This window comes from Pavona decussata, unplaced genomic scaffold (genome assembly GCF_977016875.1).
Source record: "Pavona decussata unplaced genomic scaffold, jaPavDecu1.1 SCAFFOLD_94, whole genome shotgun sequence".
NCBI lineage: Eukaryota > Metazoa > Cnidaria > Anthozoa > Scleractinia > Agariciidae > Pavona > Pavona decussata.
In genome coordinates this window covers 210,691-477,357 of record NW_028145511.1, presented here as the reverse complement: position 1 = coordinate 477,357, position 266,667 = coordinate 210,691, and the positions used below count along the sequence as shown (strand labels likewise).

Here is a 266,667-nt window from a genome sequence, read left to right as displayed (position 1 = left end):
GGGATTCCACCGGCAAACTCCACAAGTTGGAGGCATAGCCCTGCAAAGCACTAATTGCAGACACGCCAGATAGAATAAGAATGGAAATTTGATAGCCAAAATTGTAGACTGAAACAAACTTTATTAGATTTTAAAGCAAGTCTGTTATTTGTACAAACAGTGTTTTATAAACGACTTTACATGTACAATAGCTAGAGCACTGTTAAAACTTTTAATATTTTTTTTTTTACACACACTATTTAATCTTAAGCCTAAACAGTTTTTACTAGATGTATTACTTAATCACAGCACATTTTAACAAAAGTTAATTAAGCAGACTTTTACAATACAGAATGAAACAATACTCAATATATACTGAATATACTGCTGAAATACAGAATGGGAATACAAAATGTCTCAAAAGCAGTTGCATAAATGAAACCTATGGTCACAGTTTAGATTCATAGGATTCATTTTGTCCACTACCAAATAAATTTCACTTAAAATATTGCTTCTACTGAAATCTACAATCAATATATGAAAAAAGAAATAATAATAAAAAAGTGAAATCAACAAATAATTATTATTATGGTAAACAATTTTTGTAAAAATGAATTAGCTGGATAACTAAGATCTTCAGAAGGTAATATATTTAAATGCCTAATACATAGTCACAGGATTATGAACTTTTGTGTTAAAAAAAAAAACACGCAAATGACCTTCAATCACGTGTTTTATGTGTACGTTGATGGGAACATTGGGTATTTATGGAAAAAAATTAAAAAAGCCCACATACATGGACTGGTCCACCAGCTTGATTGTCACCACTGATAATCTTGTACCCAGATCTCCCACGGTCACTGCAAAATCGTGTGAGATTTGGGTATAGGATTAGACCACTGATCACCTTAATTATTATACCCTAAACACACACCCCACCTAGCTTTCAAAGACTCCCATTTATTCATATATGGACCCTATCCAGTTTGAAGGACACCTCACTTGCCTTGTAAGACCCTTGGCCTCTTGTATACCACCCAAACCAGCTTGTATGTAAGACCCTTGATCTCTTGATTACCCAGCTCCCAACCAGCTTGCTTTCAAATTTCAAATCTTTATTTGTAATGATCCTTTTATGTTACTCACTCTTTTTGTTTTTCAGCCCCTTGGGAAGGTTTGTGTTGCAAACCGAAATATTGGACTAATTTGTTGTAATTGTATCCCACCTAGCTTGTAACACTCTTCGTTCCTTGTAAAGCTACCCCAGCCAACTTGTTGGACCCCATATTAAATATCAAGAGCCTTGACATATAATTCACCTAAACATCCCCCATGACATCTTTAATATCCACCCAGCCAGCTCTTCCCAGAGATCTTTGATAGCCACACAATCCACCCACGTTTTCCCAGAGAACTTTGACACCAACCAAACCCAGCTTTGATACCCATGACACCCAGCTTTTCCCAGCAATCTTTGATATTCACCCTTGCCAGCTTTTTCCAGAGATTTTTGATACCCACCCCACCCAGCTTTTCCCAGACGTCTTTCAGTTTTTATATGTTGTATATCAGTTACAGCCTGTAAATTAATCTTGCACATATAGGTGAAACACCCACCTTTTCTAAGCGATCTTTTACTCACCCCAGCCAGCTTTTCAAGGACATCTTTGCTACCGACCCCACCCCACCCAGCTTTTCCTCTGTATACATACTAGCTAGTCTAGGAGGGGTCTAGTTAAGTCGGAGGATGGAGGACGGAGGCGCTGTCTCCTTTCTTTAAGTTGGGCGAGAGAAGGCTGAAAGCCTCTGTTTTGCCTGGCCGTCTGACCTTGACCAGCAGTTGTCTGGTCTGTTCCATAATTTCTGGTCTGGCTTGGAGGATGGAGGCCCTGCCGCCTTTCATTACGTTCAGTGGGAGAAGGTTGAAAGCCTCTGTTCTGCATGGCCATCTGACCTTGACCCGCAGTTGTCTGGTCTGTTCCATAAGTTCTGGTCTGGTTTGGAGGATGGAGGCGCCGTCTCCTTTCTTTAAGTTGGGCGAGAGAAGGCTGAAAGCCTCTGTTTTGCATGGCCGTCTGACCTTGACCCGCAGTTGTCTGGTCTGTTCCATAATTTCTGGTCTGGTTTGGAGGATGGAGGCGCTGTCTCCTTTCTTTAAGTTGGGCGAGAGAAGACTGAAAGCCTCTGTTTTGCATGGCCGTCTGACCTTGACCCGCTGTTGTCTGGTCTGTTCCATCATTTCTGGTCTGGTTTGGAGGATGGAGGCCCTGTCTCCTTTCATTACGTTCAGTGGGAGAAGGCTGAAAGCCTCTGTTTTGCCTGGCTGTCTGACCTTGACCTGCAGTTGTCTGGTCTGTTCCATAATTTCTGGTCTGGTTTGGAGGATGGAGGCCCTGCCGCCTTTCATTACGTTCAGTGAGAGAAGGTTGAAAGCCTCTGTTTGGCATGGCCATCTGACCTTGATCCGCAGTTGTCTGGTCTGTTCCATCATTTCTGGTCTGGTTTGGAGGATGGAGGCCCTGTCTCCTTTCATTACGTTCCGTGGGAGAAGGCTGAAAGCCTCTGTTTTGCCTGGCTGTCTGACCTTGACCTGCAGTTGTGTGGTCTGTTCCATAATTTCTGGTCTGGTTTGGAGGATGGAGGCCCTGCCGCCTTTCATTACGTTCAGTGAGAGAAGGTTGAAAGCCTCTGTTTGGCATGGCCATCTGACCTTGATCCGCAGTTGTCTGGTCTGTTCCATCATTTCTGGTCTGGTTTGGAGGATGGAGGCCCTGTCCCCTTTCATTACGTTCAGTGGGAGAAGGCTGAGAGCCTCTGTTTTGCCTGGCCGTCTGACCCTGATCCACAGTGTTTTGGTCTGTTCCGTCATTGCTGGTCTGGTTTGCATCATTATTTTCAGGTTCAGTTACAGTAGGAGGATCATAGCTGATATACATCACCAAATGCGCCCCCATTAACAGAGCAACTGAAGATAGGATATGCCACAAGTCATGGAAGTCGAAAAATCCAAAAACGTCTACACATTCATGGTTGAGGTCACGAGACCTCTCTGGGGTACTTGCCTTATCTGTTGATGGCTTATCTATGAAAAAGACTATAGCAGTAGCCATAATGGTTACGAAAGCTGTGATGTAAACCACCTGCCAGAAGAAACGGCAATCACACTTGCAGTCTTTACAGAGCTTAATCACTTTTTCAAATGCCCTCCAAGCAATGACAAATCCACTCTCTCCAATACAGATGTACAGAAACGCCGTAGGGAAATCACCTTCTACCCCGTACCACGGTCAAAGGACAATTGGTAGAATCAAAGCAAGGACAAACCAAACAAATTTCCATGACCACTTTTTGGGATAAAACCTGTATATAGCCCATATGGCAATCAGAATGGACCAAACACCCAATGATATGAAAAAAATTATCATTACTGGCAATGTGAGCCCTACATCTGAATGGTAAAGAGATCCAAAATAGTTAAAAATGTAAAGTGGAACTATAAAACCAAGAAAGAAATTTGCAGCTCCAACGTGACCTTTCCCTTCTCCCTCTTGGGAGCATTCTTCTAATTCAATACCGTTATATTGTAAAACGACAATCAATCCTGCAATTAGAAACATAAATGCAGTGTCGAATTGAAAAGTCATCTTACTTGGGCAAAGATGGTAAAGTGTGGAAAACAAACCCTCAAAAAGCAGTGCCCAGGCAAAAGCATATCCAATGGAAAAAGAAAATTTCCTCTTGTATCCTTCAGCACGGATTAGATCTTTGTCTTCCGGTTTCATTTCTCTTCGCATGGGAACAGTCATGGCAGTAAGATGCGGAGAAATGTTGGGGCATATTAATACATGCCAAGGTAGCTCTTCACTGTTATTAGCAGTAGCACTGCCATTAGACGTAGCTTCCACTGAAGAGGAATCTGGAGGGGGAGGGTTAGCCTGTGACGTAGCTTGCGCTGAAGAGGAATCTGGAGGGGGAGGGTTAGCCTGTGACGTAGCTTGCACTGAAGAGGAATCTGGAGGAGGAGGAGGGTTAGCCATTGACGAAGCTTGCACCGAAGAGGAATTTGGAGGGGGAGGGTTAGCCTGTGATGTAGCTTGCACTGTTACTGTTAATGCATGCAATAGTAGCCTCTCACTGTCTTTTGGCGGGGGGGGGAGAGCTCCCTTCTCTCTCTGCGCTTACGCCCTGTGCTTCAACTTCACGCTGATCTTCTTTAAGATTTCTCGAACTCGCTTCTCCTTTGCCGCCTGTCACGCTACTAGTGTTGCCATTCTCAGCATCATGATAACTATCATCCTCAGAGTCGCTAGCGTTGGTGTTGTCGTTTGTATTACTATTACCATTACCAACGTCGTCTGGAGGGGGAGAGTTAGCCTGTGACGTAACTTCCACTGAAGAGGTATCTGGATGGGGAAGGTTAGCCTGTGACGTAGCTTGCACCGAAGAGGAATGTGGAGGGGGAGGGCTCCCCTTGCTCTCCGCATTCCTTTTGTGCTCAGCAATGACAAGTTTATCTTCCTTAAGATTTCTCGAACTCGCTTCTCCTTTGCCGCCTGTCACGCTACTAGTATTGCCATTCTCAGCATCATTGTAGGCATACCTAGCGTTTACGCCAGCGTTGGTGTTGTAGTTTGCATTATCATGACCATTACCAACGGCCTCAACTAGTTTTTTACATCGAGCAAATAACTCTGCCTCCATCCACAAAACGGAGAAACTTAAGATGACGGCATGCACCACGTAAACTACGTTACTTATCATTAGGTTAAATGGAAGATCATGGCATGCAACCCTATAACAAAAGTCGTTGTAATAGCAGTGGTCCCTGTCACCCTCGTGGATCATTAAATACCAATCTGCAACGACAAACTGAAACGCCCCCACCAACAGTACGCAACCAACAATAGCTGTGATGTAAGAGAAAGTTTTAGGCCCTCTTCCAAACCAGTTTTTACAGATGATCTCTTGAATGGATTTCAATACGTCGTCCCTACTTACGTGAACAGCATTACACACGTGTGGTTTTTTGAAGCAACATAACGCAAAGCAAGTTGCCCCAATGCCCACAAGGATGCCTACTACTAATATGTAAAATAATAAAGGATTTGCATACGAGTAATCAAATGATCTTGTTAAGGTAAGCGTTACAGCCTTTTTTGCATCAGTTTTAGTTTCACCTGTAGCGTTCTTCAGTGCAATTCCAACGAACCAGCTTGATAAGGAATCTGTCAGGGGAGGCTCTGAGACTTTGGATAACGTGATCCGTCCCTTCTTTGCAAAGGAAAGACGAATCGACTCACCCTTGTAATCTACAAGTCGTATGTTTTCCTCAGTGACGTCCTTGCAGTTCTTGGACACTTTCAGATAAGCTGGCACATCCGAATCAGAGGTAACCGTCACATCGAGCTGTTTCTTTGAGATGTCTTCGGATGGGATGAACTGGAAGACTCTAACACGATGCCACTGATCAAGGTCAACTGTTTCGGGTTCATTAAGCTTCACATCCTGTTGTTGTGTCATTCTTACTGTAAAAGTGAGACCAGGAGTTCCTGAGAAACTGAGGTGCTTTTCTTCTTCATCCGCTGAATATGACGGGCAAAAAGGCATGCTGCTCCATTCCTGAACATCTGCAGATTTTGAAAATCCAAGGTGACCCAAAAAGGACTCGTCTCTTCCGTATACTGAAAGATGCAGGGACCCTGTTATAGGCAGGAAAAATATAAAAGTCTCATTCGGTCATAAGTTTACCAAGCGATATAATGTACAGTGTATGATAAGCTACCGAAGACTCTTGGATTCTTTTTCTTTGGGAGCATTCGCGAGCATGCAAGCACTACGGGTTTCTTTTTTCGAGCACGAGCATACACTGAGGTCATGCATACCGTGCAGTATTAGAATTCTGACAATTCAGTATCAATGCGTTCAAACGTCACCGCCACTAGTTTGAGCGCATTTAACTCATTTAAGTCTTTTCAACGGCATTATTTTACATCCCTTTGCTATCGTTAATTTCTGCTGCTTTTAGGAACAGAGTCTAATTGGTGGACAAATTTCCTCCGTCCGGCTCTTAGTTAAATTACGTGAGTTTATGCCAATCGGCTGAATCGGCTCAGTTCCGGGAACTGGGATTTGAGTTTGTTTCAAAGATTTCTTCGAAATCAATTATCAATGTTGCAACTTTAAAAATGCGATTATTTACAGATATAAATTTCCTGTTACGCACTTTTAATTCTCAGAGGCATTTTCTTAGTGGCTGCGAAGCCTTCTGTCGTCAACCGCCAGTGTTTGGCCCGTTTCAGCAACGATTGCGGAAACGCGTATTGAACCATGCTTTCGACACCAGTGACTTGTCTTGCAACCGGCTGCAACAAAAACCTAGCTAACTCCGAGAAAGAAATGACGGCAAAGGGTAGGACTCGCTTAATGACACTGTATAATGACAAATTGAAACATAAAAATTTTTCAAGGTCTGTTCTTTACATATACATGCCGATTTCTGAACACAAACACACACATTTTCCTTAATCGTGCTTTATCTTAATTTCCCTTTCACTTACATCTGCAGTGAAGGCCTAGGCCAAAACCTCAACAAATTATACTTGAAGCCATCAGACACTGAACGGCCGCCCCGGGACTGCCGCGCATGATAAACAATTTCAGTTGCGCAATATTCCACATTCAAGAACTAAATTCTTATGGATTAGAATCTTATCTTAGAGTCTGTCAGCATAACTGAGCAGTCACAGACAAGTGAAAAAACCGGTCCAAGAGGCCCCCACAAGCAAAGCCGGTCGCTGAAACAAGTTCTGCAGTTCCCGGTTTTACCTTTAGCCGTGATGTTGCTGCTAGACGATCGATTAACTCTTCGACCAACTGCAAACAGTAGCAGTGACGTCTACTGAGAAACAGAGGCTCCTTCTCACCATGCATGCCTCAATTCTTTAAAGGATCTTATGCATATTTCAGGGTCACACAGCCCTTCATTTGGGTGGATATCTGTTCAGACGGATATAAATCGCCTCAGAAATTCGGATTTAGCTGTGAAAAGAGTCGAAAGTTCTCTTCGGCAAAATGCCAACTCAAAATCTTTCAACCACTGGAAACTGATTCATTTTGTTTTCCGAGGGGTAAATATGTTTGTCAAAGTTATGTAGTTGCAACTGCAGCTTAATTATAGCTTCTGTTTCAACTTATGCCTTGAAAGATAAATGACCTATAGCTAGTTACCGCCAGTCTACCTTTCATAGTGAAAGCCGTCAAGTAGTACTTTCCCGTAACTTACTATTTGGTTAACCACCTTTTTCAAAACGAGACTTGTTCAGTGTCACTCTTGCGCTCTTTTGAGAGTAAATTGGGTTGCTGAACGATTAAAAATTGTATTGGTTCTTTGCGAAAAGCTTCGCTGCTCACCTTTCTTCGATTCTTTGTTTCTTTTTTTCGATTCTTTGTATCGATCCTAGAAGCCCGCACAACCAAAGACCGGTAGCTGACACAGGTTCTGCAGTAATGTTCCGTTTTACCTTTTAAAGTTTAGCCGTGATGTTGTTGCTAGACGATAGATTAAACTCTTCGAACAACTGCAAACCGTAGCAGTGTAGGCTACTGAGAAACAGAGGTTTCTTTCTCACCATGCATGCCTCAATGGCTTAAAAGGATCGTATGAATATTTTAATTCAGGGTCACGCAACGCTTTATTTGGGTGGATATCTGTCGAGAGGCCTATAAATCGCCTCAGAAATACGGAGTTAGTTGTAAAAAGAATTGAATGGTCTTTCAACCACTGGTAAACTGATTCCTTTTGTTTTCCGACAGGCAAAAATGTTTCTCAAGGTTATGTAGGTGCAACAGAGCTTATTCAAGGCTTCTGTTTCAACTTATGCTGTAGGATAAATGACCTGGTTACCGCTAGTCTACCATTCATAGTGAAAGCCGTCAAATAGTCCTTTTTACCCGAAGTGCTATTTGTTTAACCACTTTTCTCCCAACGAGACTTTGCCCAGTGTCAATCTTGCGCTCTTTGGAGAGTACATCGGGTTGCCAAACGATTAATAATTGTAATGGTTCTTTGCGAATAGCTACTCTGCTCACCTTTCTTGGATTCTTTGTTTCTTTTTGCTCTCAAATACGAAACACTGTTTAAGTTATCCGTCGTTACAACGCAAGAATGGTTGTTGCCGCCCCTCGAAGAAGGAAGCTGTCCGGTAATTGTAATCATCCTTGCAGACGTTTTGTTGTTATCTTGCGATGTTTTCACTTCCCCAAAGGTGCAGTTGGCGAACAATTTTGCTTCAGCCACAGAGGGCCATCTTGAGCAAAATAGAACACTGCAAAGAAAGGTAGAGAGAAACAAAAACATGCTGAAAACAAGCTGGAGTACTCCGACACGCTCCTTCGTTGACAACAACGCTGCAATGTTCAAGTACGCAAGACTTCCCTTTTTTCTAAGAAAACGGTTTGACACTAAGGGGTCATTGTTTGCTTTACCTTCACTCTTAAACAATGGGGTCAGACAGCTTGCCCTCCTAAGTCGTCGATCCTCAAATGGCCTCATAAAGGCCCTCGGGCCCGTTTCTCGAAAGTCCCGGTAACTTACCGGGCCGATAATTGTCTTTGGTGATAAACGTTTCTTAACAGAAGTCAATATTTGTTAGCTTTGAATCGGCTAAATTTTAAAATCTTACAATTATATGAAAACGTTGGCCAAGTACCATATCTCTAAGGGCTCGGTAAGTTACAGGGACTTTCGAGAAACGGGCTCCTGGAGCCGGTGTATGTTAGACCAAACGTGAGAACGAGGTCAGAATACGCACCAGTTTCCCTACCTTCTCAGTCTTTGGAAGACAACAAACATCCGGGGTAGGAGATTACAGTTTCCCAGCCGATTGAGTCCATAACTGTATGTAGTATAGCTCTATAATGCACTACGGTCAACTTACTTTATTGCGGACACCCTCGGGACCGCTAGTTAGTGTCCTTTATAGCGAGAGTCCGTAATAGTGGGAATATATATCAGTCAAACGTCTGTACTCTATTTTTGCCGGGGAATTAGCTGCTGCTGTCCGTAATAGTGAGGTGTCCGCAAGGCGAGAGTTGACTCTACTTGGATAAATTTAAGAACTGGCTTAAAGGGGGAGAAGCTCCCTCTTGGAGTTAATTAAAAGTATTTAGTTATATCTACTGGTATTTGGTGTTCTTTTTTGTTGGGGGTGGGGGGGGGAGGGGGGGAAGGTGGGGAGAAGCTAGTGACAATTTATTCGACTGATACTTATGTTGCTGACTCAATATAATTTCCTTAACCTGCAGGCTTAATGATGCTTTCGTGTTATATTCCCTAATAATGATGTTGCTCGTATATCCCACAGGAGTGGTTGATTTAAACCAAGCAAAAGGGAAATATACTAGATCACAGATTATTAATCACTATCACTTGCCAAATAAAATGTATGCATGCCACTCAAAGCCAGAAGGTTTTGAGTGTTAACAATGAATGTAAAAGCAACTCAGAAATGGCCTATTAGCAAGGGCTGTTGGAATCCAAAACAAATTGGGAATAGCCACACTTTTTTTCTGAGATAATTGTGCTTCAATTTCGAGAGAAAATGCCATACATTGTCCTATATTTTAAAGCCTTCTAGAAAAATGTGTGGCTACCCCCAGTTTTCTTTGGGATTCCAACAGCAAACTCCACAAGTAGGACTCCAGATGGAATTAGAATGGAAATTTGATAGCCACAACCTTGTAAAATAAAACAAACTTTATTAGATTTTAAAGCAAGTCTGTTATTTGTACAAACAGGACTTTATAAACGACTTTACATGTACAATAGCTAGAGCACTGTTAAAACTTTTTATCATTTTTTTTGTGTAACATGCATTATTTGATCTTAAGCCTAAACAGTTTTTACTAGATGTATTACTTATTAACAATCACAGCACATGTTTACAAAAGTTAATTAAGCAGACTATTTCAATACAGAATTAAACAATACTCAATATATACTGAATATACTACTGAAATTTGTAACATGCACTATTTAATCTTAAGCCTAAACAGTTTTTACTAGATGTATTACTTAATCGCAGCACATGATTACAAAAGTTAATTAAGCAGACTGTTACAATACAGAATGAAACAATACTCAATATATACTGAATATACTGCTGAAATAAAGAATGGGAATACAAAATGTCTCAATAACAGTCGCATAAATGAAACCTATGGTCACAGTTTAGATTCATAGGATTCATTTTGTCCACTACCAAACAAATTTTGCTTAAAATATTACTTCTAATAAAACCTACAATCAATATATATTTAGAAAAATATAATAAAAAATTTAAATCAACAAATAATAATTATGATATACAATTTTTGTCAAAATGAATTATGTGGATATCTAAGATTCTCCAAAGGTAATATATTTAAATGCCTTAATACATAGTCCCAAGATTATGAACTTTTGTGTTAAAAAAAAAAAAAACACGCAAATGACCTTCCGGATCATGTTTTTTATGTGTATGTTGATGGGAACATCAGTTGTTTATGGACTACTCTCCTGATCTCCTCTACTGACCCAAACAACCCAATGTGTTTGACCCTGGATCTACTGAATACCCTGTTGTGTTCCCACTGACAGTAAACCTGCCCCCTTCAAAAGCTCTATTTTTACTGGACCCCAGAAAAACCTGCAGCTGAACTGAGTTTAGGGTTTGGAGCATTTTTCTGTTCGTTACTTTGTCCTCTCAACCAACCATCATATAAGACAAAGCTTTCCCCGCCCCCCACCCCAACTGAACCTCGTATTTTAGACCCTTGATATATAATTCACCTAAACATCACCCATGGCATCTTTGATACCCACCCAGCTTTCCCTAGAGATCTTTGTTATCCACCCCAGCCATCTCTTTCCAGAGATCTTTGATACCCACACCAATCCAACCAGCTTTTCCCAGACAACTTTGACACCAACCAAACCCAGCTTTCATACCCATGACACCCAGCTTTTCCCAGCAATCTTTAATATTCGCCCTTCCCATCTTTTTCCAGAGATCTTTAATACCCAGCCCAACCCATCCAGCTTTTCCCAGAGATTTTTGAAACCCATCCCACCTAGTCTTTTAGTTTTTATAGTTTTATGGTTGCGGAGAAAGATGTATGTTGTATGTCAGTTATAGCGTGTAAATCAATCATCAAGATATAGGTGAAAATCCACCTTTTCCTCAAGCAGCTTTTCAAAGACATCTTTGCTACCCACCCAGCTTTTCGAGATCTTTCATACCCACCCCAATCAGCTTTTCCTTTGTAGCCATCCTCACTAGATTCGGAGGGGTTTAGTTAGGATGGAGGATGGAGGCTCTGTCTCCTTTCATTAAGTTCGGTGAGAGAATCCTGACTGAAGCTTCTGTTTTCCCTGGCCGTCTGACCCTGATCGGCAGTTGTCTTGACTGTTCCATAATTTCTGGTCTGGTTTGCATTACTTCCCGGTTTAGTTTTGGTAGGAGGGTCATAGCTGATATACATCACCAAATGCGCTCCCATAAGTAAAGCAAATGAAGACAGGATATGCCACAAGTCATGGTAGTCGAAAATCCCGACTACACATTCATGGTTGAGGTCACGAGACCTCTCTGGAGTACTTGCCTTATCTGTTGATGGCATACCGATGAAAAGGCCTAAAGCAGTAAACATAACGACTGAGAAAACTAGGATATAAAGTACCTGCCCGATGAAAAGCCAATCGCCCGTGAACAGGCAACAAAAGAGCTTTTTCACTGTATTCTTAAGAACCTTGCAGAAGGAGCCGCAATTACGCTGGCAGCCATCACGGAGATTTTTCGTTTTCTTAATTGCCCTCCAAACAATGACACATCCACTCTCTGAAATGCAAATGAGCAGAAACGCCAGCGGGAAATTGCCAGTTGTACCGAGCCACGATAACAGGACAATTGGTAGGATTAAAGCAACGACAAACAAACCAAATTTGCATTTGTCCTCTGAACTGCAATTTGGAAACAACCTGTATGCAGCCCACACGGCAATCAGGATGGACCATACAAGCAATGATATGGAAAAAGATATCAATGAGATCCCTACCTCTGAATGATAAAGAGATCCAAAATAGTTAAAAATGTAAAGTGGAACAATAAAACCGAGAAAGAAATTTGCAGCTCCAACATGACCTTTGGCCTCTCCCTCTGGGGAGCATTCTTCTAATTCAATACCGTTATGTTGTAAAACGACAATCAATCCTGCAATTAGAAACATAAATGCAGTGTCAAATTGAAAAGTCATCTTACTTGGACAAAGATGGTAAAGTGTGGAAAACAAACCCTCAAAAAGCAATGCCCAGGCAAAAGCATATCCAATGGAAAAAGAAAATTTCCTCTTGTATCCTTCAGCACGGCATCGAGCTGTGTCGACCGGTTTCATTTTTCTTCGCATGGGAACAGTCATGGTGGTAAGATGCGGAGAAATGTTGGGGCATATTAATACATGCCAAGGTAGTCTTTCACTGTTATTGGCAGTAGCACTGCCATTAGACGTAGCTTGCACTGAAGAGGAACCTGGAGGGGGAGGGTTAGCCTGTGACGTAACTTGCACTGAAGAGGAACCTGGAGGGGGAGGGTTAGCCTGTGACGTAGCTTGCACTGAAGAGGAACCTGGAGGGGGAAGGTTAGCCTGTGACGTAACTTGCACTGTTACTGTTAATGCATGCAAAGATAGGCTGCCACTGTCTTTAGGCGGAGGGGGAGAGCTCCCTTCTCTTACCGCGCTTACGCCCTGTGCTTCAACTTCACGCTGATCTTCCTTAAGATTTCTCGAACTCGCTTCTCCTTTGGCGCCTGTCACGCTACTAGTATTGCCATTCTCAGCATCATGAAAAATCTCATCCCCAGAGTCTGCGCTAGCGTTAGCTAGTTCTTTACATCGAGCAAATAACTCTGCCTCCATCCACAAAACGGACAAAGTTAAGATAAAGGCATGCACGATGTAAACTACGTTACTTATCATTAAGTTTAATGGAAGATCATGGCATCCAACCCTATAACAAAAGTCGTTGTAATAGCAGTGGTCCCTGTCACCCTCGTCAATCATTAAATACCAATCTGCAACAACAAACTGAAACGCCCCCACCAACAGTACGCAACCAACAATAGCTGTGATATAAGAGAACGTTTTAGGCCCTCCTCCAAACCAGTATTTACAGATGATCTCTTGAATGGAGTTGAATACGTCCTTACTGTCTACATCAATAGCATTAAGGGGTAACATTCGTTGCCCTCTCTTATCCATACACGATGGGAATTGTTTTGGAGACACGTGTGGTTTTTTGAAGCAACATAACGCACAGCAAGTTACCCCAATACCCAAAACGAAGCCTATTACTAAAATAAGAATTAATAAAGGAGATGCATACGAGTAATCAAATGATCTTGTTAAAGTAAGCGTTACAGCCTTTTTTGCATCAGTTTTAGTTTCACCTGTAGCGTTCTTCAGTGCAATTCCAATGAACCAGCTGGATAAGGAATCTGTCAGGGGAGGCTCTGAGACTTTGGACAAGGTGATCCGTCCCTTCTTTGCAAAGGAAAGACGAATCGACTCACCCTTGTAATCAACAAGTCGTATGTTTTCCTCAGTGACATCCTTGCAGTTCTTGGACACTTTCAGATAAGCTGGCACATCCGAATCAGAGGTAACCGTCACATCGAGCTGTTTCTTTGAGATATCCTCGGATGGGATGAACTGGAAGACTCTAACACGATGCCACTGATCAAGGTCAACTGTTTCGGGTTCATTAAGCTTCACATCCTGTTGTTGTGTCATTCTTACTGTAAAAGTGAGACCAGGAGTTCCTGAGAAACTGAGGTGCTTTTCTTCTTCATCCGCTGAATATGACGGGCAAAAAGGCATGCTGCTCCATTCCTGAACATCTGCAGATTTTGAAAATCCAAGATGACCCAAAAAGGACTCGTCTCTTCCGTATACTGAAAGATGCAGGGACCCTGTCATAGGCAGGACAAATATGAAAGTTCCATTAGGTCATAAGTTTATCAAGTGATATAATGTTATAATGTACAGTGTATGATAAACTACCGAAGACTCTTGGATTCTTTTTCTTTGGGAGCATTCGCGAGCACGCGAGCACTGCGGGTTTCTTTTTTCGAGCACGAGCACTGAGGGCTCATGCATACCGTGCAGTATTAGAATTCTGACAATTCAGTATCAATGCCTTCAATCACCGCCGCTAGTTTGAGCGCATTTTCAACGGCATTATTTTACATCCCTTTGCTATCGCTAATTTCTGCTGCGTTTAGGAACAGAGTCTAATTGGTGGACAAATTTCCTCCGTCCGGCTCTTAGTTAAATTACGTGAGTTTATGCCAATCGGCTGAATCGGCTCAGTTCCGGGAACTGGGATTTGAGTTTGTTTCAAAGATTTCTTCGAAATCAATTATCAATGTTGCAATTTTAAAAATGCGATGAAGTACAGATATAAATGAGGTACAGATATAAATTTCCTGTGAACTGGGATTTGAGTTTGTTTCAAAGATTTCTTCGAAATCAATTATCAATGTTGCAACTTTAAAAATGCGATGAAGTACAGATATAAATGAGGTACAGATATAAATTTCCTGTGAACTGGGATTTGAGTTTGTTTCAAAGATTTCTTCGAAATCAATTATCAATGTTGCAACTTTAAAAATGCGATGAAGTACAGATATAAATTTCCTGTTACACACTTTTAATTCTCAGAGGCATTTTCTTAGTGGCTGCGAAGCCCTCTGTCGTCAACCGCCAGTGATTGGCCCGTTTCAGCAACGATTGCGGCAACGCGTACTGAACCACGTTTTCGACACCAGCGACTTGTCTTGCAACCGGCTGCAACAAAAACCTACCGTAAGCTAACTCCGAGAAAGAAATGACGGCAAAGGGTAGGACTCGCCTTATGACACTGTAATGACAGAAATTGAAACATAAACATTTTTCAAGCTCTCTTCTTTACATATACAGGCCGATTTCTGAACACAAACACACACATTTTTCCTTGCTAAAGTTTTAATCGTACTTTTCCTTAGTTTCCCTTTCACTTGCATCTGCAGTGAACGCCTAGTCCAAAACCTCAACAAATTATAATTGAAGCCATCAGACACTGAACTGCCGCCCCGGGACTGCCGCGCATGGAAAACAATTTCAGTTGCGCTATATTCCACATTCAAGCACTAATTATAAATTCTTATGGATAAGAATCTTATCTTAGAGTCTGTCAACATAACTGAGCAGTCACAGACGAGTGAAAAAACCGATCCGAGATGCCTGCACAACCAAAGCCGGTCGCTGAAACAAGTTTTGCAGTTCCCGGTTATACCTTTAGCCGTGATGTTGCTGCTAGACGATCGATTAACTCTTCGAACAACTGCAAACAGTAGCAGTGAAGTCTACTGAGAAACAGAGGCTCCTTCTCACCATGCATGCCTTAATTCTTGAAAGGATCTTATGCATATTTCAGGGTCACGCAACCCTTCATTTGGGTGGATATCAGTTCAGACGGATATAAATCGCCTCAGAAATTCGGATTTAGCTGTGAAAAGAATCGAAACTTCTCTTCGGCAAAATGTCAGCTCAAAATCTTTCATCCACTAGCTAGAAACTGATTCCTTTTGTTTTCCGAGCTGTAAATATGTTTGTCAAGGTTATGTAGTTGCAACTGCAGCTTATTATTATACAGCTTCTGTTTCAACTTATCCTGTAAGATAAATGACCTACACGCTATTACCGCTAGTCTACCATTCGTAGTCGTTTTACCCGTAGTGCTATTTGTTTAACCACTTATTTCAAAATGAAAACTTTGTTCAGTGTCACTCTTGCGCTCTTTTGAGAGTAAATTGGGTTGCTGAACGATTAGTAAATGTAATGTTCTTTGCGAAAAGCTACTCTGCTCACCTTTCATTGATTCTTTGTTTCTTTTTGCTCTCAAATACGAAACACTGTTTAAGTTGTCCGTCGTTACAACGCAGGAATGGCTGCTGCCGCCCCTCGAAGAAGGAAGCTGTCCGCTTATTGTAATCATCCTTGCGGACGTTTTGTTGTCATCTTCCGATGATTTCAGTTCTCCAAAGGTGCAGTTGGCGAACAATTTTGCTTCAGCCACGGAGGGCCATTTTGAGCAAAATAAAATACTGTACAGAAAAGCTGTGAGAAACGAAAACATGCTGAAAACAAGCTGGGGTACTCCGACACGCTCCTTCGTCGACAACAACGCTGCAATGTCATGTACGCAAGACTTCCCTCTTTTCTAAGAAAATGGTCTGAAATAAGTGGTTCTTGTTTGCTTTACCTTGACTTGTAAAAAAAATCATCAATAATTCATAAACCGGACCTATCAAATGGTCGATAATTTACATCACCAGCAGTGACTTTATTTCGATAAACCTCCTCCTTATTAGTATGCGGTGTTTTATGTAATATGTCAAAAACGAGGGCGAGTGCTTTATCACGGGTTCCAAATACTGAGAAACAGATGAAAGCACGAGGCCGCAGGCCGAGTGCTTTCATCTGTTTCGAGGTATTTGGAACCCGTGATAAAGCACGAAGCCCGAGTTTTTGACATGTCTTCTCAAATGAAACAATAAGAAATTAATCTCATTAAAATGCAAATGTTTGATCTCAGATGAAAAACATGTTTCATCTCAGATGAAAACCTGGTGGTGTTTCATCTGGTGTTTCATTGGGGTATCAAGATTCATCCACCTGACCGAAATGGAGGTCATTTATTGGCTTTTGACTGCATGAATTATTAATGAGTTTGAGAACAACTGATAAAACACTCCTCATTAGTATGCGGTGTTTTTCTCGTATCCTTATTTCCAACGTTCAAAAAAGCATAATCGTTATGAATTTTATTGACACACGCTTTTCCAGGAATGTTTTTGAAGCCGTTCAAAAAACTCACAGCACGTGTTTTATTGGGTCTAAAACCACTAGGCCACGCCTCGTGGTTTTAAGCCCGATAAAACACTCCTGCTCGTTTTTTTTTTTTTTTTTTTTTTTTTAACATTACTTAAACAATGGGGTCAGACAGCTTGTCCTCCTAAGTCCTTAGGCCTATGGCAAACGTCGAGCCTTGGTCGAACTTAATTCGTCGAACCTATTAATTTTGAAATAGGCGCATGAATGGTGCGACGTTTGCCGCAATTAAGTTCGACCTTCATCCTCTCTTGGTTCGACTCCAGCGTAAGTTCGACTTGCCTAGTCGAATAATGCGACAGTGGTTCGCGCTGAACTCAATTTATAAATCATGCAAGTTACAAAATAATTGATTCAAATGTGATGCCGACTACGCAAACGTCACAAAAATACCGACTCCTCCGTCTGCCAAACGCTATTTCTCCCCCTCTCCCGGTCGAGCGGACGCTGTACAAAGACAATTTCGTGACCGGGAATCGGTTAGCTATCGAAAGTCATTGCTGACATCGCACAGCGGATGGAAATGTGTTTTTCGTGTTTCATGAACACTAAATATAAATGCTTGAGATGCGAATTGCCCATTTGCAATAAATGCTCAGAGCTGTATGTAATACAAGTCTTCTCTTTCTATTTACCACAATTAATTGCCAAAGAATGGCCCGACGAGCACTGTTTCGGCACTTCGCTAGCAAGTCCAAGCAGTAACTAGCCCGCGCATCGAGTGAATAGCAAGGAGACACGTGCTTATTCCCGTCAACTTGTGAATTAGGATCGACGCAGGTTGGACGTTTGCTGCCACGCTGGAATTAAGTCGAATCTTTGTCGAACCTATTTTTAATAAATTCCACGTGACTTAGATTCGACGTTTGCCCCATGCCTAAGTTGTCGATCCTAAAGCCCTGGAGCCCGAGTCTGGTTCGGCCGAACGTGAGAACGAGGTCAGATTACGAACAAGTTTCCCTATCTTCTCACTCTTTGGAAGACAACAAACATCCGGGGTAGGAGATTACACTCAGTTTCCCAGCCGATTGGGCCGTGAGTACGTAATATAGCTCTTGCACTAAAATGAACTACAGTCAACTCCATGCATTTAAGGCGGACACCCTCGGGACCGCGAGTTAGTGTCCTTAATAGCGAGAGTCCGTAACAGCGGGAATTTGTTTTAGTCAAACGTCTGTAATTAATTTTGGCCGGGGATTTAGCTGCTGTCCGTATTATCGGGGTGTCCGTAATAGCGAGGTGTCCGCAAGACGAGAGTTGACTGTACTTGGAAGACTCTTGGAGTCCTCTTGGAGGTCCTTCTTAGTTCTTGTCCCCAGGCCCCCTCCTGATAGCGTGTTTTTGTATTATTTTCTTTCTTTTGTTTTTCTTCTTTCCAATTATTTTTATACTCGTATTACAGTCGAACCAGGTCAAGCGTACCCCCCTAGACTCTATTAATGGATCGATTATTTGAAAATTGAACCCATTAGTCGTTTTAAAGAATGCATTCATTCATTCATTGTTAGCGCGGATCAATGTTCAAATTAAAATTCGATTCTTATCGGCTTTTAATTTGAACATTGATCCACGCTAACAGTAAAAGCACTAGCCTGTAAAATTCAAACTACAGTACATTTGAAACAGCTCGTTCGTTCAAACTGTTCCCGCATGTTGTTGACACGTTCATATATTAACGCCATTATGCAAATTTGGTCATGGCAAGAGCACAAAGTCAAGCGCTTGCTGAAATGAGTCGGGCTGAAAATTCCAATCTATCTTTCATGAATAGCATTACCCACCTTGTTGCATGAAAAGTATGGTATATATCTCATCATACTGTCCATTATACCGCGAAAAATAGCGCAACACATGTGCCGAAGGTCATTGCCATTGTCGAAGGTCAACTGAACTGAACATCTTTCACTGTGAGTTCGCATACTTTTCGCTGAATTAATTTGCATATACCTCAAAAAGAGAACTGCTTATTATGATAAAACGCTTCCAATTTTTTTTCTCATTTTCTTAACAACTAACGGAATAAACGCCAGTGTATAAACGTAAAATGTCCACTGATTTAGTGATCATTTAACTTACCCGACAGGACCCATTTTCACCGTACCTGGTTGAAAATGGCGAATTTTCTCTCTGACAGTACGCGTTGACTGCTGCAAACTACGAGAATGCTTTTTGGAAAATCCGCTTTTACACAAATCAAGAATTTTCGCTCTGAATATGTTGAAAAGGGTTTTTTTCCGGCGGGCTTCCTGGTTTTGTGGTTTCATGCATTGTTCGAATAATCCAATTAGAAATCGAATTTTGCTTTGAATACTTGAAACGACTAACGGCTTCAATTTTCAAATAATAGATTCATTAATAGAATCTAGGGGGGTACGCTTGACCTGGTTCGACTGTAATCTCTTTTGCCTGATAGCTTAAAACTCAATTTATTGTTCATGGTTTATCATTCAGTAGTGAAGATGTTAGGAAAAAGACAAATTGTAGACGATATAGTAAGGTTGATCCTTACTACAGTAAAAAAGACGGAAACAGAAAAGTTGAATAATTATATAAACTAACACTCACTGAATATATGTATAAATGATAACCTGATATTTCGGTTTGGAAAACAAACCTTCTTCCGGGAGTACAAGAATAAAATGAGTAAAGACGTTACAGGACAGCTATATACAAAAGTTTAAAATTTGAAACTCAATTCGGTTTCAAGGTCCTTCGTTTTTCAACTCGCTAAGTCGTGAAATTCAAAACAGTGAAACTATCAGTTTGTTTGGCAAAAGACTTAAAAAATTCCTCCTATCTAAGTTAAATTGACTCTTTGTTGAGCTACACACCTTTTCTTTACCTTTTCTTTTTTTTCTTCCTTTCCTTTTTTTTTTTTTTTTTTTTTTTTTTTTTTTTTCTTCTTCTTTAAAAAAAAAATTAATTGGAAATTTCAATCAGTACCCTTAACTTCTATGGTTTATCCAATAGTTCTAGGAAGCCTATAGTTAATAAGCCCCCGGCTTCTATATAGGCTTCCTAGCCTTTAACACATTTAATATTGTAAATAGTCAAGTATGAATATTGTAATAGTAAGAATATTGTGTGTCGTCTATAATGTATTTATGTTGTATTTTTTTGTTAATGGCAAATAAAATTGAATTGAATTGAAAAAAAAAAAAGCCGATTGGTCAATAGCTAGAAATGTAATGTCATTAATGCCGCTTGTCGCGGCCTCTATTTGTACCAAGCGGCTCTTGCGTGTTGACCTTGCCAATTAAGGCCCAATCCACACAAATGCGTTTTCAAAAAAAACCGTTTTCATCGCGGCGAAAACGAAGCAAAATACTTTTATCCACAGTAGCGTTTTTGTATCGTTTTCACCTGTCCACGGCATTAAAACGCCCGAAAACGATGAAGACAACCGAGACCTGGGATTGCACATGTGTTGACCATCCTCCATCTTGGATGGATGCTTCGATTTAGACTGGAACCATCTGACGACATGTGACGCTTTTTAAGTCTCCGTTTTCACCTGTCTAGTTTTACACTAGAAACGGAGCGTTGTCAAAACGATGAGTTTTCAAACGTCTCCACTTATGAAATCGTTTTCGAAAGTCTTTGTTTTCATCGGCGTTTTTGGGCGTTTTAGTGTGGATGATCATGATCCTAGGCGAAAACGTATCAAAAAGTATGCGTTTTAAACAAAAACGCATTAGTGTGGATTGGGCCAAAGTCGGCTTCACAAGCCTTTCGTACAGAACAAACGATTGGCACGTATGTTAGTTCCAAGTCTCTTGCTTGCCGCCTATAATATATTATTTCAAGTATTTAACTGATCCACGTCTGAAAAAGATTCGGCGTTTCTCAACGTCTTGTCACCTTGGTCTTGCCTAATTTAAATTTACAAAAAAACAAGAACAAAAAAAAAAAAAAAAAAAAACGACCAGTGTAGCCCGCACAGTATAGTGTCAAAACGGCTAAGGCTAAAACAACTTTTAATGAATTATATCACAATTTACGCCATGCTACTAAATTCAGTCTGTGGTTGGTTACATAGTGTATTCTTCGAAAAAAGTTTTTGTCTTTTAAAAAATATCCCCGATTTGTTACGAGACACAATTTCGAAAAAAAAAAAAAAACACCTTTAGTCAGTTGTCTCCGCTGTTGCAAAACTACGTTACCTATACTTCTAGATTTAGTTACACTTGACGGAAGTCATTTTAATTACAACACACTAAAAATATTTGTCGTCCTATTTTGACAAGATCTAAAATACAACACAAGACATCGGAACTCAAAGAAAGAAAACAAGAGAAAGAAACAAAAAAGACGAACGAATGTCAATTTTCAAATGCGCGTAATTCTCTTCCGTCTTTCGCAATGGCTTCCTTACTTGGGTTGCGAATCAGAAGTTATCTTCTCGCAGCTTACACTGTCCTAGTGAAGTGGTTTGCTGATGTGCCAAAATTATAAGAGAATTACCCTAGCTGGCATGTCAAGCATTTAAGGTTACACGACGTAAAGACGAGTTTATCACTTGAACCCTTGCCAGGCTAAAATTACAAGCCAGGTGGCCTATAAGGATCAGTCTCGATTCAGAGTTATTTTACACGGTATTTGGACATACTGATGCCTCTTGAGTGACTACAACCTCGCTGAATTGTGTGGCGTTCATCTCATGTTCCTCACCCGTTCCACCCGGGCCACTGCATGCGGGTTTCCATTGACAGCTCAACAGTCTTCTGTAAGCTTCGCGAAACTCCGCGATCCTGAAGCAATAAATCCATGGGTTCATTGAAGAATTGCTCAGAGCAAGTGTCCGTGCCCAGTCGTAGGCCACGCCATAGTTCTCCTCTGCGAACGCAGAGCGCAGGTACAAGAGAGGGAACCAACAAACGATGAAGGTAACGACGACCATTGCCATCGTAGCCGCTAAACGACGTTCAACCGCGTGGTCCGGAACTTGTTTTCTGACATTTAAAATGATTAAGGCGTAGCATAAGATGATCGTCATGTAGCATAGTCCCACGGCAATTACTGTGAAATACGATGTTCCTTTCTTGCTGACCGTGAGGCGCAAGACTCCGTAGATGACCGGCAGCGTCCACGAGATGACCAGCGCAATCTTGAAGCGCTTCTTTGTTCGGAGAGATTTCTGATGGGGCCGTACTATAACCAAGCAGCGATCGATGCTTATGAAACACAAATGCAGAACTGACGCTGAACACGAAAAGTTGGCGATCAGACGGAACGCTTGCGACACGATTTCGTTGCATTCGTCACCAATTTGAAGACCCAGGAAGATTGAGAAGAGCGGCTGACCCAGTGCTGTCACAAATAGATCGGCTACGGCCATGCTTACAAGCCAAAAGTGAGATATCGTTTGAAGGCTTACATTCCTGTAAACTGTGCAAATTACTAACAAATTGCCGATCGTGCCAATAACCGTCGACAAGATATTCAAGGCCATCATACCATATACATGTCCCATGGACAGCGAAGGGCAATGAAAGGTACTTGCTGATGTAGTGCGTGAATAGTTCATGATACAATTCAGTGTGACGGATTGCCTCTTGCGACCGAATAAACTGAAAACGCTGTCGAATGAGCCACCAATAACAAGCTAATAACCTGAACTGAATACGCTCAACCTTAGAAACAGAGCTATGTCAATAATTCCTTTTTCCCTTTTGTGAAGTTTCACGCTATACTTGACTTTAGACTTCAGCGCGGATTGACATCCTGTTAATCATTCAAATTTTCCGTTTACCTTTCGTGACGTTTGATCCTTTTCAGTTTCCATGTAGATTTAAGGTAATAAAATTAAACAGGAGGTACACTCAGTTAATGTATACAGCCCAAGAAGGACAGGCTGTGGATAACATATGTAATAAATATATGTAACAGTATGTAATAAATGCACTTTATTTTGACAGCAGTGCTGCGGCTCTCAGACCGCGAGTGAACCGTGATGAACTTTCTATCCAGCTTGACCCAACTTTTGAGGACTTCTTAATCAATATTTTAATCCCCTTTGAGCTTTGATTCATTGTGTTTTTGTTTTCTTGTTTTCCTTATTTTCCGTTAAAGCCAATATTAGTATCAGTTCGTCAATACACGGAAAAAACATTTGGATTGCCTTTCCAGGCCACACAAGCTCAAGTTTTTCGCCGTCCTTAGTTTAAAATGGTAAAATACCTGTACACTACTTTTGCGTGACAAAAACCCAACAACTATGCTATCGTCACGCAGATGTGCAATGAAACTCGATAAAATGTTTTTTGGCTAAAAATTAGGGGGATGTAAATATTTGCAGTGTATCAACTAAGGACTGTGCCTGCTAATAAAGAAGTATTTTTGTTTGGTTTATGACTATGCGGGGAAAGCAGATCTTAGCAAGGGCTATTGAGGTCCAAAAAGAAATTTGGGGGTAACCGCGCATTTTTTTTAGGATAATTAAGCAACGATTATTCTAAAAAACAGTAAAATACAAAGAAATGTATGGCGTTTTGTTCAAAATTGAAGCTTTTTTCGTCTCTGAAAAATGCACGGTTACCCCCAATTTTTACGAAACGATATTGTAGCAGGATCAAGAAGATTTGAAGGAGGTTTAAAGAAGGTTTTCGGGCAAACTAAACGCTGCCGTTAGAATTTGTCAGACTATGGGGACGCAGATGAAGTCTACTGTAAGTACGACTTCACGCAGAGATTTAATCTTTGTGGTTCCTTGAGGCCTCTGCAGGCCTCTGTAACCTCATTCAATACATGTATGTCATAGAATGAACGGCTCATTTTATTCTCACTTCTTTCTTTGCGATCTGGACAGTGTTTTTCAATATCGTAACTCGATACAAAATTACCGCATTACTCCTCATATAAGAAGATGGCGAGGATAAATTCGAATTAAATAAGTCTGTGGCATGCCGGTGCTTATGTCCCGGGGGGGGGGTACTTCTTTATAAGAGGCTAATGGGGATGTGCCGCTGGATGGGGTCGCATTTTCACGACTGGATTGACTAGAATGGGGTTGCATTTTCAGTAGAGTTACTAGAATGGGGTCGCACATTTTCGGAGTTTTGGGGTAAGAAAAAAAAAAATAAATAGAAAGTGACTGAGTTGGGATCGCGAAAATTACATTTTCCCAAAAAGTGACTAAGATGGGGTCTATAACTGGCCACAAAAAAGACTATAATGGGGCAGGGGCTCTGAGAGGCCAGCGGCACATACCCAGCAAAACTGAACCCAAGTACCCCCCCCCCTCCCCCCGGGGCTTATGTACGTACCGTCTAATGAGAGGCACCGTGCAGTTGTTGATCATGCTGATCAAAAAATATATATCACTTAATTATATAAAAGGGACGCGTTGGCAAAATATCAAGATCGTGTGACGCTTTGTTTGGCCACGTACTTTGTTTTGTAATGAATCAGCAAGATCGATTTGCGCGAATTTCGCTGCAATTGCATGGTGAAAAAAAATAGTAGCCTGAATTTCGTCAGATGCGTCCTGTGCACAAAGCTTGGAAACTAATCGCCATCCTTTAGACCGGGCCTTTAGATCTACTATATACTACCTTATTCTTCCTAATTTTCGCGAGGCTTCAATTTCGCGATTTTCGCGACTCGCGAAAATCGCGAAATTAAAGACTCGCTAAAATTAGGATACGCGAAATTTAATACACTTCTATAATTGCTTTAATCAATGATTAACTGCGTTTTTAGCTACATGGTAATTGTCATCAGTCTATTTATCTTCTACTTCAGCACTTTCTTCATTCGAATCACTCCTTTCTTCTTCTTGTGCATGTAGCTCTTTCAAAACATTTTTCGTGCAGTCATCGAACTGTGTGTCATAGGTGCTTAAAATCATATTTTTACAATTGACTTTTACAATTGACTTTTATTTTAAAGTACAAAATTGCAGCAGCATTTGATTGATTTGCAGTATTTGCTTGATTTGTCTGATTATCAACGCTATTTCTATTACGTAATTGCAAATCATGATTGTAAATCAATCGTTATTTAAGTGTTCATTCAATAAAAAACGGTTTCCTAAGTCTGTCCTTTGTCAATTTTCGCGAAATTAAATGCCCTAAATTTATAATTTTTTGCAAAATCGCGAAAATTAATGCTCGCGAAATATTCGTGTTCCAAATTCGCGAAATTAAGTGCCCGCGAAAATTAGTACAAATAAGGTAGTTGTACATTCACTTCCGGAACAAAACATTTCCAGCTAATGTTTCTATTGTTTTGCGATAAGCCGCTGGCTTTTCGAATTTGGATAATAAGTATCACTGTGTGGTAACGCGGGCACATATACAAGCATCTTGAAATGCCATCGCGGAATTATATAACGGCACTGTTTAGCGGGAATGAGAAGGAAGCGGGCCCTTCCGAAATTGTGATCGATCATGCCATTAAAGTCGCGTGGACGTTCATCAGAGGGAAAAAGGAAGATGCGCAACGCAAGAAATAAAAGGAAGCGATTCCTTAGGGCCACCAATAAAAGGGTGGCCGGACAGATGCGAAGACAACAACTGATAGACGAATTCTTCTGCTAAGGAATTGACGCGTGTTAATTATGCGAAATGGTATGCATTGAAACAAAGGAAATACAAGGGACAGAACCAAGGTAAGGCTCGCTTAGCCAAGAAGACGTAAGTTATCACAGAAGAGCATTTATCTAGACAGCCACAATTTTGAATATTCACGCTTAACAACACGACAAACATGATCTTGCTGTGTACATCGTCCGGGTTTTATTGTTCCGGGGGTAGGCCTCATAACATTCATAATGTAGGAGAGCGGCCCTCAAAATTCCACTCCTGAACTTACAATGAAATGGAACAATTCATACTCACTTTCAGAACACTTGGCACAACAAATTCACTTTGTGCTCTAAATGTCCAAATTGTAAATGTATTTTCACACCAGACAAAACCTTAATGAGGGGACTATATAGAACACTTTTATCAGCGAGGTCAGTATTTTACAAGAAAACAGTTAAAGACCCGAAACTGAATAGCTGGTGAAGTAATGAAGGAAGTGACTATGAAGCAAACTCGTAAAATAATTAAATGCAAAAAAAAATTGCTCAGCCAGTGTCGTGGTTGATATCGGCGTGCTGGTCTCGTGTAACAAAAAATAACACTAGTACAGCAACCAGGTCTTTAATTTTTTATCCATCCGAACGCCGGGTGACACACCTTATACGGTCTGATGTACATAAAAAACGCTAATACAGCAACTCAGCCTTTAATTTTTTTATCCATCAGAACGGCGGGTGACCCACCTTATACGGCCTGATGTAACATATAAAACGCTAATACAGCAACTCAGCCTTTAATTTTTTATCCATCAGTTGTTCAAAGGCCGGATAACTTTATCCAGTGGATAAGTCGCTTCCGTCAGTTTCAATCTGTGCAAAGATTTCAGTATTTCCTCTTGTACAAGCGAATATGCACACTCTAACCACAGTTAAGTTTGGGAGTGTACGAAAACCTTGGACAACGCTTTACGTGAAGTATATTTTAGACCCTGAATCATGAGGACCCGCAGGCGATTTTTTTTGGACGCCGCATGGTGCCGTAGTTACTAGGAACGCTTAGCTAAGTGGATTATCTGGATTTTTGTAGGTGCGAAATGTAATTAGTGCATTCGCTCCGTTGAGCCAATCGAATCATTAGGCGTCTGTAATCTCATTCAATATGTCATAGAATGAACGGCTCATGTTATTCTCACTTCTTTCTTTGCGATCTGGACAGTGTTTTTGAATATCGTAACTCGATACAAAATTACCGCATTAATCCTCATATAAGAAGATGGCGAGAATAAATTCGAATTAAATAAGTCTGTGGCATGCCGGTGCTTATGTACGTACCATCTAATGAGAGGTACCGTGCAATTGTTGATCATGCCGATCAAAAAATATGTATACCTTTAATTATATATTAAAGAGGGACGCGTCGGCAAAATACCAAGACCATATGACGCTTTGTTTGGCCACGTACTTTGTTTTGTAATGAATCAACAAGATCGATTTTCGCGAATTTCGCTGCAATTGCATGGTAAAAAAATATAAGCCTGAATTTCGTCAGATGTGACTCCTCTGCGTCATGTGCACAAAGCTCGGAAACTAATCGCCATCCTTTAGACCGGGCCTTTAGATCTACTAGTTGTACATTCACTTCCGGAACAAAACATTCCCAGCTAATGTTTCTATTGTTTTGCGATAAGCCGCTGTCTATTCGAATTTAGATAATAAGTATCACTGTGTGGAAACGCGGGCACATATAAAAGCATCTTGAAACGCGATCGCGGAATTATATTACGGTACTGTTTAGCGGGAACGAGAGGAAAGCGCGCCCTTCCAAAATTGTGATCGATCATGCCACGAAAGTCGCGTGGAAGTTCATTTGAGGAAAAAAAAAAGGAAGATGCGCGAAGCAAGGAACAAAAGAAAGCGATTGCTAAGGGCCGCTAATGAAAGGGAGGCCAGACAGATGCGAAGACAAAAAATGAGGGATGTATTCCTCTGCTAAGGAATTGGCGCGTGTTAATTATGCGAAATGGTAGGCATTGAAACAAAGGTAATACAAGAGAAAGAACCAAGGTAAGGCTTGCCTAGCCAAGAAGACGTAAGTTATCACAGAAGAGCATTTGTCTAGACAACCACTATTTCGAATATTCAAGCTTAACATAAACACGGCTAACATGATCTCGCATTGTACATCATCCGGATTATTGTTCCGGGGGTAGGCGTCATAACATTCATAGTGTAGGAGAGCAGCTCTCAAAATTTCACTCCTAAACTTACGATGAAATGGAACAATCCATACTCACTTTCAGAACAGGGGGCACGACAAATTCACCTTTTGGTCGAAATGTCCAAATTGTAAATCTATTTTCACACCAGACCAAAACCATTATGAGGGGACTATATAGAACACTTTTATCAGTAAGGTCAGTATTTTACAAACAAGCAATAAAAGAGCCGAAACTATACAGCTGGTGAAGTAATGAAGGAAGTGACTATGAAGCAAACTCGTAAAAATAATTAAATGAAAAAAAAATGCACAGCCAGTGTCATGGTTGATGCCGGTGTCGTGGACTCATGTAACATAAAATAAAAAAATACAGCAACTCAGCGCTTTATAATTTCTATCCATCAGAACGGCGGGTGACACACCTCATACGGTCTGAAATGACATAAAAAACGCTAACACAGCAACTCAGCCTTTAATTTTTTATCCATCAGAACGGCGGGCGGCACGCCTTATACGGTCTGATGTAATATAAAAAACGCTAATACAGCAACTCAGCCTTTAATTTTTTATCCATCAGAACGGCGGGTGGCACGCCTTATACGGTCTGATGTAATATAAAAAACGCTAATACAGCAATTCAGCCTTTAATATTTTATCCATCAGAACGGCGGGCGGCACGCCTTATACGGTCTGATGTAATATAAAAAACGCTAATACAGCAATTCAGCCTTTAATTTTTTATCCATCAGAACGGCGGGCGGCACGCCTTATACGGTCTGATGTAATATAAAAAACGCTAATACAGCAATTCAGCCTTTAATTTTTTATCCATCAGAACGGCGGGTGGCACGCCTTATACGGTCTGATGTAATATAAAAAACGCTAATACAGCAATTCAGCCTTTAATTTTTTATCCATCAGAACGGCGGGCGGCACGCCTTATACGGTCTGATGTAATATAAAAAACGCTAATACAGCAATTCAGCCTTTAATTTTTTATCCATCAGAACGGCGGGCGGCACGCCTTATACGGTCTGATGTAATATAAAAAACGCTAATACAGCAATTCAGCCTTTAATTTTTTATCCATCAGAACGGCGGGCGGCACGCCTTATACGGTCTGATGTAACATAAAAAAACAATAATGCGTTATGTTATGTTTATCCATCAGAATGGTTGGAATCTACCTTAAATTTATGATGTGACAATGCAGTAACCAGTGCAACCAGCTATCGGTCAATTTGTATCGATCAGAACGGTGAATAACCTCCCCTACATACATGCTCTAAAATAACATGAAATAAATTTTTAAGGTTGTCCCCTCCTTGTTCAGTTTGCTGTAGCATCGTTAATACGATGGAACAAGAAAGAGGTATGCATATACATGTATATTCTTTTCTTCTCACCACTCCTGTCGCGCGTGACTCGTAGTGCGCGTTCACCTCGCGTTTTACGCTCGCCCGCGAAACACACACAAAAAATAAAGCTTGTTCTGCGAGACCAGTCTGGTGTTTCTTCTCTGGAAAAGTGCGTGTGCATTTTGCTTTCGTCTAGAAGTTGACTTGTTTTTTTCCGGTACAAGTGTTTAACTCAATTTTCGGGTTCTTTTAGCCTCTTCGAAAAATCGCGAAACAATTAGTGTATCTGGTATAGGGAAAATGAGACAATTCGTCACAACAGGACCGCTCGCCAAATGCCACGGGATCTGACAGGTTTTGTCCACATAAGACTCCCTCACCCGGCTCGACTTTTTTCTTACAAACATGATAATACCTTAAAGTAAATTTAAGCCAATAGAGAGCTACCGTTTACTATGGTAGTGCCATGAATATACAAATTCTTCAAGATTCACCATAATTAATGCATTGACAATAACACTCGTGCGATCGCTTTTCTTCGGGATTTCACTCTCAAGCTTACGTTGCCTTCTTTTTATGTTTCTTCTAACCGTGTCTCAAGGTGATTTATAGCGCGCTTGACTCCGGGAAAATATTGCACTTTATTTCAGAAAAGGTATAATTAGCTCGACGATTAAATTTAGATTATATTCTTTCGGCATACATTAAAACAGATTATGACAACTTTGTGGTGTAGATCCTGGTGCGTCCTCAATAAACGTATGTTGTTAGGAATGCCCCGGGACTCGGCAAATGATCAAAAGTCCCTACCGCGGGGAGACTTGTTGCTAAGCGCTTCAAATCAGGATGCATGACCTTCGGCAAGTACTCCACGAAAATAAGTTTAAATGCAAATACCAGTTCCTCTTCTAAGCGACCGTTTCGACTCAACTAGGAAATGTGAATCGCCGATGAATCGATGACTTGGTTTAAGATTTAAAATGAAAAAAAAAAAACGACAACAATACTGAGTACTGATTGCTACATTCCTTGCAAAAAATTTCGGACGTTAATATTTCGGACGTTTTATTTCGGACACTATTTTTGTCCGAAATTAAAATCGTCCGAAATTTTTGCAAGTAATGTATGTTATAAAAGCTTTCATCCTTTAGTTCTAGTATACTATAGTTATTGTATCATGAAAGTTGTATCATGCCCGCTTTCCGCAGATGAAGTCTGTTTTAGCTGCTTTAGTTGCGATAATCGGTGATATTAAATTTCTCAGAAACTGTCAAGTGTTGAAGTGTGACTGATACATCGCACTCGTTTCTCAAAAACCGGGAGACTCGTATTGCTTATTCCATCAACACTTTCTACTGTCTTCTATTTTACCTGGCATTTAACTCGGTCATTTGAAATGACCGATATCTCTGTAACTATGGCTTGCGGGTTCTCATGGTGCCTTATCCACCGGATAAAGTTATCCGGCCTTTGAACAACTGGGGCCAGAACGGCGGGTGACACACCTCACACAGTCTGATGTAACATAAAAACGCTAATATAGCAACTCAGCCTTAAATTTTTATCCATCAGAACGGCAGGCGGCACGCCTTATACGGTATGGTGTAACATAAAAAAACGCTAACGCAGCAACTGAGCCTTTAATTTTTTTATCCATTAGAACGGCGGGCGGCCAGCCGTATACGGTCTGATGTAACATAAAAACGCTAATATAACAACTCAGCCTTAAATTTTTATCCATCCGAACGGCAGGCGGCACGCCTTATACGGTATGGTGTAACATAAAAAAAACGCTAACGGATCGGAAAAATCAAGGGCTGAATTGCTGCATCAGAACGGCGGCTGGCACACCTCACGCGGTCTGATGTAACATTAAAAAACACAAATGCGGCTACTTAATATGTTTATCCATCAGGATGGTTGGAATCTATCTTAAATGGTATGATTTGACAATGCAGTCACCAGTGTAGCCAGGCATCGGTCAATTGATATCGATCAGAATGGTGAATACCTCCCCCCCCCCCCCCCCCTTTCATACACGCTCTAAAAGAACGTGAAATAATTTATTTCCACAAGACTGAAGGTTGTTTCTCCTTGTACAGTTAACTATAGCATCGTTTATATGATGGAACAAGAGGTATGCATATACATGTAAATGTCTATTCTTTTCTTCTCACCACTCCTGTCGCGCGTGACTTGTATTGCGCGTTTATCTCGCGTTTTGCGCTCGCCCGCGAAACACACACGAAAAATAGCGCTTGTTCTGCGGGGCCAGTCTGGTGTTTCTTCTATGGAAAAGCGTGTGTGCATTTTGTTTTTAACTAAAAGTTAACTTTTTTTCCGGTGCAAATGTTGTACTCAATTCTCAGGTTCTTTTATCCTCTTCGAAAAATCGCGAAATAAGTAGTGTATCTGGTATCGCAGACTATAAGTGAAGAGAGACAACTAGTCACAACAGGACCGCTCGCCAAATGCCACGGGATCTGATAATTTTGTACACATGAGACTGCCTTACCCGGATCAACGTTTTTCTTACAAATATGATAATACTTTAAAGTAAATTTAAACCAATAGAGAGCAACTGTTTACTATGGTAGTGCCATGAATATGCATATACTTCAAGATTCACCATAATAAATTAATGCATTTGTTATTGTACTGTGTTGACAATAACACCCGTGCGATCACTTTTTTCAGGATTTCACTCGCAAGCTCACGATGTCTTTTTTCTATGTTTCTTCCAACCGTGTTTCAAGGTGATTTAATAGCGCGCTTGATTTATGCCTGCCCTCTTGAATACACTCCGGGAAAATCTTGCACTTCATTTCAGAAAACGTATCATTTGCTCGATGATTAAATTTAGATCATGTTCTTTCGGCATACATTAAAACAGATTATGACAATTTTGTGGTCTCAAAACAGAATAACCTAGGAATGCAAGTAAATTCTGCTCCACGCTACTAACAGTAGAGGACGCCTGTGTCCTGTTGTGCGCGTGATTGTGTCGTAATCGAAACCGTATATTTACACTGTCAAATTCTTCAGCCGCGGAAAAAAAATTCTTTACCACAACTCTTTTTGTGTGTACAGGAAAATTGAGATGAGTCATTTACGACTTGATGATATATATAACTCGGCCATTGAGTCCGTAAATCTCTGGTTTACTTACAGTACAAGAACATTTCTGTGACAGTTTTATGTCAGGATTAAAGATTATGACACGTCGCCTGAACGTACGTGAAGAAACCTGGGGTTTTGTCGGTAAAAAACCTTAGAAGATTACTCTAACGTTTTGTATGGGGTACTTACAGTTGGCCCTTGCTGTTTCCTGGTGAGTCGTTTTGGGAACCCAACTGTCGTTTCGTTGAAATATCTGTTCGGAAAGATATAAACCACCTCAACCTCGAGCTCGTTCCCGCCTCAGCTCAGAAATTCAATTCGGACTAAATTACGAAGAAAAACATTTCGCGATAGTTAGCGATAGGTCACCTCAAACTTTCGCAGCGTTGAAAAGCTAATTTCTTTTGTTTTCAGACACAAAACTAGAAGGGAAAATACGTTTCAAAAAGTGCGAAAAAAGTGATCTTCCATTTCCGAAAAGCCAACAACAGCTCCGGTGTATTTGGGGAATAAGATTGAGTTCCCTAAAATTTTTGGCAATTTAAATTTTTAGAAAAGATTCGAAACCGCCTTAGATTTCACAAATTTTCCTTTTAAAAGGCCATAACATTACGTGAGAATGCAGGACTGGGTCTGAACATTGCTTCGATGTGCTCGTTGGGTGTCCAAACTTAAGGGGGAAGTATCATGGGGTTTTTGACCTCTTTTGTTAAAAATGATGAAATAACACCTTTACTTTGCTACAAAATAATTCTAGAACAATGAGAGGAGAGAAATCAACTCAATTCTTGAAAGGAACACAACTCGTTCTCTGTTCTAGCGCGCTTTGGAAACAAAAAGACGAGAACTTGAAAAGCATTAGCCTAATAACATTTTTCAAGTTTCAATCCATTCCGACCTACTCTGTTCTGTCTCTGCCAGAGGCACCGGCTAATCGACAGTTTTATAGCCTGCGAGCAAGCTCTCTTGGGGATGGCCGCCCCCCACCCCCAAGAGAGCTTGCTCGCAGGCTAACAGTTTTATTGCACTGGGGTGATAATTTGTAACAAAACTATAGACAATAATTGTTTCGTTTCTGTTGTCAGACAAACATTTTTGCAATTGGGTTTTGAAATGAAATCAAATTTCCGTGATATTTCCCCTTTAAGAAAAGAGAAAACGAGAGAAGATCATGAGAGTTACTTGGGGAATGGCGATGGAGGAGGTAGCCGGGAAAGAGAACGACACCGCGCGCCGCTTGCTAATTTACATGTGTCTTCTTTATCACTAAAGGAGTCTGTGTGCAGGCTAAAAATACGCATTAACTGATCGAAGTCTAGTGAACTCAAGATAAAGAAGGTTCTGCAGTGGATTCGTGGCCAACAAGTTGTGGTTTCAAAGAACATGATTCCTTAATCCAGGTATGCGGGGAGAAAAAAGCTTAAAAGTTCGAGGGAATATGATTAAAATATACAGCAACATCTCTCAATGAAGCAGGTGCCAGGATCATGGAGGACATGTAGTATCACGTTCTATTCCGCACAAACTACACGGCGGCCCAAAAATAGCATTTTGTGGCTTTTAAAGGTGTTGACTAAAATAATTTTAAAACGGTGTTGTTTAGGAAATTGATTAATCATTATGCCGCTTAAAGTATAGCTTGGAGCCTTCGAGTCTGCCGTATGATTTTTTTGGGAGTGCAGGTAACCGTAGACTTCTTAATAACAAAAGCTCGGCTTTACTTAGTTTGAATAAATTATAAAGGAACTCTCTGGTAAGCGCCAGCTTTGTCGGATACAACAGCATTCGCGCCCTCAACTTGAAGTGATGTTGGGTTTAGCATGAAACTAACGTTTCATTCTGATGTATCTCGTACTGGAGATCAATCTGTGGCTTAACTTTACCGGAGACAATAGAAGACAGTATTGTGCGAGGGGCAAAAAGAAACGCCTATTGTTGATTATCATGGCAATCTTATCTTGCCCCTAATCCATTTAGCCGTTTGGTTAAGTTAATTTTAATTATATTGGATAAAATGGATATAAAGTTATGCTCACAGTCTAAAATCGGGAAAGATTGTATTTGAACGTTGCGACGAAGAAAATGACTCTTGGACTGCGTGAAGTGAACGAACGGTCGATGGAGAAACAGGCGCCGTAAAACACCGCCCCTTATTGCATTATGATCGATGACATCAATGACTTCTAACCTGTAAGTTTCTTGAAAATTTACTCTTTGAAGGTCCTTTTACACGTGCGATTTTCTGTGCAATTTTTAATTATCGCACTTCTTAATGCAACTTTTGTCGTGCTCAAGTTCACCGGATGAAAATCAAGAGTGTACTGCTAGTACGCTTTTTCTGGTACGATTTGGCCACGATTTGTCGCCTCGATGTCGCAGCCGGTTCGAAACTTCATGCAACTTGGCGGCGATTTGGGGAAAATTGCAGCAAAATACAGCAAATTCCGCACCCGAATCGCGCCCAAAAGCCCTGACATCGCCACGAGTTATAATTACACAGTTTGCGACTTTCATCTCAAGCTCGGGCGCGAAAAAAGTGCGACATGTAGCGATAGTACCCTTTATAAGACTTGTGTTATGCTCTGTCTTGCTTATAGTTCGAAGGTCCTTTGTTATATAAGTTATGTATGCATGTGCAGCCTCACAATTGGGTGGAACTATCTTGAAAAGGACTGAATTGTTAGAGCTCTGTTTGCGTCTAACTTAGGCCGGATCAGCTCTGCTTTACTCACTTTACTGGAACACTGATTCGTTGTTTAATGGCTCTTTAGTTGTTGTTTGAAGTTTACTTTACAGTCCAGTTCATAGAATTCTCTACTTATAACTTCTTGCGTTGCTTCTGTGTTGGTCGGAGCGTGATTGACAACTTACTGTCAAACTCTCGTCAACTTCTATTGTAGGCTAACGTAAGCATTCGCTTGATTGCTTGTTATCGGAATTTGTAATATGTTCCTTCCCTTTATTTGACAAGAGAACTGTGCTTTTCTTTTAGGATTTTCTTTATGTTCTTCAAAACGTCCAACCAAACTAAAACAACTGGAGGAATATAAAAATTACAATGAACGTTTGTATGGATAAAAATTGTACATTAACAACTGGAAGTATATGTTTTCATTAAGTTGAACTACTAGTTGCAAGCAACATCAAGTGTAGTTGTTGTAAAACAGCAACTTTTCAAGAAGAAAGTCGGTATTATTAGTCCACGTACGCCTTTTTCCACAAATTACGGAGTACGTGTTTACAAGTTCCAGTTCCTAAATTAAAAATACAACACGAGGTCATAGAACAAAAAGTATCGTACACTGACAGACACCTTCAAATGAAAAGGCTTTATGATTATTATCGCTATTATTCAAATAAGTTCAGTTAAAAAAAATTCTAACTAAAAATATCGGCTGGTATAAATTCTGTTAAAAAAATAGTGGAATTTTACCAAAAACGATAGAGAATAGCCATTTCCAAACAAATACCAGCGAAAGATTCACTTGAGGTCAAAAATAGTAAAATAAGGCATGGTTTAATGTCAACAATCCATTGTAATATTCATTGATATGTATCTGTGGAAAACCAATTTCAAGAATGTTAGACCGACGGATTAGTTTCCCGAGAAACGGTCCAAAACAGAACACCTTTCGTTCCAAATTTATACCAGGAAAATACAGTGTTTGATCAGCGCTAGATCAGTATTACACTCAAACATAAATAGAAAGGTCTGAAACCATTTTACTTTTACGTATTTTTAATCGCCATTGCATAGAATCACTATACATAAAACACTGATTGCTTCGTTACCTAACACCAACAATAAATAAACTTAAGAAAACCAAGGGCAAATAATACAAGTACCAGTGTAAGTCCTTGCATTAGATATTGCAGGCAAAGACCATTCAATGATTTATAAACAAATGCTTAAACATGATCCGGTATGAAACAGGTAACCAATGAAGATGTATTAGACAGGAGTAATATGGTCGTATTTCCTTACACCAGTGAAATAGCGAGCATGGTTATTCAAATTATTTCGTTTGTTATCTCTGATCTTGGCCTCATTGTTAAGTTGAATTTTAAAATATCGAAAAGAGCCTGTTGACAATCTCGTCCGCAGAGCCCGCGCACGTTTAGGTCAGTGGAGGCCAAACGCTACGTCTTGCTTCCTTGGTGCTGACCAAAAGGAACGCAGCCTCTGGGAACGAAAACGACGCTCGTGGCGTCAGCCGGCTTTGGCCGAGGACGGTCGGCCTCCAGCCGATCCCGAGTCCTCGCGGCGCGGCGCGAGATAAGAAACTTCTGATACCCGAGGTAGAGTAGCCAAAATATTGTAAGGTATGTTGCACCGTGTTTTCAGGTCGAAATACTCTAACGTTTTTTACGGTGCGGGAATTCGCAATATATTTTGGTCAAAAAAGAGTTGCGACAAATATTGGAGCCCCTGGGAAATTCTTCCCCGAGGCCCCGGGGGGGCCTTATACACTAATCTTTGTGAGTGAAATGTTTTATAGAACTTTATAATTTATGCTAAGCCGGACCTTCCATCTGTGAGCAAATTAACAACCACTGTATTAGCGAACTGCTATTTCTTACAAGAATTTATATTGAGAATGATGAATTATTCAGTGAGTGACACGGGCATTCTTTACTCAGAAAAAGGAAATCCGAGTGCTCCTATCAGGAGTCGAACCTAAGAACTTCCGATTACTAGTTCGGATGCTCTACCATTGAGCTACAGGAGACTCGTGGGAGCTAAGGCCATTAAACATCCTCCACGCTACTGCTAGGATTTGAATGCCAATGTGTGGCATATGCGCCATGGAATAAATGTGATGGCATCAGTTGCATTAACGAGAAACGGCGTATGACCTTTTTCGTCGATCAGAACGAATGCCAGCTAGATCTCCATATGGCATTAATCCAGGGATAAAAAAAATGGTCTTTTTAATAATCACGTGAAATATCAATTAAAAGTCTAAAAAAAGAAGACTCGGTTATTTTCTATTTATTATTTATTCAAGATGGCGGAAGAACTGGCGGGAGAGATAAACGGAGACAGAAAAGTTACACCGGATTCTCGTCCGGATGGGTTTTTCTTTTGGAGGCGATGGAGGTTATCGCCTCTTATGATATGAATTGGGCCTGATACTTCCCTACGCGTTCCTCTCCTCTCGCAGGGGAAGTAGGCGTAGCATCGGGCTGTATTGGGAGTGGTTTGCACGTACGCAAAATATAGATGGCAGACCGATCCTAAGAGCGAAAAATAAACAAAACTAAATGGCTAAAACGCGCGCCCTAAAGAAAAAGCGGAAGCGTGCAATTGTAATATTTTCAAAGTGAACTGAGAAAATTTTTTAAAATAAGTTACACTTTTAAAATTTTTACATTATTGAACGTCCTCGATAGGGATAACCTCCGACGTTTCCTTTTATGTTTTTTGTTTTTGTTTTACATAATAAAGATCTTGTTGCTGTTGCTGAGAAGAAATGAAATATATTAATACCAAATTTGCCCGGTATTTCAGTTTGCAACACATACCTTCCTCAAGGGCTGAACGGAAACTCAGTTTTTTCTCTTTATTTTTCATTCAGCCCCCGCGGAAGGTTTGTGTTGCAAACCAAAATATCGGGCAAAATTAATGTACTTCATTTCTTTTAGTCATTTTGTTTATTTTTTCGCCACCTCTACCGTCAGGATCAGTCTGTCGTCTACATCTTGCATTTGAAATCACTTACTGATCCAGGTCTTCAAGAGATCCGCCACCACTCATCGGTTTTAATTTGTCGCTGTGGTCTTGCAGACTTTAATTAATTGCATTTTGTTAAGTAGCGACTCGCTTAGCTTGCAATTGCGGAAGAGGTACCAGGAGTCTTCTTTGTCTCTAATCGTTTATTCTACAGCTCAGCGCAGCACTAACTCTCAACTAACATCTAATTTGCGAACCTCACTATATACTATAATTGTAGACATGTTTGGGTTCCCTGACCAAGGGGGCCCTAGCTTCACACTTAACTGCTTAACTTAAAGTGCGAAAACATACCTACATGCTCGACAATAACAAGTGGAGGACCATCAATGAAAACTCCATAACAAAAGAACAAAGTTAGACAATAAACCCAAACATGAATCTCAGGGCCGGTAAAATCCAAGGTCAGCTTTAATTCTCAAGCATGCCTACTTTAAAATACCACACCAAAATTCGACAAATCCTTTCAGTAGACGGCACTACTCGAAAACTTAGGAAACGCCTCTGCAGGCTAACTCAAGGTGGTAAAACTTGAATGATCTTAAACCAAGAACAAACCCTAAATGAGAAATACCTTTAAGCGTAAACCCGTAATTGAGACTACTAAAAACGTTCTTATAAAAATGATTCCTATTTTTAAAACTTCCTAACAATTTGTTGACGTCACAAGTTCCCGCCAAAACTGAGTGGGTGTAAAAGAATACGCGCTAGCCAATCACAGAAGCGTTGACACCGACCCCGTGGTTTGAGGTCACTGGGGACGTGAATAAAGTATCCCATGTATTGACATTCTCCGAAGACGATAACCTTTATCAGAATCATTGATAAAATTGAATGGATGGGTAGGGATGATTGCACTGAAACAGAGATAGGTTCCACTCAATTGAGTAAATCCTTGGTCCTCCCCAACCCCCCCCCCCCCCCCCCACCCCCACCCTTCAGTGCTACCAATAATTTTAGTGTTTTGCTTCTAAGTCCTAACTTGTGCGCTGATAAACAATGAAAAAATTTCGGCGGCCTAACCCGGAAGTCGGCAGAGAAGCACGTCCAATAAACGCACCGCTGTTATTATTGGTTGGCAGCCGTACTTTCACAAATATCATGAAAGTGCTTTTTCCGTTCCAGTGCTTGAAACGTGATTGATAGAGTTGTTGTTGTTGACATGAAATATTATTGACATAATTCTCTCTATCTCTCTCGTGTAGGTGTTGATGACGACGCGTTCAAAAATGATTTCATATTAGTTCGTTTGTGCGACAAGCTACAACAGATGTCCTCAGTAATCATGGACCTTCCTTCGAACTCCTCCACGGGGACAGCTCCAGCCACCATTCAGTGTGACAAGTTGCTGCCCATTGGACACGTCTATGGAATGATGGCGGTGAATGTTTTATCGACGGTAATCGGTACGATCGGGAATATATTGGTGATCGGTACAGTCCCCTTGAATTTTAGTCTACAAACGATTTCCAACTTTTGGCTTGTAAGCATGGCCGTAGCCGATCTATCTGTGACAGCACTGGGTCAGCCGCTCTTCTCAGTCTTTCTGGGTCTTCAAATTGGTGACGAATGCAACGAAATCGTGTCGCAAGTGTTCCGTCTGATCGCCAACATGTCGTGTTCAGCGTCCGTTCTGCATTTGTGTTTCATAAGCGTCGATCGCTGCTTGGTCATTCTACGGCCGCACGATTTCAGGACAATTCGCACAAAAAAGCGCTTCAGGATTGCGTTGGTCATCGCGTGGATGCTGCCGGTCATCTACGGCGTTCTGCGCCTCACGGTCAGCAAGAAAGGAACATCGTATTTCACAGTAATTGCCGTGGGACTTTGCTACATGACGATCATCTTATGCTATGCCTTAATCATTCTAAAAGTCAGAAAACAAGGCTCGGCGACTCTAAAACGCATTCGGCGTACTCCCTCAGGCTCTGGACGTACAAGCATGACTTCGGAACACATGGTAGAGCGTCGCGTGACAGTCACGATAGCTATTGTTGTTGTTATCTTTACCGTTTGTTGGTTCCCTCTCTTGTACCTGCGCTCTGCGTTCGCAGAGGAGAACTTTGGCGTTGCCTACAACTGGGCACGGACACTTGCTCTGAGCAATTCTTCCATGAACCCATGGATTTATTGCTTCAGGATCGCGGAGTTTCGCGAAGCTTACAGAAGACTTTTGAAGTGTCAATGGAAGCCCGCATGTGGGGACGGAAAGGGGGCCCAACGCCAGCATAACACGATTAATTCCAGCGAATTAGAAACCACTCAGCAAGTTCCCTATACCGTATGAAATGACTCGTCTAACGATGCAACCTTGAACTGCATATATTTTCATCTGACATAACTTACTAGTTCAGAAGAAGTTGTGAAAATATCATGCAATTATTTAGACTGGGTCAGAGACTCTGTGGAACAGCTTCCTATTTTAATTTTTAAATTGGAATTCTACTCAGGAATTGATTGAAATTGTTATTTTTTTTATTCAAAGCCGAAGTTGGTAGTACTGTATGGGAAACTGCTAAGTATAAAATTTTGGCTCATGAACCTAAGCATAAATTGCGAAAAGTACTAAAAAAATTGTTTCCAATCTCTATATAATATTTTGATCCATGTAAACGTTCAAGTAAACAGTTTTAGCTATACAGGATGCACCGAGAAATAACTAGAACACAGGAACTTCGTAACGTTGACATAACATGTAAAGGAAATTGTGAAAGATAATATTATCCAAGCATGACTTATTTTTCGGCCCTTGACCTCCCCCAATTTATCGCGAACAAATTAAAAGCCCCCGGTGGTTCCATGACTCAGTTTTTACACGTTTGTCATTGATTTATGTGAATCAGTTTTATTATTTTTACTGAAAACCAACCGTTGAAAGAAAAAAATTGAGCAAAACTGTATGAAAACTGACAATCCATAAAATAGCCAGCCGGGGGAATGTTTTAAGGGAGCAGGCCGGTTGGCCTGTATTGGGAATCACAGATCATTAAAAATATGGGATCCATGTTGGAAAACTAAAGTTGTTGCAAAGTGACCAACTGAGTCAACTGAGTCTCAAGTGACTGAGTCTTGCTCACGTTTCCTCAAGTTAGAAGAGTACGGTGCAAGATTAAGATAAAACTCGATCGCGTTTTTGCTCGCGCGAAACTACTTACTTTCACTAAGCAACAGAACACTGCGCGCGAACAACAAACGTAGGAGAATCATGGTCACGTGCCAGATCATTTCGGCCATTTTGCGGCCGTAAATTAAACGTGACGCTTCTCTGATCGATACAAATCTTATATGCTATCAGAGACTGTCATTAAATGCTGCTGAGTGAGTGTCCCACTTAATTACGGTGATAATATAACACTCAAAAGCATTGTACCATTTTATTTTCGAAGATACTTGAACTCGGCGTGCACGCATTACAATGTAAAAATAGGCTTAAACTCTTTTGAATTGAAGTTACCAGGCTATTTTATAGTATTGCTTAATTTTGCAAATGTTTATCCATGTTTGAAGGAGGCCCCGGGTTCAAGGCCAGCTTTGACCATATGGATTTGTTTCACGGTAGCTCCGTTTTCAAATCTAAGGCCACGCTTTGTAAAAAATAAAAAAAAAACTGGTTTGCCTCCCACCGGTTGGGATTTTTAACAAATGTTATGTTCATTTTGTATATTTATTTCACTGATTTGTAGAGTCCCTAATTAGCACAACAGTGCTAAATACTTCGACACTTAAATAAAGTCATTTATTTAAAAAAATATTTATTTTTATTTAAGGTGAACTAACATTGCGGCCTTTTTACAGATTCTTTGGTCTGCACGCAATGAGCTACAACTTCCAAAATTTTGCCAATTTCCTTCTTCTTGCTTCGCTGCGTATTGTCGCTCTCCGTACGTACATGTTTGTTGGATTTTGTGAAGTACTGGCCGGAACACAAAATGACTATTAAACCGGGCTGCATTACGGCCCGGGGGGGGGGGGGGGGTACTCCCGAAAATTTTCAATAGGGGTGTGCTGCGAAGGTTCTCAAACCTTGACCTTATTTAAGGGTAAAGGAAGGGCCGAAAAACAGATACCCTTTTTAAGGACCGAACCCGAACAATGGCACCCTATTCAAGGAACCCAAACAACGGCTAATGTGCACTGATAAACACAAATCTCTATGAAAATCGCTTTTCTAATACTTCAGCGGACACTACAGTTTTAAAAAGCCATTTCTTTTTCGTAAAACGTGGCGCTTACAAGCTTCAATTTAACTGATACAATTTAGGTACCCTATCTAAGGACAAATCCAGGAACGTGTTGCTAAATGAGAAAAAATGATACCCTATTTAAGGACTGAGAACCTCGAAAACCGTACCCTATCTCGCGGCACGTACCTATATAGCCCATATAAGGGAGAACCCTCCCCGGGCATCAAGGGGATGAAAAACAAAAATGAGTAAATTTTCAAAAACATGATATGGTGGCACCCCCGTGTGGCGTTGGTAGCATGTCCGAGACCCTTCAAAAACTTGTTATGTCGCTGAAGAAAACAAATCCTTTACCGTGAGAGAAATCCAGCTTTAATTTCTTTAGCTTCTTTTGTGTGTCATTCTTATATGACTGTTGTTGTTATAGTATTGTTTGACTTAACAATGGTTTGTTTTTGTCTTTCAATTCTTTGATGTTGTTCTTATTAGCATTTAATTGTTCTCTTTAGCATATGACAAACGAGTGCTGTGAAAACTCTTAAGAGCAATTTTTCTGTTCCTGTTATATCTGAGCTACGCTTCAAAACTGAAAAATTTTACTTTCCGAAGACTGGACGGGCACTATTTATAAACCACTGAAACATTTTACTTTCCGAAGAAGGTATACTCAGTTTATAAGTAACTGAAGGAGCAATGCAAACGCTGTAAGATAGTTAGAAATTTTCCAAAAAACCTCAGTTGGCCAATATCTTCCCGATAAGGTTCTCACGCAATCTATTTTAAAACAAATCTTAAATCTGGTCGATAAAGTATCATGCTGGTTTTTATGCCTTCGTTTGTTTTCAAATATCAGCCGAGTTTACGGAGGAAAAAACCACGAATTCATACCCTCTGGAGGCAAATTGTCTGCGTTATTCATACGCAAACAAACTAGTATTCTGTCAGTGTGCCACTTTTCAATGAAAAATGAAGTTAACCGGCTAAAATCGAGTTCATTGCAAATCATGTGACCAGATGACGGATATTGAATCGGATTTAATTAAAACTTTTATTTCATTCTTCGTAATTACACAACAATCAACAGTTAGGTCTTCAAATGAAAAATTAATATACTCGGAATATGCGGGACGCGTAAAGTCGAATTCTTTAAATTTAAAGGAATCTGAAGGTAAACTACTTATGGCAATTTATAAACTATTTTAATACTCTTTGATCTTCAGTTTTGAAAACCGAAATGGCGTGATGTTAGCACTAAAGCATATGGAGTATTCGATCACATAATTGTTTTCTTAACCTTTTAATGAACAAAATAAACTAGAAAAAACCGAAATTCTGCACTGACGCAGACAATGTCATGGATATTTCTAATTTTAAACTGACGATTTGGAGGTCACAGACGTCACACAGCAGTTAAAATATTTGTCTAGAATATTTGTCTTAGTTTTTCAACAGCATCTTCTAGCTATTCAAAAGAGAAATATTGTCGGTTCTTGAGTACGCATAATTATCTGTTCTTCACTCGATAAAGTTCTTGAGTACTGAAAGATTTTTCGCACGTTTCGTGGTTCTAGGCCCGCGGGAAAATACTGAGGCCAAATCTACTGGCTCCCACGGTTACGCTCAAAGCCCTGGGGGTAATGGTGAGTGCTTAAACACTGAACATTTGTCTAAAGTTTCAACAGCTTTGAATGAGCTTGTCAATCCAGACAAAAAATCCTTTCTCCTCTCACGCAAGAGTTCAATCACAGTGGACCTTTACACGGCATTTGGGCCTTGCTGGGTCGTTTCCAAGTCACTTGAATGCGTGGTGTTCATTTCTCGCGGTTCGCCTGCCCCACCTCTGCAGGCGGGTTTCCATTGACACCTCAATAGTCTTCTGTAAGCTTCGCGAAATTCGGCGATCCTGAAGCAATAAATCCATGGGTTCATGGAAGAATTGCTCAGAGCAAGTGTCCGCGCCCAATCGTAGGCCACGCCAAAGTTCTCCTCTGCGAACGCAGAGCGTAGGTACAAGAGAGGGAACCAGCAAACGGTGAAGATAACAACAACAATAGCTATCGTGACTGTCACGCGACGCTCTACCATGTGTTCAGAGGCAACGCTTCTTCCATTGGGACCACGAATGCGTTTCAGAGTCGCCGAGCCTTGTTTCCTGACCTTCAGGATGATTAACGTGTAGCATGAGATAATTGCAATGTAGCAGATTCCCACGGCAATTACGGTGAAATACGATGTTCCTTTCTTGCTGACCGTGAGGCGTAAAATGCCGTAGATGATTGGCAGCATCCAAGCGATGACCAACGCAATCTTGAAGCGCTTCTTTGTGCGAATTGTCCTGAAATCGTGCGGCCGTAGAATGACCAAGCAGCGATCGATGCTTATGAGACACAAATGCAGGACGGAGGCCGAACACGACATGTTGGCGATCAAACGGAACGCTTGCGAAACGATTTCGTTGCATTCGCCACCAATTTGAAGACCCAGGAAGACTGCAAAAAGTGGCTGTCCAAGGGCAGTCACAAACAAATCCGCGATGGCCATACTTACAAGCCAATAGTTGGAAATTATCTGTAGAGTAAAATTCGTGCGGACTGTTCCGATCACCAACACATTGCCGGCCGTGCCAATGACTATGGACAAAATATTCACAACCAACATTCCATACACGTGTTCCATGGGCAAGAAATGACATTCATCTTTGGTCGACAAAGTACCAATGGAGTCGCTCTTGTTGAAACCCATGATTGGGAGTTCGTTTTCGCAAAGAAGTTGCGTGAATTCTTCGTAGAAAAGCAACAACCTTAGATGTTGTATAAGCCGATGAACGTTCCACCACCAACCGCTAAATCAGACTGAGTTATGTCAATTATACGTGTGATATTTAACTGGGCAGAGCACTAATGATTTCCCTTTCGTCACATGCGGTGACGATATCCGGTTAGGCGCCCATGCAACCGAGCGGAAATGAAACGTGGAAGTTTGCGGCCGGGTAGTTTTGAAAAAAATTTCTGAGGGCATAGATCGCAGCACGAAGCGTCGTTACGAGCAGTGCTTTAGGAATACAGGTAGACATACGTGTTCTTGATTTAGGAGAACACGCCGGTTGGGGTTAATAACAATTAAAAATATATTCACTTCATTTCCGAAGGTAAACAGAGATTAGTATTTTTATGAGGTCAACTAATGAACAATTCAAAATATTGTTTCGATTCCCGACCGGTGCTAACCGCTCTCAGGAAGTGGAAAATTTTAAATTGTTCCAGGAAGTACTATTGTCATAAGGGCATCAAGAATGACTTTCTTTCCAAGACATGTTCGACCACCCGAGGAGCAAACTGTTTACTGCAGACAAATATGCATATTTCGTGAGTTTGTGGGAAATCTGCGGTGGATTTTCAATATAGGTCTTAGTAACTTGTGTTTCAGCTGACAATAACAGGCGAAATCGATTACGGTATTTTCATTATAAACTGTATATACATTAAAACGTAATCTTTACTGATTGCCATAAATTGTGACTATTCCAACGTATTAATTATGTTTTGGTTCCCAATTTGTGATTATACAAACGGCAATCACGAAAATATCGATTCCGGTTTATTGTCAGAATTCTCTTGTTCCCAAAATATAATTTGTGATGACTCATTTGTTGGTAACCTCTACACACGCCCAGTGTCCTGTAGGCGCCGTAGTTTGATAAGATTTACTGCCCACCCATTAGGTCCAGACTTAAAGGCTAGTTGAATTGGACAGTTGTTGAAATTTTGCGCGGAAGACAGGAGTCTTAAAGCGTCCACAGACTATTAGCCACTCGATAACAGTCAGGCGATCGAGCACGCTACAGTCAGCAAGAATTTCAAACCGAGTTTAGTTTACAAATTCTGGAAAATTCAAGGCAATGACTTTCTTAGCTCACTTACAGGTCAGTATCGGTTTAATCGGCAACTGCATAGCGAAAAAAAAAATCAAATGAAGAAAACAGGTGTAGGTATGCTTCATTCATTATCTTTTTATCTCGTATTTAGATCTTAAATAAGTTTCGTGGTTTCTTGCCCAGTATTAAATTTTCTATGAACGTGTGTTTATTTTAATTGTATTATGTATATCATTGAAAATGGTTCACAACAGATGGGCATTTAGGCATGATTTATTGCACGGTCGTGCAATAACTGAGTTTTTGAAAGTGGTCGAAAGTCGATACAGGTGGAATTCAAGAAGCGGAATTTCACGCCCATTGTTAGCAAAATTGCTTACCTTCTTCTTCAATTACAACACTCTTACGTATATCCCTAAGCTTTGTTCGAGATGTACTTGAATTTCTTGTTATTTGCTTCTTTTCGGCAACCCTTCCAAAAGTAATTAAAAGGGATTAATATTTCCACGAATTGGTAAGTGTTGTATCAATATTGTTTGAATATTCTTCCATTCCTAGGTCCACATTTGTTTTATTCATTGAAACTCTATAATCACTTAAAGCTGTTTGTTGGTCCTTTGCTTTCGATTTTCGTCATAGTTTGTTATTCCTGTTTCGTGATCTCGGCAAACGATATTTTAAGAGATGTATGGAGAGGCATTCGGCTTTACATTAATCTTATATTTCTAATGACAAGCTTCAGTACACATGCTCTACAAGAATAAAAAGCATCTCAAAACAACGAGGCTTTTGATATTTGCAATGGTAACAAAGAACAAGTTCAGTGCTTTCATTGCGAAAAAAATGTCACGTTGGGTCGGCTATTGCAAATTTGCGGTCGCCGCACTTGATCGTACGGTACGGAAACGCACTTGAATTGTCCTGGATCTTGTAAATTTGATCTAACAAGCCGATGGATCTTGATCCGACTTGGTCGGTTATTAAACATGCCTTTGTGATGAGTTGTAACGCACAGCTCATGAGGCTTTACTAGTGAATCGACCCACACAATGAACAACGCCCCAAAATCTTTGGCCCACCAATTCAGTGCCTTACTGTTAAAACACGACATTTATTAGTTTATTTATTCATTTTTCAAACATTGAATAGCGAACAATATAAGCACAGGAAAGGTTTTACACCGCATATTTCATTTGAATCAGGGTTACAGAGCTTTAACTGAGGATTCCTTTCCGTACAAACGACGAAATGTTAGATCAGCACACTAGGCAGCAGCATAATAAACGTAATCACTGCCCATTAAATTAGTAGCTTGCATTTTTGACGTCGTTTGATCGTGAACGGGTAACAATCAGGCTTTCGTTGATTTAATTCAGTTGACGGCTTGATTCCAGAATCATTGTAAGTATTAAAAAATCAGTGTAAGTGTTAAAAACCCGCCAACGATTTCAGTCTTCCATGACCGTGAGTCACACCACGCACTCAATTTTGGACCCATCGTCAATTTCCTTTAATGATGATAGATAATGACATGAACGCAGCCATGCTTTTTCTTCCCTATTTTCACTTTGAGCTATTTATTAGTTTAACATCGGAGTCTAATATCGTGATCATATTGAATTTCTTTAGCTTCTGTGCTATACTAAACGCAAGCATAATATCTTAGCTTTGGAGTGACTCATTATACAAATTACATGCCCGTGGACACGAATTCGGCTTACGTCTTGTCTCAAGTTTTATAAATACTAAGCTTGAATACATGTAATGAACTGTATTGCCATTTGATTTCAATTAAGATACGGCCATGATTGATTCATAATTCAAGAGCTTTAATTCCTTAATAATGAGCTTTGTTGATCCATCAGATGATAAAATGAAGACACTAATTCGCGGTCAGAACATCTTGAAAAATGAAGGCTTTTTTCTGAGATCACCTTACGTAAACCGCGACAAAATGGTTCCCCGATTCTTTATGGTTTGTTAGGTGCCACCAACTTGGCGCTTTTCCATTTCGCAAACTATTATTTTATTAAAGTATCCTTAAATCATAAGAAAATCATTTAATTATATTGAAAAGAGCTGAAAAAGGAGTAACAAAATACAACTGAGGTCAGATATTTGGAAATACCTCAACTGACAAAGACTGAGTTGTATTTCCAGATGATCTCCGAATTTCGGCAAAAAAGCTCAGGTATGGTGTTATAATACCTTCCATGCACGCATGTCCGAATGTCTCAACTCATTTAGGACGTTTCTGATAAATCAGTAGCCGGACAATCAAAATTTAAAAGTGCAGATTGATATCGACGCAGTGAGCAATCGAGTGAAGCAATACTGATGAACTAAAGATGCTTGAAATTACATCATGTCCGAAATACATGGACTCATCAAGTGCTTGAGAAATGCCAAGTTTACAATAAGAAGCTTAGTAACCTTATACAAACTGATGATCAAAGCAAATTAAACTTTCAAAGCTGTCTGCTTTTGAAAATTGTTGCCCATGTTTGGTGTCTCTCAACATTACGTCGGTGTCCTTTTCACCCAATAAATATCAATCAGCGAATGCTGAATCTCATTGTCGCAGTCAAGAGTCTCGTACTTTCAAATTGTCATCAGACGCGGTTTCCAAGAGGTCAAGAAAGCACTTCAATAATAGCATAGCAAGCATGCACTCACACAGCTCAGTCCGTGACTACTCGCATTACCAAAGTGCGTATATATTGTATGTACGTAAGTGCACTGCACGTTCATGTCTTCGATTCCCGGGGGTGGAAGGGTGTTGATTCCTGGGCATTAACTTTAAGCTGCTTCTAGAAAGAAATGATGATGAGTTTGCATTCTTGACGGTATCAAAATTATACCAAACACAATCAAGAATCAGGAAAATTGTATGATCGCTTGAAGACAGTAAAGACAATACAACGAACTCCGGCTTTGCTACCGTGATATAAAACGACCGTTTGAAAAAGTGTATGTTTTTCCTGTTTGTTTTTTTTTTCTGCCGTTTCTGTTGCCGGCTGCCTTTCGGAAGTTTTACGCGCTCGACATCATACAATATTGCGTAATATGAATAAGCAGAATAGACTAGCTTCTAGATTTCTCGTTTTTGGTAAATTTGGGAAGAATCTGCAAACTTTTCAGTACTCGCACACCGTATCCAACTCGGACATTCAAAGCTAATTTTGTATACTGGAACTTCTGAAACCTCTTATGATAGAGTTTTAGTAATCACAAGAATAGATGTTCTATTTTACCAGAACGCGGCGGCCAATCAAACGTACCCTCAGATGCAATGTTTACATACAGCTGAGCACCCCAAGCGGAATTTAAAAAAAAAAAAATGCCAACTGGAAAATCTTCCAGCCGACAAACGGCTTGAACTTCCGCCTAATATTAAAGGCAACTTCATTCTGGCTCTACACTAATTTCATAAGTTCCCCGTTCTCTTGCATGCGTGGCGTTGTTTAGTGTGCTGGTATTGCTAAATTGTGCAAACACTTTCCTGCGATAGCCGTTTATTATGCTGTACAAAGTTGTCCAGTAACTTGAAACCTTGAAAATGTCCTTTTTTCTAACGAATGACCGACCAATGGCTTACTGATACAAGGACTAAAAATTCTTGTTTTTGTTACACGAGTGTTTCGATTTGCACTTTTCCTTTTTTTTTGAGATTGGGAAATTAAATCATAATCCGGACCAAAAACCGCGTTTTTCCTTTCATTGTTTCGTCTTTCCTTTATAATAAGAATTTCCTCTCAAGGAAATCCAGGAATATATCGCAGGAAAAACTTTTCAAACTATGTACAGGGTCGATTACAGGGCAATTATGTGAGTGAAGCCTGCGGCGCAATAGTTTGAGTTAATCGCTGGAGAAAGTCACTGATTAAATCCGGAAATGTAGTATATAAATAACTCACGCAAGAAAAAGGAGTTAACCAGCCGATTTTAAAACAGTCATTATTTTGTCTTTCAATTATAATACCGTAAATTAAGCCCCGAAAGTAACGACCTTCGTTATTTTCGGGTTTAGCAGCTGCTCCTATTTCTCAGTACTTTCCGGGGTGTCGTTACTTTCGGATAACAAAAACATGTATCAGACTAGCCTGCGAACGGCTGCCGGCTCCCAAGTGGGATGCTGTATAGGTCTGTATAGGGCGGAAAGTAAAATGAACGAAGCGAGCCATGTTCGGTCATTTTCGCTCTGTATACCTCAGTTTAAAGCGCGGCCTGTACACAGGTTTGTCCCAGACATGAAAAGATTGACGGGTCCCAAAACATTGCCTAGGACATAGGTGAAAACAAGTACAAGTTTTTAAACAAAAGGAAACAAAGTATCATTATAATGGACTTTGTCCTTTGCAGTGTATAGTTTTACGGAAGCTGCGTACAGTTTTCAGTCTAAAAGCGGAGCGATCTATCTATATATAGCTACACCGTTTGCAACGTCTTACATCGTTGGTCGAGAGAACATGCAAAAGAATGAACAACAGAACAATGTTCCCAACCCTAAAAAACAATGCAGCTGCAGGTTATCGGCAGGGTCCAGAAAAAATAGAGATTTTGAAGGTGCAGGTTTACTGCCTGCTTACAGCGGGCTCTCTGATGGTGCTATGAGCTGTTGGGATCTCAATTCCTGTTGCAGTTAACCGCAATTCTTTTTTTTTTTTTTACTTCACATCATGGTAAACAAGTGCTTCGCTAAACCGCACGCGACATATCCGGTCGTTACTCCCGGAATTTGACAAGAATCGTCTAATTTTATCGCCACTTTCGAGGGTTCGTTATGTTCAGAGCTTTACGGTATAACCCAATTTAAACACAATATAATTAATATGTTGATACACAATATAATTAATATGTGTGTTGAGTTTGTTGTTGCCTCTCGTCCTTGCTTTGAGAGGTTTTTTCTCCGGGTACTTCGGTTTTCCCCTCCCTTCAAAACCCAACATTTCCAAATTCCAATTCTATCTGGAGAGTGTCTCCAATTAGTGCTCTGCGCAAAATACAGTGACAATATTGTTTATTGATTTTCTCTCAAGGCTTTATTGTATTGCGCGCCTTCTAATTTTGATTTTTCTGTCGTCGAAGGCAACAAATATTCACCAAAACCTACCCTTGATTTGTAACCAGTTGCTGCTATTGAAAAGTATATAAAATATTACCGCGTTTTAAATAATATCAATGAGGCAAGTGAAGTCGCGATTCTTTATTTTGCTCTTGTTGGTAAAACAACTGAACAATAACAAAAACAAAATGACTGTAATAGGTGACCAACTAAGAAATTGTTTCCAGTCAGGCTGAAGACGAATCGAAGAGCATGCGTTGGAACATTGAACCCAATACCAGTAGTCGGGGCACGGGGGGAGGGGGCAACTCTCCCCTCCCTATTCCCCTTCCCCCCCCCCCCCCCCGCCAAGGCCGCTTACCTAGAAAACAAAGCTTGTTAGCCCCACTAGGTAAAATTGCGCTCCACCAACCTGCTGATAACATAACAAGCACATTATCTCTTTCGTAGTGATATCAATAAAATCTTCCCCATTTCGACTATTCTACTCATGATCATTTGCCACAAAATTCTCCACAATAACGTGCGCGTCCAGTTACATTGGTTCTGAGGGTAACTTGCGGCATTGGACAATTAAGGCTTGCAACTTTCTCACTGGACCACTCTAAATACACTGGTTGCCAGCTATGTACAGAATATATTTTAAAATTTTACTTTTAACTTTTAAAGCACTAAATGGTATGGCATCAGCTTATATAAGCGATTTAATTGTGAGAAAGCACGCACGCACGCTTTTTGCTGCGCTGTAATTCAGGCACTATTCTATTTCATCCAGCAGGGAAAATGAAAAAATCCTTTGGTGACAGAGCTGCGCCTACACTGTGGAACGCGCTCCCAGCAAGCCTGCGCAATATTGATTCTATTTTAACTTTTACAGTGCGACGCGCCTTACCGTGGCCACCCAACAAACTTTTTTTTACAGGTTAGCCAATCAGGTAGCCTCCCACGCAGTCGTTTTTAGGGGACTCGTATCACCTCCTCACCACAGGTAATACGAGTGCCCTAAAAACGACTGCGTGGGAGGCTACCAATCAGGATACGCGAATTTGATTAACGGTCGTGCCTCCTTGCAAAGTCCAACAGGCAAGTGATGCAACAACGAATTATTGAAAAACATGTCGTTTTGTATTTTATGAACAACGAGCAAGATTTCCTGATTGGTTAACTTGTAAAAATGTTTGTTGCGTGGCCACGGAAAGGCGCGTCGCTCTATAAATCTTGTCTTAAATCATTTTTTTTAGTGCAGCTTTTAGCCTTTAGTGCTTAAATTACTTTTTTTATTGTTAAATTTAGTTTATGTACATATTTAATATATTCTAATATTGTAATGCGCTTTTGATCATTGTTAAAAACCACAATATAAATTAATAAATTATTATTATTAATAGTTATTAATGCTTGCAGCGTCTTACACGGTTGGTCGAGAGAACAAAGCAGCGAACAACAGAACAATGCTCCCAACCCTAAAAACCAATAGACCTCTTTCATATATGCATTTAAATTAACCTTCCTGGCCTCGCTAGCATGTGTAAAAACAAAAGTATTTTCACTCAAAAGCGAGGTCAAGAAGGCTCATTCGCATGCACATAAAAGAATACTAATTATGCCCTCCATTATGAAAGAGGTCTATACAGCTGCAGGTTATAAGGGTCCAGTGAAAATAGAGATTTTGAAAGGCGCGGGTCTACTGAAATGGCCACCTCAAGCGGACGAAAAAGGTTTCTTTTTGCCGCACAAAAAGTTCCTTTCAGCGTTTCTCCACTTTTTGTAAATTTAATGGGAGAAGTCATAAGGTCTTTAAATCCTAACAATGCTGAATTTACCCTTACGTTATATTTTCCACCTCATTTTGGCAATGTACAGGAATGTAGCGTGATTATTTTCACAACTTCCAAATGCGGAATAGACCAACTGTCACGCTATCTTAGGCGTAAATAGCGTGACAGAGGCCATTTTCAGGATAGTTGGAAATTTGGATTTATTTGTTACCTAATTTAAAACTCGACGAAGTATAAATAACCCCAGCTAAGAAAAGAAAACGAAAAAACAGGTGGATGTATTAAAATGTCACCATTATACAATGGCCTGTTCCGCAATGCGAATAAATAACGAACCGTTTCTCAAAAAACCTTTGTTTATTTGAGTATTCATTTTAACGCCTTCCTATGGCGAGGTTGATAAAATCAGAGATTTCTAACTTCTATACAAAATATAATATTCCAGAAACTCTGTATCTATTTTAGTCGAATTTCTTAATAAGAATAAACCTATACACTGAAAATCTATTCACAATAAATTTACAGTAACTTTAGTGGTGCACAAAGGGCTTCTTGCCTTAAATGATGTAATCCAAAAATTTTTCCTAATTTTGAAATTCACAATGTACTATAGCATGTATTGTAACCAACAAACATATTTTAGGCACCAATTACATGAGCTAAGGTTGGCCAGCTTTGCCAAGGTGCTTGAAACGTCTGCTAAAAAAAACTTTGTGATGGTCAAGATACTGGTATTCCTGGCAAACAGAACAACAGAGCAGAGATTATTCCATGTAAGTACTCTCAGCATTTTCTCACATTTCACTTCAGACCAATTCAATAAAATCTCTCTATATAAAGTGTACTTCCAAAACTGCTTCAACGTGCCAAAATGATGGAATCACCCAATGCATTCTCCTTGCTAGAGCTATTTTTTTTTTTTTTTTGCACAGCTTCTAATTTAGCCAGAGTTGGGCCAGCTCATGAAATTGGCTCCTTATATTGCCTTCAATGATACAGTTGCAGCCATCAATTAATTTAATTGAAATTGTAAAATTATCACAACCCACAAAATATGAGACATTTCTACTCTACTAAGTTAACCTTCTGTTTCAAGAGATGCCTGCAACTGACAGCACTACAGCTCCACCAATAGGTAACAGGAGTTTTCACCCTCAGAGTACATTTTACTAAGTCACAGTAACAATAATACTGACATTCAGCAGTTATCTGTGATCATTGGTGTATAGGCCAAAATATTAACCAAATTAAAGTTTTACTGCACCTTTCAATAACATACGGACGCTGAACTTCAACCCCAGCTAACGATTTGCATGTTTTTGTCATCAATAATAATTATGGCAATGACTGGCTGACCACAAGAATACAGAAACCAGCAAAGTGGGTCAAAACCTGCCAATCACAGCACACAAACATGACCTTTTGACCCCAATGAGCCAAACGTTTTTGTTTTCATGTAGGTCTGCTGCAGCGATTGACGGTAGTGAAAAGTGTAACGACTGGTTGAGTCTTGAACTTCAGAATCCGCATGTTATTGAAAGGTGTAGTAATGACCAGTGAACAATAGACTGGGGACCACACTGATATCTGCCCTCACCTACAGAGATAGCGCAACTTGCACCATACTACTTCTCACAATAAGTGCTCCATAATTTATAGGAAAATATACTGCTTAAAGTTAAATGGGTTAGGAAACAGCTAAAAAGTTTTATGAATTTGTGAGTGTAACATAGTACAGGTCTTAATTTCATGGTAGGGCAGGGAGCATGAAAGTATATCATTGCATAAGTATTATGCAACAGCAAAAAGTTCAGATGTGGGGATGCCATTAGGGTGGGCTGGTGACCATGCCTAAATGGTACAGAAAGAGGGATCTTCAAACCCTCCCCTCCCCCAGGATACTTCGTTACTTCAAGGAGACAAAGTGAGATCAATAACTTGAGGAACAAATTTTCCATTGCTATCTGAAGAATTCTTTTTCACTTCTTTCTTTGGAGTGTCAAACGTCAAGTCAATAACCTGATTATCTCCATTGTCGTGATTTGTATTGACTGGTGTATTGATTGCCTTCAGAGAAGTGGTTTCCTTTATTCTCCAAAATCCACGAGGACTGAATTCCACAGTCCTGACGTCCTCTGGGACGGACGCCAATATTTCCAATATGAATCCATCAACAACTAATGCTGTCAGTGGTGTCAGGCATTTGCAAATCTGCAAAAGTTAACAAAAACACAAAAACCAATTTTGCAACTGTTTAAAGGGGAATTCTCATGGGGTTTTTGACCTGTTTGGTCAAAAATGGTGAAATAAGACCTTCACATAGGTACAAAACAATTTTAGAACAACAAGAGGAAAGAGATCAACTTAATTCTTGAAAAGAACAACTTGTGATCTTTTCTAGCACATTTTGAAAACAAAAATCCAAGAACTTAAAAAAACATTTATAGCCTAACATTTTTCAAGTTTCAATCCATTCCGACCTACTCTGTCTCTAGCCAGAGGCACTAATTGACAGTTTTATTGCACTAGGGTGATAATTTATAACAAAACTAGACAATCATTATGTTTCTGTTGACAGACAAACATTTTTGGGTGTTGAAATCACATTAAAATCGCGTGATACTTCCCCTTTAAGGGTCACTGTCACAGCAATTTTTGTTTTATTGTGGTCAAAACTCCTCTAATATTTGATGAACAACCTTTTCTTTAACATAAAATTACTCTTAGAGCACCGGGAGGTAAAGGGATTTATCCGAGGAAGAACAAACTATAGTCAATTTTTTAGCTATTTGGCTCTGAAATACTCAGAAGAGCTTGAAAAAATTGGCCAATGTTTTCAAGTTGCAATCTATTTCCATCCTGATATAGCCATCCGCAGCCAAAGCTGAGAATTAATGCTAGTTTCTGTGCAATGGTAGTGTTATTGTTAACAAAGCTGGATCATAGACCTTATGCAAAAATTTCTGACGTCTTAACATTCTTTTCTTTGCATTCAAATAACCTCGTTCTTGAGTTCAAAAATCAAGAGAATATTTCACCTTGAACGAGGCTAGTGAGGCTAATTCGAATACAGACAAAAGAATATTAAAATGTCAGCCATTTTGCATAAGGTCTATTATTTTAACATTTACATCAATGTGTGACAAAACAAAATTAATAAAATCTTTTGAGTCTCATTTGAGTTGGTCAATGTGCATAGAAGTTCACACGAAAAATATGGAATGAATCAATTAACTTGGGGTGCTTAAAATTTAGCCCCAAATATTTTATTGGAAGCTCTGGAAACTTTCCATGGCGAATGGAAAGGACTTTTTTCTGTTCATTCCAAGCTTGCATTGCATAGGTAGATCAATGTGATAGCTCATTAATGGCACAAGGGAACAAGAATGTCGAGATTTTGTGCAATAATTGGAAATGGTAATTTCCTTCCAAAAAAGGGACTTGCTAACCCCGGAGGTTTATCAGTTTTATCCGTGCATCCCATTTAAATTTGAACCGACTGAACCAAAATGTTGGCTATTAATTTCTCAAACTCATTAATAATTCATCAAGAGAAAACAAAGAAAATCACTACCGTGACAGTGGTTTGGATATGTGATCCTAATTACCATAAAATTTTTCCAACTTTAGCCTTGAATTTTTCCAAGAATTATTGATCATTTGAGAAGCCATGTCAAACACTCAAAAGTGTGTTTCATCAGATATCCAAATACCTCGAAGTCGTTTAAAAAAGCTCGGCTGCGCCTCGTTTTTTCAACCTACTTCTCAGTGTTTGGATATCTGATGAAACACGTTTTCTCGTGTTTGATATTTTACGTAAAGCACCCCTGGACTACAGAAAAGTCATAAACTAACACTTACTGGGCACTTCCATTTTGAACTGGGTTTATCCCACATCAAGTTGCAAAAGGCTTCCCCATCAAAACAGTGAATATGCTGGCAGTTCTGTCCCCGCACTGGAGTCACCATTCGTGAATGAGTCAATGGGCAGAACAATGAAATGTCAATGGACTCCAGTTTAGCTTCAGAATGGGAAGCTAACCTTTGGTGCAACCATTGCTTGGTGTGGCCAGCAGGAACAAGACTTTCCTTCTTGCACTTTTCTATCACCTTGCTGAAACTAAATTGAAATAACATATGATTAAGGATGGTGCCTACTAATTAAGAAGTATTTTTGTGTGGTTTATGAGTAGGCAGGGAAAGTAGATCTTAGCAAGGGCTATTGAAACCCAAAAAGGAAATTGGGGGGTAACCATGCATTTTTCAGAGATAATGAGGCAGCAATTATTCTAAAAAACAGTGAAATACAAAGCAATGTTTGGCATTTTTTTCCAATTTGAAGCTTTATTATCTCAGAAAAATGCATGGTCATCCCAAATTTTCTTTTTGGATACCAAGAGCACTTGCTAAGTTGTGCTTTCTCTGCATAGTTTTAAAATGCACAAAAATGTCCCTGTATTAGTAGGCACCACCCATAGGAAACCCGAGTATCTCGAGATGTGCAGTAACAAAAATAGGCACTGTCCTTAAATACTCTGAGGCTACTCGTTCGAACGCCTAACCACAACTAAAAATTAACTGAGGTTTTCATCTCGCTCATTAAAAATATCTATAAAAGCTAATTTTAAGCAGCCTCAGATCTGCAAAGTTACTCTCTGGGCAGGTAGGATGGTAATCCTTACATGGGAAACAAGGGTACCCCATGGACAATATTGAAAAGAAAAGTACCTCACTTTGCAATAAAAATTGTTTTACAGAATGCAAATTTTATCACTGTACAACTTGGAATGCTGATTTTTCAAACCTCCTAGGGAAACTGAATTTGGTTTGAAAAATCACGAGTTCCAAAAATTGGGGGTAAAAATCTGACCAAAGCAAATCGGGAGTTTAAAAAAATTGAGGGTTTGAATAATTGAGATTCCGTCATATTTGCACAAAGCTGACTGCAAGCATTTTAAAGATAATAAACTATAATAACCCATGTATGATAATCAATCAATAACTTAATTAACATGTCCAGCAAATTATAGCTGACAACAAGATCCTCTCCTAGCTATCTGAGAAAAACCTAAATTATAACAATAACAGTTAACTAGAAGTTACAAATAATTCAGCTATTTTATAATGGTAATTGAACTGAGTGGAATGCAATTTGGTCTGAAATCATACGCATGATTTCAAAATCGAATGAGCGCGCAGCGCGAGTTCGATTTGAAATCACAAGCATGATTTCAAAACAAAATTACACGACACAAAGTTCAATAATTTACCACTTTATTACACCTATTTTGAAATCGCAGAGTTTTATTGTCAATATTACATTCTATTTTTGCTACTTCATTTCCATTTTGATGGGCTAAAGAAAGGATGCGATATAGATCAAAAAATGGTGCAATTTAGAAATAAATCGCACTGTTGAGAGCCAATCAGATTGCAAGGATCACCAGTGATTTCAAAATGGGTGTAATAAAGATAATAATTATGTTATAGATAAAGTTTGGAAATCAATAGGGGCATATTCCATACCCTATATCCTATACTAAACACTGTTGACAGTTCAAGTAATAGATGAAACAGATGAAAGACAAGGAAGAGTGTTTCATCAGATATCCAAACACTGACAAGTAGGTTGGTGTTTGGATATCTGATGAAACACACTTTCGAGTGTTTGATATGGCTTCTCAAATGATCAATAATTCTTGGAGAAATTCAAGGCTAAAGTTTGCAAAATTTTATGGTAATTAGGATCGCATAATTATCCAAACCACGGTCACGGCAGTGATTTTCTTTGTTTTCTGTTGATGAATTATTAATGAGTTTGAGAATATTATTTGAATGGATTTTATCTTTTTTGTCTTTAAAATAAATTAAGGGAGGTGAGGTTCCTCTAGTCTGCTTTCAGTTTACCAAATGTAGCAATGCTGTTTACCATGCTTACGTTTGCACTTATCATTAAGCTTAGTTATATTGCTTGCAATATGTCTTGTTTACAACAATGCAAGCATGATTACAAGCAAAGCAAGAAAGGAAAGGTTTCCTTTTCTTGTGTTTATTCTTAATGTGTGTGTTCTGGTTCAAGCACAGGTTTGTAGTACTTATACTTCCGTGATCGCTGTAGGTTGCTTGGCTATAAAACAAAATGGCGCCCAAAACCATGATAAAGTCGATTTACCTCGGTTTTGTCGACTTCTTTGAAGGCGACTTACGTACAGCAACTAAATTAGACTGATTAGCTCCTCGATGTTCAGAAGAGCTACTTGTGCTAGTATCACCGGTTGGCCAAAATGCAGGCTGAGTTGTTTGATCTTGCCGTAATCGGTCCAGCATTTGGCAGCAATCTTCGAAGACTTGTAACATGCCACCGATCTGTCGTTGTTCCAATAACGAACTCAAGTTAGATGCGAGCGTAACATGGTCTGTGTGAAGAGAAACCGAAGGAGCATTATCTGATCGATTGAAATATATACGCGTGGACGATCGAGGTGTTGTTTCACGGTGATATGGCCTTTGCCTGTGGTGTTCTCGGGATCTTTCTCGATGCCTTGCGCTATGTTTATGTCCGCGGTGATGATGCGAAGAAGAAGACCTATGATTTCTCCTCTCTTGGAGGTCATCTTTGTGCGACCGATCTCCCTCTTTTGGCATCTCTCAGTATTTAAACTGAAAGTTTTTGCTGATTCTAGTAATAATTCCGCGTTTTGTCAACAAAACTAAACCGAAAACTGCCTAGACTTACCACTCCCGCCTTGGACCCATGGCTTTCTTGTCTTGTCCCTAGGCCACCCTAATTTCGGCTCGGCCTTGAGTCTCGGCCAAGCTGTTGTTCGTTCCCACTCTTTCTCCATCTTCCGTCGCTTCTCCTTCCTCGTTCCTTTCATGCATTCTTCTAATTCATTCGTTTACTCGCTCGCTCGATCGTCCGTCCCTCCTGGCCTTCCTTCCTTCCATTTGTCAATATTTAGATTCCTCCCTCTGTTCCTCCCTCCCTTCCTAGCTTGCTTGCTAGATTTGCTTCCTTTTTTGACTTAGTTCAACTTGATACGGTCTTTCCTCCCGTGAGAGAATAACTTGAACCTTAACTAGCTTATCTTTTAGCCAAATATGCATTTTTACCAGGCGCTGTTGCATGTAATTTTTTCCTGTATATACTATAATCTGTTCATTGTAAATATAATTTGCATTTAGAAAATAAAGTATGTATACTTTTTTTAGCCTTTTAGTAAGTATTGCTAGAAAATAGTGCTGCAAGTATAGTAAGTATTGTTAGCAATGTATGTATTGTAATTATCGTAAGTAGTGTTAAGTATTATAAAATGTCGTTTTTCGTGTGCTATGTAAGGCGAATAAAGATTTTTCATTAAAAAAAAACTAGCTTATTAAACAGCTCTTTAAAGCAAAAATGGCTGTTCATCTTTTGCAGATGTAGAGAACCTGTATGTATTGTAATTATCGTAAGTAGTGTTAAGTATTAAAAAATGTCGTTTTTCGTGTGCTATGTAAGGCGAATAAAGATTGTTCATTAAAAAAACTAGCTTATTAAACAGCTCTTAAAAGCAAAAATGGCTGTTCATCTTTTGCAGATGTAGAGAACCTGCCTGGAAAAAGAGTGGGGGGGAGGGGGGGATATAGAATACAATATTAAGCGTGGCTCTCTTGAGTGATACACTGATTAGGGGAAATGTTTAATACACTACCAGACCCGCACGCCAGGGTCCGTTCCCTTTTTACCCCGGCAATGAAGAGGGGGAACCTATGAACAGATAGAGGAGGAATGCTTGTTTCGCAGGGTAATTATAATCATCAGATTTTTATTTTTACAATTTTTATTAGCCTTATATCGTGTTTAGGCGATGGCCCGAAGAAAACGTTTACAATTTACGCAGGAGTTTCGGGTAAATTAAAGAATCAAGGAATCCCTTGTTAGATGTAGGGCTGATTACTGTATTCACAATTTTATCTTTCGAGTTGCTATGGAAACTTAATTCCTAGCTCCCTCTGAACGAGGCTGCTGCTTGGTTTGTGAGTTTACATCAATCTCGTTTCCAGAGCCCTCGTTACCCTTGTCCAGCGGAGCGAGGACAAGGGTAACGAGGGCTCTGGAAACAAGATTGAGTTTACATCCGACGATTTGTCTGCATCTTTACATAAATTTTCCACTCATCAAAAGAAAACGCGATATAAATTAGATTGACGTTAAAACATTGTCCATTACAAAATTTAAATAATTTTCAGACATTTAATTGGCAACAGGTTAAACAAAACATCAAAATGCGTCTTTTCGTTTTTTTATTGTGACCGTCGTAAATCTTACGTTCGATAGCTGTTCTTTTTTGAATCACGCTCCCGAATGAAGCCTCCGTTGCTATCAGTAAATCGGCACAATCGTTAAAACCAGTACACCCTATTGCTGTTTCTCGAGTGCTCAAAGGACTCATTTGAGACGTCAAGATTTGTCAATAATTGCTCCTTTGCGCTAAAATTTAAGGAGATCTAAAAACACCTGCAATAGGACAGCACGGAATCATAAATAGGTCTTGCTCAAAGTTCGTGCTACAAAATAATTAACGCTTGACACAATTTGACTGAGATTCATTCCTTTAATAATGAGACCTTACTTCAAAGCGGCTAGATTCGATCTGGAAGCTGCCTTTCTTTTTCAGTTATCGCGCGAGCGAATCATGTAAACACAGATTGCTGACTGACAGGCTCGATCAACATCTTGTGCTTGTCAGTTTCCTTAGCTGTTGATGGCGGCTGAACATTGGCTAAACTCGCAAATGCAAATTATTCAATAGTTTATGGACAGACGGAAATGTTTCTCATGGAAAGTGTTTTTCAGCTGGCTTCACATTGTGTTTCCACTTTTTTAATAACCCGAGCGCCTTTATTTTCTTTTTAAAGTCTAGTCCGCGCGTCCGTCTCAAATAGATGAAACTGGCCAGGATTGCCTTAATGACAATGAACGAAAATATCTGAAAAACTGCAATTGATCCGGCCTGAAAAAAGTGAAATCTAAAACTCCAGAACACTGGGAATACATCAGATACATTAACTCTAGAAATTGCACAGAAAGTTAAGAAGGAGGAGTGGTAATGTCATTGTGTTTTCCTATCAAAAATGAAACGCTATAGTACAATAAAATTAAAGCAATTTAGAATTTTATGTGTCAAATACAGAGCATGGGCAGGATAATTTAATTCTCAGGCCTTGAAATGAGGATTTTGGCATGCTAGTTCTAATTTTTCGTGATCGCGCTAAACAAAGGCTTTGATGAATTTAATAAATACGGAGAAAACTCGGACACCTAACGAAGAAAGCACAAATTCGACAGGAAGGAAAGATATTAAAAAAGATGAATTCAAGGCGCCGGAGATCAGCTTTACTCATCTGAATATATATAACTGTTTCTTCCTAATTTTTTCGTGCCTGTCATTCTTAGAGCACGCAACCAAAGCCATTCATCACAGAAAATTTAATAAAGAAAAGATGGTACCTATAGATTTAAAAGGGTATTTTCTTCGTTCTAGTTTTCCGCGTTTTTGTTTTGAACCCTTAACCTTGAGCAAATTTCAAACTCTAAGATGTTGTCAAGCGGTTATTGTTTCGTATGTCACCGCTAATAAGTGAAACAGTACCGGACGTAGAATTTTCAACAACCAATCAAAATGCCGAAAAAGTGGCCCTTTTAACGTTAATGTTTGCGTGGAGGCTATTTGCAATGTTAAGAAAAGCAACTTCTTTGGTGAAACTGCTAACCAAATCCCACTAATACCTCAGGTTCTTTTTCCTGTGTGAATCGCTAAACTAAGGGTTCTGCTGCAGGTGCGATTGAATAAGCGGAGTCCTCTCTTCACGCGGACGGCTGCCATGTTATCGTCAATATCCATTATTGTGATATTTCTCGGCGTGCTTATCTTTGTTGTTGCGGCGCTCGTCCTCTGTTGCTTGTGCTGTCATTTACGTTCCCGACCGAAGAATCAGAACGACACAACTGTGAATTACGTGGCTCGTCCAAGAGGAAGAAGCGAGAAAGAGACTTCAGTGACAGAGCTATGAAATAATGATTTTTGGCGCCGTTCACTTTTATATAAACATTTTCTACAGTGAAACGGAGGGATTTAAGCCGTAATCTTCTCGCCTGAAATGTTCAACAGTCAACATTACCTTCATTTTCCAGTGTGGACTGAGACTTCAAGACGACAATATTAACAAAGAAACGATCATATTCCACAGCGATAGAAGGAACGAAAGAGATGGTTCTCTAAACCTTTCAATTTCGCTGCATGACGTTACCTAAAGTAATATAATCTAGATGCCTCGCCGAGAAACAGAGAAAACTGACGCAGATTTTTTTAAATTTAATTTGCTCGGAGCATTGGATCAGCATTTTGTAGATGGGCCGGGTTTCAGTGGTATTTCAGCAAAACAAATTTAACAAGGAATAATACTGACACCGAAGAGTTTGCAAAAGAATCGTATTTAGTCTTGTAATAAAGTGCGGGTCTGTTTGTTTACACAACCAAGGCCGCTCTCATCGGAAGCAAGTCCCTTGGTCTATGTGCTTTGCTTGGCGCCAACAAAACCCATCAGCTATTAGAATGTGAGAAAAAAAAACTTGATGTTGCGAAAACAAAACAAAACAATGAATTGGTTTCTTTGAGTTTTTTCAATTTCAAATGGATTTTATAATACTAAGCCCTGCCGATGACAGCCGGAACGACTTACGGAAAAATACGCAATCATTGAATTAAAATTTCTTTAGCTCAGGTTTGGAATAAGATTCAAATTGTAAAAACTCTCGACTTAATAATATTTGTGAATTTATAGCGAGTTTTCTTATAACATTTTATTAGCAAGGAATAAAAAAGAGAGATAAAATGTCATTGATTCTTCTTGATTCATATGATAAAATTTGATGGATCATTCATGACAAAAAATCCTTGATAAAAGAATACTTACACTATAGTCCAGCCTTTTCTTTCTTTCTTTTTTTTTTTTTTTTTGTTTTATTTTGTTAAACCTAAAGGTGTTTCAAACTATAGTTAACGATTCCGCATGTGCCGTCTCGACCGGGGACTTTTGACAGCTTTAGAACATTTAAAAATTTTCTAAAATTTCCGGTACCGTGAGAAAAATTGAAAACAAACAAACTGACGCAACAATAAAATATATACTCCTCGATCTAAAATTTCCGTCCGGTTCAATGAAAAAAGATTGCCAACAAACTGACACAACAGTCAAATATACACTCCTCGCTAGCATAATTAAACAGCCGACAGTATTAATCGATAATCCAGAGCGTCAACCCCTCTCGAGAGCCGATGAAGAGCATTTATAGAAGTAAAATGTTGTACTGTTCAACAGATTTTCAATTAATGCACGATCGCACTTAGGGATTTTACAAACAGAATGCAGGGCAGCTGATTGAGGATAAAAGAGCTATGCGTACTGTACCGAATAAGGCAAGATTTGATATGAATTTCCACCATTTCTGACCCCGGACTGATCATGACAGACTAAAAAGTTGGAATTACTCGGCTTGCGCAGAATTACAAAAGAACTGAAGAATCGAATGGTTATGTGTACACTTTAATTTAGAATAAATCCGCAGGCAAAAGTAGCATAATAATTAAACTGGTGTTTCTACAAGGAAATTTAATGGCTCATGTATTTTCCATTTGATACATTTGATATGAGTCGTACAGTAACAAAGCTGCGATTTCGTCAACAGTCTCACAAGTTAATCAGAACCACACTGGCCTTGAAAACATATATAGCACAGTAGAGTTCTGCTCAGTAGCCTTCATCGGAAGTGGTGCAGACCTTATGTTTCGTTAATGTTCTTAGAATCACAATATATGGCATGAAAAGCAGCACCTCAGGAGGGTACTTCTCAATAGACCTTTTCTTGGTTTTCGCCAACTTGGTTGGTGGGCAAACACCTACGCTAACTTTTCTGTACTGATATACCATGACCGACATTTTAGACGACTTTGAATCCATAAGGCCAGCAGTCTGTTAGAATTTGCAGGATTCGGTGGCAATGGATGTCTTTTGGAAAGGCAATTGTCCTAAGATTATTTTCCCTAATTATGGAGAACAGATTCACGCTATGAAAGCCGCAAACGAATTGAAACTTTATGCAAACCAGTCTAAACAAAATAGACAAATTGCCGCGGTTGTGCAATGGCCGGACACGAGAATACTTCTAACGGCTGTTTACGAAATTCGTAGCCCCCATTAAATACATGCAGTCTAATTTTCCAGATTGAACGATGTAACTGAGATACATCATGTATTTATTCCTCGCGAAGCGAGGTTAATAAAGCCGCGCGAATGCGAGCAAAAAATATATTTAACAATTAGATTATGAGCTCGAGATTTCTATTTACACGGAATGCCCGCAGGGCATGACGTGTCTAGGTTTCGGTCGGGTATCTTTTTCTTCATCGGTGTCATAAATGTGCACATTAATTTATGCATTAAACTCTGTCCTCCCCTAGTAAGGATATATTGTTCTGATTGTCTTCAACAGAAGCGGCCCAATCAAAATCTATTTTTCAGGCACATATCACGAGAGAGGGGACCCACTCATCACTTTTGTGTGACGTCAAATCATCATTTGATTTATTCATTAAAACTAGATTAAATTCTTCCCTCTCCCAGAAGGGATCTATTGTTTTGATTGTCTTGAACAAGATGCCTGCTACACTGGCATTACGCGTGATGCTGGGGCTGATTCATTTATTCCAACTGTATGCTTCACCGATTGATAAATCTATCCTTGCTAATGGAATAGTTTGAGTCACGACGATCGCGTTACGTTGTTTCCCTTGTATTACGTGACCCAGACTTTCACTGGAAATTTTTGAAATTCCATTACGGTAACATAAGCTTCTCAATGACCTCTTTTCAGTCTCGCGTCGTGGTCTAAGACTGTCAAACAAAGCACAATTCCTTCGCCAGGAACTCACCAATTTCCACCGTCTTAAATGTCGGGTGCTTCTTAGAAGTTATTCTTTCGATTCACCGCTTCAAAATGGTGAAATTTCCGTTTGAAAACGGCACACTAGAGTCCAGAACATGTTATAAACAATATGGCGCCACAATTTAATGCAATTTTAATGAAGAGATCAAATGATGCGTTGACGTCACACAGGTAAGGGTGAGTGGGTCCCCTCCCTCGCGATATAAGCGACAAAAAAGGATTTTGATTGGCCTTCTTTTGTTGAAGACAATCAGGACAATACATCCTGAGTAGGAGAGGGGATAGTTTAATGAATAAATTAATGTACACATTTGTAGCTACGAGGAAGAAAAAAAAAACGGAAAAAAAAAAAAAGAAATCGACCCGTTTTTAGACACGGTATGCCCCTTCAGGGCATCCCGCGTAACAAAAGCGGCCCAATCAAACTCCATTATCTGCGCGTATATCACGAGGGAGGGGACCCACTCATCTCTACTTGTGTGACGTCAAAGCAAATCATCATTTGGAAAAGTTGTTTTCGTTCAATGGCGGCCACATGTCTGAATTTAAGACTCCGGATCTGCCGTTTTCAGAGAGAAAACCAACCTTTTTCAAGCAGTAAATCGAAATAATAACTTCTAGGTAGTACTCGACAGTTGAGACGGCGGAAATTGGGAGAGTTCACAGCAAAGAAAATCCGCTTTAAAAAACAGATCGAAGGATTAGAGCTAGAGGAGGCCAGACCAGTTCAGCGGGGTCATGACGTTATTGCATAGTTATTTCTGGTATGATTTCTAGTAACACAACGATAAGTATCACGCAATATATCTGAATGAAACCATTCAGACAATTATTTCAATGGCCAAGGGAGGATATTTTTTAAATATCTGCGAAACATACAATGGGGAATAATTGGGGCTACATTAAGCATTCCGTGTAATGCCATTAGAGGGGCATCTTGTTAACAATTAGATTATGAGCTCGAGATTTCTATCGCCTGATAGTTGATGAGGGCGAAGCCCGAATCAACTATCACGCATAGAAATCGAGAGCGAATAATCTAATTGTTTAAGTATAAATCTACTAGTCGTTCAAAACTAAACAAGTAAATTATCTATTTCCTCATCGCAGACACTTCGAAAACGCGAAGAAGCGAGCGCCATTTTGTTGAAAATCGCTACTCACTATCTATCACAGAATAGATAGTGAGTAGCGTAGCCAATCAGAGAACGGCATTCGTGATAGAACACTAGTAGATTTATACTAATGCATGATAGCTGATGAGGGCGCAGCCCGAATCAGCTTTCACGCATAGAAGTCAAGAGCGAATAATCTAATTGTTTTAGTATAAATCTACTTGTCGTCTAAAACTAAACAAGTAAATTATCTATTTCCTCATCGCAGACACTTCGAAAACGCGACGAAGCGGCCGCCATTTGGTTGAAAACCGCTACTCACGCGGCGATCTATCACAGAATAGATAGCGAGTAGCGTAGCCAATCAGAGAACGGCATTCGTGATAGAATACTAGTAGATTTATGCTAAATATATATAGGTAAAATGAAAAATAAAGTAAAAAACAAACTATACCCACAGGTCCATGTTAGTTACCACCCTTCTTAAGTTAAAACACAGTTTGATAAGGCCAAAGATACATCCAGGGAGGACCTCCTTACACCTAAAGAACGAGAGAGAAGGGTTATTTTCCCCCTTGTGCTTAATTTTAACCTACATTTGCCCAACATTAGTAAAATCATTAAGTCTTATAGCCATTTCCTTTATGATTCACCCACTCTAGCACAGATTTTTCCTAAAGGGTCAATCATTCCATCCTATAAAAGGGCCAAAAAGGAGTTCCGTCAGGTGCCCTCATTTTCATATGGACAAACTAAAAGGGCATTTCGTTCGAAAAGCTGTATTTCCAATTTTTCCAAACAAAAGAAAAAAAGGGAAAAAAAAGGAAAAAAAAAAAGTAAGAAAATATTGCCAAGGAATATTTCCCTTCCGAGCTGGTACACAGTAACGGCGAATAATTTGACAGATTACTGACAGAGGAAATCTCCTTTGTACCTAAATTTTACAGTATGATAGCACATTACCGTCAGTGTATGAAAAAAAAAAAAAAGAAAGAGAGTCAAACAGCTACAAGAACGACGTTAGGGATACGAATCACTAAAACTGATGTCGCGTACAAAAAGTGGCGGTACAATGTCTTATTTTGCACTTTGCGTGCTGCGTGCAATAAATTGCCTAAGGCACTTTTAAGATTTCCATCAGCTGTTCAAATTCTCATTTAGACTATTTTTTAACGTCTTGTCGTACTGTAAGTGTTACCGTTTGAGTTTTAACGCTAAAGAATCTATCGGCGATAGATTCTCAAACGTTTTATTACTTTGACATGTCTAACAGATAAAGCAATTTAGTTTTTCTTCACAGATCAGCTCTTAGTTAAAAATAAATAATCAATCTGTTGAATTGTAAATATTTACAGCAAAGCACTTTATTCCTTTGATATATAAGTGTTAGCTGACGCAGTAAATAAAGCAGTTTATGCATGACAGTAGTATATGGACTAAAAGTGTTGATCGTGTAAACAACAAACAATACAACCGAAATACTGACTGCCAGCAAGGTGTCTGAACAAAGCATTTCCTTTCCGGCGCTATAAATTTCCTGTAGCCTGAGCTTAAAAACGTTCTTTCCATAAGTTACGTGGTAAATCGTTTTGTACGTGACCTGAGAGAATTGGTATACTTTATGGTAGACATAGCCTTATTAGTATATATTTGTTTTCAGTTAGTAAGTCGAATTTAATTGGCTGAGACAAATGTGTTTCTCGGAAGTCCGGATAACTTACAATGTCACCGATAAACAATTTTTTTCCACATTCGTTTTTCGATCGATTAGTGGTTTGTACTAAAAATCTGTTCAGCGTGGTTCATAAAAGTAAAAAAATATATATTTGACAATTACGACTTCCAAATAAATCAAATTGAATCTTTTATTTCTGGAACATTTTACACATGGAGTTGTAAGTTTACGGGACATTCAAGAAACGGGTTTGCTGTCACCTCTAGCATGTAAGAATTCGTGGAGCGTTACCGCACAATTTTACCCGTTTTCCCAAAGCAATGACATAGCTTTGTAGGTGAAAGCACTTTACCGTATATCGTGTGTCTGCGAATATAGTCAATAAAGCCGCCTGCGCGGCGGGAAGAAAAGACACTGGGAATTAAGGTTGCCTCGCTCCTTGTCGCTATGTGTGCTCTGTAGCGGCCAAAGCGAAACAAGCTGAGGCCGCTGTATCCGTCCGAGGTGTGCAAATGGCTATTGGCTCTACATCGAATCATTGACAGAGCAAATGGCTGATCCAGTCCCTCAGTAGCCTGCGTGGCGGCGCTAGAAAGGGGAAGAGAGGAGGGGAATCGAGCGTGCGTGCGAGGGGAAAGAAAGGTTCCCTCGCTCCCTTCGCGCGCGCGCGCGATTCCCCTTCTCTCCCACTGCAGAGAGTGCACTCGAGGTTTAACAGACGTTGGAATTTTACACTGCGTACGAGAGTATCACTGAAACGAATTCAAAATTATCTTACGTTAAGAAATAAGTCTTCACAGAAATACTGACAGCATCGATATAAACATGCTCTTATCTTTGACCATCACAGGTGTCATGCGTTGTATGAGATTTTATATTTATTTACAAATAATTAAAACTTGACTTTGTCATAATCTAAACATCTTGAAAATTAATAATGCAAACAGAAACAGTAAAATAAAAAACATCTAGTCTACATAACCCAGTACTTTCGTCTACGATACCTATTCGAAGCTAACGCTTAGCTAGCCTACAACTTATTTATCTTTATGCCTACATAAATAAGAAATCGAATCTAAATTTCTCAACACGAAATCTTAACTTTCCTTCAACAAATACTGACAAACCACGTCTATAATTATTGTTAGTACGAAAGCAACGCTTGGTATCATTCATACAAATGATGAAACTTTGAGACTCGTTAACAAAACCGAAGACAGATAAAAGTCCCCAAACTATTATCAATTATTGCCCCCTATTTACATCGATAGCATATTTTTGAATCCATTGTTAATGTTGGTGAGTATACATTTTAAAAACATTTTGCTCCAGTTGTGTTTATTCATTATTGTTGCTATTATAAGAGTCTGGTTAGACGGAGAAATTGTTTGCAATTTTTCGAACCTTAAGAAAGTTACAATAGGTGAAAGATCGCACCGTCTGATAACTTGGGCCCAGTTCCTCCGAGTGCCACCCGACCGAGTCTTCAGATTCCTCGGTCGGCAGTTGGTCACTGGGTATTTGACAACAACTATAATTTCTTTAGGTGCGAGAAATACAAATGTTTTATAAAACCTAGAAATCTGAACAATCGCAACCTTAGCTTATTCAGGCTACACCCATGAATTAGAAAGAGAAGTCCCCTTAATTTTCTAGTTCAGTAGAAAGGTTTTACCACAACATATCATTAAAATCTCGAGTGGTCGCACTGACTAGTGTTTCTCGGCTAACCCTTCGTAAGGTTCCTTTGAGCAACCCTTGGAACGAGTTGGTCGTCTTTAGCACGTAAATAAACGTAGTCCTATTCATAAATCTCCATTACAGGAGAACTAAATTTATATTTTCTCTTTAGCTATAATGTTTCTTTATCATGTGAAATTTGTATCCCAAGAACGAATAAGTGACGCTTGCAAACTCGCGTATAAATGTATTTTGTGTAGATGCTCCTATATACATATTTAACACTCGCGTTACGAAGCTTTCACGGGTGATGGTGTTCTAAGAATAGCTACTGCGTCGTCGTAGCCCGCGCGGAATCCGTTCTCCATGTCATGGAGACTAGCCTCCAGGCTGTGCGTGGTGATAGAGTGCGCGTGATGCGCCTGAACGAGGCGCTCCAACCGTGAGATGATCTCGTAGTCTGGGACCGAGAGTGTGTTGATATCGAGGCCAAGAAGGCGTGCTAACACTTGACGGAAATCCAACAGCTGAAATAAAATAAGAGATAAAAATTACTTTATATTGTGAAAACTCTGTTTTGAAAGTGGAGACAATCACTTCTGGAAGATCACTAAAACGCAAGAGTCGCAATGAACCAAGTAGATCTAGAAGCAAAGACGTCTAACTGGTAGCAAGCGCAGGAAAACAAACAACCTGAGCTGAGCGGGAAAACAAGCAACAAGAACCAAGCGTAAGAAAAACGTGTAGCCGGAGCCAAACGCGGGAAAACATACAACCTGAGCTATGCGCGGGAAAACAAACAACTAGAACCAAACGTACAAAAAACGTGCGGCCGGTGCGAAACGCGGGAAAACAAACAATTAGAACCAAGCGTAAGGAAAACGCGCGGCCGGTGCCAAACGCGGGAAAGCAAACAACTACAACCAAACGTGCGAGAAACGCGTGAAAACAAACAACTAGAACCAAGGGTAAGAAAAACGCGCGGCCGGTGCCAAACGCGGGAAAACAAACAACTTGAACAAAGCGTAAGAAAAACGCGCGGCCGGTGCGAAACGCGGGAAAATGCACAGAGTGCTTAGCACGGGCAACACACAAACTGTACTAAACACTACAAAAACGCAACGTGTGCCAACCGAATACATGCAAACGTGTACTACAGTTATCGACCGCTCTATAGAGTCTACGAACCTGCTTTTCTCGGACTCTGCTCTCCTCCAGTGCTTGTTTAGTTGTTTGTAGTTCGCTGTTAATTTGCTGTAATGTTTGAGAAGTTTTCGCTTTCTTCTCCCGAGCCTGTGTTTCTGTCATTTCAAGCTCATTCTTTAAGTCGTGCAATTCAGCGCTTGTTTTGTGTTTACTCTTGGCAAGTTTGTTGACCGCATTTTCAAGTTCTTCAATCGTCTTTCCTTGCTCAAGAGTTCTAACCTAAGAGCGAAATTAAGACAACAATCTCCGTTAAGTATACCAAAGAGAAACAAAACTCAAGGAAGTTTTCCAGGGCACCTAACGAAAATACTGATTTAAGAAAAATATCCAGTCAGAACTTGATTTGAGCATTGCTTCCAGGAAACCAGCTCAATGCAGAGAGTGAACATGAGTGAGGCTCCTGGCAGTTATCATCTGATTCTGAATGGACAATCGAAATACTATAAGAATTTTGCCCTTTGTACTGAGATAAATTGGAGCGACCTGCACCATTTGCAACGTCTTACATGGTTGGTCGAGAAAACAAAAGAACGAACAACAGAACAATGTTCCCAACCCTAAAAAACAATGCAGCTACAGTTATCAGCGTCCAGTAAGAATACAGCTCTTGAAAGGTGCAGGCCTACTGGAAAAATTCAAGCTTTCCCTCTTACAGCCACAAATTCCTTCGAATTGTGTAGTAAACAAATTTTATTTGAAACTTATCCCAAAAGTGTAGATCTTTTTCTCTATCCAAGTCGTTCAGTAAATTCCGAGGTTACAGCGACTTACTCTGAGTTCGCTTGCCTCCAGTAATTTCGCCTTCAAATTAGTAATTTGCTGTTTATAATCCAGTAGTTCCCGCTGCAGTTTATCGTTGTGTTTGACAAGTTTCTTGTATCTGAGTGAATTCTCATCTCTCTCGACTTCAACTCGTCCTTTTTCACGTAAAAGTCCTTCGAGCTCCGCCACTTTCTTTTTCAGCAGACCAAGGTGCAAGTCTTTACTCTCGATTTGCTGTTTGGACCACTTCACTCGTCTCTGAAGGTTATAAATTGTGGTTTTTCTGTCGTCTAATGCATCAGTCTGCAAGGAAGAAAAAAGGTATCAGTTAACAAGCAGTTCAATCCGCAACAGCCGAAGACAAATGACGAAAAACCTACGTAAACTGGCCATTTTATCTTGCCTGCGTGGCAGGGCGCGCGCGCGAAGCGAGAGAGCGCACCCTCGCTTCGCGCGTGTGACTATTTCCTGCCACACAGGTTAATAAAACATACAGATGGAGCTAGTTAAAGAAAACGTTGTACCTCGAGCTTCACAAGCTGCTCTCCTCTCGCCAACAAGGCGTCCCCGTTCACATCCAAACCAACATCATCGGCTATTTCATTGAGTTTCATGACACGAGCTAACTTCTCGCAGAAGATGACGAACTAAAACAAAAACAAACATACCACATTTAAGAATGAGAAACCAGGTAGTAAACTAAAAATATAGTGGAAGCTCTATCAGCGTCAACTTAAAATGCCACAAAAAGTGGAGCACTTGTTGAGAGACTCCGTGAACAAACTTGCAGTTCCATTGCCCCGCACAAACTTTTTGAACAGCCTTAGACTGCGAGCAGTTCTCGTTTGCTCAAAAATCCGCAGGAGAAAAACAAGCACGATATTTGGCGAGGGGCGAGTTGCGCACGCGAGCGGCGAAGCCGCGAGGAGAGCGAGGGCGCACGCTGCTCGTGGCTTTGCCGCTCGCGGTTCGAATTTCGTGCTTGCTCAGTTGATCGCGTTCTTCCCGCGGATTTTCGAGCAAAAAAGAGACTGCTCGCAGTGTAGAACAGCTTTAGCTCTCATCGTGCAGTTCTTTGAAACAGAAACCTTACCTTTCTCTTATCATCCTTCAGCTGGTCTCTTTCAACATCAGACGTGAGAAGTTCCCCTTCAAGGCCCGTGACACGTTCTTGGTTCTCTTTTAGATGGGTCTCTGCCTCGTTGGCTCGTTTTACCGTGGTGTGGTGAAGGTTCCTTTGACTTTCTAGCTCATCTGATAGGTTCTTCAGCTGGATCCTCAATGATTCCTCTCTCTGAGCACAGGAACAAGTAAACAAGTGAGATAGCATGTAAATAATTGCCGCATGGTCCCCCAGCAATAGAGAGAATTAGAACTACGCGTACGGCAAATGGTAGAAATGACCACGTGACCATGTTTACCCTATATTTGGCTTGCCGCTCACTGTTTTCAGCTTCTCAGTAAAATTCAGTAGTTTTGCGTCCGCATCAAAAGCCCAGATTTATTTTACACTATTCTCATCTATGTACCAATTTTTTCAAGAAAACATAAACGCGAATCTCACGTTTGTCGTCTGCCGTGTAGGGTGTACATGTATAATGTCAATTCTTTGAGCTCCTAATACGTGGTTCAATTCTACCTGTTGCCATCCCCCCCCCGGGCACACCCCCGGGCATTTGTGTACTTGACGTCCTATTCCCCACCCCCAGGCACACAGAAAGAGACAATTCCCCACCCCCGGGACTCATGACATGGACTAAAAATAAACTGCTTCGTTTTGATGATTTATTTTTTTTATTTAAACAAAACCAGGAATCTGAAAAATCCTAAACTTTTAGAACAATTAACTCCCTTCCGAAGTAAAGCGAATATTATAAAACTCGACACACACACTAATACACCAGGAGGGCGTTTCAACCAAACTGCCTCGAAAATTGAAATGTATCTGTACAAAACAACTCTTAAATTCCTAGAAACAACATGGAATAAGGTCTTTTGAATTTTCAGTGCAAATAAATTGCTTTTCTACAAGAAGATCAAAACGTTTAACTCAGTATATTTACAACATTAAAACTGCGCCTGAAACAAGCTGAAGCGGGTGAATTCCATTAAAACAAAACCATTGTTAATTTTTCTTCTGGAGGAAATCCTTTCCTCTCTTATCTTTTGAACTTAATTACTTTTTGTTTTCTTTCATCAGGTCTACGTCAGCTCTCTGACTGCAAATTTACGAAATGTAAAAAACGAAAAACGTGGCCTTTTCCGCGTGGCTCCAGTAGCCGCCATTGTATCACCCCATAAGTCCTTGCGCGAGTAGTTGTTTCGATTTGCCCCGCCCCCCTACCCCCGGGCAAGACCGCTTGAGGACATTCCCGACCCCCGGGCCAGACGGGCTGGGTTTTCCCGGGGCTGAGCCCGGGGGGGGGGGGGGGGGAATGGTAACAGGTAGAATTGAACCACGCATTATGGACATCATTCACCATACATTATAACAAGTACCAAGTACCTTTTGACTAGTTTTCCTTTTCAAGATGTTTTATAATTTTATTTTCCTCACCTTGAATAAATATTATGTTATGTTATGCTAATAATTATGATAAAAATCACCTACCGCTTTGACATCTCTGTAGTCTCTGGTGATATTCTTAACTTTGGAAATAACGGTGTCTTCCTCTGCTGCTACGGAGTCATCTAACTCTCCAATCAACTGAGCTAAGTGACGCTTGAAGTTATGTAACTGCAATGAGAGACAAAACTAATCATTCATCAACCTAAAACTTTAAAAACTCAAGCCAGATACCTTCTTAATTATTTTAATGTGAGAAACCATGACATTCACCACTACAAAACTAGAAAATTAATATTAAATGATGACCTTATTTTGGAAAAAGTTAATTTAGACTGCACCAAGCGCGCTTTTTTCTACAAAGGTGTAAACATTTTTAACAATTCTTAGAATTTATAACTGTTTGAAACTTCCTTTTAATTTTACTGGACTAGCATATTTGTGGTCTCCTTTTATTTTTTTCTTTTAACAGGACCTGCATTGAGAGCAGTTTTCTTCTTAAAACTGATGCAGCAATCATGTATAAATAAGTTTGAATTATTATTGTTATTATTTAAGCTAAAAATATTGAAATTGGATTAAAAAATTATAGAATAGGTGCATTTTTTTCAGTCAAATATCGACACAGTGAAGGCATACTTGGAAAAAGAAAATACGAGAACTTTCTCTCAAAAAGAGTCTAACCTATTACCTTATACAGTGATAGGTTTTACTTCTGTTGGGAGAACTTGGATTTTCTTTTTCTGAGTATGTTGTGTCACTGATAGAAAAAACATACATCTATTATTTATTCACTAGGCTTAAAACATAACATCACATCTCTTTCACAGGATGAAAAATGTTACACACCCTAGATTGGGCTGACTGTCCTGTGTATTCACTGGTATGAAGCGTTTGTTCCATTTCTTGAAGTCTGCAATTAACACAAAGAATGACATTCAAATAAAAGTTGTTGATTATGCCCCATATGGTGGTTCTGTGAAACAATTCTGAAGTGTGACCATTCAAATAAAAGCTACTGAGCAGTACTTTCCTCTGGTGCTGTTTATTATGCTGTACGAGGTGGTTCTAACTTTTGAGTCTGTGGATGAAATCCTAAATTGTGACCATTCAAATGAAAGCTGCTGAGCAGTACTTTCCTGTAGTGCTGTTTATTATGCTGTTCAAAGTGGTTCTAGCTTTTGAGTCTGTGGACTAAAATCCTGAAGTGTGACCATTCACATAAAAGCTAAAGAGCAGTACTTTCTTGTGGTGCTCTTAATATGCTACATACAAGGTGGCTCTAACTTTTGAGTTCATGGATGAAATTGTTAAGTTTACCATTCATAATTGAGCAGGTGCCAATAGGTGCAAGGTGTGTGTTAAGTATAAGTTGAATGAAGTAAGTGGGCCTACCTGTTCTGCTTTTCGTCAAGCTGTTTCTTTGCTGCTCCCCATGCATCTTGACTGGCAGCCAGCTGGTGTTTCAACCGATCACTTTCTATCTCCATTTCCCTTATTTTCTGTTGCAAGGCGTCTCGTTCCCGTGTCAAGCCGTTTATTGTTTCTTGGCTCTGACCAGCAGATTTCTTCTCCTGTCCAACCTCTGATACCAATCTCATAATGGTTTCCCTAATCAAAAAGGAAAAAAATTACATCTGAGTTAGCTAATTCCTATTTGAGGGAGCAGGGATAGCGCAGTGGTGAGAGCACTTGCTTCCCACCAATGTGGCCTGGGTTTGACTCCCAGTCTGATCGGCATCATATGTGGGTTGAGTTTGTTGTTGGTTCTCTTCCTTGCTCTGAGGTTTAATTTCTCCGGATACTCCACTTTGTGATTTAACTGTTTACTGAAACGATTTGTGACATCATCAATTTTTGAACAAAAACTTGGAGCAAGAGAAGATATTAAAAAAAAAAAAAAAAAGAAAATGCCACTCTCGTTCTCTTTGAAAGACCTTTCAAATAAGCATTAATTAAGTTAATTTTTACTTTATAGGCTCTTGAAACCAGTTGAGTTAATATCACACCTGCTTGCTTTAGACTCCAGATTGCTTTCATGCAAGTTGCGAGACAACGTATTTGCTTTTTCTTTTAAGCCGTTCCTTTCTCTAGCTATTTCTGCAATCTAAAATAAAATAAAATAAAAAGAAAATATTAAAATTTATCAAACACTCATGAGAGTATACTATTGTATGTTTGCAGAGAGCGCAATATGTTGTACTTCACTTGCCATCTGCATGTGCACGGATGGCTTTAATAAGCAGTTGTAGCAACATAGACAGCAAAGTTTGAAAAGGTGATCAATTTCTCTTTGTGGCAGCAAAACGTTTAATGTTGATCATTCTCAAAGTTCTTGAAGATTTTGAATCACCATTTGTAAGTTATCCCTCTTATTCTTAACTCATAAAATGTAAGGAATTAATTGACAGGAGAAACATTTATCTTATAATCATTCAGTTAATGGTAGATCCATGATTCATTAGGATGCTTCAGCTCAAAGAAAAGAAAATATGTATATGAAGATAGATATAAAATATAAAGAGCTAATTAATGTCATGTATATGGTATTGATGAAGATGCTTTTTGAAAGATGACTTATGGGAGTTGATGAAGATGTCTTAATAAATTATTATTGACTCCTCATAAGTCAGAAACTCACCCTTCCGATAAATGATTGTACAGATCCAGACACAGCTTCAGATGGATCCAACTGCAGAGCTTTGATCAGCTGGGATCTCATCTCGCCATACTGTAAAAGACAAAATAAAAAATAATATTCATGTTACTGTGCACAAAAAAAACAACAACATTATTTGCAAATGGTCGTTTCAGTAAAAGACAAGCAAGATGAAATGAGACCTTAAGTCTCAATAAACAGTCGGATTCAATTTGTGCTAAAGTTTTTAACTTATTAATTGTTTTTTGCATGCCTTTTGTTATTGTTTTCTAAAAAAAACTTTTTATCCATACTTTCTACATATTTTTACACTTTTAACATCATTGCCTCTCTCTCTTTCTACAATTTATTATATAATATTATGTTAATTTTTATTCTGAACACTGAAGTTGATAATGACTGAAGAACGATCGAAACATCATTCGGAATTTTTTTCCATTACTTTTTACCATTAGTAAACAGAAATTATAATTAAACTTTAAAACAAACATACAAATTACAGAGTGAAGTTTAATTCTGTCTAATTACCAGCATACCTTACTCTCCCACTTCGCAGCTCGACTGGCAGCTTCCTCCTCGGCAGTGATGTGATGTTTGAGAGATGATTCCACTTGTTGAAGGCGATCTTGCTGAGTTTGCATCTCCTTTCTTAACGACGAAATAGTGACATCGCTACGATTGGCAAAGTTCTCCTTTTCAACAGCTTCATCCTCGGCTTCTCGTATTCTATCGCGGAGTGACTGCACCAGGGCTGTTTGCCGCGCTGCATTTTGTTTGTTGCTTTCTATTTCACACTGCAGTTGTAATAAAAGAAATGAAACTTGATCAATATGGTAACTGGTATATTTATTTCAAATTCAACCTTAACATTAAACACTGATTTTAGTACCGGTTAAAGGTTGTATTAATTCCCATACCTACCTTAAATTCAATCATTTGCTGATCCTTTTCAGAAATTCTGTGTTGAATATCTCTTAGCTACAAAAAAAAAATATTAATACGTGTAAGTTAATAAGTAATTATCATGTTTAATTAAATTATAAAGTAAGACAGACTGCACAAAGAATTACAAAATACAATAACAAATTACTGACTCATACCTCTTGTTGTAAGCCAGAGGAAACTACCTTCTCAGCTGCAAGATCTGTTTGAGCAGTTTCTGCAGCTTGTCTGTAGTGTGATAACTGTGTAAAAAAAATGGCATTCACATTATTTTGATCCACAGTTAATACAAATGTGTTAACAAAGTTTATTCCAATTGGCTTCTGATCACAAATAAGAACCCAGGCCAGTAAATTGCCCCTTCAGATACTTTAGGCCTAAGAATTAGTTACTAATAAAGACAAGTCTAAAATATTATATTTCCAGTCAGGCTGACTTTGTGCAACTTTGTCACTCGTCCTGTGAGTCTTTTGCCCTTGGCTTGTATTAATTTTCTACACTGGTCATGGAAGTCAACTTGTGGCAAATAGTCTCAAGGCTGTATATAAAAAAAAAAACACTTAGAATGGGTGCAAGGAAATGCGTTTAAATTCTCATCCTCACTACAAAGTCTAGCACATGAATCACAATTCAACACAATGATTATAACAATTACTATTTTCATTTAATACGTAATATGTTGATTTGAAATTAATCATAACTTGCTGTGCAAGTACCATGTGCTATTCTCTAATTCTTTTACCTGTGTACTAAGGTGTTCCCTTTCTTGTTGAAGTCTTGCTATTTTATCTCTCAATAGTTGACTTTCATCTAAAGATGAACCAAGTTCCAAGGAAATGGAAGGACTGCGACAGGCAATGGCACTTGGCTCAGCCTGAGATATAAAAACATTTGACATCAACTACCATACATATTGTCAGAACTTCTGCGCAGATAAAACAGTTAAATGGTAAATGAACACAGTGGAATGTAAAACCTCAACATGCTTAGATGAAAGTTTTGATTTGGAGCAGTGCACTTTATTGTCACAGAGAGAAGTTACTCTCTGTATCTCTCAATCTTCAGCCATATATGTATATTTTAAAACAATACAGCTATTTATCCCAATTTTCCATGAGAATAGAGCCAATAAGAAAGCCAGAAACCTGTTGCATATTCTGCGGTATGCAACAGGTAGTATTCCACGAAAAAATCCTGGCGTTCCTCGCGGCCTACAATTTTTGAATAATTCTTACCTTTTGTTGAAAGGCTTTTATACATTTAATGAGCAGTACCTATTTATCTTTTTAAATTTTTTGTCAAAATTATACAGGTACTTTCAAGAAACGTTGCCAGTCTGTTGAATATTTTTTCAATGATTGTATTTGCTGTTAAAGCATTAAAGAGTAACGTTTGGTGTTAATCCAATGAGTGGCATGGGATAATTAGTTTAATGCAATTGCTTTCTCATGGTATACCGTGAATATCCCACTCGTGACTTGATTTTTCTTTGTATACAACTAAGAAAAATCAAGTCACTTGTGGGATATTCATGGTATACCACTTGAAAGCATTGCATAACTAGTATATATACACAGAGATTAACAATGGACAACCACTGTAAAATTCTGAATTTTTATTAAAAAAAAAGCCCTTGACCTACAGAAACACAAAACTGAAAATAAAATATGTAAAGTTATGGTAAAAGCATACTTGAAGTTTTAACCAAAGTAAACAAGTTCCAAAAAATTATACAAACAATATCTTCTGACATTGTTTGCAGTATTCGGTTGCTAGAGAAACTTCTCTGTTCATGGATGGTTTCAACAGTTTCAATAATTAATTAGTTAATTACAGAGGAAAGCAGTTTGTTCACAGCTGAAAGGATAAAAGTTACGGCAAACATTAGGGAGCTAATACGATAAAATGAGATCAACTGTGAAAAGAAAAAAAGCTTTTTCTGTTGACAATTCAATTAACAACATACTGAGGTTTAAAATCATTTATAAACATGAAGAACTTTCTATTATTAACTAGGTGAGTTAAACTTATGTATTAAAGTTGCTTTATAAGCTTAAACGTACAGTACATTTCAATAGTTTAGCTGTCAAAAATCTTGAAAGCATTCAGAAAAATTAAAGGTTCTTGTTTTAGCTATTCTCTTGCAAAATAGCGAGTACATTCGCAATACATCTGATATATAACGCAAATTAGCGATCGCTTTTTGCCTTATAAACCAACCGACTTTCAATCAACGTGTAGATAAAAATATTCTTATCCCTAAAAAGCAATTTATTTTCGGTGTTAATGAGCAATTTTCATTAGTTAGAACGGAAATAACAAATTCGAACCTCTAATTAATCTCAACAACGTAAACTTCCCCTAAATATATGTTTCGAATGAGTAGCTAATTAATATTTCAACCGGGTGAGTTGTATAAGAAATTTTCATAAACAATACCTTACGACTAACCTCATTTCGTCTTTGCACAGGAGAGCTTGTCCGTGAACTGTTCTGACTGCTGGATTTCCTTTGCCCAATAATCATAGGTGGCGAATTTCTGTAAAGTTGTCTTTCATTGCCATGGTCCCTCCAAAGTTCTCGAACATCAACTCCAGAATCCTCAAGATAAGTTAATTGTGAACCTGGTTTGGCTTCCACGAGTCTTTGTTTTGGAATTTTGGGGAAATGATCTGATCTATCTGAATGTAAAGATGCCATCACATTATAAGGATCGCTGAAAAACGGCTCTACACTTACGGTCCTCGTCGTCTGGGTGTCAATGAAGTTTCCAAAATGGCGGGCGCAATATTTAGCTCCGGTTGAGTTGCGTGGCAACAACGGACGCTATCTGGGACAACCTCGTTTTGAAAAGACCATTGAGTTGAGGCTGGGGGTACGCGAGGGGAGGTTTTGTCATTAGCATATCGCTTTAGGACGATCGTGCAAGCAATAGATGGCAAAAATATATATTTTAGGATGCTATATAAAAAAAAAGTTTTAGAATACAACTCTAACAAAGGAAATGATAAGTTCCTTAAAATGGAACGTTCGAAATAAAGGTTTTCATCAGTGTCATCATTTCATCATGCCTCATACTTTGATAATCTCAAATTCATAAAGCTGCAAATATCATTATAACACATTTGTTTGTTAGCATTTCAAATGGATTTTAGAAGAATGTTTTAAAAATACAAAATACTGTAACAACTTATTACTTTTGATCAGAATTGTCGGAAACTAAACTGCTGATTGGCTGACAGAAATAAATGTTTATTTCGCGTTCTCGCTTCTCATTGGTCTATTTTATCGACCACTTGAACTCGGAGGCCCGACGCGAACCTTTTTAACAACTCTGCAGCCATCTTTTCGCTTCACAAGAACGCGAAGACTTTCAAGTTACGAAGGACAGGAGTTATAACTAACGTCTTGAAGCACACCGAGACTTGGTAAGCCTTCATCATCCAAATAAGTTTAAAATCGTCTGTAAATTTAAACCCTTTGTCGTGTCATCTTTATGCAGGACGGAATGGAACATCCAACCAACGTTCCCGAACTCATGCAATTTGTGCAAACGACGCTTCAGAATATGCAAGAGAAGTTTCAAAATGTCGAAGAGACGATCGTTAAAAGGATGACCGAAACCGGCAAGAAACTCGACGAGCTAGAGAAGGGACTCACTGATTTAATGGATCATTCCGGGATGGGAGAGCCGTATGAAGAAGATTTGGAATCCGACAAAGACTTCTCGGATGCCGACAAAGGCAGATAATGACATTCAACGCTGTTAATCCGTTGCTACAGAACATTGTAATGTAAACAAAGCAAAATTTGGAACTTCGAGTAGGTAGTTTGAGAACTTTTTTCCGGATATTTATATCGTAGTTGTTTGAAGTTTATTTCTTTCACTAACGCTTCCCTTCTGTACATCTGTGCACAGCCGAAAACTTTGCAAATTGTCACGTACTGCTGCATTTTTGAACTCGCTGATTGTTTGAGTTTCGGCTCGCTAAATATTTGTTAATTCTGATCCAGTTTTTTTTACATGGTCTTTATATTTTGAGAGAAAGGAAAATTTTAATATATTGTATTCCGTTTTGACGGTTTTAATAGGGTTATAGATTTTTTTTATGCAACGTACACGTCTCCTGATTATAATAATTTTAGGGCTTGGAAAATAAAATATGTCGATATTTTTCCTTGAATGGTGATGTTGCACGAAAGTTTACATCATTTGGAATCGCTTATCAGATGCATTAACCTACTAAGGCCCCGTTTACATGGAGAAAAGTTGTCCCTGGTAGAAGGGTCACTCGCCTACCCGAGCTACCCTGGGTGAGACAACTTTTCCTACATTTCCTTACAAAACTTGGCAAACTTTTACATGTGAAACAAAAAGTTGGCTCGGCTGAAAGGGTGACCTGTCTAGCCGGGCCAACTTCTCATATAAACACTTTGGCTCGCCCAGCCGGGACAACTCCGTCTAGGTGAGACAATCTGAGCATGCGCGAGTGCTGTTGGCTCGTGCAGAGGGGTCAACTTTTTTCTCATATAAATGCTTGCTGAAGTTGACTCGGCTGGGAGGGTGACCCTCTTTTCCGGGACAACTTTTCTCCATATAAACGGGGCTTAAAGCACCTACGTCAGTTTGGGTAAAAAAAATGCTAGTACACATTGCAGGTGAGAACCATTTGCTTTAGTGATCTGTATTCTCCTCTACTTTGAGTGTGCAATGATTTTGTCATTTTGATGGTCAATTCATTTGTGTATTGCCCAGAGAGGAATTGAAAGAAGGTCAAATATCCCAGGTCTATTAAAGATTGTGCAGACTAAAGCTAATATTTCCTTCTCCAAAAATATTCATACACCCCACCCATGAAGGGATTGTTTGGTTTGGACCCCCCCCCCCCCCCCTGGATATTCAAGTTAGTTTCTCATCTCTCTCTAAAAAGGGGTTTTGATACCCTCCCAAGCCCCTCATAATTCCAATGACCTTCCATGAGAGTACTATGATGGAATTACAAAAGACTTCCTCATTTTAAGGGGCATCGCCTCCCTGATCTGATCAGGTTCACCATTTTCCTTGCCATGAATTGGAACAACTCTCAAAGAGCGCGAAGCGTGGTCCATTAAATGAGAAGCGAGCGAGCAACTTTGAGAAAGTCTAGGAAGTTTCTGTCAGGAGCCCATTGTTCCTGTTTCTATAATAAATTTACAACTTGTTTCAATGATTTTGGTCAAATCTTGAGCTGCCCATCATCAACTAAATCCTTGTCTTTTCATGGAAAAAAAGTCAACTTGGAAATGACAAAATAGTATTAGTGAACAAAAAAAAAAACTTGAGCTCTTCATTTTCTCTGACATTTTTCTCTGACATTTTTTGGTTTTGCTTTTGCCTGCCCTACTCCCCCATCCTCCCATCCCATCTCTGCTTCGGCCCGCCATAAACCCTTTTGCTTTTGCCTGCCCTACTCCCCCATCCTCCCATCCCTGCTCCTGTTGTCTTCCTTTAACAATGGCTGTGTTTATATGGTATGTTGAAAACAGATCATGTTTATCACATTTTCAAGGGGAAAAAATAGAAACCATGTACACACAAAACCTCTGCAAATAACCCTTTTTTGTGGAACAATGTAAGACATAGTCTCCCTCGCAGACGCTGTTTTGCCTTGTCACGCAATCTTTCCTCCCCAATGTCCATGTAAGACAAGACTTCATCTGATTTATTATAAGTACACATTTCCAACATACAGAAAATGAAGTGATGTTTATTATGTTATGGGAACAAAACATTTTGATGAGGGAACTGGTCATGACAAGTTTATTCAAACAGGACCCACCTTGTCTGGTGTTAAGGGGGGGGGGGGGGGGGGTATTGAAGACGCCACCTGTTTCATGAACATTTCCGACAAAATTTCATTGGCCTTACAATTTGAGTTGACACAGGAATATTCCGCTAGCAAGAGTCGGCATTGCATGATAAACAAGAAAAGCGAGGTTTGAATCTCATTGTCATATTTTACTGATGGATAGATGGGTGGCTATGCAATAAATGCCATCTTTTGAGGTTAAGGAATGGGGTGCAGGCAGAGACCACCATCTATTTTGTAGTTTGGTGGGTCCTGTTAAGTATAGTAGTTTTGACCACTTCCCTAATTCCTTAATTTTAATGTCACACTTTTACAGTCAATCTTCATGACACAAGACCAGTATCTTTGAAATTGAATGGACTTTTAAAATTTACTGTACATATCAGTGTTAAACATCGCCAGAAGGGTTTCAGAGTTCCCGTAAACAATTCCCTAGTTCATTGACAGTACAAATCAAGCTACAAATTTTTCTTTACATTACAGCATTTTGAATTTTTTGAATGTATGTCCAGTCCTTTTAATAATCTAAATAATGGGAAAAGACACTTTACATAACAAATAATTTTTTTTATACTAAGATGGTATAAATTTTTAAGAAAAAACTGAAACACTATTTTGAGGTTTCTGTTCATAGAAAAGCATTTTTGAGTTTTTGAAGTGACATCATCCTGGTGACAAATGTCCTTTAACACTTATATATATATTCCTAACTGTTAGGAAATGTATTAATATTGCCCATCTTGACCCAATAATAACCAATTATTTCATTACGATGACAATGCAAAAATACCCACTATTGTAGCATCACAATTGCAAACTTATAAATACCTGAAAGGTCTTTCCTGTGAAACTTAAGGGTTACTCATGACCAAAAGATTCTTTCAATGCTATTGCAATTTGCTTCACACAGTGCTCAAGAATGTTGGGCTCGTTGAATGCAAAACTCAATCGCAAGCAATTTTTAAACTTTCCAGGAGTAGCACAAAAGCGTGAACCATAGTTAAACTCAACCAAATATTTTTTCTTACATGTGTCAAACAATTTGTCACAATCAACTTCCGGTGGAAAGGTCACCCAAACAAAATATCCACCTTTAGGCTTCTGATATGAAAACTGACCAGGCATGTGCTTATCAAGGGCATCACATAATGCGTCACACTGGGAACGATAAACTTTCTGAGCCATCAACAAGTGCTCTTTCAATAAGCCCTCTCGTAATGCAACAGAGATAACGCATGACATGTAGTGGTTAAAACAGCCTCCACTTCGGGCATAAGCACTTGTAACCATCACCTGCCTTGCTCTTTCAGGGACTTCCATCCATCCAAGACGCAAGCCAGGCCCAAGAAGTTTGGAAAAAGACCCATTAGAGATCACGTTTCCTTTGTAATCAGCATCCAATTTGTTGTCAAATGCAAAAACCCTTTGTGGGGGTGGTGCACCATCAGTGAATGACAGCAAATTGTACACATCATCGCAAAGCGCCAGCACATTGTGTTCTCGGAGCAACTTTATCAGCTTTTTACATCTCTCTGCTGGAAGATAAGATCCAGTTGGATTGTTGAAAGTAGGAACACAATACAGCATTGCAGAGTAAGGCTTCTTATTCGTTCCTGGCTTCAGTTCACTGGAATGTTTCATCATCAGCTTTTCAAGCTCATCGACCATCATTCCATCATTATCCGATGGTACTCCGACCACCTTCATTCCAAGGTCATCTCTCAAGGCCTTGAGACCGATAAAGTATGACGGCTCCTCTACGAAAACTACATCCCCGGGTTGAAAAAGGCTGTGAGCTAAGAAATCAAGCCCTTGCGAGGCACCGGCATTTACCCACAGGTCTTCATAATTGACAGGGTCAGCATAATGCTCAGTCAGGAACTTAGCCATCTCTGTGCGGAATGCAGCTGAGCCTTGATTTGCTCCATACTGGAATGCATTTGGACAATGCTCTGATTTGTGAAGTGAAAGGGTAGCTTTCTGAACAAGCTCAGCACACTTCTGACGTAGATTAGTACTTGGGGCTCCCACACTCAAGCTATGAATTTTCTGCGGTCCATTTTCCAGATGATCAAACTGAGTTGTATAAATGTTCATTTTTCCAAATCCTGTCATCAAAAACAAATCAATAAAATAGCTATTATTATTACAAACTGGATCATTGCATAATTCAATTCCAGGGATTTAATTAAAACACTATAATTACTCTTCATTAGGTTAAAAAACTACATCATCATTAAACACAATCAGATACCGATAAAAAATAACTGGCTTAGATCAGGCCAAGGTGTATCAGCCATTTTATCAAGCCCGAGAAATAGCGACCATTAAATTGTCTTCTGGTTGTTCTTGCAAAGAAAAATCAGCAAGATCTAGCAATATTTCTTGGTTGTATTTAATAAAACAATTATTCCACTTACACTTGTTGGCTATCTACCATCTCATATCCAATGCGCTAAATTGTTTTAAATTATTTGGCACATATATGACGCTGCTAGCAATATCCTTCTTTTTCTTCTTCATTTTTTCCCTTATTTTTGTGTCTGTTACCTCCTCAGATTTCTTGGTTTTGCTCAGTACAAAACAACTTGATGGACTTGCAGTATGATGTCAAGCAGTAACGTAACAAAAAGTCAGCAAAACAAAGTCACGCCATCTTTTTGTGACTAGTCCCTAAGCATGTAGTGGTTCCTAAGACATATTTATTGCACTTAGACAACCGGATGCAACCATTATGGTATTCATTGACATCTTTGACATACCACACATGTGGAACTGACTTAAAGGGACAGTATCACGCTATTTTTAGTAACACATTGAAAATCGGAAAGACGCTATTCAGGTGATAGCAGCCAAGATATAATGGCAAAATTCCATTAAAAGGCTATCAGAATGCAAAGAAACTATCCATGGAAATTTTCGCCAGCAGATGACCAAGATAGAGAGGGGTTCAAATTTGAAAACGACGTTTTCAAATTTTGCTGTTGTAACGCACTAAAAATCGCCGGTTGTACTATATTTTAATTCAACCTTTAGTCTTATAAATTATCACTAGTCATGTTTCTTTAAATTAGCGATTGAGAAATTAAGTAACATAGTGTTCAAAGTTTAAAGTTAGTGAATTTTGGCCGAAAATCATGATATCTCCCATCAATCTCCCATGAAACTGCCCCTTTAAGCAAATAATTCTACTGAATACCTGGTAAAGCAACCCATGTCATGGCTTTTCTATCCACCATAAATGCTAAATTTTAAATAGAAAATCCCTCTGAAAATGTGTATATTGTCAATGCATGGGTACCCTGCAAGCAGTGGTTTCTCCACCGGACGCTAGGCTACAAAAGGGAGACAAAATATGTGGCGTCCAGTGGAGAAACCCCTGCTGCAGGGTAATACATGTGCAACTGAGAAAAGCAAATGATGCTACTGAATGCCAGGTAAAATAGCCCATGCATTGGAGTTCATATTCAACATACTGCCAAATTCCGAAAATAAGCCCCTTCGAAATTTACTGTTCACCCTCCACCCCCATCAATCAGGCAATTGTGGGAGGGGTACGACGGGCGCTTTCAAAACCGAAACGGAGTTCTTGTTGGTTCATGCAACAGAAACTGCAAAGGAAACTTGGGTTTGTAAAGCTCCAGTCATGTGGGCCACTTAGGTTAATAGTATAACTTTACCTTAAAGTTTATATGACATAATTTGATTTATCTTTGCTGTACGAAATCTTCATGACTGCGAGCGCGAGCTGTAGGACCTAGTTTGATCTGGTTTGCAGCAGTGCTGCTAGAGTCCGGCTTTAGTTACGCTTCAACAATAACTGACCGAGAAGCTTATATACATACTACCAGGTTTGTCGAAATACGCGCCTTGGTGATAAAGAAAAAAGCTTACCTTTTGTCCAAGGTGTCGCGGTATGTACTTTGGATCGATACTGGTGCGATCGATAGAGGCAAGTCCACGTTGGTTTTGCACAAGAGATCTGGGAACGAATAGAGTGCGCGAGCACGGAGGATGGGGGTTGGGTGGGGGTAGTGTCTCTCCATATCCACCTCGGAGATCTGGGCGAAGATTTCACGATCGATATCGGGACAAGGCAAAGAGAGTCGTGTCAATACCACTGAAACGCCCGATTCTTCAGGTACTGGGACACAAAAAGGCTGCTGATGGGGAGGCTGAATTCATGGACATCATATTTCAAATAGCATTGCATTTTTTTTATCGCTGCAAGTTTTGAAACAGGTGCAGGGTACAAAAGCCGACATGCTCTTGTGAAGACGCCGCGTGATTTATTTTCTTTCTGTACCAAAGCTACTCCTATCAGCGTCATGTGAGCCAGCATAGGGCTCTTGTCCGGACACAAAGTTTAAGTTAAACGTTTTTGAGTGTGAATTGCCTCATACTGAAAATTCTCTAATGAAATTTTCTGGATCGCTTTTAAAACATTTAATTAACTAAATTCCATCCTCAAAAGCTTGAGTCAGCAAAGTCTTCTATTTACTCGTAGAACTTCTAGACCCGACTTTACAGCAAACAAAATCTTTGCTTTTTATTCCTTCAATCCTCCAGCTCTGTTTTACAAATTTTGTTTAATGTTTGTAGCTACACGAAATAATATTTTGTAGCTGTACATAAATATATAGATTCCTCATGCGTCCGAGCTCACAAGTAAAGCATTGCGATTTTACCAACATGAAGTACTACTCACGGTAGTTCCATGGTTCCATGGTTCACGTTCGGCTAGCTAGATGAATACTGAGCAACTGATTCCATTGAATAACCCGAAAGAAAAAGAAAAGGTTACTTTAGATAGATGGTCGGCATAATTTGAAAGTTGACAATGATATCACCTACGCACCAGTTGCGGCGATACCGGGTCATCAAGGGTGGTCTGGGGACATATTCCCTTTTTTGAGATAATACCTTGTATGTATGCATGCAAACTTGCGAAATCCCGCGTAACACTTGCATTTTCGGACACCGACAACGCTATTTTACGCACTTTGACATCTGTCAGTCCATCTGACTTGTGCCATTAATTCATCTGGGTTGGTGGTCCAAATCTCCAGCTTCTTTCATATTCATTTACAATACTGATTGATTTCATAAGGGGAGCAGGCACGGCGCTGTGATGAGACTACTCGCCTCCCTGACTAATATGAAACAAAGACAGCGGGGAATATTCATACTCAAAGTGAGTCAGCCATGTGGCCATGGCTTGGGTTTGATTTAGGGCTGTCCCTAAGTTGCTCCAATTTTCTCAAAAAGTTGCTCCAATTTGCCAAAAAAGTTGCTCAAAAGTTGCTCCAAAATTCTAAAAGTTGCTCAAAAGTTGCCCCAAAATCCAAAAGTTTCTCAAAAGTTGCTTTCTATTTTTGGGTGTAAGAGATTGATTTACAACTCAAATAACGATTTAATTAATAAATTTCGCTTTACATAGATATCAATACATAATTATATTACACTGACTCATCAATATTGTAAGACTGAGTCTCTCTCAACTTCTCAAAAAGTTGCTCCAATTTGCCAAAAAAGTTGCTCAAAAGTTGCTCCAAAATTCTAAAAGTTGCTCAAAAGTTGCCCCAAAATCCAAAAGTTTCTCAAAAGTTGCTTTCTATTTTTGGGTGTAAGAGATTGATTTACAACTCAAATAACGATTTAATTAATAAATTTCGCTTTACATAGATATCAATACATAATTATATTACACTGACTCATCAATATTGTAAGACTGAGTCTCTCTCAACCGCTGACCACTTTCGTCTGCTACCACAGGCAGCCCAGGGGACCGGTATTTTCACTGTGTTTTACGCAGAAATGGCCGAATCATACATAAAAGTTTAAATTAGAACTTTAATGGGTGGTTTTTAGACAAATTTTAGTTACAAATTGCCTTAAAAGGGCGAGAAAGTTATTCAAAAAGGAAAAAAATGCTCGAAATCCGAAAAGTTGCTCGAAGGACTAAAAGTTGCTCCAAATCCGAAAAGTTGCTCAAAAGTTGCCGAGCAACTTCGGGACAGCCCTAGTTTGATTCCCGGAACCGGGGTGATATGTCAGGGTTGAGTTTGTTGTTGGTTCTCGTCCGTGATTCCCGGGACCGGGGTGATATGTCAGGGTTGAGTTTGTTGTTGGTTCTCGTCCGTGCTCCGAGATGCTTTTCCCGGTTTCTCCAGTTTTCCCCTCTCCTCAAAGTCCAACATTTCCAAATTCCAATTCTATCTGGATTACTATCAAGCACTTTGCCTATCTAATCCGCGTTTTTTTCTGTCCTGTGAGGCGGGCGGGAGAGGAAGGGGGGCGGGGAGGGGGGGGGTGGGGTTGGTGAATCCTTTGCAAGTATAATGGCTATGACAATGAGGCTTGGAGGAAGAAAGTTCGTCCAAACATGTTTCCTTTGAGGTTCACAACGGGAAGTGATGACGTCAAATGATGTGATAGTTACGTCATGGTTGGCAAATGGCGGCCATCTTGAATTTCCCCAAAACTTCAGGAAAACGTCAAAATTTAACGAGAAGTAAAGATGACCAATAAGGGAACACAAATATGAGCTAAATCCATAAAATTTACAGTAAAAATGAGTTTTCTTCAGTTTAAGAAGGGATTTTTCATTTTCTGAGAAAAAAAAAAGACCTTTCAAGAATTGGTTGCCATGGTAACAAACAAGTCAATTTATACTAACCGACCAATTTACACTACCCGCTGGAAATACTGATTTTTTTTTTCTGAGACGGAAAATACTTACCAGATCTGCTCATTTGATCTCTTAAAAAATTCCAATTAATCTTTTCGTTTTTAAAATGACTGAGGCCGTTTAGCTAGCATAATCAGATGCAGGAACGTTCTATGCTGAAAGCCGTAGAGATAATTAAGAATCAAAAGATTCTTTCAATGCTAGTCCAATTTGTTCCACACAGTGCTCAAGAATGTTGGGCTCGTTGAATGCAAAACTCAATCGCATACAACTTTTAAACTTTCCAGGAGTAGCACAAAAGAGTGAACCATAGTTAAACTCAACCAAATATTTTTTCTTACATGTGTCAAACAATTTGTCACAATCAACTTCCGGTGGAAAGGTCACCCAAACAAAATATCCACCTTTAGGCTTCTGATATGAAAACTGACCAGGCATGTGCTTATCAAGGGCATCACATAATGCGTCACACTGGGAACGATAAACTTTCTGAGCCATCAACAAGTGCTCTCTCAATAAGCCCTCTCGTAATGCAACAGAGATAACGCATGACATGTAGTGGTTAAAACAGCCTCCACTTCGGGCATAAGCACTTGTAACCATCACCTGCCTTGCTCTTTCAGGGACTTCCATCCATCCAAGACGCAAGCCAGGCCCAAGAAGTTTGGAAAAAGACCCATTAGAGATCACGTTTCCTTTGTAGTCAGCATCCAATTTGTTGTCAAATGCAAAAACCCTTTGTGGGGGTGGTGCACCATCAGTGAATGACAGCAAATTGTACACATCATCGCAAAGCGCCAGCACATTGTGTTCCCGGAGCAACTTTATCAGCTTTTTACATCTCTCTGCTGGAAGATAAGATCCAGTTGGATTGTTGAAAGTAGGAACACAATACAGCATTGCAGAGTAAGGCTTCTTATTCGTTCCTGGCTTCAGTTCACTGGAATGTTTCATCATCAGCTTTTCAAGCTCATCGACCATCATTCCATCATTATCCGATGGTACTCCGACCACCTTCATTCCAAGGTCATCTCTCAAGGCCTTGAGACCGATAAAGTATGACGGCTCCTCTACGAAAACTACATCCCCGGGTTGAAAAAGGCTGTGAGCTAAGAAATCAAGCCCTTGCGAGGCACCGGCATTTACCCACAGGTCTTCATAATTGACAGGGTCAGCATAATGCTCAGTCAGGAACTTAGCCATCTCTGTGCGGAATGCAGCTGAGCCTTGATTTGCTCCATACTGGAATGCATTTGGACAATGCTCTGATTTGTGAAGTGAAAGGGTAGCTTTCTGAACAAGCTCAGCACACTTCTGACGTAGATTAGTACTTGGGGCTCCCACACTCAAGCCATGAATTTTCTGCGGTCCATTTTCCAGATGATCAAACTGAGTTGTATAAATGTTCATTTTTCCAAATCCTGTCATCAAAAACAAATCAATAAAATAGCTATTATTATTACAAACTGGATCATTGCATAATTCAATTCCAGGGATTTAATTAAAACACTATAATTACTCTTCATTAGGTTAAAAAACTACATCATCATTAAACACAATCAGATACCGATAAAAAATAACTGGCTTAGATCAGGCCAAGGTGTATCAGCCATTTTATCAAGCCCGAGAAATAGCGACCATTAAATTGTCTTCTGGTTGTTCTTGCAAAGAAAAATCAGCAAGATCTAGCAATATTTCTTGGTTGTATTTAATAAAACAATTATTCCACTTACACTTGTTGGCTATCTACCATCTCATATCCAACGCGCTAAATTGTTTTAAATTATTTGGCACATATATGACGCTGCTAGCAATATCCTTCTTTTTCTTCTTCATTTTTTCCCTTATTTTTGTGTCTGTTACCTCCTCAGATTTCTTGGTTTCGCTCAGTACAAAACAACTTGATGGACTTGCAGTATGATGTCAAGCAGTAACGTAACAAAAAGTCAGCAAAACAAAGTCACGCCATCTTTTTGTGACTAGTCCCTAAGCATGTAGTGGTTCCTAAGACATATTTATTGCACTTAGACAACCGGATGCAACCATTATGGTATTCATTGACATCTTTGACATACCACACATGTGGAACTGACTTAAAGGGACAGTATCACGCTATTTTTAGTAACACATTGAAAATTGGAAAGACGCTATTCAGGTGATAGCAGCCAAGATATAATGGCAAAATTCCATTAAAAGGCTATCAGAATGCAAAGAAACTATCCATGGAAATTTTCGCCAGCAGATGACCAAGATAGAGAGGGGTTCAAATTTGAAAACGACGTTTTCAAATTTTGCTGTTGCAACGCACTAAAAATCGCCGGTTGTACTATATTTTAATTCAACCTTTAGTCTTATAAATTATCACTAGTCATGTTTCTTTAAATTAGCGATTGAGAAATTAAGTAACATAGTGTTCAAAGTTTAAAGTTAGTGAATTTTGGCCGAAAATCATGATATCTCCCATCGATCTCCCATGATACTGCCCCTTTAAGCAAATAATTCTACTGAATACCTGGTAAAGCAACCCATGTCATGGCTTTTCTATCCACCATAAATGCTAAATTTTAAATAGAAAATCCCTCTGAAAATGTGTATATTGTCAATGCATGGGTACCCTGCAAGCAGTGGTTTCTCCACCGGACGCTAGGCTACAAAAGGGAGACAAAATATGTGGCGTCCAGTGGAGAAACCCCTGCTGCAGGGTAATACATGTGCAACTGAGAAAAGCAAATGATGCTACTGAATGCCAGGTAAAATAGCCCATGCATTGGAGTTCATATTCAACATACTGCCAAATTCCGAAAATAAGCCCCTTCGAAATTTACTGTTCACCCTCCACCCCCATCAATCAGGCAATTGTGGGAGGGGTACGACGGGCGCTTTCAAAACCGAAACGGAGTTCTTGTTGGTTCATGCAACAGAAACTGCAAAGGAAACTTGGGTTTGTAAAGCTCCAGTCATGTGGGCCACTTAGGTTAATAGTATAACTTTACCTTAAAGTTTATATGACATAGTTTGATTTATCTTTGCTGTACGAAATCTTCATGACTGCGAGCGCGAGCTGTAGGACCTAGTTTGATCTGGTTTGCAGCAGTGCTGCTAGAGTCCGGCTTTAGTTATGCTTCAACAATAACTGACCGAGAAGCTTATATACATACTACCAGGTTTGTCGAAATACGCGCCTTGGTGATAAAGAAAAAAGCTTACCTTCTGTCCAAGGTGTCGCGGTATGTACTTTGGATCGATACTGGTGCGATCGATAGAGGCAAGTCCACGTTGGTTTTGCACAAGAGATCTGGGAACGAATAGAGTGCGCGAGCACGGAGGGTGGGGGTTGGGTGGGGGTAGTGTCTCTCCATATCCACCTCGGAGATCTGGGCGAAGATTTCACGATCGATATCGGGACAAGGCAAAGAGAGTCGTGTCAATACCACTGAAACGCCCGATTCTTTAGTTACTGGGACACAAAAAGGCTGCTGATGGGGAGGCTGAATTCATGGACATCATATTTCAAATAGCATTGCATTTTTTTTATCGCTGCAAGTTTTGAAACAGGTGCAGGGTACAAAAGCCGACATGCTCTTGTGAAGACGCCGCGTGATTTATTTTCTTTCTGTACCAAAGCTACTCCTATCAGCGTCATGTGAGCCAGCATAGGGCTCTTGTCCGGACACAAAGTTTAAGTTAAACGTTTTTGAGTGTGAATTGCCTCATACTGAAAATTCTCTAATGAAATTTTCTGGATCGCTTTTAAAACATTTAATTAACTAAATTCCATCCTCAAAAGCTTGAGTCAGCAAAGTCTTCTATTTTCTCGTAGAACTTCTAGACCCGACTTTATAGCAAACAAAATCTTTGCTTTTTATTCCTTCAATCCTCCAGCTCTTTTTTACAAATTTTGTTTAATGTTTGTAGCTACACGAAATAATATTTTGTAGCTGTACATAAATATATAGATTCCTCATGCGTCCGAGCTCACAAGTAAAGCATTGCGATTTTACCAACATGAAGTAGTTCCATGGTTCACGTTCGGCTAGCTAGATGAATACTAAACAACTGAGTCCATTGAATAACCCGAAAGAAAAACAAAAGGTTACTTTAGATAGATGGTCGGCATAATTTGAAAGTTGACAATGATATCACCTACGCACCAGTTGCGGCGATACCGGGTCATCAGGGGTGGTCTGGGGACATATTCCCTTTTTTGAGATAATACCTTGTATGTATGCATGCAAACTTGCGAAATCCCGCGTAACACTTGCATTTTCAGACACCGACAACGCTATTTTACGCACTTTGACATCTGTCAGTCCATCTGACTTGTGCCATTAATTCATCTGGGTTAGTGGCCCAAATCTCCAGCTTCTTTCATTTTCATTTACAATACTGATTGATTTCATAAGGGGAGCAGGCACGGCGCAGTGATGAGACTACTCGCCTCCCTGACTAATATGAAACAAAGGCAGCGGGGAATATTCATACTAAGTGAGTCAGCCATGTGGCCATGGCTTGGGTTTGATTCCCGGAACCGGGGTGATATGTCAGGGTTGAGTTTGTTGTTGGTTCTCGTCCGTGATTCCCGGAACCGGGGTGATATGTCAGGGTTGAGTTTGTTGTTGGTTCTCGTCCGTGATTCCCGGGACCGGGGTGATATGTCAGGGTTGAGTTTGTTGTTGGTTCTCGTCCGTGATTCCCGGAACCGGGGTGATATGTCAGGGTTGAGTTTGTTGTTGGTTCTCGTCCGTGATTCCCGGGACCGGGGTGATATGTCAGGGTTGAGTTTGTTGTTGGTTCTCGTCCGTGATTCCCGGGACCGGGGTGATATGTCAGGGTTGAGTTTGTTGTTGGTTCTCGTCCGTGATTCCCGGGACCGGGGTGATATGTCAGGGTTGAGTTTGTTGTTGGTTCTCGTCCGTGATCCGAGATGCTTTTCCCGGTTTCTCCAGTTTTCCCCTCTCCTCAAAGTCCAACATTTCCAAATTCCAATTCTATCTGGATTATTATCAAGCACTTTGCCTATGTAACCCGCGTTTTTTTTTTCTGTCTTGTGCGTTTTGAGGCGGGCGGCAGAGGAGGGGGGGGGGGGGGGGTGGGTGGGTGGGGTGAATCCTTCGCAAGTATAAAGGCTATGATAATGAGGCTTGGAGGAAGCAAGGTCGTCCAAACATGTTTCCTTTGAGGTTCACAACGGGAAGTGATGACATCAAATGATGTGATAGTTACGTCATGGCTGGCAAATGGCGGCCATCTTGGATTTGCCCAAAACTTCAGGAAAATGTCAAAATTTAATGAGAAGTAAAGATAACCAATAAGGGAACACAAATATGAGCTAAGACCATAAAATTTACAGTAAAAATGAGTTTTCTTCAGTTTAAGAAGGGATTTTTCATTTTCTGAAAAAATAGGCCTTTCAAGAATTGGTTGCCATGGTAACATACAAGTCAATTTACACTAACCGACCAATTTACACTACCCGTTGGAAATACTGATTTTTTTTTTCTGAGACGGAAAATACTAACCAGATTTTCTCATTTGATCTCAAAAAAAATTCCAATTAATCTTTTCGTTATAAAAAATGATTGAGGCCGTTTAGCTAGCATAATCGGATGCAGGAACGTTCTATGCTGAAAGCGGTAGAGATAATTAAGAATCAAAAGATTCTTTCAATGCTAGTGCAATTTGTTTCACGCAGTGCTCAAGAATGTTGGGCTCGTTGAATGCAAAACTTAATCGCATACAACTTTTAAACTTTCCAGGAGTAGCACTAAAGAGTGAACCATAGTTTAACTCAACCAAAAATTTTTTCTTGCACGTGGCAAACAATTTGTCACAATCAACTTCCGGTGGAAAGGTCACCCAAACAAAATATCCACCTTTAGGCTTCTGATATGAAAACTGACCAGGCATGTACTTATCAAGGGCTTCACATAATGCATCACACTGGGAACGATAAACCTTCCGAGCCAATAACAAGTGCTCTTTCACTAAGCCCTCTTGTAATGCAACCGAGATAACGCATGACATGTAGTGGTTAAAACAGCCTCCACTTCGGGCATAAGCACTTGTAACCATCACCTGCCTTGCTCTTTCAGGGACTTCCATCCATCCAAGACGCAAGCCAGGCCCAAGAAATTTAGAAAAGGACCCATTTGAGATCACATTTCCTTTGTAATCAGCATCCAATTTGTTGTCAAATGCAAAAACCCTTTGTGGGGGTGGTGCACCATCAGTGTATGACAGCAAATTGTACACATCATCGCAAAGCGCCAGCACATTGTGTTCTCGTAGCAATTTTATCAGCTTTTTACATCTCTCTGCTGGAAGGTAAGATCCAGTTGGATTGTTGAAAGTAGGAACACAATACAGCATTGCAGAGTAAGGCTTCTTATCCGTTGCTGGCCTCAGGTCACTGGAATGTTTCGTCATGAGCTTTTCAAGCTCGTCAACCAACATTCCATCATTATCGGTCGGTACTCCAACCAACTTCATTCCAAGGTCATCCCTCAAGGCGTTAAGACCAGTATGGTATGTGGGCTCCTCTACAAACACTACATCCCCAGGATGGAAAAGAGTGTGACCTATAAAATTAAGCCCCTGCGTGGCAGCGGCATTTACCCACAGGTCTTCATAATTGACAGTATCACCATAATGCTCAGTCAGGAACTTAGCCATCTCTGTGCGGAATGCAGCTGAGCCTTGATCTGCTCCATACTGGAATGCATTTGGACAATGCTCTGATTTGTGAAGTGAAAGGGTAGCTTTCTGAACAAGCTCAGCACACTTCTGACGTAGATTAGTACTTGGGGCTCCCACACTCAAGCTATACATTTTCTGCGGTCCATTTTCCAGAGTTGTATCATAAATGTTCATACTTCCAATGCCCCTGACATGAAAAGTAAATAAACTTGTTGATTTGTTACTTTTTATTCCAATCCTTTTTAGCTCACCAATCACAAAAGTGAGTTGTTTCCCATTGGCATTGGGTGATTGTGAAATGGGCCAAGAAAACAACAGAGAATTAGATTAACACATGTAAAGGACTCGGTTCACAGGGAAACCTTCCCTCTCTATTAAAGGGAAATTAAACATAACCTTTTTTGTGATAAGACAAAAGCAGTATTTCAATTTCAAGGTTCGTTGAAAGTTATTGGCTTCAAAACGAGTAAAACTGAATTGAACTTTGAAGCGGCGATCTTCGACAGGTCATTTTCACAGGTCACATTCCACAGGTCACAAGTGCAGATCACTGTTGGCTGGTATATACCAAGAGCCCTAGGTCTGAGTTAGCTTTTTAAGATGGAGTTTAGGGCCAGGAGACCCTGTTTAGCTTGTTTGTATACAACTATCGCAGTGACCTGTCACCTGTGAAAGAAACCTGCCGGTCGATCTTCTTCTTTTTGAAAGGTTTTCTCCAATTAATGTCGTTTCTGTCACATCACCATACACTAACTTTTACTTTCGTCGTGTAACATGTCCTGAAAATTCTACATCCGCAAAGAAATTGCGGTTTTTCCTTCTCCGGCGATCATAGGAGTCAATAATATATTCAATATACTTTCTGAAGCTGTTAATGTAATTATGAAATTTGTAACAATCCAAGCAAACAATTTCAAACATTAGCAATAAAATTACAGTCAATAAGAAAATATTTTAAATTGCCTGTCTATAATTGTCGTATGAAACAACGAGCTCTCAAACGTAAATTTTATCGAAGTTTTTTAGATGCACAAGAACTTTCTTAATTTGTACCTCAAAATTTCGCTCACACACGTATTTACGAACATGCATCATAGCCTATCATTAATATTTGAATTTACATTTTCATTAACCGCCCCAGCTAACAAAGAGAAGTTATACAGTTCGGTAGCCTTTTCGGAAGCATACCTGTGTTTCAAGGTAGAATTATTGATGCGAAACAACTTGGTAGGAAAGCTCCGTAGTGTTGCTCTATTCCAGCTTCCAAGACAACAGATCTGGGAACGAATAAGGGAGAAGGCATTCATTTGGATGGACAGAAAAGAACTTGAGCGCTCTGACGGCTCTTCTGACTAAGGTGAAGTTGATGAAGAACCGGCCAAACCTTAGAATACCTCGCCAGTTGTTTGCACTGAATAAACGAATGCTATACAGAACCGTGTTATAATTGAATTCCCCTGGGCGTGACGAGACTGGCATGGTCTATAGCTCCGCAAAAGCTTTCTCTATGCAATAATTTTAAACTCGAATTCATTTGATTGGTGGATAAATCAGGCTCGACAAAACCACGCCAAAATCCTTAAGAGTCCGCTTGTGGGTATGGGAACTGAAGGCCGTCAAATTGATCTGCTGAAACATTTGCATTTATCAACAGATTGGGTAAGGTAACAGACCACCGTAAAGAGATTCGAGCCGGCTGACGCTTTGAGCGCTCGAGGCTAACATTCATAATTGTCAAATCCTTTTGTAATAGGTCGGCAGCCCTCCTGTGTGAAATCTGTGTTCTACATTTGAAGTAAAAGTGAAAATTTTACGCGCTAAATATCTTTTTATCTGTAGTCCTGTGTAGTAATCCGAAGCCTGATCGTGTTACAAATAAGATTACTGTATTAATAAATCAACTCCTGTTATAACAGACACGCGCTCGGGACTGCGATGTGGTGTCCATAATAGCAAAAATCTGTAATAGCGAGTGCAAGAAAAAAGGTTAAAGAAATTATCAGAGTCTGGGAATTACAGACTTTTACACCACTGATGTTTGGCTATAAAAAGCATTACAGTCTATAAGTCTTAAAGTACTAAACCTGGATAGCTTGAACTAATTCAGTTAGGTGTATACGGAGGAACAAGTCTTATTGTCTGCGTAGGTGGCCAGGAGCCTGCAAGGATGTAACTGCAGGAAGGGCAGCCGGGGGGATCCATCACCACGTTGCTAGGCAGTAGGTTCCATGTCCTTATGGTTCTTGGGGAAAAAGGCGTGCCATAGGCGTTAACGTTGGACGCGGAGAGTTGATAATATTTGAGTGTCTGGTGCTACCTGGGTTGAAAAGTACAGTTGGGGGGAGGGGTGGGGGAACCGATATTAACTAAATTGATTGACAATTTAACTAACGTACAAAATTTAAATACAGTACTACCTTTCCCTATGGCACTGTATGGTTTCTGAAAATATAATAATAATAATTAATTATTTACCAATTTATATAGCGCGTATTTACATGTGCTGATCAATAGCGCTTTACAATCATATAAGAAAACGAAAATACATTACCGTGAGAATAAAATAAACTAAGTTACAAACTATAAAAATACTTCTTAAAAACATAGGTTTTAAGTCGAGATTTAAAACTATTAAGTGATGTTCCTTGACGAAGCTCCAAAGGTAGCTCATTCCAGAGTTTCGGAGCTGCTGCTGAGAATGATCTTGCTCCCAATGTTGTAAGCATCTTTCCCTTGGGATGGTCCAATAAGAGCTTACCAGTAGACCTAAGATTATATAATGAATTTGATTTTATACTAATAAGATCGCTAAGATAAGTTGGCGCTAGGCCATGAATACATTTCAAAGTCAAAAGTAAAATCTTATAGTCAATACGCAAAGAAACTGGCAGCCAGTGCAGCTCATAAAGCGCCGGTGTAAGGTGAGAAAACTTTCCAATGCCAAGAATAAGTCTTGCTGCTGCATTTTGTACACGCTGTAATTTAGCGATCTGCACATTTGGTAAGCCAAACAATAAACCATTACGATAGTCAAGACGGCTGGTTATAAAAGCATGAACTAAAGCAATTAAAGAATCTCTCGACAGGTATTTCGTAATACGTCTCAAGTTACGTAAATGATAAAATGTCGCATTACAAGCCTTGCTTATACCCATACAACCTCCACAGAAGGTCATTTGGAAATTCCTAAGTGGGGGGAGAGGGTGCTTCAAAAGCCAAAGATTTTAAAGGAAAGTAGGAAGCTAACATTAGAATTTCCAGATGGTCCAATCCAGAAAACCTTCCATTAATGTGCAGTATAGATATTTTCTGGAAAAAAAAAATAACCTGTATGCTATGCACTATCTCAGTTGCAGAGGCTCGTTCAGGAAAAAGGAGCAATAACTTGGAAATGGGAAGACAAATACAAATGGTGAAAATAAAAAGCGGTGTGGGGGACAATTGGAGGAGGATTCCCAACATTCCTCATTTTTTCACTCCTTCAGTCTCCACTGAAGTTTTCTTAGTTGTCGCTCAGGCACAAAAGAGATCTTTACAGAGGAGAGAGGATATTAGATAGATAGCTTTATTTAAAATCCCCTCGCAGCCTAAAGGCTGAATGACGTAATTATTTACAAATACTAAAAATTGAACCAAATTACAGAAATAATAGAAAAAATAGAAAAATGTAAAATGTATGTCTCATCAAAGATGCGTATATTAAGCTAAAACTAAAAACTAGAAACCACAGCCCAGATAAAGTTTAGCTAAATTTCAAGTTACATTTCCTCGACATACCAAATGTAAATGTATTCTTAGTTCTATGAGTACGAAGTCGTGGCATATTATAATAGTGCTGTTTCGTAAGGTTATAACGTGAATCATCATGCACTGAATGGTGGAAGGATTGCCCTAAGCTTGTGGCATGGTTCGTCCTGTATGGTGTTGAAAAACACCTGGCACAAAAGCTCATAATGATCTAACATAGGTCTTATGCCCAATTACTGAGGAAATTCGCGCTCCCCTGAAGTTAGTATAGTCAAGGCCCTTTTCTCGAGGCATAGCAGCTCATTCTTTTAAGTATTGTGGAAAGGCGTTGTAGGAAGCAGGGACAGCATGGCTATTACAGACCTTACACATGAAATATAAAAAAGTGGTTGATCATGTGGTGGAACCCTAGCTCTCTTCAGTTGAATTAATCCATTATATTAATTAATCCATATATATCCCTCGGGCCACCTCCAAACTCAGTATTTATTTGCTTACTTAATTTGATATAATTGTTTTTCAGTGTACGTTTTTACAGAAATACTGAATTTTTCACATCTGTAATCTGAATTTTTAAATCAATGAACTTGATTGCTGCTATACCAAATTAAACAACACAGTTTTTGTTTAACAATTTTGATAGAGATATTGATATTTTTACTTTTATTTTACCTTGTTACTATTTTTATAACCATATGCATCTATTTTAGATGTGACGGGCTATGCACTGTGCCCTACAACACTTCACAACAAATGGCATTCAAAAGTTTTAAGAGAGTTGACTGCCTTGCATGGTTGAAGCAACTGTACGCTATGTAATGACTAAGTTAAAGAGCGTTACTGGACCGATCCATATTAATTTTCTTACATTTCATTAGTTTATCTAAATTATTTCTGACTAATTTTATTTTTAAATTTTTAACTTTACAACTATCTATTTTTTTTTCTAGGTTTGTGCCTTTTATATGTTTTTGCGTCACCAATAATGAGTGCTTTGCACTAAGTGATTTGACACGGTAATAAAGTTTTACATGATATTTGGTCGGTAAAATCATTAGATATCACACCAACCGTAAAAATAAATAAAATTAGCAAATGAATAAAATACAGATATATCAATATATAAAATAATGATATAAAAGTCAAATACGAAAACTATATAAACTATATACTAATACTTAAGAAAAGCTAATAACCTATGTTTAAATATTTCCAAAGAGGTTGACGAAACAATGGCCTCTGGGAGGCAGTTCCAGTCTGCTATAGTTTTTGGGAAGAACAAAAACTTAAAAACGTCTTTATATGCATATGGCACGCAAAATTTAAATTGATGGCTTCCCTTTGTGCGACTCTCGGAGTGTTGAAGTTGACATTGTACTTTTCAAAACATAGGTCATTTAGTTTATCACAGCTACTCACACTTCCACTATCAAAATTCCTACTTGGTCAGTCTACCGTAATGAGTGAAAACAATGAAATTATCATGTCTGGAAAAAGAGATGTGTTTTTAAGTCTGAAACAGTGGGGTCAGTATGCAAGGCGAGAGTTGGCTGTACAGACCTTTGGCAATCGGCGGCCATGTTAAGTCTCAGGAGAATAAAAAGCTTTGTTTTTGAATGGCAAGCCTTGCACTGAATTGGCTTGCTGTGCAAAAACAAAGCATTTTATTCCTCTGAGACTGAACGTGGTGCCACATAACAAATATCTATTGCAATAATATTGTACCAACTCTAAATAACTAATTTATCTGTACCAAGAATTTCTTTGATTGCTAGAGCTATTTGCTTCACGCAGTGTTCAATAACAGGACTGTCATGAAATGCAAAAGTGAGTCGCATGCAATTTTTAAACTGTCCCTTAGAAGAATAACCTGAACCCTTATTGAAGTCGACATTGTACTTTTCAAAACATAGGTCATTTAGTTTATCACAGTCAATTTCAGGAGGAAGAACTACCCACACAAAAAAACCTCCCTTGGGTTTTCTGTAGGTAAAAGGGCAAGGCATGTACTTTTCCAGGGAATTACATAGAGTGTTTAGTTGGTTGCTGTAAGCCTCTTGTGCAAAGGCCAAATGCTCCTTTACGAGACCCATTTGCAAAGCCATGGCAACAATACAGGATGTGTAGTGATTGAAGGAGCCTCCACTTCTGACGTAGCCAGTTGTACTTAAAATCTTCCGCAAATGCTCAGGAATTTCCATCCAGCCAAGACGCAGGCCAGGAGCAAGGAATTTGGAAAATGAACCATTAGAGATTACATTGCCCTTGTAATCAGGATCAGTTTTTTCGTCAAATGAAAAGAGTCTTGGTGGTGCAGTAAAAGGAGGCTTGTCACCAGTGAAGGACAACAGCGTGTAAACATCATCGCAGAAAGCAAGCATGTTGTATTGGCGGAGTAGTTTAACGAGCTTCTTGCACCTTTCTGCTGGTAAAACGGAACCAGTTGGATTGTTAAATGTAGGGATGCAATAAAGCATGGCAGAGAAAGGCTTTTTCTCAGTTGGTGGTCGCATCTGATCACAATTTTGAGCCAACAGCCTCTCGAGCTCCTCCACAATTATTCCATCTTGATCTGTTGGAACACCAATCACTTTCATGCCAAAGTCGTCCCTCATGACTGTAAGGCCAATGGTGTAGGTGGGTTCCTCCACAAAAGCCAAATCACCTGGCTGAAACAGGATGCTGCCTATGCACTGAAAGCCTTGCGATGCACCAGCATTAACCCAGATATCTTCACAATCAACAGGACCAGCATACTGCTCGCTGAGAAAGTTTGCTAGCTCGCTCCTAAACTCTGATGTACCACTGTACGGTCCATACTGAAATATATTGGCGTAGTTTTCCTTTCTATGCAGTTCCTGTGTTGCCTTTTGAATGAGCTCACCACACTTACGCCGCAGGTCTGCGCTTGGACTTCCCACACGTAACGTGGAAACATGCTTGTCATGCATGGAAAGGTAGTCAAACATTGTAGTCATTTTGAAGCTTGAGGAGTGTCTGATGAAGTGAAAAAATGCAAAACAAATGTAATTGTAACAAAGTTTGACACAGTTAACCTAACCAATATCCCATCCATGCCAGAAGGCATATAAGGACATTAATTTTTTTTTAATCTTTATTAATATCAACATTCTTTGTTACTCAAAGAAAGAAGAAAAGTCAAACAAAATAATAAAAAAAAAAAAACTCCAATGGTGATAAGTCCCGCAACACCCCTTTCCTTCCAGTATATACACACAGAGGTGTATCTCTTTCAAAATTTACAGCAGGATGGAAGGGTGGGGAAGCGGGGAGGGGAGGAAAGAGTTAAGTACAATGTACGATGGAAGTGGACACACACAGGGTATTTTGTGAAAGGCTTTTCTTCAAATTTCCAGTTAGGAAAATTAAAAATTTCCATGGCCGTCTACAATTTGCACGCAAAGGGAAAAGATTCTATTCTATGTTATTGTGGGTGTCCTGACTGGACGCAACAAGATAACAAACAAAACAACAACACTTTATTAAAACCTTCAGTTACAAGCTGGTTATATACCTTCCCGCAAATAGCTGAAACTAGTCGAGGCGGGTAGGTATGTCTATACTAAACTAAATACAAATAAATTTGGTGTTTACAAATTGACTAAAATAAAAGTTAAATAAGTAGTAAACAAACAAGTGATGCAAAAAGGATTCGCTAGCTGATAGAAATTAAAGGATTGTTACAAATTTACAAGCTTTTCATTTTTTCAAGAATTGAAGAAGGTGTAAGGTAAGCATTTTCGTCTTTTAAAATGTTGATTAGTATTTCAAGTAAGGTGGCGTTTGAGTCAGGCAGGTAATACTTCATTACCGTCCATTTTCTCAATCGAAATGGGATATCTGCTTCAAGTGTATGCAACTTCAGGTCTTACTCTTCCTAGGAAATTTACGAACACTAACGGATGTCGTATATCTTTCCACAGTAGCAGTGAATCACAGCGGTAATGGCTCTAGTGATCAATACGAAAATGTTGCAAACCAAAAGTTATTTTTTTCCGTTTATCACTAGCACATCATTATATAAAAGAGATTAACAACCAGAAGACATAAGAAGAAGAAGAAGAAAAACAAGGGAAAAATAAAAGTTGGACCTTGACTCGAACTTGGCTTGTGACTCGAACTTGACTTGGGCTCGAAAACCTGAGAAAACAGATCCCTTCCCAACCCTTTCCCCCACTGCAGCTTAAAATTGATCCGGAATGAAGACAGGACAATATTACGCAAAAGAACGGACGGAATGAATGAACTGACGAACGAATAAAAGAAAGCTAAGCCTTTAGCTTCATTTGTTGGGGTCAGACAATAAATTATTGCTTAAGCTAGCAGGGATTTCAAACTACTTAATGGGGTCTGGACACTTAAAAATCTTGAGTTCTATCTTCCGAAATTTTAATTCAAACGAAAACTCCCACCATTAACTAAGGGCGCTTACCAAAAGTCCCAACTGGCCGGTCGGGCCAGTCATTTTGAAAATGAAATAGGATTCTGTTCTTTCTGAAGTTTTCGCTCAAAACCCAACACTGCTAATTGCGTAACAGTATGCATACTATGTAGAAATAAACTGATCTGGCTAGACAGTGGGGTCCTTACAAAGTGCGAGGCAGCAAGCCGTGCGAGGCATGCGAGGCAGACGTGTGAGGCACTCAGGTTAGCCTAAAAAACACTCCGGTTAGCCTAAAGAGCACTCCGGTTAGCCTAAACAGCACGCAGGTTAGCTTAAATAGCTCCCCGGTTAGCTTAACGGTTAGCAGTTTATGTTGGGGTTGTTCATGCCTCGCATGTTTTGTTCATGCCTCGCACGTCTGCCTCGCATGCCTCGCACGCCTCGCATGGTGCCTCGCACGCCTCGCTGCCTCGCATGTTGGTAAAACTCTATGATTAAAAGTGGAATTCTCTTTGCAAATGGACTGGTCTGGCCGGCCAGTTCTGACTAATGGTAAGCGCCCTGAGACAATAAGCTTAATCTTACAGGTATCCCAGGTGTAATAGGTAGTGGCACTGTACACGGAAGCTATTCGTGTTGACTTGACCTTAAACTTATTAAAGTATAAGTAAGCAGAACGGTTTGTAGATCCGCCGTGGCAAAACTATCATGCAATGGTACGATACCAACCCAACAATAAGATAATCATACTAGCAGGCTTAGATTATCAGGAAGCCTAAAAGATAGGTAAATGTCTTACCGAATAACTGCTGTAACTGTCTCTCTGAGATCGGGAGGAGCTTTATTAGCTCGCAAGGCAGCATGGGATATCATCTTGGTGCATTGTCCTCTATCCATGGTGAAAATGGCGGCCACTGGAAATGGTAATCTCGTTTCTTTGATTCGTCGCAACGCATGGAAATCACTTTGCAATCGCATTATATTAATTAATTTGTACATTTATCGCTTCGTCAAAGGTTTGGAAGAATACCATTGCAACTACTGCCAAGCGGATTGCACGTCACTTCGGGTGAAATGTGCAGAGTGCACTGATTTCGATTTGTGTCTGCAAGTAAGGGCTGCAGGCTTATTATCAATCCCTTGTCGGAGATTTTGTTTTTATCTTGATTGAATTGTTACTATTTCATCCTCCGATTTTGTTTCAGTGCTTCGCTTGTGGTGCAGAAATGGGTAAACACAAAAGAGGCCATGAATATCAGTTGATGGTAGGTCACGTGATCGTAAAATCATGTCAGTTTTCTGCCATATCCTTTTGTCTTTTCTGTTTTTTGGAATGTTTTCTTTACACTTAAAAATTATAAAGAAATGACACAATGACCAGAGATACCAACCTCTGGTGCTCAGAGATCTGGAGATTTATCGTTTGTGTCAATTTCCCGGTCATCAACCGACTTCACAGTACCCCCGAATGTCTCAAATCGACCTAACCACCCAGAAGTAATGCTCCCCCCCCCCAACCTCAAAAAAATTATCCCAGCATTTGTTGGTGTATATGAAAATCTAAACTAGTTAAACAATAGACGAGTGAGCCTTACATTATAAGCCTTGTGGTTTCCTTGTAGGCTTCCTCGCCACTTTCTTTCTTTTATGTTAACATGTATTTTTTGTTCTTTATTTTATTTTGTGGTAAATAATTAAAAAAAACTCAGAAAAAAGGCAGTGTTTCTATTGAGGGGTCAGTCTATTACTAGTAAGAGATACATGAATTGTTGGTCTGTGATAAACTTAACGGCCGTTTACAGAACAGGCAAAAAATGGTATGGACCCATTAAAAAGTAGTACAGTACCCAACATTTTTGTAAAGAAATACCTATGTTGTTTAACATGGGTATGCATCTAGACAAACTTAGGATCTTGAACTGTAGGGTGTTCTGAAGCAGATGTGTTGTTGAGGTGCTTAACTGGATGTACAGAAGTGAGGAGCTTCGGGCATAAAGGGCCGATGTTAAATTCTAAGTTGATAAATATCAAAAATACAATCAAACTGCTGTGTTAAAATGGCCATGAGTTTCTCAAATTAACTGTTTTAGTCCACATGCCAAAAATCAGAGGGAAATATCCATATTTTAGAAAATAGGAAACAAATCCAAAATTAAAAGTTTGGATATTTCCTCTACCTCCTCCCCCCTCCTCATAAAAGAAAAGAAAAAAGCACACTCACTAGATTAGTCCCATTTGTGCTATTCATGCATTTAATATCATGATGTTTTTATGAGTAGAAAGGTTATCAGAAGGAACTTCAAAATTGGGTAAATCTGTAGCCCCTCCTCTTTTTCCCGCCCGAGTAAATTTACACATGCAGTGTAAGCAGTATCAATTCAAATATGGCTGTTTATATCTTAAAAAAGGATGGTGGCACATTTCCGTTGTTTACTGAGCAGTGGTCAGCAGAGGAAGAAGTGTTGCTCTTAGATGCTATAGAGCAGCATGGTTTTGGAAACTGGTAAGTGAAAATATAATTACTGGACATAATATTTGGAAGTTTCAGTCTCTATAGCTCAGCAATGAAAAGGAAACAAAAACAGGCTTATCTCTTATGATGCCAAGCTTTGGACTGTTAATTTTATGTGGATCACACTGGAACTGAAACTAGGCAATGTTTGAGTGAGAGGGAGGCAGGAGAAAAATTTTTTTTTTGGCAAATGAACATGATTTGCAGACAAAGTAACCCTTTTCAACAGGGAAAACATACATAGATGGGAACCCAGAAGAGGGGTTGTTTCCTCAGACAAAAATCTTTGGTCCATTGTTTTATTCTCTAACGGGTTCCCCTTGCAACTATAGAACATTTTGATGTTGCTCCTCAGGAGTAATTCCCAATCGCAAGGTTGCCATGGATACCTCTCAGCCTGCCTTACCCTCTACTCTCTAGGCACCAGTTTCGATCCCAAGCTCATCTATTTGTGATGAGTTTAATGTCATTTGTGTCAACATCTTGGTGCTATGATAAACAGACGGTTTTATAGGGCTATAAGAAAGGCACTTTTCCAGACATTTGCCACTGACAATTATTTTTAATTAGTATATTCATTGGAAAATAAGTGTAACTAAAATATCCCAGAAAGAATTTATTTACTTCTTGTACTGCTCTACAATTTATTAGATACAATGTTGATTAAAGTTTTTAACTCGTGAATGCGCGTAGCGCAATGAATGAGTTATAGCGATAGCTGACTGTTGACTTGGTTGGTTGGTTGGTTGGTCGGTTTTGTCGTTAACTTTCGGGCGTGCGCAGTGAATGAGTTTTAAATTCAATTAGTGGAAAAAAACACGCGAACATTTATTGTTCACGGCGCATCAGGAAATTCTTATTCAATATGTAGAGAATAATTTGACGATCATTTAGTGCAAGAATGGAGATTTTTCGTTCAATCTGAGCAAAGTTACAAGTTTTTTCAGTTTTTCAGAAAGTCCGGGGTCGTAAACTCAATAAGTGAAAAAAAAAAAAAAAAAAACGTGAAAATTTTTTTCACGACGCGTCAGAATTCTCTCATTCATTCTGTAGAGAATAATTTGACAATCATTTTAGTGTAAGAATGGAGATTTTTCGTTGAATCTGAGCAAAGTTATAGGATTTTTTCGTTTTTTTATACAAAGTGCGGTTTCTTTTAAGAATTAAAAATAATTTAATTTAGAAATAATTTAATTAAAAATAATTTAATTTGTCAGTTTTCACGCGAAAGCAGAACGTGCCATGTCACGCATCATTGACGTCGTAAACAAAATTATGCAAATTTCTGGTGAAATGAACACTTTAAGATCTTGTCAGCTTTCATAGAGGTTTCAAAGGGAAAAAATGTTTCATTTTCGAAATTTACAACTGGTAATTTATGGGAAAGCAAAAGGACGCGGTCGATAAATAATTCTTATTTAGCAAGAGCTTGTCATAGTTCATTATTTTTACTTGAGGATTGCGTGGACTGAACTCCAAAGGAAAAATATCACGCATTTATGTCGGGCATGAAATGTAATGCGATACTTTGTTGAACAGATTTCCCTTTGTGAGATCGGCCTGCCCTATAGTAATTTTGTAATTTTAATTCCCAAAAAAACTTCACTTGCCCATCAGGCAAGTGATGGTTAGAATCCACTAGCCCGATTGCGAAATCCAGTAGCCCCGGCTAGCCGGACTACCGGGGACACGAATTTGCATGACGTAGCTGCACATGGCGTGCTTCTATGAACTTTGAATAACAAAACACGTGATTTTTTTTTATCGGCGCATCAGAATAATCGGCTTATTCAATCTGTACAGAATAATTTGACAATCATTTTTATAGTACAAGAATGGTCATTTTTCGTTACATAATCGGGCAAAGATATAATTTCTTTTAGCTTTCGAGGAAGTTTCCGTAGCCGTCTAAATTTCAATTACTATGTGTCATCTGCATTCACGAGTTGGCTCACAGGAGCCTTTGATTATTGTTCCAGGGATGACGTTGCTGACCACATTGGTACTAAAACTGGAAAAGGTTTGTAAATTTCAAAACATTGGTGGGCATTTAATGTAATTTGATATAGTTAATTATTAGAGTGCACCAGTGTTCTTTGAAGCACTGTGCTGATGGAGAACAGACTGTCTTGGTGCTCCTGCAAATTAGCTAGTAGTAGTATCTGTCTTGCCAGTGGCGTGCTAACATAATTATGCTTTTCATCATCAACAGAGACTAGTGAACATTACAGTGAAAATTATATCGCAGGAACTGTGGGTCAAGGTAAGAAAATTTTCTATCATTAACCATGTTTAATTCAGAGTGTCCTTTGTTATGTAGTTTAGATGGAAATTGATAAAATGTGAATCATCATTATACGCCATCATCACTACCACTACCATGATCACATTCAGCACACCAGAACCACCACCACTACCACCACCACCATCATCATCATCATCATCATCATCATCATCATCATCATCATCATCATCATTATTATAATCACCATTATCATAACCATCACCTCCATTGTTACCATTGTTGTCATCATCATCATCAATCATCATTATCATCATTATATTGCCTCTTTCATCATCACCATCATCGTCATCATCATCATACCTGTAATCGTCAACAATTCCTGTAATCACGTGGCTTTGATACACCTTCGATCTAAATCTACAAACCTTGTCAAGGGTGTCATTAATTAGCTATTGACAGTTTTGACCAGGCAGGTCATTTATTAAAGTGGTTATGTTTTCAAAGGAAATTTTATCATTTGTTATTGTTTATACTGGCAGGATGTATATAATATTATTTATTTAGTACTTAACAAATGTTTTCATGTGTAGTGACTGTTGAACCATTTAAGGACAAGATAGTGGATCATACGTCCGCTGATCAGGGTAAGAGACTGTAACATTGTAATAACATTCACATTAGATTATATTAGTAATGTTACAAAATCAACACAAAATTTATGTTTGAAAACTGGTTTAAATCAGAACTAATGTTTGTGTCATGTTTAGTTAATTTACAGGCCAAAGAGTCAAAAACTTTTGACCATGAGTAACATCATCCTAGGGAGAAATTCCTTTACAAGATCCTGTATTTTTTAGTAAGATCCTCTAAAATCCAACACTCAAGGTCCTAAAGGGTCTGACCCAGTATCTTAAGGACGGTGCCTACTTTTGTTACTGCGCATCCTGAGATACTTGGGTTTCCTAATAGGTGGCGCCTACTAATACAGGGATATTTTTGCATGGTTTAAAACTATGCGGAGAAAGTAGAACTTGGCAAGTGCTCTTGGTATCCAAAAAGAAAATTGGGGGTAACCTTGCATTTTTCAGAGATGCTAAAGCTTCAGTTTGGACAAAAAACACCATACATTGCATTGTATTTTACGGCTTTTTAGACATGGTTACCCCCAATTTTCTTTTTGGATTTCAATAGCCCTTGCTAAGATCTGCTTTTCCCGCATAGTCATTAACTGCGCAAAAATACTTCGGTATTAGTAGGCACCGTCCTTGAATGACAATAATCCTTTGGGAACCTATAATTTTAAGATTTAGCATGATCAAGCAAGATCCTTTTAGGAGCCCCTAAGTTGAGATACTCTTACTAGTATATACAGAAACTAGAAAAGATTCTGACCCCAGAAAGATGTACCAGTACAATGACCATCAGTGAGTTTTGAAAAAGGTGGCTAGTCCAGTGTAGTACCTGCTGGATTCAAAGAATTTTGAAAATCGCAAACCTTTAATAGTTGAACTGAGATTTAGCATGATCTTAGTATGAAAATGATCTTTAACAAAACTTTTTATGGTGTGGGTGGGTGGGAAAGAAACTAAAAGCCGATGTAAACTGTGGGTGAAAGATTAAATAGACTGAAGAAAGACCCTTGCAGCAATTTACACAAATTAAGCAGTTGTGAAAAGAAAAAGATCCTAATAGCATCTTAAAAAGAAAAATGTATTCTGTGTTGGATATTACCAAGCGGGGTTGTTCTTGCGATTTTAATGGCATATGAAATTCAAACACAGGAAGGAGTTTGGTGCTTTGTTTTGTCTCGTAGGAAACATGTGAAAATTAATGGTACATGTGTGACACTCCAGATTAGGATCAGTTTGGTTCTAGTCTGTTATATTCTGTTTTTCATTCAGAGGTGTTATCACCAACACTTTTGCACCCCCCTGAACCTGTGGAGATGAATGCTACAGAGCAGCAAGAGCTTGGATACATGCCGCTAAGAGATGATTTCGAAAAGGTGACAGCTGTCATTAACTCTAGTATAGTTGAACCTCCCATAAGCGGACAACCTTGGAACCACTGAGAAAAAGTGTCTGGTTAAGAGAGGTGTCCATTTATGGGAGGTTACAAATTAAAGTAGTTTTTGTATGTACACGTAGCTAAGAAAATGACCAAGTGTCTGCTCACAAGAAGTGTCCGCCTACAGGAAGTGTCTGTTAGCAGAGGTTCAACCGTAGTAATATGTACATTTTCCTCACTGTGCTCTATGTAATTTATTTCTTATGATCCCAGTGGGAGATTTTGTTTACAGTCAGTCTATGTCATGACCAGTTTTTCCGAGAATGACATGAACGTTCGAATTCCTTTCTATAATGTTCCGCATTTGAATGGAATCTTGAGAAATCTTTCCGAAAAAGATGCGTTAACTGAACAAAAAAAATTAAAATACTTGGGAAACGATTGTTATTTTTGAAACACTTGAATCCTGTAATGTAAAGAAAAATTCATAGCTTTATACCGTCAATAAACTAGGGTAATTTCTACTGGAACTCTGAAATCTCGCGATGCGAGGTGATGTTCAAAACTCCATTCAAATTTCAAAAATACTGGTCTCGTGTGATGTAGATTGACTGTAAATGTGAAGACATATTACCTTTGCTGATCATTTCTTGTCTTCTCATAACCTGCATGTTTGATCAAGTAGTGATTTTGTAAGGAGAAATGAGATGATGATCAGTATTGGGGAATTGAAGAGACTGCACAGGTGGCTCTGCAAGAAAGATAGCGTAGATCACCATAAACTAAAAAGTCTTCTACGCCTGCAGTCTTTAAGTAATATGTCAAACATGAGAAAGCGTGTTTTATCAGGTATCCAAACACTGAGAAGTAGGTTGAAAAAATGAGGTGCGGCCGAGTTTTTTTTAAACGACTTCGAGGTGTTTGGATATCTGATGAAACCCACTTTCGATTGTTTGATGTAGCTTCTCAAATGATCAATAATTCTTGGAGAAACTCAAGGCTAACGTTGGCAAAATTTTATGATAATTAGGAACATATCCAAACCTCGGTCACAGTAGTGATTTTCTTTGTTTTCCCTTGATGAATTATTAATGAGTTAAGTCGCTGTTTGAGAAGTCATTTTCAAACCCTGAGTAACTGGTCACCTTCACATAGTATAGTTGCCATCATAGCCGTGAGTGTCATATGGTGGTTGGTAATTTATCCCTTTGCACGTAGGTGGCCAAAGGGGCTAGCCTCTCACACAGTTGTTTAAATGGGAATCCCCTAAAAATGCCTGCATGTTAGGCTACCAAAGGGGGTGGTAAAAGTCTTATTTCTGAAAGCTATTTGTTTTTGAATATTCAGTTTTTCCCGTAGAAGTGTAAGAAAACTATCAAAGGAGAGTTTTATGTCATTTAGACAGCTGCAGTGGTTTGGTTAATGATGTCCTCTTTTTGTATTTGTGTACTAATTAATTTTTAATTATTGTTTTTTCTTTCAATAATTACTGTCTTCAGGAATATGATAATGAAGCTGAAACTCTTGTGAGTGGTTTACAGTTCAATTACGATGATGAGGATGTGGAAGTTGGTAGGTAACTTTAAACAGTAATAATTTAAAAATTAACTGTTGTATATTTTCAAATGAATACCTTATTAATCCTTAATTAACTATCATAACTCTCTTTTCTTTGCAGATTTAAAACTAGGAATTATAGACATGTATTTACGAAGACTCAAAGAAAGACAACACAGGAAAAAGTAAGCTGCATTATACATGGATTGTATTCCTAATAATATGCAACTAGCCTCCTATGCAGGCTCCTATGCGGGCTTGTCACACATTCCTCCCCCACGAGGACTGCATGACAAGCCCAAAGAGTATCTGGGTAGAAGGCTAATATGCAACCACATATAACAATCTGATACCAAATCATTTTTTAGCTTGCTTTGTGAAAGAGGGCAATTCTTACAAAGTTTTCCTGTAATTTATACAGTATGTCACTTTTAAGAAGCTGAAACTAAAACAAACAAATTATGTGAAAGTATACCACCTCTCATCATTCACGCCCTAGCAGTATGCAGGATTATAACTGATCTGTCGAAAATTAACTTATAGCAAACACTTTTTCCCTTCGTTCTTACAGTATTGCAAGACAACATGGACTTATCGCAAGTAAACACCGAATAATAGGTTAGTTTCTTTTAAAATTTACAGTGTTACAGTGTTGTGACATTTGAATTTTGTCAGATGTTTTAACAAGTGATCCTAAAACGTTGAGTTATAGATTTTTTTTTATCTTCCAGCTCTTCGTAGAAAATACAGCAAAGAAGACAGGTAAGTTTATCTTTTATGTACTCAGCAATCATTTAGACGTCTGTCCATCTGGGCTAGCCAAGTGACATTTGTTACCACAATAATCAAAGCAGAAATAGCCTTTTATGAAGTGCAAACACGCTCAACAAATGCTCACTCTTCCCGCTGAAAAACGCCCTTCAATCCAAGAACATGTGGAACCTGTTAGGCTTCCTATTAGTGATTGAAATCCTATCGCCTTGTAACGTTCTCGTTGCCGCTAGAATGGTCCTATGGTGTAAGATCATGTGGGCGATAGTTAAGTACTCACGACTGAAAAAGACTTTGCGATGACTTAGAAATATTTTGTTGTTAAGAAAGGTCTAACATGCTCACATTTGAACTTAGACTTTGATGGCAAAATTGATAAGGTTTTGCTCAAAGTCCATAGAATTTGTTTTTACTAATATTTCCAGTGCAGGGAAGTGTCATTTTCGGGAGTATCCGTTTCGTGTGCTAACTCGCCGTCCATGTTTTCCTGTTCACAGAGAATTTCGGGATGCCACAAGAGTTTTTGCAAGGTTCAAGAATCACGGTGATTGGGAGGAATTTTTGAATGACCACTTAAGTAAGTACAGTAACCTTAAGACGCGCTGGAGCACATGCCCAGGCACTGTGAAATGGGAAATATTTCTTTGAAATAGCTTTCAATTGCACCATGTTTTTAACTCCGAAATAAAAACAGCTATTGCATCAAAAAATCCTACTTCTGGAGAAATTCTTAAGCCGCCGTTACACGTTGAAACTTTTAGCTGAAACTTGTGTGCAGCGGCCCTGCGAAACAAGTTTCAGCGTGCGTTGCACCGTGTAACATGGTCGGTTTCGTGAAACTTTTTCGAACTTCCGTTGCGCCGGAGACAAGTTTCACGAAAAGTAGAACCGCTTTCTACTTCTGCAACGGCTCGCAACGGTCGCAGTGGTGAAAAAAACAAGAGTTTCACCGTGTAACACCACTTCGTGAAACTTGTTTCGCAGCGCCATTGCACACAAGTTTCAGCTAAAAGTTTCAAGGTGTAACGGCGGCTTTATAATTGACACATTCGCCCTAAATGTCCGTGAAGAACCAGACAGCGAGCAAGCGTGTTGAAACGACATCCACTGTGTTCTAAGAGAAGGATCTTGATCTAAGTGTTCACCTCAATAAAATTTTGTTTATTCACAGGAGAAAGGGAGCTTAGAACAAGAATAAAGGATTTGGTTAGATACAGAAAGAATGGCATCACAAAATTATCAGGTAATTTACAGTATTCCAGATATGAGAAAGTTGGCTTCCTGACCCGACAAAATGAATTTTGACATTTTTTATATATAACTTTTCATAACTTATTTCAGAACAAATCTAAGGAGATTTTGTCCAACCATAATAGGAAAATTTTTTTGGAACAACATTCCTCAGACCGTTAGGACAAACCTTTTAAAAGAATGTTTAGGAAAGCGCTCTATAAATTATTTCCTTGCTCAATATTGATGATACATTCCTTACTCATTATTACTGATACTTTACTCCAATAGGCCATTTCCGAGTTGCTCTGAACCTCATCATGAAAACGAGGCTAAGTGCAAAACTTTTCATATGAAAATTAGTTTTGTTTGCATATGAATGAAAACTAATTTTCATAACAAAAACCTTGCACTTAGCCTCGCTTTTACAATGAGGTTCATAGCAAGTCGGAAATGGCCTATTATTTTCGTTTCTCTTTGTTTTTTTTTCCTTTTGCTATATCTTTGTTTGCATATGAATTAATACTAATTTTCATGACAAAAACTTTGCACTTAGCCTCGCTTTTACAATGAGGTTCATAGCAACTCGGAAATGGCCTATTATTTTCGTTTCTCTTTGTTTTTGTTTTTGTGGATGTGGATATCTGATGAAACACACTTTCGAACGTTTGATATGGCTTCTCAAATGATCAATGACTCTTGGATAAATTCAAGGCTTAAGTTGGCTAAAGTTTATGGTAATTAGGAACACATATCCAAACCACGGTCACAGTAGTGATTTTCTTTGTTTTCTCTTTGAGAACGCTGAGTAATACATGGCACTAGTCTAGACCGTTCTTGTCAGTGTGATGTTTCACAACTGAGGACTGAGCAGTGAGCTTGTGCAAACTGTCAAAATCGATACAGCCAGGAGTCTAGGTGTAACAAATGCCTCAGTAATTGATCTGGTGTAATATAGATGAAATTAATTTACAAGACTTTTGAGTGAAGATAATGAATGATCGCCGTTCTCTCAGGCCAGGGTACTATTGTGTCAGCTGTCTTGCAGTGTTCCTGACAGGCCAGCTAAACCGGTTTATCTTGTTTTCAGAGTGTCACGAGTATGACGAACAGAGGTTGCGACGAGAAAGACGGAAAGAAAACAGAAGAAAAATGGTGGTAGGTTATTTTGTCATCCTTCACAAGAATCACAAATGTAAGATTTCGGGAAATGGGTTGGCTAATCATTGATTTGAACAGACCTCTGTCAACTCTGTGCATTCAACTCCCGGTATAACGATTTCATAGTAGTTTTTATCACATTTTGCGTGTCCTGTGTAGTTCACACTCTTTCAATTCACGGGAACGAGAATACCCCTAATTGTGACTATCAGTTTAAAGCCTTAATAGACCCTTCTTCAAAATGGCGGCCGAAAATTCAAATAAGTTAAAATTAAAAACGTATACCAGCACTAGAAAAAGCCCGTTTACTTAAGTAACCCTGCAAAGTTTCAGCATATCAGGTGTAATATCAGCTGAGAAAATGTAAGTTGAAAAATGAAAAATTTACAGACGTTTGTATGACTGGGGGTATGTATGACTGGGGGTATGACGTATACCCCCAGTCATACAAACGTCTGTAAATTTGTCAAATTTCATCTTGCATTTCCCAAGCTGATATAATACCTAATCGATATGCTGAAACTTTGCAAGGTTACTAAAGTAAAGGTGCTCTTTCCAGTGCTGGTATCAGTTTTTCATTCAATTCAATTTTAACTCATTCAAATCTGTTGCCGCCATTTTGGAGAAGGGTCTATTCCTACGACCAACCGCCAAAAGCCCGTAAAAGCGAGGAGCACCTGACAAAGCGTTTTACCTGTACTGCTATACGTTTTCGTCACACGAGATCTGTAGAAAGCGTTAAGCAGGCGCGAACGATAATATTGTTCTGTTGGGACCTTCTATAAGTCAGTCCTAGCGTTACCGTTCATTTCGCTACAAAGTCGTTTCGCTACACTTCAGTTCAGTCGATTCGCTTCGTTTTAAAATTGACATACTCTCTAATATTTGAACTCAAATAATTTTACTTCTCATGCAAACACTGTGAACGTAGAAACATCTGAGATAATTTTTCACCCGAACTCACTTTAAGAAGGGGAAATAATCACATTTTCATACTTAACGGTGTAGCGAAACAACCGTGTAGCGAAACGACTTTGTATCGAAACGACCGGATACCGTACTAGCGAGTGTTCGTAATTTGCGCGGTGTTTTTCTTTTTCTCTACGGAAATCTTTTGTTACTGTTGCTCAGTTCTCATTCTGAACATCATTTACAACAGTTTGTAATGTCGGAGAGAGAGGGCAAAAACGCCTCGCTTTACCTTAAGCTTAAAAGTAGGTTTTTAAAACATTTTCGGAGCGAGATGTAAATCTCATCAGTTTAACTTTAAGTGTTAATCGGCTTTCGAACAGCCGGGCCCTGTATTCCGCTTCAAATTGAAAATCGTCAGCACTAACATAGTTATGTATTTCTCCTTCCTGCAGGGCGGTACGCAACCGAGAAGAACGAATGTTTCCATGGGGAAGAAGAACGAGTGAGTAAACCGAATATTTATAGGCCAAAGCAGAAAACTGCGCAAGTGATGTTTGTCACGAAATAGCGGAGCTAAAGTCACTACTAAACGTAACGTTCGTTGATTCAACGATGTTGGAACGTTTAGACCCCGTGTTAAGGCCCGTTTAAGGACGGTGCCTACTTTTGTTGCTGCGCATACGTTCTGGGCATCTCAAGATACTCGGGTTTCCACAGGGATATTTTTGCGCGGTTTAAAACTATGCGGAGAAAGCAGAAATTAATAATTGCTTTCAGTATACAAAAAGAAAATTGGGGGTAACCATGCATTTTTCAGAGATAATAATAAACATTCAATTTGGAAAAAAATGCCATACATTGCTTTATATTTTACTGCTTTTTAGAATAATTACTGCTTTATTATCTCTAGAAAATGCGTCGCTTCCCCCAATTTTCTTTTTGGATTTTAATAGCCCTTGCTAAGATCTGCTTTTTCGGCATAGTCATTAACCGAGCAAAAGTACTTCGGTATTAGTACGCACCGTCCTTAAGGACGGTGCCTACTAATACCGAAGTATTTTTGTGCGGCTTATGACTATGCGGGAAAAACAGATCTTAGAAAGGCCTCTTGGAATCCAAAAAGAAAATTTGGGGTAACCACGCATTTTTCAGAGATAATTAAGCAATAATATCTCTAAAAAGCGCCAAAATATAAAGCAATGTATGGGATTTTTTCCTAAATTCAAGCTTAATTATCTCTGAAAAATGCATGGTTACCCCTAATTTTCTTTTGAGATACCAAAAGCATTTGCTAAGTTCTGCTTTCTCCGTATAGTTTTAAACCGCGCAAAATTATACCTGTATTAGTAGGCAGCACCCATACAATCTCGTTCCCAGAGGCTGCGTTCCTTTTGGTCAGCACCAAGGAAGCAAGACCTCTGGGCTAATCAATGTCAAAACCAGGAGGGAGTGATAAACTTAGGCCTGGGCGCCAATGCAGATATCGGCGTTGAAAAAATTCGAGGTGTCCGGCCATCGTGACGTCACATGAACGCCAGCCCGGGAATTTCAAAGAGATACATTTTTTAGGAAGCCGTTTGTTTACCTAAAGCCCAATATTTCAAGTAGTCCATAACAAAACGATGAAAGAACTTAAGCTATACTGCATGCTATTCAATGTACAGTATTCTGAATGCAATGCTGTCCAAAAATCTTGAAATTAAAGGAGAAAAATACCCAAATGCTGCGATCGATCGATCAGATGTCAACATCAAATTGTATCAGGTTGCGACCTTTCATGAAGTGTATCTCACGAACCCAAAAATGTATAGCATGGAGACAAAAACATAAGCTTTACTGGTATGACATCTTCCTAATTTCCGAAAAATTAAATCATGTAACAATTTTATAAAAATGATCAGTGGCTTTAAACACTGTTCTTTGGAGGTAAATTGCGTGACAGCCGCTAAAATTAGCGAGAAAAACATTAAACTAATGCGACAAAAAAGCTCCCGTCGTAAACCGGTTAGGACCATTAAGTCGAATACTACTGGCCTAGTTCATATCTTAAGTAGATAATTGTATGATTGTAGTTTAAACCACATAAAAATGCCAAAAAATGGTATATCAATAATCGGCGAGCAAAATGAATTGACGCGGATTTCACGCGAGCTTCTAGCTTACCTCTAAAAAAAATATATAAAGAATTAACAATTTATGGAAACTATCGACTTTACAGAAGGATTTAAAAACTATTTTTAGAATCGGAGAAGACATACAGGATCAATATTGTTGCCTGGTAAGTGATCTGACCAATTTATTTTGTAATGTTAGCTTACATATAAACAGAACTAGCCGCAGTATGTGTCCTCGGTTAAGTCAACATGGTCGTATTGAAACGCGAGTTCTGTGAAAGACCAAAAACATTTCTTTCGAAGGGCCTTTCGAACTAACATTGAGAAAGAGATGAAGTTCATATTTTCCAGGAACCGTTGGCATACGGGCACGGTTTGATAAAAATATTGCGATAAAATAGCGAGGAAAGTCCGAAATGTTTGTTTCCTCGGGCGTCCGCATAATTCATCCACATAAATCTTTTTGTAGCAGCTTACCGATCTGTTTGACTACAATAAGCTCATTGAAGACAGATAAGGATACACTAAGAAATGTTCCAGCACTGTTCTAAACGTGGATTCAAAGTTCCCCGATTCTTTCTACATGCTTTTGTCAAAAAATGCACCTCCTCATCAACACGCTATGTGCATCGTTCATAAGTGAATTAATGGTGTTCATTTGGTATTCCCCAGGCAATTCTGCAATGTTATCTTTAGTTATTTACTGAGTAGGTCTGTCTGTCAATACTAAGCATTTCAGACTGCTCTAAAAAAATAATAATAAATAAATAAAATAGAAATAAACACAGCAATGAAATCAATAGAAAGAAACATAGACTGGTCAATCAACTGAAGAGACTACCTGTGCCAAATAGTAATGATGTCAAGGCTGGTATTCTGATAAACCAATTCATCACTGGTGGTTGAAACTAAACAACCATCAGTACACTGGTTATAAAGCTCCTTACAAATCTTTACATTGTCCTTGTACCTGGCCAAGCTTTAAACACATTCAGAATTTTTACACTCTCTGTGTGAACATTGTCAATGCACTTACAAATAATTAAAATCCCAACTCGTTAACTGTAAGGAAAACAAGCACTGAGAAGGAAATGGAAAAAACTCACCAAACTAAACAAGATAAAGAAAAATCATATACTGAAAGGTCAGAAAGTGTTGTTAAGGACAGAGAAGTTCTGCAAGCAAAAGGCACTATAGGATACAGTCAAAGGTATTTTATTATTTTCATAGTTGTTTATGTTTATTATTTTAAGTGCTTTTGATATGTACTGTAACATGGAAATTTTACTGAACAGACTAACTTTTTCACAACAGATATTGAGAGGGAGGGGCCTGGGTGAACAACAACAAGTGCTATGAGTAACGAAGGAATATGGTCTTCATAACACAATATTTTAATTTTTATAAATAATATCACTCTACGATTCAGCCTCCAACATTTTACTGGAAATTGTGTTCTTGCTTGATACTAGGCCCCTTCCCTCAAAAGGGCAGGGGGAGGATCTGCTCTTGACAGGTATTAATAATGTAAAACAGACACAGTGAGCAGGCCCGTAGGAGGGGGGGGTTTGAGGGGTTCGAATAAACCCCCTTTCAAGATCAATAATGGCAGAAGAAAAACGGCTTTTAAATAAAGGTTCTGTGGTCAAAATACATCAACCAAAGAAAAAAAGAGATATAAACCCGTTCTTTAGCTTTATGTCTTATCCTCAATAAAACTAAAAATTGTCAAGAACCCTTGGAGATTAATTTTAATGACGTTTCATTTTTGCGGTAAAACCGCATCTGCCCGAAAAAGCCAGAGAAAAGCATGCTTTGCGATACATTTTGTTCTCTGAATGCGGCATTGTTCTGGAAGAAGATTCACTTCAAATTTAATAGTTCAAGCTTTGTTGAGTTTCACGCGCAATTACGTACAAGTTCGCCTGAGAACATTCACTTGTGAATGTGAACGTTCCATAAGCGCAGTGAAGAGGTTGAACAACTACATGAGGTGTACCATGGGAGAGAGTAGGCTGTCCGCCCTGGCTCCAATGTATATCAAATATAATATACCTGTCAATCTTGATGAGATAGTCAATTTGTTTGAAGGCCTACACCCGAGAATGATGCAGTTTACCAGCTTGGTGTATGACTATCAGCAGATCGAATAGCTATCAGAACTTGACAGGACGCGGAATGTACATTGAACTTTCTTATTTAAGTTGAAACAATTATGCCGTCGAAATGATGTATATAGCCTAAAAAGCTGCTTGCTGTAAAACAAAGTTGTGATTTGCCTAAAATGGGTCTCAAAATGCAGGAAATGAGGTTTCTGGGAACCTAGATTTTCAAAAATTCCCGGGGGAGCATGCCCGCGGACCCCCTAGTAAGAGCGCCTCCGGCGCTCAGCAAGATTTGGGGCTCAACGAACACCCCTATCGAAACCTTAGCTACGGCTTTTGTCCATTTTTATTTCTAGAATAACCATTAAATTATAAATATCACGACCCACACCCTCTGTCTGGCTAAATATTGCATGGCCCACTCCCTTTTTGATGTAGCTACCTTCCCCCTGCACCAGTCCTAACTTTTAAAAATGCCCAAGCAGCAAGACTTTTGTGACATTATTGATATAACATAATTTGAGCATTCCTTGTGACCATAGTTGATATACTGGATGACGATACAGAGGCTGGTAAAAAATGTGTCAAGGAGCAGTGCCTGCCAGTAGACTCTCCTCTTCTGTACACATGCCACAAAGATGATGTTAGTGCCTCAGAAATGTTTCATGTACTCCCTGTGAGTACACTAGGAGACTTGGCTATCATTGCTTTTCTCTTCACTTGAATCAATACTACTAAGAAAGAAAATAGCAACAAGATTACAACTGTATGTACTGTTGTTTTAAAAGTTACTTTTACTTGCTAGACAGTGGTTGGCAGTAAGTGTTCAGTGGTCAAGAATTTAGTTTTTACGGTGTAACTATTAATAAAACAGCTTAAATTATGTGAAGTAACTTAGGTCTGAACTCCTGGAAAATGAAAAAGTATTCTTAACTAACTCAACAGTACTACAACAAAAAAGAGCATGAACCAAAACACTGGTTACTTGAAGCGCAAAAGCGAACAATTAGAGGACACAGTTCCTTCAAAGAGATAAAAGTGTCTTCTAAGTGAGGTCTTTACTTGGGTGCGTACATGTAGAAGTGAAGGAAATCGTTTAGCACCGCACTGATTAATTCAAACTTAACTGCAAACTGACTCGACGAATTCCACTGATCATTTTAATCGTTTATTCTTCGACATTATTAACACACTGGATATTTTGCTAGAATTATAAGCTACTCTGCAGTCGAGTGTCAAGTTTACTGATATTATCTATGTCGAAAAAAAAACCAATTTCTCCGGGCGAACAAACACATCTTTCTGGCACAATTTTTCATACAGGGGGACAAGCCGAAACGCTTCGAAAAGCCTTTCCGCAGGATTCTGAAATAACAATAAATATTCACTCACCTGTCCAGCAACAGAACAAGATTTTAAGTCTCCTTAACCAAACGACAAGCCATTTTCAAGCTTATATAACCAAGAAAAATAAGCATGAAGTAGTGATACAAACAGAGACACGGCCGCCATTTTCGAAAATTCTTCGCATTTGCACGCTCGCTTTGCCATGACGTCACGATGGCCCGAGACCTCGAATCAGCCGCGCTCACGAGTTTATCACTCCTGGTCAAAACCCAGCAAATCGAAATCTGATTGGATATTACATTTTACCGGAAGCGTCTTTGAATCGGAGGTTTCAAAACAAGAAATGAAATAGACTGCCGGCCGGTCAAGGATATCGGAGCAAAAGTCGCCATAGAATCGACTGAAATGCAACTAAATTTAATACGCTTTTTTTTTTGCAGTGAGTAAACACGAAAAAGATAACAAGTCAAATCACATGACTTAACGGAAAAGGCGCGAAAACCTTTGCGATATGTTGCAGCGTTTGACAAAGCTGAATGACAGTATGACACTTGCAACGGTCGAGGTTAACGGTGGACCTGACAATTTTCGGAAAAACTTCTCTAATTATCGACTCTGAAATGTGGTTCATAGTCAATGCTGGCCGTTTAAAATCGTTCTTAACATTGTCTAAAGCGGATAAGAGTTTAACAGCCTTTCTCGCGCTGTTGAAGGAACTGAAAGAAGCAAACTTGTAATCCATTCGCGCCGCGGAGTCTGCGAGTTGATTTGACTGGAGCAGAATTTATTGAAGATTACTTTGTTGAACAGGAACAGATATTTTGTCAGCCGTCCAGCAGAAACTTAATTGAACTTGAACAAGGAAAACCAACGGCCTTTGTCACCACTGCGATTAAAGCGGAGTATTCAAGAATGCGTGGCCCAAAAAGTGGTTCAGAAAGCGGACGGACAGAAAGACAAAAATATTAACGCTTGGAATAGCGATCGTTGTCACTCTTTCCACAACAGTTCATTTGTGAGCAACAGTTCATTTGTAAGTTTGCAGCTTATAGGACTGATAAACCACATCGAGTGCAGGTAAAATATTTTTTTTCAGGGTGAGTTTCTTAAGCTTAAGCTGAATGTGTGAATTGAAAAAAAAATTGCCGATCTTTCTGATAAGCTTAGATTTTCAAGGTGCTGGTTACTTCGGTTGAACGTTTACAGAGTTAATTGTGTCTTGTTATTAAATGCACTTCTGCCATTTTATTGTATTTATTCTGGGATCGTGGTATCGTGGTATCTGATCTTGTGAAACCTATCGTTTGTAAATTTCACGACGGAAAAAATTAATCTTACGTTTGTAAACATCAGTGTTGGTATTTGTCGTCGACGACAATCAGGTTAGAAACGATATCTTGCTGAAGTTTCTTGAATGTCGTTTGAAAATCTTTACCCTGTGTTAGTTAATTAGGTTGAAGCTTATATAACCTCCGACCAGGCTCTATTTTCGTTTTGCTATTAACTTTACCGTGGTATCATGAAAAAACTTGGCTATCTCATACTGCGTAGACTGCGTATCAGTTCACCCCCATTTTAAAGTTTTAAAAACTACATTTACAGGCGAAAACAAGATTAATTTAATTCCAAATGAGTATAGTCCAATATAGCCTATATATGTGTTTTTGCCCCTGCCTATGGAAAATGTTTGGTTTTCTAAAACGACCTGAAATTGTGCAAAATGATTTTGTCGCGGTCGAGAGAGGCAAATCGCCGACAAACCCAGATTTTACGCAGCCTTTGTTTTGGTTGTTTTGTTTTCAAGGAAGTTTCACATAAATGACAATCATTGGCAAACGAGAGGGATGGAGGTTGTCACCTTTTTCACTCGTTTTCTTGGCCTCTGATGCCCTTTACCAGAGGCTGTCTTCCTCTCGGTCAGCAGTATCCCCCTTTAAACCGGAAGCAGGATCCTTGCTTCCGGTTTCTGATTAGCCCAGAGCTCGTGGACGTGTGGCCACCGCTGGCCAAAAACGTGCGCGGGCGCTGGGAACGAGATTGGCACCCATAGGAAACCCGAGTATCTCGAGATGCGCAGAACGTATGCGCAGTAACAATAGTAGGCACTGTCCTTAAACGGTTTCAACATTTGCCCAGCATTTGTTTAACACAAGTTGAACGAACGTTGGGCAAATGTTGAAAATGAAAACAGTGTTGTGTGGAGTCCGTTCTAACGGTTTTAACATCGTGCAAACAGTCGACCGAAAATTTACAAGAAATTCTTTTGCGAGGAACTGGGAATTAAGTTTAGAGCCTGGCAGTGTGCGCCTGCGCCGGTTTACGCGACAAATGTTGAACGAAGTGCTCAAGCAGCATGGACACCATCCAACATTTGCGAACGTCAATTTATGGAGACCATTTATTTGCACTGAGCTATGCCTGTAAGCAAAGACCTGTCTATAGTATACCTTAATCGACTTCTGCTAATGCTCATTTTTTAAAATCCCACTTTCACAGAACTGTTTCGGAAGACAAGGACGATAAAGGTACGGCTTGAAACTCTTTATATATCGCTGTGTTTCTAATCCGTGAAGTACATAACTTTGAGCAAGTTTTTCTATTCTTTTGCAGACTCCTTACTCTCTTCGCCGACTTTCGAAGATCAAATAAAAAATTGTGCAACTTATAAATTACTTTCACCCGTCGAAAGACAGGTTAGTTTATTCCCTATCAACTTGTTTAAAGTGAAGACGACTCGTAGAATTTTGATTTGCCAATGCTGTTTTGCCCTTCTTTGACAAAATCAAAGCCCACCTGTGAAGGGGCGGAGAAGTCTCGTGCGATTAATTGCACGTGCTGTTGTTGATGTTGATTGGCCGTGAAGATTGGAAACCCAACACAAAAACTTTCAAACATAAAACTTATCGAGTGGCTACTTTTGAAGAATCTCTTTTCACTGTTTTCACTGTGAATGAGCCCTCGTTGTTCCTAGACAAAAGCAACTGACGAAGGTAAAATCGGAATTGATTTTATTTTTCGCGAATTCTTTGTCGGCGAAGCAAGCGTATCCTTGGCTTTCCTACGCGTTAGAAGGCATATTTGGTCCGCGCGAAAGCTGGATCGAGAGAACTTCTGAAACAAAAAAACAAACCGTTTCAACGCGTAGAAAAATAAACGGACGCGTTGGTTCTTGGATTTAGCGTCACGGTCGTTTGTGGGTTGATTTTGTTGTTGGTTCTTCCCCTTGTTTCGGGAGTGGGTACTCAAGTTTTCCCCTCTCCTTAAATACCAACACATCAAAATCCCAGACGCAAGGACACACATTGATCGATGCTTCGTAAGAACATTGCATTTAAAGAATCCTAGAAGAAAATATTTGGTTTGTGATGTAATTCAACGGATCGCCGTTTTCAAGTTTTCAGTGTTGTTGAAGTTGATTTTTGTCTTCTTCAACAGCTCTGTGCGTCTATGCAAATGAAGCCTGGATTTTACCTAACGATTAAAACTATTATATTGAAGGTGAGTGAAAACAATGAAAACGCGCCGTGTTTTGTTGTGATCGAGCGAAGAATTAATACTTCTTGGGTATATGTACCATGCTCCCTGTAGAGCTTCTTATTTTCTCATAAGATCGCCAAGCGCGCAGGAGAAACTGAAAACTGCCGCGCGCGAACTGTTTGAATAATAGGGAGCTTAAGCACAGACGTTCGTGAGTCACGGACGGCAACCGGAAGTCGTATGTTTCCTTTTTTGGCGTGGTTTTGTTCCTTACCACGGTCAGGAAAAGCTCTTGTTGATGACTGTGGCTTGACGTTACAAACGCGATGGCGTGAAAACGCTCCAAAAAGGGAAAAATTCAATTTCTGGTTGCCGTCCAACTCGAACGCTCGCGTCAAAATATCCCCGTATCGGCCAAGTAATACGGGCAACATTTCCTTTCAACTTGTCGTGCAGCAATGTTGCATTGCAAATTGCGATTGTTTGCTGCTAGTATTAACATCTACGTGCACAACATATTTTCAGGTTGCAAAAGGTAGAAACAGCGTCTACTTTCTGCAACATGAAAATTTGTTGCGCGCGTAGGTGGTACGGTAATACGGGCAACAAACAATCCGAACTTGCAATGCAACATTGTTGCACGGAAAGTTGAAAGAAGATGGTTGCCCGTATTACTTGGCCTTTAGTACGCACTACCTATAGGAAACCCGACTTTCTTGGAACATTCCAAGATGCGCAGAATGTATGCGCAGTAATAAAAGGAGGCACCCTCAAAACTGAAGGACAAAAAATCTTTTGAAAGAATCTTTATGATTAGTTAGCCAGGGTTAGCTTAATCGGGCTTTGAAAAACTGCACCCAGAATGTTCCAAGTTTCTCCTTTTTTCTGCCTGTAAAACCTTTCATCGCAGAACCAAGTTACAACTTTGGCTTCCTGAGATAAAATAGGGCGTCGAGAGAAGGTCAAGGAAATACCTTCCGTGAATTACCTGTTATTTTCTTGCAGGACAATCTCCTTAGACGTCAAGGCGTGCAGGTTAAAACTCGCTATCCGCCAAATCTCGACAAGACACACAGAAAACACATCGTCAATTTTCTCAAAGAAAGCGGCTGGGTCGCTACCTCTTGACGCCGGCGTTTTCTTTGTTTGTTGTTGTTAGTTTTTTTTTTTTTTTTTTAAGATGGCGTTTAAGATAAGTTGTTAGCCTCATTCGCGGACGCTGGTTTGGCTCGTCACGCAATCTTTCCTCTCCAGATTGCGTGACGAGCCAAAAGAGCGTCTGCGAGTGAGGCTGTTTGCGTTATGTACTTAGTAGGGACCTTACGAAGACACGACGGCGACTGCAACGAGAACGTCACAAAAGAAAAGGTTTAATGAGCTAAACAATCGCTCTGCACTTGCATTAAAAAATTAGTACATATTTTTGACGTCCTCTGCAAGACAACGACGTGAAATGACCAAGTTTTCAGGAGAACGTGGGCACAAAGCCTCCCGGTGGGGAGGCGTATTCCCTCCTCCCATCAGGGTGGGAGGGTAACACGCTTCCTCTAAAAAGCGACTACGTTGGAGGTTAGTGGGCGCACGACGGTGAAATTTTCTTTCTGGAGTTGAGCGCCGTTGCTACTACATGTACTTGTGTTTTTGGATAATTCCGAGTTGAATTGGTTGGAATAATCACAAAGTAGTTCAGATAATGTGTGTAATATTGGGTCAGTCCTGTTCGAGTAGTAGTTTTAACCAATTCCCTAAGTGACGTTTAAGGTTTTCGCAGACGTTGCCGTCGTGCTTACGTAAGGTCCCAAGTATACGCATCAACGTACATAAAGAAAGGTGTAAATTCGGGTTCCAAACTCTAAACATGTACAACTATTTATTAAAAAAAAAATCCCAAACTGAAAGGTGAAAAACTTCGAGTTGATATTTTACGGTCATATTTGCTTGTAAATAATGTAAAGCGAATTAATCCATTCACGATTGACTACAAAATCGAAAATTATCTTTGTGAAGTCTTGACAGGACTTGACAAAAAGAAATACAAAATATTATAAATTGTGATTTTTTTTTAATTGTATCACGACTGAAATAAACAAATAAATAAAAATCAGCATCAGCAACGTACTTGGTTTGCTGTAAATGGTTTGAACCCAGGAGTCATGTCATAAGTACGTAAATTATGATCATCCGGGTGAGTGTAGTCCTGAGAAGGACTGTTTGAGGTGACTTCAATTCGATCAAAAGAGTCTCCTCATACTGTAAAGCGCTTTTGATCATCTCATAAAGAGTCAAAGTCACCTCAAACAGTTCTTCTCAGGACTACACTCACCCGGGTGATCATAATTTACGAACTTAGTACTTGGTTTGCATTGAACAGAGCAGTTTACATTCATCTGTCCGAAGACCAGTTTACGGAGTGAAAGACCCGATCAATTCAGTAATAATGAACCAATCAAGAACCGAAAACAAAAGCGGGAAAGTGTGTACCACGCTGCTAGTGCAAGCGGGCAATTAGCACTGGAAAACGTATCCCGGGGCTAGGCAAGCAAATCCCGATTGTTCATAGAGTTGATAACTTTATCCAGTGGACAAACTATATTAGTTGGAGTACACTTATCCGCTCTTTGAACAACTAGGGCCAGGTGGCAAGTGCCGGAAAACATGTTGCCCGTGGCCTAGGGCCTCTTCATATGAGCCCAGTCGACCGGGCTGGCTCGGTTTCCGAGGATCTCGCCTCGCCACACTTTTCTTTACAAAACGTTCGATGTGTTCATATGAGAAGGCGGGTTGGCCCAGTTACCGAGATATCGGGAACCGAGCTGGAAATTTTTCCCATGTGAACGCTCCAGCACGGATACCGGGACTGTCCGGGACGAAACATTTTCAAGTGCTCGTGGCTTGAAAGGTCGCTGACAAGTCGGAACTCGGTTCCACGGGATTAATTTTCCCATATGATCGGTAGACAAAATTCATCCTTATATGAAGAGGTCCTTAATGACCCAGGAAAACATGTCAAGTGCGAGAAGGCGGTCAGCGCGGGAAAACCATAAAACGCAGGAAACGTTTCTCAACTCGCTTTTTCAACTGCAAACAACAAATTAGTCGCAACAACAAACACATTTAGGCCGTTTGTTTTATTATTTGAGATTCAAGCAGGGAGCTTGAGGCTGTAAAGCTATTCGTTCTCGTATATCTTGGACGGTCATTGGTTTAGAAAACAGGTGAGGTTCAAGGATTCTCGGCGTGTTCAGTAACATCTGTTGTCCGTCCGCATTCCCGCAGATCTGAAACACAAAAACAAAAGCAGGGATAAAGAGCCATTTACACGACGAAAAGGTGGCGTGGTTTCAAATAGCGCTGGAACAGGTCGGTAATTCCAGTCCTTTTGTCCTAGAAAGACCCCTGTAAAAAGTAAGTTACGTTTAATCACTACCGTACGTTATCATGTTATGTGATCACAACCAATTTATAGGAGTAATTTTTTCAGTCAGTGACAGGCATAATCGGACGAAAGTGAATCCGAGTGCTCCTATCAGGAGTCGAACCTAAGACCTTCCGATTACTAGTTCGGATGCTGTCAGTACCACTGAGCTACAGGAGGCTCGTGGGAGCTAAGGCCATTAACCTAGGTTCATGGGACAAACATCCTGCATACTGCTAGGATTTCAATGTCGATGAGTGGCCTATGTGGAAGAAATGTGATGTTGTATTTTAAGCCTGGTGAATAAATGATAGATGTATTTTACCTTCATCAGTCAGTGCATCGGTCACAGACATACTCTCATATTCTTTTTCCGAGTATGCCTGTGTCACAGTTCACCAGGCTAAATCAATAACATCACATTTCAATGCGCAAACAGTTTATATCTTACCTCTTCAACTCGGAAACATAACTATTTTACTCGATAATTTCACTCACTAGCTTTGCCTATGCTGAAACTACTGAGCTGTCAGTTGACAAGCGTACCCTCTTGTTGAACTTGAGTTAACATGATATTCATACCTGCACTGCCATGAGCAGATCAAATCTGTACTGAATGCTTGAGGGGCGCGGTACACAGGTTATTTTGCCAGCTAAACAAAACTCCTCGCCTGGATCCTAAAGGAGACCAAGGACAAATGAAATATCAAATTTTTGTCAATTGGAATTGGGAAAACAAACGGTGAAAAGCTTGAGCGTTGGCGTAAGTATAGGTAATGGTATGCGTTGTATGGGTATCTAAAAATTAAAAAAAAATTATTTATTTCTTTATTTATTAAATTTGTAAATTTGTAATGGTATCTAATATTAATTAAATTTGTAAATTTGTATAGCGCATAATTCCATAACGAGATGATCAAATGCGCTTTACAGTATGAGGAGACTCTTTTGATCGAATTGGAATTTGGAAATGTTGGTTTTTAAGGAGAGGGGAAAACTGGAGTACCCGGAGAAAAAACCTCTCGGAGGAAGGACGAGAACCAACAACAAACTCAACCCACATATGACGCTGAGAGGCCGCATTGGTGGGAGGCGTGTGCTTACACCGCTGCGCCATCCCTGCTGTTCCACGATACTGACTAGTGATGGAAAAATACTGTTAAAATATATTGATGATTTCATGAATGAACTCAGTGGCGAAAGCACTCGCCTTTCACCAGTGTAACCCGTGGATTTAATTTGTTGTTAGTTCTCGTCCCTGCTCCGAGAGTTTTTCTCCGCGTTCTCCGGTTTTCCTCCCTCCACAAAAAACAACATTTCCAAATTCCAGTTCGACCCGGAAAGCGCGGACACCTTTGAAACAAGTTTCTAGAGAGCTCTTTCATGCTTCGTGAGTAAACAAATTACGTTAACGTTTTATTTTTCTTTAATAACGAGTGCTGTATGCATTAGTTTACCTGGAGTTCACCCGCTACAGCGTCTGTACCGTAAAAATGGTGATAAACCACTGCGTCGAGTAACGGTTTGATGTCATCTGGGGGCTGGAATAGAAATAAGACAATATGAGAAAAGACTGATCACTAAAGAAATTGTGATGTAGAATAAGATTGGAGTAAAATAGAATCAACCTTACCAAAACAAAATGGCGACTGGTACATTTACCCATAGGTCTTGACGTACAAAATTCCTTAAAAACGCTAATAAAACGCACAGAAAAGTTCTAAAACTTCAAACCTAGCATAACAACAGGGATGAATGTCGCAAAAAAAGGCTTTCTACAAGGCTATGTGCCTATTGGCTGTGTTAGGTTCGCAAGGCATTGTGGTAAAATGTACAGCCGCCATCTTTCAGTTTTCGTACGGCGGATTGAATAGCATAGAATAGGAGTGAAATAGAACAGGTATATAAGAAAAATGTGCAATGAAATGGAATGGAATCGACAGAATGGGATATAATGGAATTGGGATGTAATGAAATGTAATTTTAGAACAGATTAGGAGTAGAATGGAATGGAATAGAATCATAACAAAATAGAATGAATTGAATGGGATAGAACGGAAATGAATGGAATAGAAAAGAATGGAAGGCGTGCAATGGGATGGGATAAAATCGAACGTAATGGAATTCTAGATATGATGGTACGCATAGAACGAGATGTAATATGAAATAGAGTGAAATCATCTGACTTGGAATGGAATATGATGTGACAGGATGGAACGGAATTGAGTGAATTAAATAGCATACAATACAAAGCCTTACCAAAAGCTCAGTTTTCTCCTGTACCGACGCCTTCCTATAGCTATTCCTGGTTTCCATCCCCTCCTCAGTACCGCGCCTGCTCGTTGATGCTCGTCTATTTCCAGCAGACACAATGTTATCTTTACTTCCATGTTTGCTTTTTTTAATCACCAAACTGCTCCCACTACTGTCCGTGCTGTGGCCTCGTTTAATCCCCGTCATGTTTTCTTTGCTGCTGACGCCGCTACCTGCAGGAGAACGTAGGCTTGCGTCTTTCAAGATGTCTCCCTCGTTCAAAATGTCCACTTCTGGTCCTTGTTTTTCATCGTCGCTTGCCTCTTCTGTTTTTCGTTTTGTTTCGTCTTCGGTTGTCGTCTTCTTTCTACGGCAACATTTTGCGATCTTTTTGCAAAGCTTGAACAGTGGCAACACGGGAAGAATAATGAAGAAAACCAAGTTGAAGAGGAACTCCTTAGTCTTGTTCCTTGGTTTGGTAACTTCTTTCCTATCAATGAAGAGAAATTCAAAAGACAAATTTAGACCTAGCTCTCCATGATTTCGACTTTTGTTAGAGCTTGCGGGGTGTGATTACATTTGCCCGGTTGGTATCGAGATCAGCTGAGATCTTTCAAGCTATCAGCTGTCTTGAATTTTCTCCCGATGCAGCGTATTGCACTTGTGTTTCAACTGAAGGTTTGAGTGGTTCATTATCTGTGTGTAAAAGTAGGATGTCTGTCTCATCGACATCCTGTCTGTTAGATCCCTGATTACTTTATCTTCCTTGTGATTAATGCGTTTGTAACCACAACCTAGATTTGAAACGCTACAAAGCCAAAGCTATAAAAGAAATTCATTATTCCTGAAAAAATGAATTATACTTTCCTGATTAATAATGGTAATTGAAATGAGTGGAGTGCAATTTGGTCTGAAATCGTACGCGTGATTTCAAAATCGAACGAGCGCGCAGCGCGAGTTTGATTTGAAATCACAAGTATGATTTCAGACCAAAATTGCATGACATAAAGTTCAATTACCACTTTATTACACCTATTTTGAAATCACAGAGTTTTATTGTCAATATCATATTCTATTTTTGTTACTTCACTTCTATTTTGATGGGCTAAGGAAAGGATGCGATTTAGAGCAAACAATGGTGCAATTTGGGAATAAATCGCACTGTTGAGGGCCAATCAGATTGCAAGGATTACCAGTGATTTCAAAATGGGTGTAATAAAATATTAAACTTACGTGACGGGATCGATTTCCTCTCCTTGTTCGTTATACTCCACCACGACAATCTGGCCGGTGTTGTCTCTCTTCTCCTGTTTTCCCCTTTTAACCCCGCCCATTCCGAATCGTGCCACGCCAGCCCCCTTCCGTCTGAGGCCCATGAGGGCCTTGAGGGCTCCTAAGCCCGCTAGTATGCCCACAATGCTGGCGATACCGCCTGGAGTCGTGAAGAATTTGAGAATCTTGCCGATTTTCTTCACATAGTTTTTGATTTTTGTCCATATATCTACGGCACCTGTCAGGTCCAGGCCGCTGTCGGTCGGTTTTTCCTCGTCAAACTCCCTGTCGTCTCGTTCCACGCATTTAAATCCGCCTTCGTAGCACTAAAGAAGAGACACAGTTTACTGATTAAATAACAATAATGTATTTAAAAGGTTCAGTATATTGATTGTTTGCGTTACTCAAGTCAACGCCATTCTTAAAGACTTCATGGAAGGAATACGCTAGATAAGGGGTAACGCGGCCTCTTGGCAGGAGATTTGCCGTCCAATAGTTAAGGTCAATCGAAAACTGGTCCAATGAGCTGTCATCCTAATGGCACAAGGACAATTTAGGTTTCCTGTGCCGTCCTATTGATAGCCTGCGTAGCAGATTCATGAAGAATATAGCGCGCGAGAAAGAGCGGGACGCGCGAGGGAGAGAGACACGCGAGTGCTCTTTCTCGCGCTTACAATTCGTAATCCACCGTACGGAAAAAGATGGCGGCTGTTCATTTTACCACAATACCTTGCGAATCTCACACAGCCAATAGGTTCGTAGAAAGTCATTATTTTTTGACGAAATTCGTCTCTCTACAAGCTTTGTCTATGCTAGGGTTGAAGTTATTACAACCTTTCAGTATGTTTTATTATCGTTTTGGGGGTTTTTGTACGCTAAGAATTATGGGTAAATGTACCAGTCGCCATAATAATAATAATAATAATAATAATAATAATAATAATAATAATAATTTTATGAAATAAATGTGGTGGTATATTTCAAGCCTGGTGAATGAATGAGAAAGATGTATTATTCTGCAAAGTGACACAGGCATACTCGGAATAAAGAAATCCGAGTGCTCCTATCAGGAGTCGAACCTAAGACCTTCCGATTACTAGTTCGGATGCTTAACCACTGAGCTACAGGAGACTCGTGGAAGCTAAGGCCATTAAACTAGGTTCATGGGACAAACATCCTGCATACTGCTAGGATTTGAATGTTAACGTGTTAAGCAACAATCTAGCAGAGGGGATTCCCAGTGCTGATAGGGGACACCTAACTTTCTAAAATACAATCTAAAATACAAAACGAATTAATGATAACTCACTAACATACCAACTACTAAAACTCTATTCATAATTATAAAAATTCTAACATCTTGTAATTAAAACCGTAATTACGAATTGCAAACTGAGGTAGCAGCTACTACATTCATCTAAGATGTTACTTAGATCAAGACTGCGTATCCGGGTCTTAAACTGCTTAAGACTGGCAGCCGATCTCTCTTTGCTTGGTATCTTGCTCTAGAGTCTTGGATTTAGGTATCGAATTGAGTGTTTTTCGTTGCGCCATGTTTTTCGGTACGGTAGGGTTGAACGACACACAAATGTACCTGGCGTATTGACTTTTGAAATGAAGAGAGAATACCTACACTGCAGCCGCAGCCAGCAGCACACACGCACGGTGCTGTGGTAGTGAACGTGACGTTAGCGCTGTCGACCATCTTATGACGAGCATCAAACAGCCTCACTGTACATCAAACAAAAAATAGAATGCGAGGCATTTTATTAAAATCACTTTATTTAAGTGTCGCTGTATTTAGCGCAGAGCACTAAATGGGGAAACTTTTCAGATCGAATTGGAATTCAGTTAGGAGTGTTGGTTTTTGAGAATAGGGGAGAGGGGAAAACTTTAATAAGTACCCGGATAAAACCTCTCGGAGCAAGGACGAGAACCAACGACAAACTCAACCCACATATGACGCCGTTTCCAGGAGTCAAACGGGAGGCGAAGGCTCTCACCACTTCGCTAATCTTTTATGGTAAAATAAAGCTCACAGATAGTTCACTATATACTTTCTGTAGAGGATGTAAGGCATCCCTTAAAATCTATTTATGAAAACCAACATTTCTAAATTTTAATTCGATCCCGAGGGAAACAAGTTTGAAAGTTGTAACTCCAGGAGTGCGATTGTTTAATGCACCTGAACTGCTCTCGTTTTTCGCTTTGTGTGTGATACCCTCTGCTGAACAAAGTCAGTTCATTTTCACTTGTAAACAAAGGTATAAGGCCTCCAGGGTTTATACTTTACTGATTTAAAACGCGTGTAACTATTGCAACACGCTTTTCAGAATTTTAGAACGCAGAGATAAAGGAAACAGTACTAGTTGTTAGGTTATTTTTACTTGAACTTAACGGACGGCGAAGCAAATCACCAAAAGGGGGTAGACGCGCATGACCAAATGCGTGGCTTCTCGCGCGTAATCCACGCTCGTCTGTACGCTTCCCATTTCGTCGCTCGCTCCAGACTTCTCGTGGGAGATCGTACGCTTTCGTGTAAAGAAGGACCAACTGGTTACAGTACACTTACCGACACAGTAGTTTGTACCCCCTTGCAGGCCATATGCATGGATACCAAACGTGAACAAGTGAGTTTTCTGAGGATTAATAGACAAAGACTTTTCACGGAACTTTCCCACTGCGCCGGAACACTCTGATATGACAACCTGCGGAAAATAAAAAAAAGTTACTCAGCAAGTTAAAAAGCCAAATGATGAATCTGGAATCTGTGTACTGAGAGAATGAAACGTTTTGAAGCAAGCAAATTATTGAACTGTTAGAAGTGACATAAACGCAAGGAAGTACGGAATCAAAATTCCTCCGCTTCTCAGTTCTGAGATTTTTTAATTTTGTGTGAGTGGCCTTTATGCAGCAGACGGTGTTGTTTACCTGCAGGCCAAATGGGACACAGCAGCAAAATGAGTGCGCATGCCTAGACTGATTACCCGGTAAAAAATTTGTTGTCTGAGGGGCAGAATTGGGGAAAGGGTTCGTCTGCAAGGGAAAGCTGATTGTTCTTAGTGCAGGAATTGCTAGAGTGGCGGAAGTAGGATGTGGGAACCTCGTCTGCGAATTACACTGGCATTCGGTTACGAGCAAGGAACAACATCTGCTCGTGCAAGCATGCGCACTCATTTTACCGCTGTGTCGGTAGATGGGCAGATGGGACACAGCGGCAAAATGAGTGCGCATGCTCGTCACACGTGAGCAAACTTACACGGCGAAATGGCGGCATTTTTAAAATTCTCATTGTTGTTTTCGCTGCGCGGGGATAAGCCCAAATCGTAATAGATAAGGTTGCCGCCTTCAGGAAAGGTTCCTTCGGACTTCCTCCATTACATATCTTATTAAAAAAAATGTTGTTGTAACAGGTGTGAATTTAGCGATTGAAGTGGAGCATTCGTTATCGATTCTCGCTCATTCTCGTCCCCAGAGCCCCAATGTTTTTTTTTTTAAATTGTTGAACGAGTGGCTCTGGGTCCATCCAAAAATATCTTTTTTTTCATTGGCTGTCGAAAACCTGATGCGCATAAAGGTGAAAAATGCTACGCTTCTGCGCATTTGTCTTTACTTCCTAATACTGAGCAATACTGAGCAATAATAATACTGAGCAAGCGCAATGGTAATTTATCACACTGAGCGTGCGCTACCGGATGTCTTGAAATTCACGACATCCGGTAACGGCTGTTACCAAGGCCTACGATCCAACCGCTGACCAAAATATCGTAGGCTCTGGGAACGAGGATAATTCTCGCTCGAACCACAAATCTGCGGAGCATGCGCACTCATTTTGCCGCTGTGTCGGTAGATGGTACACAAGTTTGAGCATGCGTCCCACCGTCAAATGCTGTAATTGTTGAGCTATAGGGGAACTATCGCGACACGAGCTATTACGGTTGAGTGGCGGATACATTAAGGATGAACAACAGAAAACGACGTCCTCTGACTCGCTTGCCAGACGTGCATGTTAGAGAAGGATGATTGGATAAGCAATGATCAATTATGGAATTAACAGAACTATTAAACTTACGGAGAAATCCGCCGTGACGTAACCAGTGTTCTGAACAACAACATATAAGTGTCCATCTTTAGAAAGAGCTTCAAAATCCTGGGCGTAAGCTTTCAGGATCTTGCCAGAAGCCCTAAATAACAAACACGTCACGAGTTAGCGTAAATTAAAAATTTTTGAATTGATCGGCGGAATTCTAATTTGGATTGCAACACTAGAAGTGTAGATATTTTGCATAGTCTTGTCTTGGATCTGATACAAAGATACCGTAAGCAACTGACAGTTCTGGCAGATAGAGTTAGCGTGTATGAAGCTAAGGATTATGAGGGACTCAAAACTAAGGTCAAACTAACATGCAATATCCATGTATATAATTTACGAGGCAGATCTATAATGTATTTATTCCTGGCCCTCAAACTGAAACTGCAAAGTGACACTTAAGTAATCGCTTGGGTGTCACGTGGAATGATCTATACAAGATGAGGTTAAAACTAAACCATCAGTTCAGAGTTAAACGTTATTACTTGCATCAAGTTTGCATCATTTTGTGCAGAATTGTAATTAATCGAAATGAAAGGTTGTTGTGTTAATAAAGGAGATGATGATGATGATAATGATGATGATGATGATGATGATGATGATGATGATGATGATAATGATGATAATGATGATATACATTCCCCAAAAGTGATGATCCCTTTATTTTGTACCTAAATTAACTTAGATTTTAGTCATTCGTTGTATTAACCTCGAAAGTGGACCGCTTTTGTGATTCAGAGTCGAAAAAAATAATTTTGGTTGATGCGACACGAGAGCCAACCTTGTTTTTAAAGCGCGAGTGTTCCGCGCATTTTTGTTTTTAGTCCCTTTAGCTGCAAAGAGACCTCAAACACTTTGCATGGAATGGAACTGTTTAGGTGTTAACGTGAACAAATTGGTCAACAATAGGAACGCGATGTTCCTGTTGTTGTAATTAGGAACTATTTGTTCCTATTCGATGTGTTCCTTTCTACTTGATTTGTTCCCTTAAGAAGTGAAAGGGAACTCAAGTTCCGAATTAATTTCTGCGATCAGGAAATTAGGACCAAGTGTTCCTAGTTCCCTTTACTAAAAGAGAACGGGAGTTCCGATAACTTTATTTTTTGGTCCTTTTTTGCAAAAATAAGTTCCGATCTATCCTGCAAAGGAACTTATCACTCCATCATTATTCCTATTAATTGAAAGTTCCTTTCTTACTAAATAGGAACTTTTGTTCCAGATTTGAAAAGTAATTAGGTATAGCATAACTGAGGGTCAGTGAATGCACAAATTAGTTTTTATAGATAAAGTCACAGGATGAATAAGTTAGGGGAGGGGTCGGGATGATTGGTGTCGGACAATTGATGGTGCAAACGCGCAATGTATTATTAACGTGCCAACCAATTTTTTTTAAATTTATAAACAAAAATCAGGTTCAGCCTGCTTGTCTGTTTATTGGGACATGCACAAGCTTGTCGTGTGCAAGCATGAACTTGCCAGGACTTGTCCAATTGTCTCGAGTCTAACCAAAAGAACACGTTCAGGCAAATATCTTGCATAGACGATTGTGATTGGCTAGTCAAATTGATTGGTCTCGAGAGAGCAAAGCTGTATACTGAAGGTAAGCCCGTTGGAGTTTACGCGCATTTGCAGTCTTCGCTTTGACGAAAAATGAGCAAGAGCCAAGAGTTAGTCAACTGGTCAAAATTGCCAAATGCTTTGCCCAAGCCGAAGAGACTTCACTTAGAAGAAGATGAAACAGACGGCCTTTTCTACTGCCCAGTTCAAAATTGTAGTCACGATGGATTCGCAACCCAGCGAGGATGCAGAAAACATGTAAAGAAAAAGCATGCATGGTTCTATTTTTTCGATGAAAAGCCCGACACCAAAGATGCCAAGGAGATCGAGTCGACTGTCTCTGTTAAACAAGAGCCCCGTGAAAACATTTTGCGCACATCAAAAGACATTCCATCTTTTGATAATTCTAGCGTAATTGCCAAGCAACTCTACACCTGGCTAAGTGGTACTGGAGGAGGATGCAAAAGCGAGCGTCAATCCAAGCAAATAGTCAGCAGGTGTTTAAAGTTTTTGAAGTTTTGCTGCGAAGACGACGAAGAGCTCACATTTGACATAATCGACTTTGGTTTGTGCTCACCGAATCTCCTTTTCAAATTTGTTGACATGCTGCAGGACGAATGGAAGCTTGGTCACGCAGGACGACTGGGTTACATCGACGCAATTGGGGAAATGGTGGACTTCAGAAAAGTAAACGGCGCGTCGAAATCGGTGATAAGCAGTCTTTGTACCACAGAGATCTACTTGAAAAAGGTGCGTCGAACAGTTTCAAAAATGATGCGCATTCAATGGAACGGCGAACTCGACATAGACACGTTAGAGGCTAAGGGGCATTGGGCATCGTTAGAACAACTCTTGGAAGCGGTCGGGCGTTACTTGCCGCGCTACGAAAACGTGCTTAAAACGTGTAAAGAAAAACCGCGCGCGGTGTCGCCTTTGGATTTATCGTTTGCCACTAAATTTCTCGCCCTGTATTTGTTTATCAAGGTGAAAGGCTCCCGGCCAATGACCTATCAGTATTTGACTGTGGAGATGGTAAACAACGCCAAGACCAACGGTGGATATATCGACCAGAAAATGTTCAAAACCGCGGGAAAATACGGCTTCGACTCGCTGTTTCTTACGGACACGAGCATGCAAGTGCTTGAAGGTTTCATCAACCACGTTCGTCCTCTTCTAAAGCCCACATGCGATTATGTTTTTGTAACAAGAAATGGAATTTCGAAGGCAGCACAACAAACTCGGAGAATCAATGAGCAAATTGGTTTTTGACGCAACAGGCAAGTACGTTCACCCCACGCGCTATCGGCAAATAGTAGAGACCGCCAGCTCGTTAAAACTGGGCAGTTCTGCGCAAAACGCAATCTCCGAAGATCAGAAACACACTTCTGTAGTTGCTAGGGTACACTACCAAAAGCAAAGATCTCGCGACGTCGCAACGAAGGCGCACGCGTTTCTCGAGGAACTGCAAGGCGACAAGGGCACGGAACATGACAAAGATGTTCGCGCGCGTCTCTCTGACAAATCTACATCTTCGCAAGAACATGACGAAATATCAGACGGCTCTAATTCTACCGACGAAATGGAAACAGTTCAAAAAGCCCCACCCCCTGATCGCCAAGCCGACAAACCACTAGAGAAAACCTGTGAGAGTGCCGTAAAAGTTAAAGGAAAGAGCTCTTCGAGGAGAACAAGTTTACTGTTCACGGAGGAGGAGGACAAGTATCTTAAAGCCGGGATCAAAAGGTATGGTTTTGGACAATGGAAAGCTATCCTTAGAGACGTCGATTTTCATTTTCAAAAGGGAAGAACAGCCAACTCGTTGCTATGTCGAGCGACGCGGCGATTCTATAAATATTCAAAAAAGTAAATGGTCCAATCAAAGCAATTTGCTGCTTTAAATAACGAGCAACTCTAGCATTCGATCTCTTTTGCTCCTGGACGCCGACGCGCTAGCATGGACAGCCTTGTCGATAAGCACCCCGAACTAACTTTACGAGATATCAAGTTGGCAGGCGAGTTTTTGCAAGGGATGTGTGCCGCCAATTTCCCCGAAAGTACTGCTTTGTTGGCGGAAAGTCTTCTAAGGCGTCACCTGAACAGTTCCAAGGACAGGAAAAAGTCATCTCTAAGACGACTTATATTGGCGTGTCTGTTTCTTGCGATCAAATTGGAGGACAGCGACTTTGCTAGAAATGATTTGTTTATGGACATGGTATGCACGCCAGTGAAAAGGGAGGACATTATAGAAGAAGAGCTCAAGGTGCTAGAATCCGTCAATTGGAGACCCTTGTTAAATCTCGACATGATTTGACTTTGACTCTTCCGTTGTTGGCGCTTCAAACATATGACACACAAGTGAAAAAACGATAAATAGATAATTTCATTTATTGTCATTAGGAAAATTATTACGGTGTACGCTTAATTATTATCAATTACAATTTGGGAGTGACACGTCAATTGACATTATTCGGTTGCCATGGTAACAATCAACAACAGAATATTATTGTACAGAATATTTGTAATCTATTAATTGTACACACATTCGAAGTCTTGAACGCTACTTATGCCTTTAGTCAACACTTTGCTCGCCGTTTTGGAAAGGAAGAGAAATGTTGAAATTAATTTAAGGAATCGAAATAGCTTACTTTATTTCTTGTGTTTTTCTTCCTTCCTTAGCCTCGAGCTTTTAGGCACACAGTAAATATTTCCAATGCTCATTTTATTTCGCTCAAACAGCTATCATAACAGAACTGTATTTATATCCATGGTGACGGGTTAAGCCCTACTTTACACAGATGGCATATTTCATTTTATATAGTAACAAAAGGTGTCCACACACACACTTGTGATTTCCAATAATATTCTATATATTCTTGTAATGCAACGTGAACTCAATACTCTTAATGAACGTTTAATCACTAGTTACGCACTTAAATGGATTCTACTGACTAGAAAAAAAAATCTGTTATTGTTTTCTGACCCGACAGACATTTTCCACGCTTGCCAGCCCTCTGCATTCCCGGTGACTTTCTTTTCGTTGGTCGTTTGGGGCTGTTCACCGGGATTCCTCCCCATGTGCCGGGAAGGCTGTAATCTTCAATTGGTCTTACAACCCAGCTAGGAGTTGGGGGTACAAAGTCGGGGTCGAAAGGTGGGCTCCTTCTAGGTGTCGCTGCTCCGCTGGGCGAGAGAGGATTTAACTCTTCCACAGTTTCTCTGTAGTCACTGTCTTGAGTGTGGGAAGGCGCCTGCGTTATAAACATGTCCTCTTCGTCTGTCTCTTCGTCACGTCGCGGCAACGCCTCGCAGGGGTAAGGGAGTGACTGCCAGATGGTGCATATCCATTGCGTCTGCTGAGTGGACGTCCATCCCATTTCTACGCACTTGCGTCTCCGTTCCTCCAGCACAAGCTTTGCCAGACCTGGGACCTCTACTTTCTTGAAATTTAACTTAAGGGCCTCCTCGGCGACACCGATCATATATTGTAGGGCTTTTTTTACGTCTTGGTCAGTGGCAGAGTCTTCTTGCTTCTGGAGATCTATCAGCTCTTGTTCGTTCTGAAGAACCCACTCGTCTTCGTAGAATTTTCTCGCTTTTTCTTCGAGCTCTTGCATCTCTTCTTCCCGTTTCCTCAGAAAATACTCCTCACGTGTTCTCTCTATGTTAGGATGGTATGGTCCGCCGACCTTGTCTAGAAGATGGGCATCTTCCTCCCTTATCATTTCCAAACTCACCCATCGACGCCTTGTTTCCTCTAGGAATCTGCTCTCTCTATCGTGTAGATCTCTCTCTGCTTCCTCCATTACGTTTCGAACTTCCGCTCCGATAAGGGCGAGTTGTCTTTCCTTTAGGCTCTGCTTGGGCACTTTTCCTCTCTCCTTCGATATTCGTGATAGGTTTCTATCCCAGAACTCAGATGCTCGTAGTGGCACATCCTCTGCATCCGAATCTCCGTCAGATTCTTCTTCTCCTTCTCCTTCTTCTTCTTCTTGGGAGCCATCGACATTATCTTCGTTTTCCCCACTCTCGCTATCGTCAAGCAAGGCAGAGCGAATGCGCTCCTTTTCGTCCTCGTCTAGTGGTCCGTCGTGCGCTCTTGAGGTGTTAAGAGGCACTTCGTCTTCTGGAGTCACTGCTTTGGTAGAGGCCCACACGATGCAGTCCATTGCATGGCTTTTCAAGTACTCCTGGACACCAGCAGCGTTGGTCGAGTTTAACCTTCAAATTAAGTAGGGACAAAACTTTAAAAAATACCAATAAGTCTTCCGAGCCATGCATCTCCTTTCCGTTTTTGTCAACGTTCGACACCATGTGAAGGTGTTTCTTGATGGCTGTATCGAGCAATAACTAGTTTGGGACGAGACCGAGAGTGCTTTTTAAGCTTTCTTACCTTTTGAAATGAAATTTCTGCAGGCGAACCTCCATAGCATCGTTGTGGTCGGCGCCGAAGTCCATCTCAGTCTGACATGTAATGAAAATGGGACACCGTATCTCAAGGGGGACCGCAGATTTGTATTTCTTGTCGTATGCTGAAATGCCGCCTTGCGTCAGCATCTGTATGAAAAGAGAGATGCAATTATCTCAGTTAAGAAAACGATAGTTTAACAATATCGTAAATTTTTAACTTAGCGTTATAATAATATTGTAATGCGCTTTTGATTATTTTTATAGAAAAAAGCGCAATATAAATAATAAATATTATTATTAATTATTATTATTATTTACTTTCCAATCATCTGGGTCGAGCATCTTTGCATAGGCCTTGTCAAGGAATATGATCTGCGTGTCTGTGTCGATCATGCTCTTGTTGAATGCACGCTGTTTAGAAATCATCGCGATGTACCTGAAACGACACAAATAAACAAACACAAAACAAGTTTTATGAATAAATGAGCTCTTACTAGTTGCTGTATTTCATAAAAAGCTGACACTGTACATGCTACTTGCTTTTCAGTGTTGGGGTATTACCTCCTCGGAATGATTGCCGTAAGTGGAGTAAAAAGAGACGTCTTGCCACTGTTCGGCTCCCCAATAAGACAGAGGACCCTCTCTTTGTGCTGCTTTCCTCCGTGGTTTAGAAGCCGTAGGAAGTACTCGCAAAAATGCGAAATTTCTACTTCGTCGAGGCTGTTCTCGAGGATGGCCTGGAAATAGCCGGGTTCAGAATTCTTTGTGTGATCATAATCGACAAACGCCCTTGGTGTTATTTTGCCTATGCTTGGGTCTTGAATGGCGTCTTTGATAAACTTTCGATTTGGGATTGAGTAACACCAGCCGTCCCGCACTTCTACAAGGTCGTAATTTATCGTTAACTGGTCACACATCTCGCTTTCGCGGTCTCCCATGATTTGAACGAGTTGGCTGGTATGGTGTAAAACAGTCTCTCGTAGTTTGGGGTTGCGGCCAAGGATGCTCAGGAATTTCTTCACTGAGCTACAGTGCTCGTATGTGTATTTGGCCGCTGTTAGCTTTTTATACACCTCGCCGTGAAAAAGGGCGTAGCCAAGTTTTCTCATCGCCCTTTCTACGTCGTTCAGGGCGATGCCAATTGGTGAAGCAAGATCTTGACTTGGTTCTGGAGTGATTTCGGCGTTTTGAGACTCTTCTATCCCGAAGACATCGAAAACCATTCCGGCTTGGGCCAACGCCGGTATGGCCTTCTTTGTCAATATTGCCCTGAATTCCGGCGAGATCACTTGAAGGCGCTCAACGCGTTCACTGCCCGTGGGCGACCCAATAGGTTCTTCGCACAGCTGGCTTTGAAGTAGTTCTATTCCATATCGAAAGGAGGCGTCTACCTTTCTTTGTGTGAAGGAGTTGTTGTGATCTTTCACAATTTGGCATAAAGGCGAAGCACAGCTTTCCTCTTTGCCTGGAACGCACGACGGTAAAGATTTGGGGTCAGCTTCCACTCCGATTTCCAGCAAAGCCTTGTGTATGGGGACTGTAGAAACTTGCATGCCGTTCACTGATTTGAGTGCGAGCCAATAACTAATGGCGGGGTGGTAGGTTTTTTCTTCAACGGGACCTTGTTGTGAATTATTCGCTTGATCTTTTTGTCGGGGTCTCACTTCTTTCGAACCGATGGCCGAGAAAAAAAATGCCATCCCCTGTACTTTCTTCAGTGCCTGGTCACACTCGTCTCGCTTCTTTATAATTTCTTTCCAAGTCTTCTCAAGCGATTCGCGTTCTCCGGTACTGAATGAAATTTTCGTGCTGATCAAGGAGCATCCTTTCACGGTTGTCAAAATGGTACTGATTAAAGCACTTCTTATTTTCTGTGGAAATAATATATCTTGGTTAGAATTTAGCTGCAAGGGAAAAAACTAAGCTGCAAGAAGCGGCAAAGAAGTCCAACGTACCTTACTGTTGAGCTGTTTCGCAGGTCCGCTCGCCATGGCTGCTAGTGTTGAACTGATGACAGCGTCGTTTTGCAACCGATATTTATGCCCAAATACTTGGGAAATTTTTGTTTCAGCGAAGGCTTGTTGTTCCTTTAAAGTTTTTTCTCTTGGACCGAATATCTTGTACACTGACAATGCATGGTTATGTAATACATGAAAAGAGGTGTAGCATTCCTTTGACCACAAAAGGAAAACAGACTCTTTCATACTTTCAAGAAACGTGATAGTACATACCGGGTTTGCCAAAAATTGCGCTGATAGAAATCTTTTTGTTGACTTAAAGGAGAGTCAACATGGTTATGTAATACATGAAAAGATGTGCAGCATTCCTTTGACAAGAATGTGTTTGTCAAGAAGCCGAAGCCCTCGCATAGTTTTCCATAGGCATGTTGTTAATTCTACATTCAGGATTTCAAAAATAGCACTCATATGCAGAAAGGAATCTGTTAGTTGATTTCAATAGTGTCATCAACAACATGCAATAAGTGCCCTGGAGAATTGTGTAGCATTCCAATACCAAACATGATAATAAGATTAAATTGAAATGGCATACCACTGAACTGGAAGTTGTTCCCCGCTTTCCCGTCAAATCCGCCATCCCCGTCATATCCAGACACTTTTAACCACGGAGAATGGATTCCCGTGAAAAAAAAAAGCTCAGATTGAGCGGGTATACTGGGTTTACCGGGAACGACGGGGACAAACTTACAGTTACTCAGAATATAAATTCACTATTATTGATATACTTTTAATCTATTTAATATAACATATTTTATAACCGTAAGTATCTAACAGTATATTATAAATAATAATTAAATTATATTAAGATAACATGCAGTTAAACTGGAAGTTGTTCCCCGCTTTCCCGTCAAATCCGCCATCCCCGTCATGTCCAGACACTTTTAACCACGGTGAATGGATTCCCGTGAAAAGAAATGCTCAGATTGAGCGGGTATACTGGGTTTAACGGGAACAATGAGGACAAACTTACAGTTACTCAGAATATCAAGTCACTATTTTCGATATATTTTATGTAACACATTTTATAACTAGAAATTGTTCATCGCTTTTCCGTCGAGCCCGTCCTCCCAACAACATCCAAGTATTGTCAACAACGGGAATGGTAAAAAAGGCTGTACTTGCAGTAGCAATATTGGAACTGATGGTCTAAAGTGTTCCTAATGACTTAGGGGGCACGGTTGTTTTAATTAACAGGACAAGCTGTGCCAAATGACCAAAACAGGAACACAGTTCCCTTTAAGACTGTTCCTCCGGTTTAGCGCCATTGCTTAGAAATAAGACCATTGGCGAAAAACAGAGCGCTTGTTTCGAGCAACGAAATGTTCCGAGTGTCAGATAAGAGTGTAAAGAATTTACTTCAGCTGTGGTTTCGAATTCTGTCGACTTTGAAAACCGATCACAACCGTTTTAAGAAAAAGGAACAAAATTTTTGGGGAATGGTGATGATGATGATGATGATGATGATGATGATGATGATGATGATGATGAGGATGATGATGACGATGACATGACACTGACTACGACAATGAAGAATTCAGTCATTTTTCTGACCTGTTATAAATGAGAATTATATCGTCGGCGCTAATCTGCAAAGTTACCATACTCGTCATAACCTCGTCGATCTCGTAAGTCAGCATGAACTCTTTTTTATCACCTCCTCCTTTCGGGCGGCTTTTCAGGCCGATCAGTTTGCCAAACTTTTCAGGAAAATAGTACGGTGTCTGGCCCGCAGAACGACGAGTCTTAAGGAAAGAAATGAAGAAAGTTTAAGAAAATTTAAGGACGGTGCCTACCTAATGCAGAGGTATTTTTGCGCAGTTAATAACTATGAGAATGGCACCACCCATAGGAAACCCGAGTATCTCGAGATGCGCAGAACGTAGGCGCAGTAAAAAATTAGGCAGCTATAGAATGAGGAAATTTAAGGACGGTGCCTACTAATACCGAAGTATTTTTGTACGGTTTATGACTATGCGGGAAAAGCAGATCTTAGCAAGGCCTATTGGAATCCAAAACGAAAATTGGGGGTAACCACGCATTTTTCAGAGATAATTAAGCAACAATATCTCTAAAAAGCGCCAAAATATAAAGCAATGTATGGGATTTTTTCCTCAATTGAAGCTTAATTTTCTCGGAAAAATGCATGGTTACCCCCAATTTTCTTTTGAGATACAAAAGGCATTTGGTAAGTTCTGTTTTCTCCGTATAGTTTTAAACCGCGCAAAAATATTCCTGAATTAGTAGGCACCACCCATAGGAAACCTGAGTATCTCGCGATGCGCAGAACGTATGCGCAGTAACAATAGTAGGCACCGTCCTTAAGCACAGTTAATAAGGGAGATTTGAAGGACATTTTTGCAAAATAACACTTTGATCAGCTCAATTGGTAGTTTTAGCGAGCAGAAACTAAGCCACCCCCTTCTCTAAATTTAAGCTATTTTTGAGCTGTTTCTGCTTTTTTGTCAGCTATCAGGCAAGTGAAGAGTTTAATGAAAAGAGAAAAATCGAAAAGAAAACACTACCCTCATTTCGACAGATTAGAACTATCGTTGATTGCAACTCGTGGCTTTTTTGCAGATCTCATTTTTAGGAGGAAAAAAAGCTCTCACTTTATATTTGACACCAAACCAAACCACAATAGCAATTCACAGACCATAGAGCGGTTTTCAATTGAGTGGCGAAAGTAATTGGGCGTCTACTTTGGTTTTCCTTTACTCCGCTCTGTGATTGGTTGACAAAACTCGCGCCACTTTTTTCAACCAATGAGAAGCAAAACGAAACCCAATCAATCGTGCCTTGCTCGCACGCGTTTTCCCGCGCTTGGCGCCGGTTGCATGTATTTGCTTCGAGCTCTGATCGGTTTATTGTTCTCTTTGCATCTGTTGTGATTGGCCAGAGAATCTTAACGTACTTTGGTTTTGGTTTTACGGCACTCCATTAAAAACCTCTCTAAAACAGCCTTCATCATAAATAAATAATCTCCTAGAATAAAACGAAAATAATCTAAAAACTCAAAACAGTTTATTTTTGTCTTAGCCACGTAATTTCGATGTGGTTAAAGTAAATTTAAGGTTTTCCACTCCTGTCTGGTGAAACTTTTGCTAATATAGTATGTTGCTATAGCTGCATGGGAAATGTTCTAACTGATCACTAATCATAAAGGACACAAACATGACTAACCTTATCTTCATTGAAGTAATCTTTCGGCTGATTATTAAGACACCTGTATTCGGGGAGAAATTAAAACACTACCTTGTTGAACATTGTTCTGTTAGAAGGTTGGAAATGAATAAGATAATTATGTAGAATTCTGTTTTCTACTTACGCGCCCTTTTTTTGTTGGCAGCCCGCTGGTTGTTGATTCCTGAACGCTGTGTAGGTGACGCCAATCTTGTCACATTCATGAGGTCCGCTCGGTTTGTAGTTCACTTCATGTTTGTCGATTATCATATAATCCCTGGCTCCGTTCTGATGAACAAGATATAGTAAACAAGACGATAATTCATCCAAACAATCCAGTGTGGATTTGCGGCAATACTTACTATGCTACTTAAGAGCTTAAAAACCGAGTGCTTCCTAATACCGAAGTATTTTTGCGCAGTTTACGACTTTTCGGGAAAGGCAGAGTTAACAAGGGTTATTGGAATCCAAAAGAAAATAATTTAGCAATAATAATTTTAAAAAGCGCTTGAGTACAAAACAAAGTATGGTATTTTATCCCAAAATGAAGCTTAATTATCTCTGAAAAATGCGTGGTTACCCTTAGTTGAAGTATATCTTTAAATTTGTTTTATTTGCCACACCTGAGACATCATGATTACGGGAAGAAAATCAAAAAACGAAGAGAAAAAAAAAATAGTGAACGTGACGAGGAGGCCTCAGGAAGCGTGAAGTATAAAGCTTATTGTTCATTGAAGGAGACGAGAATCGCTGATAGCCTGAACTCGAAGCTGGACTCGAAGGGCTGCCAAAAGCGTTAACCGCAGTCAGACGTAACAAAATAAGATAATCTTTCTCGGAGTTTCCTATCTTAGTTTTTACTCTGAGAGCTCAAAGATAATAAGTTTTTTCTTGAGTCTGTGAGTTTACTAAATCATTTTATGATTTGCTAAAATGTATAAATGGCAGGTAGGGTGATGTTAAGTGCAACCTTACGTGCGACAATTGCCTGAGAGGGCAGGGAGGGTGATGTTACGACAACGTAGCGTAGAAACATTGCCTGAGAATAATGCTGCTTGAAGCTGAGCCCGTACGTGGCATGCTGAACAGTACCACAACGCCTCTGATATGGGGCTACTGCAGACTCGTACCCAGTCGCTATTTACGTGTTTTGTTGGGTGAGAAGATTGGACACGAGGATGGTTGAGGCGCGCGGGGTGTCATGGGAAGAGGCGAAGGAAAAATAGCGACTGGCAGATTTCGTTTGACAGATCCGTACAATCGCGCGTGAAACCGTGCAGTGCTCTTTTTCAAGGAAACGAAGTAATTTTAGACATTTCTTGTACTCAAAAACTCACTGCGGGTGCTAGTTTGATATTTAACGAGCTAAAGCGTTCGTCCGATGAGTGATTTCTTTTTTGTTGGCTTGTAATGTCGTGCTGCCGTAATGGCTTCTTCGCGGGAACATTCGCGGGAAGACGATGTGGGTGATTTGGACAGTTCTTTCAGTGAATTGTGGATCGAAGGTTAGTATCACAGTCATATTTCGTCTTCCAGCGAAGAAGCCATTACGGCAGCACGACATTACAAGCCAACAAAAAAGAAATCACTCTTCGGACGAACGCCATATTGGATCGAAATCTGCCAGTCGCTATTTTTCCTTCGCCTCTTCATAACACCCCGCGCGCCTCAATCCATCCTCGTATCCAATCTTCTCACCCCACAAAACACATAAATAACGACTGGATACGAGTCTGGGGCTACTGACTGTATTTGACTGCCTATTCACTTACTACTACTTGAGGGTGAGTCTTGGGGTCAATTTTATCAGTGATATACGGAATAAGCAGGAACTTCTCCGTCAGTGTTGGAAACTGCCTGTGAGTCTGGAACTCTCCGATGTAACTTGCAAGAAGCTATGGAATTAAACAAAGAGATTAAACTGAATAAAAACACTACGGAAGCATGCAGGATTTTACTTTCTCATCTGAAGCCATAATTAGCCGTATGTGCGATCCATTTTCTTTTCCACTGCTTGAAACGATCTAGCCTCCCGCATAGACGCCTTTTTGGCTCGTCACGCAATCTTCATCCGCAACGAGGAGGAAAAAGATTGCGTGACAATACCAAAGAGCTGCTTGGACAACAACGGAATACACAATGAAAGATGTCTGTTTATTCAAAAATCTTTAATAAGCGTTTTACATATACAGAATCATTGATTTATAGTTTCCCCTCCACTGGTTCGTCATTTACAGGTGTAATTTCAAATGCCTGGTTATCATTTGGGTTCAGAGCTTAGTGAGTGGTTTAGTGTACATTTTCATCTCGCCCTAGCTCGCCCATTTCCCTAACCCTTAAGCGATTCTTTTCCATTTCACGCGTTTTTCGGGTATTTTCGGAGAAAAAAGAGGATAAAAAATTTCTTACAAGCAACCAAAAGCCAAATTGTACCGACAACGTAATCTAACGTGACATTTTTTTTACAATGTCACTCAATCTACTCACCCTGCCGTATTTGCCTCTTCCCATCCGCACATGAGGTCCAATGACAATCTCCCCACCGGGTACCCACTTAGGTTTTGTCACATTTCCCACTCGCTCTGTGACTTGATCGTAAGTCTTCACGTGAATTCCGAACTCCATTTCCCATCTTCCCAGCTCATTGACAGTGTACCTGGTACGTTAAAATGCTGCATTTAGTCTGCGATCAAGCTTAAATTGGGTACAAAACCACCACAAGTTTTTTTCACTTATCGGCACTGAGACACACGTACCATCTCCGTGGTATGGCCAATACCGTGCGCATGCGCACAACCATATCACCCGGGCAGTGGCAGCCATGCACAGCTGTTTCGCCCTTATTGGGGCTCATCAGCATGGCATAGCCGTCGGGTCAAGAAGCGGGAGTAAACCCGCGCATCGAGACCCTTTACTGCCGAGGCGAGTGCACAGCACTCCTTTAAGCGCCAGCTCCACCGTAGGCAAGTGGTAGCTGTTGGTTGGGAACCGCAAAACAGTTCTCCCACGGCAATGCGTATGGGGATGGGATCACTTACAGACCTGTGTGCTCAAAATAAATTGTAGCGAAACAGCTGTCCATGGCTGCCACTGCCCGGGTGATATAGTTGTGCGCATGCGTACGGTATTGGCCATACCTCGGGGATGGTACGTGTGTCTCAGTGCTGATAAGTGTTGTTTACAAGTTTCTTTGACTGAGTATAGTCTATGGGAGGGTGGTACTCCCTTACTAGCTATGTAAGTAGTTGAGTGACTCTTCTTTTGTATCTAACTCTCCCAGTCGTGTCTTTCACGAGATCCTCGCGCAAGGAATGCCTCAAAAAGCGTTACGCGGGGATTGATGGGAAGGAGAAAGGGAGCCTCGCCTTCCTCCTTCCCATCACCCCTTATAGCATGTGCCTCTCATGCAAAACAAGAGAAACGACTAGGAACGAGTAAGATAGGTATAAATTTTTGAGAGGTTTCCTCTGGAAAAAGAGTATTGAATTATGAACATGTTTTCAATGTCTTGTTATATTGCCATTGTAGTTTCGGCTGAAATATGGAAATTATTTAAGAATTGGTCGGGAAAAATTATAGTAGATTTGGAAGAGGCCCATGATGATTTTGATTTGAAGTAGGATCAAGGACCGGGTGTTGGGCCACATTCTCCTCCACAGGGCTACATCCTCCGCATAGAGACTGCTGTGATATAAGGTCATGGGATTTGCTTCAAATGAGCTATTGTATAACAGTACACAAGAAACTAACATTAACACTGTTGTTTGGTTGTGCCCCCTGCATTTCATGGCCTTGACACTAGGATTGATTTTTCTTATACGCAAAATTTTTGCAGTCTATGTAGGCTCGCTCTGACTGTCAATGCACTTACCATAAGTCGTCATATTTCATACAGTGGGCGGCAGCCTGCGCCTTGGTAAACACTTTGCACGAGAGTCCCGCACGGCTGAAAGGAATTTCGTCTCCAAACGAACCCCGCCATTTGTCCTGTTCACTGCACCAGCAGCAAAATCCCTTTATTGACAATAACGAAGCAATTTCTCGTGAAAAAAGACTCCATACATAACATTCTGAACATTCGTTACTTCTTAGTTACCACGTTAAGGTTTCTTTCTTGAAGACACATGAATTCACAGTTAATTGAACGACTGTTCATGAAACCCTGGCATGAAGACAATGGTGCTGCAATAGGCCATTTTCATGATGGCGTAATTTTACTACAACTACCAGAATTCATTTCGTTTTCCTTTTCAAATGTAAATTTTGTAATCCCAGTGGACAGCAAAGAACAATAGCTCTAATTAATATTAGAAAAGAAAAACCAGAAGGATTCTGGTGGTTGTAGTAAAATGACGCCATAATGAAAATGTTTTTTTTTATGTTGGAAGGGCCGCGACCGTGCATAATCCTTTGTTTTAACGTTCACACTACAGTTGAATATATTAAAAGGAACGTTTCTATTGGTCATTTGTTCCAAACACTTTTGAAATCAATTGTGGGTTGTGCACGGTCAAGGCCAAAACCGCGAACAAAAACTGTAAAAAATAAGTTTGTCGGGCTTCATAACCATTGCCTGTTTATTAACTATGATGAATTTTGGCTTTGAAAACACCCCTTCAAACGGACAGATATTGCAAATGCTGGAAGAAAAATTGGCCCGGGGAGTCAGTTGAAGCTTTAAATGGAGGTCTATTCTTTTCCGTAATTTTCCATGATATTTTCATTTTCGGGGGTTATTTGTACACAGCACTAATATTGGGAGAGGAGTACTCAAGTTATTATCCGGCGGAATTAAAGTACTATGGCGTTTGAAATTTGGGGGAGGGGACCTCGACTATTTGGTGTTTACCTGGCTGTCCCATATTTTGTTACCCTCCGCATCTCGGTCAAACCCACACGTGGACTCCTCAGAATCCCAAATGTCGTCACAGAGATTGCGTGACCCGGTCGCGAGAGCGCCATTGTCACTTACTTTCACCTTCTCCTCTGGCTTGTTGTTAACGGTCTGAAATAAGAACAACAAAAACACATCTAGATGGTCAAACAACAACAATAACAAAAACAATAATAACAAGAAATACACCAAAATCAGGGATCTAACCAACAGCAAAAACATTCAGTGCAAATTCGACGTTTAGGGATGACACCAGAACTAGACCTAGTCTCCTTGGGTCGTCACGAAACACTCCTTTACGTGACAGCCAAAATGACTGTAAATACGTGCAGGAGACTAGCCTGGGAACACTCCACACCCAGGCACAGCTGGCTGAAAATTTCCTCTTTTGTCTACACTGGTACGGTACTTTTACGAAGAGGTAAGGGGTTGAATGCAAAACCGGTGAACGTCTAGTGCAGGGAAGCACATCTTATTTCCAGTCAGTAGAAATGCGTAAGCCGTGAACCAATGTTCCTAGGAACAAAAGCGCTTGCCCTCCCAAGCAGACTGGATTCAGTTTGCTACAATTGTGGGACAACCTGAGTACCTGACTCCGTCCATGACCCTCGACACGTCGTTCGGATTTCTTTTCCTACTGCGCCTAGTCCTGTGCATCTGCTGATTACGGTCAACTCAAAGGTGATTTTGTGGTAAAAGAAGAGCCAAGTTGAAATCCAAAAAGAAAATTGGCTGTAATCACGCATTTTTCAGGGATGATTAAGCTTCAGTTTGAAAAAAGAAAAAAAAAAGCCATACATTGTCACAATTATCGATGCTTAATCATCTCCATGCAATTTCTTTTTGGATTTCATTAGCGGCCTTGCTCGATCTTTTTTCCCGTATAGTCATAATTCATAAACTGCACAAAAATACTTCTCTTATTGATGGAAAAACACCTTCCTTAAGGACGGTGCCTACTATTGTTACTGCGCATACGTTCTGCGCATCTCAAAATACTCGGGTTTCCTATGGATGGTGCCTACTAATACAGGGAAATGTTTGCGCGGTTTAAAGCTATACGGAGAAATCAGAACTTAGCAAATGCTTTTGGTATCTCAAAAGAAAATTGGGGGTAACCATGCATTTTTCAGAGATAATTAAGCTTCAATTTAGGAAAAAATCCCATACGTTGCTTTAAATTTTGGCGCTTTTTAGAGATATTATTGCTTAATTATCTCTGGAAAATGCATGGTTACCCCCAATTTTCTTTTTGGATTCCAATAGGCCTTGTTAAGATCTGTTTTTCCCGCATAGTCATAAACCGCACAAAAATACTTCGGTATTAGTAGGCACCGTCCTTAACCACTGACCTATAGGGAGACTAGCGGCGAGCAAAGTCATTTCAGTTTATTAAATCACATGCCAGGTCAATAAATTTGGCTTATTGCATGGCCAAACTTCGTGTTTACCGTGTTTATAGTTAATTACTACTTACTCCTCTGTAGTAATAAGGATAAGTTAGGTGCACTGGCGTCTTGGCTAGAGTTATAATGAATGGATTGTACAGTCGAGCCTGTTCTCTCTCCACCTCATCGTACACTTTGCTCACGTTCGATACAGTTTTCAACATCTCTGTACCATTCTAAAACCAAAACGTTTAAAAACAGGGTTAAAAACTTCCAAATGATGGATCAAATAATTAAATCTGTGTGTATGTTTACAAAGTGCTAAGGTAAACCCATTAATTTCCCACTGAGCGTTAGCTCTAGTAAGAAAATGGTAGACCGCACGGAGCAAAGAAAAAAATCCGGCCGACCTCGGCGGGAATTGAACCCACGACCTCCGGCGGATTTGATTGTGCGTTGTTCTACCGACTTCCTCCAGTCTGGCCTTGTAGCTTAGTCGGTAGAGCATGCAACGGACGATCACTTAATCCGGAGATCGCGAGGTCGGCCAGTTTTTTTTGTCTTTGCCCCGTGCGATCTCCGCGCTAATCTCAGCTTCGATCTCTGCTATGTTGGAAAAGACGCTTGTTCACGTGACTCTCATGACAACTTGCCTTGGTCCACCGCACAAGACGTTCTGAGATCTAGCACTGTCAGAAATCGCCCGACAAGCCCCGATCTTGTCGCAGACTTGTCGGAATTCACCGCACACTAGCCGACAAGTGAAGATTTTTCGTCGGCCGACAAAAAATCGGCTAGTGTGCGGCGGGCTTAAGAACTTCCAGTTTAAAAGGGAACACTTGAATCTAGAAAAGTATCGGTCGCACAAGGTCCACCTGTTGCATTTTTGAACGTTGGGCTGCTTTAACTGACCCGTTCGCATTTTAGGTTTATCATTAATTTTGTACTATTTCCACCTTTCAAAAACATTTTAATAATATAAAAATAAACAAGAAACAAATGAGTCTTGTGAAAGAAAACCCAGTGGGTTAGAAAAAGTTCACACATCTTATGCACTAGTCAGTGGAAAGCCCCGCACCCCCATACCCGGGGAATAGCGGGGCATTAGACCAGGCGTCCCAACTAAATGAAGCAAATTCTCCGCTATGCAGGGCAATTTATGTCAAAACTTCATTTTTGTACTCCGCCCCCGGGGCAATACTTGAAAAATCCCAAATACACAACGTTGACCAAAATTAATTTATTTCAAGAATTGTGCCTCAAATTTAACTCTTACAAAAACTTTTTCAATGTCTTCATAAAATGATGAAACAATCATGGCTTCCTCTACTCGTCTTGGTAAGACATAGTTCTGTGAACTTTTCTCTGGACGTGTAAATGACTAAACTGGAACATGGTGATTCAAGCAAAGCATCAACACAAAACAAGTTAAAGATACACCCGAAATTGTAAATTTGGCAATAACTTCCTTTAAAATTGGCAAAAACCACTCCTAAAACAGTAATATCAATTAAAGGGCTTAGCTATACCCGAACACGAACTAAAGTAAATACTAGATTCTTTGACATAACAAGTCCCAACATGCATTTGTCATACAACTACATCTAGAGTAAGCCAGATGGCAGTTGAATAATCCCAAATAGTGGTAGTTTACACACTACTGTGTTTGAAAAAATGCATGATTACTTGTAGAAGTGCCCAATGTGTATATTTCAGACACATCATTTGCAATGTGTTTGAATGTCCTTTTGTATGAGAATAAATTGAACAGTTTGGAGATATCACTTTTAGGACATTTTAACTGAACTAATAAGCCAAAGTTTCATTTCATATTCTACAAATGCTTATCTGTTGCTGTCTTCACAGTCGGGCCTATTCAAAAACGAAATCCCCGCCAAAGCCCCGCTAGCCCCGCTAACGGTCCCCGGTCACTGTTATTTGTGTCTTATGTTGTCGAACACCCCGCACACTGGGGCAAAGATGACCACTAAAAACCGCTAAAATCCCCCGCTAATGCCCCGCATTCCCGGCCCCGGGTATGGGGGTGCGGGGCTTTCCACTGACTAGTGCATTATCTAGGAACTAAATGTTTTCTTATAATCTACTTGGCGACCATTACTTAATGGAAAGTAGGATTGAAATAAAACAAGTAAATAGATGAAAGTGAACAAAGAAAAAGAAAAATCAGGAGTCGAACAGATATATATAGGATCTGTTAAAGGCAGTATGTGTACAGAATACTACAGTATCGTGCGGTGCGTTTTCTTGCCGATTTGTGTTCCGTCACCTGCATTTCGAAAATCGTTGGTTTTTGTGCTCGCTTCTAAGCGGGATATACCCTTATATTTTCTTTCAACAATGGCTGGTTTCATTGTCCAAGCAGAATTACAAAACTTAGAAAAAGCTTTTTACTAGTAAAATAGCTTACAATCTTGTAGTACAAACGTTTACGAGTTTGTGAGCTAAATTTCTGTGATCTTTCGAGTACCACTAAAAACTTACAAATGCTGTAGAGAACACATTGCTTACCTGTCCACTTCGGACTGACATTGTCACAATAAGCTTCTTTTCGCATGCTTTATCGTAAACAACGCTCATCGGATCATCACCGCCGCCGGTATTTTCACAAATGGTGATGCTACTTTTAGCGATCAAATCCGCGTTTGTGGGCCTCGAAAAAGCTAAAAGCAAGAGAAATTTAAATATCTTCATCCTTCGACATCCTTCCACACAACTCTGAAGAGATTTTAGGCAACTGTTGCGGTAAACGCGATGACATTTTCATGAATTCTTTGTAGTTCGTTGATTCGCGTGAGTTTTTATTTGAAAATTGACTTTCAAATTCTGCGCCCATCATGTGTGCGCGTGCATTTGTAAAGTAGCGGCTGCCACGATTTATCGTGGGCGACACTGAAGGAGCGTAGGGCATCATTCAATTTATATGGAAATTAAATTATCTTTATGCGGGAAATCACTTTTAATGCAAGACAGTCAAAGATAGGTCCATAGGATGCAGAAGAAGAAGAAGAAGAAGAAGAAGAAGAAGAAGAAGAAGAAGAAGAAGAAGAAGAAGAAGAAGAAGAAGAAGAAGAAGAAGAAGAAGAAGAAGAAGAAGAAGAAGAAGAAGAAGAAGAAGAAGAAGAAAAAGAAGAAGAAGAAGAAGAAGAAGAAGAAGAAGAAAAAGAAGAAGAAGAAGAAGAAGAAGAAGAAGAAGAAGAAGAAGAAGAAGAAGAAGAAAAAGAAGAAGAAGAAGAAGAAGAAGAAGAAGAAGAAGAAGAAGAAGAAGAAGAAGAAGAAGAAGAAGAAGAAGAAGAAGAAGAAGAAGAAGAAGAAGAAGAAGAAGAAATATTGTCATTTGTTGCTGCTGTTGTAAACAGCAGAGTATAAAAGTGATACGATCTTGACAATGTTTAAGTCAGGACTCAAATTTCAAATGACCATTTCTTTCAGTAATCAGTTTTATTACAAATGGATCTAAGACTGATGAATTTGAGGACTTTATGCGAACGAGTTGTCATTCATTTTCTGCATGCCAGTCAAGACTTGATCTTCCCTTGTCGGACGGTGCCTCGTTATTGTAAATCCGCAGTCTTTGACGAGTCAAGCTTCCTAGTAAAACTGACCAAATTTCAGAAAACCGAAATAGTCAGCGCTTGTCAAATCAAAAATGTCATAAATACGCACCAAGGGAAATTACCTGCCACACAAACACGGAATTGATTACTGAATCTTGGAATTCGTTTTTGATTTCCGACGTCTAATGGTTTTCTTACATATACATACCGTATAATGTTGCGGAAATTAACCGATAATTATGTATTCCTACAAACACCGTAAAAAGTATTATTGATACGCGATCTTTAATGTTTTCGTAAGCGTTGAGCACGAAATGAATAATCTAGCTTACGGAGTGATGTCCAACACTGAATGGGCACGGATAAAGTATAAATACCGCAATTCGCTGCCAGTTCAATAAAATAAAATAAATTACTCATTAAACATATGCGTAAGGTTTTTTTTTTATTTCTCCCTCTGGTACTTAATTAGTGTGATATTTCATAAAACGTCTTTCGAGTGAGAGAGAACTCACAGAATCTCTGTTGCTGTCAGAAGAGGTGCGGCCACAAATTTTATTCATGCAAATAGTGAACTTTCGCTCACAAAATAAATATTTAATTTGAGGATGCATCTTGATGGATACAAAAAAATCTATATTTTTTTGGGCAGGACGGAAATCTTACTCAGAATCTCGTTGATGGAGATAATGTTACTAAACTGTTGATTACTTTAAAAGAAACATGCCCTTGCGGCCGGAGGAAACTCGAGTGATTATTGAAAAAAAATTGCAAACCAATTATTTGATAAAATAATGTTAGTTGTAAATACAAATTACGTATTACAGCCTTCAAACTTTGGCGTCTTACGTCTGTGACCGACGGAAATGAGAATCCTGATTTCCCCTTTTGCTAATTCCAATATTCCCTAGAGTTGTTCTGGTCATTCCTCAAAAAGATGCCTACATTTTTTTTCAGCGCACACAGTAGCATATAAATGTTTAAATATACATTTTAGGAGAATTTCATTTTAATGGCAAATTTTAGCTTCAAGCGGAAACGATTAGTATTTAAATTGATAAGACTTGTCAAGACGATTCAAATTTGTTGTCACGTGTTTTAGCTACTCGAATCACCTGTCCGCGCCAAAGTCATTAGGGAAAGTCTCTTGAAAACCCGGTTAATGTAGAACAGAATATTCTATTGGAAAAGTTGTTATCGATCCGAGTGAAAAGAGAGAAGCCGGATTTATCGCCTTATACGCTGGCGGGAAAGGGATTTTACACGAAACAGCTATTAGCAATTGTGTTATTTTCAAACTTCGCACTGTAAACACGTCACCGATCAAGGTGTGTTTTTCTTCGCTCTCAACGTGAAAATTTATAAAGCTTTGCGTTTTAGACGAAGAAGATTCTAGAAAGCTTAATGGTGGACCAGGATAACGGCGGAAAGACAATCCTAATTGTTGGTGTGTTCTTCGGTGTATTGGCTCTGTGCGTTGTCGCTCTCATTATATGTTGTCTTTTTTGGCGACGCCAGCTCGAGAAAGAAAGAGCGAAGGGTCACAGTAGGTTTGGGTATCACAGCGATTTGGACAGAAATGTATCAACCACTGGAGCTACGTCTCAAACAGAAATGTGAGTAGTTTCGCCTGAAGAATTGGTGAACTGATGCAGCGATCGTAAACAACTGCTGCCCTATTCAAGAACTCAAAACAATTCAAAAACGAAACGAAGACAATGCTAATAAGATCTCAAGTATCAGCTGCATTGAAAAATATTTACGTAGCGCAATAAATTTCAAAATTCGCTAGAGAACTTGAAGAAAACCTCCAGCATCAACTTCAGTCAGCGACAATAACTTTATAACGCAGGAAATCTCACCATTTGTGTAGTTTCTCGACCAATATGGCGGAAAAAGACACCCGCCGAAAGTTTAGCGTGAACAGGCTAATTCGTGAAATACAATACATTAAATAATTTGTCCACACAAATGGAGTATTTTTAAATTCCTGACATTAGCATTTTCCGCTTTGAATAATGCTGCCCACTCGTTCAGTTCACACGATAGAATTTAAATGCGGACTTACTTATCCCCTTTCTATACAGAGGGGATATTGGTATAAAGTACTTATTTCGAATCGGTATCATCTTTATTTAATTGTGTGGAAAGATCGCTTTTGTATATTACTCACGTTAAACGCTTTTGTCATTTTCAACAAATATAAAATAAACGCTTTACCATGTTTTATTTAAAAGGCTTTTAAGTCTTGAATTTCTTTGCTGTTTTCGGCCAATAGTTACTTATATCCCGCTAAGCTACCCAGCATCTCCGCACCCTGCTCCACAAATTTGTGACAAAAAATTATTTAAGCCATGAACAATTTCATATTATTCCAAATCTGTCAACTCGCTGGAAAAGAATCAACTTTAATTGACAAAAAGTGGTCTAAGTGGGATTTTGTAAGAGCGTGGTTTCCAATATTACGCCGTGTGCGGCTGCAAAATAAATGCAACTTTCAGCATTGAAGTTTCATGCTTTAGTTTGATTGTAACTCAATAGTTGAATCAAGAAATGATTTAAATTCTAAGCCAACGAAAACTAAAACTGTAATCACACGTTCATATTGAAATCACCAAGAAGCAGTCACTTTGCCTTGATAATGATGGCAGTAATTTTATAGTAGCATTTGAAGCAAGACTTAGTATATTTTCTAAAACGACAATAGTGATTTAAATAATCATGTAATGAAACAAACAACTAAATTATTTATTTTGAAAAGTAAGATAAGACAAGAGCCAAGAAGAAACGAGAAGTTCAGCACTGGGCGAGATGTCAAAAAATTTCATCCCACACAGTAAACAAAATTCCACAATTTGACGACTTTTTTCTGCTTTTTTCGACTCCGAGTTGTATTTTTCTACTTTGGTTATCAAAACAGCGAACATTTCAAATGAGTTTCATGTTTCGTGATTTTGGTACACATTCAATTTGTCATTGAAGAGGGTTATGTTTGACATAGACTTGCCACTGTCGTTTTGAGCAACACGTTAAAAGACATCCGTATTGAAAAAAAAATGTGATGGTGTGTAAATGGTAGACGTTTTTTTTTTCAGTCAGTGCAGGCATACTCGGAAAAAAAGAAAATCCGGTTTCTCCCAACAGGAGTTGAATCTATAATCCTTTCGGATGCTCTACCATGGTGTTACAAGGGACTGAACGCGCTGTAAGATTAGTTTTTCCTTTTTTTAATGAAAAACAAACGTCTTGATGTCGTTGTTTTCACCTAGTGTGTGATATTTTGCGATTTTAACTTGTATTAATCTTAATTATTTAGAAACCACAAGCGAAGTTATAGATACTTATATATATCATGTTTTGTTTTTTTCTCTTTAATTTATGTAGGATACCTGAAAATTAGCTGGCGTTTCATCACAGCCTCACTTTCCCTATAGCTTAGCGTCTAACACAACAAACATGTATCTCCTGTAATGGATTTTCTTTTTGCGAGTATGCCTGTGTTCCTGACAGAAAAGATACCTCGAAGGTCACTTTTCCATTAATGGCAGCGGGAAAAGATGGCCAAATTGCATTCAAAACGGCGACCCTAGGCGGTCAAGATGGAAATGAATACTAACTTGAAAACATCGGGTCGACGTTTTCAAGTTTGTCTCTTGTATCTTTGATAAAAATGGGAATACTTAACTTGTCTTGGCATACTCATTCTTAGAAAATTCACTTGATTTCATCTTATTGGTGCTGGTCATTTGTATATGTAATCGCACACGGTAATTTCAAGCGAATGTGCATTAAAAGGAAAGAAAATGCTTGCGTTTATGGCAATACTTTCAAGAAAATGAAGAGGATTAGCAGCGTCTCAAGCTACTATTTCTCCGAAAAAAAAGCAGACAGCCGCCGTGGAAACAATTTCCCTCTGATAATGCTGCGCAGCTGCTTACTAGTTCTTGTTTGGCTTGGAAAATGTTCAACTCCTATTGTGGCATCACGTGGCCCGTGGGGAGTAACATTACGTGACAGCACATTGCGTGACCGCTCAAATAACGGCTGCGACGGGCACTGGGAGCAAACTGGAATTAAACCTAAATACAATTCAACACAGCAAACAGCAATCGGCTGCCTATTTTAAACTGTAAAATACTTGGCTGGTTTATTTTCGGTGTAAAACTGATGTATCTCCCACATAGTGGTAGTCCATATTTATTTACTTTGCTGCATTATTTTTTCTTCTTTCTCTGAAGATTTGGCGCCGAAACTTTCACTTTTCCTGGTATGTAGCGTGCGAGGTCGTTATCCTAAGGAAAGAATATAGAAATTTAGTTTAGAGATAGCACATATCCGACTACCAAGTCCAGTTGGTACTCATATCGATCGTCCATTTCGAAAGTCGACAGGTGTTTTCGTTTGGGAAAATCCGAGTGATCCGGATTCCTTGAATCCTTTTATTTCAAAATATTTCAACAAAATGCCTCATGGACATTGTCCCACAACCGCGGGGGACGGGAGACCCTGGGAACGAGGTTGATTGCCCCCAGTGACCATAAATGTTTTATGGCGCCAAAAAGGGAGAAAAGTCGACAAGATAATTTTCACAAAATTAAACTGTTTAATTATATATATTTTGAAGTGAAACAAGCTTCGATTACGAATGTTTTGGTTACATCAGTTGAGTTGGTATGGTAATTTGAACACCATAAAGAAATTCAGCACTGGAATCTCTTTACGGTGCCAATTACTTTAGCAAGACTGTTGAAAAACTAACGTTCGTTTCTACTGCCCACCGATGCAGCACCACAATTTCTTTAAAAACTAAACCCCTTATGTAACTTCGATTACTGTCGCTAAAAGCTAAAAACAAGACGAATGTACGCCACATTGCTTTAATTTTTATCAGCCAAAATTTGAATTGTTTGCATATAAGGCATACCAAAGTGTCCACATAAAGAGGAAACAAGATTGGCTAATGCGATGGAAGCCGATAAAGAGCATGTCTGCAACATGTGCTATTCAAGGCAATATTTTTGAAAAATGCAAATTTTCAACAGCGGGTAAGCTTACCTTTAAACTTTTAATCAAGTCTTTCTCTAGTTGGGAAGCTTCTTTAGAAAACAGAAACGTATTCAACGCCGTTTTGGCCGCTGGAAAAAAAAAAGTTAAAAAAGTAAAGGAAATTCAAATTTGATAGCAATTGGGTACACCATTGTAGACGGCAAAATAAGACAAATACAGGAAGTCCGTAAAACGATAAAGCATTAAGAATTAAAAGCGTTTAAGATATTCTAAGCAAATAATCTAAAAGTGTTTATTTTTTCGAGCAAACTAAGTCTAAAGGTAAACCACTTTTCATTTCTCTCCGATTGACAGCAGATACGAATTGGACAGAGCAACAATAGGGAGCTTTTAGTAACGAACGACGGCGAAGGCAGCGAAAACGTCACTATTAAAATGAATTCGCGTTTTGTCAAACGTCGTCGCCATTATTCCAAAATGCCAAATAAAGGTTAAATTTCCTGGAATTGAATTCTTGGAGACCGCACCCAAGTTTAGAAAGAGAGAAAGAAAAATTCGTCGTCTTGTGCTTACAGTTACGTCCCCATAAAACTTCCCATCAGGAGATTTCACGCCCTAGTCGTACGGTTACAGCAAAGAAGTGTACCAAAAAGTGTAATCCCAGAAAGACTCTGTCTATCAACAGCTACAATCACTACATATACGAACGGTCCCTATCTTCGCCAGGGCACAGTCGACTTGTGATTAGATAGATGCTATATCCTAGGGCGGTGCAGTGTTCAGCGGTTGCGCATGTGACACGTCCGGGAACATTGAGTGAGCGAGCGGGGAGTGTTCGTAATGTCTTCGTGTGGAACGGTTTGAATAAAGTTCTAAGAGTGGTTTTAAGGCCTTTGTAGCGGTTACTTTACTACAGGCGACAGATCCTATCTTCCGCTATGAAATTTTTGGTAACTCTTCCATGCAAATTCAATTTTTAATTTTAATTTTTTTTTTAATAATAAAGAACAGATAAGAGATTACAATAGGATGGTGAAGCCAGAGGCTTATGTAGTACAGATAGTTAAGCGAGAAAAACAGAACGATGTTATAAGATGTGTTGCTTGCTTACAGTACCAAAGATAAATACAATGTTGTTCGTATGTATGTAATTATTACAAAAATACTACAAAACATCTGCCAGCTCAGTTAAAACACACTCAGGAACTTCATGCAATGGCTCACATAGAGCGGTTTTCAATTGAGTGTCGTAAAACCAAAACCAAAGTAATTACTCTGCCCAATAGCAACAGATGTAAACAACACAACGAGCCAATCAGAATTCGAAGCAAATCCATGTGACTGGCGCCAAGCGCGGGAAAACACGTGCGGCCAAAACACGGTTGATTTTGGTTTTGTTTCTCATTGGTTGAGAAAGTGGCGCGAGTTTTGTTAACCAATCACTGAGCGAAGTAATGCAAAACCAAAGCAAAAGCGAAATTACTTTCGACACTCAATTGAAAACCGCTCTAATAGGCTTCGTACCTTTTCCCCTCCGAGCTGTTCCTGGAGTTAGCTTTACTTTATACCTGACAAAGAAAAACCGCTATTAAGTAACAAGCCCGTTGAAGCAAACCATTCTAAACAAACCACAGTTAATAGTCATCTTACTTGTAGTTTTGAATCGAGGTGTATGGCGCACAAACCGGAACGGCAAACAACAGCAGATCGTCAGGCAGGGGGCATCCGGTTAGAGAGTCAAGGAGTGATACGGATTCCTATGAAAGAAACAAAACAAACATTGAAAATAACTCATAACATAGTTGCCGCTAGATTGACAGAGAAAATTATCAAAGTTTTGAAAGTCGAGCAGCACCATGGAAAAATGGCAGAGGTGAATCAAGGTAAAGGACAAAGAAAAGATTTTTTTCGGGGGGGGGGGGGGGGGGGATTGGGGGCTTATTTCTAGCTGAAACGTTTTCACTCCGGGTTCGTTGGCTTCCAGGTATCCACATTTTTGGATACACTAGTGAATGTAGCAGCTCAATAACTTCCCTCGGGAATCAAAGGTTAAAACCACATTACATGTAGCCTAGGGTTTGTTCACATCTCTTGATTTTCATTCATTATGAGTTGGGAGGAGAACGACTGGCGTTTATGCGCATTCAGATTTGAACGGTTTCTTTAAACGCCTGTAAATAGGCTACATTACGCGAGTCGAGGTTTAACCCAAAAGCCAAGGGGGAGGGGGGAGGACGATCTATTGATTTACCGACTTGACGTTTTAATGAACGAGAAAAACATACTTTTGGTGTGAGATCGTCTCCTTCATCGTCCGATACAACCTAAAACGGAATGAAAATAGAAAAGATTTTAAATGAAAGTTCCCGAAGTAAAAGAAAGAGTTAAAGAAAATGATGACGGACAAGATTAAATACTTACAATAGTCTTTTCTTTCTCGTGTGACAAAGAATCATCGCCTAAAAAAAAGCATGACGTATGATGTAAAAAGAAGTATTACTACCAACTCCCCACCCCCCACTCACCCCAAGAGTAGGGGGGGTGGAGGGAAGAAAAGAGGTTATATAGCAGAAGATCATGGCAGTTAGACCACTGTTAATAGTTTCCAGTTGGCAGAGCACTGCACCAGTATCGCAAAGGTCATGAGTTTGAATCCCGTTCAAGTTGGAGTATCACTACCAACTCCTTCCCCAACCTCGTTCCCAGGGTCCTCTCCTGTTCAGGAGAGGACCCTGGGAACGAAGTTGCTCCTACCGCCGCCCCCTCCCCTCCTCCCTCACCAGCGGGGGAGGGGGAGGGACAGAGGTTTTCTTGCCAGACCGCAACTTCTGGTTGGTAGGGCACTGGACCGGCATCGCAGAGGTCACGGGTTCGAATTCCGTTCCACCATACGTACACCACGAAATTTGGCTTCTAAGGAACCTAAAAGAGGAGACAGGCTGGAAGCCGAGAGTGCCCGACGCGGCAACAACGTCAACCTTACTGCCGCGCGTTCTCGATTTTAACTTACATACCTTCAGCCGTCTCATTTCCCTCAGATTCTTTCTCTTTGTTCGCCTGTTCCTCGTTGCCTGCAAAACTGTTTTTTTCGTCTGCATTGCTAGGTTCACTTGTCTTCCCAGAGTGAAGGGTTTCGTCGTTATCTTCGTTCGTTTCATTTTGAGTTAAGTTCGCTTCGTTAGCTCCGTTTTTGTTAAGTTCCTCCGTAGACTGCTCATTATTTTCCGCAGCTAAACTTTGTCTGTTTTGTTCTACAGTTAATTTATTTTGATCCGACAACGCAATTGTCTGTGGTTCTCTCTTTCCAGGTTTACCGCTGACCGGTCTGTTCGCTCCTCCTGATCCTCTGCTTGCTTTTTTCTCCTTCTTTCTTTTGTCAGCTTTGGTTTCCTTTGCTGGTCCAGCAGACTTTAAAATTATGGGAAAAAAAACGAGGACAAATAAAATTAATTCGTAAAGAGTTGCTTCTTCAGGATTAAAAATTCATGCCAAACATACAAGCTTTTGATGGAATCGGCTTTTTCAAGTGATGGAGTTTCAAACTCCATCACTTGACAAAGATGGAATCGTGATGGAATCGAAACCTTGTAATTTTAGACACTGAGAAGTGAGAAGGCAACTCTATGCGAACTGAAGAGTATGAAAGGATCATGAAACAACGTCTTTACTAAACGTATCATAGTACTGCAGCATGCAAGTCGTATATATGTTGTGGTTCCAATTTAAATTTTGCCTTCGTATTGTTCTTGGGTATGGTAACGAAGAAGGATAAAATTAAACCACAACAAATACAAACAAGTGTCAAGTAATAAGAGATTTGTTACCGCAAGTATTTCCATCTTCATCTGCCTTTCTTCTTCATCCTGCTCGCCATACTTCTCCTTAATCTTCTTGAGTTTTGCCTGACACGACAAAGAAGCACAAATAAGTTGTTTAGTCCCCTCACTTGAAATGCAGTGGTCAAGCGTGAAACTTTACTCCAAATTAACTCAATCAATCAATCAATCAATCAATCAATCAATCAATCAATCAATCAGCTTTTTTTGTTTAATGAGGGTGACACTTAACAGTCTGTTACCTGGAATTTGTAAAATGTTGGTTTTTGAGGAGAGGAGAAAACCGGAGTTCCCGGAGAAAAACCTCTCGGAGCAAGGACAAGAACCAATAACAAACTCCACCCATATATATATGACACCGGGAATCGAACCTGGGCTACAACATTGGTGGAAGAGGAAAGCTCTCACCACTGCGCCATCCCTGCTGCCCTTGAATTGTTTGTTTCATCGGTGCCAATCCAGGGTGGAGTAGTGATACCTTTAGTTGCTTCATGCTGCAGAAACTAGCATGAGAACGACGACTAACCGGCAGTCTACAACTCACGCGTGAATAAAAGCAGGACAAATGCGCGCAACTGATAGAAATAATTTGCATGCAAATGTCATCAAACAGGCAGGAGGTATCTACCTTCTTTCCTCTCTTGGGCTGTTGTTGTTGTTGTTGCTGTTGTTGTTGTTGCTGCTGCTGCTGTTGCTGCGGTTGAGCGCCTTTGTTGGATATCTGTAAACAACAACAGAGGGAAACGACTTAAATCTTTACAACTTCACATTGAATTCTTTCCAACATGGGGATTACGTGAAATTAAACAGTTAGCGCCCACAATACAAACACATGTATAATTACCTTATTTTTCTGTTCGTCAACTCGTTCTTCTTCAATTTCTTCCTCTTCGGCATCATTCTCCTGAGAGGGACCGTCTTCACTTTGCTTGGCTTTCTTTCGATTCTCTCTAAGAAGAATACAGCGACACTAGGTTGGTTTCTCCCATTACACTGCAAACAGTGCAAAACAGCCAGCGAAACAAGCGAGCGCGCGAGAAAAGTGTCTCTCGCGAGGAGACGCGACGCGCGTGGAAAAACAAAACAGTCCTTAAAACCCGGGAGGGGAGACGCACATTTTCGAACCACTTACTTAAAAAGTGGATGCAGCTGGTTGATCGTGTTTTCGTTTACGTTTGCAGTGATTGGTTAGGGTTTTCTAGTCTGGTTTTTCATTCACCACAATCAGCTGAAAATTGCTCAGTCTAGAGGCAAAAGTACCGTTTGAACCTCTTGGACATGAGAAGATGAAAGTTAAACTGGACATGAGCTTTTTTCATGCATACCTTCTCTGTTTCGCCGACAGACGCTGTTTACTCGCAGGCTAAAGGAAGAGAAAAAAATGACGTCTAAATCAGAGGATGATCCTCTAAGTGACGAAATAACAAATAAAGTGAGATTTGTGAAAGACGTTTTCTCTGTCATTTTGGATCAGGGCGATCGGTTCTTCATATTGACAAGAGGTTTCCCGCTGTTTGCATAATTACACATTCCTGTAGGAAGGTCCTACATAGTCGTTCTTCCATCCCCTTTCTGCTAATTATTTTACCGTTTCTTGTAGTCCTACATGGAAGAAAGAGCGTTCTCCACTTCTGTAGGTATTACGTGCGTATGCTGTTTTAATAACTAACTACATGCCACAACAGAGTGAGAGTGAACGAGAGTGAGTGACATATGTACACAAAAATCTAGTCCTAAACATACCATATAACGAAATAACGATCTATGCAAAACCAAGAAAGAAATCCTCATCTTTAACCGTTTATCTACGACTGTCATTTTTGACAAAAAAAATCACAAGTAATGAATTCGTTAGGGCACAGCCATACCTGTTTATTTTCATCAAATGGAGCGCTCTCGCCTTCTTCACTGTCTTGTCTGTTACTGCTTTTACTTGTACCACGCTGAAGTTGGATTCTAAAGAAAAAGAAACCTTTCAACTAAGCACTGAGCAATCAAAGTATAAAACTGAAGGGAACATGAGTAACAAATGAGGTTCGGTTTGAAAAGATGATGATGATGCTGATGATAATGGCGATGATGGTGATGATGATGATGATGATGATGATGATGATGATGATGATGATGATGATGATAACATTAACGATCACGATGATGATGATTTCGACCTTCCACGCTAAAAACCAGTTGTGATGAGGCTCAATGAAGGCGACAACAAGCAAAAAGTCGAATGTTTTGCAGACTACAAATAAGTAAACCCAGTTATGACTTACTTTCCTTCCTTTGTGAGTTGCAGATCAATACTTGTGTCCGGAAACAAACTGTCTTCTTCGTCTTCGTCTCCTTGATCTGCTGATTGTGGCACAGCAGAACTCATTTGATTTTCATTTTCATCGCTGCTGTCGTCGTCATCCTGAATGGCAAGCTCTTCCTCTACCTCTGCCTCCTGACAAAATCCGAAAAGAAATTAAGCAAAAAGGATTTGGCACATAACTCTACTTAGGTCTACAAAACTGTGATGATCACTCGTTTATCAGTTATTTCATCAGTTCAAATATATCAGTGAGTTTCATTTGTTTCACCTCCATATCTTCACCTCCACGGGTATATTACGAACTCACAATATGACCAGCTCCCAGCTGGCTTGATAGCTCAGTTGGTAGAGCAATGCACCGGCATCGCAGAGGTCATGGGTTCGAATCCCGGTCAAGCCTGAATTTTATTCACCGCAGCCTTTCTTTTCGTATCTACCTAAGTTGCATACAAAACTGTGATGGGATTTATTTATTCATTCCTTCATCTACGGTTCAGAATATATGAATTTCCTATATTTCAACACCATAGAAACAAGGAAAGCCGACTAACAAAGTATACATAATCAAAAACCCAAAATCACAAACAAACCACGTTTAACAGTATTGTATTTACAGAACAGATGGGTGATCCCTTCAGCATTTATAAACAAAATACTGTTATCAAAGGGAGCCCTGACTATAAAAGTACAATTACATGTACATAGCATTGAAGGATAAAACTCTAGAAAGTTTAAAGAAATACCAATTTACGACTATATACTAATAAAATTAAAAACTATACAATAGAAATAACTATTTGAAGAAATTGTTAGAAACGACGCTATCATTGTAATAAAATGACTTCTTAGCCGATTCAGTACTTACCGAAGGTACATGTAAAAAAATTGCTCTGTCGGGTTGTCCTTGGAACTACTTCCATTTTAGCTTTGAATAGATCACTCACAAATACGACAGTTAGACTGCTGTTTTGGTTTCTGTGGGCTCTGCGCCTTTTAAACAGCAATCAGTGACTGGTTGTAGCTATGCTGAGGAAGCTAATTATGGTAAAAACAAAACACAAACGTTTTAGAAAGCGTTGAACTCACCCCAATCAACTCAGCATCCTCCACGGTTCGCACTCGCCTCTCATTCACGTGATTCTCAATACACGTTTCATCCAGTCGAAACATAAAACCAAAGCCCATCATCAGGTAACAAGGCGGTAAAAAGTTCTTTTTGCCCCTGATCATAAAGCTCCCTGTGGTGAGGTACTCTCCCGTGGGTGCGGTTTTGGACACCTGCGAATGATGTACCCACCAAGCGGAGGTCACAATCCGTGCCTCCCAGGCAGCACTGTAGGACACTGCCATGCAACCGGCTTCATTTAGGGTCTTTGGTGGGACGGGCTGGCTGGTGGGGTTCTTTATGACGACACTGGTAGCGCCGTGCAAGTCCGCGTGCACGTACAGATCACCTAAGGGGAGAAAGCACTCAATTTGTAACAAAGTTCCGAGAGAAAAGAAAGATGATTTCCTTTGTTTTAACTTTGACTTTCCCCAGTTTTAGGGAATTGCTATTTGCTACAACCGAGGTTTCTTTTGAACTCTGGGCTTTAGAGTGAATTCCCAGCAAATTAACGAGGCTATTTGTGAGCTTTATCAGCCACTGAAAAGCTTCTTCCGCCTATTGAACTTGTTACATCTGGCGGGGCTTTGCTTTCGATATTAGCAAACGGGCGAGTTAGGGATTACTGATTCCTTGTGTTCACAACTTTACAGACCACGGCGGAAAAGGCTCACAAACATCAGAAATCTATACAAAGGCATATAGCCAATCGAAGGTGGAGAAAAAGTCACTGTATAACTCAGTCGAGAATGCCGGACTTAATGGTTCTTGAACGCAACTGGCCCAAAATAATAAGATTTGTCTTCTTTTAAGGACGGTGCCTACTAATTCCGAAGTATTTTTGCGCGGTTTATGACTATTCGGGAAAAGGAGATCTTAGAAAGGGCTATTGGAATCCAAAAAGAAAATTAGGGGTAACCACGCATTTTTCAGAGATAATTAAACATTAACATCTCTAAAAATCGCCTAAATATAAAGCAATGTATGGGATTTTTTCCTAAATTGAAGCTTAAATATCTCTGAAAAATGCATGGTTACCCCCAATTTTTTTTTGAGATACCAAAAGCATTTGGTAAGTTCTGCTTTCTCCGTATAGTTTTAAACCGCGCAAAAATATTCCTGTATTAGTAGGCACCACCCATAGGAAACCCGAGTATCTCGCGATGCGCAGAGCGTATGCGCAGTAACAATAGTAGGCGCCGTCCTTAATTGGTTCACGACGTTCCTGCAACTTTAGATGAGTTTAAACAACACGGCCCGGTTGTTCGAAAGCTGATGAACGCTAATCCACGATTAAACGTTAATCGAGGTTCTTCATCTCAATCGTTAAAAATGGTAATTTCAAGCTAAAGGTAAAGAAAATTCTAAGTCAAGAATGAGGGAGGAAAATCTTTTGGAAGAATCTTTATTGATTAGTAATTAAACTCGAGTCAAAGTTCACGTTACTCCAGGATTAGTTTAATCGGGCTTTGAACAACTGGGCCCAGGCAACCAAAAGAGCAATTTCAATTACTACTGAACGACTGTCGTAAATGTAACGCCAAACACAAGAAAGCGTAATCCGTGCTTAGCGATGAGAAATTTGTTTGTTGGTCATGCTTATGGTTTCGTTTGTCATTTGATGGGCTCAGAGAAAATCTCTTGACTAATTGGTTCGAACAATTTCTTCAAGTTTTATGAATCAGGGCCCGGTTGTTCGAAAGCCGATTATCATTAACGCTAATCCCCGATTAAAAGTTAATCGAGGTTTTCACCTCGCTCGATAAAAGTGTTTTTAAAAGCTGATAATAAGCCAAAGATAAAGAAAAGTCTAAGTCAAAACTGATCAGCAAAAGTCATTTGGAAAACTACTTGTTGATAAGCAATTAAACTCAAATCAAACTTCACGTTAACCCAGGATTAGCTTAATCGGGCTTTGAACAACTGGGCCAGTTGTAGATCTTCTCTCTGACATGATGTCCTCATTAGTACGCCACAAAAACAGCCCGAATAAGCTCAATCTTACCGGCCTTTGAGGGGCTAAAATATCAAATATACCAACCTTGCTCCAAGTGTCTTTTCACCAAAAGTTCGTTTTGTTGCTGATCCCGACCACCAATGACCAAGTAATTTTCTGAACTTATAAACCAGAAGAACTTCTCAAACCAGTACGTCTTTCTCGCCTTCTTTATCCTAGTTGTCGTCTCCACCTCTTTGAGGGTTTCCTTCGTTTTTCGTTCAGCTGACTTCAAAGCCTGGAATCAAGAAAAATTCGTTTCAAAACTCGGAATGAGCGGGACATATCTCTCTTTTCCGCAGACTCCTTCATAAGATAAGGAGCGAAAAGTCCAAAATGGACGGAGAAAAAGAGGCGCGGGAAAACGACGGGAACGCGCTCTTCAACCTCGTTCCCAGGGCCTCCGCGATTTTCAATATGGAGGTACGCAGAAGACCCTGGAAAACCCTGCGAGAACATTGCATGAATCGTGGAGTATTTTGTAACGACACACTTGATTTTTTCCTTCGCTGCATTTTTTTTCCATTCGGAACCTAAATAGTGAAAACTAAAAGAAGGATGAAATGGACCACAACAATAACTATCCATAATAATTGTGTGCGCTTTTTTAACCGAAAGGGGAAAAAAAAATGATTCGGAAAAAATAGCAAACATTTACTACCAAGCTGCAGCTGTAGTGAAGCAATACGCGAGGATACAAACCTTTTCGGAAGCATCGATCGTCTTTTGTTCTTTTTTGGAAGAGAATTTCTTCTTGTCGTAAAAGCTACAAAAGACAAAAAGACAAGAGGTAACAGAGTAAACAAATACAACCAGTGCCTCAGACGAAACCCCACCCTCCCCCCCCATCCCCTCCTTACCCCTCCCCCCGAAAATAAGACGACAAGAACAACAACTGCGTTCCATACCTTCGTGCATTCGCATATGCCGACAAAGCTAAGTTGATGTCAACTTTAGTAAACTTTGGACCCTGGGAAGGAAATAGAAAACGCAAATTATCATCATTGCAAATCGTGAACGCTTAAACTTCAGCCAAAAACATCCAGGTGTCATTTAAGAAAATTTCCTAAATTTTTAACCCTGGTAGGGTGAGAAAATTTAAACAAGGCTGGTTGACAAGACAAGTCAATTTCGGATTTAGTTGTTAAGAAAATCTCAAGATTTCTTCGGCAAAAATGACAATTCAAAATTTCGTCGCTCTGGAAAACTAATTATATTTGTTTTGAAATATGTCGTTAAAAATGTGAAAAAAGGCCAGCTAGCATTTTCGTAAAGCCAACATTATAATCTGTAGGACGTTAAAGAACCCTTGGCACGTTCGAAAAGAGTAGGGCGTGGAGTTCCCGGTGTCATGGTCTATCTGATTAGAGCCGTCATTGGTCTGGGTGGGTGGGGTGAGATCATACATGGAATGAGGCGGCAGCCAGAGGCGCCTTCTATATGTCGACGTCCGATCTCACCCTCTGGTTCCTCCGCAATATGTAACACTTGGTATGTATCTTTACCAGTGAAATAAACCGACAATACCAACAACAGCTCACACATTTGAGGAATAAGATTCCATTTTAATCCCTAAAACTTTCTGCAACTTAAATTTTCAGAACAGATCAAACTGGATTAGCTTACACAAATATGCCTTCAAAAGGAACAGAACGATCTGGGAACACAGGAGACAACATTTAAAGTGTTTTGCTTAAATGATCTCGTTGGGTGCCCGAAAATAGTTGTGAGAACGACGTAGTGGCGAAAACAAGTCCTCGAAACGTAGGTGTTTCCGTTGTTGTTGCTGTTTTTTTAAAAAATCACGCAAGAGCTTAGCTATCATCATTCAAAACAACTGCGTCACGTTCCTCGCTCACAAAAAGTAAAATGAAGCTTTCTGGGATATCTATCTTCTCAGTACTTCGCTAAAAACTTGAAGTCAAATCATGTGTAGGTGGTTTGCATCGCCGCCATGTTGGTGGACAAAACAAAACAAAATTTGTTCACAAAGTTTACATAAAAATGGCAGGTTACTCCCAGAGGAGAAAAATCTCATTGTTCCTGTCCACCAACATGGCCGCCATGACGTCACATGCAAACCATCGATTTGTAGTCGCACTCCTACTCATCACATCCTACGGAGACACTTCGTGGGCGCGTCACGCAAGGAATGCGTGACGAGCCCAGAGAGCGTCTGCGTCAACCTCGTTCCCAGGGTCTCTCTTCTTCCTGGAAATGAGGTTGCGCCTGCGTAAGAGGCTTATTACACTTGTACTAGAATCTAAAGGGCTCTAATAACCACCATGAGGAAGAGCTACACCTGTATATTACAATGCATGGTACCTTCTTCTTCTTCTTTTTCTTTTTCGCTTTGATGTCCTCTTCCTCCTCGTCAGAATCAGAGTCAGAGTCGGAAAATTCATAAGGGTCTCTGTGTGAAGACAAAATTACCGATGATTACTGGCAATATTACCGATAAAATGAATACATTCATTGATACTTCAGAAGGCCAGAGCGGTGAGCTGAATATTTGTGAAATGGGCGTGGCTAGCACTGTGCACTAATTTTGTCTAAACTCTATTAAATTCACCTTTTAACTTTTGTAAAACCAAGATAATTGATTAAACTATTAAACTTGAGATGTTACTGTTTGCAGCAAATAGGCCATAACTGTTGACTAATACAGAGTATCTGGAACCTGAAACTGTGTTAAACCAGCCAGTACATGTATTATGCATCGGTCCATTCCGGCAACGCCTGCTCCAATATCTATCTTCCACAGAGAAGGGAATATTTGTCATTAAACAGGCTTTCCCATTGTTGCTTTCTAGTCCACGTGAAACTTGTTTATATTCTTCGTCTGGATAACAAAATTCATCGCTCTCGTGTTAAACCTCCAACATGAAGGTTTGAACAACTCCTACTTAAACTTAATTTAAAACATTTTTGCTTCGTTTTTGTCAAAATTGACACACTTTGCTCCTTTCAAACGTACGTTGTAACTCAAGCGGTCCATCTTAGCGTTCCTTATGGGAAAATTCGGACCGCTCAGGAAGCCAATCAGAATGCTCCTTTTCAGCGCAGACCAGTCCAGCTATATGATAAGAAAACGATATCTGACCTGAGATTCATGGCGATATGGTTGGTCTCCAGCTTGAGTGCAGCAATTGCACAGGCCACTTGGTCTCCCTGTAACTGAGCTTCTTTGACGATGTTATTGATCTCAGACCAGTCAATCTGATTGGCAATGGCGCTATTAACAATCAAGATGGCCTTATCCACCTGGAAATTGAAGAACGTGGTTGTGATATTTCACACGTAGTTGCTGCAGATGGTCTTTAGAATTTACACAACGTAATGCACATGTGTAATAGGAAAGCCCAGTCGAGGAATTGAAGGGTTGAGAGTACAACCGTCTAAGGTGGGAATTTTCAGCTGACATTTAACGTGTGACCTCCAATTTATGTGCAGTCTACCCTGCAGTCTTAGGCAAGTGAAATTTCTAAATCATTTCAAGAAATTGTTAAACCATCATTTTAGTTAATAAAGTTAGATACACGGCATTCATGGAAAACAGGTGTAGTTTAGTGTAATTATGAGTAAGACTTCTTAGATACGTTTTATTGTTATTAAATATTGTTATGTAGTTGTATTTTATATTGTACCAAAACCTGATGGATTTTTACCGTGTTAAAATAAAGATTTGAGATTTGAGATTTTGCTGATCAATTTGAACCTTCAACATCCACCTCGGGCACACCCAAGGCATTTGACCATTTTCCGTACCTGGGGGGTGGGGCATTTGTCGTGAAAGGCCTACCAGAGGGTGGGGGATTTGAACTTTACCTGGGTGGGGTAGGGAAATTGCACCTGAAGTGTCAACTTTACACCTTTCCCTGGCATGGCGGAAAAGACGTGGTTCCTGATTCATGGTCGAGTTCCTGATTGGTGGGAGGCGAAGGAGGGGGGGGGGGGTGGGGGTAAGGAATGTCGCTTTTGTGTGCGATTGGGTCACCAAAAGTAGTCTCTCAAACTCACAGTGTTGAGATACTGTAGCCTCCCACGCAGTCGTTTTTAGAGGACTCGTATTACCTCTTCCCCTTCCGTATTCTTCTCTCGTGGAAAGGAGGTAATACGAGTCCCCTAAAAACGACTGCGTGAGAGGCTAGAGATGGTGACGCTTGACGAATTCGAAAAGATTTTCTTGAGAGACGCTCACCAGTTCTAAATTGAGTTCCACAAGTTCTGCCTTGAACATATCCAGATCCTTAAATTGACAAACGAAAGCAAAATTAGTGTTGGTATTTGTCAATCCTGAAATTAAAACAATTTTCATTACTTTCTCATCTAAATACAAGCTTAGGAGCATCTAAAATTCATGACTGCTAGCACAGCTGATTCAAAATTTCCCTGCTTGCAGAGGTCGCCGTCAGAGACCTCTGCTAGCAGGCAAATTCAAAACCAGTCTTTCAGTGGAAATACACGTATCAATAAAATTGAACTTAAACATGTTACAAGCCATAAGTAGCAGTCTTTGGTCTTGTGCTACCTGGCTGCAGAGTAGGTTAGATTTTACCAATTAAAATGACTACAGCAACTATTTTTTGTGACTTGGCAAACAACGGCAAAAATATGAAGACCCTTTGAGATTTGTTGCTGGGAAAAATAGTTGTCTTTCTTAGTGGTTAACGTTTGTTGATAATCGTGGAAAGAAAAGAAAGGCTCGACACTGTTGGCTCTAGAGACTGAATTAATGTTTATAAGTGTTTTGGTATAAACTAACCTGAGACTTTTTTAATTCTGTGATTCTTTTTTGGTGATCTTGTCTGATGTTGTCTAGTTTTTTCAGAGCAGACTTTTCTTGATTCAGTGCCTTCAAGTCAATTTTCTGTCCTTCCAACTTCGAAAAGAACTCATCCACAGCCTAAAAAGGTATTACCAGGATTTTAAATACACTGAAGTACTGGAAAAACAGCATCGTACAAAGCAAAGTAACCATATTTTGAAACGGGAATGAAGTCGAGCCTAGAATGCAATTTGATAACAACTTGCGAGTAACAGAAAGTTAACATGAAATACATAAAAAAATGTAAATAAAATAATAAATAAATAATTTTGGCTAGATGCCATATAGTGCCTTATTTGTTTTCTTTTTTCAAACAGATATTTACAACCAGCCAAGATCAAGCATACATTTAAGTTATAACTTAGAACAAAACTTACAAAAACAAGCCCTGAGTTTTTGGCCTCCAAAGATTTACAGTTTTTGATGTTACCTCATTCTAGCAGTTGCCTATGAGGCCATGACGCCAACCAATGGAAATCAACGTAGGGACTCCCAACAGAAACTTGTGACAAAACGATCGATAGAAATTCGCCTTGTAGGAGTTACTAACCTTAAATCAGTGCTATGTTGTAATAAAATGGCAGTGGTGGAACCACTGAGGAAGGACACTTCTAACAGCTGTGGGAAGTTACAGTGAAGGCAACCTTCCTACAGATGCTACAGTGAATTAGCTCCTAACTTTGTCTTTACCTTGTCAAATGACGGAAACTCTACATATGGACCTTCCTTGTGCTGATTCAGAAGAAATGGATGAAACTCTTGATAGCTTCAAAGGTAATGGGATGATAGAAAATAGGATGTAAGGCTTGGTGTATTTATTAAATCCCAAGGTTTAAAAGTTAAAAAAAAAAATTATAGAAGTATTGACAAAAGTCGCAACTCTGAAAGACATACGTTAGTAGTTCATCTGCAGCTCCATGCTCCGTCACTTTACCAGACGGCTTGTGTTCTCTTTTTTGGACAATAAAACCCTACAAAGTAAAGGAAAATTCGCTATTACATGTATCATTTCACTGATTAATCCATACAAAGCATGGTGATAACTACAATTTATTACTATAACAACACTAAGCACAAAAGTTCAACAATTTCTTATGGCTTACAATTGGTAATACCAGCAACACACTACATGAAGGTGAGATCAGTGAAAGTAGGGAGCATTAGCAATGACGATGGCGACAGCAGTGAAAATGACATTATTTTAAAAAAAATGGATTTGCGTTTTTTCAAGCTTCATCGCAATAATCCCAACTCTCTTTAAATGTCAAATAAAAGTGAAATTCCCTGGAGTTGAATTCTTGGAGACCGCCTCAAGTTTAGAAAGAGAACTGAAGAAAATTCGCCCTTGTCACGGTCTGTTTATGTCAGTCCACAAAACGTCCCATCAGGAAATTTCACGTCCTAGTCGTGCAGTGATGGCAAAGAAATGTACGAAAAAAGTGTAAAATGCAAGCGCAGAGCTGTTGTTTTGGTTATTGAGCCTACTGTTTTTTGTTACTTTCTTGTTGCTGTCGCCATCGTCATTGGTAAAGCTCCCTAATTGTGTGCACGTGTCAAATGGCAACGAAATTCAACAAAATAAACTTCTTATATTGTATCTACTTGTATAAATTAAAGTAAGAGCTACATGTATAAGATTTCTCATCTTGCATTTTTCAGCTATAAGATTTCTCACCTTGCATTTTTCTGTAAGGGTCTTGTCCAGAAAATTATCAGCTTCCTTTAATGCCTCCATAACTCTTACTAGGTCTACAGAGGCAGGATAATTATGGAAAAAGAAGAACAACTTACAGTGTACTAGAAACATTTTTTTACATTTTATTCATAGTGAGTGAGTATTTGGATGAGTAAGAAGAGAAATCGAAAATTCTACATAAACCTGTTATTTACAGGATGTCTCTTTGCTCTTCCTATTTTAGAGTGATACAATGGAAAGCTACATGTGATAACTGGAAAAAAAAAACAATACAAAAACATGCAAAATTTGTCTTGCAATCCACCACAAATCAACCCAAACTACCAGTAAGAGAATAAATTTTGTAAATTCATGGTGTCTTACCTTCTTCAAGGTTAAATCCTGACCCAATCTTCACATTCCCAGGGAATCCTTTCTCAATGAGACAGTGTTCTAATAGTGCAGCACCATAAACTGTTGATTAAACAAATATTTACTGACAATCACTTTTACTCAGAGACAGCGTACAGTGTGAAGCATACATGTATCTATAAAGCCAGGCGACACACTTTCCCGTGCCATTAATAATAATGTTGTAGACCAGGTGATAGTTTTTCCTATGAGTTCATGGCTTTCATTATGTAACATGTCCTCACCAACATGTGGATTTAAAATCTTCTTTAACTCTGTTCCCGCCTTGCTTTCCATTAATATTTCTTTAAGTCTAAAATTAAAATAAACATTGATAATGATTGTTGTACAATGGCATCATGTTTGCTAAACAGAAATGTCATTAATAGAGAATAAAAGTATGATGAACAAAATTCAGTAGAACAAAAGTATACAATCATTCAAATTGAAGAAAGACCCTCACAGTTACTATGCAACTTAAGCAGTTGCAAAGAGAAAACCTGAAAAAAATTCAGGCTTGAATGGGATTTGAACCCATGACCTCTGCGATGCCGGTGCAGTGCTTACCAACTGAGCTATCAAGCCAACTGGGAGCTGGTCATATTGTGAGTTCGTAATATACCCATGAAGGATGAATAAATAAATGTAAATAAATTATATGAAAGATATATTTGAACTGCAGATGAAAGATCAAATAGAAGAAAGATCCTTCTTCTATTTGATTTTTCACCCGTAACTAGTTCAAAATATATGGTTCATATATTAACATTCAAAAGTATATATTATTACACTACACTGTACTGTAATTATACATTAAGGACAGTTGAATTATAAAGTTATGTTTCACTTCCATCTCTTTACCTCTACAGGTTTCTTATGAATCAAGAAAATCAAAAGCTCCCAGTTAGCTTGAAAGTTCAGTTGGTAGAGCACTGCACAGGTATTGCAGAGGTTACCTTATTATAGGAAATTAACGCTCGTGTTAATGAAGGTATTGGAAATGAACATGACTTAAATTAACATGAATTGCAGGAAAAATTACTTCCCAATAAAGGAAATTAACGCGAAAGAGATACTAACATTTAAAAATGAGGGAAATTAACGCGACTGCCACAAAGAAACATAATTTGTTGAGACTACAGGAGCAAATATCTTTTAACACTTAGTGTAAAGATCCCAAATGCAAACAATGTTTGTGGAATTGTTCCTAACCATTGGGGTTAAGCCACAGAATCTTGAGTGTTCTTTACAGTGTCCATCATACCGGGGGATCTCCACCCTGATAAAACAGTGCTTTTTCCTTTCTGGAGTGTATTGGGAATTTGGTGCAAAAATAGTGGAAATTAAGGTCATGGAAATTAATGCGCCACTTAATTTAAGATGTGGAAAGCGTTAATTTCATGAACCGTTAATTTCCTATAATAGGGTATCACAGGTTTGAATCCCGTGCAAGCCTGAATAATTTTTCAGGCTTTCTTTTTGTAGCTGCTTGAGTTGCATATATAACTGCAATGTCCTATCTGTTTATTTAATTCTTTTATCTGCAGGTCAAATATATGAATTTCATATATATCTACTTTCACAACTCAATAACTGGCACCTTTCTTGGCCCATAAGTGGTTGCCTTTGCCTTGCCGAATCTACAGGGTATTTTTCACGCACTGCAAATCTGACCTCTTCAGCATCTGTTCTTGTTCTTAGAAGTGTCAAAATTGTGTATTCATAATCTGTAAGCACAATGTTGCCCTAAAATAAATTAAGATAACAGATAAGTGAAGATCTGAGAGCATTCTTAAACAAACATGTTTCAAATTTTAGTTTGTTATTTTGTTTTGGCTCAGTTTAACTCATCACTTTGATTTAAAAAAGGCCAGAGTTACCTTTAGTTAATAAATTACTCAAGTGAGTTTTCACCATTTACACTATTTTTAGCCAAAATTGTCAAGGGAAACTCAAAGTAAAAGGAATGCATGTATTCAATTTCTGTAAGTCCTTTAATCCTTTTTTTTTTTTTTAAAACAAAAGAATCCTTGCAATCCTTTTATGAACAAAATTGAAGAGCGGCAGTGGAGTCAGGTCAATTTTGTTGAGATGAAACAACAAAGGTTATACAATCTCATGGAATTTTCTCTGAAATGACAGCAGAATTTAAATAAAAATATATAAAGGACTTACATTGTATGTTTTTGTCTGCCTCGTTTAAAAATAAGAATTCATACACATACATGTACAAGTAAAACAAAATAACCCCATAAAATTTGGCATATTAAAGGCATGCAGAATTATCTGAAAAAGTTATAAAAGAGAATTAAATTTTTAGTTCAAGAATCTTACCCTGTCATATAGTTCAACAATCAAATGATAAGCGGCCTCATCTGATCCAAACTGTAAATCCACAATACGATCAATGCCCAACTGAGAAATGTTCACCAGTCGACGTGAACGAATGTGCTTGCGACACTGAAAATAATGAAATGACACCCTCTCTATTACTGCATGTAATATTATAATTAATAAAATGGTCATTAAGGCTGTAACACTCACATAATTACAGTATTATTATGACACCTGTTACAGATGAATGCCATTGATTCACAAGAACCTTAATGTTATGGGTGGTCTTCATTTCACTCACAAAGCAAGTACAAGGTTGTCACAGGTCATGGGTGTGAAGTTCAATGAATTACTGAATTAAAAAAATACTGAATTAAATCAATCAAAGTGGTAATTATAGTACTTTCCATAATTGATATTCTGTGACCAGTATTTTTGAAATTGACAAAATATATAATTACAAAATCCCTTATTTCAAAAATAACAATTGTTTCCCAACTATTTAACTTTTTTTCTGTTAATGCATCTTTTTGGAGAAGATTTCCAGAGAAATGTTCAAGATTCCATTCAAATACCAGACATTACAAAGAGGAATTTGAATGTTCTTTTCATTTTTAGAAATACTGGTCATACACTTTACGTGACATATGCTCAGACTGTAACCTGAGCTCTTATACAGTACTTAAATAATTTAAGTAATCCACATTTTTGTTTACATGTAATCAATTATTAAAATAATATAAATTATATAATATAGCAAGTACATGTAATAATTAAAACATTCAAGACATACATGCATTGATATCAGCACTATATCATGTATAACTAATTATTATTATTATTATTATAATTATAATTTCAATATTATTTTGTATATAATTATAATTACGATAATAATAATAATAATAATAATAATAATAATAATAATAATAATAATAACAAAGAAAATGAACAACATAGCATTTTAAAATTAATAACTATAAAACCATTAAATTTATAGACCAATATATAAATAAATTTTATTTAAATTACCTTCATTGAAAACCCTGATGGCATGATGTTTTTGGGCCACTCAAAGTCTGTTGTATTAATTCTGCTACCAGACTCAAGCAACAGCATGACTTTAACATCAGTCCTGAAAAATTCAATGGGAATTTTGTGGAAAAGAGAAAGTTATTATAATTAGAACTTAATTCATTAGATAACATACTTTTTGATGTTGTTTATCAGCCAGGAAGTCCATATTGGGAATAAGTGTACAAGTTATTATTTTTTACTCTCATGCAGTCTTGAGTATGTTACTGTAGTCAATGGCAGGACTTCAGACAGAGGGAACAGTTCTTCCCAAATTATATGGACTGACCAAGGCCACTGAATTATTACATTTTTAATTTTTCTACAAGAAAACAAGGCCCAGGTCTTGCAGCCATGTTATCACACAACAAATCTGCCTGGGTTCCCACGCAAGACCGGAAAGTTCTACTTGATGCTGGAACCAATCAGATTGCATGATTTACATAATTCCACCTGCTTGCACACTGTTACTGTACTTTAATATAATTATTATACTTAAAATTGAACTCCATAAACAGTTGATGTTAAAACATTTTACTATCAGTGATGACCATTCATTAACTGCTTTTAAATTATTTCAAAGTTAATGCTCCCACCCCCCCCCCCAAAAAAAAAATGAATGTCCCATGGCCTTTGAAATACTATTGATCATTCTAAGATACTGATCCATATATATTAATTTTGTAACAAATGCCTCAGCAGCAGTTATTTAATGAGAAGCATGATAATCATCTATTTTGTAATGGTAGTTAGCAGGTGGATAGAGGTAAACAGCAAAAGAGATATATTGATATTAAGGATGGTGCCTCGTTAAAAACAATATACAAATAAAATTAAAGTAATATTGAATTGGAAAAGAAGCATGATCATCAATAAACATTTTCATGTACATTGAAAAAGAACAGTACGAGGAAAGCAAGAGTTAACAACAATATTATTGATAAAAATTAATAAACTATAGAAGATAGAAATATTCTTAATTATAATTATTTATTTATAAACTTACTTTCCCAATCGAATCAGATAGGTCTTGTTATCGATGTCATATACATTTGCCAATCTCATTCCAAGAAGGCTGATAGGAAAAAGTAAAATAAATAAATTATTTTTAGTGATCGGTAATATGTACATGTAGGTCAAGGAGGAGGGGGGAGATAAATTTTTTAATTAACTTATTTGAGTGTGTCTAGCAAATTTACACTATTACAGAAGTAGTGAAATCTTCATTAAGTCCGTTAAATTAAACAACAGCAGAGCAAAAAAATAAGTTTAATAAATACATATAAACATGTGAAGAAAAACAATCAAGCTGAACAATGTTTCGGGGTCGTCATGGCGCCATTATCAAGTTCGAAGTAATAAAAGTAAATGAAGTCAATGTAAGAATATTCAGACATTTTCTTAATTTTTTTGGTGCACTATTTCTGACAATGACTTCATTTATTTTTACCACTTCGAACTTGATAATGGCGTCATGACGACCCCAAACTGTTGTTCGGTTTTATCATTTATCTTCACATGTCTATGTACAACTAAACCTTTTTCTAATTAATAAAAACATGAAAATTAAGACATATACCCAAACATCAAGTTCTAAATAGCCCATTTTACAGTTGTGTGCTTAGCTGGGGGTGACCTTGTCTTTATACAAACCTCAGTGCTTTTCATATGTAAATGCAAACTAGTTAACATAAGTTAGAACAGCATGATCGACATATGAAAAGCAGTAAGGTATGTATCAAAACAAACCCCAGCCTTGTTTACAATCCAAGGCCAGGTCACTAAGCCCACAACTGTAAAATGGACTATTGGAAGAAACAAGCACTAAACTGACTTTAAGAATTCTTTGAATTTTATTTCTTGATAGAGCCTTTACACAGTAGATCGCCATCCTAGACTTCCATTGGAGCACCATAAAGAGTTACAGTCGACACCTGATAACTCGAACCCTCGCTAACTCGAACCTCGCGCTAACTCAAACCAATTCTCCTTTCCTTTCAGGTCATTTTCTATATAATTTTACCCTGGATAATTCGAACTCCCGGTAACTCGAACCTTTTTCAATTTCCCTTGAAGCATACCCCCTTTGTCAGAATGATGTTGCAAAAGATTTCTCAAGACATTAGCACTTAACTCTTCTTACAGTGGCCAGACTACCTTAATTATCTCAATATCAACTCTTGATATATGAACCAACCATACATTTCCACTCCCCCACCAAGGTGACATAGTACTGCAGTTTCTATAGAAACTAAACCCCCTTATAAATTCAGTTGGAGTACGTTTATTGGCCTTTAGGTGCCCAGTTGGTTTAATGGCCCAATGGCAGCAAGGAACATCTGGCTCCATTCTGATTCTTATTTGCTATACAGTCAACTCCCTTTATTGCAGACACCCTTGGTACCACAAGTTAGTGTTCTTAATAGCAAGAGTCGATAGTAGCGGGAATTTATTTCAGTCAAATGTCCGTAATTTATTTTGCCGGGGATTTAGCTCAATACGTATATTTATTTATCAGGATGTCTGACACATAACTGTCTATCGACACTTATAACTGTTGACCGACACTTATAACTGTTGACCGACACTTATAACTGTTGACCGACACTTATAACTGTTGATCGACACTTATAACTGTCGATAGACACTTATAACTGTCTATAGACACTTATAACAGTCTATCGACACTTATAACTGTCGATCGACACTTATAACTGTTGATCGACACTTATAACTGTCGATAGACACTTATAACTGTCTATAGACACTTATAACGGTCTATCGACACTTATAACTGTCGATCGACAGTTACGTTGATCGACAGTTAAAAGACTACTGCGTATCACTACTGAGAGAGAGAGCGATAGGAAAAGGAGGGTCCTAAAGGCAAGGTTGCTTGAGAACCAGGTGTCCACTCTTCCTTTCTACCTGTACAGCATGGGTGGCCCTGCAGGAGTCGAATCTTCCTCTGGCATAATGCTGGAGGGGTCATAGAGACACACAAGCCACCCCACTGCTGCAAGGTAGTGATCCCATCGAGGGATGTGTAGGTGGAAATAAAGTATAAATGTAGGGGTGCTGTGAATAGTACAAGCGCTTGTGAAGAGAAAAAATAAAACTTATTTAGTTTACTTATAGTCAACTGTAAACTTGATTTTGATGGTTCCTCTGTATTGATTCTCAAGTGCTTGCTAACAAATTTTAACTCTTAATGTTAAAATAATTAAATCATCTAAAAGTACAAATAAGCTTAAACTAAGTGATATCCAAGCTACTGTAATACAGTGTATACAAGCTTAATTAAACTTATATTGAATTTAGCTTAAATTGAAAGAGAAAATTGAACAATAGCCACACCACAGTATACCCACCTTTCTCTCAACTCCGTTATCATAGCACAAAGGTCAACTGTTGTGAATTTCGACTTCATTTTGCTGACTCAAACTTGAAATAAACTTCAGATAACTTTAACGATAAACGCCAGCTCATTCATCCACGGTTTCATCCACCTTCATCCGACCCTTCATCCGCCATTAAAATTTCAGCGGTACCTTTGAGATATATCAGCGGTAAATTTCGTCAGATACTTCATGTATTCGGATACAGATTATACCCGAAGGCCTCCTTTCTTCACCTTCTGCGTTGACGTTGATTTGTGCTTCTCCGCGATTATTTCAAACTCGTTCAACTTTTACAAAAATGGCGAACTATCCAGGAACAAAATTGGTAGGAGTGGCGTACAAGTTAAGAAAGAAGATGAAAAATTCACAGTCGTACGTTCATTGTTGTTTTGCAGAGGACGGCAAGGAAATGTACCAAAATGTAAAACGCACGTGCAGAGCGATTGTTTTTTCTCATTAAACCTATTGTTTTGCGGCGTTGTCGTTGTTGTCGCCGTCGTCGTTGCTTAAGCTCCCTTAAGTGAGTCACTGGACGTTCGGTGGAATATCTGTTCGGAATGAAATGACCCGCCTCTGAAATTTGGATTAAGAAAAACAAGCGTTTCTCTAGCGATGGTCTTTCCTCTCCCCACCCCAGAGGGAGGCGCTCCCACTGGGGTGGGGAGGTGAAAGAACCTGGGAACGAAGACACTGATTTGCCGATTCATGAAGTTTAAGAATGTTCCCAATGTTTTGTTAAGGTCGCACCTGGATGAACTGAAGCGAGACTGGGAAAAATCCCGATCATTCTTAAAAATCATTGATCATCAAGGCATTTAATCTCGTGCCCAGATTTTAGTCGGTTCGGGAAGTGGGTACGATATTATCTGGCATTAACCTGATAAGTGATTTTCTTACAGTTGAGCTCTGTTTCTTACAATTTTTTGTTATATCTATACATTCATGTGAACTTCGAAAATGTTCCCAATGTTTTTTTTTTTTTTTCAAGGTCACAGCTGGATGAATTGAAGCGAGAATGGGAAAAATCCCGAGTTCAAGTGGCTTAACCATGGGAAAAACCCCTAATTAATAACAATAGTTTTTGTTGGTAGCTAGAAGGGTTCTGTCAACAAAAACAATTGTTATTACCGAATTAGGGGTTTTTCCCGCGGTCCTTGAAAGTCATAACTTGTCAACTTGAAACTCGGGATTTTTCCCGGGCCATGTTTCAATTCATCCAGCTTCGACCTTAAAACAAAAACATTGGCAACATTCTCGAATTCCACAAGAAAAGGAAAAGCGAAAAATTGTAGAAACACCAGTCTTAGACGAGTCTTCACAGACTACTGCTTTGTTCTCAACAGCTTTAATGAGTCAACAGATCGATTGGCATTGATTGGTCCATTTTTTCAGTCTATGGCATCCAAAATAAAGCAGGCGCATAACATGAAAGCCTATAGTTTGAATGTCAATAAGGGGATTTCCCTTCCATTTTAATTGCTTTCGATTCTTGAAAAAATAATCGGAATGTCCACTCTGGCTTGAAAAAGACAAAAATATCAATTTGAAATGTACACACCAGCACGTTGTCGAAAACATGAGTCGCAGTCAAGTACCGCTGCCACTGTTTAGAATTTTCGTTAACTCATAAACTGTGTTACTGTGGCTTATAAAGCAAAGAAGAACGTTTCCTGTCTCTCAAATTAAATATTCATGATCAAACATTATTCCGTGTTCTAACGAGGTCATGAAGTTCAACCAATCACAGTGCGTTATTCAAGGACATTCGACGTCATTCTACCAAATACGTTTTGGCAGCGGTCCGAAGCAGCGCCACTCGAACGCTGTTGTCCAAAGAAGCAAGAATGCAGATCAGTCAGTGTACAATGTTCGTCTGATCAACCACCGGAGAAGCCGTTCCCTACTTGTTAAAGGTATATCATGCTTACCAAATTAATTTCATATTTATGATTTAGTTTTCCGGTAATGCCATATAGTGTAGCTGATACTTTAGCACCTAAGATACCGTTGTCCCAGAGGGTCGATAGTTCTCTGTACAGTAAGCGAACTCGTGCGTGCTGTTTACAGGTTGTTTGAAGATAACACACGTAGGACTATTGGTTCAAACGGTTGGCGAAGCTAACATTTTTGCAGATTTGAAAGTTTTTACCTGATCGAGTGCAATATACGGCCATCACATTACAAAATCAGAAGAACGTGGTACAAAGACAAGACGACTATGAATATTAATTAGGGGTTTTTCCCAGTTTCAATTTCGAATCTTACGCCACTTTTAAAAGGAAGTGTTTCGTTTTGCAGTAAACTGGTTTATATAGACTACCGTTTTATTTAATTAACGTTTTTCTTTTTTCCTGGGAATACTATCTCGTTAAAAATAATCGATCTTACTATGTGTTTGCATTTGATCCGCTTTAGCGGGTCCGGTCAGCAGCAGGTGAGCGCGAAAGCCGGCCCCGTTTCCCAAGCGGACATCGGGAGTGGGGCCTGGTGATACCGCACTACTTTGCGGAAGGATGGTCAGGCAGCACAAGTATCGACCCAAGCAGCTGAACCACTTCAAGTTCGATTCCATTGTCTTCGATGAATTTACGAAAGCCTTACGCCAGACTTTCAAATTCATGTGGGACAGCAAATATGGACAAACAGAGCCCTGGGATGACTCCGACGCGGTTAGAAACTCGTTCAAGGCTAAAGAAGGTGGCGTAACCAAAGTTCGCACGCAGCTGTCGTACGAGAAATGGGATTGTACTGAGTTGTTCCAGGCTACCATATTTGCACAGTCCTTCGCTGTACCAGACAGCACAGGCAGCCTCAAAACACTCAGTGAGATGTACGTGAAGCCACGTGGATTACCTCCTGGAAGCTTCCACACATCTGTGGTGAGCCCGGGCGGAAACAACGCTGAGACATTAGCCCTCGCGATTGATCAGCTTCGCCTCCTGAGAAATTCGTTTGGTCACTCAGCCAGTTCTGCGATGGAGAAAACAACACTGGACCAGTACGTACAACGTGCCGAGGATGCGTTCCTGGCTCTTGGACTCAAGACAGACCAGATTGATGCAATCGCCAGTTCTACCGAGTCAGACTTTACTACAGACAAAGTCGCCAAGTTGGAGCGACAGAACCTGCACTTGAAAATGGCCTTAGCCGGCGTTGTTTTATTAAATTAGGCCGATTTTTTCAACGCGACTGCATAGAGAAATGTGAGAATTTAAGTGAGTCGACGTTTTTATGTTACTAAACACCATTTTGAAGTTTAAAGTGTATAAGATTGCAAAGTCCCACACATCAGGCTCGGCCGTGCACTGATATATACCATGATACCATGGCTTGAGAAAGGTTTTTTCAGTCGATACTTTCTGTTTTCTGCACTTATGTTGAAAGTTGCAGTGGCATAGCATGCTTTATGCTAGTTATTCGGTCTCCTGAAAGTTTTAAAGCTTGCAAATTTTAAATTGCCGTGCATCATTATCTTCTTCGAGTTTCTTGTATAAAGCCGTTTGGTGTATAAAGCCAGCGAGAGAGCTTTACAAATCACTCTTACCGACACGCTCAGACCACCACCTTGCCCTGGTTGAGAAGCTTATAACTCTATGACCCTAAGAGCTATACTGGCGGGAGATCAAATTCTCCCAGTAGGGCCACCCTTGCCAGAAAGGTCGAAGGCGAGAGTACATATCCTTGGCTTCCAGGTTTGAGGTGCGCTGTGAGTGAACATTCGCTTTGATCATTATGGAAACCAAAATTGTCAGGGCCATGCAATATAATAACAGCAAATTATCAACAAAGATGAAAAAATAGAAACTGAATGTGGGTTATAGCTGAATGTCATTTGAAGTATTTCGGCGGGAATTGAAGTACTAGGTCTTTGCATAAAAATGATTGGTCTAAATCATACAGAATGCAATGATAATTAGCTCTCAATTCCGTTGTTGACATTCTGTGGCATTTTTATTACTTTTGACTTGAAACTGAAGGCTAGCAACATCAAAATGTTGCTTCGCTAAAATTTTCCTATTTCTCGTTTTGTAAATATATATATTCGCACTTTTTTCTATTTTTTGCCGTGTAACAGTGATAAAACAAAAACATAAAAACAAAAACAAAAAAAATAAAAAAAATAAAAATACTAAAAAAAAATGCAGTCGTGCTGTCTGGGTCGGCCTGAAATTGGCCATTTAAAGTAAGGAAAATAAAATTTAAAGAAAAACTCCTGTTCTTGTCTTCACTTAAACGGCGATCGCCTTAAGCGGTAATGGGAAAGAGAGGCTCGTGAAGAGAGAGATAATGTAACTTTACCTGTTATATCCTTCAGCAAAAGCCATTTTTAATTCCCCTAAATCACCTAACGACCGAAACAGATAAGACGCGCATGCATCAGGTGATGAATTGGCCCCCCGGCGACGGACCTACTAAGTTTGGCAATTGAACACAATCGAACCAAAAAAATAGTGAAAGAGGTCGATAGCGAGCGATTTCTGAACCCAGTCAAACTTGAAGGAACGTTCTAAGCCACCACTCGAAATAGACAAGAATTTTGAAAAGTCTTTTTTAGCACGCAAGCCGACAACAAAGAATAAGGTAAAACGAACAATAGATTCAGGGATGTAGTTTTACTGAAACATCATTTTATGATCCACTACTGTGACATCCTATAGAGTCAATTTAACCAAAGTCATATGACAGACGAGCCGACCAATGCAATGAACTGAAACAAAGCTAATTCAGCGTTACCTACAAGTGAAGCTTCCTATATAACTCCCATTTTTTAATCGAATGTATACCACTTCGACCATCCAACCTGACCGAACTCAATCAAAGTTCGACTGATCTAATGTTTTTGTGAGAGTTCGATTAATTGTCAAACTCAATCGAACTCAATCGTTCGATTAATGAAACATTCGATCAATCGATTTGGTTCAAGTAGTTTCGTCGGGATTGGCGCAATTCTAGATAAGAACAGACATACTAGATGCGAGGATAGGAGGTATGGAGATGAGAGGGGAGGGAAGGGGAGTAGAGGAGAGGAGGAGAGGGGAGGGAAGAAGAAGAGAGGAGAGGGAAGAGAAAGAGAGGAAAGGAGACGAAAAGAGAGTGGAGAGGGAAGGGGGAGGGAAGGGATGGGAAGGAAGGGAGGGTAGGGGAGGGAAGGAGAGGAGAGGAGACGAGAAGAGAGTGGAGAGGGAAGGGGAAGGGAGAGGAGGGGAGGGAAGGGATAAGAGGAGAGGAGAGGAAAAGCGAGGGGAGGAGAGTAGAGGGAAGGGAAAGATAGGACAGGAGAGGAGAAAAGAGAGAAGGGGGAAGGAAAGGGAGGGGAGGGGAGGATAGGAGGGGGTTGGAGAGGAAAAAAGGATATATACTCCTATTTGGAAAAAACGAAGTGAGGTGAAAGTGCTTCAATTCCGGCACACTGAACTGTCGCAGATTTTTTTCTAGGTACCAAATCGGCTTCAGTAACGTTCGGTCACTTTCCCAGTCGCCTAGGATGTGGATTGCATCAACATCAGATGCGTTTTCCGTCTAAATCGATGACGTAGGTGCGTTTCAGTATTCATTAATATCACCAATTGATAACAATTTTTCCTCTGCTTACTGTATCGCTGGTCTGGTTAAGTACCTGACTAGTCTGTGTGTCCTGTGGTAAGCGCTAGAAAGGGTAAGGATCAGACGCGCGCGCGAAGTTCGTGGAGAGAGCGCCAAGGGACTGAGAGGGACAAGAAGCCCTTCACGCCCTCTCCTTGTCTGACACCTTTCACTGCGCTAATGAGGTGCAAAAACTGTGGAAATCCGTTCTGTACCTAACCTGCGATCAGGATCTGTATGTGCATCATAACTAGACTTGCTCATTATCCTTGTCGCTGGATTTTGTAGAATTACAATTCGCTTAAGAGTTGGTTTGTAGGTTGACCCCCAAACTAAGTTACAATAGTGCAGATATTGAAGGATCATAGAGTTGTATATATAGTACGAAGAGAAGAGCGTGGAAGAAACTAGATTTACAGATTATACCAAGGCAAGGGATTATATACAATCCATTGGTATAATCTGGTAATCTCGTAATTGGTATGAACAGAGCCTTTAATTTTTTTAATAATTGAAGCCTTTAAATTTCTTTTTTTTGATTTTAATTTTTCAATAATTGAAGCCTCTAATTTTTTTTAATTTTAATTTTTTTAATAATTGAAGCCATTATGGCAAGGGACTATGGGGGAGGGGGGGGGGGCTTTCTTCGTAATTTTCTAATATTGCATCACAATTGCGGGAAATTATTCGGCTCTAGGTAGTTTAAATAAAGTCTATGCCTATGTCCTCGTCTTTGAAATGCGGTACGAAAGCATGCGACACCTTCGCAAGCTAGAGTGCAAGAGAGGGACAAAAACAGATGCATGATATCAAATTGTCCATCTCTGAAATTTTTTCCCTTTGGCTCTTCCTAAAAGGGAAAAAAGAAAAATAATTATTTAATTATCCTCTCCCCGAAAGGGGCTTTTCAGGGACAATGAAACAAACAGGAGGAGTTGAACTCGGGGCTACCGAGAAACAACTCCAACTAGCGGTCAGAACGGGACTTGAACCCGGGACTCCGGATTTCAAGCCCGGCCCCCTAACCACTCGACCACACTGCCTCACTAAAGCCTGGTTTACACGTACGGCGCAAGCATAAGCATAAGCATAAGCATAAGCACAAGCACAAGCACAAGGATGTTTACACGTGCGATAAGCATAAGCATAACGTGACATACGCAAGCGCAGAACCAAGCAAATTTGGCGGACAATTTGGCGCAGTCGCGCGGCCGGGCTGCCTTTTGGCGCGAGATTTGATTCCAACATGGCGGAAAATGGCAACGCATGAGTAACTAGATTGTACGCTGACAGCTTGTCACTGTTTTTCAGTTTTATTTCCTTGCGCTTCTGCTTATGCTTGCGTCGTTGCGTCGTACGTGTAAACCAGGACGACGCAAGCATAAGCATAAGCGCAAGCACAAGGCGCTTATGCTTGCGTCGCAACGGTTTACACGTGGGTTTCTTGTGCTTATGCTTGTGCTTATGCTTATGCTTGCGTCGTACGTGTAAACCAGGCTTAAAGGCGAAACCGCCATGAGAATTTCGAGAGGGAGGGGAGGGGTTCCTAACTTGATTCTGAGATACACGATAGGGACGATTAACTAGTTTTGCTGAGACAAACTAGTCTGCGTGACATCGAAGCCATTTGCATTCAGTTTGTACTGATGCCATCATGGTTCTGTGATTGTCGGAATTCATAGCGCGTCGGCCGCCTCAAACAAGCCGATGAATGCCCGCCCATTCCGTAACAAATCTCTTTGTTTGTTCATACACCCCGTAAGCAGAACCATTTGCCTTCATTTGTTAGCTGGAGAACCAGTAAAATATAATTATTATTCAGTGAAGATTAAGGGAAAACCATATGTGACGAATACTAATGTCAGTAATAAACGTTTTTTAATCAGTTAGGTGCCGTTTTCAATACAACAATTGTTATTTATTAGGGGTTTTTTCCACGGCCAGTTTCACTTTCAATATCCAACCCACTGTCGGGTCGTTTCTTGTAAGTAATAGAACCTATACTAAGCAACCCAGTTCTTGGGTGTGTAAGGCATTCAGTATCCCAAAAGTATTTCCCAGTCGTTGTGTAAGCCATTCAGTCAGTCTCGTAGTTATTTTTTAGTCGTTTTCCGTTCGTTCAAGGTACTACTGTGTTGAAATTAAATGAGATTACTGCGTCTGGCCATGGCTAGTCAGAGAGGCTACGAATATCAATGTACCGCTCTATTGTAAACAAGGTACAAAGGTTATCAATGGACCCTTTAGGGGTTTTTCCCTGTCGTGCTTTCATCCGGCTTAAACAGGAACATTCTTGAACTTTAAACAATAACACACGTTTGAGAGAAGAAAAATTTATGTATGTAAAACTGAGTAGTCGTTGGTGAGATTCCACCTGTACTTAGAGCAGTTACCTTTAATAAGTCGACAACTCGATTGGTATTGATTGGTCGTTTGCTTTCGCGCCCAAAATAATGCGGCACGTGGTACGAGCGCACGGTGAATGTCAATTAGGGGCTTTCCCCTTCCATTTTGTTTTCGATTTATCCAGTGCAGTGCGGTTTGAAAAAGAAAAAAAAAAAATGGAATGTACATACCAGCACGTTTTTAATATTATGTGGTTGATGTTGTCGAAAACATGAGTCGTAGGCAAGGACCACTGGAGCTGTTTAGAATTCTCTTTAACTTTCAAACTGCTACAGTATAGAAATGAAAAATGCAGGGAGAACGTTCCTTTTTCTCAAATAAAATATTCATGATCAAATATTATTCTGTGTTGTCATGTAGCTACAATAAATAACTTATGGCAGGTGTCATAACCTCCCGTTTTTAACCAATCATAGGACGTGAATCAAGAACACTTGACGTAATACTACCAAATAAGTTTGGTAGAATCTGGAGGTTCTGGGCTTTGTGTGTCGCCCTGGCCGAAGAAGCAAGAACTCGATCAGTGTACAAAGTTCGTCTGATCAGCCATTACTTATTGCAGCCATTTCCTATTTATTCAAGGTATTTTATAATTAACAGCCTTTTGAATTACTGATTCAGTTTCCCGAATATGATTTTATAGACCTGACAGCTTATCGGGGGTAACAGCATGATTAGAAAGCGAATGAACGGACATGCCGCAGCTCTAGCTTGCTTTCATAACAACTGCATGCAAGTTGTTTGAAGATCGCATGTGTAGAACTTTTAGTTTTTTAATAAGTAGGCGCTATCGGATCTCGCATTCACCAATCCAGAGAGTTGCCGTTTTTTAACGCTCATGGCCGGCAGTTCAGATGTGAGGGTTGTTGTCTGAAAAATGTTTGCCTCAAAACGACTGATTGGCCTCACAAAATTTCAGCTTTTTACTTCTGGTCGCGGATTCCAATTTCTAACTGATCGTCTGCAGTACATGATGATCATCACATTACAAAATCATACACAAATTTGAGATTTTGGTGAAGATGGAAGAACGTAGTCGGTTTTAGACCCGGGCTTTCAACCGACGTGGCACAACGACAAGAAGGCTAAGAATATTAATTAGGGGTTTTTCCCAGTTTCGCTTTCGAATGATCCCACGCGGAGAAAACGGAAGTGTTTTGATAGCTGGGCGGTACACTAATTTTTACAGCGGATAATTGGAATATATTAATTATTGTTATTTTCTTACTGTTTTCGTTTGCCTGGGTACAGTTGCTCGTGGAAACTGTCAGCCTTACCATTTTTCTGTATTTTGTCTTATTAGCAGATAGTCCTGAATCAGCTGCAGGCGATCGGGGGAGGCCCCGTTTCCCAAATGGGGATCGGGGCCTAATCATATACCATACAACAAAGAAGATGGTCAGGCAACAGTTTTCAGACAAGGAGTTGAACTTCTTCAAGTTCGATTCCATTGTCAAAAAAGAATTTCCAAAAGCCTTACGTCAGACTTTCAAATTAATGTGGGACAACAAATATGGATCAGCAGAGCCCTGGGATGACTCCGAGGCTGTGAGAAAGTCGTTCTTGGCTAAAGAAGGTGGCGCAACGAAATGCAAATCAGTTCCCACACAAAAGTCGTATAAGAAGTGGGATTGCACTGCGTTGGCCAAGGCTACCATATTTGCACAGTCCTTCGCTGTGGTGGACGGCACTGGTCACCACCAAACGCTCAATGAGATGTACGTCAAGCCCCATGGTTTGCCTGATGGATATTTCCACTCTTCCGTGGAGAGTTCGGGTGGAAACAAGGCTGAAACATTCGCTCTCGCGATTGATCAGCTTCGACGTCTCAGAAATGAGCATTCCCATTCATCTTCTGGTGAGATGGAAAAAATAACATTTGACCAATACATACAACTTGCCAAGGATGCGTTCAAAGCTCTTGGCGTCAAGACAGACCGTCTTGATGATCTTGGAAGTTTGCCGGAATCGGAGTTACCCACAAAGGAAGTCGCTGGGTTGCGGCGCAAAAACAGGCAATTGGAATTTGTTGTTTTATTTGCTTAGGCCGATTTATACGGTAGACTGAATAACGAGAAATGCTAAATTAGAGCAAAACGGGGTTTCGATGTTATTAACAGCAGTTTCATGTGTTATGCGACATAAGACGAAATTTTGATTCTGTGTTGAAGTTCAATTTGGGATAATTCGTCCAAATTAAATCAAATTATCAGAGGAGGAAATAACATCTCATCTTTGCGGGTCGCAAAAAAAAACTAACGGTAGACGGAATTACTTTCGTTTTGGTCTTTCAGTCCACATGCTGCAGAATACCTGTAGCTTGTCACTTATTCTGACTAATCTGTTATTACTTTAAATTTATAAGTTCTGCTTCGCACATGCACAACGCTTTCCTGTCATTTAAACTGAAATCGCTATGATCACTTTAAGGTTTCTCCCTAAACTGGCTGCTAGCTTTCTCTTTCTCTAAATAGCGATGGAAATCTCGTACCCAGGGCCGGGTTGTTCGAAAGCCGATTAACGCTAATCCACGATTAAAAATTAACCGACGTTTTCATTTCGCTCATTAAAATGATTTTAAAGGTTCATTTTAAGCTAATGGTAAAGAAAAGTCTAAGGCAAGACTTAGGGACAAAAACTTTTTGCTCTGTCATCTCACGAGTTCTATAACCAACTTGTAGCGTACTATCAGTGTGCGCACTCAAGTCACCGTTCTCAATTAACAAGACTTAGCAGCGGCTTTCTTCTTTTCTTGGAAACTAATACTTGAAATAAATTGATTTTTCTCCGATAAATGAAATATTTTCGACACTTATAGCGACAAATTGATCTTTTAGAAATCCATCCTGGGGTGTTCGTGAGCAAAGCCTTTTTGCTGGAAATGTTGTGCATGCGCAGTCAAGCTGCCATCATTTCTGACACATTATGACGTCATTGAAACGGATTATACCAGATGTTTTCTCCGAAAGGGTGAGAAGGTCTGGTTACGAGATAAAATCGACTGTATAATTTTGAGGAAATCGTGTCATACCACTCTCCACCATTTTAGCTTACACTTTATGAGCAAAAATTGAAATTTCCTTGCAAAATAGTTTTCACTTCAGACTTCCCGTACGTAGAACATTGGCTGACAAGATCTGCATAATATTTTTAGCTGTTCCTTCAGTCTTTCTTTGCTCTATTGGACATTGCCAACCTGAAAAACCTTGCGCCTTATAAAACCCTATACATACTTGACAGTTCTTTCAGTAGTCATATAATTCGGCGTGTCATCAACATTGTGGCATGAGACATTTCTTCTTTTTTTTTTTACGTTATCTCAAAACAGCCTTTAAGTAACACACCCTGTAGTTTCCTTTTCTGGGTAGCTGTGCTATGACTATACTTTTCTACAACCCGCGCTATTCTTCCGCGACCCGCCAAAGTATTTTGGCCAGATCCCTTAATCAGAGAAGCGAACCAGTCTATGTCGGTAGATCACTAACATTTTTTAGTGATCTGGTTTAATATTCGTTAAAGTGATGTTTGTAACAACGAAATACCGTCTTGCTCTAATTTTCCTATTTCTCTAACGCCCCTGCGGCGTTTTAAAAGTCTGCATTCTGTCCGAATGGGACAGAATGGGGCTGTTAACAGTGGAGGGTAGCAGTGGCAGTGATCCACTCTACCAGTAAGTTGGAGGGTTGCTATAGTTTAGATGATGTGACTGGTAATTCTTATCACATTTTATTATATTACAATATTATTTTAATCGCTTGCTCTCTGCCGTGAACTCGGAGGGCTTCGTCTAGTATTAAGTCAGTATTTGACACATACCTTATGGCAGCAGTCGCAGCTCTTCCGCACTGCCATAATCAGTCTAAAATAATAGTGAATACAAGATGTGTCTGGCAGTAGTGGCAGTGATTCCACTCTGCCATGATCTTAAATTTCATAGGGCTTAGGAAACTTTTAACAAAAATATATATACTAACAAATGCATGGGTGAAAGGAGAATGAACACGACATAAGTGTATGGTAGCAGTGGCAGTGATCCACTCTATCATGGAGTCTGAAAAAATAATAATACAGAATAACGTCAAGCAGCAGTGGCAGTGATCCACTCTGCCATTACGGAGTCGGAAAGAAAAATAATTCAAGAAAGTGTCTGGCAGCACTGGCAGTGATCCATTCTGCCGTGAATTTGGAGGGTTTACATTACTTTATTTACTGATAAATACAATCAAATAGCTTAGAACCAAAATAATACAAGATGACACCTGGCAGCAATGGCAGTGATTCCATTCTGCCGAGGATGAAGTCTCAGGCCCCGGCGCGGGCTTAGAAAACTTTTAATTAAAATATATACAAGGAAATACGTGAAAGGAATGTGATACAAGACAGTTTGAATTTGAATATTAACCATGTAGTTTTGGATACTTTATACAGTTACAGTCGCATCTAGCAACCATTTATCATATAGGGTTCAGTCATGCCGTCTAAGTCGGCCGTACATCGGCCTTTGTGGGAGGGTAGTTTCAGCTCTCAGTTGAGCTTAGAGAAAAAAGTTAAACGAGGTACATGTACACGATTCTGAGATCAGTACAGATGTTACCATTATTACATTAAAAATTTCGTTAAGATTTAACCAGTCGTGTATATATTGTTCTTGTTTAACTCATACATTATTACTTTGAATAACTCATTCATGGTCACAAGTGGGAGGTCTTGAGCTGAATGACCGATTCTGGTCAAAGTTAGTGCGCTTTGAGAAAAGAGCGGCATGGAATTCCCCGGGAAAATGCTTGGTTTTTCACACTCTAAATTCCACGGTTTCCTAGCTTTTCTCAGTGTGCAAAACAAAATTATGAAACAAAAAAATTAACGGGATCTGGCATTCCTGGTGCTCTACGGTTTCCTGGAAAGCGAAAGCGTGCAATTTTACGCCGCACTGAAATATCCTGGAAAGTCCAGAAAACACACTCTTGTGGTCAGGCCTTTGCTTTTCCCAATTCGTGACAGCTCCGAAGGCGCAGACTGAGTACTGGCTTTCAAGGTTTCCAAAGGGTTCTGGAAAGCGTGGAGGTTTACACCCTAAACGCCTGGAAAGCCTGGAGAGACCATGATGTGCCCTGGAAGTCTGGAAAGTATTCAGAGCTATCATCAGGACTCATTCCATGCTCTCCACGGGACAAATTCATGAAGCCCTCTTAGCCTGGTTCATGCAGTTAAGAAGCTGCAGTCGACTCCCGATAACTCGAACCTTCAAGGGAAATTTAAAAAGGTTCGAGTTATTGGGACTTCGATTAATCGAGGATAAAATTATATAGAAAATGACCTGAAAGGAAAGAAAAATTGGTTCGAGTTAGCGCGAGGTTCGAGTTATCGGGAGTCGACTGTATATAGAAAATGACATGAAAGGAAAGGAAAATTGGTTCGAGTTAGCGCGAGGTTCGAGTTAGCGAGGGTTCGAGTTATCGGGAGTCGACTTTATTTGCCATAGAAATGATTGATTCTGTTGCAGTTAAAGTTAAGGTTTGTATCCCATTTTTCGCTAGAATGACTGGAATAACATCTTTAGAAGTGTTTCAGTTGCTCTGTCTGTGGCAGATCTCTAAGTCTTTTTTAGCCATTCCCCAACGTCAACATGTGTGACAACGTGATGGGAAGATAAGGGAAGGAGAGGGCCAGGGGATATTTTCTCTTGGTGACCATAAACACCTCTTACATGTTTTGATCCCTCATTAGCTGAAATTATGATGCCCTGTCTAGCAACTAATTTCTCAACAGCTTCGAGCGATTTCGGGAAGTATTTTGCAGTCTTTCACTCAAAACACGCCTTAGTAACCTCACGAAAAACTGATCTACGATGCGAATGATTATCGAGAGCTGGCCAGCCCCAATGATATATCGATCTAAATTGTATATCTTGTGTACGATTTTAGAATAGGGTAAAGTTCGACAATTTGTGGGGCAAAAAAGGCGACTGAACCGAATCGGCCTCCCGTGGTAAGATGTGTAAGCAGCGGTCTCTCTTGAAAGCGTGCATGTTGAGTTTGTTTTATGGGTCACAAAATAAGCTTTACACAGACTACCAAACACGGCAAACCAAAATTTGGAGGGTTTTATTTATTTCTAAATTACTATTCTCCTAAGTTGGTATCTTTCCTTCATCGTTCCTGCTCTACCCCTGATACAGTACGAACAGAGGCGCCTTCAACTTGAGCTTAGAACCGCAGATGTATATTCAGTAAAGATTTAATTTGTGGAACATCAACATGGTAAACTATTTTGTTTTGGATTTTGTTTCAATTTCTGTGCTCTTGTTTATAACATTTATTATTTCTTAGGTGTTCTTAAAGTTGCCTGGTTTTTGGGAGCTGATTATTCCTTATGAGGCTCATAAGGAAATATCAGCGCAAAAAAAAAAAAATACCAACTTTAGAAACAACTTTTTATCAATGGAGGTGCACAGTGTTAAACATATTTTAATTTGATTCTAGTATAGGCTTTGAAATGAAATATTTGGAAATGTTGTTCAACTTCAATGATTACACATGTTTGACGCAAAAACGGCAATATTGTAGAGGCGAGAACCTCCGCAACTGTTTGCAGATCCCTAAATTTTCATAACGTGGCTGAATATGAATGTATGAATCATACATTTGAACTGGGGGTGAAAGATTAAAAGGAAGAAAGATACTCGCAGTAAGTTTGCAACTAAAGCAGTTGCGAAAAGAAAGCCTGAAAAAAATTCAGGTTTGAACGGGAATCGAACCCGTATTTGTGTAATCATAAAAGCCACCACTTTGACAACCGGTTTTTCCTTGCTCGAGCGCACAGGAGAGACAAATTAAACTTCGACGACGACTTGACAATAACGGGGGGAATTAGCTTGTGAGTACTCGCTCGCTAGCAAGACAGAGCTCGTCACAACTCTTAAGTACAGGTATCTAGCCAACTGGAACTCGACGAACAGCAGAAAACAGACAATCTTCTTCAATCCAGCATAGGTTTATTCAGCACTGCGTTTCTAACCTCGGTGTAACCAAGCTAGCAAACAGGGCTGAGTTATTCGAAGCATGGTTAGCGCTAACCATTGGTTAAGAGGTATTAAAACCTATAGGTTGTCATGGCATTTAACCCGGGTTAGCGCTAACCATGCTTCGAGCAACTGGGCCCAGGATGTTATCTTGAATGTAACAACGATGTAACCGATTTACAATTGTACGCCTTGTGCTTATACAGCTATTTCAATTAACGTTGTCGGTTCAAAGCATGAAGCTAAAAGACAAGACCGAAAGTTAACGTGGGATTTTTATGAATAAATTCATCAAAATCAGTCATGCCTGCAAGAAAACAATAGGTTGTAATTAGCAGTACAATGACCTGCACGTGCAGGGATGATTTTGATGAAATTATTCATAAAAAATTATCCCACAAAACATTGCGGTCTTGTCTTTTAGCTTGATTTTGATCCGACAACGTTAATTGAAATAGCTGTATACCTAGAGAGTACAAAGAGGTAAAGTACTTTCTTTTGTTTAGGACCCTTGCATGTTGTAATCGCACTAGGGTACAACAGACAAAATCACTTACAAAAATATTATTTTCACCTGTGTTTCTTTGTTAAGGGTTCCATATCAAGAGAGTCCTTTATCGAACTATATCCGTAACAAAGGATACTGAACTTTGATTGCGGAAGCTGAGCGTACATCAAAAGAATTGCTGAGTTGTAAGATTACAGGACAAAGGTTGGGACTCGCGTGATCGAGCAAAGTACACGAGCCACGTGCAATGTACCCTTACAGGTGTACAAGCCACATGTTGAACAAGAATAAATTAAAATAAGAGCTCTTTGTTTGAAAACCCTATGCTGGTTTGAAACGATTATAAGCGAACATTACTTAAGATAAACGGCTAAATATATATGAAGCAGCTTAAAGCGAAAACAAGTAAAATATCGAGCGATGACACACAAATTACTACGGTTGTTAATACAACCCAGAATGTTCACTTCTTGTGTCCAGATACAAGTTGATTAAATATTCTATTCAAAATCTCAAAGCTATTATAACTACCTTATAATGTATTCTATTCCAAATGCAAAGCTATTGAAATGCGCTTGTTAAAGGTATTAAAGTGAAACGCGAAATCTCTCGTAACAAAAGTTGAACAACATTTCCATGCAATACCGTAACTTAAATCGATTGGTCTATCATTTTTGCGGCATGATATTGCATCCAAAAATAACTTGAGAAGTGGACTTGTTACGATACCAAGACGAATGTTGATTAGGGGTTTTTCCCTTTCAGTTTTGCTTTCGATTTAAACTTCTAGTGGGGTGGATAATGATGTGGAAAAAATGAGTCAAAAGAATGCCAGAACCTGTACAACACGTCAAACTTTTAAATTGCTGCCATAACTTTTATAATAGCGAGTAACGAAAGTGTTCTACCTTTCATAAATAAAATGTTCATGAGCAAAATATTTTTTTGTTGCCATGGAGCTATGTTAAATGTCATTGGCTTAATCGGCAGTCTCCACCAGTCAAAGCTCGTGTTTGTAGAATATTAAGTCACTCAAGTTCTGGCTGCGGGAAAGAGTGCAACTCCAAAGAGCGTGAATCCAGTGAATCTTCCTCCGATCAATTGCAACCACTTGCTTTCGGAGCCGTTTCCTATTTGTTCAAGGTATGTCATCAGAAAAATAGTAGCTACTGTAGATTGCTGACATGAACATGATATGTAGACTGTGTAGACCGAAGATCACGCACCTAAGTACTTTACTTTTCAATTCAGTCGGGAGTCATTGATCATTAACATTCTCAGAGCCGTTCTAGCTTATTGTCTGTATTTGTTGGCCCAAAACAGGCAGCTGAGCTACGCTACCTTTTTAGTCAGTTATAAGCTCTGTCACCTAATCCTGTGTATTACTATATTCTGTGCAGGATTCTGTGATCTCTTTACAACGAAGTGAAAGTCTGATCAAGTGATTTTGGCGATATATACATTACCAAAAGGTCTGGATAGTAGCAGATATGTCGTTATCCTAAGGAACCACACGACACTTTTTGAATTTAAAAACATGTTTCGACAGAAACTTCTGTCATCTTCAGTTTAAATTACAAAGCACAGAGTTGAATATATAGTGCAAACCAAAATGCTAATTAACTATAAGCACAAAGGAAAAATGACAATGTACTGAATATTACAGAGAAAGTTTTAAATTAACATGATAAAGTTGATGATTGAGTGTAGGTTTTTCCCATTGAATGTGAATGGCTTCTTTTATCTTAAGTTGAAAGGTGGTAGGAGCGTGATCTATGATGCATACAAAGTGTGCTATTTAACAATTATTTCACGAGAGCGCGTTGGATATGAGATGATAGATAGCCAACGAGGCGCGTAGCGCCGAGTTAGCTATAATCATCTCACATCCAACAAGCGTGAGTGGAATAATTGTTTTATTAAAAACAATCACGAAATATTGCTAGATTTTGCGGATTCCGCTTTGCGAGTAACAGTTAGAAGACAATTTAATCAGTCTCTTTTTCTCGGGCATGGTATAATAGCTCATATACCATGGCCGCTAAGCCAATCAAATCGCTCGAATTGCATTACACAATGATCCAGTTTTTAATAATACTACTTATCTCAATTTGCCCAAAACGAACCAAAGACTTAGAGAAAGCTTTGCTCTATATTTTCCATACCACGCGACTTTCAAATTATTTCACCTACCGTAAACGTATCTTTTTACATTAACTTTTTGCTTGCTTTGCATTTATACTTCTTTAGCTTTATTTTGGTCTGACCGCAACTTAGTACTTGTCTAACGATTTAAACAGTCGATCACAATTTTTTTCTATCTTTTGATTTCATTAGCAGATAGTGAATCCGATCAGCGGGAAGGCCCCGCTTCCCACTGAGCTGGGAAGAGGGGACTGAGCATTTCGTGGAATCATGGTCAAGCTTCAGTTTGAAGACAAGCAGTTGAACTACTTCAAGTTTGCATCCATTGTAGTGAATGAATTTCCTAAGGCCCTGCGTCATGCTTTCAAATTTATGTGGGACACCAAATATGGACCTGGACAGCCCTGGGATGACTCCGTTGCAGTGAGAAAATCATTTCGAATCAAAGAGGGTGGCAAAACCAAAGTTCCCACCCACAAGTCATACGATGAGTGGGATTGCACGGCATTGTTTCAGGCAACTATTTATGCGCAGACTTTTGCTTTACCAGACAGCAAAGGCCACCTCAAAACACTCAGTGAGATGTACATAAAGCCCCATGGATTACCTCATGGAAGTTTCCACACATCTGTTGTGAGCCCAAGTGGAAATAATGCTGAAACAGTTGCACTAGCAATTGATCAACTTCGACTCCTTAGGAACTGGCTTTGTCACTCTGCCAGTTCCGAGATGGACAGAGTAATGTTTGACCAGTGCGTGCAACTTGTTAAAGATGCGTTGAAAGCTCTTGGAGTAAAGACAGATCCAGTTGACGACCTTGGAAGTTTGAGCGAGTCGCATTTTCCCACAAATGAGGTCGCCATGCTGGAGCGCAAAAATCGAATCATGCAATTTGTTTTATTTTTTTAGCCAATGATACACGATTCAACATTTGTTGAAAAGGAGTGGCAACATTTGTTGCTAAACAAATGTTGAATCGTGTATCAGATTGGCTTAATGAAGTCTTTCTTCACATCGGATCAAACTCCTTAGGTCTGATTGTGCTCATAGCAGCCTTTGACTTCGTCGGAATAACTCTTCAAGTGAAGCCCTTTACCTCCAGCTCCATGAGAACATGCGAGGAATAGAAATGTAAGAAAATTACCGTAAAGCGAGCCATCGTGAAGATCACTCTTTCAAGGTCACTACTCCTATAACGAATGAACGAAGGTGTCTCACAGACTTTTAGTTTTATTGATGTTAATCTATGACGTCGTACTTTTAAAGACTGCATTGTTCAAATTATTGCACTTGGCAGAACTTGTTTCCTTAAATTTTGCATAAATAACCGGTTACATAAACATAGAAACAATACAATGATTGCTTCACTCAGTCGCAGGAGTGCTCGATGCAAAAACATGCAGAGCGAAATATAAATTTAAGATAGAAAATGTAACACAGTTACTCGAGTTTCACGCACTAAGCAGTCTGATGATCGCTTAGTGCGTGAAACTCGAGTAACTGTGTTACATTTTCTATCTTAAATTTATAACCTTTTACATAAAGATTTTATCTTGTTATTTTTAGCGACCATTCTTTAGCTTATTAATTTTCTCAGCCCAAGTTTCTTACGGGATTAAAAGTTACACTCGCGTTCAGTCTGAATAACTTTGCGATAATTTATACTTATTTAGTTTATGTTATTTAGCCGAACTATCCAGGAGCTAACGTCGTAGGAGCGGCATTTTTATTTCTGCGTAGTCCGCCGTTTCTGTCAAGAATTTGAACGAGTTGAAATAATCGTGAGGCAGAACAAATGAAATAAAGTTATATTTTCAGGTTACTGTTTCGTTATCGTTGGGACCTGCAGAGACGACGACGACCATAACAAAAACGTCAGAAAACAATAATTTTAGTTAGCATAACATTGGCTCTTCGCTTGCGTTATAAACTTTGGTACATTTCTTTGTCGTCCTCTACAAAACAACGACGTGTAATCACCATTCAAGGTTTTATAGCGAACGTGAACGCGATTCAACAATACTACGACCCATCGATCGCCAACGCTTGACTAACGGTCGCAACAATTTAGTGAAACAAAAACAGGCGCTACTCAGGCCAAAAGGCAAAACTCGGCAAAAGTAAAATATCTCAGCACGCGATTAAACTACCAAGAATAACCGAGATAGGTCTGGTGCTCCAACCAGATATCCACATGGTGATACCCTGACTTGAGGTCCCATGAAAAGAACCAGTGCCCCTATTATAGTACTTGAGAAAATTTAAACTTTAAACATCACAAGGAAATTGTTAACATGTCTGAGGCCGATGACTAGACGCAGCTCCTTTCCTTTACCAACTGATAATGGTGGAACACTGAGCTCGACAATGCATTGGTTCTCTAAAAGCTCGCACATGGCTTGCGCTACAAAATCGGGATGTTGAAAAGCCGATCTATTATTAGCCAAAAAACATGGGGGGGGGGGTGGGGGTGGATATTCGCAAAAGGAAGCCTGTACCCACGTGTGAGAATGTCGACAAAAAACTTAGGAGCGTTTAGGGTCGACTTTCAAAAATTAGTAACGGCACTCAAACGGCCTTTAACGCCACTGCTGGTGTTTGTAGAATTAAACTCGTCGCAATTCCCAGAAAATAAACAAGAAAAAACAAACTCAACTTGACGTCGATGCAAGCCCTCTGAGCTTGAGTCTACGCCTAGTCACACACGGCGAGATTCTTGCATTCTTTGATGCCATCAGACTTTGAACAGAAAGCGATCAAATGACCCAGCTCCCCGCACTATAAAATAAACAAACTCAAAAAATTAAAGTTCAGTGTGCGATGGCGTTCACAGACCCGAAGAACGAATACCAATTAACAACGAGCTTATATAACGCTATGCAAATAACTTAACACCGGAGAAACATACCGGAACACTTACTAACGAACACAACATTCCATACAGAATGTTAAAAAAACAAATATCTGCTAAACTATACGTGACACAGATATTTAGATATAACTTTTTGTTTGCTTGCATTTATAATTCTCTAGATTCAGTATTTCGGTTTGGTCTGAGCGCAACTCTATATGATTTTATCACACTATTTCTCTGCCTTTTGGTTTTTTTAGCAGATAGTCCTGAATCCGATCGACCAGCGGGAAGGCCCCGCTTCTCACTAAGCTGGGAAGAGAGGACTGAGCATTTCGTGGATTCATGGTCAAGCTTCAGTTTGAAGACAAGCAGTTGAATTACTTCAAATTTGCATCCATTATCGTAAGTGAATTTCCTAAGGCCCTGCGTCATGCTTTCAAACTTATGTGGGACACCAAATATGGACCTGAACAACCCTGAGATGAGTCTTGTATTGTGAGAAAATCATTTCGAATCAAAGAGGGTGGCAAAACCAAAAATCCCACCCACAAGTAATACGATGAATGGGATTGCACGGCATTGTTTCAGGCAACCATTTATGCGCAGTCTTATGCTTTACGAGGCAGCAGAGGCCACCTCAAAACACTCAGTGAGATGTACATAAAGCCCAATGGATTACCTCATGGAAGTGAAAATGCTGAAACAGTTGCACTAGCAATTGATCAACTTCAACTCCTTAGGAACTGGCTTTGTCACCCTATCAGTTCCGAGATGGACAGAGTAATGTTTGACCAGCGCGTGCAACGTGCCAAAGATGCGCTGAAAGCTCTTGGAGTCAAGGCAGATCCAGTTGATGAACTTGGAAGTTTGAAAGAGTCGTATTTTCCCACAAATGAGGTCGCCATGCTGGAGCGCAAAATTCGAATCATGCAATTTGTTTTATTTTCTTAGTTAACGTTATCGAAAAAATGACGACGAAGGTAGGTTAGAGCTACATTGGAGAAAGGTTTCGTACGCCGGTTAGTGTATTCTGTGAACAATGTGAGTCGTGATTTTTTCGATAACGTTAAGAAAGAGGCTAATGTACAACTGGAGCGATGAATATTGTGTGAAATCACTCACAGGCATTCCAATTCAATTAAAAAATGGTAAAAATGTCACAATGTTTGTTTGAAGTTACTTAATTCAGTAACAGGAAGAAACGTTGCTTTTCAACCGAGAAGGCTGGCAAAGGCGAAAACGCTCAGCCGCAACCCAATCCAATAATCCTGATTATTCACTCGCGTTATAACCAGGGGGTCATGCTAATTAACAAGGTCTAACATTTTCTTAGCTCTCTCCTCTGCAGAGGCAACTGAAGTGAGTAAAATACCGAAGAGCTCTTCCGCGTCTCCTGCGCCACTTTTATTAACGTTTTTTTTTTGTTTGTGCCTTTCCTCTCGAGTTTGCTTAGTTGAGAAGTGTAGTAGGGTGCGAAGGTCGAAAGCTGAGCTCATGGGGCTTTATTGTAAAATAGTTTGTCATAATGTCCAGTTCATTGAGTCAGCGCCTTCAACAGTGTCTGGTCAATATTTTGTTCTGGGAGCCCCCGAGGAAAGTTTGTTTACCCAAAAAAATATCGGGCGATTTCTAGTCATATATATATCCCTGGAAGGCGACGATACCCACTCACTACTTGGACAGATCCCTCTCCTTGTTAAAAATTTTCAGCCATTATATCAAGACTTTCAAGTAAGCCAATTCAAAAATCGCAAGAAAATTGCTCATATATGGCTTAGATACGAGAAAACACACTCTGGCAGCCGGTTTATAAGCAGTCTTGTTGGCCCTCAGTCCTCTTGAATGAAATCTAACGGTATCGAAGACGTATGAATTAAAGTGTCTGTTTGCCAGAATTGGTCGTCCTGACCGCATGATGCTGCAAAATCTTGAAAAAACAATCATTCCGAAAATCGTACGTGTTATTTTGAAGACATTTGAAGGACTAGAATAAAAGTTATTCTTCTGATCGGAACATTCCAATTTACGAACTGACTGGTCTGGCCTTTCCGGTTCTGATAAAAGGAAAGCGCACTTAGTTGACCTAATTTGTCAGGTACTAGCTAGTGCATGTTGTTGTCAAATCATTAAGGACGATTTCGCGAACCAAGTTAGCCACTTATTTGCAATTTCTATAAAGGAGTTTACCGGTTTAATTGTGAAGTTTAATATCTCATACAAGTTTGTTGAGCTCTTGGCTGGTGTCGATTCTTATCTTGCCACTAAGATATCGGCTGGTAATCGCTAATATGGTTGAAAGATAGGTGGGTGATTATTGTCATTTTATGATGCCCTGAGAGGCTTAAATCCAACAACAACAACAACAACAACAACAACAAAACTGTATTATACCACAAGCAAAAAAATGATACAAAAATTCTTTCACCCCCGTGTAGCTAACTAATCGAGGCGGCGGAAGAAGAAAAAAAAAGAAATTACAAATATCATACTAAACAAAATTGTAACTTAATTACGACACTAGCTGCAAAGAAAACTAAAGGTAACACTATTACTATTGTCGGTGTTGAAAATGTTTAATACCGAGATGCGTTATTCTGGGTGCAACTTTTAGTCACTGATCGTTCAAGAACCAGTTCGGCCTGGCAGCGCCTCGTTGCATTGACTATTAGTAAAATCAGCATAGTCATGCTGTGAGCTCCTAGAATATGATTATAGTGCGAAAGAATAAATCTTTGTCTCATCACGTTTTGACTCGCTCGGAAGCCTGCGTATCCTTACCCCCACCATCTTATAGGCTTAGGTTTGCACGCTGGATAACCAAGGTACCTCGAGCATGTGAGACCGATTGGCGTCAGGCAATATGAACTGTAGAAGTTGTAGTTGCAACAGAGGTCGTGCTCGTAACAGCCCCGATGCCAACAACAGTCCCCACAAAACCACTTCCAACAGCTGCATTTTTTCCCGCACATTCCACGGCAGTGATTTCGCCTCAGCTGCGAGCAGCGCTTTTCTTGGTCATACTGGTCAGCTGTCTCATCTTCCACGCCAGGCGCAGCTCTGAGCTCGACCGGGATCTCCACGTCTAATTGTTTCAGCAGGTTGAAGCACAAGGCGTGGAATGGCTGCAGGATCGCTAGTCGAGTGGTGTTGTCACTCAGCGCTGCTGACAGCCGCTCCAACAGCTTAACCTCTGGAACGTAATGCAGCTCACTCATGGCCTCTTGGTAGTGGTTTTTGAGTTCTTTCGTCTTTTCCATTTCGCCCTCGAAACTGTCCTTTAAATAGGATTTCATCACCTCTAGCTCTCTGGGAACTTCATTTGGGGCATAAAACATTGACGGACCACGTCTGAGGAGTAACAGAATGATTAACCACTAGTTTTAACTAAAATTAGCTTCAAATTAGCAAGGCTGAGGAGCCAGCTACGGTAACACTAGCAACCCCCGAGGGGGGGGGGGGGGGAGTCTCACGTGAAAGAGGTGGGGATGCTCGTCGTCTCCCTTAGGGGTGTAAATTTCGGATTTTGGTCTCACTTAGGGTCTTCTAGGAAAAACGCCATAACGATTATATTTAGCAGTGAAGGTCTCGTTTAGTGTTGCACACGAAGAAATAAAATATATATATATTTATCTGTGTTTTACAATGGTCTCTTTTAGGGGTCAAAGAGACCAAAGCTTGGGCCACGCCCAGATTGGTCTCCTTAATTTAGGGGTTTAATTTGAAATTTCCGACGAGCATCCCCACCCCGTTCATATGAGAGTCCCCCCCCCCTTAGCTGTTTATTAATCATGTACATACACCAACCCTGCAGAAAGAAAAGTATCATTTTGTACCTCAATTGAGGCAAAATGGCACGAGATGATTAAATGAGATTGTACTGGCAAAATGAGCTGAGGTAAAATGAAAAGGAATGAGATTAGATGAGACATGAAATAACGTGAGCTGACGCGAGATGATAGAGGAGATGAGGTGACACGAGGTGCTATGAAATAAGATGTGATAAGATAAGAGATGTTTTATATCAAATGGGAGTTTTCTTTGGTATTTTTTTACTTTATAGCTCTTTTAACAATCCTTATAAGTAAAGGTTTGGTTATACATAGACAAGTAAAAATAAACGATAAAACCGAACAACGTTTCGGGGTCGTCATGACGACATTATCAAGTTCGAAGTGATAGAAATAAATGAAGTCAATGTCAGAAATAGTTCACCAAAAATTAATTAAAAAATTAAGAGGATTACGTCGATGATACTCTGACCATAATGATACTCTGACCATAATGCCGGACACACAATCAGCGGCTAATTTTCTCCAGGTTCTTAACAACTGCCACACATCTGTGTAGTTTACAATGGAAACAGAGGTTAATGGTCTGCTACCCTTTCTTGGAATGCAGCTCCTTAACAGAGCTCCCCAAATTGAGACCAAGGTCTACATAAAACCTACTAACACGAGTCTTTTGCTTCACTACCAAAGTCACGTCGATATGCGCTATAAACGAGGGCTTTTGAGAACTATGCTTGATCGTGTGTATCGCTTATCATCGTGTTGGTCGTACTTCTCTGAAGAATGTGACCGTTTGAAAGCTGTGTTCACCCGGTTGAAATACCCACAACAACTTATCAACACTACCGTTAGGAGTTTTGTAGCCTCTAAGGCTGAAGGCACTCAACCAATACCAGCCCCAAGAGACAGTCCAACTGTCCGACTAGTCCTGCCTTTCAAAGATCAGGCTTCGGCTGACCTGGTACACAAACAGCTCAAAGATCTTAGCCACAAGATTGACACAGTCATCCAGCCGATTTTTGTTGGTAACAAAATCCAGCAAGAACTAAAGATAAAGGCCAGAAAACCACCTATTGTAAATCAGAATTGTGTTGTTTATAAATATCAATGTGACTTGTGCGATGTAAGTTATGTAGGGTTTACACTTGGGCATTTACACCAGCGCGTGGTCGAGCATAAATACCAATCTTCCGGAACAAGGCCAAGTAATGGCGGCCGTGAAATCTCGAATAAAAAGCAAAAAAAAAAATACTTCCAATCGCCGTAAAGGATTGAAATTTGGTAACATGGATAAGAAGGTCATATTCTACACGAAAATGCAAAAAGCTAGAAAATGAAATTTTCGTCCCAGGGGCACTTTAATGAACACCGTAATGTCCCTAAAGACCTTGACAGATATTTTTCTGTCCTTAAGAAGAGCATGAATAAGTTCGATTGCTTAGTTTACGAAATGTTGCCAATTAGAGAGTTAACACCATCTCTCAATGTCCAATCGGACTCAATTCAAGCTAAACTATTTACGTGACATTATATATTCAGACATTATGTTAATTTCTGACATTGACTTCATTTATTTCTATCACTTCGAATGACGACCCCGAAACGTTGTTCGGTTTTGTCGTTTATTTTTATTTAACAATCCTGTTGCGATTTTACTGAACCGATTTTTTGGAGATCGAAAAAAGCAACTTGGCGGATGTGGCGGCAACTCAAATTCTTGATGCGTATTTAATATAATGAAATATATATATTGGTGCTAAAGCGAGGTTTCAAAAAATTTTGTGGCTGTGCAAAAACCGCAAAGGATGGGTTCCAACAATCCTCCCTTCCCACCGAACCTTTAAAAGTTGCGAAAAGAAAGCCTGGTAACAAAAAGGCTTGAAAGAGATTCGAATCCATGACCTCCACCATACCAGTGTAGTGCTCTACTTATGTGGTTATCAAGCCAACTGGGAGTGGTGCCATATTGAAAGTTCGTAATATATCCGTGGAGGAAGAATTATAATTTTATGAAACTTATGTTTCAACTGCGGGTGACACATTAAATAGAAGAAAGGCCACGCAGTTATTTACGCAACTTAAGCAGTTGCGAATTGGTGAGATTTAATCGACCCGGTGACTCCCACTGAATATAACGGTTCGAATGTTACAAACTGTTGCTCATTAATGTTCAACTAACGCGCTAAAAATAATTTCAACTCACAGTACTTAGAATTTTAAGCTGTACACTTACCCGATAAAGGCCTTATCCGAGACTTGATACAAGAACATGTCTAGGCCAAGTTTTTCGTAATGCATAAGTCCCTCTCCAGTCGTCTTCTGTATTCTAATGAAGTCTTTCTTCACATCGAAGCAAACTCCTAAGGTCTGATCGTGCTCGTAACAGCCTTTGACTTCGTCCTCGGAATAACTCTTCCAGTGAAGCTCTTTCTGACCTGCAGCTCTATGAGAACATGTGAGGAATAAAAGTGTAAGAAAAATTGCCGTAACGCGAGCCATCGTGAAAATCATGCATTCAAGGGCACTACCCCGATAACACAGGAACGACAACAAATGAACAGAGGTGTCTCACGGATTTTTGGTTTTATTGAAGTTGATGCTATGACGTCGAAATTTAAAAATCCGCATTGTTCAAATTATTGCACTTGGCATAAATTGTTTCTCAAAATTTTGCATAAATATGCTGTTAGGAACATGATGAAGTGCACGCTATCGTTATCAACACTATATGCATCATGATCACGGCATAATATGATATCTAAACTTGAAATGACAGCAATGACAACACAGTTACTGCAAAAAAGGTATAAAGGCCAGACGAAATGGGGTGAAAACTATAAAATGTATTAACATTAATAATGGCTGAACTCGTCCATGACGAAAAATGTAACGTGTGTTTCCACGGAAACACATTTTGAGCATTGCACTGGAGTTCGTGGTTCATTCTAAAATTCGCCATTTGGGGATTCATCGCAAACAAACAATATGTATTAGCGTATGAATTTGAAAGTAGAAGCTTCAAAACATGGCGCACAGACTTCACCAGGAAAAGCTTTTGTTGTTGTTGTTGTTGTTGTTGTTGTTAAAAAGACGTTTAATAATCCATTAACGTCTGTAGTCTAGTAACTGTTTCCGTGGGGTGAAGGGATTGAAACTATTTTCAGCAGCTGACCTATCGAGTGCTTCTGTTCATCTCGAAGTTGACGAGTAAACCACAGGGGAAGGCGGGACGGGGGGGAGGGGGGGGGGCTACTCTGGATTAGTTTCAAGTGACGGGGATGACCAAAGGATTTTTGGGGGTTTGAAATTTGTAGTAAGTAGGGATTTTGTTAGGTATTCAAAACACTCTGAAGATTGTGGTATATAGTGCCCGCGTATCCCGGCTGTGTGTTCTGCGAAATAAGTAAGGATTTTGGGGGAATTAATTTTTGGTCCAGGTTTTTTTTTTTTTTTTTTTGGAGGGGGGGGGGGGGGGGGTGGTTCGTTGGAAGCCCTAGGAATTTTTTGAAGTTTTTTGAGGTTTTGATTTTTGTCCCTATTCGATTATCCCCGTCACTTAAAATCTGGAGTACCCCCGTGGGAGCTAAACCCTCTTTCAGTAGGCATGTACTAAAACCAGGAACACCAGAACACCCCGGAACACCGGAACACCGGAACACCGGAACACCGGAACATCCCGGAAAATCCGGAACACCGGAACACCGAAACACCGAATTTGACGGTGTTGTTTTGTTTTCCCATCACAGACCATTTAAAAAATAAAATGTCAATGTAATTTGTTTACCCACGTAACACGAAAGAGCTTAGAAGTATGCGCTAAAAATGTAGGAAAAAGTGAAAAGAAAGAACGAATAAATAAAAAAATATAAGAAAGAAAGAAAGAAAGAAAGAAAGAAAGAAAGAAAGAGAGAGAGAGAGAGATACAGAAAGAAAGAAAGAAAGAAAGAAAGAAAGAAAGAAAGAGAGAGAAAGAGATACAGAAAGAAAGAAAGAAAGAAAGAAAGAAAGAAAGAAAGAAAGAAAGAGAGAGAGAGAGAAAGAAAGAAAGAAAAAAGAGAGAGAGAGAGAGAGAGAGAGAGAGAGAGAGAGAGAGAGAGAGAGAAAGAAAGAAAGAAAGGAAGAAAGAAAGAGAGAGAGAGAGAGAGAGAGAGAGAGAGAGAGAGAGAGAGAGAGAGAGAGAGAGAGAGAGAGAGAAAGAAAGGAAGAAAGAAAGGAAGAAAGAAAGAGAGAGAGAGAGAGAGAGAGAGAGAGAGAGAGAGAGAGAGAGAGAGAGAGAGAGAGAGAGAGAGAGAGAGAGAGAGAGAGAGAGAGAGAGAGAGAGAGAGAGAGAGAGAGAGAGAGAGAGAGAGAGAGAGAGAGAGAGAGAGAGAGAGAGAGAGAGAGAGAGAGAGAGAGAGAGAGAGAGAGAAAGAAAGGAAGAAAGAAGTAAATAAAGAAATAAGCAGGTACCGAGGTAAGGAAAAGTACAAAAGTAGGTCCGCAATGCATAGTTATAGTTGATTGTTAAAGTTACGTATTGGCCGGTTACAAGTTATGGACCTTTTACGCTTGGTCTTTGTTTTCCCATTACAGACCATGTGATATCCTCTGGAGAAAAAAAATTATCAATTCATATTCACGTGACTATTTAAAAATTTCTCAAGGCTATGAAAACATAGGGGAAGCTGGAATGGTGCAATGGTTTCTCCTCCCACCAATGTGACCCGGGTTCGCTTCCCGGACCCGCCGTCATATGAAGGTAGAGTTTGTTGTTTGTTTTTCTCCGGGTTCTCCGGTTTTCCCTCCTAACCCTAAAACCAACTCTTCTAAATTCTAATTCGCTCTCCTACACGTACACTTTATGACGAGCTCTAAGCTCTTTCGTTGTATACGTGGGTAAACAAATTACATTGACATTTTATTTTTTTACATGGTCTGTAATGGGAAAACAAAACGACACCGTCGAATTAGGTGTTCCGGGGTGTTCCAGTGTTCCAGGGTGTTCAGCGTTCCTGGTTTTAGTACATGCCCTTTCAGCAAGAGAATCAAAAGCTCTGTCACTACTGACACTCTTTGATTTCTGGATGCAAATCAACGGTAAAAATAATAATAAAAAAAAATAATAGTAACCTTTATTTACCCTCGGCAGTGCTTATAGCACAAGTGCTAATGGGGCTGAGCATTAAACTTCACAAAGAAATAATTAAAATTTAAAATAACATAGTAGGACGGATGCCGGGCAAATCAGATACCCCGTTTGTGGTATGGACGAACTAGTTTTTCAAACGCGTGGGGTTTACAGGCAACCGTTTCCTCTCTCCTTTCTCCTCACTCTTCTTCCATTTATTAATGATAATAAAAATTACATTAAAGTTGCTTTAATTTTGTTGTATAGCCTTATCTTAATCTGCGTTGTTATGTAAAGTTAAGCTTCTTTTCTTTTCCGTTTTTCCAGCATGTTTTGTAATTTATTGTAATTCTTATTTTCCATTATATTCTCGTACTCGTCTTGTCTCGCCTCGACTAGCTTTGAGACTATTTGTGGAACAAGCAACTTATATCTGAATTTGTAAAAATTATTGTTGTTGTTGTTGTTGGTTCCTTTTTGCTCACGTCCCATTTTCCGCGAGGTCAATCTGAGCGGAAAAACACAAAACTCATACTGAAACACATGCTACTAATCTACGCGGTCTATGATCATTCTGTGAGATTCTTTCCCTTGAGAAAAAAGAAACAATTATACAGCGGCCCATTTCTGACAAGACACAAGTTCTCTTGGCTGTGTACATAGGTACAGGTTCTGGCTAAGTCGCGAAAAATAAAATTTCAAAACTATGTGCCAGGACCGTACATAGTGGGGGGACACAAGCCCCCCAAGGAAAACTGAATTTTTTTTCTAACATAGTGAGTGAGTTTTCTCAGCTATTTCTTGTATCTATATTGGTCCGAAATTATCAGAAAATCGACTTATTGACTAAAAAAAAACTCTCCTCAATCTGAATTCAGTGTTGTTTTTTTTCTTTAAAGGTCTTAAAGGCAACTTTCTTTGTAGAGGTGAAAACAAAAACTTCCAACTCTTTGGGGGTTGTATGCTTACGTTTGAGGGTTGTATCCTTTCATTTGGGGGTTGTATTTCTTACGTTCGGGGGTTGCATCCTTACGTTTGGGGGCTCTATCCTTACGTTTGGGGGTTGTATACTTACGTTCAGGGGTTGTATCCTTACGTTTGGGGGTTGTATCATTACATTCGGAGGTTGTATCCTTACGTTTAGGGTTTGTATCATTACGTTTGGGGGCTCTATCCTTACGTTTGGGGGTTGTATCCTTACGTTCAAGGGTTGTATCCTTCCGTTTCGGGACTGTATTCTTACGTTTAAGGGTAGTATCCTTACGTTTGGGGGTGGTATGCTTACGTTCGGGGGTTGTATCCCTACGTTTAAGGGTTGTATCCTTACGTTTCGGGGTTGTTTCCTTACGTTCGGGGGTTGCATCCTTACGTTTACAGGTTTTATCCTTACGTTCGGAGGCTGTATAGTTACGTTTGGGGGTTGTGTCCTTACTTTTGGGCGTTGTATCCTTACGTTCAGGGATTGAACCCTTACGTTTGGGGGTTGTATCCTTACATTTGGGGGTTGTATCCTTATCTTCAGGGGTTGTATCCTTACGTTCAGGGGTTTAATCCTTACGTTTGGGAGTGGTAATCTTACGTTCGGGGGTTGTATCATCACGATTGGGATTGTATCCTTACATTTGGGTGTTGTATCCTTTCATTTGAGGGTTGTATCCTTACGTTTGGGGGTTGTATCCTTACGTTTGGGGGTTGTATCCTTACATTTGAGGGTTATATTCTTAAGTTTGGGGGTTGTATTCTTACGTTTGGGGGTTGTGTCCTTACGTTTGAAGATTGCATCCTTACGTTTGGCGGTTGTTTCCTTACGTTCTAGAGTTGCATCCTCACGTTCGGAGGTTGCATCCTAACGTTTAAAGGTTTTATCCTTACGTTTGGGGGTTATACCCTTACGTTAGGCCAATGTATCCTTACGTTCGGGGGATGTATCCTTACGTTTAAAAGTTGTACCCTTACGTTCAGGGGTTGTACCCATACGTTCGGGGGTTGTATACTTACCTTCGGGGGCTGTATCCTTACGTTCGGGGGTTATGCCCCTACATTCTGGGGTTGTATCCTTACGATTGGGGGCTCTATCCTTACGTTTGGGGGTTGTGCCCTTACGTTGGGTGAGTTGTACCCTTACGTTTAAAAGATTTATTTTTACATTTGTTTCTTGCATCTTCACGTTTAAAAGTTTTATCCTTACGTTCGGGGGTTGTACACTTACGTTCAGGGGTTATATCCTTACGTTTAGGGATTGTATCCTTACGTTTGGGGAATGTATCCTTACGTTCGGGGGCTGTATCAATACGTTTGGGGGTTGTACCGTTACGTTCGGGTGCTGTATCCTTACGTATAAAAGTTTTATCCTTACGATCGGGGGCTGTATTGTTACGTTCGAGGGTTGTACCCCTACTTTCGGGGGTTGTATCCTTACGTTTGGGGGCTGTATCCTAACGTTTGGGGGTGGTGCCCTTACGTTGGGGGGTTGTATCCTTACGTTCAGGGGCTGTATACTTACGTTTGGGGGTTGTACCCTTACGTTCGACAGTTGTATCCTTACGTTTGGGGGTTGTACCTTTACGTTCGGGGGTTGTATCCTTACGTTTAAGGGTTGTACCCTTACGTTCGGGGGTCGTACCCTTACGTTTTGGGGTTGTACACTTACGTTCGGGGGTTATACCCTTACGTTTGGTGGTTGTATCCTTACGTTTGGGGGTTGTATCCTTACGTTCGGGGGTTGTACTCTTACGTTCGGGGGTTTTATCCTTCCGTTTGGGGGCTGTATCCATATGTTCGGTGGCTGTACCTCTACGTTCCGGGGTTGTAACCTTCCGTTTGGGGGCTGTATCTTTACGTTTGAGGGTTGTACCCTTACGTTCGGGGGTTGTACCCTTACGTTTTGGGGTTGTACACTTACGTTCGGGGGTTATACCCTTACGTTTGGTGGTTGTATCCTTACGTTTGGGGGTTGTATCCTTACGTTCGGGGGTTGTACTCTTACGTTCGGGGGTTTTATCCTTCCGTTTGGGGGCTGTATCCATATGTTCGGTGGCTGTACCTCTACGTTCCGGGGTTGTACCCTTACGTTCGGGGGTTGTACCCTTACGTTTAAAGGTTTTATCCCTACGTTCGGGTGTTGTACCCTCATGTTCGGGGGTTGTATCCTTACGTTCAGGGGTTGTATCATACGTTCGGGGGCTGTGTTCTTACGTTTGGCAGTTGTACCCTTGCGTTCGGGGGTTGTACACTTACGTTCAAGAGTTGAATCCTTACGTTTGGGGGCTGTATCCTCACGTTCGGGGGCTGTATCCGGACGTTCGGGGGTTGTAGCCTTACGTTCGTGGGTTGTATCCTTACGTTTGGGGGTTGTATCTTTACATTTAGGGGTTGTATCTTTACATTTTTGGGTTAAATCCTTACGTTTCGGGGTTGTTTTCTTACATTTGGGGGTTGTATCCTTCGGTTTGGGGGTTGTTTCCTTACATTTTATGGCCGTATCCTTCCATTTGGGGGTTGTATCCTTACGTTTGGGGATTGTATCCTTACGTTTGGTGGTGGAATCTTAACGTTTTTTGGTTGTATTGTTACGTTTGGGCGCTGTATCCTTACATTCGTGGTTTTACCTTTACGTTCGGGGTTTCTATCCTTCAGTTCGGGGGTTGAATCCTTACGATTGGGGGTTGTATCCTTACGTTCGGGGGTTAAACCCTTACGTTCGCGGGTTGTATCCTTACGTTTGGGGGTTGTATCCTTACGTTCGGTTGTTGTATCCTTACGTTTTGGGGGCTGTATCCTTACGTTTGGGAATTCAATCCTTACGTTTATTGGTTGTATGCTTACGTTTTGGGGTTGAATCTATACGTTTGGGGGCTGTATCCTTACGATCAAGGGTTATACCATTACGTTCGGGGGTTTTATCCTTACGTTCGGGGGTTGAACATTTAGGTTTGGGGGTTGTATCCTTACTTTGGGGGGTTGAACTTTTACGTTCGGGGGTTTTACCCTTACGTTTCGCGGGGTGTATCCTTACCTTTGGGGGTGGCAACCTGACGTTGTGAGGTTGTATCCTTTCGTTCAGGGGTTGAATCTCTACGTTTTAAACCTGTATCCTTACGTTTGGAGGTTGAATCCTTATTTTCGTGGTTTTACCTTTACGTTCGGGGTTTGTATCCTTCCATTCGGGGTTTGATTCTTTACGTTTGGGGATTGTACCCTTACGTTCGTGGGTTGTATCCTTTCGTTAGATGGTTGTATCCTTACGTTTGGGGGTTGTACCCATACGTTCGGGGGCAGTATCCTTACGTTTAGGGGTTGTATCTTTACGTTTGGTTGCTGAATCCTCACGTTTTGAGGTTGTATCTTTACGTTTGAGGGTTGTATATTTGCGTTCGTGGGTTGTATTCTTACGTTAGAGGGTTGTATCCTTACGTTTGGGGGTTGTATCCTCACGTTTTGGGGTTGTATCCTTACGTTTGGGAGTTGTATCCTTACGTCCAGGTGTTGTATCCTTTCGTTTGGGAGCTGTATCCTTACGTTTGAGGGTTGTATTCTCACATTTGCGGGTTGTATCCTTACGTGTGGGGGTTGAATCCTTACATTTGGGGGTTGTATCTTTACATTTGGGGGTTGTATTTTCACATTCATGGGCTGTATCCTAAAGTTTGGGCGTTGTATCTTAACGTTCAGGGATTGTATCCTTACATTTGGGGGTAGTATTCTTACGTTTGGGGGTTGTATCCTTACATTTGGGGGTTGTATTCTTACGTTTGGGGCTTGTATCCTTACATTTGGGTGTTGTATCCTTACGTTTAGGGGTTGTATCCTTACATTTCTGGGTTGTATCCTTACGTTTGGGGGTTTGTTATCTTACGTTTAGGGGTTGTGTCCTTACATTTGGGAGTTGTATCCTTACATTTGGGGGGTGTATTCTTACGTTTTGGGGTTGTGTCCTTACATTTCGGGGCTGTATCCTTACGTTCAGGGGCTGTGTCCCTACATTTGGAGGTTTTATTTTTATGTTTGGGGGTTGTGTCCTGACCTTTGTAGTTTGTATTCTTACGTTTGGGTGTTGTATCTTTACGTTCAGTGACTGTATTCTTACATTTGGGGATTGTATTCTTACGTTCAAGGGTTCTATCCTTTCGTTTCGGGACTGTATTCTTATGTTTAAGGGTAATATCCTTACCTTTGGGGGTTCTTTGCTTACGTTCGGGGGTTGTATCCCTACGTTTAAGGGTTGTATCCTTACGTTTCGGGGTTGTTTCATTACGTTTGGGGGTTGCATCCTTACGTTTACAGGTTTTATCCTTACGTTTGGGGGTTGTATCCTTACGTTTGGAGGCTGTGCAGGTTACGTTTGGGGATTGTGTCCTTACGTTTGGGCGTTGTATCCTTACGTTTGCGGGTTGTATCCTTACGTTCAGGGACTGAACCCTTTCGTTTAGGGGTTGTATCCTTACATTTGGGGGTTGTATCCTTATCTTTAGGGGTTGTATCCTTACGTTCAGGGGTTTAATCCTTACGTTTGGGGGTTGTAACCTTACGTTCGGGGGTTGTATCATCACGTTTGGGGATTGTATCCTTACATTTGGGTGTTGTATCCTTACATTTTAGGGTTGTATCCTTAGATTTTGGGGTTGTATCCTTACGTTTGGGGGTTGTATCCTTACATGTGGGGGTTGTATCCTTACGTTTGGGGGTTTTATCCTTACATTTGGGGGTTATATTCTTAAGTTTGGGGGTTGTATTCTTACGTTTGGGGGTTGTGTCCTTACTTTTGAAGATTGCATCCTTACGTTTGGGTTTTGTATCTTTACGTTCCGGGATTGCATCCTCACGATTAAAAAATTTATCCTTACGTTCGGGGGCTGTATCCTTAAGTTTGGGGGTTATACCCCTAAGTTCGGCTAATGTATCCTTACGTTTGGGGGATGTATCCTGACGTTTAAATGTTGCACCCTTACATTCAGGGTTTGTACCCATACGTTCGGGGGTTGTATCCTTACGTTCGGGGGCTGTAGCCTTACGTTCGGGGGTTGTACCCCTACGTTCGGGGGTTGTATCCTGACGATTGGGGGCTGGATTCTGACTTTTGGTGGTTGTGCCCTTATGTTGGGTGGGTTTTACCCTTACGTTTAAAAGATTTATCTTCACGTTTGTTTGTTGCATCTTTACGTTTAAAAGTTTTATCCTTACGTTCAGGGGCTGTATCGCTACGCTTGGGAGTTGTACACTAACGTTCGGGGGTTATATCCTTACGTTTAGCGATTGTATTCTTACGTTGAGAAGCTGTATCCTTACTTTCGGGGGTTGTACCCTTACGTTCGGGGGCTGTATACTTACGTTTGGGGGTTGTACCATAACGATCGGGTGCAGTATCCTTACGTTTAAAAGTTTTATCCATACGATCGGGGGCTGTATTATTACGTTCGAGGGTTGTACCCCTACATTCAGGGGTTGTATCCTTACGTTTGGGGTTTGTGCATTTACGTTGGGGGTTTGTATCCTTACGTTCAGGGGCTGTATGCTTACGTTTGGGGGTTGTACACTTACGTTCGGGGGTTGTATTCTTACGTTTGGGGGTTGTATCCTTACGTTCAGGGGCTGTATCCTTACGTTCGGGGGTTGTATCCTTACGTTTTGGGGCTGTATCCTTATATTTGGGGGTTGGATTTTTACATTTGGAGGTTGAATCCGTACGATTTAGTGCTGTATTCATACATTTAGCTGTTGTATCCTTACGTTTGGGGTTTGTATCCTTACATTTGTCGGTAGTATCTTTACTTTTGAAGGTTGTATCCTTACTTTGGGGGTTGTATCCTTACGTTTTTGGGTTCTATCTTTACATTTAAGGGTTGTATCCTTACATTTAGGAGTTAAATCCTTACGTTTGGGGGTTGTGTTCTTACACTTGGGGGTTGTACCCTTACGTTCGGGGGTTCTATCCTTATGTTTATTGGCTGTATCCTTACGTTTGGGGAATGTGCCCTTACGTTCTGGGGTTGTATCCGTCCGTTTAAAAGTTTCATCCTTAAGTTTGGGGGCTGTATCCTTACGTTCGGGGGTTGTACACTTACGTTTAAAGGTTGAATCCTCACGGGGGGGGGGGGGGGGGGTGGGGGCCTTACATTTGGGGGTTGTATCCTTACTTTGGGGATTGTATCCTTATATTTGATGGCCGTATCCTTACATTTGGGGGTTGTATCCTTACGTTCGGTGATTTTATCCTCACGTTTGGGGATTGTATCCTTACGTTCAAGGGTTGTATCCTTACGTTTGGTGGCGGAATCTTCACGTTTTGAGGTTGTATCCTTACGTTTGGGCGCTGTATCCTTACGTTCGTGGTTTTACCTTTGCGTTCGGGGTTTCTATCCTTACGTTTTGGGGTTGAACCCTTACGTTCGGGGATTGTATCCTTACGTTAGGGGGTTGTATCATTACGTTTGGGGGTTGTATCCTTACGTTTGGGGGTAGTGTTCTTAAGTATCGGGTTGTATCATTAGGTTCGGGGGCTGTATCATTTTTTTGTGGGCTGTATACTTACGTTTGGGGGCTGCATGCTGACGTTTGGGGGCTGTATCTTTACGTTTAGGGGTTATATCCTTACTTTCGGGGACTATATCCTTACGTTTGGGGGCTGTATCCTTACGTTTTGGGGGTTGTATCCTTACGTTTGGGGGTTGTATCCTTACGATTGGGATTTGTATCTTCACGTTCGCGATTTGTATCCTTACGTTTGGGGGTTGCATTTTTACGTTTAAGGGTTTTATCCTTACGTTTGGGGGCTGTATCCTTACGTTTGGGGGCTGTATCCTTACGTTTAGGAGTTGTATCCTTACGTTTGGTGACTGAATCCTCACGTTTTAGGGTTGTATCCTTACGTCTAGGGGTTGTATCCTTACGTTTGGGAGCTGTATCCTTACGTTCTGGGGCTGTATCCTTACGTTTGGTGGTTGCATCCTTACGTTTGGGGGTTGTGTTCTCACATTTGGGGGTTGTATCCTTACGTTTGGGGGTTGAATCCTTACATTTGGGGGTTGTATCCTTACATTTAGGGGTTGTATTTTTACATTCGGGGGTTGTATCCTAACGTTTGGGCGTTTTATCTTAACGTTTAGGGGTTGTATCCTTACATTTGGGGGTTGTATTCTTACGTTTGGGGTTTGTATCCTTCATTTGGGGGTTGTATTCTTACGTTTGGGGTTTGTATCCTTACATTTGGGTGTTGTATCCTTACGTTTGGGGGGTTTATTCTTACATTTGGGGGTTTGTTATCTTACGTTTGGGGGTTGTGTCCTTACATTTGGGAGTTGTATCCTTACATTTGGGGGTTGTATTCTTGCGTTTGGGGTTTGTATCCTTACATTTGGGTGTTGTATCCTTACGTTTGGGGGGTTTATTCTTACATTTGGGGGTTTGTTATCTTACGTTTGGGGGTTGTGTCCTTACATTTGGGAGTTGTATTCTTACATTTGGGGGTTGTATTCTTACGTTTGGGGTTTGTATCCTTACATTTGGGTGTTGTATCCTTACGTTTGGGGGGTTTATTCTTACATTTGGGGGTTTGTTATCTTACGTTTGGGGGTTGTGTCCTTACATTTGGGAGTTGTATCCTTACATTTGGGGGTTGTATTCTTACGTTTGGGGTTTGTATCCTTACATTTGGGTGTTGTATCCTTACGTTTGGGGGGTTTATTCTTACATTTGGGGGTTTGTTATCTTACGTTTGGGGGTTGTGTCCTTACATTTGGGAGTTGTATTCTTACATTTGGGGGTTGTATTCTTACGTTTGGGGTTTGTATCCTTACATTTGGGTGTTGTATCCTTACGTTTGGGGGGTTTATTCTTACATTTGGGGGTTTGTTATCTTACGTTTGGGGGTTGTGTCCTTACTTTCGGGGGTTGAATCCTCACGTTTTGGGGGCTGTATCCTTACGTTTGGGGGTTGAATCCTTACGTTTGTTGGTTGTACCCTTACGTGCACTGGTTGTATGCTTACGTTGGGGGGTTGAATCCTTAAGTTTGGGGGCTGTATCCTTACGTTTGGAGGTTGTATCCTTACATTTGGGGGTTGTATTCTTACGTTTGGGGGTTTTGTCCTTACATTTGGAGGTTCTATTCTTACGTTTGGGGGTTGTGTCCTTACATTTGAATGTTGTGTTCTAACGTTTGGAGGTTGTGTCCTTACATTTGGGGGTTCTATTCTTACGTTTGGGGGTTTTGTCCTTACATTTGAATGTTGTGTTTTTACGTTTGGAGGTTGTGTCCTTACATTTGGGGGTTGTATTCTCACGTTTAGAGGTTGTATCCTTTTATTTGGGGGTTGTATTCTTACGTTTTGGGGTTGTGTCTTTACGTTTGAAGATTGTATTCTAACGTTTGGCTGTTTTATCCTTTCGTTTGGGGGTAGCATCCTTACGTTCGGGCGTTGCATCCTTACGTTTAATGGTTGTATGCTTACAATTAAAAAATTGTATCCTCACGTTTGGCGGTTGTACCCTTACGTTCAGGCGTTGTATTCTTACGTTTAGGGGTTGTAACCTTACGTTTGTCGGTTGTATTCTTACGTTAGGGGGTTGCATCCTTACGTTTAAAGGTTGTATCCTTACGTTCGGGGGCGGTACTCTTACGTTTAGGGCTTGTATTCGTACTTTTGGGGGTTGTATCCTTACGTTTGAGGATTGTATCCTTATGTTTCGTGGTTGTACCCTTACGTGCGGGGGTTGTATCCTCACGCTCGGGGGTTGCATCGTTACGTTTAAAGGTTTTATAATTACGTTCGGGGGTTGTATTCTTACGTTCGTGGGTTCCATCCTTACGTATAAAGGTTGTATTCTTACGTTCGGGAGCTGTATCCTTACGTTTTGGGGGTTGTATTCTTACGTTTGGGGATTGTATCCTTACATAATTTTGGGGGTTGTATCCTTACAATTTAGAATTGTATCCTTACGTTTGGCGGTTGTACCCTTACGTTCAGGCGTTGTAATCTTACGTTTAGGAGTTGTATCCTTACGTTCGGAGGTTGTATTCGTACGTTTGGCTATTGTATCCTAACGTTTGTGGGTTGTATAGTTACGTTAGGGGGTTCCATCCTTACGTTTAAAGGTTGTATCTTTAGGTATGGGGGCTGTATCCTCAAGTTCGTTGCTAGTATTCTTACCTTTGGTGGTTGTATCTGTACATTTGGGGGTTGTATCCTTTCGTTTGAGGATTGTATCCTTACGTTTGGCGGTTGTTTCTTTACGTTTAGGGGTTGAATCATTACGTTCGGGGGGTGTATCCTTACATTTGGGGGTTGTATCTTTACATTTGGTGGTTGTGTTCTTACGTTTGGGGGTTGTATCCTTACATTTGGGGGTTGTACCCTTACGTTGGGGGGTTTAATCCTTACAATTGGGGGTTGTGTCCTTACGTTTGAGGATTGTATCCTTACCTTTGGTGGTTGTACTTTTACGTCCAGGCGTTGTATTCTTACGTTTGTGGGTTGTATCGTTACATTTAGGGGTTTATTCTTACATTTGGAGGTTGTATTCTTACGTTTGGGGAATGTATCCTTACATTTGGGGGTTGGACTATCCTTACGTTTGGGGGTTGTGTCTTTACCTTTTAGGATTGTATCCTTACGTTTGGCGGTTGTACCCGTACGTCCAGGCGTTGTATTTTTATGTTTGGTGGTTGTATCCTTACATCTGGGGGTTGTATCCTTACTTTCAGGGGCTGTATTCTTCGGTTTGGGGGTTCATGGTATCCTTACGTTTGGGGGTTGTACCCTTACGTTTTTGGGTTGAGTCCTTACGCGTTTGTGGGTTGTGTCCTTACGCTTGGGGTTTGTATCCTTAAGTTACGGGTTGTATCCTCACGTTCGGAAGTTGTATGCCTACGTTTAGGGGTTGTATCCTTACGTTTGGAGGTTGCATCTTTTCGTTCGGTGGTTGTATCCTTACCTTTGGGGGTTGAATCTTCACGTTTGGGGGTTGTTTCTCTACACTTGAGGGTAGTGTTATTACTTTTTTGAGTTGTATCTTTATATTCAGGGCTTGTATCCTTATGTTTGGGTGTTGTGTTTCTTATGTTTGGGATGTTGTGGTCTTTACCTTCGGGGGTTGTATCCTTACGTTCGGTGATTGTATCCTTTCCTTTGGGGGTTGTATCCTTACGTTTAGGGGTTGTATCCTTACGTTTGGAGGTTGCATCTTTTCGTTCGGTGATGGTATCCTTACCTTTGAGGGTTATATCCTTACGTTTAGGGGTTGTATCCTTACGTTTCGGTGATGTATTCTTACGTTCGAAGGTTGTATTCTTACATTTGGGGGTTGTATCCTTACATTTGGGGTTGTATCCTTACGTTCGGGGAATGTATCCTTACGTTTCGGGGTTGTATCCAATCCTCAAACGTAAGAATACAACCCCTAAACGTAAGGATACAACCTTTAAACGTAAGAATGAAATCCCCAAACGTAAGGATATAACCCCCGAACGTAAGTATAAAACCTTTAAACGTAAGGAAGCAACCCTTGAACGTAAGGATACAACCGCCGAACGTAAAGATGCAATCCCCAAACTTAAGGATACAACCCCTAAATGTAGGGATAAAACCCTCTAACGTAAGCATACAACTTCCGAATGTAAGGAAACAAACCCAAAGCTAAGGATACAACCCCCAAACGTAAGGATTCAACCCCCGAACGTAAAGGTACAACTCCTAAAGGTAAGTATCCTTACATTTGGGGGTTGTATCCTTACGTTCAGGCGTTGTATTCCTACGTTTGGGGGTTGTATCCTTACGTTTAGGGGTTGAATCCTTACCTTCGGGGGTTGTATCCTTACAGTTGCGGGTTGTATCTTTACGTTTGGGGGTGGTATCCTTACGTTTAGGGATTGAATCCTTATGTTCAGGGGCTGTATCTTTACATTTGGGAGTTTAATTCTTACGTTTCTGGGGTGTATCCTTACATTTGGGGGTTGTGTTCTTACGTTTAGGGGTTGTATCCTTACATTTGCAGGTTGTATTCCTACGTTTGGGGGTTGTATTGTAAGTATACAACCCCCAAACGTAAGGATTCAACCACCAAACGTAAGGATTTAACCCTCAAACGTAAGGATACAAACCATAAACATAAGAATTTAAACCCTTAACGTAAGGTTTCAACCCCTAAACGTAAGGATACAAACCCCAAACGTAAGGATTCAACCACCAAACGTGAGGATTCAAACCCCAAACGTAAGGATTCAACATCTGAACGTAACAATTCGACCCCTAACGTAAGGATTCAAACCCTGAACGTAAAGATTTAACTCTTAAACGTACGGATACAACCCCTAAACGTAAGGATACAACCCCTGAACTTTAAGGAAACAATCCGCAATTGCAAGGATTTAACCCCCGAACGTAATGATACAATTCCCAAACGTGAGGAAACAACCCCCGAACGAAAAGATACAACCCTCAAGTAAAAGGATTAAGCCCCTGAACGTAAGGATACAACCCCCAAAAGTAATGTTTCAACTCCTGAACGTAAGTATTCAACTCCTAAACGCAAGGATACAACCCCCACACGTAAGAATTTAACCCCCAAACGTCAGAAAACAACCACCAAACGTATGGATTCAACCTTTGAACGTAAGGATTCAACCCCCAAACGTAAAGATTTAACCCCCACACGTAAGGATCCAACCCCCAAACGTAAGGATACAACCCCCAAACGTAAGGATTTAACACCTAAACGTAAGGATTCAACCCCTGAACGTGAGGATACAAACCCCAAACGTAAGGATGCAACCCCTAAACGTAAGGATTCAACCGCAAACGTGGGGATTAAACCATTAAAAGTAAGAATTCAACCTCTAAACATTAGGATTCAACCCCCAAACGTAAGGATTCAGTCCTTAAACGTAAGAATTCAACTCTTGAACGTAAGGATTCAACCCCCAAACGTAAGGATTCAATACCCGAACGTAACAAATCAACACCTAAACGTAAGGATACAACCCCTGAGCGAAAGGATTCAACCCCTGAACGTAAGGTTTCAACCCCTAAACGTAAGGATACAACCCCTAAACGTAAGGCTACAACACCCAAACGTAACGATGCAACCCCCAAACGTAAGGACACAACCACCAAACGTGTAGACACAACCCCTGAACGTCAGGTATCAACCCCCAAACGTAAGGATTCAACACCCGAACGTAAGAAATCAACACCTGAACGTAAGGATACAACCTCTAAGCGTAAGGATTCAACCCCTGAACGTAAGGTTTCAACCCCTAAACGTAAGGATTCAACCCCTAAACGTAAGGCTAGAACACCCAAACGTAACGATGTAACCGCCAAACGTAAGGACACAGCCACCAAACGTGTAGACACAACCCTTGAACGTCAGGATTCAACCCTTGAACGCAACGATCCAACCCACTCAACGTAAAAATTCAACCCCTAAACGTAAGCATTAAACCCTTAAACGTTAGGATTCATCCCCCAAACGTAAACATTCAACCCCTAAAACGTAAGGATTCAACCCCCAAACATAAGGATTCAACCCTTTAACGTAAGGATTCAACCCCTAAACGTAAGGATTCAACCCCCAAACGTAAGGATTTAACCCTTGAACGTAAGGATTTAAACCCTGAACGTAAAAATGCAACTCCTGAACGTAAGGATACAACTCCTAAACGTAAAGAATCAACCTCCGAACGTAAGGAGTCAACCCCTGAACGTAAGGATACAGCCACTGAGCGTAAGGATTCAACCCCTAAACGTAAAAAATTAACCCTAGAAGATAAGGATACAAGATCCAAACGTAAGGATGCAACCCCGAAACTAAAGGATACAGCCCCCAAACGTAAGGATACAACCCCCCAATGTAAGGATTTAACTCCAAAATGTAAAGATTCAACCCCCAAACGTAAGGATACAAACCATAAACGTAAGGATGCAGCCCCTAAACGTAAGGATTTAACCCCTGAACGTGAGGATTCAACCCCCAAACGTAAGGATTCAACATCTGAACGTAACAATTCAACCCCTAACGTAAGGATTCAACCCCTAAACGTAAAGATTGAACTCTTAAACGTACGGATACAACCCCTAAACGTAAGGATACAACCCCTAAACTTAAGGATACAATCCGCAATTGCAAGGATTTAACCCCCGAACGTAATGATACAATTCCCAAACGTAAGGAAACAATCCCCAAACGAAAAGATACAACCCTCAAGTAAAAGGATTAAGCCCCCAAACGTAATGTTTCAACTCCTAAACGCAAGAATTCAACCCCCAAACGTAAGAATTCAGCCCACAAACGTAAGGATACAACCCCCAAACGTAAAGATACAACCCCCACACGTAAGAATTCAACCCAAAAACGTAAGGATACAACCCCCAAACGTAAAGATACAACCCCCACACGTAAGAATTCAACCCACAAACGTAAGGATACAACCCCCACACGTAAGAATTCAACCCCCAAACGTAAGGATACAACCCCCACACGTAAGAATTCAACCCACAAACGTAAAGATACAACCCCCACACGTAAGAATTCACCCCCCAAACATAAAGATACAACCCCCACACGTAAGAATTCAACCCATAAACGTAAGGATACAACCCCCAAACGTAAAGATACAGCCCCCACACGTAAGAATTCAACCCACAAACGTAAGGATACAACCCCCAAACGTAAAGATACAACCCCCACACGTAAGAATTCAACCCACAAACGTAAGGATACAACCCCCAAACGTAAAGATACAACCCCCACACGTAAGAATTCAACCCCCAAACGTAAGAATTCAACCCCCAAACGTAAGGATACAACCCCCAAACGTAAGGATTCAACCCCCAAACGTAAGGATACAACCCCCAAACGTAAGGATACAACCCCCAAACGTAAGGATACAACCCACAAACGTAAGGATACAACCCCCAAACGTAAGGATACAACCCACAAACGTAAGGATACAACCCCCAAACGTAAGGATACAACCCCCAAACGTAAGAATTCAACCCTCACACGTAAGTATACAAAGGTATGGATGTAACCCCCAAATGTAAGGATTCAAACTCTGAACGTAAGGATTCAACCCCTAAACGTAAGGATTCAACCCCCAAACGTCAGAAAACAACCACCAAACGTATGGATTCAACCTTTGAACGTAAGGATTCAACCCCCAAACGTAAAGATTTAACCCCTACACGTAAGGATTCAACCCCCAAACGTAAGGATACAACCCCCAAACGTAAGGATTTAACACCTAAACGTAAGAATGCAACCCCTAAACGTAAGGATTCAACCCCTGAGCGTAAGGATTCAACCCCTGAACGTAAGGTTTCAACCCCTAAACGTAAGGATTCAGTCCTTCAACGTAAGGATTCAACTCTTGAACGTAAGGATTCCACCCACAAACGTAAGGATTCAACACCCGAACGTAAGAAATCAACACCTGAACGTAAGGATACAACCCCTGAGCGTAAGGATTCAACCCCTGAACGTAAGGTTTCAACCGCTAAACGTAAGGATTCAACCCCTAAACGTAAGGCTACAACACCCAAACGTAACGACGCAACCCCCAAACGTAAGGACACAACCACCAAACGTGTAGACACAACCCCTGAACGTCAGGATTCAACCCTTGAACGTAAGGATCCAACCCACTCAACGTTAAAATTCAACCCCTTAACGTAGGGATTCAACCCCTGAACGTAAAGAGTCATCTCCTAAACGTAAGGATTCAACCCCTAAACGTAGGCATTCAACCCTTAAACATTAGGATTCAACCCCCAAACGTAAGGATTCAGTTCTTGAACGTAAGGATTCAACTCTTCAACGTAAGGACTCAACCCCCAAACGTAAGGATTCAACACCCGAACGTAAGAAATCAACATCTGAACGTAAGGATACAAACGCTAAGCGTAAGGTTTCAACCCCTAAACGTAAGGATTCAACCCCTAAACGTAAGGCTACAACACCCAAACGTAACGATGCAACCACCAAACGTGTAGACACAACCCCTGAACGTCAGGATTCAACCCTTGAACGTAAGGATCCAACCCACTCAACGTAAAAATTCAACCCCTAAACGTAGGGATTCAACCCCTGAACGTAAAGATTCAACCCCTAAACGTAAGCATTCAACCCCTAAACGTAAGCATTCAACCCTTAAACGTTAGGATTCATCCCCCAAACGTAAAAATTGAACCCCCAAAACGTAAGGATTTAACCCCCAAACATAAGGATTCAACCCTTTAACGTAAGGATTCAACCCCTAAACGTAAGGATTCAACCCCCAAACGTAAGGATTTACCCCTGAACGTAAGGATTTAAACCCTGAACGTAAAAATGCAACCCTTGAACGTAAGGATACAACCCCTAAACGTAAAGAGTCAACCTCTGAACGTAAGGAGTCAACCACTGAACGTAAGGATACAGCCCCTGAGCGTAAGGATTCAACCCCTAAACGTAAAGACTTAACCTTAGAAGATAAGGATACAACAGGCAAACGTAAGGATACAAACCCCCAATGTAAGGAGTTCAACCCCAAAATGTAAAGATTCAACGCCCCCCCCCCCCCCCCCCAAAAAAAAAAACGATTCAACCCCTCAACGTAAGGATTCAACCCCTGAACGTTAGGATTCAACATCCAAACGTAAGGATTTAACAACCAAACGTAAGGATTCAACCCCCTTACGTAAAAAAATTTAACCCCTAAACGTAAGGATTCAACCCCTGAACGTAAGGATACAACCCCTGAATGTAAGGATTCAACCCCTGAACGTAACGATTTAACCCCTGTAAGTAACGATACAACCCCTGAGCGTAAAGATTCAGCCTTTAAACGTAAGGATTAATCCCCTAAACGTAAGGAATCAACCCCCAAACGTAAGTATTCAGCCTCCAAACGTAACAATTCATCCCTTAAACGTAAGGATTCAACCCCTAAACGTTAGAATTCAACCCGCAAACGTATGGATGTAACCCCCAAATGTAAGGATTCAAACTCTGAACGTAACGATTCAACCCCTAAACGTAAGGATTCGACCCGCAAACGTCAGAAAACAACCGCCAAACGTATGAATTCAACCTTTGAACGTAAGGATTCAACCCTTAAACGTAAAGATTTAACCCCCAAACGTAAGGATACAACCCCAAAACGTAAGGATTCAACAACCAAACGTAAGGATTAAACCCCCAAACGTAAGGATACAAACCATAAAGTAAGAATTTAAACCCTTAACGTAAGGCTTCAACCCCTAAACGTAAGGATACAAACCCCAAACGTAAGGATGCAGCCCCTAAACGTAAGGATTTAACCCCTGAACGTGAGGAGTCAACCCCCAAACGTAAGGATTCAACATCTGAACGTAACAATTTAACCCCTAACGTAAGAATTCAACCCCTGAACGTAAGGATTTAACTCTTAAACGTACGGATACAACCCCTAAACGTAAGGATACAACCCCTGAACGTAAGAACACAACCCTCAAACGTAAGGATACAACCCCTGAATATAAGGATACAATCCGCAATTGCAAGGATTTAACCCCCGAACGTAATGATACAATTCCCAAACGTAAGGAAACAAACCCCGAACGAAAAGATACAACACTCAAGTAAAAGGATTCAACCCCTAAACGTAAGGATACAACCCACAAACGTAAGAATAAAACCTCTAAACGTAAGGATACAACCCCCAAACGTAAGAATTCAACCCCCACACGTAAGAATTCAACCCCCAAACGTAAGATTACAACCCCCACATGTAAGAATGGGTTGATGCGGGGTTGCTAAAAATCAATGATTTGATGACAAGCGTTTGAAGGCTTTTAACCTACAGCTCTTTTAAAGACAAGTTTTGCCTTCCTGTTTCCTTCCTCGAATTCTGTGGAGTAACTTCGGCAATCAGGAGTGCTATGAATTCTTTAAAATTGACATCGCCAGATAAAAAAATTCAAGAAAATGTACTCCACATACTAAACTCAACAAATAAACCAAGTCAGGCAGCCTACAAAATCCTCATCAATAAAAAATGTACTCGCCCTGAAAGGAGCCAAAAGAAATGGTTAAGGGACTGTGAAATTGAAAACGTGGAGAATTTGGACTGGGAGTCAATTTATCTACTGCCTAGGTTATGTACAGTTAGTACGAAACTAAGGAACTTCCAGTTCAAATTTCTCCATAGGAAAATCGCCACAAATTCATTCTTGTATAAAATTAAACTTTCGGAAACAAATCTCTGTTGCTTCTGTCAAACAGCACAGGAAACATTGCTTCATCTTTTCTGGGAGTGCCCGATCACACAGGCCTTTTGGAAAAGTGTTGAACTATTTTTCGTTTCCGCTGATTTAATTCCAACCTCACAAGTTTTAACGTTATGCCACTGTTTAGGTCTTAAAGGAGATAAAAACGCCTCCTTATTGAATCATTGTTTACTTCTTGGCAGATATTATATTTACTCCTGCAAATACAAGAACGTTAAACCATCGTTAATTGAATATCTTAATCAAGTTAGATGTAATTTAAAAGTAGAAAAACATGTTTCTATTGTTACAGGAACACAAAACGCTTTCCAGCAAAAGTGGCACCAAATACTTCAGTCATTATAACTCCTTAATCTTTCCTTTAAACAACCCATAAAATAGACGATTATACTTGAATAATTTGAAGGTTCTCCTTTAACAAAAAAAATAAATAAATAAATAAAAAATAATAAATAATAATAATAATAATAATAATAATAATAATTAACCCTTTATTTCTTGGCCCTTTAGTTTCTTTTTCCTTGATGTTCCACTTTTGGTGTAATTTTTTTTCTTACTCTTATTAAGTAATAACGTATCTGTAAGTGCTGTTTCTCTTAATTTTGTCTTTATTAGTAGTGTAACGTTTAGTAGAACCGTTTTGTAAAAGGTACATGTAAACCGTCAGATATTACCTAAAGTACTGTAATTCTTTGTAATTAATCTTACTAAATAGTTTTTAACATAGTCTTCTATTGGCATGTCAATATTGTACTGTATTGTAAGTATTGTAAATGTAAGGAAAGTATTGTATAATAAAATTATTAAAAAAAAAAAAAAAAAAAAAAAAAAAAATTCAACCCCCAAACGTAAGAATTCAACCCCCACACGTAAGAATTCAACCCCAACACGTAAGTATACAAACCATAAACGTAAGAATTTACACCATCAACGTAAGGATACAAACCCCAAACGTAAGGATGCAACCCCTAAACGTAAGGATGCAACCTCTAAACGTAAGGATTCAACCCCCAAACGTAAGGATTCAGTCCTTAAACGTAAGGATTCAACTCTTGAACGTAAGGATTCAACCCCCAAACGTTAGGATTCAACACCCGAACGTAAGGATTCAGTCCTTAAACGTAAGGATTCAACCCCCAAACGTATGGATTCAACCCCCAAACGTAAGGATTCAGTCCTTAAACGTAAGGATTCAACTCTTGAACGTAAGGATTCAACCCCCAAACGTATGGATTCAACCCCCAAACGTAAGGATTCAGTCCTTAAACGTAAGGATTCAACTCTTGAACGTAAGGATTCAACCCCCAAACGTTAGGATTCAACACCCGAACGTAAGGATTCAGTCCTTAAACGTAAGGATTCAACCCCCAAACGTATGGATTCAACCCCCAAACGTAAGGATTCAGTCCTTAAACGTAAGGATTCAACTCTTGAACGTAAGGATTCAACCCCCAAACGTATGGATTCAACCCCCAAACGTAAGGATTCAGTCCTTAAACGTAAGGATTCAACTCTTGAACGTAAGGATTCAACCCCCAAACGTATGGATTCAACACCCGAACGTAAGAAATCAAAACCTGAACGTAAGGATACAACCCCTGAGCGTAAGGATTCAACCCCTAAACGTAAGGTTTCAACCCCTAAACGTAAGGATTCAACCCCTAAACGTAAGGATACAACACCCAAACGTAACGATGCAACCCCCAAACGTAAGGACACAACCACCAAACGTGTAGACACAACCCGTAAACGTAAGGTTTCAACCCCTAAACGTAAGGATACAACCCCTTAGCGTAAGGATTCAACCCCTAAACGTAAGGTTTCAACCCCTAAACGTAAGGATTCAACCCCTAAACGTAAGCCTACAACACCCAAACGTAACGATGCAACCCCCAAACGTAAGGACACAACCACCAAACGTGTAGACACAACCCCTGAACGTCAGGATTCAACCCTTGAACGTAAGGATCCAACCCACTCAACGTAAAAATTCAACCCCTAAACGTAGGGATTCAACCCCTGAACGTAAAGATTCAACCCCTAAACGTAAGCATTCAACCCCTAAACGTAAGCATTCAACCCTTAAACGTTAGGATTCATCCCCCAAACGTAAAAAATTGAACCCCCAAAACGTAAGGATTTAACCCCCAAACATAAGGATTCAACCCTTTAACGTAAGGATTCAACCCCTAAACGTAAGGATTCAACCCCCAAACGTAAGGATTTACCCCTGAACGTAAGGATTTAAACCCTGAACGTAAAAATGCAACCCTTAAACGTAAGGATACAACCCCTAAACGTAAAGAGTCAACCTCCGAACGTAAGGAGTCAACCCCTAAACGTAAGGATACAGCCCCTGAGCGTAAGGATTCAACCCCTAAACGTAAAGACTTAACCTTAGAAGATAAGGATACAACAGCCAAACGTAAGGATACAAACCCCCAATGTAAGGAGTTCAACCCCAAAATGTAAAGATTCAACACCCCCAAAAAAAAAAAACGATTCAACCCCCAAACGTAAGGATTTAACCCCTGAACGTAAGGGTTTAAACCCTGAACGTAAAAATGCAACTCTTGAACGTAAGGATACAACCCCTAAACGTAAAGAGTCAACCTCCGAAAGAAAGGAGTCAACCCCTGAACGTAAGGATTTAACCCTAGAAGATAAGGATGCAACAGCCAAACTTAAGGATACAGCTTCCAAACGTAGGGATACAACCCCCCAATGTAAGGATTCAACCCCCAAATGTAAGGATTCAACGCCCCTCCCCCCCCCCCAAAAAAAAAACGATTCAACCCCTCAACGTAAGGATTCAACCCCTAAACGTAAGTATAAAACCCCATAGCGTAACGATTTAACCCTCAAACGTAAGGATACAGCCCCCCAACGTAAGGATTCAACCCCTGAACGTAAGGATTTAAAACCCTGATCGTAAGGATACATCCCCCAAACGGAAGAATACAACCCCTAAATGTAAGGATACAACCCCTGAACGTAATCATGCAACCCCCAAACGTAAGGATTCAAACCCCAAACCTAACGATACTACCCTTAAACGTAAGGATACAACCCCTGAACGTTAGGGTTTAACCCCTAAATGTAAGGATTCGACCAATGAACGTAAGGATTTAACCCTTGAACGTAAGGATACAACCCCCAAACGTAAGGATTCAACCTCCAAACGTTAGGATACAACTCCCAAACATGGGATACAACCCCTAAACGTAAAGATTTAACAGCTGAACGTAAGGATTCAACTCCCAAACGTAAGGATAAAACCCCCAAACGTAAAGATAAAACCCCCAAACGTTAGCATACATTCCCCAAACGTAAGGATTCAACCACTGAACGTAGGGATTCAACCTCTGAACGTAATGATTCAACCCCCAAACGTAAGGATTCAACCCCCAAACGAAAGGATACAAACCATAAACGTAAGGATTTAAAACTTGAACGTAAGGATTCAACCCCTGAACGTAAAAATACAAACTTTAAACGTAATAATGCAACCCCCAAACGTCAGGATTCAACCCTTAAACGTTAAGATTCAACCCCCAAACGTAAGGATTCAACCCCTAAACGCTAGGATTCAGCATCCAAACGTAAGGATTCTAACCCCAAACGTAAGGATTCAACCCCTGAACGTAAGGATTCAACCCCTGAACGTAAGGATTCAAAACCCAAACGTAAGGATGCAACCCCAAAACATAAGGATTCAACCCTTGAACATAAAGTATCAACCCCCAAACGTAAGGATTTAACCCCTAAACGTAAAGATTCATCACCTGAACGTTAGGGTTCAACATCCAAACGTAAGGTTTTAACTCCCAAACGTAGGGTTTCAACCCCTGAACGTCAGGATTCAACCCCTAAACGTTAGGATTCAACATCCAAACGTAAGGATTTAACAAGCAAACGTAAAGATTCAACCCCCTTACGTAAAAAAATTTAACCCCACAACGTAAGGATTCAACCCCTGTAAGTAACGATACAACCCCTGACCGTAAAGATTCAGCCTTTAAACGTAAGGATTTAACCCCTAAACGTAAGGAATCAACCCCCAAACGTAGGGATTCAACCCCCAAACGTAAGTATTCAACCCCCAAACGTAACGATTCATCCCTTAAACGTAAGGATTCAACCCCTAAACGTTAGAATTCAACCCCCAAACGTATGGATGTAACCCCCAAATGTAAGGATTCAAACTCTGAACGTAACGATTCAACCCCTAAACGTAAGGATTCAACCCCCAAACGTCAGAAAACAACCACCAAACGTATGGATTCAACATTTGAACGTAAGGATTCAACCCCCAAACGTAAAGATTTAACCCCTACACGTAAGGATTCAACCCCCAAACGTAAGGATACAACCCCCAAACGTAAGGATTTAACACCTAAACGTAAGGATTTAACCACTGGACGTAAGGACTTAACCCCCAAACGTAAGGATAAATCCACCAAACGTAAGTATACAGCCTCCAAACGTAAGTATACAACCCTCAAACGTAAGGATACAACCCCCAACCTTAAGGATTTAACCCCTAAACGTGAGAATTCAAGCCCTGAACGCAAGGAATCAACCCCTGAAGGTAACTATACAACCCTTAAACGTTTAGATACAACCCCGAAACGTAACGATTCAATCTTTGAACGTAAGGATTAAACCCTTGAACGTAGGGATACAACCACCGAAGGTAAGGATTCAACCCCTAAACGTAAGGATACAACAAACCGAACGTAAGGATTCAACCCCCAAACGTAAAGATTCAACCCCCAAACGTAAGGATATTACCCCCAAACGTAAGGATTTAACCCTTAAACGTAACGATTCAATCCCTGAACGTAAGGATACAACCCCCAAACGTAAAGATTCATCCCCCAAACGTCAGGTTACAAATCCCAAACGTAAATAAACAACCCCCATACAGAAGGTTTTAACCCCTGAACGTGAGAATTCATCCCCCCAAAGTAAGTATACAACTCCTGAACTTAAAGATTCTACCCCCAAACGTAAGAATACAACCCCAAAAGTAAGGATTCAACGACTGAACGTAAGGATTCAACCCTCAAACGTGAGGATTCAACCCTCAAATGTAAGGATTCAACCCCCAAACGTAAGGATTCATTCTCTTAACGTAGGTATACAACCCTTAAACGTATGGATTCAACCCAAAAAAGTAAGGATTCAACCCCTAAATGTAAGAATTCAACCACCAAATGTAAGAATTCAACCACTAAACGTAAGGATTCAACCCAGAAATGTAAGGATTCAACGCCCAAACGTAAGGATTCAACCTCTGAACGTAAGGATACTACCCCTTAACGTAAAGATTCAACCCCTGAACGTAAGGTTTGAACGCCCAAACGTAATGATTCAACCCCCAAACGTAAGGATACAAACCATAAACCTAAGGATTCAACCCCTAAACGTAAGTATTCAACACTTTAAGTTAAGGATTAAACCCCCAAATGTATAAATTCAACCCCAAACGTTAGGATAAAACCTCCAAATGTAACGATTCAACCCCTGGAGGTAAGAATTCAACCCCCAAACGTAAGGATACAACCACTAAACGTAAGGATTCAACCCCCAAATGTAAGGTTTTAACCCCAAAACGTAACGATTCAACCCCTGAACGTAATGATTAAACCCTTGAATATAAGGATTCAACCCCTGAACGTAAGTATTTAACCCTTTAAGTTAAGAATTCAACCCCACAACCTTAGAATTCAACCCCCAAACGTAAAGATTCAACCCCCCAACGTAAGGATTTAACCAACCTCAAAACGTAACGATTCAACCCATGAACGTAAGGACTTAAGACCCAAACGTAAGAATACAACCCCCAAACATAACGATTCAACCCCTAAGCGTAAGGATTCAACTCCCAAACGTAAGGATACAACCCCCAAACGTAAGAATACAACCCTTAAACGTAAGGATGCAACCCCCAAACGCAAGAATTCAACCCCCAAACGCAAGGATTCAACAACCAAACTGAGTAAGGATGGATTCCCTGAACGTAAGGATTCAACCCCCAAACGTAAGGGTTCAGCCCCAGAACGTAAGGATTCAACCCCTAAACGTAAGGGTTCAGCCCCGGAACGTAAGGATTCAACCCCTAAACGTAAGGGTTCAGCCCCAGAACGTAAGGATTCAACCCCTAAACGTAAGGGTTCAGCCCCGGAACGTAAGGATTCAACCCCTAAACGTAAGGGTTCAGCCCCGGAACGTAAGGATTCAACCCCTAAACGTAAGGGTTCAGCCCCAGAACGTAAGGATTCAACCCCCAAACGTAAGGGTTCAGCCCCGGAACGTAAGGATTCAACCCCTAAACGTAAAGATTCAACCTCAAAACGTAAGGATACAACCCACAAATGTAAAGATTCAACCCTTAAACGTAAGGAATTAACCCAAAAAATGTAAGGTTTTAACCCTCCAAACGTAACGATTCAACCCCTAAACGTAAAGATTCAACACCCAAACGTAAGGATACAACCCCCAAACATAAAGATTCAACCCCTGAGCGTGAAGATTCAACCCCCAAACCTAAAGATACAACCCCCAAACGTAGGGATACAACCCCTGAACGTAAGGATTTAATCCCTGAACAGAAAGATTTAACCCCCAAACGTAAGGATACAACTTCTAAACGTAAAAGTACAACGTCTAAAGGTAAGGATACAAGCCCTAAACGTAAGGATACAACCCCTAAAGGTAACGATTCAACGTCCAAAACGTCAGGATACAACCCCTGAACGTAAGGATTCAACCCCTGAACATAACGATTCAACCCCCAAACCTGAGGATACAACCCCTAAACGTAAGGGTACAATCCCTAAAAGTAAGGATACAACCCCTTAACGTAAGGATACAACCCCTGAAAGTAAGGATTTAACCCCCAAACGTAAGGATTCAACCGTGAACGTAGGGATAAAACCCCTGAACGTAACGATTTAACCCCCAAATGTAACGATACAACCGCTGAACGTAGGTATTCAGCCCTTTAACGTAAGGATTCGACCCATTAAAATAAGGATTCAACCCCTAAACGTAAGGATACAATCCTTAAATGTAAGGATTCAAAAACCAAACGTAAGGATTCAACCCCTAAACGTAAGGATTTAACCCCCAAACGTAAGAATTCAACCGCTGAACGTAAGGATACAAGCCTTAAACATAAAGATTTAACCCCCAAACGAAAGGATTCGACCCCCAAAAGTAAGGACACAACCACTGAACGTAAGGATTCAACCCAAACGTAACGATACAACCTCCAAACATAAGGATTCAACCACTGACCAGAGAGATTCAACCCCCAAACATAAAGATACAACCGGCAAACCTAACGATACAACCCCTGAACCTAAGGATACAACCCCTAAACGTAAGGATTCAACCCCCAAACGTGAAGATACAACCACCAAATGTAAGGATACAATCCGTGAACGTAAGGATAGAACCCCTGAACGTAAGGACTCAACCCCTAAACGTAAGGATACAACCCCCAAACATGAGGATTCAACCCCAAAACGAAAGGAGTCAACTCCCAAGCGTAAAGAAACAACCCCTGAACGTAACGATTTAACTCCTGAACGTAAGAATTTCACCCCTTAACATAAGGATTCAACACTCAAACGTAAGGATTCAACCGCCAAACGTAAGGATACAACCTCTGAACGTAAGGAAACAACCCCTGAACGTAAAAATACAACCCCTCAACGTAAAGATTCAACTCCCAAACGTAACGATACAACCACTGAACGTAAAGATTCAACCCCTTAACGTAAGGATTCGACCCACGAAAGTAAGAATTTAACCCCCAAACGTTAAAAAACACCCCCAAACGTAAAGGATACAACCCCTAAACGTAAGAAAAAAATCCCTGAACGTAAGGATTTAACCCTCAAACGTAAGGATACAACCCCTATACGTAAGGATTTAACCTTCGAACGTAACGATACAACCGCTGAAAGTAAGGATTCAAACCATGAACCTAAGGATTTAACCGCTGAACGTAGGGATACAGCCCCTGAACGTAAGGATTCATCCCATTAACGTAAGGATTTAACTCCTGAACGTAAGTACACAACCCTTGACCGTAAGGTTTCAACCTTTAAACGTAAGGTTACAACCCAAGAACGTAAAGATACAACCCCCAAACGTAATGATACAACCCCAGAAAGTAAGTATTTAACCCCTGAACGTAAGGATACAACCCTCAAACATAAGGATACAAAGCTCAAACGTAAGGATAAGACCCCTGAACGTAAGGATTCAATCCCTGAACATAAAGATAAACCCCCAAACGTAAGGATACAACCCCTAAACGTAAGGATACAACGCCGGAACGTAAGGATTCAATCCCTGAACATAAAGATTCAACCCCCAAACGTGAGGCTTCAACCCCAAAAATTGAGGATACAACCTCTACACGTAAGGGTAAAATCCCTAAAAGTTAGGATACAACCCCTAAACCTAAGTATACAACCCCTGAAGGTAAGGATTCAACCCCCAAACGTAAGGATTCAACCCCTTAACGTAAGGATACAACCCCTAAACGTAAGGATTTAACCCCCCAACGTAACGATACAACCGCTGAACGAAGGGATTCAACCCTTTAACGTAAGGATACAACCCTTAAATGTACGGATTTAACCCCCAAACGTAAGGATTCAACCCCAGAACGGAAAGATACAACCACCGACCGCAAGTATATAACCTCCAAACGTAAGGATTCAACCACTGAACGTAAGGATACAACCACTAAAAGTAAGGATACAACCCTTCAACGTAAGGATACAACTCCCAAACGTAAGGATTCATAGCCCAAAAGTAAGGATTCAACAGCCGAATGTAAGGATACAACCCCTGAACGTGAGGATACAACCCCTGAACGTAGGGATTAAACCCCCCAACGTAAGGATACAACCCCCAAACGTAAGGATTCAACCCCAGAAAGTAAGTAATCAACCCCTGAACAAAAGGATTCAACCCATGAACGTAACGAATCAACCCCTGAACGTAAGGATTAAACCCATAAACGTAAGGATTCAACCCCCAAACGTAATGATTTAACCCATAAACGTAAGGATACAACCCCCAAACGTAAGGATTTAACCCCTGAACGTAAGTATACATTCCCTCAACGTAAGGATTTAACCCTTAAACGTAAGGATTCAACCCCGAAATGTAAAGATTAAACCCCCAAAAGTGAGGTTACAAATCACAAATGTAAAAATACAACCCCTAAGCGTAAGGTTTACACTCCTGAACGTAACAATTCATCCCCTCAACGTAATTATACAACCCCTGAACTTTAAGATTCAACCCCCAAACGTAAGGATTCAACCACCAAACGCAGGGATAAAACCCCCAAACGTAAGGATACAACCACAAATGTAAAGATTCAAAGACTAAACGTAAGGATTCAACCCCAAAATGTAAGGATTCAACCCCCAAACGTAAAGATTCAACCTCTGAACGTAAGTATACTACCCTTTAACGTAAAGATTCAACCCCTGAACGAAAGGTTTCAAGCCCAAACGTAATGATTCAACCCCCAACGTAAGAATACAACCCAAAAAAGTAAGGATACAACCCCTAAACCTAAAGATTCAACCCCTAAACGTGAGTATTAAACACTTTAAGTTAAGGATTAAACCCCCAAATGTAAGGATTTAACCTCCAAACGTTACGATTCAACCCCTGAACGTAAGGATTCAACCCTTGAACATAAGGATTCAACAATTGAACGTAAGTATTTAACCCTTTAAAGTAAGAATTCAACCCCCAAACGTAAGGATTCAACCCCCAAACGTAAGGATTTAACCTCCAAACGTAACCATTCAACCCCCGAACGTAAAAACTCAACACCCAAACGTAAAGATACAACCCCCAAACAATAGGATTCAACCCCTAAGCGTAAGCATTCAACCCCCAACCGTAAGGATTCAACCTCTGAACGTGAATATACTACCCTTTAACGTAAAGATTCAACCCCTGAACGTAAGGTTTCAACGCCCAAACGTAATGATTCAACCCCCAAACGTAATGATACAACCACAAAACGTAAGAATACAACCCCAAAACGTAAGGATACAACCCCTAAACCTAAGGAGCCAACCCCTATACGTGAGTATTAAACACTTTAAGTTAAGGATTAAACCCCCAAGTGTAAAAATTCAACCCCCAAACGTAAGAATAAAACCCATAAGTGTAACGATTCAACCCCTGGACGTAAAGATTCGACCCCCAAACCTAAGGATACAACCTCTCAACGTAAAGATTCAACCCCCAAATCTAAAGTTTTAACCCCCAAACGTAACGATTCAACCCCTGAACGTAACGATTCAACCCTTGAAGAAAAGGATTCAACCATTGAACGTAAATATTTAACCATTTAAGTTAAGAATTCAACCCCCAGACGTAAGAATTCAACCCCCAAACGTAAGGATTCAACCCCCCAACGTAAGAATTCAACCTTCACACGTAACCATTCAACCCCTGAACGTAAGGACTCAACACCCAAACGTAAGAATACAACCCCCAAACATAAGGATTCAACCCCTAACCGTAAGGATTCAACCCCCAAACGTAAGTAAAAAAACCCCAAACGTAAGAATACAACAACTAAACGTAAGGATGCAACCCCTGAACGTAAGGATTCAACCCCCAAACCAAAGGATTTAACCCCCAAAACTAAGGATGGAACCCCTGCACGTAAGGATTCAACCCCCGAACGGAAGGGTTCGGCCCCTGAACGTAAGGATTCAACTCCTGAACGTAAGGATTAAATCCCCAAACGTAAAAATTCAACCTTTAAACGTAAGGATACAACCCACGAATGTAACGATTCAACCCCTAAACGTAAGGATTCAACACCCAAACGTAAGGATAGAACCCCTGAACGTAAGGATTCAATCCCTAAACAGAAAGATTTAACCCCCAAACGTAAGGATACAACTCCTGAACGTAAGGATACAACCCTTAAACATAAGGATTCAACCCCTAAGCGTAAGGATTCAACCCCCAAACGTAAGTAAAAAAAAACCCAAACGTAAGAATACAACCCCCAAACATAGGGATTTACCCCTGAGCGTAAGGATTCAACCCCCAAACGTGAGGGTTCAACCCCCAAACGTAAGGATACAACCCCACACGTAAGGATACAACCTCTAAACGTAAAGATTCAACCCCCAAATGTAAGGTTTTAACTCCCAAACGTAACGATTCAACCCCTAAACGTAAGGATTCAACCTTTGAACATAAGGATTCAACCATTGAACGTAAGTATTTAACCCTTTAAGTTAAGAATTCAACCCCCAAACGTAAGGATTCAACCCCCCAACGTAAGGATTCAACCTCCAAACGTAACCATTAGACCCCTGAACGTAAGGACTCAACACCCAAACTTAAGAATACAACCCCCAAACATAAGGATTCAACCCCTAACCGTAAGGATTCAACCCCCAAACGTAAGAATACAACTCCTAAACGTAAGGATGCAACCCCTGAACGTAAGGCTTCAACCCCCAACGTAAGGATTTAATCCCCAAAAGTAAGGATGGAACCCCTGAACGTAAGGATTCAACCCCCGAACGTAAGAGTTCGGCCCCTGAACGTAAGGATTCAACCCCTGAACGTAAGGATTAAATCCCCAAACGTAAAAATTCAACCTCTAAACGTAAGGATACAACCCACGAATGTAACGATTCAAACCCTAAACGTAAGGAATCAACACCCAAACGTAAGGATACAACCCCTGAAGGTAAGAATTCAATCCCTAAACAGAAAGATTTAACCCCCAAACGTAAGGATACAACTCCTGAACGTAAGAATACAACCCCCAAACATAGGGATTTAACCCCTGAGCATAAGGATTCAACCCCCAAACGTAAAGATACAACCCCTTAACGTAAGGATTCAATCCCTGAACATAAAGATTCAACCCCCAAACGTGAGGGTTCAACCCCCAAACGTAAGGGTACAATCCTTAAAGATAAGGATACAACCCCTGAACGTAAGGATACAATCCCTGAACGTAAGCATTGAACCCCCAAACGTAACGATACAACCGCTAAACGTAAAGATTCAACCCTTTAACGTAAGGATTCGAGCCATTAACATAAGGTTTTCACCCCCAAACGTAAGGATACAACCAGCAAACCTAAGAATACAACCCCTAAACGTAAGGATTCAATCCCCAAACGTGAAGATACAACCCCCAAATGTAAGGATACAATCCGTGAACGGAAGGATAAAACACTTGAAGGTAAGGATTCAACCCCCAAACCGCCGTAAAGATTCAACCCCCAAACATGATGATTCAACCCCCAAACGTAAGAATACAACCCCCAAACGTGAAGATACAACCTCTGAACGTAAGGATACAACCCACAAACATAAGGATTTAACCCCTGAGCGTAAGGATTCAATCCTTAAACGTAAGGATACAACCCCTGAACGTAAGGATTCAATCCCTCGACATAGAGATTCAACCCGCAAACGTGAGGCTTCAACCCCCAAACGTAAGGATACAACCCCTAAACGTAAGGATACAATCTCTAAAGGTAAGGATACAACCCCTAAACGTTAGGATACAACCCCTGAAGGTAAGCATTCAACTCCCAAACGTAAGGATTCAACCCATGAACGTAAGGATACAACCCCTGAACGTAAAGATTCAAACCAAAAGAAAGCATAAAACCCCCAAACATAAGGATTCAACCACTGCCAGAAGGATTTAACCCCCAAACGTAAGAATACAACCAGCAAAACTAACGATACAACCCCTGAACATAAAGATTCAACCCCCAAATGTGAAGATACAATCCGTGAACGTAAGAATAGAAATCCCCCCCCCGAAAAAAAAAAAAAAAGAATAGAACCCCTGAACGTAAGGATTCAACCCTGAAACGTAAGGATAAAACCCCCAAAGATATAGATTCAACCCCCCAAAATGACGATTAAATCCCCAAACGTAAGGATTCAACCCCCCAACGTAAGGATTCAACCTCCAAACGTAACCATTAGACCCCTGAACGTAAGGACTCAACACCCAAACGTAAGAATACAACCCCCAAACATAAGGATTCAACCCCTAACCGTAAGGATTCAACCCCCAAACGTAAGTAAAAAAACCCCAAACGTAAGAATACAACTCCTAAACGTAAGGATGCAACCCCTGAACGTAAGGATTCAACCCCCCAACGTAAGGATTTAATCCCCAAAAGTAAGGATGGAACCCCTGAACGTAAGGATTCAACCCCCGAACGTAAGAGTTCGGCCCCTGAACGTAAGGATTCAACTCCTGAACGTAAGGATTAAATCCCCAAACGTAAAAATTCAACCTCTAAACGTAAGGATACAACCCACGAATGTAACGATTCAAACCCTAAACGTAAGGATGCAACCCCTGAACGTAAGGATTCAACCCCCCAACGTAAGGATTTAATCCCCAAAAGTAAGGATGGAACCCCTGAACGTAAGGATTCAACCCCCGAACGTAAGAGTTCGGCCCCTGAACGTAAGGATTCAACCCCTGAAGGTAAGAATTCAATCCCTAAACAGAAAGATTTAACCCCCAAACGTAAGGATACAACTCCTGAACGTAAGAATACAACCCCCAAACATAGGGATTTAACCCCTGAGCATAAGGATTCAACCCCCAAACGTAAAGATACAACCCCTTAACGTAAGGATTCAATCCCTCAACGTAAGAATTCAACCCCTAAACGTACAAATACAAGCCCTAAACATAGGCATTCAACCCCCAAACATAAGGATTCAACACCTAAACGTAAGGATTTAACCCCTGAACCTAAAAATTCAACCCCTAAACGTAAGAATACAAACCCTGAACGTAAGGATTCAACCCCCAAACGTATGGATTATAACCCTAAACGTAAGTATACAACCCCTTAACCTAAGGATTCAACCCCTGAACGTAAGGATTTAACCCCTGAACGTAAGGATACAACCCACAAACGTAAGAATTTAACCTCTGAACGTAAGAATTCAACCCCCAAACCTAAAGACTCAACTTCCTGACGTAAAGATAAAACCCTTTAACGTAAGGATTCAACCCTCAAACGTAAAGATTCAACCCCCAAACGTAAGGATACAACCCCCAAACGTAAGGATTCAACCCAAAACGTAAGGATTCAACACTTAAACGTAAGAATACAACCCCCAAACGTAAGGATACAACCCCCAAACGTAAGGATTTAATCCCGGAACGTAACGATTTAATTCCTGAACGTAAGGATTTAACCCCTAAACGTAATTATAAAACCTACAAACGTACAGATTCAACCTCTGAAGGTAAGGATTCAACCCCTGAACGTAAGCATTCAACCCCCAAAAGTAAGGATACAACCCTTAAACGTAAGGAATTAACCGCTGAACGTAAGAATTTAACCTCTGAACGTAAGAATACAAACCCTGAACGTAAGGATTCAACCCCCAAACGTAAGGATTCAGCCCCTCAACGTAAGGATTCAACCCCTAAGCGTAAGGATACAACCAATGAACGTAAGGATACACCGGCTAAATGTAAGGATACAACCCCTGAACGTAAGGATACAACCCCGTAACGTAAGGATTCATCCCCCGAACGTAAGGATACAACCAATAAATGTAAGGAAAAAACCCGTGAACGTAAGAATACAAACCCTGAACGTAAGGATTCATCCCCCGAACGTAGGGAATTAACCCCTGAACGGAAGGATACAACCCCCAAACGTAAGGATTCAACCCCCAAACGTAAGAATATAACCCCTAAACGTAAGGATACAACCCCTCAACGTAAGGGTACAACCCCTGTACGCAACAATTTAACCCCTGAACGTAAGGATTTAACTCCTGAACGTAAGGATACAACCCCCAAACGTAAGGATTTAACCCTCAAACGTAAAGATACAACCCCAAACGTAAGAATACAACCCCTGATCGCAAGGATTCAACCCCTTGTTTAAGGATTTAACCCCCAAACGTAAGCCGGATTACAACCCCCACACATAAGTATACAACCCCGGAACGAAAGGATAAAAAACCTAAACGTAAGAATTCAACCCCCAGACGAAAGGAAACAACCCCTAAACGTAAGGAATCAACCGCTGGACGTAAGAATTTAACCCCTGAACGTAAGAATACAAACCCTCAACGTAAGGATTCAACCCCTAAGCGTAAGGATACAACTAATGAACGTAACGATACAACCCTACAATGTAAGGATACAACCCCTGAACGTAAAGATTCAACACCTGAACGTAACGATTCAACCCCTGAACGTAAGGATACAACCCATGAACGTACAGAACCAACCCCCAAACGTAAAGATACAACTCCCAAACATAAGGATTCAACCCCCAAACGTAAATATACAACCTACAAACGTAAGGATTCAACCTCTAAAGGTAAGGATTCAACCCCTAAACGTAAGGATTCAACCCCCAAACGTAAAAATTCAACCCCCAGACGTAAGGATACAACCCCTAACCGTAAGGAATTAACCGCTGAACGTAAGAATTTAACCCCTAAACGTAGTGATTCAACACCCAAATTTAAGAATTAAACTCCCAAACGTAAGAAAGCAACCCCTAAATGTAAGGATTTAACCCCCAAACGTAAGGATTCAACCGCTCAACGTAAGAATAGTATACAACCCCCGAACGTAAGGATACAACCCCCAAACATAAGAATACAACCCTCCAACGTAAGGATACAACCGCCAAACGTAATGATACAACCCCCGAACGTAAGGATACAACCCCTGAACGTAAGGATACAACCCCTGAACGTAATGATTCAACCCCCAAACGTAAGGATACAACTTTAAAACGTAATGATACAACGCCCAAAGGTAAGGATACAACAACGAAACGTAAGGATACAACCCCAAAACTTAAGGATACAACCCTTAAACGTAAGGATACAATTGCCTAACGTAAGTATACAACCCCCCAAACGTAAGACTACAACCTCCAAATTAACGTAAGGATACACCCCCAAACGTAAGGATACAACCCCTAAACGTAAGGATTCAATCCCTAAACGTAAAGATTTAACCCCCAAACGTAGAAATACAACCCTTAAACGTAAGGGTACAACCCCTGAAGGTAATGAAATAACCCCAAAACGTAAGGATACAACCCCTAAAGGTAAGGATTCAACCCCCAAACGTAAGTATACAGCCCCTGAACGTAAGGATACAACCCACAAACATAAGGATTTAACCCCTGAGCGTAAGGATTCAATCCTTAAACGTAAGAATACAACCCCTGAACGTAAGGATTCAATCCTTCAACATAAACATTCAACCCCCAAACGTGAGGCCTTAACCCCCAAACGTATGGATACAACCCCTAAACGTAAGGATACATACCCTAAAGGTAAGAATACAACCCCTAAACGTAAGAACACAACCCCCAAACGTAAGGATTCAGCCCCTTAACGTAAGGATTCAACCCCTGAGCGTAAGGAAACAACCAATGAACAAAGGGATACAACCCCTGAATGTAAGGAAACAACCCCTGAACGTAAGGATTCATCCCCCGAACGTAGGGAATTACCCCCTGAACGGAAGGATACAACCCCCATACGTAAGGATTCAACCCCCAAACGTAAGAATAGAACCCCTGAACGTAAGGATACAGCCCCTCAACGTAAGGGTACAACCCCTGAACGTAACAATTTAACCCTTGAACGTTAGGATTTAACTCCTGAACTAAAGGATACAACCCACAAACGTAAGAAATACAACCCCCAAACGTAAGAATACAACCCCTGGTCGCAAGGATTCAACCCCTTTTTTAAGGATTTAACCCCCGAACGTAAGCCGGATTACAAGCCCCACACGTAAGTATACAACCCCTGAACGTAAAGATTCAACACCTGAACGTAAGGATTCAACCCCTGAACGTAAGGATACAACCCCTGAACGTACAAAATCATCCCCCAAACGTAAGGATACAACCCCTTAACGTAAGGATTTAACCCCCAAACGTAAGGATACAACCCCTAAACGTAAGGATACAACCCTCGAACGTAAGGAGACAACCTCTTGAAGGTAAGGATTTAACCCTCAAACGTAATGATACAACCGCTAAAAGTAAGGATTCAACCCATGAACGTAAAGATTTAACCTTTGAACGTAAGGATAAAATCCCTAAACGTAAAGATTCATACCATGAACGTAAGGATTTAACCCCTGAACGTAAGGATACAACATTTGAACGTAAGGTTACAACCCCTGAACGTGAGGGTACAACACCTGAAAGTAAGTATTTAACCCCTGAACGAAAGGATTCAAACCCCAAACGTAAAGATTTAACCCCTAAATGTAAGGATTCAACCCCTAAACGTAAGGATACAACCCCCAAACGTAAGGATTCAACCCCTAAACGTAACGATTCAACTCCTGAACGTAAGTATACAACCCCTGAACGTAAGGATTCAACCTCCAAACCTAAGAATTCAACACTTAAACGTAAGGATACAACCCCCAAACGTAAGGATTCAAACCCTGAACGTAAGGATTCAAGCCCCAAAGGTAAGGATTCAACCCCTGAACGTAAGGATTCAACCCCTAAACGTAAGGATTCAACTCCTGAACGTAAGGATTCAACATTCCAAACGTAAAGATACATCCCGCAAACGTAATGATTCAACCCCTGAACGTAAGGATTCATTTGCTGAACGTAAGGATTCAACCCCCAAACGTCAGGATTCAACCTCTCACGTAAAAATTCAACCCCCAAACGTATGGATTCAAACCCTAAACGTAAGTATACAACCCCTTAACGTAATGAATCAACCCCTGAACGTAAGGATTTAACCCGAACGTAAGGATACAACCCGCAAAGGTAAGGATTTAACCTCTGAACGTAAGAATTTAACCCCCAAACGTAAAGATTCAACTCCCTGACGTAAGGATTCATTTTCTGAACGTAAGCATACAACCCCTTAACGTAAGAATTCAACCCCTAAACAAAAGGATTCAACCCTCCAACGTAACGATACAACCGCTGAACTTAAAGATTCAACCCCTTAACGTAAGGATTCGACCCACGAAAGTAAGAATTTACCCCAACAACCCCCAAACTTAAGGATAAAACCCCTGAAGGTACGGATTTAAACCTCAAACGTAAGGTTACAACTCTCGAACGTAAGGATACAACCCCTGAACGTAGGGATTCAATCCCTGAACATCAAGATTTAACCCCCAAACGTAAGGAGACAACCCTCAAACGTAGGGATACAAACTCATTCGTGAGGATTCGACCCCCAAACGTAAGGATATAACCCCGAAACGTAAGCATACATCCCCCAAATGCAAGGATACAACCCCCAAACGTAAGAAATACAACCCCTAATCGTAAGTATACGACCCCCGAACGTAAGGATACAATCCCTAAACATAAGAATACAACCCTCCAACGTTAGGATACAACCGCCAAACGTAATGATACAACCCCCGAACGTAAGGATACAACCCCTGAACGTAAGGATACAACCCCTGAACGTAAGGAATCAACCTCCAAACGTAACGATACAACTCCCAAACGTAAGGATACAACCCCCAAACATAAGGATTCAACTCCTGAACGTAAGGATTCAACTCAAAACGTAAGGATTCAAAACTTAAACGTAAGGATACAACCCCCAAACGTAAGGATTCAACCCCCAAACGTAAATATACAACCTACAAACGTAAGGATTCAACCTCTGAAGGTAAGGATTTAACGCCTGAACGTAAGGATTCAACTCCCAAACGTAAAAAATTCAACCCCCAGACGTAAGGATACAACCCCTAAACGTAAGGAATTAACCGCTGAACGTAAGAATTTAACCCCTGAACGTAGTGATTCAACACCCAAATGTAAGAATTAAACCCCCAAACGTAAGGATGCAACCCCTAAATGTGAGGATTCAACCCCCAAACGTAAGGATTCAACCGCTCAACGTAAGAATTCAACCCCTAAACGTAAGAATACAAACCCTGAACGTAAGGTGTCAACCCCTAAACGTAAGGATTTAACCCCTAAATTTAAGGATACAACCCCTGAACGTAAGGATTCAACCCCCGAAAGTAAGGATTCATTCGCCAAACGTAAAGACTCAACCGCCGAACGTAAGGATACAACACCCAAAGGCAAGGATACAACTCCCGAAACGTGATTACTCAACCCTCAAACGTAAGGATACAACCCCGAAAGGTAAGCATACATCCCCCAAATGCAAGGATACAACCCCCAAACGTAAGAAATAGAACCCCTATACGTAAGTATACAACCCTTGAACGTAAGGATACAACCCCCAAACATAAGAATACAACCCTCCAACGTAAGGATACAACCGCCAAACGTAATGATACTACCCCCGAACGTAAGGATACAACCCCTGAAGGTAATGATTCAACCCCCAAACGTAAGGATACAACCCTAAAACGTAAGGATACAACCCTAAAACGTAAGGATACAACCCTAAAACGTAAGGATACAACCCCTAAACGTAAGGATACAACCCCGAAATGTAAGGATACAACCCCAAAACGTAAGGATACAACCCCCAAACGTAAGGATACAACCCTTAAACGTAAGGATGCAATTGCCTAACGTAAGTATACAACCCCCCAAACGTAAGAATACAACCTTCAAATTAACGTAAGGATACAACCCATAAACGTAAGGATACAACCCCCAAACGTAAAGATACAACCCCATAAACGCAAGGATACAACCCCTAAACGTGAGAAATACACCCCTAAACGTAAGGATACAACCCCTGAACGTAAGGATACACCCCCCAAACGTAAGTATACAACACCTGAACGTAAAGATACAACACCCGAACGTAAGGATTTACAACCCCCGAACGTAAGGATACAACTCCTAAACGTAAGGATACAACCCCCGAACGTAAAGATACATACCCCGAAGGTAAGGATACAACCTCCAAACGTAGGGATTCAACCCCCAAACGTAAGTATACAACACCTGAACGTAAAGATACAACCCCCGAACTTCTAGCTGGACTTCTAATTGTGTGGAAGAGTGACAACTGGGACAAGCGAACTATTTAGCATGAGAACAAGACGACTTCCATATTAAAAGGAGGAAGGTCTGTGTCACAACAAATTAACTGCAGCCTCGCTTCCACTCAAAGGCCAGGCTGCTAAGTAGTTAACTGTAAAAAGTCATTTCCGAGGTGCTTTGAACCTCACTATGAAAGCGAGGCTAAGTGCAAAACATATTATATTAAAATTAGTTTTGTTGCATATGAATGGCACTTATTTTCATAACGAAAACTTTGCACTTAATCTCGCCTTCATAATGGGGTTTAAAACAACTAGCAACTCGGAAAAGGTTTATTATTCCGCTCGCGCTTGTTGGATATAAATGATAGATAGCCACCATATTATATCCAACAAGTGCAAGTGGAGTGACAAGAAATATTGCTGGATTTTCCTTATTACTCTTTGCAAGAACAACCAGAAGACAATTTAACGGTCGCTATTTCTCGGGCATGGTATAAATAAACAATAGCCTCCATTTGGCGCGAAAATATGCTCAGATATTTGTCCGCGGACATTATCTGTTCCGAGAAGCGAACAGTTTTCCGATTGCGAAGCTCGAGGAAAACTGTGAGCTTCGCGGAGCAGATAATGTCCAACGACAAATATCTGAGCATATCTTTTAAGTCAAATGGAGGCTATTGTGGTTATTATCCTTCAAATATTTTTCGCAACATGTAACAAGAGCTTGAGTATTTGAATATTTCGTTTAAAAGCAGTTTACTGTCAAAAACTTTTAGAACGTATGTTGTTTTCTAATACTGCTTTATCGACCAGCAGGTTTATTTCTTCTTCTGTCACAAAAGCAAACCGTTCCCCCGTTGAGGCCTCAAATGTAATAAATGTCCCTAAATGTAATAAAGGTCCTAAGTGTAATAACTTTCGGTCCTAAATGTAATTAAGTCCTAAGTGTAATAACTTTCGGCCCTAAATGTAATAAAGATCATTGACTGAGTCCTACCACGGTTTGACCTCAAGTCTGTAATGATTGAATAGTGATGGCGTCATCAGTCAGGCAAATGGCCAAAATTCCCCTTCCCTTGCTAATTTTCACTTGAATTTATTTTGTCAATGTCTTATAGTAGCAGCATGCAACTTAAAACGATCTTGCTTTATCGTGCTGAAATAATGGAAAGTTAACGCGAATTTTCGAAAAATGTGCGTTAATTTCCGCGTACCTTTGAAGCTTTTGCAAATAATAGATTTTTAAGTTGGATTATATTGTAGTGTTTGGAAGCTCATTTTCGCAGACTATTATGTGACTCATTTATCAAAAATAGTCCTGAAGCTTACATGGAAAATCTCTAATGAACTGTTTTACTAACTTTTTTACTTTGATTTTGTAGCAGGGATATTACTTTTAATTACTTCTCATGATCCGCCTAATTGCACGATATTCCAGGCCTATAAAATTACATTCTCAAATCCCACAAGCGATTTTTCTGACCTTACGAACCCTGCTTCGAAGAAAACTAGAGAAATGAAGTCATAAACACTTTTTTGATGTAAAAATTTTACCCAGAAACAGAAAGACTCGACAGAAACAATTAAAGACATACATAGAGCAGACTTCACCTCAAGCTAACAGGTCATTGAAGGCGGGGTTTTTTTTTACAGTTTCGCGACTCTTCAAAGGTTAAAGCAGATGCAAGCGCGGTACAGTTTACACTCGGGTTCCCGTGTGACATTTTTCGCATCCAATCGTTGTGTACTCAAAGAGATCACAAGGTGAAACATCTTAATTAAAAAGGCCTTAAGGCTGGTTTCCATATGATCGCGGATCGCTGATCGCAGATCGCAATAAGGTCTGCGATCGTCTGCGATCATATGGAAACTACTTCTGCGTTCGTCTGCGATCCTGCGATCGCGATCGGAGACGATCACAGAAGATAAGGTTGGTCTCCATATGATCGCAGATCGCAATGAGGTCTGCAATCGTCTGTGATCATATGGAAACATACTTCTGCGATCGTCTGCGATCCTGCGATCACGATCGCAGACGTTTTTATCTCTCATCTGCGATCAATTGCGATTGTGCGATCATATGGAAACCAAAGTTTTGCGATCCGCGATCGAAACACATCCCATAACATTTCGAGTTCTCTCCCACGATTCAACGCTCGTGTGTTCGATTGTTGGAACGGTCGACGTTATGAATGTGTTTATTATCACAGCCGCAAAGATTTTAACGGCAAGAGCAAAAAGGCCAGCTATTGGGACAAAATCGGGCAGAAGATTCATTTATCGGCCGAGGAAGCGGAGGCCAAATTTCTCCAACATAAGAACTGCATACGGTCGGTATCGAATCCAAAACCGATCGATGTTTTCGACGGTTTTGGAGCTGGCCAGCACTCGCTTAATCATGACAAACAGCAGCAAAATTTCCGCTCTTCCACGTTCGCGATGTTGTTTGCTCTTCAGCCTACACGCACGCGTGTATATTTGACGTTTTCGCTGACCAAAACGTATGCCTGCGGTCGGCTCTGCGATCGTTGCGATTATATGGAAACAGCCTTCTTTGCGATCGTCTGCGATTGTTTGCGATCTACGATCGTCTGCGATCATATGGAAACCAGCCTTTAGTTACAATTTACTATTTCTGTTGTTACTGCCTAACTAGTGTTGCTGTTGGCCCCTAAAATGGCATATGTGACACTTGATGTAAGGCTTTTATTTCAGTGGGTTCTGTGTATTCAAGGTAAAATGTAATCGGGATCCCCTAGACACATTTTGGCCTTCTTGCTTTTGTATAATAAATGCAGCTAAATCTCCCATATTTATCACTGTGATTTCATGCGGAGCAGAACATATATTACATTCGAGACCTTTATTACATTTAAGGCCAAACTGAGCTATTACACTTAGGACCTTTATTACATTTAAGGCCGAAAGTTATTACACTTAGGACCTTTACTACATTTAAGACCGAAAGTTATTATACTTAGGACCTTTATTACATTTAGGGACATTTATTACATTTGAGGCCTCAACACCATCTTGACATTAATTTTAATTGCAAACTTGACGCGCCTTGAAGTTTTTGAAATTGGGGAATATCACTTGGGGAATATCATCGCATATTCCCCAGTTTTAGCTGGGGTATATTCGGTCACGTGAGGCGTTTAGACCAATCGCGCGCGAGCGAAAATATTTGATGGATTATAATGGCTCATATACTATGGCCGCTAAGCCAATCAAATCCCTGGAGTTGTATTACAATGACTAGTTTTTAATAAATAAGGTATATCGGCCAAAAGTGACACATTAAAGAGATCGTTAACTCAGAGAAACAAAGTTAAACAAGATATAACAACTTCTTTTTAATACAGCTCTGGACTAAATCTTACAATTGAAGTTTATAAATCGGTTTCGTAGCAATTGTTACAATTTGACTTCTCTTCACGCGTTTTAACATGTTAAACGTATTTAAAGGTATTGACAACAACTTCTTATAGCTTCTTATAGAACGTGAGAAATTATCTATTTAATGATTGTACAATAGACTAATCATAATCTCGTTTTACCCTGCGTCAAGACAGATATCTGATTCAGGAAAAAATAGAAAATGCTTTCACGTAGGTGGTCTTGACTTATCAAAGATAAAACTATTTTAGCGGTTTTCAATTAAAAGTGGAAAGTAATTTCGCGTTAGGTTTGGTTTTGCATTACTACGCTCTGTGATTGGTTAACAAAACTCGCGCCACTTTTTCAACCAATGGGAATCCAAACCAAAACCAATCGTGTTTTGGCCGCACGCATTTTCCCGCACTTGGCGCCGGTTACATGCATTCGCTTCGAATTCTGATTGGCTCATAGTGTTGTTTACATCTGTTGCGATTGGCCAGAGTAATTACTTTGGTTCTGATTTTACGACACTCAATTGGAAACCGCTTTAATGGTTGTACAATAGACTAATCATAACCTCGCTTTAACCTGTGTCAAGACTGATATCTCTGATTTAGGAAAAGAGAAAAAGAAAACCTTCACGCAGATGGTCTTGCCTTATCAACGACAAAATTATTTTTCGTGAAAAAAATCAATAAGTTATAAACAAAGAACATCCCATATATTACTTTACTAATATACTAGTTAACAGTTTTTTTCACACTGAAAAGCACTGAATAATTAGCGTACATGTCTATCCATCCTACGTCTACAAGAACGTTAGGCTCTGACTTCTTCTGACTCAAGAGCTGATGAAATGGTTCTACATTTACCAGACCTTGTGTTGCAAAAAATAAACTCGTAGTTTCTTGCGTTACTAGATACGCAAACACGTGCAACTTGGATTTTTCCTAATCATTCAGCTCTGCTGACCCTTGCTCACACGCAAATATTTTTTGTCAAATATATTCTAACTATTATCACCACTATACATATCACTACAAGCTTTCTTCCTTTTTCCCTCTGCATTCTATTTTTAACTACCTTCTTTCGAATTTCGCAGTAATTTTAAACACTCGAGGCATTTATTGAGCATCACACAACATGCACCTTCAGGAATATTAAAGCGGAAAATAAATCTAACGATTTCACTTCAATAATTCAAGAGCCGTTATTTCCTTAAAAAAATTCTCATTTCATTTTAAGAGCGAATCCTTTTTCCTTTACTCGAAATTAAACAGTTTTCCCGGGCTTAACAATGGTCGGTAAGGTTGTGACATACATTGTTTTCCCGCGCTTGTCAATTAACGGCGACGCTTGCAACAACCGGTCGGTGAGCTGTTTTCCAACGTAAATCACTAGGCAAGATTGACAAACAACGACCGCTTGCAACCAGCCCACGAATTTTTATTTTCTGAGTATACATCTCAAAGGCTGACTGGTGACAAGTTTTCCCGCCCTTATCAAGAAGTGGGTAATGGCTGGTTATATGTTTTCAAACGCTTGTCACCGACCAGTTCCCGTTTATGAATCATACGCTGATATACAAGACCAAATAAGACCCCATTAAAAGAGAAAATGATGACATGATGTGCCACAAATCGTGATCGTCAAAAAAACCCACTACTGCGCAGTCCCTATTGAGATCACGTGACATCTCTGGAGTCTTCACTTTATCAGTGGTTGCCCTGGCAGTGAAAATCCAAACCGCTATTCCCATGACCCCTAGGGTGACGAGGACGTACGACCCTTGGAAGACGCGAAATGCAACTTTTTGTATCGTCCAATGGGACCGCTCGCTTCTCCAAAACTCCAAAATGACTTTTCCAGAAATGGCAAGTAGGGAAGTTATAATGCAGGTGAACAAAAACATGTTCGGGAAATTTTCTTTGAATACTACCGGTAAAGCGATACTGGACACTGCCAAGACCACAATGAAAATGACAGTCTTGGTTAGCGCATCGCAGTTTCGTAAATCGCTGAATCTTGAAATGTTATAAAACAGTTTAAGACCCGCCCATGAAAATATGATCATGTAGTATAAGACTAGACAAATTACAAAGAAAACTTGCATCACCAGGGCTAGACTGTCGGAATAGTACAGCGATCCAAAATAATTGAAAATATACAGGGGGACAATGAAAAAAAGAAAAAAGTTGTTGGATTCCACAGGTAGCTGTATTTTCCCATCCACAGTACACTCCTTGTAGTTGACACCGTTGTACAGAGAGAGGACGATTAAGCCCGCAATAACAAACATAAAAGCCGTATCGAACTGGTAAGTCAACTTAGTTGGGCAAAAATGGTACAACATGGAAAAGCAACCCTCAAATATTAGCGCCCAGGCAAAAGCATACCCAATAGAGAAGCTGTATTTTCTTTTATGAGCTTCGGCGTGCAACAACAAGGCTTCATCGGGACTGATTCGGAAGTGAGGAACGGACATCTTCGCCAGATGGGCGCTGATGTTGGGACATTTTACGCAATGAGCTGGGAGCTCAACTTCGCCGGCGGGTAAGCGAGGTCGGGATTTGCTGTTACGTGCAAGCCTGTTGCACCAAGCTAACAACTCGGCTTCCATAACCCACACGGACCAGGCTAGAATTAGTCCGTGAATCATGTATGCAAGGTTACTTATCATCAAATTAAATGGAATATCATAGCCACTTACTCTATAGCAAAAGTCATTGTAATAACACTTATCGCGATCCCCGTCCTCTATCATCAGTTTCCAGTCTTCGAAGACAAACTGGAACGCGCCGACCAGCAGCACAAAACCGACTATGCAAGTTGTATAGGAGAACGTTTTTGGCCCACGCCTAAACCAGTGTCTAAATAAGACGTTTTTCATGGCGACGAAGAGTTCCTTCCAACTTAATGGACTTTTATCTCGTGTTCCACGTATCAATGGCCGTAATTCACCGGCTTCGCCCGGTTGGCTCCTTTTCCAACAGCTTGAAAACAAGCTTTTTAAATTGTCTTTGAAGTTAGAGACACCTGACGACGCTGAAGACAAACTTAAACTGTCGTAGACTGGGTTGTCCTCTTGGACCAGAATATACGGGTCTCTAAAGCAAAACAAGGCCCACAGGGAAACCAGGACACCACCAAAGAAAGATAAAGCAATCAGAAAATAAAGTGGCTCGCTGTAGTTATAGTCAAATGAACTCTTTAGCGTTAATGTTACGCTCTTTGCGGGGCCAGACGTTTTCAGTGCTACACCAATGTACCAAACACCGGAATCTTTAAGCGGGGGAAGTGAAGCTTTTGACAATGTGATCCTACCCTTCCTCGCAAACGAAAGCCTCAGGGATGTCCCCTTGTAGTCCAGATATTTTATGTTATTTACATCTTCACAGTCGTCAGACACCTTTAAGTAAGCAGGAATATCCGAGTTCGACTCCACACTAATATCAAGCTGTTTTTTAGAAATACCCTTGGTTGAATTAAACTGAAATACCTTGGGATTTTGTGTGGCCTCGAACGTCGCGTTTCCGCCCAATGATATTGATGAAATGTTTGAAGATATTTCAGCTGAGTAAGTCAAATTTGGAGTTCCTGTAAGTAATACAAAGTACTTCCGGCTGGAGACTTGAGGGCACACAGACAGCGTGTCTCCGGGTCCATTGTTAGCAACATCCAGGTGACCTAGTGATGAATCACCTTCACCAAAAATGGACACATGAAGAGATCCTGGCAAGAACAAGCAACAGAAGGATTAGTTAATCTCTAAGCAAACTGTTAAACAAATTGATGTTAAACCATTGGAAATAATGTCTAAGATTGTCTTCGATTGAGTGTATTCCGAATAAGAATAAGCGGAATAGCCGTTAGATTTCTCTTTTTTAGTAAATTTGGGAAGACATTTCAGCAAAATTACACAACACATGAGAATTTAAGAGCGATTTTGCACTCCAGTTACTCCAAAAACCTCTCAGTTATGAGGGATTTCTTGTCATCAATTATATTGTATTCCTGTTCCTGGATAGGGTCGATCAAACGCACCCTTAATTTCAAAGCTTAGTTTAAAAAGTGGAGTGCTAAAAATTGGAATTTTTCGTCTGGTCTATAATTTTCGCTCTTAAAGATGCTGCGTGCCGTGGGCCGTCTTGGATCCCATGACGCCATTTGCTTCTCCAGCTGTTCTACTGAAAACAACACATACTTCTTGACAATGGTAAATCCAAAATGGCGGCGTGTGGGAAACATAAACGCGAAAAGAATCATCTCCAATTTTTTCGAACTAAGCTTTGAAATTTTAACACTATTTCAAACAATCATTTAAAATCAATTTGTCGTTAGAGTGGAGGTTACCATTTGAAGTCGGTTAGTCGGTCATCACGGAAGTACATATTTAAGTGCCCGTAGGAAATTCACTTGAAAAAGTGGAACACTGTTTTCAAAAGCAAACTTGCCTGCTCCGGCGCTCACTTTAATAACTCGTTTATTCGATGCCGCAAGAATGTTTCGATGCTTAAGGACAACATTATTGATTGCAATTGTGCAAACCTCGCGCAAACGTTGCGAATGCGAGTGTGGGGGTGGGAGGGTGAAGGTTCTTCATATTCGAAAAATCTGCAGGTGAACGAACCAAGCAACTTATCGCAGAATAAACACTCAGAGGCAAGCGAAGTGATCTGATAGGAAGAAGCGTCATTATGCAAGAGGACTGCTAAATTAGTCTTGGTTCCCAGGATCTTTCAACCCACCGCAACCCTACCAGCCATTAGCTACACGAGGCGGCAGTATTCTCAGGCAGGTTTAAGGGACAAGTCCCTCCGACTTGTCTCGTGGACCAACTCCTGTGAACTACCCATTCTCATCACAACATTTAGTCGCAGGGACCAAAATTTGGTCCGTGGGACAAGTTCCCGGGACTTATCGCCTCAAATTATGCTGGTCCCTACGAGGGAACTGTTCGTGGGAGAAGTCCCCGCGACCAAATGAAAATAAACCAATCGTTGATCAGTATTTTAGGTCCCATAACCCCTTACGAACTCAGTTTCAAGATGGCGGTCGACGGTGAGGTTAACTATTGTTTGTATTAAAGGCCCTGTATGAAAAGCTGCTGTTTCTCTGTTCTGAATTAGTAGTATATCGAACTCTAAGACAAAAAAACTCCTTTTCAAAATTGTAAATGACTGATTAATTTTATAGATCGACAATGTGCTGTTTTGTTGACGTGTACAACTACATGTATTTCAATGTTTTGCGGTTTTGCGGTTTCACTGTTCAGGACCGCTCCTTCATCGTCTCCACGCTTCCCTGAATTTCAGTGAAAGCGCCCTAAATTTTGCTATTTCGATGTGTAACGGGTTCCCGCGTGTAAACCCTTTAAGGGACTTGGCCCCGCAACTTGCCCCATCGTGTAAACCAACCTCGTTCCCAGGGCCGCCCGCCCCCCACGAGAAGGGAAAAGCCCTGGGAACGAAGTTGCGTGTAAACCCAACAGCAGACTACAGTCGAACCTCCCGTAAGCGACCACCCATAATGTCAAGGATATGGGGTCGCTTACGGGAGATGGTCGCTTACCAGAGGTCAGACCACAGGGGGTCTAAATTTCGGGTTATTTATATATGGTAATTGCGGAGACCTAACCCTTTTGCCAGTGCTTATCGAAACCCATAATAATAACTTTTCTTTGCTACAAGTATATGAAGAATGGTCCAAAGTTATTTTAGGCAAAAAAACGGAGGGTCTATGGTGATTATTGTTTGTATCTCACAAATTACTTAATACAGCGACTGAGAAAAAACTTGACTCTTTTATTACTCCAGGTGGCGCTGTCTAAATTTTTCAGGGAACGGAACATACGCAAAAGGATAAGAAAGATAAAAGATTAGAGAGTTTTTTCCTACAAGGGATTCAATCTGATTAAAGTTTATTTCAGTGTGAAGTATGGTGCATTTGTGTTCTATTAATTGTTTCAATGCTAAGCTATATCGGGAAATACTTCCTGCAGCTCTGTCTGTGAGATTTACGGCGTCCGCTGTAATGATGTGGGCAATATGTTACAGCGACACATTTTTCAATTTCCGCCCGTAAGAGATACAGCAGATTGTGTGTCAAGTGGTCGCCTACGGGCTCTGAAAGTGGTCGCTTACGAGAGGTGGTCGCTTACAAGAGGTGGTCGCCTACGAGAGGCTCCATCTATAGTGATTTGACTTGAAAACGTTTGGTATTTTGGAAAAGTGGTCGCTAATGAGAGGTGGTCGCTTACGAGAGGTGGTCCCAAAGGGAGGTTCGACTGTAGTCCCTGAAACAAGTCCCTGCGACTAGTCCCTTCGTGTGTGCCGACGTTTATTTTGTGTCAACAATAATCCGAGTTGTTAACAATGCTCAGAAACCGTTTGCATTTGTTGTCGTTCGCGTAGAAATTGTGAGTGAAAATATGCGTGACTTAGCGTGACCAACCACCATTACATACTAAGAACACATCGCTTGTCACGCAATACATTAATGAAAAGCGAAAGCTTTCCGGTATTGTCTGGCTTTCAAATTTCTTGAAATTTTAAACTGATCGCAATACTCAAAGTTACTGTAAATGTAGCAAATGCCTTCATGTCCTGTTGCATGTTGCCGAGTGAATTCTGCGTTCTTTTCAGTTGGTGTCGCTAGTACTATTCAGCAGAAATTAAAAATATGTTAATTTAAGCGGAATTGCAACATTGTATTTCGCTTTGAATTGAAATCAACTATGCAAGAGACTACAATTAATTGCAGTTTATCGAGAACCCAAATCAACAGCAAAGGCGAAAAAGCAAATGTAAACAAACATAGGCTATATAATGGTCGATCGACGCGACCGAAGGTAATGTTATGATCGAGTGTTTCATTCACGATCAAGTATTTCAAATTATGCAGAGTTTAAACATATCCTTACCGTTTGTACCTCCAAAGGCCCTTGCTTTGACTCGCAGGAAACTTTCGTTTTCGCCTGTCTTTACGGTGCAAGAATGAGACACGGCTCTAGAAAGCGGAAGCGCTCTGCTGAATGCAAGCGATTCAAATGGAGAAGTCAAACTGTATCCTGTTCGTTCTTTTAAAAGCTCTCCATCAAAATTGCACTTGTAAACTAGACCAGATGTTAACAAAGGCCAAATAAAAGGTAACAGCTGACCAAAAGCTGAACGAAGCATGTTTTATCGGCAGTCTAAACAGGAGGGAGTTCACTCGCAAATGGACAATATGCATCAATCGATTTTGGATTTATACTACCCGGAAAAGCTGAAAGCATGTGACTTGAGCAAATTACGTCACCTTCCGAAACTTAACGATTCATCATAAAACGAGTTTCGTGTGCTTTCTAAGAAAAGGTTGCGAACTTAAACTTATTTAATGTCTCTTCTTTTAATTATCAGTTTGAAGAGAAGAACAATGGAATGTAGAATCTGTTTTGCTCCTCTTTGTTCACTGTTTGCGCGTCACGCAATCTAGGACAATTACAGTGTACGTGATAGAATTAATAAACGAAAACGGATATTTTAATTGGGAAATACCCAACAGAGAAAATGCACCAAAAGTTCCAAATTAGTATCGTGTGCTGAGTGTCTCGTGACTTTACAACATTCTCCCTGCAAAACCTGCAGTTTCCTATGCAGCCGGGATATGAAATGACAGTTACGTTTTGCCTTAAACATATGATATATGGAAGGGTAAAGGGTTAGGACCGTGGAGTCGGGGCTTTCACGTATGAAACTTTTTTTATTATTCCCCCCCCCCCCCTCCGGTTCTCCCCAGCCAGGAGGGGGGCATGAGCAAATAGTCTGAAATGTCAGCCGTCTCCTCCCCCTAACCCACAGGGGGCGCGGGCCCTGTGGGTTAGGGGGAGGAGACGGCTGACATTTCAGACTAATGAGCAAACGACGGTCACCCAGTCTAGTTTCTTATGGCGTCAAACGACTTCAGACGAGATTTTAGAATACCGGTGTACTACCAAGCTATCAGTGACACGGAAACGGCTCAGTAAATCTGAAACGGTCGTTTCCCTGGAAAAGACATTCTCTTGTTCCTAGGGCTAGAGTAAAAGAATCTCTACACGCTCTGTTAATAATGCAGTCACGCATGTTTATCTCCTGACACGTTGTGGTTAATTTTAAAATCGTCACAAACAAATGACCCCCCCCCCCCCCACCCTCCCCTACATAAGCTACGTGGACGGTATGTGCGGCGCAAAAGGGTTGTGGGTTTTGAGCCGTTGTTGTCTGGAATGAGGTAGATACTATTTTAACCATCTTGGTCTGAAAGTCTGAAAACTAGTACAGAAACGCGTATGGATTCTTAGAACCAGGCTCTAGTT

At 40.2% G+C, this 266,667-nt stretch overlaps 20 protein-coding genes, 1 long non-coding RNA gene and 2 pseudogenes across 30 annotated transcripts; 7 read left to right on the top strand and 16 right to left on the bottom strand.

The window, feature by feature from the left end:
• Nucleotides 1-527: 527 nt before the first annotated feature.
• LOC146473219 (uncharacterized) lies at nucleotides 528-8,537 on the bottom strand (annotated as a pseudogene). The gene is made up of 3 exons (XR_014866433.1): nucleotides 8,068-8,537; nucleotides 4,209-5,678; nucleotides 528-4,117 (listed from the first exon to the last, which is right to left on the bottom strand). The product of XR_014866433.1 is annotated as an uncharacterized LOC146473219 (transcript).
• A 1,178-nt stretch (nucleotides 8,538-9,715) lies between these two features.
• Nucleotides 9,716-16,292, bottom strand: LOC146473218 (uncharacterized). Its single transcript, XM_085118452.1, has 2 exons — nucleotides 15,922-16,292; nucleotides 9,716-13,982 (listed from the first exon to the last, which is right to left on the bottom strand). The coding sequence occupies exons 1-2, from the start codon at nucleotides 16,187-16,189 to the stop codon at nucleotides 11,314-11,316; spliced, it is 2,937 nt and encodes a 978-aa protein (XP_084974578.1). The 5' UTR covers nucleotides 16,190-16,292; the 3' UTR covers nucleotides 9,716-11,313.
• Nucleotides 16,293-20,466: 4,174 nt separating this feature from the next.
• LOC146473217 (tachykinin-like peptides receptor 99D) lies at nucleotides 20,467-23,240 on the bottom strand. The gene has a single exon (XM_085118453.1). The coding sequence runs from the start codon at nucleotides 22,469-22,471 to the stop codon at nucleotides 21,533-21,535; it is 939 nt and encodes a 312-aa protein (XP_084974579.1). The 5' UTR covers nucleotides 22,472-23,240; the 3' UTR covers nucleotides 20,467-21,532.
• Nucleotides 23,241-34,226: 10,986 nt separating this feature from the next.
• Nucleotides 34,227-40,920, top strand: LOC146473216 (histamine H2 receptor-like). Its single transcript, XM_085118451.1, has 2 exons — nucleotides 34,227-34,357; nucleotides 39,107-40,920. The coding sequence occupies exon 2, from the start codon at nucleotides 39,172-39,174 to the stop codon at nucleotides 40,186-40,188; it is 1,017 nt and encodes a 338-aa protein (XP_084974577.1). The 5' UTR covers nucleotides 34,227-34,357; nucleotides 39,107-39,171; the 3' UTR covers nucleotides 40,189-40,920.
• Nucleotides 40,921-43,114: 2,194 nt separating this feature from the next.
• On the bottom strand, nucleotides 43,115-46,097 carry LOC146473215 (alpha-1D adrenergic receptor-like). The gene has a single exon (XM_085118450.1). The coding sequence runs from the start codon at nucleotides 44,825-44,827 to the stop codon at nucleotides 43,841-43,843; it is 987 nt and encodes a 328-aa protein (XP_084974576.1). The 5' UTR covers nucleotides 44,828-46,097; the 3' UTR covers nucleotides 43,115-43,840.
• A 7,043-nt stretch (nucleotides 46,098-53,140) lies between these two features.
• LOC146473214 (uncharacterized) lies at nucleotides 53,141-59,587 on the bottom strand. Its single transcript, XM_085118448.1, has 3 exons — nucleotides 58,975-59,587; nucleotides 56,664-56,922; nucleotides 53,141-55,013 (listed from the first exon to the last, which is right to left on the bottom strand). Exons 1-3 carry the CDS (start codon nucleotides 59,445-59,447, stop codon nucleotides 54,714-54,716), a joined length of 1,032 nt encoding a protein of 343 aa, XP_084974574.1. The 5' UTR covers nucleotides 59,448-59,587; the 3' UTR covers nucleotides 53,141-54,713.
• Nucleotides 59,588-69,440: 9,853 nt separating this feature from the next.
• Nucleotides 69,441-81,189, bottom strand: LOC146473213 (coiled-coil domain-containing protein 170-like). Its single transcript, XM_085118447.1, has 15 exons — nucleotides 80,847-81,189; nucleotides 79,138-79,269; nucleotides 78,554-78,637; nucleotides 78,375-78,431; nucleotides 77,990-78,247; nucleotides 77,436-77,525; nucleotides 76,804-76,901; nucleotides 76,190-76,405; nucleotides 75,644-75,707; nucleotides 74,840-74,965; nucleotides 73,322-73,522; nucleotides 72,753-72,875; nucleotides 72,238-72,531; nucleotides 71,449-71,685; nucleotides 69,441-70,787 (listed from the first exon to the last, which is right to left on the bottom strand). The coding sequence occupies exons 1-15, from the start codon at nucleotides 81,093-81,095 to the stop codon at nucleotides 70,551-70,553; spliced, it is 2,466 nt and encodes an 821-aa protein (XP_084974573.1). The 5' UTR covers nucleotides 81,096-81,189; the 3' UTR covers nucleotides 69,441-70,550.
• Nucleotides 81,190-81,903: 714 nt separating this feature from the next.
• On the top strand, nucleotides 81,904-82,579 carry LOC146473212 (uncharacterized). Its single transcript, XM_085118656.1, has one exon. The coding sequence runs from the start codon at nucleotides 81,904-81,906 to the stop codon at nucleotides 82,144-82,146; it is 243 nt and encodes an 80-aa protein (XP_084974782.1). The 3' UTR covers nucleotides 82,147-82,579.
• A 1,497-nt stretch (nucleotides 82,580-84,076) lies between these two features.
• LOC146473211 (uncharacterized) lies at nucleotides 84,077-88,211 on the bottom strand. The gene is made up of 2 exons (XM_085118655.1): nucleotides 88,139-88,211; nucleotides 84,077-86,352 (listed from the first exon to the last, which is right to left on the bottom strand). Exon 2 carries the CDS (start codon nucleotides 86,339-86,341, stop codon nucleotides 85,103-85,105), a length of 1,239 nt encoding a protein of 412 aa, XP_084974781.1. The 5' UTR covers nucleotides 86,342-86,352; nucleotides 88,139-88,211; the 3' UTR covers nucleotides 84,077-85,102.
• A 2,841-nt stretch (nucleotides 88,212-91,052) lies between these two features.
• LOC146473210 (uncharacterized) lies at nucleotides 91,053-98,955 on the bottom strand. The gene is made up of 2 exons (XM_085118654.1): nucleotides 98,820-98,955; nucleotides 91,053-92,356 (listed from the first exon to the last, which is right to left on the bottom strand). Exon 2 carries the CDS (start codon nucleotides 92,343-92,345, stop codon nucleotides 91,110-91,112), a length of 1,236 nt encoding a protein of 411 aa, XP_084974780.1. The 5' UTR covers nucleotides 92,346-92,356; nucleotides 98,820-98,955; the 3' UTR covers nucleotides 91,053-91,109.
• LOC146473209 (uncharacterized) lies at nucleotides 96,526-99,033 on the bottom strand. The gene is made up of 2 exons (XM_085118653.1): nucleotides 98,820-99,033; nucleotides 96,526-97,818 (listed from the first exon to the last, which is right to left on the bottom strand). The coding sequence occupies exons 1-2, from the start codon at nucleotides 98,936-98,938 to the stop codon at nucleotides 96,579-96,581; spliced, it is 1,359 nt and encodes a 452-aa protein (XP_084974779.1). The 5' UTR covers nucleotides 98,939-99,033; the 3' UTR covers nucleotides 96,526-96,578.
• Nucleotides 99,034-101,182: 2,149 nt separating this feature from the next.
• On the bottom strand, nucleotides 101,183-106,713 carry LOC146473208 (uncharacterized). 2 transcript variants are annotated; one of them, XM_085118444.1, is made up of 2 exons: nucleotides 106,583-106,713; nucleotides 101,183-104,375 (listed from the first exon to the last, which is right to left on the bottom strand). In XM_085118444.1, the coding sequence occupies exons 1-2, from the start codon at nucleotides 106,678-106,680 to the stop codon at nucleotides 103,109-103,111; spliced, it is 1,365 nt and encodes a 454-aa protein (XP_084974570.1). In that variant the 5' UTR covers nucleotides 106,681-106,713; the 3' UTR covers nucleotides 101,183-103,108. The 2 variants fall into 2 exon arrangements, with proteins under 2 accessions (XP_084974570.1, XP_084974571.1); XM_085118445.1 differs by lacking the exon at nucleotides 106,583-106,713 and adding an exon at nucleotides 105,491-105,801.
• On the top strand, nucleotides 106,642-129,337 carry LOC146473206 (transcriptional adapter 2-beta-like). The gene is made up of 20 exons (XM_085118446.1): nucleotides 106,642-106,706; nucleotides 106,800-106,894; nucleotides 106,989-107,048; nucleotides 108,192-108,286; nucleotides 110,275-110,315; nucleotides 110,508-110,558; nucleotides 111,131-111,184; nucleotides 112,442-112,545; nucleotides 114,047-114,119; nucleotides 114,226-114,289; nucleotides 114,676-114,722; nucleotides 114,836-114,866; nucleotides 115,373-115,452; nucleotides 116,047-116,118; nucleotides 117,196-117,263; nucleotides 118,631-118,680; nucleotides 126,241-126,269; nucleotides 126,355-126,437; nucleotides 127,180-127,242; nucleotides 128,227-129,337. The coding sequence occupies exons 1-20, from the start codon at nucleotides 106,679-106,681 to the stop codon at nucleotides 128,347-128,349; spliced, it is 1,311 nt and encodes a 436-aa protein (XP_084974572.1). The 5' UTR covers nucleotides 106,642-106,678; the 3' UTR covers nucleotides 128,350-129,337.
• LOC146473207 (uncharacterized) lies at nucleotides 121,492-123,994 on the bottom strand. The gene is made up of 2 exons (XR_014866437.1): nucleotides 123,790-123,994; nucleotides 121,492-123,131 (listed from the first exon to the last, which is right to left on the bottom strand). It is a non-coding gene; the product is annotated as an uncharacterized LOC146473207 (long non-coding RNA).
• A 993-nt stretch (nucleotides 129,338-130,330) lies between the features above and the next one.
• On the bottom strand, nucleotides 130,331-158,421 carry LOC146473203 (hapless 2-like). Its single transcript, XM_085118443.1, has 17 exons — nucleotides 158,225-158,421; nucleotides 155,785-155,931; nucleotides 154,263-154,418; nucleotides 153,285-153,427; nucleotides 151,901-152,069; nucleotides 151,186-151,308; nucleotides 149,559-149,701; nucleotides 149,414-149,456; nucleotides 147,785-147,975; nucleotides 138,234-138,345; nucleotides 136,734-136,869; nucleotides 135,795-135,892; nucleotides 134,123-134,487; nucleotides 132,896-133,379; nucleotides 132,094-132,177; nucleotides 131,219-131,314; nucleotides 130,331-130,499 (listed from the first exon to the last, which is right to left on the bottom strand). The coding sequence occupies exons 1-17, from the start codon at nucleotides 158,405-158,407 to the stop codon at nucleotides 130,353-130,355; spliced, it is 2,820 nt and encodes a 939-aa protein (XP_084974569.1). The 5' UTR covers nucleotides 158,408-158,421; the 3' UTR covers nucleotides 130,331-130,352.
• On the top strand, nucleotides 139,876-141,882 carry LOC146473205 (uncharacterized; annotated as a pseudogene).
• On the bottom strand, nucleotides 144,513-146,206 carry LOC146473204 (uncharacterized). The gene is made up of 3 exons (XM_085118629.1): nucleotides 146,171-146,206; nucleotides 144,777-146,086; nucleotides 144,513-144,651 (listed from the first exon to the last, which is right to left on the bottom strand). Exons 1-3 carry the CDS (start codon nucleotides 146,204-146,206, stop codon nucleotides 144,513-144,515), a joined length of 1,485 nt encoding a protein of 494 aa, XP_084974755.1.
• Nucleotides 158,422-163,390: 4,969 nt separating the features above from the next.
• LOC146473202 (ribosome quality control complex subunit NEMF-like) lies at nucleotides 163,391-187,401 on the bottom strand. Of its 5 annotated transcripts, none has more exons than XM_085118440.1 (31): nucleotides 187,222-187,401; nucleotides 184,857-184,925; nucleotides 183,809-183,911; nucleotides 182,777-182,902; nucleotides 182,043-182,188; nucleotides 180,688-180,755; nucleotides 180,416-180,505; nucleotides 180,032-180,105; nucleotides 179,251-179,327; nucleotides 179,047-179,122; nucleotides 178,294-178,434; nucleotides 177,730-177,777; nucleotides 176,632-176,792; nucleotides 175,854-175,941; nucleotides 174,437-174,498; nucleotides 174,231-174,294; nucleotides 173,574-173,766; nucleotides 171,514-171,881; nucleotides 170,387-170,559; nucleotides 169,982-170,069; nucleotides 169,439-169,476; nucleotides 168,940-169,063; nucleotides 168,742-168,807; nucleotides 168,102-168,179; nucleotides 167,292-167,685; nucleotides 166,699-166,736; nucleotides 166,563-166,601; nucleotides 165,928-166,034; nucleotides 165,802-165,845; nucleotides 164,326-164,405; nucleotides 163,391-163,562 (listed from the first exon to the last, which is right to left on the bottom strand). In XM_085118440.1, exons 1-31 carry the CDS (start codon nucleotides 187,278-187,280, stop codon nucleotides 163,485-163,487), a joined length of 3,360 nt encoding a protein of 1,119 aa, XP_084974566.1. In that variant the 5' UTR covers nucleotides 187,281-187,401; the 3' UTR covers nucleotides 163,391-163,484. The 5 variants fall into 5 exon arrangements, with proteins under 5 accessions (XP_084974566.1, XP_084974567.1, XP_084974568.1 ...); XM_085118441.1 differs by having other exon boundaries at nucleotides 168,742-168,795; XM_085118442.1 differs by having other exon boundaries at nucleotides 168,742-168,792.
• Nucleotides 187,402-189,022: 1,621 nt separating this feature from the next.
• On the top strand, nucleotides 189,023-191,391 carry LOC146473201 (uncharacterized). Its single transcript, XM_085118436.1, has 2 exons — nucleotides 189,023-189,164; nucleotides 189,667-191,391. Exon 2 carries the CDS (start codon nucleotides 189,765-189,767, stop codon nucleotides 190,419-190,421), a length of 657 nt encoding a protein of 218 aa, XP_084974562.1. The 5' UTR covers nucleotides 189,023-189,164; nucleotides 189,667-189,764; the 3' UTR covers nucleotides 190,422-191,391.
• Nucleotides 191,392-195,692: 4,301 nt separating this feature from the next.
• Nucleotides 195,693-199,867, top strand: LOC146473200 (uncharacterized). Of its 2 annotated transcripts, none has more exons than XM_085118434.1 (2): nucleotides 195,693-195,822; nucleotides 196,544-199,867. In XM_085118434.1, the coding sequence occupies exon 2, from the start codon at nucleotides 196,636-196,638 to the stop codon at nucleotides 197,284-197,286; it is 651 nt and encodes a 216-aa protein (XP_084974560.1). In that variant the 5' UTR covers nucleotides 195,693-195,822; nucleotides 196,544-196,635; the 3' UTR covers nucleotides 197,287-199,867. The 2 variants fall into 2 exon arrangements, with proteins under 2 accessions (XP_084974560.1, XP_084974561.1); XM_085118435.1 differs by having other exon boundaries at nucleotides 195,709-195,822; nucleotides 196,547-199,867.
• A 3,885-nt stretch (nucleotides 199,868-203,752) lies between these two features.
• On the top strand, nucleotides 203,753-206,251 carry LOC146473199 (uncharacterized). 2 transcript variants are annotated; one of them, XM_085118652.1, is made up of 2 exons: nucleotides 203,753-203,912; nucleotides 205,110-206,251. In XM_085118652.1, the coding sequence occupies exon 2, from the start codon at nucleotides 205,185-205,187 to the stop codon at nucleotides 205,821-205,823; it is 639 nt and encodes a 212-aa protein (XP_084974778.1). In that variant the 5' UTR covers nucleotides 203,753-203,912; nucleotides 205,110-205,184; the 3' UTR covers nucleotides 205,824-206,251. The 2 variants fall into 2 exon arrangements, with proteins under 2 accessions (XP_084974778.1, XP_084974777.1); XM_085118651.1 differs by having other exon boundaries at nucleotides 203,766-203,912; nucleotides 205,107-206,251.
• Nucleotides 206,252-210,132: 3,881 nt separating this feature from the next.
• Nucleotides 210,133-214,229, bottom strand: LOC146473198 (uncharacterized). Of its 2 annotated transcripts, XM_085118650.1 has the most exons (3): nucleotides 214,129-214,229; nucleotides 213,790-213,999; nucleotides 210,133-211,116 (listed from the first exon to the last, which is right to left on the bottom strand). In XM_085118650.1, the coding sequence occupies exons 1-3, from the start codon at nucleotides 214,182-214,184 to the stop codon at nucleotides 210,543-210,545; spliced, it is 840 nt and encodes a 279-aa protein (XP_084974776.1). In that variant the 5' UTR covers nucleotides 214,185-214,229; the 3' UTR covers nucleotides 210,133-210,542. The 2 variants fall into 2 exon arrangements, with proteins under 2 accessions (XP_084974776.1, XP_084974775.1); XM_085118649.1 differs by lacking the exon at nucleotides 214,129-214,229 and having other exon boundaries at nucleotides 213,790-214,120.
• Nucleotides 214,230-258,284: 44,055 nt separating this feature from the next.
• LOC146473197 (uncharacterized) lies at nucleotides 258,285-265,575 on the bottom strand. Its single transcript, XM_085118433.1, has 2 exons — nucleotides 265,252-265,575; nucleotides 258,285-262,061 (listed from the first exon to the last, which is right to left on the bottom strand). The coding sequence occupies exons 1-2, from the start codon at nucleotides 265,505-265,507 to the stop codon at nucleotides 259,900-259,902; spliced, it is 2,418 nt and encodes an 805-aa protein (XP_084974559.1). The 5' UTR covers nucleotides 265,508-265,575; the 3' UTR covers nucleotides 258,285-259,899.
• Between the last annotated feature and the right edge of the window lie 1,092 nt (nucleotides 265,576-266,667).

Bases quoted from the DNA above. Each gene is read 5' to 3' on its own strand.
- LOC146473218 (XM_085118452.1), bottom strand. From the start codon at position 16,189: ATGTTTTCGTTTCTCACAGCTTTTCTGTACAGTATTTTATTTTGCTCA. The intron at 13,983-15,921 runs GTGAGCAGAGTA...TGCCTATGACAG, and splicing joins AAACAAAGAATCAATGAAAG to GGTCCCTGCATCTTTCAGTA.
- LOC146473217 (XM_085118453.1), bottom strand. From the start codon at position 22,471: ATGAACTATTCACGCACTACATCAGCAAGTACCTTTCATTGCCCTTCG.
- LOC146473216 (XM_085118451.1), top strand. From the start codon at position 39,172: ATGTCCTCAGTAATCATGGACCTTCCTTCGAACTCCTCCACGGGGACA.
- LOC146473215 (XM_085118450.1), bottom strand. From the start codon at position 44,827: ATGGGTTTCAACAAGAGCGACTCCATTGGTACTTTGTCGACCAAAGAT.
- LOC146473214 (XM_085118448.1), bottom strand. From the start codon at position 59,447: ATGCCAAAAGAGGGAGATCGGTCGCACAAAGATGACCTCCAAGAGAGG. The intron at 56,923-58,974 runs GTAAATCGACTT...ATTTCAATTTAG, and splicing joins AAGAAGTCGACAAAACCGAG to TTTCAGCAAGGTGATAGAAA. The intron at 55,014-56,663 runs GTAAGTGTTAGT...TAACTTTTGCAG, and splicing joins GTTCAAAATGGAAGTGCCCA to ATTTGCAAATGCCTGACACC.
- LOC146473213 (XM_085118447.1), bottom strand. From the start codon at position 81,095: ATGGCATCTTTACATTCAGATAGATCAGATCATTTCCCCAAAATTCCA. The intron at 79,270-80,846 runs GTTAGTCGTAAG...TTTATATCTCAG, and splicing joins CTGTGCAAAGACGAAATGAG to GCTGAGCCAAGTGCCATTGC. The intron at 73,523-74,839 runs GTAGGTGATTTT...TCCTGTGCTCAG, and splicing joins ACTACAGAGATGTCAAAGCG to AGAGAGGAATCATTGAGGAT.
- LOC146473212 (XM_085118656.1), top strand. From the start codon at position 81,904: ATGGAACATCCAACCAACGTTCCCGAACTCATGCAATTTGTGCAAACG.
- LOC146473211 (XM_085118655.1), bottom strand. From the start codon at position 86,341: ATGAACATTTATACAACTCAGTTTGATCATCTGGAAAATGGACCGCAG.
- LOC146473210 (XM_085118654.1), bottom strand. From the start codon at position 92,345: ATGAACATTTATACAACTCAGTTTGATCATCTGGAAAATGGACCGCAG.
- LOC146473209 (XM_085118653.1), bottom strand. From the start codon at position 98,938: ATGAATGCCTTCTCCCTTATTCGTTCCCAGATCTGTTGTCTTGGAAGC. The intron at 97,819-98,819 runs GTATGCTTCCGA...TTTTCATGTCAG, and splicing joins AATTCTACCTTGAAACACAG to GGGCATTGGAAGTATGAACA.
- LOC146473206 (XM_085118446.1), top strand. From the start codon at position 106,679: ATGGTGAAAATGGCGGCCACTGGAAATG. The intron at 106,707-106,799 runs GTAATCTCGTTT...GCTTCGTCAAAG, and splicing joins AATGGCGGCCACTGGAAATG to GTTTGGAAGAATACCATTGC. The intron at 117,264-118,630 runs GTAGGTTATTTT...TCCTTCCTGCAG, and splicing joins AAAACAGAAGAAAAATGGTG to GGCGGTACGCAACCGAGAAG.
- LOC146473208 (XM_085118444.1), bottom strand. From the start codon at position 106,680: ATGGATAGAGGACAATGCACCAAGATGATATCCCATGCTGCCTTGCGA. The intron at 104,376-106,582 runs GTAAGACATTTA...TCACTTCATCAG, and splicing joins ACAGTTACAGCAGTTATTCG to ACACTCCTCAAGCTTCAAAA.
- LOC146473204 (XM_085118629.1), bottom strand. From the start codon at position 146,206: ATGGCGAGCGGACCTGCGAAACAGCTCAACAGTAAG. The intron at 146,087-146,170 runs GTACGTTGGACT...TTATTTCCACAG, and splicing joins CGAAACAGCTCAACAGTAAG to AAAATAAGAAGTGCTTTAAT. The intron at 144,652-144,776 runs GTAATACCCCAA...GTGTCGTTTCAG, and splicing joins ACGGCAATCATTCCGAGGAG to GTACATCGCGATGATTTCTA.
- LOC146473203 (XM_085118443.1), bottom strand. From the start codon at position 158,407: ATGAAGATATTTAAATTTCTCTTGCTTTTAGCTTTTTCGAGGCCCACA. The intron at 153,428-154,262 runs GTAAACACCAAA...TTGTCAATAAAG, and splicing joins ACAAAATATGGGACAGCCAG to GGATTTTGCTGCTGGTGCAG. The intron at 130,500-131,218 runs GTATGAATATCA...TTTGTGTTTCAG, and splicing joins ATCTGCTCATGGCAGTGCAG to ATCTGCGGGAATGCGGACGG.
- LOC146473202 (XM_085118438.1), bottom strand. From the start codon at position 187,280: ATGAAGTCGAAATTCACAACAGTTGACCTTTGTGCTATGATAACGGAG. The intron at 175,942-176,631 runs GTCAGATATCGT...GTCTTCACACAG, and splicing joins CATATCGCCATGAATCTCAG to AGACCCTTATGAATTTTCCG. The intron at 163,563-164,325 runs GTAAGCTTACCC...TTCTTTCCTTAG, and splicing joins ACTTGATTAAAAGTTTAAAG to GATAACGACCTCGCACGCTA.
- LOC146473201 (XM_085118436.1), top strand. From the start codon at position 189,765: ATGGTCAGGCAGCACAAGTATCGACCCAAGCAGCTGAACCACTTCAAG.
- LOC146473200 (XM_085118434.1), top strand. From the start codon at position 196,636: ATGGTCAGGCAACAGTTTTCAGACAAGGAGTTGAACTTCTTCAAGTTC.
- LOC146473199 (XM_085118652.1), top strand. From the start codon at position 205,185: ATGGTCAAGCTTCAGTTTGAAGACAAGCAGTTGAACTACTTCAAGTTT.
- LOC146473198 (XM_085118649.1), bottom strand. From the start codon at position 214,067: ATGATTTTCACGATGGCTCGCGTTACGGCAATTTTTCTTACACTTTTA. The intron at 211,117-213,789 runs GTAAGTGTACAG...GTTACTCCTCAG, and splicing joins TCGGATAAGGCCTTTATCGG to ACGTGGTCCGTCAATGTTTT.
- LOC146473197 (XM_085118433.1), bottom strand. From the start codon at position 265,507: ATGCTTCGTTCAGCTTTTGGTCAGCTGTTACCTTTTATTTGGCCTTTG. The intron at 262,062-265,251 runs GTAAGGATATGT...TGTTCTTGCCAG, and splicing joins GGCCTTTGGAGGTACAAACG to GATCTCTTCATGTGTCCATT.